This window comes from Meles meles, chromosome 12 (genome assembly GCF_922984935.1).
Source record: "Meles meles chromosome 12, mMelMel3.1 paternal haplotype, whole genome shotgun sequence".
Lineage (NCBI taxonomy): Eukaryota > Metazoa > Chordata > Mammalia > Carnivora > Mustelidae > Meles > Meles meles.
In genome coordinates, this window is record NC_060077.1 from 15,429,555 (window position 1) to 15,711,917 (window position 282,363).

Genomic DNA, 282,363 nt, shown 5'->3' on the forward strand with positions numbered 1-282,363 from the left:
GTCCAAACAATAGTAATACATCAGATGGTGATGTGTACGGTGAGTGGCAGAGGCAGAATTCAAACTCAGACTCCTTAAGTGGAAGAGGTGTTTTTTGTTTTGTTTTGTTTTTAATTAATAAACTGTTACGTAGAGCACTTCCAGGTTTGCAGAAACGTGAGCAGAGCCTGCCTGTGTACCTGCTCCCCGCTCAGACGTCGCCCTGTTACTAAAGTCTTACCCTGGAGTGCTGCACTGGAAACAGTTGATGAACCGGTACTTGACACGTTACTAACGGACATCAAGAGTCACTCTCCTGTTCGACCCACTCTTGCTCTAGGGGCTTTAACAAAGGCATAACGTCACGCATCTACCTTTACACTCTCATACAGAAGAGATGACTGCCCCCCTAGCCCCCAGCGCTCCGGCTGCCCACCCTCCCTCCGGACCCCAGCCCCCGACAACCGCTGATCTCTTTACCATCTCCACAGTTTTGCTTTTCCAGAACATCCTATACAGACGCAACCTTTTCAGATTGGCTTCTTTCGCTGAGTGATGTGGATTTAAGTTTCCTCTATCCCTTTCCGTGGCTGGATATCTTCTTTTTTTTTTTCATTCCTGAATAATATTCCAGTGTCTGGATAAGCCACAGTCCCCCCCCCACCCCCTACCCCCCCCCCCCCCCCCGTTGCTTTCAGGATTGGGTAAGCCATGAATAAAGTGGCCATAAGGGGCGCCTGGGTGGCTCAGTGGGTTAAAGCCTCTGCCTTCTGCTCAGGTCATGATCCCAATGATCCCAGCGTCCTGGGATTGAGCCCTGTGTGGGGCTCTCTGCTTGGTAGGGAGTCTGCTTCTTTCCTCTCTCTGCCTACTTGTGATCTCTGTCTGTCAAATAAATAAATAAAATCTTAAAAAAAAAAAAGAAAGAAAGTGGCCCTAAGATTTGGAGACATCCCATGGGGCGCCTGGGTGGCTCAGTGGGTTAAAGCCTCTGCCTTCGGCTCAGGTCATGATCCCAGGGTTCTGGGATCGAGCCCCACATCAGGCTGTCTGCTCAGCGGGGAGCCTGCTTCCTCCTCTCTCTCTCTGCCTGCCTCTCTGCTCACTTGTGATCTCTGTCTGTCAAATAGATAAATAAAATCTTAAAAAAAAAAAAGATTTGGAGACATCCCTCCGCCCAACACACACTCCCATGTTTTCTAACAAGGAGGGCATTGGAAGCAGAAGGAACATTCATCAAAACCTTGACACAAAAGGGCGTGGCATGTCCTGGGGACAACACAGGACGGATGTGGGAAGGGGCTGGGGGGGGGGGGGACGGGTAGGAGCAGAGGGGAAGCTGCTGGAATGAGGTTTTATGAGATCAAAATTGGGATAACACTATTGCCTGGAGCATTTAGGATGCGCTGGACTCTTTGCTGAGTGTTTTCCGGGCGTTATCTCATGTAAATTAACCTCCTTATCTCAGAGCACAACCTCCTCTGAAGGTTTAGAAAAGGGTGTCCTTGAATTTTGAAGGATTCCCCCAACCAGCAGGAGGAAGATGGGCAGGGCCGAGCAGTAGGGGAGACCAAGCAAGGGTCCATTAGGAAGTGATTTCATGGGTCCGGAGGAGGGGTGATTTGATTTTGAACTTGGGCATTGCCCCAGTGTTGGGGACAAAGGGACAGATATATGAGACACTTCAGAGAAAGTCTACAGGATCTGGGGGTCCGTGGAGGGAGGGAACGAGGGGGAGTCTGGGGCTGGGGAGGGAAGGAGGGGCGACTAGGCAGGTCGGTCAGGGAAGGCACCCTGAGGAGACGACTTGAACAAAGCCCTAAATGGTGAGGAAAATCCAGCCGGTGGTTTCAAGTCAAACTTCCTCACCCTCCTCTTCCTCTTTGATTAGAAGCCAGCGCACCAAGAAGGACAGCAGGAAATCTGCTTCCGGAGCTCAAGCACGAGGAGAGGGTCTCAGAAGCTTTCAGATGTGCCCAGCCTTCTGACCAGCTGGCTTCTACGCCGTCTTCACTGGGCCCTCAGCGCCGGCAGGTGCCAGGAGCCCCACCGTGGGCAAACTCTAGCGAGGGCACAGGAAGTAAATCTGGAACCGGGGGTTGGGGGGGGTGGATAATTTTCTTTAACTTGGATTTATTTTTGTGGCTATCGGGTTTCCTTGTACGTGAAGAAGCCCTAGGAAATAATTTGCTTAACTAGAGCATTCGATGTTTCTCAAAGGCTTTCTCTCTTTTTTTAAACCTTCTTTCCCTTTGCTCTTGTTTTTCTTCTCTTTGTTTGGCTTTTGAGCAAAAACTTCCTACCCACTGTGATATTTTCCCCCTGAATAGCTAAGCAGGCTAGAAAAACAGTAGTAGGAAACACAGCGGATGGATGGCCAGGCATCAGGGTAACAGCTGCTGGGAAGCTCCCAGAAGAAGCGGGTCAGCCGTTGCGTCCTCGGCTGCTGTGGCAGGCTGACCTTGAAGTTGCATGGACGGTCCCCCCCCCCCACCCCCGCCTCTGCAAGGCACCACTTTTTTAAAGTCCTTCAGCGGGACGTGACCTGTTTGGGATGCCCCAGGGGAGCAAAGAAAGAGGTGCCCTTTGGGACCTGTCTGCTGGGGGAGGGCGGTGACAAGGGGTCTTTGCATCCGGCAGTCACTCGAGGGACATTGAGTCGAGCCTGTAAGACCGTGAGCTGAATCTGAGAGGATCGAGAGAAGCCGGTGGAAACAGCGGTGGAGCACGGAGCTGCGGACAAGTCAGACGGGAAGGGAGGGAGGTGCCCGGAGGAAAGTTCGCTGGGAGGCCACACAGCTGGCGGAAGAGCGGTCACCCCACGTCTTCGGTCTGCTCGAGGGCGAAGGCAGAGATTCCGCACGTGGGGAGACGAAGATGACGTTCGCTCCTTTGGGATTTTTACCGCTCCAGTTTTTTTTTCAAGATGAAGTTCCCATCGAACCTCTCCTTCTTTTTTAATCCATTCATTTTTAAAATACGGAATTTGGGGGATGCTTGGGCGGCTCCGCTGTTAAGCGTCTGCCTTCCGGTCAGGTCACGATCCTGGGGTCCTGGGATTGAGTCCCGCGTCAGGCTTCCGGCTCGGTGGGGGCGTCTGCTTCTCCCTCTGCGGCTCCCCCTGCTTGTGCGCGCGCTCTCTCTCTCCCTCAAATAAAGAAATGAAATATTAAAAATGGTAATAATACAATATGGACTTTTGACCCCACATCAAGCGGCTTCGAGTCGGGTGTCGTGTGCGAATCCACCAGGCGGGTCCCAGAGACGATCACTTCACGTCCCTGTCCTGTGCCCTGCAAGGTGGCACCGAGATCCACCGAGCTGCAGTTCCTTCTTCGGGATCTGCTGTATGTATCCGTACTGGAGGGGAAGCAGCGTGAGCGGCGGGCCACACGCCACCTCCGTTCTCAAGGCCTGGATGGCTGTCCCCCAGCGGGGCTTGTCCACACCGTGGTTTGGTGGCCTGCAGCCGGGGGGCTCCATCCTCCCTGACGTCTTTGGGGTCCTCCCCCCTCAGCCAGGGACGGGGGAGGGATTGAGAGAAGCTTCTGCAGCCCAGGCTTCCGGAGAGGGCATATCAACCCCAGCCGCGTGCCAGGGGTCAGAGCTCAATCTCGTGGCCACACGTAAGTGCCCCGTCCAGCCGTGTCCCCCGCTAGCCAGCTCGCCTCGCTTCCCTCCTCTGCCTCCTTCTCTTTCCGACATCACCTCCCAGTTCCTGTTCGTCTCTGGGTTGCTGTGTCTGTGGAAGGCACAGGGCTCTCATTGATCCTTGCTTTAGAAAAGCCCAAGTGTCCAAAATGTTTTGTGAGCTAAGGGACCGTGCGTGCTCACTTCTGTGCCTCATGCAGGCGCACGCAAAATACGGATCCAGCCTGAGCTAACTAGGAACGACAAGGCTAATTGCAGAGAGACGCGTGCTAGGTGGGGAATCCGTCCATCCTTCCACCACCTGTCTGTCCACCCCTTTGTTCAAACGATAGCGGACAGAGCCCTGTGCAATGCGCCATGTGGAAAGAGGAAAAAAAAGGCACGTGCTCAGCCTTGGAGACGTTTATAATCCAGTTCCTGAAATAAGAACCACACACACACACACACACACACACACACACACGCACACACGACACAGGCAAGGAAGCCAGGTCAGGCACTCAGAGACAAAATCCCTCAGGAGCAAAGGAACCGTGGCCACCTCTGCACGTACGCCCACCTCCCTTTCCTCTTCTATGCGCACATGACGCAGGGGTCCTCCTGTCCTGTCCCTGTTCCTCCAGTCCTTCAGGCCTGGCCTCACCCACTTATAGCTCCCATCCTCCTGTCCTCCTGTCTCTGTGCCTCTCCTTACGTGCTTCCCCTTAGAAAGCCCACCTTGGGTTCGTGGCAGCCTCAGGGCCTTTGCACCTTCAGTGTCCTCTGCTACGCTTTCTCAGAGCTAGCCCCTTGTCACCGGCTTCCTTGACGTTCCCGCCCCCCTCTGCCCCCATCTCAAGCAGTCCTGGTTACTCTCCATCCCAACATCCCATTTTATGTGTGCAGTATTATAGCTCGGAAACCATCTTAACTACCTATTTTCTCCTCCCAGCCCCCACTGGAAACGCCATTAAATAGGGGCCAGGTTTGACTCGTCCGTAGTTGTATCCCCAGTGCCGGGCATCCAGTAGGCGCTCAGCTAATAACTGTGGCTTGAAGGGATGTCAGGAAGTCCCTCTCCCTTTCCCTTGGCATCTCAGCCGCTCACGGCCAGCATGGCTGCGCCCTGGCCTCCCCCGCGTTGCACTCGCCCCCCAGAGTCTGATGCGGTCTCTGCCCTCCCTCAGACCCCCAGGCATCACTCCAGGAGCAGGAGACTTTCCTTTGCTTCCCACTCCATGCCTTTTGCCTTCACTTCCCGCTGAACCCCACATAACCAGACTATCTGCCCGGACCTGTGTCTTCCTTGAGGAAGGACTAGAAATGAGTTTGTCTGCCCTGCTCTGCGATGTGCTCACCCCGGGGGGCGCCTGCGAGGGGCCCCTGGGCCCCTGATGCTGCGCTCCCTCCCTCGGTCTCTCCGGGCTCCGACTTTGGCAGGAGCCCGGGGAGTGCCTGCTCTCTCCTTGGTGTACCTCGCAACCACTCCCGTATTGCCTTGGCTCTGACCAAGCTAGACTCAGCCTTGGGTTATTTTTAATGTGCACAGAGCTGTCTGCCTCTTTCCTCTGATGGAGCTCCAGATGACGGTGGGAGTCACTGAGCGTCTACCGTGATGGCCCTTGAAAAATCGAGGCCCTTTTGGGAGGACTCCTTTGTAATAATTTTCCATCCCCCCCAACCTTCTCCATCAATCAGTGATATTTTGGCATCACAGGTTCGGGAAGACAGGTTGGCAGCAGAGTTACTGGCCAGAGGAGATGATCTGGAGCCCTTTTCAGTGGTGGCCCACATTTGGAAGACGCTGGAACGTGTGGCCTTTGTAGATTTGCCGCATCGGGGGGTGTGCAGAAAGGTGGCTTCCGCAGAATGTAGTCTGCTGGGTCAAGTCCTGAAGACGTTTGCATTCAAACGCAGCTTAAGAACAAGACGGCACCTCAACCAGGTGCCAAGATGTTAGCGGGGTCAATCCTAGGACAAGCTGACGTGATGTCCCTTCTTCTGTGGGCGCCCCAACATCAACCCTGTAAGATTCTTAGATACGTGTTCATCCCAAGTCTAATCTCAAAGGAGCCATCAGACAAATGCGGACTTTTTAAAAAAGATTTTATTTATTTTATTTGAGAGAGAGAGAGCACAAGCAGGGAGATGAGCAGAGGGACTAAGCAGACTTCCTGCTGAGCAGGGACCCCTTCCATCCCTGCAACCGCCATGTGGGACTCGATCCCAGGACCTTGAAATCATGACCTGAACAGAAGGCAGACACTTAACCAACTGAGCCACCCAGGCGCCCCAGATCAGGGGACTTCCTTCACAATTACTGAACTGAACTCAAAATTATCACTGTCTGGAGAGACAGAGGAAAACCTGGGACTCTTAGATTAAAGGAGGTAAAAGAGAAGTGATGATTTGCAGGGCAAAGTGACTAGCACCTGTGTCTGAAAAGGACAATCACAGACCATCAAGAATCTGTGGTTCCACTTTCCCGACCAGCTGAGTGGTTAGCCCCCCACTGGCACCTGGACCTGGCAGGAGACATGGGGCTCCTGGACCAGAGACTGAGGATGCATAACGACATCTTCTTGGGCCATTTCTCAGGCCCAGGTTCGAACTGGGCCACTCAAAGAAAGCCAAGTGACCCCTGCACGCACATTGCCCGTCATCACAACAGAGGAAGCCTGAGTGGAGGGAACCCAAATGTTTTATAATGGGCACAAGCCTGCCTGATCTGCTCCCCAGAGGGAGATACCATCTTTCTTATCCCAGACCGTGAGTACGCCTACCCTTTGCTCAGAAGGGAGACACTATCCCCACCTTTGAGGCTGTTTTCCATACACACATCCTTGAAATGACAGTCCAGACAGGGGGCCACTGGGGCCTCCCCCTGAAAGATGGGCAGAAACACAAGAGCCCCATGAGGAATTGTCCCCCCATGGCTCTGGATTAAAAAAGAAAGCATTTTTCAGGGGCCTTATTGGGATAACTGGGGAGAGGGGGGTTGATATAAAATACAGGTCCTATAATATCTTTCCCCAGTGTTGAATTCCCTTGGTGCGGTCACACTATTGTGTCTGTGTAGGAGATCGCTTTGTTCTCAAAGATGTCACTTAAGGGGTGCCTGGGTGGCTTGGTGGGTTGAGCCTCTGCCTTCGGCTCGGGTCATGATCTCAGGGTCCTGGGATCGAGCCCTGCATCGGGCTCTCTGCTCAGCTGAGAGCCTGTTTCCCTCTCTCTCTCCCTGCTTCTCTGCCTACTTGAGATCTCTGTCTGTCAAATAAATAAATAAAGTATTAAAAAAAAAAAAGATGTCACTTAAGTATGGGGGTGGAAAGTCACGATGTCTGCCCCTCACTTTTCAAGGGTTCAGAGAAACAGCCAACGCATAGGGATCACACAGACACACGTGCCCTCGGGGGAGAGAGAGGGAAAGAGACTGAAAGAGGCCAGATGTATCACCATGTCCCCCCATGATACAAGTATTCTCTCAACTTTACAAAACCCGAATTAGAGGGGACCTGGCTTCCCCAGGTACACGTCACGGGCCTGGGCCGGCGGCCCCCCTCCTGACATGAAGGACTGTGTTGTTACTACGCTCCGCTCCGTCGGTGAATTTTATCCCTGCCCTGCCTCCATTAAGTGCTCTGAGGACATAAATAGGTTTTTTGTTTACTCAAGCTTGGGAGAAGCTGGCAAGAAAAGACCTTTTCAGCTAAAACTCCTTAAACCCCAAGGTGTGAACCAGCGAGCTTGCAGCCGGGAGAGCGCTCAGCTGCGGGCTCCCCTGCCTGCGCCTGGGACAGGAGGCAGCCAGCCCCCAGCCAGCCCTCTTGGGGGGGAGGGAGGGGGAAGAGCAGCAGGATTCCAAGCCGGGAAGTTGGCGGCAGGGTTTTCATTATTTCGCACAAAGCGTTGTTCCAGACACGCACACACACTCTGATGTCAGCCGAAGGACATGCCCGCCCCCCCGCCTTATAGACGCACCTTGGGAATGTTCTGTTCCCGCTTCCCTCCCTTTGGCGGGCAGGTGGGCGAGAGCCAGTCTCAGGGACGGACGCTGGTCCTGGTCCCTGTCTTCTGGGGGCACCGACCAGAGGCAGACCCCGACCCCCAGACAGGCAGCTGCCCCGCCAAGGCAGAGCCACGGGCGTGGGAAGGACGCGAGCTAAAAATGAAGCTGTGAGTCATTATGGAAGCTGTGTCCTGGGCAGGGACGGCTGTGGTTCACACAGGGGACGCAGCTAGGGTGCTGGGGACAATCTGATTCTCCCCTTGGGCCGAGTGGGTAGGGGTATCCTCTGGCCAGACCCCAGACCCGGGCCCTGCCGCGGACACAGGGTCCCAAAGTTGCAGTCCTGCAGCATTGGGCCTTGAACGAAGGACACATCTCTTTGCAGCCCATACCCTTGGGGACAGTTCAAGGAAGAGCTCTCAAAGCGCTTATGATGAAAAACCAACTCCCTGCCCTCCTCTCTGGGCCTCAGCCTGTTGGAACTCCACTCAGAGTCTCCCCAGGCTCCCTTCAAATGCTAAATAACGTGGGCTTACTGCCAGCCCGGATTCCCTGAAGGAAGACAGCATCTGTGGGCTCTCCATGGAGAAAAGGAAGATTTTGCTCACATTTTACCCCCTTCTCTTCTCCTCCTAAGGCAAAAAAAAATACACATGCACATACGTGTGTGTCTGGGTGTGTGTGTGTGTGTGCTGTATACAAGTGCATTGTGTGTGCACACGTTTGTGTGCATACGTGTGTGTCCTTCCTCTGCTGATTGCCTCGGTCTCTTCAATCAGGCGAGGAGATGCCGTGATTGAGAGTGAGGCTGGCCACAAAGCCTGCAGATTTTCACCGGCGTCGTGCCTAAGGCACAGCCTGAGTTTGGCCGGCCTAGAAGCCTACACCAGTCATATTTAATCCCAGTAGGGTCAATCCTCACTCAATCTCTTTATTTAAACCCCGTTTTCTGGAGTGGACACGGAGGCACAGAGAGGGCATTGCCAATTGCCCAGGTCACACAGCCGGGAATGTTAGAGTTAGGGCGGGGCCCTGCTGTGTGAGTTCAGGTGAAACAGTTACCCTCTCTGAGCTTCCCTCTTACCGTCTCTGAAAGCGATGCAGCTCTCCAGTGTTTCCAGATCACGGCAGCAAGACAACCAGCCAGCACCTCCCCAGGGACAGCTGAGTGGGTGACCAGGGTCTGCCCGGAGGCGGGGGGGGGTTGAGTTGGTACTATCCGTTCCCTAGACTTGCTTGGTCTGGTGCACACAGCCCCTCAGGGGACAGGACTGCCCAGCCTTGCCCTCAAGTCACTTCCAGGGCCATTGGCAAGAGCGGGAATGTAAACAATCACTGTGTCACTTGAGTGGGATCTTTGCTTTCAACCCAGTCTGGGCTTTTGGGGTCTTTGGCATGATTGCCTAATCATGCCTTGTTGACTTCAGAACGGTCTCCGCTGGTCACGGACCTGCCTTATCGTCAGGCATTAGAACCTCAGTCCTCCTGCTTCACTATTTCATGATACTTTGGGACCCACGGACAGCATTCCCCCACATCCATCCTCGAAGCCTCCAGTCTGGCTTTCTACTGAGCAGCTGTGTGACCTCTGGCAAGTCGCTTGACCTCTCTGAGCCTCCCTGGCTTGATCTGCTTTACTTTAAAATAGAAGGGATCCATATCCATCTTGGGCATCAGGGTAGTTTGCAGGGTTCAAGGGCAAGACAATAACGTGTGCAGAGGCCTTTGTAAGCTGTCCGTGAATGAAGGGCCCTACTTCTATGAATGTTCTCCAAGCTGCTTGGAACAAGTGGCGAACAGCTCTCAATGAAAAAGCCTTTATTCCTGCGTGCCCTTCCCCTTAATCCTCTGGCATTTCTCAGAGCAGTGAGCTTCCTTCTCACAAAGCGGCCCAGGGACATCCCCCTGAGGCTGGGATGCCTGGATGCTGGGTGAGTCCCCAGAGCTGGCAATCACCCCACCACGTGCCTTAAATGCTGGTGACCTCACAAGGTCCTGGATGAATGGGTTCCGTGGCAAGGGGAGCAGTATGGGGGCCCGTCCTTTTCTCTAGCATAGAGGACCCGTTGTAGTGTACCCCAATACCTCTTTTCTATTAAATATCTACTTTTTTTCTATTAAATATCCAATCTCTCTCTCTCCTCTCCTATCTTTGATCTAATTTTGGAAGCAATTTGGATCAGATCATTCCTAAAACCCGCTTCAAAACCTCTGCAGATTCCAGATCTCCTGCAGATGAAGTCCAAAACCCTTAGCAACACACACCCATCTCCGAAAACCCGCCTCCTCCTGCCCCTGCCTCCATCCGCAGCCCCTGGCCCAGAGCAAATGCTTAGATCCTGAAAGACGACCCCTTCTTGTTCCTCTGGCTTCCCTGTGGTCGCAGAGGAAAGGTTCAAGCACCCTTTCCTCTCGAGATGTGCCAAGATATCCACCCATCCACCCCCTGGCCCCTGGCTCAAGCTAACTTATGGAAATTTTGACCTTTCCTCCCCTCTTTGACATTTGTAGACCATCTGGCTCTGTGAGAACTAGAAGCTTCTACAGTACAAGCTTTCAGTCGACGGGCAGCCCCCCCAGCCTGCAGTAGTGGATCCGATGAGGTCAGAGGTCATGGTCACTGGGGTCATCTGTGTGGGCCACTAACTGAGTGTTTGACATTTGGAGGGCGGGCAAGTTTTTCCTGCCCCTGGATGTACACACATCTCCAACATTATTCCACACAACAGAGTCCATTTCAGGGGAAGCTGTGTGTGCGGGTCCAGGGAAACTTCCAGAACCTAAGTGGGCATTGTCATCGAGTTTACTCCTGGTGACGTAGATGGCACCAGGGGGCCAGGATCAGGGCGAGGGGAGCAAGGCACTCGCCAATGACACAAAATTTGTGGAAATGTCCCACATGTGGAAATCACGACAAATACGATTTTCCTTTTGAAGGTCATGTTGATGGTCAAAACGGACGCAGAAAATTCAACGTGAGCAAAATCTCAAAATTTTTTAAAAAGTCAGGAGGACCCTTCCATTGTGCAACACAGCCCACGTGCCTCTACCCTAACACCCCTGGGGTGGCCCAGCCATGGGAGCAGTTGAAGCAAGCCCTGTCCTGTGGGCATGTGGGGAGAAGGTGACTCTTATGTGTTCATGTTCCAGAAAGCTCAGGCCTCCCTCTTTGGCCCTGTGGGATGACAGCAGTCACCCTCACACCTGCTTCTGCTCAAGTGGCCCCTGGGAGGCCTGTCTTGTCTACTAGGATTTGAAGGAAATGGAGTCCATTCAGTTTTTTGTGTTTTATTTTGTTTTCCCTCCAGAATGTTCTAGATGTTCAAGCCTCTGTTTAAGTCTGTTTGGGCAGCAGACTCCCGAGGCCCTTCCTGGCTGATATGGAAATGGGTTGTCAGTTCACCTGATAACAGGTCCCTCAGTGTTTCCCAGCACTTCAGGAAGCTGCCTGGGCCCTTCTGGAACGTCCCTCACAGTTCTCTAACTGCAGTGGGTGGGCCTGCGTCCCCGTGGTCCCTGACGTCTCCCCTACCTGCGAGTAAATTCTGGTCTCCAGCTCTCGGCTTGATGGTCGAGGTCTCGTCTTAAAATGTCATCTCAGAGCCGCCGTCCCTGGACACCAGAGCCATGCAGGGCCTTATGAATTCCCCCATCAAACTCACCCCCCTCTGCTCCCTGGTGTGCTCACCACCCCCAGGGTGTCCCAGGGCCAGGCTATTCCCCCCAGGGTTCAGGGCGCTGTGGGGCCCTGATCACCTTGACCCCGTCAACATGCTTTAAGGAGGACGAACAGCAGAGACATCTGTCCACACCCTCCTTCTCTCCCCTGCTTCCTCCAGCCTCCCTCCCACTCCTGCCAGTTTCAAAGCAACCTATGGGCCCCCTGGGTGCTGGGGAGCCCTATGGGGGTGTCTAGGTGAGTGGGCGGGTAGATGGGAAAACGGAAGCAAAGAGGTGCTTCTCCTCACCTGAAGATAAGCAAGCAAGTGCCCTTCTCCCTTGGGAGGACGGAAAAGACAGGGGACCGGGACCATTGTGAATGAGAAAGACCTTGCTGGGAGGAAGTGAGGAAACGGACAGATGCATACAGGATTCCTGGAAGGGTTTCTCCTCTCCCCTACTTGCCCCCAGCCCCATTTCCACCCTGGGCTTTCTACCCCGAAGGCCAGATAATCAGATGGCGGCGACCCGGGCACGCAGGGCCTAAACTAAGGGTGTGCATTCTGTTCGGAAAGAGGGCAGCTGAGGAGCAGGTCTTGAAGCCGCGGGGGGCACTCGGGCACCTCGTTTCCCCTCCCTCCTAAGTCCCCGATCTTCTAAAACAGAGGTTTCTAAAGATTGCTGCCTCGTGGCTTCAGCGAGGTGGAGAAAACCTTGGTTGGCCACAGCCAACATTACTACCGCCAGCACTCGGGGTGCTCCGGGGAACCCCCAAGGACCGGGGTGTGTCGGGGGTGCATAGAAAGCGCTAGCCCGGCCGGGCGGCGGTGCAGTCCCTGGGCGCGGCGGCGGGAGGGCGGACGGAGGCCGGACCCGGGCGTGTGCCCACCGCGCAGGCCGGGCGGGGTGGGCCGGGGAGGGAAGGAGGAGGAGGAGGAGGAGGAGGCGCCTAGAAAAGGAGGCGCGGGCCGGGAAGGTGCGGAGAGGGCCGGCGGCGGACCGCGGAGGCGAGGCCGGGCGGGCGGGCGCGCGGCGGGGCGGGCGGGGGCGCAGGCGGCGGCGGCGCGCACGGAGCGGGCCGGGCGCCGGGGAGACTGGGGGCCGGGGCGCGGGGGTTGGAGGGGGGTGCCGGGCCAGACGCGCCGCCGCTCGGCTCTGCCCGCGGGTCCCGGGCGCGCAGCCTCGGCCCGCCGCCCGGCCCGGGCCCCGGAGCGCGGTGGAGGAGCCCCCCGAGGAGACGGGGGCCCGCGCCCCGCGCCCCCCAGACATGGTGGGCCACCTGCATCTGCAGGGCATGGAGGAGAGCCTCAAGGAGAAGAGCCGCGAGGGCTTGCTGGACAGCCCTGACTCCGGGCTGCCCCCCAGCCCCAGCCCCAGCCCGCCCTTCTACTCGCTGGCGCCCGGCATCCTCGACGCCCGCGCGGGGGGCGCCGGCGCCTCCTCGGAGCCCCCGGGACCCGGCGAGGCCAGAGCGGTAAGCGCGCGCCTTCACGCACAACCCCGTCGGGGTCGGCGAGGGGCGAGGGGCAGCTCTCGCCGCTCCCCCAGACGTGGAGCCTCGGAAGCCAGGATGGGGTCCCCCCACTCCGCACCCCTGTCTCCAGCCCAGAAGGGGGCTCGGCGACAGCGGTGCTCCGCGGGTGGGTCGGGGACACGGAGGTGGAGGTGGTCCGGCCTGACCCGGGGACCTGGAGCCGTCTCCCAGCCGTGGGCCTCTCTACGGGGTGATCGTCTTACTGTCAGCTCTGGAGGGCTGGGGGTGAAGGAACACGTCCAGAATCCCCCTGGGAAGTTGGCTCCGGGCTTGGTGGGCTGGAGACATGGAGACAGCCTTAGCCAGGTCCCTTCTGCTCCTGACCCAGGTCCCTGTTTACTGTTCCCAGCGCTGCCAGCGTGAAAGCACTTTTTTTTTAAACCAAACCAGACACTAACCCTTCCTTCTCTGGTTGTTGAGGGGTGTTGACGTGGAGCTGAGGCAGGCCTGGGGGAGGCCCGAACCCCAGGGCAGGAGACTGGAGTGCTCTCTCCCCCCGGACTTCGTGTGGGGCCTCCAGGTGGATTTGGGTGGGCACCCAGCTTGGCGGCTGAACCAGGGTGGCTCCTGGCCGGGAGCGGGGTGCAAAGTGGGCGGGACCCAGCACCTTCGCCACTTGAGAAATGACAAGATGAAATCGGGAAGTCGCTTAGGATCTCAGTGGCATTTTCACCCGTCCCTGCCTGCTCTCTGCACGCCTTACATCTTGCCTGCCAAGTGTATGCACTGGCTCAGCTCCAGCCCGGCTCCGCTTTCCTGGGGCCCCCGTGATGCTCGCCCAGCACTTCGCAGGGCACAAAATGCCTCCCCCCGCCCCAGCTGAAAATCCTCCCGACAGCAGGAAGGAACGCTGGCCTTGCCTCAAGCCTCACGACATGAATTTCCCTTGTGCCTCCCTTGCTCCCTAGTCTGGTGAGTCCCAAACTTGACCGGGCGTTGGCATCTCTCAGAGATGTCTTTGAACAATACCCAGGCCTACCTCCCGGGATCCCTGCATGTTTCCTTGGTAGAGACCGTGCCGGAGTGCCAGGATTTTATAAAACCTCCCCAGATGATGCTGATGGGCAGCTCGGTTGGGGAACTATTATCCCGGACCGAAATCACGTGGCGAATTTGAGCGTTGGGCTGGGGGAGGGGCTGGGTGAGGGAGTGTTGGGGACTCGAAGGGGTGGCAGAGGCTGTTTACAGGAAAAATCGATCCTGCGGTATGAACCTGCCAGCTTTCCTGCACAAGGGGCTCGGACTCGGCTGGGCTGCTTGGAGGGTGTTTGGGCTCACGTGCACTTGGAGTTAATCTGGTGTCCAACAGGACAGGACTTAGAAAGGGACAGGGAGCAGGCTTCCCATTTATTTTTTTGGATGACCTAGAGCCCTCCTTAAGGAGGGTTTTCTAGAAGCTTTCTCTGGCAGCCAGGGCAGCCAGGGGCAGTCATAAGGACCGTGTGCCTGGCTTCCTTGTCTTGGCTGTTCTGGTTGATTGTATTTTATTTTTCCCCTTCCTTGCTAAACTAGCTGCCAGGTATGGAACAGCGCTGTTCCTGATCTTTTAATTCAGCTTGAAGGCAGAACCTGGGGCTATTTCTGCACAGGTAGTGCCTCAGCTTTCGGATAGTCCTTCCCCCAGACCAGAAACTCTCCTAACCCCTTGACGAGCCATACATTGGCTCGTTTGCTTTCCGCAAATAGCCCAATGAAGTAAGCACCCTTATTACCCCATTTTCCAGAGGGCCAAACTGAGGCAGGGGTTAGCGACTTATCCGAGGTCACCCAGTTGTTGGTAGGTAGCCTTGGTGGGATGGAACCCAGGGAATCTGGATCTGGAATCCTTTTTATTTTATTTATTTATTTGACAGAGATCACAAGTAGGCAGAGGCAGACAGAGGGAGAGGAGGAAGCAGGCTCCCTGCTGAGCAGAGAGCCCAATGCAGGGCTCTATCCCAGGACTCCGAGATCATGACATGAGCCGAAGGCAGAGGCTTAACCCACTGAGCCACCCGGGCGCCCCTGGATCTGGAATATTTACACTTAAACCTTCTGTTACCCTACTTTTCACTCTTCAGCTTATTAACGACCTTGTGTGGCTTTCTTCTTATTTTTTTTTTAAGTCAAAAAACAAAATGCCTCGGAACCTATGAAGTTTTGAGATGCTGCTTTTAATAAAAAGAGAGGAAGTGGTTGTCCTGGGCAACCTCTTCTCAGCCCTAGGCACCTGCTGCTGGGGTCCCGCCCCCCTAACCCACAGGGCACCCCACCTCCCGGTGAACTCCCGCTGTCTAACAACACCCTTCTCTAAACAGCACCCTTCTCACTGCCGACTCACAGAGAACGCTTTCCAGGCGCAGACGTAGGCAGGTTCCTTACCCATCTTGCACGGCTCTGGGGACACAGACAGAAACCCGTCCCGCATCTTGGAGCCGATGGTTTCAAAAGCCCAAGCAGAGAGAGGCCGGTGGCACGGGGGGCCCAGTTTCCTCTGGCGTCCCCTCGGTGCCGTGCGCCCGACCGTATGGGTCCGGGTGTGCACCTGGTCTGCACGGGCTGTTCTGACACCCGCTTGCCAGCGCTGCTGCCACAGCCAGGGGCATGAGCACTGAGTGCCGTGCCCAGTCCTGAGCTGGTGTGGTCCTCCCCAGCTTGTCACCCGCTCCATATGCTGCACACGAATGTTATTCATTTCATCACAGAGGTTCCCCAGTCCATGCTTTGTGTTAGAGGCTCAGTCCCCGTCTGCACAGTGCCCCGTTGGCGCTGGGTGTCTGGCTGGCTGCGAGAGGACGCCCCCCCCCCCCCCAAGCAGCAGAGGCCCCGGGGGCAGGCTGGGTGCAAGGCACAGCCCCACCCTGCCTTGACAGTGGGATTTCCTTGCCCACTCTCTGGAGCAAAGAGAGTCCTGTTCCTGGTGATTCCCGAATCAGAGGACCAGGTGGGAGCCCGTCATTTGTCCCAGTGGCAGTTACTGAGGGCTGGCTGTGCACTGCGTACTCTCAGGGCCCGGGGGCCGCAGAGCACGGAACAAGATGTCTGGGGTCCCTGCTGGTGTTCTAGTGAGAGACACAGTCACCAAATTAAATGGGACACCATACCGGGTGGCTTGATAAGTGTTCTCAAAAGGCTGGCTTGGGGCACCTGGGGGGCTCATTGGTTAAGGGTCTGCCTTCAGCTCAGGTCATGGTCCCGGGGTCTTGGGATCGAGCCCTGCATCAGGCTCCCTGGTCAGCAAAGAGCCTGCTTCCCCCTCTGCCCTCCCCCCATCCCGGCTTGTGTTCCCTCACTCAAATAAATAAAATCTTTAAAAAGTAATTAAAAGGCTGGGTAAGGGTAGAATGCCGCAGCCAGGGTGGTCAGGAAAGTGGTGATTAACTGAAACCAAAGCAGATGGTTCTAGGGCGGAAGTGTGTGACAGTCCAAGAGGATGGCAAGTGCAAAGGTCCTGAGGTGGGAGCAGGACAGGTGTGCTTAGGAGCAATGAGGAGGCTGGCCAAGGCCTGAGCAGGAACTTGGGGGCCAAGCTGAGGCCAGAAAGTGAAATTCCATTGATCTTTTAAACATGTACTTGTGACTACTTTATTTTTATCTTTCCAAAGGCATCTCAAGCCCCCACAGCCCCTCAAGTTAGAGATCTGAGTCAGACTTGACCAAAAGAGATGCCATGAGGAATGAGGTCTGTGTGGGATTGGCCCCCTGTGGGTGCCCCGTTCCCCTGCAGGACAGAGGGACAGCCAAGGCTGCCTTGGGCCAGGAGGGCTCACCTGTCAGCTGCACGCATCCCGCAAATGCTTGATCCAGGCCAGGCGCGCGGGATGCACTGTGAGTGAGACACACACCATCTGTCTGAGCCGCCTAACTGCTGGGGCCGGGACCGCCCGCTCGAGGTCGAGCTCAGCCCTCATGTCCTCCCTCCTGCCTCTGGGGCCTGCCCTGCCGAGCTGTGGGGACAGAGGGATGCTGTGGGCAGCGGGACAGGCTGCCCATGAGGGTGAGCAGTGTGTGCAGCAGAGACCACTCACACAGCCAGGTCTGGAAACTAGCCCTGCCCCGTCTTACATCCTCAGGGAGGCCACCAACAGCATCTGGGGTCTCTGGCTGTGCTCTCTGGGCACGTGTTTGAGAGAACAGCCACCACTGGTGGGGTGGGGGCAGGTGGACAGATCTGGAGGCTGGGGCAGGGGAGGGACTCAGCTCACTGTCGTGGTGGCCGGGCGTGACTCGGGGAGAAGGGTTCTCTTGCCCTGTGCTCCATCCATAGCCAGCGGCCTGGGCTCCTTCACGCATGGCTCCTGACACCCATCTGGGCTCCCGGGACTGTTTCTTTCTCTCTCTCTCTCTTTTTAAAAGATTTTATTTATTTATTTGAGAGAGAGAGAATGAGAGAGAGCATGAGAGGGGAGAAGGTCAGAGGGAGAAGCAGACTCCATGGAGCAGGGAGCCCGATGTGGGACTCGATCCTGGGACTCCGGGACCTTGACCTGAGCGGAAGACAGTCCCTTAACCAACTGAGCCACCCAGGCACCCATCGGGACTGTCTCTTTGTTGAATAGAGCAGCACGCCGGAGAATTTCCCTAAGGATGAGGTGCTGCTTCCCTGGACCCAGATTCTGGGAGGACCGTGTGGGCGGGCGTGGGGAGACCCCGTGGAGGGGAGTGAGAGCTCTGTGCGCCATCCTGGGGAATGCCCAGCCCTTTGAGAATACCCATAGTCACGGCCACCTCCTGGGCGCTGGGCTGTCACCACTCCCCCTCCCCGCCAGGAGTTCGGTTTCTGGGCTATGAGGGTGACACCAAGGATCCCAGAGGAGGTGGGATTTCGGGACTTAGTGCCGGAGCTGGCAAGGAAGGAAAGACAGTTGGACAGAGGACTGGATGCACGCACAGATAGACAGATGGGTAGATGAACGGACGGATAGATACTTATGAGTGCACAAATGGATGGCTGGATGGATGGACAGGTGGATGGATGAATGGACAGAAGGACAAAGGAGACAGCGGTCAGTCCCCACGGCCCCCTGGCAGGCTCGTGGGTGTGTCTCTGACTAGTAGAGGTGTGTAAGCAAGCTCAGGGGCAGAGAGCCAGGTGTGGCAGGCCAAGGCGGGAGGAGCCCCGTTTGCAGGAAGGGAGGCTGGGAGGAGGGAGGCGGGAAGGAGCCATTCAACCTTTGTCTGCTTAACCCTGGATGAGTCGGCCTCCAGCAGTCTCCTGCCGCTCCACATCGTCTTGGTGGTGGGCTTACCTGTCTGAGAACTCTAGCTGTGGCTTTCATGCAGAAAGGGAACAAACTGGCCAGCCCCCTTCCAGGGGCTCTGGGGAGGGGGGAGCGAGCAGGAGCCACCTTCCTGGGAAGACTGGCCTTCATGGGCTGGCACAACCTCGCAGGTGCCCGCCCGAGCTCGCTGGGGCTGTGCAGCCAAGTCACCAACGGGGGGCTTAGAGTGACACACATTTCTTCTCTCAGTTCTGGAGCCAAGAGTCTGAAATCAAGGCGTCAGCTGGGCCGCGCTCCCTCCAAAGGCTCTGGGGGGGAATCCATCCTGTGTGTCCGCTCTAGCTTCTGGTGGTGGCTCGCAGTCCTTGTCGTCCCGTCTCTGCCCTGTCCTCGTGTGGCTGTCCTCCCTGCGTGTGTCCCACAGGTCCCTTGCTTACAATGGCACCAGTCATTGGATTCAGGGACATAGGGCCCAGCCTTATCCAGTGGGACCTCATATTTGCAAAGACCTTATTTCCAAGTAGGTCACATCCTTTGTGGTGGTCACAGGCCAATCTGCCACCCGCTGTCCCGCTGGCTTGGGTCTGTCTGGCCGCCTGTCACAAGGAGCAGCTGGTCTTCGAGCCCTGCCTGCAAGCCGATGTTGGCGGTTGCTTAGATCTCCTGTTCTGGGGATCAGACCTCAGGCCTGTGGTGTGTGTGCTGGGCCCGGGATGGTTTGTGACTTTCCAGGGGGTGGCCTGCTCCGTGCAATGTCTCCTGGGCTCTCCCAGCCAGGCCCGTTCAGCCCCACGGAGGTGCCCTATTGGGGGGGGCGCAGTGAGCCTAAGGAACCCCCCTCCCCACCGCCCTAGGATTTGTCACATGGCCCCAGGCCCTATCCTAAGAAGAGTGGGAACTCTTGAATGTGTCCTCCTTGGGTCACTTTCCTCATGGGTGGAAGTCACGGTCAACAGATCCCAAATGCCCAGCGAAGATAATCCAGTATAATTCGGATAGCAGCAAAAGCCGTCGCTGGCTGCCTGAGGCCAGTGACCTGGAGAGAAGGCCATTCTAGCCATTGCAGTGGTCCCACATGGCCTTGGTGAGGACCCCCTCTGCCATGTCAGTGGAGGGGGGAGGGGGTCCCCAGTGGTCTCTCTGTCCCCAGGAGCAGCAGGGTGCTCTGGACCCCTGCTCCTGTCACACCGCCTCCGTGGAGGGGGCTGGGTGCTCCCTGATGGAAGGGAGAGCTCACGGCCACCATGCATCCCCCAGGTTGGGCACAGACAGGGCTGGGCTGTCCCTTGGCGTCCCTGGGAGTCAGGGCGGGACCCCTGGGCGAGCTGGGCTGTCACCGCATAGCACGGAGCTCTCACAACGGAGCCCTTATCTTCCTTTGTGCCTGTCTGGCCGCCAGGAGGGGGGGGCTCCAAAACCCCCCTGTGTTTGTACTTCCAGCCGGCCCGTATTGACCCTCGCCCGGTGCTCCTGGGGAGGGCCGGCGATTCATTCCCTGCCCAGGCAGGCGGGGCTCCGGATCCCGCTCCCTCTGCCGCCCGCCCTGGGCCCCCCGCCCCACCCCACGCCTGCCTGCCCGGGAGACCAGAGAGCCGGCCGGCTCCCCCAGAGGACCGCAGAGCCCTCCCAGCCACGTCCCTCCGTCCGGGGTGCAGGGGGCAGCATCTGAGGGGCAGTCTTCACTCATTGTGCGTGAGACTCGCTGGTTCCTCCCCTGCCCCTGCTTCCCAGAGCAGCAAGGGGGTCTGAATCCGCGTAGGTCACTGGCCAGCCCCATGGGTAGGCCTCAAACGGCACGGCCTTATTTCGCAGGTGGCTCGAGCGGCTCCTGGTGGGTTCTCTTTAGGATGGAACCAGAATCTGGGTCTGGGGGCAGCGGGGGTGACATCTGGGGGGTGGGTGAGGGCGGCGGGCTGTCTGGGGACTCTGTCGGCCCCAGGGGGGCCCTTGGCTGACAGAGCAGGTGCAGCGGCAGTGGGCCCCCCTGGCGTGCGAGCCCCCGCCCCCACCCCCGCCCGGCCAGCCCCCTGCCTGGTGACTCCCATCAGAATGTGACCGGGTCTTGGAGGAGTGTTTGTTTCAGGGCGGCTGGAAAGTCCTTCCAGGGCCAGTGGTGTGCTTTCTTGGCCGTGAGAGGCACGTCCCTGGCCCACTCTCCAGGCTGGCCGGGTTCTGTGGGGCTGGCACTGCCATTTTGATGTTAAAATAACCCCAGAACAGTCCAGAAAGACTCCGCTCTGAGCTTCCGGACGGGCCAGTGGCTGCCAGGGGAGGCCGAGTGTCGCGGGGCGGCCGCCGCCTTCCCCCTGCGCCTGTCCCCGGAGCCCCGCATGGCTGTCCTGGGCCCTTGGCGGTGACTTCCGGAGCTGTCTCGCCACCCAGGCCCGCTGGATGCCAGCCTGTGTCTGGGTTTTCGCTGGCTTCTCCTATCTCTTGCACAGCCCTTCCAGTTTGGGTAGATTTTAGATGTTTTTCCACAGGGGCACTTTGGAAAACGGTGCCCAGAGCTCAGGCTTCCCAGCCCAGCCTGTGAAGTGAGTCTTGTCTCCTCTCCTGGCAGCCAGTCAGGGAGCGAGATCCGGCCGGAACGGGGCTGTTCCCACGGGGCACGCGGGGAGGTACCAGAAGGTCTGGAGTCTCTTTATCCTGGGCCGACCCCAGGGGGATGGTGCTGCTCAGCTCGGCCACAGCACGGAAACCTCTGCCCCCTCAAAGCTGTCCTCCCTGTTCCCCAGCTTGGGCATTATTCTCTCGGGAGCGGTGGGGAGAGCATGGTCGTGTGATGAAAACCAGCATCCTCCTCCTCCAAGCCTCGTATCCTTTCTCCCTGGGACCCTTGGCTCTTGTTCTGGGGACCCCGTGGTCACCTGGGGAGAGGCTGCGGGCGATCCCGTCCATAGGCTGACCCCAGGCAGCCAGGGGCCGGGCCTCTCTGCACGTGAGCGCGCCTGTCGCTCAACAGCGCAGGCGCCGTGAGGTGCCCAGGCCTGGGGGACGCAGCCCTTCAGGCCTTGAAACTTAGGGAGCTCCTGGTCAGGGGGTGACAGGCACACAAAGGGGTCACAACACCGGACCAGGTGAGAAGGAACCAGAAGGACATTCCTGGCGCAGGAAGCAGGATGAGCCGGGGCACAGGGGCAATGGAGTGTGGCCGAGGGGGTGAGGGAGGCATGGACAGAGGCCAGTCCCACATGTGCAAGAGGCAGCTGAGGAGGGGGAGTGCGGGCACGGACTCTGGAGCCAGACTCCAGGGTTCGAATCCTAGTTCTGCCTCTTCCTAGCTGTGTGTCCTCAAGTAAATTACTTGGTCACTCTGGGCCTCTGTTTCAGCATCTATAAAATGGGCATTCGGATAGCAGCTCTCGTCTGGTTGAATGAGTGAATGCATGGACAGTGCCCAGGGCAGTGCCTGGTGCCGTTAGAGCTCAAAAAGCATGGGCTGCTGGGATGTATCCTCATTCCGGTGAGGACCAGGAGGACCTGGGTGGGGAGGGAACAGGTACAGGAAAATCTCCAGTGGGTGAACAGGTAGGTCTTGGTCTGAATGTATGATTCCTAATCTTGTCCGATCTGGGGCCGGGGGCGGGGGGGACTGCCTGGAGGCTGAGCCCGTGACGTGCAGCAGGGGGTGACCGAGGGGTGGAATTTGTCATTTTTGTTTAGTGGGAATCTGGTCCCAGTGCAATCGTCCCACATACCTAGTGGTTTCCGGCCGAGGCAGGACAGCAACGTCCCTAGAGCGTGGGGGTTGCAGGCCAGTCATGGAAAACTTCCTCTAGATGGTAAGATGTATGAGCGTGATTTACGGGTGACCCCAGACTCCAGGGACAGGTGTTGAAGGAGAAAGCATGAGTCCGTTCCAGAGACGAAGTGCGTTAGGAGTGCAGGTGGCCCGGGGACACGGCAGGACCCGAGGAGTGGGCACAGCTGGGCGGCCTCTGGGGAGTTTGGCTTGGTCCGTCTCCCACGGCCTGGTGGGTCCCAGCAGGTGGAGCAGGGGAGCAGGGCTGGGGGCCAGGCTGCTGTCTGGGACTAAGGTGACCCCTCAGGGGAGCCTGATCGGGTGGGGTTCCGGGACACGTGAAAGAGAAGGCCCCGTGACCTGTGAGGCCCAAATTAATGCCACTTCACCCTTCGGATCACATCCCAACGGCCACTTCCACAGGGAAGCCCTCCTGGATTTCCTGATGGCCGACCCTCCCCCACCCCTCACCCCTCCCAGCCCAGTGATCACAGCTCCCACCACAGCCGGAATTCTAGTCCCCCTGAGGGGTCATTTGAAGGCGAGTGGAGGACTCAGGCAGCAAGCCCCGAGGAGCGAGGAGACCATCTTCTCTCTTCACCAGGGCGACCACAGTAGAGCTCCCAGGAGCTCAGTAAACCAACTGGAGGAAAGACCCACCGCCTTGTCCCCCGAGCTCACCGAGCGCTCGCTGTGGGCACGTGGAGTTAGAGCAGAGACGGGCTGGTGAGTGTCCCCGCGTGGGACCCTGCTGTGCCGGCTCGGGCCAGCTACGGAGGTGACCCTGTCACAGACATCCCCAGCGGGCAGTGGGTTGTACCGAAAGCAGAGGTTTCCTTCTGGCTCTCCTCACTTCACGTCCGTCACGGGTTGACTGTGACGTTGAGACCTGGGCCGTTGGCCTTCCAGGAGAACTGAGGGTCCCAGGCTGGCGAGGAGGCCACCGTCTTGCATGTCACCCCAGAAGGAAAGGTTAGCGACGGGAGACTTCACCCTGGGCCCAGAGGTGACTCGTGTCACAGGTGCCGCCACGGGCCCCTCCCCCATGCTGCTTCCCCACAGGGCGGCTGGGAAGTGTGGCTCCCCCCACAGGGATGGAAAGCAGAGAGCAGGTGCCCGCAGCTGGTGGGCTGGTGGTAGTAACGGGTCACACGGGCCACAATGGAGGTAAAACAGGAGGCAGGGAGGGCCTCTGGTCCTCTCCTGGGTCAGATGTCCCCCCTTCCTGAGGACGTTCGTGCCGCTGTGTCCCTCCTTCCGATGGATGGGGCACAGATCCAGGTCGGGGGGTTCTGTCCACCCTCAACCTTGGGCGGCACCAGGAAAGGTCAGGAGCAAAGGTGACGCGGTTTCAGCAGCTCGCACGGGGGCAGCTTGGGGGGGGCCTCCCCGAGGGGGTCCCAGGGCTCTGAGGCCGGCCCCCGGGGTGTGGTGTGGGCCGGGGGTTGCAGGAAGAGGCCGTTACCACAGCTGCACACGGAGGTGTCTGGGAACTAGGGTGCAGCTGGCGGGCGGGGGCTCGAGGGCCCAGGTGGCTGGGCCGGGGTGGGCTTCTTGAGGGACCCCACAGAACAGGCTTCCAGACCAAGCCAGGGCTCGGAGAATGCGGGGCAGCCCTTGTGTGACCCGTGGGGAGCTGGGGTCACAGGGCCGAAGGGCTGTGTAACCCCGTGTCCGTGGCTTTCCCTACAGCCCCCTGCCCTCCCCCCGAATTCCCCAGCGCTTGAGATGAGGCCCCGGATGCTGCCCGTGTTCTTTGGGGAGAGCATCGAAGTGCACCCAGAGTCCACGCACGAGATCCGGTGAGTGGGGCTGCTGGGCGGGCGGGGGTGTGCCAGGCGCTGGTCCCGTCCCCCGGGGGGAGTGTGGTCAGGCTCTGGGCCCAGCAGGCTCCCCGTCCTGCCCCGGGCAACGCTCTGGTTGCTGCTTCTTGAGGAGGCAAGAGCGTGTCTTGGCCAGCAATGAACTGACCATAAGAGACGCCGACCCAAGGGGACCTTCTCGGTCTCCCTCCCGTGCTCCACGTCTGCTCCGGGCTATTTCCCCACTGCCCTGCTCCCCAAATCCGACCGATTTTATTTTAATCCGACCTTCCAGAAAGTTTGCACGATGTCCAGCACTCGCGCAGCTCATGGAGCTTCCTCGCTCCTCTAGTCCTGCCAGGATGTTCTGGTGTCTGTGACCCAACCCCACACACGCGACCGGGAGCCCCTTTTTGCTCAGGGCTTGCCGGGTGTCACGTGAACACAGACGTGCTCTGTGCTCCTGGGACAGTCGTGTCTCGTGTACCTACTGAGGCGTCCTTGACCTCACGTGTATTAGGGGCCCTCCCGGGGGTGGGACATCTTAGGTGCCTCTGAACTTCTGGGCTAAGGTGACCCCACCAGGAGATGTCCTGCATTGGTTTGCCCTCCTGGGGGGGCTTCTGGGGATCAGGATCCCAGAAGGTGGAGTCCAGGGGAGGATCTGTCCTCGACAACCTGGGTCAGCCAGGGAGACCCACTCCTGCCCCCCCCCCCCCCCCAGCTCTGGATGTGGTCCCAGGAGATGGCTCGGCTGCACAATTCGCTCTTCCCGAAGAGCCCCTGTTATTTAATGTGGGCTGAGCTGACCGGCCAGCCCTATGCAGGTGCACGAGAGCTGACTCTTGGGCCCTCTGATTCCCTTCCTAAACCGACCGTCTGCGGGGCTGCGATGGGGGATGAGGTGGGTACAACGCCCCCCCCCCACGCCCCCCCATGCCAAGCCTTTGCTTACACTTTGCTTTTCTGAGGTCTGGAAGCAGAGCAGCAGGGTGCTGAGCTACTTTTGGGGAAACTTCTTTTGATACAATTTCAGACTTACAGGAAAGCGTCAGGGAGAGCTCCAGGAAGCCCCCCGTACCCATTAAACAGATTCACTGGTTCTTCACGTTTTGTCCCGTCTGCTTGAACATCGGCAGGCTCTCTCCTGTGCAGATGAATCTTTTTTTCTGAACCACTGGAGAGAGGCAGTTGGTGGTATCCTGACGTTTAACCCATAGTACTCTGGCGTCCTTCCCGAAGGCAGGGACGCCCTCTCACGCAGTGACCCCACCGCCCCATCCCCACGGCCCGGATTTCGTCCGCTGTCCCCACACGGCCTTTCGCGGCGGATTTTCAGCCCAACTCAGGATCCACCCCAAGTCACGGGTCACACTGAGAACCACTGCTTTTCTGCCCTGCAAGCGGGCACAGTCCCGCTGCCCTTTGACCCTGACCCTGGGGAAGAGCCCGGGCCGTTCTGTTTGGGGTGCCCTCCCCACGTTCATGGACCCCCGCCCCCCCAAGACGGCACAGGTGAGCAGCGGGCGGCCCCCCTACCCCGTCCTGGGCTCACCCTGCTCCCACCCCGCCCTCCCCAGCTGCAACTCGGAGGTCAAGTACGCCTCGGAGAAGCACTTCAGGGACAATGTCTTCTACGTTCCGGTGCCCACGGTCACGGCCTACAGCGAGACGATCGTGGCGGCACCCAACTGCACGTGGCGCAGCTACCGCAGCCAGCTGACCCTGGAGCCGCGGCCCCGCGCCCTGCGCTTCCGCAGCACCACCATCATCTTCCCCAAGCACGCCAGGAGCACTTTCCGGACCACCCTGCACTGCAGCCTGGGCCGGCCCAGCCGCTGGTTCACGGCCAGCGTGCAGCTCCGGCTGTGCGAGCACCCCCCGCTCCTGGGGCCCGCGGCGGCGCTCTGACGGGGCGGGCCGCCCCCCCCACCAGCGACCTTGGGGGGGTGCCCAAGGACAGACTCCGCGGCTCAGCCTGGAGCCGGGGCACGAGGGAGCTGGGGGAGGCCCGTTCCAGCGCCCTGGACTCCATTAACACGTCTCTTTTATTAGCACGTAAATAGGGGAGGCCGAGCAGGCATGGCCCCCTTGAAGACGCAATGGGGGATGCCCACCCCCCCCAGGGGCCAGGCTGGAGAGAGAAGGTGGGTGCCGGTGGCTTGGCCTCGGCGCCCAGAGCAGCCTTGGCCGGTAGGGCCGCTGCCGCTCCTTGACACTGGTCACCTGGTCTGTCCGGGGCTGGCGGCCTGACTCCCAAGCCATGTGCGTGGGAAGAGGGGTGCCATCCAGACGCCCACGCTCCTGGGAAGAAATGTCTCCAAAGTGGGCCCTTTACCTGTGCCCAGCGAGGCTAGAGGCCAGGCCAGGCGACTTCTGGTGGCCGTTGAGCCGGGAGGTTAGGCAGAGGCGGTGGAAGCCGGGGCTCTGGCTGCTCCCAGGTACTATGGCCTCAGGGACGAAGGTTTGGGGCACAGCCCGCCTAAACAGAGGCCTTTGAGCTCTGCAGCCGGAGCCTACCCCCGCCCCAGGGCAACCCCAGCAGGACCAGGACTCTCAGCCCGGAGCCTTTGTGCCAGGTGCCAAGGGAGGCCGTCGAAGCTCTCTGAACGTCCGCCGTCCCCTGCGTGAGGGTCCAGACTCGGCTGTCGGCTTAAAGAGATCCCATAGGGCTTTCTGCCCGCGGTGATACCACGCAGGCTGCAGGGCTCACCTCGTGGGGGACGCCAGGACGCACCCAGGGCTGGGGGCCACAGTCTGGTGCCGCCCCAGACTGTGCCCCGAGAGCACCCAGTGTGGCCTGCACGGACCTGGTGGGTAGGGGGCTGCCCCGCCACTCCCTTGGTCACCCCCCCGATGGGGGTGCGGCAGAAGGGGTCCCTGGGGCTGGAGCCCCACATGGCGTAAGAGAAGCAAGTCCGAGCTCACATCCAAGAGAGGCCAAGTGCTTGATGTATTTTTATGTATCTACACAGACGGAGTGTGCTCGCGCCACAGTCTGATTAACAAAGAAATAACTTAAGAACTCGACCAACTATCCTAATAAAATGTGCAAACCCAAAGAGGCTCCCTCTCCTGTCTCTGAGCCCCTCAGATCCCATGGGGCAGGGGCCGGTTTTCATAGGCCCCTGTACTCTGCGGCTACCCCCTTTTCTTCCCTCCCAGGCTTAGCTTCGGGGAACGCCGCCTCCTCTCAGCCTCTCCTCTGAGTGTGCCAGGCTCACAGGGAACAGGGAGGCGCTCAGAGAGCTCAGAAACCTGTACCCGCCCCCTCAACTTCTGTGGGCATGGCTTCACCCAAGAGCTGCTGAATAAATGCAGAGGCCCAGGCCCCACTGCAGGATTTGGGTCTGAGGGTGGTTCTGAGGGGTCCTGGGAATCTGCCTTTTTTTTTTTTTTGGTGCCTGGCATCTCAGCCCTGTCCCCTGATAGCCCCCAACCCCCTCCCCGGAGAGGGGCCCCAGCTGCCTCTGCATGGGTCATCCCAACCCATGTTAACCCCTGAGGCCCCAGGTGGTGAGCGCTATTAGGCAGACCCTAGGCTGCCGTGGGACACTGTCTTCCGGGAATTGCAAAGTGAGACTGGAATTTGCCCCCCAGGCCTCTGGAGTTGGTGGGCCGAGCAAGTGGGGTGCGTTTCGACATAGAGTGTTTGCGAGGGACAGATCCCGCCTTCGAGGGGGTGGTTCACAAAAGTGCACTGGGCAGGGTCATCTGTGGCCTCCTGAAGCTGGGCCCTGAGCCTGCTGGTGTGTGAGAGGACGGCAACGGTGAAGCTGTATGAGCGGACTCACGCAGCGCCCGGTACGCCCCCGGTGCCAGATGAAGCCCCCCCGTGTCGCTTCACTCCATTCACCTGCTGAGACAGGCACTCCCGTATCTCTGTTTTACAGAGGAGCAAGGCACAGAGAGGTTAAGTAACTTGCCCAAGGTCACACAGCGAGTGGGAGGCAGGGCCAGGATCTTACCCACTTGGCTAGTGTCTTTAAAGGAGAATGCTCTCTAGCCAAGGGGTGGAGAAGTGAAAGGGGCCCCGGGGCTGAAAATCAAGAGGGTCAAGGACAGGCTTCCGTCACTGTGAGAAAGACTCCTGGGGCCTCCACGGGCTGTGTGGACAAGCGTTAGGGACCTGACAACTCAGCCCATTTAGAGATGGATTCGGTGCAGACGCGCGTGCTGGGGATTACATCATCCGTACATAATCAATCCAGCTGCACAAGCTCCATTTCAGCCACGACCTTGATCTCCTACCACTTGGACGAAGAATGGGCTTGGCTTCCGGACTGTGCACTTAGGGTGCCGATGAACCCAGCGTCCTTGGAGGTGCCCCTGGGGTTGCCCAAGAAGGAACTTCCAAGAGCCTCCAGCTGCAGCTTCCCGGCCCCTGCCTGGGACCCCCTAGCATGAGTCCTCGCCCCCAGGGGACTGAGATCATGCCTCTCCCTTCTCTTTCCGGGCATCACCTCCATCCCGGCTCTCCCAGACGGCTCCGGAGAGCACAGCAAGTTGGAGTCCCCGAGGTGCCCTGTCTCCAGGGGGCTCCGTGAGGCCCGGCCTGGGTGGAGGGGAAAGTGGAGAGCAAGGGCAGCTGCCCGGAAGGCCCCCAAGTGCACCCTGGTTTTCCTGAGAACAAGGTCTGGAGGCCCCGCAGAAGAGATGCCAGTTTCATCTAGATTCTTGGGATTTTCACCCCAAGATGAAGCGCCCCCTGCTGCCTGGGCTCCAGCTGCCTCCTCGCCCTGGCCTCCAGGCACCCCGGACCTAGCCGCACTACAAAGCTCCCAGAGGGGCAAGTGTCCAGGCCCAGTGGCTGGAGAAAGACCATGTCACTTAACGTCTCTAAGCATCTGCCAGATGGGCACACGCTCTTGTGTCCTAGGCTGTGGGAGGGGAGAATTGGTGCTGTTGGGCCTCTGCCACAGCTGAGCCTGACTGGGAGCCGTTCTGGGGCCAGGGCTGCCTCCCACCCGGGCAGAAACCCTTCACGTGGCCCCAAACCCCCTTGCTGACCCCCTGCTACGGTCATTCCTGCCGTCTCCGGGTTCACACCCACCAGCCTCAAATCAAACTCAGCGCCTCCCCCCCCACCAGCCCACCCAACTCCAACCAAGTGTCCCCATCCTCTGGACTCCACACGGTCCCATCCCCTGCTCCCCAGCGTAGGAGGGATGAGAGCAGCCAGCAAGGACTTGGAGTACTTGCTCCATCTGCGGGAAGCCTGGCCCGTGCATCCTCAGGGGACTCCAGGAGGCCGCTGGGGAGAAAGGCTGATGAGAAAGCGGGACCCGGCCGCCGGTCTGTCACACGGCTGCCAAACCCCCGGGCTCCCTGGAGGATCCATCCTCCTTCGCCTTCTCAAGGATTGGATGGCCAGGGAGCCCTCCCCACACTGGTCTCAGAGGCTTCTCTCTCTATATCCGTCCAACACGCTTGCAAACTAGCATCGTCCAATGTCAGAAAACCAGCAGATTACCTTGTTGGGCTCATTCCTTCCCAGAAAACGCTGGGCCCCCACACTGACTTACATGCGGCCACCCTGGGCTCCCACATGTCCCTGGCTGGGTCTCCCCTCCCACACAGGCTCCCTCCATTCAGCCCGTCCTCCCCTCAGCCCCCTCAAGAGCTACCACTTCCAGGAAGCCACTCTGACTGCTCCAGTCCAGTTATCACAGGGTCCGCGTCCCCCAGCCCCAGGAGAGAGCGTCTGTCCCTGCCCTCCCTGTGGGTGGCAGCTCTCCAGGACAGCTCTCCTTCTACCACGTGTGCCCCCACTGGAGGCCTCGTGGCCAGACGGAGGAACTAGGTTCTCGACGAGGGTCAAGCTCTAACCTTGGGCATCCCCCCCCACCACCACCATCCTAAAGCCTGCAGACCACCCCAACAGAAACACTAGGGCTGATTCTCAGATTCTCAAGCCGAATCCTAGGCCTACGGATTCACATTCATATTCCCTAAGCAGGGCCCGGGAATGTGGAGTTAGCCAACTTCCCGATGTCCTAAGACATGTGGACCTTTGCCAACAACCGCCCTTCACTTAACAGATCACATGTCCTTCATTTTAGAGACCACATGCTGGTTTTCTGCTAGGTCTGCTCCTCAGAGTCCGTTCCGCCCAACCCCATCACAAGGAGAGCTCGGTCAGCGACAGGCAGCAGGGGAAGACTTGAGGGGGTGTCTCCGATTCGGGACGCGGGTAGCTTGCAGTGTGTTATCAGAGACTCAGAGGAGAGAGAAGATGGTGAGGTAGGAGTTCTTAGAAGAGGCACTGTCGCAGCTGGGTTTTGACGTGTGTGTAGGAGTTTTCCAGGGAGATGAGGGTCTGGGGAACAGCGCAGATCTCGGTTTCAAAGATGGAGACATGAGAAAAGCAAACAGGACGGGGGTGGAATGAACTCTTTGGGGGTTGAGGACTGGTTGGTCGAGGCTGGAACATAGGGTGGACGTGAGCTCTCCCTACAACTGTAAACACCCCCGTGCTGGGTCAGGGCCACCGGCCCGCAGAGGAAGACAGAGGTGCTAGATGGTGTCAGCCCTGAGGCCACGGAGACGGGGGCTGGTGGGGAGGACCACGTGGGCTCAAACTTGGGCCCCACTTCCAGATCACTCTGGTCTAACTGCGGCTGAGGGAGGCGCCACGGGATCCTGGGTGGCACCAGCGTGTGTGGCCCAGCCCTGGTGGCTGGTATGGCCAACACAGCCTGACCCATCCTGGGGTCCAGATGGGGGGCTGGCCTGCGCCCTGAGTGGAGGGAGGCCACAGCCCGGACAGGGCCCTTTGCTGGCCCGACACTGCCACCTGCCTGTCGGCCTCAGTACTTCAGCCCAGGGGCCTGGCCTGACGCATCGGCCTGCTAGCGAGCTGGCAGGGCCAGGTAAGTCCCCTCTCTGGGTATTTGGAGGTGTCTGTCCCTCGGTGGGCCAAGGGGCCAGCACCCCGGGCTGAGAGGCTGAGGGACAGGGTGGATTCGAGAACCGTGACCGCCAGGCTTAGCTCACCTCCAGATCTTGTGAGCTTCCATTTAGACCTAGACCCCCACGACGGGCAGAGAGCCCACCTCCCGAACTCAGAGCTCCCAAGGGGTCCAAGGTACCAGAGAGCCAGGGCCGCCCCCAAGAGCAGACCCCAGACTGGGCATGGCAGCTGGAGGCCTTCCAACAGGCCTTCCTCCTGACCGCCGGCTGTGCACACATTGGGCAGGCTCCCTGCAGATGGAACCTGAGAGGGACACAAGCCCGTGGCCCCTCAGCCACAAGGAGGGGCGACCCTGGCTCTGCTGGGCTGGAGGTCCTCAGACTTCTACTTCAGGAGGGGGTGGGCACGAAGTCCATATTCAGGCCGGCAACATGTAGGTGTGGCCAACAGGTGGCTTTTGGCTGCAGGGGGCCCTGAGGCCAGGCCAGAGCAGGGGGCAGGAACCCTGATGGCTGAGCAGTCCCCGGGCACCCCCAAGGGCCCGCAGCACACACCCGCACACGCGCCAGTCCTGCAGACAGGATGGTGGGCGGGGAGGACTCCTGACACCCCCGAGTCAGGAACCCAGCCGGGCAGTGTGGGCTGACATTCACGCCCGTGACCCAGCACCAGGGGAGAGTTGGAGGACACGGCACAGGTTGTGATGGGAGGCGAGGTGGCCGTGTCGGTGAGGAGTCACAGGGAGGCTGCTGGTGCCCAGAGCCAAACCAAGAACAGCTTCTGTCCGTGGCCAAGGACCGCGGCCTCTCGGACACCTGGGCTCTGCTTGTAAGGAACGTGGGAGGCGAAATGCGGGCGCCTTTCGGGGAGACCTTCCGCCAAAACTGCAGGAAGCTGCACCGGGATGGCTGTTCCAAGACCCAGGCAGGTGCGGCTTGTTCTCTCCTCTGCCTGGATTCAAAGCGAGCAGGGACGGCAAAGGGTCTCTTTCTGAACATGACATTGGCAGGAGTGGAAGGGAAAGTGCTCGACGAGTTGATGTGACCGTCTTGAACGTGACTGCGATGCTCCCTCTGTGGGTGCGAGAGCGGGAAACCCTCCCCGGGGGTGTGAATACGGAACACCCGCCCCTTCCCAGATGTGCGTGTCAGATGCTCGAACCAGGTGTGCCACTCCATACCGTCCCCCTACGGGCATGAACATCGGATACTCCCGCTGTGGGTGTGACTGTTTGATCCCCTCATGGTGACATTCTTACTGTGGCTGGAAGTCCTCGCCTGCAGGGGACACGGCTGTTGGGTTTCGGGGGGATAGTCCCTCGCCCCTCCGGGTTGCACTCCCGCTGTCCCCCGAGGCCCCAGTCGCCCACCCTCCGGGCTGCCCAGGCTGAGGGAGAGAAGCAGCCTTGGTAACTTGAGTATAATTCGCTTTTTAATGAGAACAACGTGTGTAAATGACAGAATGCCACCGCCGTGCGCAGATGGCGGTCACAGAGTACCCATCAAATTCATTCTGCCCAAGGAAGGGAGGGAGGGAGGGCGCGGGGTGCTCGCGAGCCACAGCCCCGCCCCCCTCAGTCCTGCAGACGATGGGGTCACTGCCTGGCGGCCTGCACACGCCTTTTGAACGATAAGCAGAGATCGAAAGCACAGCAGCAATAACACTGGGTAAAGTCCTTCCTTGCGTAAAACATCTGAATTAATTCATTGAAGGTATCAAAAATATACCCTGTAAACCAATACATCATTTACACCTGCCTTTCCTTCCCACCGCTGCGGCAGCGCCGTGTGAGACAAACAGTCCAGTTCCTCAGAGCGCCCGCTCGCCCCAGACCGCATCCGGCCCTTTCGCCCGCCCATCTGGCCCAGCTGGGTTTCCAGCAGTCTCGTTGACTGGGGCAGTCCGTGGAGACCGGGACGAGAGCGCTGGGGGCTGGACAGGGCCCGTGTCCGTCTGTCCAGAGCGAGAAGCGGAATGGGGACGGAGGGCGGGCGTGGGGGCTGCTAGCTCAGTTTCGACTTTGGTTCCAAATGTGTTAAGGGGGAGGCAGTGGCGTGGGAGGTGCGTGGCCATCCTGCTTCGGGTCCCTGGCCGCCCCGGCTGCGTGCGTGTGGCCGCCACACACCGCCGCGCCTCCTCCCCGGCCCCTCCCCACCCGAGCACCAGGTAAACATCCCCTGAGTAAGGTCACTGCACAGGACCAGCCCGGGGCGGGAGTCGTAGTTAAGGCTTTAGACAGGCGAGGATGCCGGCTCTGGACGGACAGACGGACGGGCGCACAGGCAGACTCGGGGGCTCCTTCCTCGGTGGGGGGAGTCGGCAGCTGCCCCGCTCCTTGCCTGGCTGCTCTGGCCACTCGCTGGGCCCTGGCGCCGCCCCCCACCCCGTTCTGACAGTCACTCGCTGTCGGAGAGCGTCTCGTACTGCGAGCAGAGCAGCGGCTTGGGCTCCTCGTCCCAGGCATGGTGGGGCCCGGCAAGGGGCCCGCTGCCCGCGGGGAGGCCCGGTGGGGGCGGGGAGGCCATGACACCCGCCTGCAGCCGCATGATCAGGGGGTTGTAGGGAAATGGTGTGGAACCTGCCAGAGAGACCAGGAGAGACAGTCAGGTGGCCCCAGGGCTCACCTGTCTACCACCCTGGGGACTGAGCCTGAGCCTTGGGGCCTGCCCACCCCCCCAAGCCTGGCATTGTCCCAATTCCTCCTAACTCCTGTGAGCTTCCTCAAAACTGCCCCGGGCACCTGGGTGGCTCAGTTGGTTAAGTGATTGCTTTCAACCCAGGTCACGATCCTGGAGTCCTGCGATCCAGTCCCACATCAGGCTCCCTGCTCAGCAGGGAGTCTGCTTCTCTCTCTGACCCTCTCCCCTCTCATGCTCTCTCTTTCTCTCTCCCTCAAGTAAATAAATAAGAATTTTTTAAAAACAACAAAAAACCCCTGCTCATCTCTGCTCACTGATACCGTGCTCTGGCCACCTAGGACCTAGACCAGTAGGGGGTCTCCTTGCCTCTCGGCCCAGGGCTCTCCTGAACCTACATCAGTTCTCTCAGACAAGGCCAGACCACACGCTCGGCACACAGTAGGTGCTCAGGAAGCCCCCCGCTCCAGCCCCCGAGCCCCAGTGCACCTGGCAGACTGACAGCCAGCAAGACACCACCCCCCATGCCCACCTGCAGACGAAGGCCGGTCCTCCCACACGCGGTTGGTGAGCGGGGTCCGGCGGTTACAGTCCCCCTCCGAGTGCACTGAAGAGACCGAAGGTGGCCGGTCCCCAGACGCCAGGCCCGGGGCCGGGGACTTGGCTTTTCGGCTGCTGGGTCTGCCAGAGACTTTGGCCTTCCCGCCACCACCTGCAGGGAAAGGGCCACGTTGGACTGTGAAGACAGCACTCGAACGGTGAGAGCGGGGTGGGTGTGGCCCTGGCTGCCTGCCTCCTGGGCCCCCACGGAGCGAGACGACGGCAGCTCGGCCCTGCCAGGACGCCGACGATGTCAACCAGATGGACAGGTCCAGCCCTGGGCCTGATTCTGGATGTGGGTGGGTTTCTACTAAGGGAGTGGGCTGAACTACTTTCAAAGGCTGAGGGGCTGAGTGGGCTGCCCTGAGGCCCACCTACCCACCCATGGGCCAATACCCTGAGCATGAAGCCTTGGGGCTCTGGCTTGACCCTGACCATTGCCCCAGGACTATGCTGGGGCTGGGAAGCCTGGAGGCCCTCTGCAGAGAAGCCGGGACCCCTGAGGCCAGGCCTAGGTCCCCACTAAGTCCAGAAACTTCCAGGGACCAGACTGTCTAGGTCAGACAAATGGGCCCCAGGTCTCTGTGCTCAGACATACAGAGCACAGACTGGCCCCTCTGCTTTCCCCGACTCATCGGACTTTGGGGCTCGCACACAGACACGGTGTCCTCCCCATCAGGTCCCAGGCCAGCCAACGTCCCACACGACGGCCCCTGCAGATGTGGGACCCACAGGCCTGGCTGCTGGGAAGGGTCCCCCTGATCCACACAGAGGTGGGTCCTCACTCTAGCCTGATCTCCTCCAAGGAGACATGCAGCCGGCCCAGGCAAGGGCCTCCTGGGGGACCTGTGTCCAGCAGGGGAGGAAGGCAGTGAGTGTTTTTAGAAAAGCAGCAGCTCCTTTGTACCTAGTGGGCAAGGGGAGGGCCGGGGCCACGCCCGCCCCGATGGGGAGAGCCGACTCCAGACCCGCGCCAAACACGCACAAAAATAAAGTCACAAGCTCCAAAGCTGGAGGGGGTCGGTCAGAGGAACGCGGAGGCACAAGATTAATGACACTGGGGTGGGGACAGACGGGGCGGGTGGGGCTGGAGGACCGAGGCGGGGGAGGCCTGCAGACCTGGCGAGGTGAGTGCGTGTTCGCTCCGTCCGTCAGCAGCGGTTATGGGTATAGTGGCGGGCAGGCTGGCACTGGCAGTCAGAGGGTTAAAAGCATTGGCGCTGAGCGGGGGCTCCTCCCACTGATCATATTTACCCATGAGCGCCTTTCTAATAATGGCCTCCAGCCCCATGTTGGTGCTGGTATGCTCCTGCACCGCCTGGCTTCTGCAGGTCATGAGGCCTGGGAGAGAGACACACACACAGGGGCCAGGAGGGGCCGGAGGGACAACGGAGAGAGGGAGAGAGAAGCGGGAGGAGGGGAGGAGAAGAGAGAATACACAGTGAGCACATTTCGGCAAAGCAACATGTTTCTTCATTTCCCTGTCCCCCCCCGTACTCTCCTGCGGCTTGCTGATGGGGTGCGGGCCCCCTCGGACTCAGGCCCTGGGGTTTGGGGGGCTGGGAGGCGAGATGACCCCCCTTCAAGTCTCTCTGACTCTGCTGTCTGGGAACTCAGAAGTCTCTCCCCCTGCCACCACCCAGCCCCGAAATCCCAGCTGGGGCTGCTACTCTCTAAAAATTCCAAATGGCCTTGAAGAGGGAGTTGGGAAAGGGTGTGTGTTTGTGTGTGTGTGTGTGCGCGCGCGCGTGTATGCACACGTGTGTATGTCGGGGGCGGAAGTCAGAGGAGGGGACGCCCTGTTTGGGGAGACACAGCTGGGAAACCAGGTCAAGCCAGAGCTCCGTCCTGGGTATGGGGCATCCACCCTGGGTCCCCGGGGCTGGTGGGAGCTGAGGAAGAGACTCCGGGAGGGACAGTGACCCCCGCGAGGTCTAGGACCCTCAGCCCCCACAGCCCCCCGAACACCCCCACTCCCCACTCTGGGCCTAACTCTCCTCCCCCATCCTCTCCCCCGCCCGGGAGCCACGAGGAGAGAGAGGTGCAGAGACGGGACGGTGAGGTGGGGTCGTAGCCATGCAGTTACGGTGCGTGCGGGGGACAGGGCAGAGCTAGAGACACTCGCGTGACCGCCCCCAACCCGGCCACCTCTTCGTCAAGCGGCCAAATTAACAGACCGGTCCCTGGCAGATGCCTGCAGACCCCTGCTGCATCGCAGCCATGTGAATTCACCCCTTTTCATTCACCAAGTGTTCCGTCCCTTTCTCGTTTCCTTGGGGATCACTCTGGGAACTCTGGCAAACCTGGGGACGCGTCTCGTCTCTACATTTTTGCTAAACCAGACTTTGCCCACAACGCTCAAGCCCCCTGACTGCCATCCTCAGGCAACGTGTGCACGGATTTTCAAAACTGCGCCGCAGGAGTGCAGGAAGAGCAGGAGGCCGGCGGGCGGGGCTTTCTGCCCCTGCCCTGGCTCGTCCGTGAACTCCACGGGCGGCTTCTCCGTGGCTTTGGAAACCACACTTCTGCACACTTCTGGGCAACCGTGTGCTCCCAGCGTTGTTTCTTTTCTTCCTTGTGGCTTCAAACTTGGTCACAGCCAGGGACACACTCTCGCCACCTTTTGAGCTGTGTCTTGGCCACGCTTCACTGGCGCTTCAAAAAAAATAAATAAAAGGAGAAAAAAAAAAGCCATGTCTCTCAAGAAAAAAGCAGTATTTCCAGCAGGAGTGAGCACTGGGGGGGAAAAAAAACACTCGTGCTCCTCCACACAAAGAAAACAGTGCGGAGCGGAAATGGTGACGTGACGGGGACAGGCCACGGCGGTTTCTTGGTAGACCAGCATTAGCGATCCCAGATGTTCCCGAGTCTTCCACCCCAGGCCACGGGGGCGCGATCGGACGGGGTCAGGCGGGAAGGAAGCTTGACAGCCTCCAGTTAACAAAAGCAAAGTCGGACGGGGGCTGAGCACAGAGACCGGGACGTGGGGACACGGGAGCGTGTGCGCCGACTGCTTACAGGGAAGCCGAACGGGATTTACAAGGAGGCCTTAGCACAGATCTTCATGGCAGTGCTGCAGAACTTCTACGGACGGACGCACCTGTGCGTCACGAACTGCTACGTTCGGGAAACTTTCATTTCTAACCATGTCATCAGTTCGACCAAATTGTTTCCTCCCTGCTGTCCGAGGCTTGGTGACGGCCCCTGGCTCGGGTCTAGGTAGACAGGCAGGTGAGCCCCGGCCGAGACCCCCACTTGGAGGCCCTGATGACGCTTTGATAAAATCCAATGGTTCTCTTTCGCTCACCGCTTTCCCAGGGCTTGAGGTCCCAATGGCCCCCGGGAAGGCCAGCCCAGGTGCCCTCTGCTCCTCTGGCCTTGGACCCCCTCCGAAGGCCCAGGGCACAAAGGACACGGCCCTGCAAATGACACCGCCCCCCTCACCCCTCCCATGCAGGGCTGCCCACAGGGACACCAGCCCCGGCTCTGCTCTGCGCTCAGTCTCTTCACACAGGACTTCGGGAGGCCAGTCCCTGAAGCCTCCCAGGCAGCAGCAGAAACACACACTGTGGCCCCTACCAGCGGCTGGGGACCCAACCCCGAGGGTCCCCCACATCCCAAACGTCACAGCAGGCTGAAGCTTTAGTTTAAAAAATGCCTGTGGGTTTTCACCCATCTCTGTACTACATCTCTGTTGTTCCCCCAGCTGCTTCGAATTTTTGAAAGATCAGATGTTCTCTCTGTAAAAACGCTCACGTGGACCCTGAGAGAAACCCGTGTACAAAGCCCATACCCACGCTCCCCGTCCACACTCAGACCTCCACCGGAAGCCCCGGCAGAGAGCTGGTTTCCAGACCGTTGTGTGTGCCCCTGATTCTGTACCAAACACACTGCGAGGCCCTAGCATGTGATTCCAATGCAGACTCCTTGCAAAGCCTCCCCAGCCTTCTGTACGAGTCTATGTCTCCGCTCCTGGGTTTCTGGAGTCCAGAGGGAAGGACACACTTGAACTAAGAAAGGTCTCAGTCGCATGACTGTGGCTGGGGTGAGGCCCCGGTGACCTCCCAGGCCACACTCCGAGTGTCCTTTCAGATCCCACACAGCAGCCCAACCTCCCCAGCGTGCAGCCAGGAGGGGGGACGGGGAGAGCGGGGACGGGGCTGGTGGCCTGGAGCCTGGGCTGGACAGTTACCTGCTCCGGTGATGGCAGGCATGTTGAAGATCTCCGTCCCGGGCTGGCCGATATCTAGAGGGACGGGTGACAAGATTTAGGGTAAGGCCTAGGGGCCCACAGGTCCCAGAAAGTCACCTGCCGCTGCCCTCCCCCCGTCTGGTCTAAGCAAAGTGCATCAGCGCACAGACTCCGTAGGTCGGGGGTAGGCCTGGGGAGTGTGCTTTTCTAACCAGCTTGCTGGGGCTCCCGACCTCCGGGCCCACGGACTGCACTTGGCAGGGCTCTGGAGCTACCAGGCCAGGCTGGGGACTATCTGCAAGGTCGCTGCTCCAGCCCCGGAAAGCTGCCGAAAAGCCTCTCCGACACCCCTAGTCTCGCCGCAGCTAACGAGTCCCAGCCGGGGACTGCGGCAGGTTCCTCTGTGCTAGGATCTGTGTTTCCTATGCTATGTGCGGGCCGCTGCGCTGGGCGTGGGAAGCAGAGTTAGGACTAACGTCCAGTAGCCACATAAATGGGGGGAAAATCATAAATAGGAAGAAAAATCGCAAATCAATGTGAGCTGGGGACACACAGGGCCCCAGGGTAGGCAGGACCCCAGTCCCTGGTACCCAGTGCGGAGGCTGAGCGAGAACCACTCATGCAAGTACTCGTCGTGTGGCCCCGTGTGCCCAGCACCAAGAGCACAGGGGGAGCCCCCAAGGTGCTCAGCGAATGTGGGGTGAAGGGCCAGGGGGAGAGGTGTCGGTGGGTGCCCCTGGCTTTATAAAGTACCTTGTGGGTTCTAGCCCCATGCCAGCGCCCAGCCCCACGGGGGCCCCAGCTTCCTGGGGGAGGGGGCGCTGCTTACTGTACTCTGGCTCGTTCCGGTTGTGGGTGTTCAGCTTCTTGTTGATCTCCTGTTTCTTGGACTTGACCATGGCGGAGTTGCTCTCGGTCAGTTTGCTGAAGAAGGCCGGTGGCTGGCTGGTGTTGCCTGGAGACTTGGAGCCCATCCTGCTGGGAAGATCAGATACCCCAGGTCAGTCTGCTCGGGGCTGAGCTTGCACACCTTTGATGATGGGGCACTCAACACCTGGCGGCCTTAGGAATTCAGAACCAAGCTTCTGCCCCACGCCTTCTGCCTTCACCTCTCAGACACAGTCTCCTGTCTCCTCGTCCCCTGAACCTTCTCTGTAGCTCACCTACCCTCGGGCTCAGGCTGTCTCTGGAGAGCCCCAGCCACTCTGCAGAGTCAGGCTGCTCTACCTGCAACAGCACAGTCCCTTGAAGGGCTTCAGGAACTGGGCACACACCCAGACCACATCTTTCCCCAAGGCTCGCGGACCTGGCTTGTTCTCTGTCCCCATCCACCTGAGTGGTCCAGCACATTCAGCTCGTTATCGCTCAGGTCCTCAGCAGGTGCTGGCGCAGGGGCCTGGCCTGGGCCGAGACACCCCAGTCCAAGGCACACGAAGCTGCCATGGAGCTCCCTCAAGCTGGGGCATCTGCTCAGCAGGCCCGAGGGATCTCGGCTGCACCGTAAACCCATGCCAACCCCCAACAGCACGGTGGGGACTGAGGCCGTGAGGGGGCAAAGGGACCGTGTCTGGAGTGTCCGGGGGTGGGGTGGGAGGCCAGAGGTACCTGGGCTCTGCCTGCTCCCCGTCCCGGTACAGCAGCGGGTACATGGCGCTGCGGGGATGCCCAGGCTCAGCCATGCCTTCCGGCGGGGACACGGGTTCGATAGCATCCTCGCTGCTGCCCAGGGTCGACATCTTGCTTGGCTCTGGAGACCTGAGCGGAGAGAGGAGACCCGCTGTGGTCAGAGCTCAGTGCTCTCTCCCCTGGAACGATGCAGGGATGTGTCACTCTCTCCACTCCCCTCCCCACCCTGCCCTGCTCCACACTGGAGCTCAGACGCATTCCCTGCAGAGGGTCGGAGAGCTGCTCTCCCAGGCTTTGTCGGCCACATTTTGTGGGCCACGTGTGGCCTCCGCTCTAGTTTCTTCTTGTACGACCTTCCGCCCCTGGACTGTCGCTGGATTTGGCCTGTGGGTGGTAGCGGACCCCTGCTGCCCCCCTGTGCCAGGGGCCTCACTGTCCCCCCCTGCTGTCTTACTGCCCTCAGGCCTCACTCACACAGGCCCCCCTCGAGGCAGGGGCCTCCCCCAACCCCAGAGCTCCTGGGGGGACCTCAGAAGTCAGCGTGCGCATGTGTCTGCAGAGAGGCTGAGCACACAGCTCTGGTCGAGTCCCAGCCCTGCCCCTCGCTGGCTGTGCCCCTGGAGGTAAATGGACTCGCTTCCCCTATCTCGGTCCTTTCCCTTGGTGACACGGGGACGTGGCCTGCCCTCGCTGGGCTGGGCAGAGAACCCCGGTTAACTCATGGCAAGTACTTAGCTTGGTGTCGGGAACCCAAAGAGTGCGGTGCGCCTGTCAGCTCTCCCCCACCCGCGCTGTGGCCTTGAGCAAACCCCCCTGTGCCCCTGAGCTCAGTTTCTCATCTGTGCCACAGCAACAGACGGCCCTGCCGCTTGCTCAGCCCCACCACGGCAGCCGTCTGACCAAAGCCTCCCAGCAGCTGAACGGCAAGGTCACCCCGCCCCCGACACTCACCTCTTGCCCCCTTCACTGTGGGGCGAGCCACGAGCTGGGGCGCCGTGGTCTGGGGGTGGGAGGTAGAGGTCACTGGGTGGGCGGCGGAGGTCCAGGACGGGGCAGCTGGCTCCAGGGAAGGAGTAGAGGGGGGCAGGGAGAGGCGCGCTGAGCTGCTGTGGGTGGTGCCGCGTATAATCCTGGGTGATGACCTCCTGCAGGCCAAAGGTCGGGAGAAAGGCACAGGGTCAGGCAGCCACCATCCCTCCAGAACCTTCTGTGTGGGCAACGGCTAGGCTGAGCTTCGGGAACAGAATGGGGCTTGGTTCTTAGTGCTCTGGGATCTGCCTGCAGCAGCCTCAGTGTCCCCGTGGGCTCAGGGTGGTGGCCGTGGCCCGAGGTCTCAAAGTGGCAGCCCTGGGTGCGTCAGATCCCACCGGCCAGTGTACATGAGACGCGGATCACAGACTCACGCACCTTAGGCCCCATCAGCTGGATGTGGGGCAGCAACCGTGTCTGAGTCTGAGACTCTGGAACCCCGGGCATGGCTTGCCCTCGCCATCCCCTACCTCCTGGGTCCAGGCCACCAGGACTCGGTTTACCCCCCAGACCCCCCACCTTCCCCAGGACATCGGCCTAGCCCAAGTTCAAAGGCGATGAGGTCAGAGAAGGGGTAGTTACACTGATGTGCTGTGCCAGGGTGACGACCCTCTGGTGACCTTTGACCCCTGGGGTGGTCTGGAGCAGCGGGCTGGACGAGGACTGGCTCTCGGGCGGCGGCCGCAGATGTGGGAGGTGTGCAGCCTCACCGCCGAGCTTGCTGGGGCCTGCGGGCAGAGGGGATAGGTCAGGCTGGGGGGAGGCTGCAGGTTTTCCTACCTGCACGAAGGGGCGATGGCAATCCTGCTTTCACAGAGCTGTGGTTAAGCGGGGCATGGGGGTGCTAAGGTGGGGTAGGGCCCTACCTGGGTGCTTGTGCCTCAGGTCCCCCTCTAGGTGGCTCTTGTCAACCTCCTCGAGGTGCTTGGGGAGCCCCTTGTCGTGGGTCAGGCTGGGTGAGCTCACGGGGCTGACAGGTTCCACCCCGTCGGGGCTGTAGCTGCCGCCGTGGTAACCTACAGTGGGCAAGGCCCTGGGTCAGGCCAGTGCCAGGACCTGGGGCTGGGGCCGCCCCTCCCGGTCCACCCTTCCATGCTGGCTGGGGTCCCCGAGACCGGAGTGGGGCTGTGGGCAGATGGAGAGAGGGAGCAAGCCAGAGCAGGGCTGCTGGCTGGCCGGGGGTGGGGGTGCGAGAAAGGAGAGAGACGGAATGGTGGGGAGACTGAAAGGTGGAGGAGATACACAGCTGGACACACAGGCAGGCAGGCCAGGAGATGGAGACAGACCGAGGGATGGCGAGAAACACAGACCCACCCAGATAGTGGGGGCCAACGGGGAAGAGGAGTCTCTAGGGAAGGGAATGTAGGAGTCAGATCAGTGGGGGGTGTGGCAGGCAGGGACACTCAGGTCCCGGGACCCCGCCTGGGCCACAGTCCCGGGAGCCCCCGGTCCAGCAAACAGGAGCCCAGAGCAGGGGCCAGAGATGGGAGGCAGGGGATTCTGGGCAGCAGGTCAGCAAGGGGCACCCCAAGATGCCCTCATGACCCAGGCAGGGTGCAGGGCTCGGCTCCTCCTGGAGACTCAGCTGCTTTCTGTCCCTCCCTGTCTTCTCCCGGACCGTCTGCCTCAGCGGGCGTCATCCACAGCAGACTTATTCACGCGGCCGCAGGCATCAGCCCGAGCCCCTCTGCAGCCCCGCTCCCTGCTCCCCAAACACAGGCGCAAAGGTTGGGAGATGGGAGGCGCAGTGGAAGTCAAAATCACAGATCCATTCATTAAAGGAAAAAAAAAAAGCGAAAATCCAAAAAAAAAAAAAAAATCATGATAAAACAATGTGCAAATGAGGAGATGCCCCCGGATCAGAGGCGGGGGTGGGCGGCAGCTTGAGGAATAAAACCATCGTCAGGGCGTGCAATCGACGAAGACGCGATTCAAAACGAAATACCAAAACCAACGAAAAATGAGGGGAAAAATCAAAAGCAGAGATCTGAAAATATCTTTAGGCCACAAGACGGGGTGGGTGGGCGGTGGGGCCGGAAGTCTTACCATCGCGAGGGGAGTCGTTGGCCAGCGAACCTCCTTCTCGCGGCCCTTTATCGTGAGCAATTTGACGCATGATTATCGCGTCTATGAAGGTGGCCGCTGTCAGGGTGGTCTTACCCAGAGAACGGAGCTCCAGTTCCTGGATGGAAAAGGGTTTACTTTGAGTCTTTTCCCGGTGCAGGTCCGCAGCCGAGGCGGGCGGCGCAGGCTGGTCCGGGCTGGCGTGGTGGGGTGCGAGGCTCTTGGCTGGGGTGCGGGCGATGGCCGTGTGGCTGGAGCCGGGGGGCGCCAGGGGCCGCGGCTCGGAGCCCTTGCTGGGGGAGGAGGCAGGCTCCAGCCCCGCGCGGCCTGGGGGCTTGGCAAGGAAGGCGTGGCCGGTGTCTGCACGGGGCCGCTCTGGCCGGGCGACCCTCGGGGCCTCCTTGGGCAGCAAGACGGGCTCCATGAGGGTGGGGTAGACCCCGTCCAGGGTGCCGCCCAGCGGACAGTGGGTGGTGGGTGGGAATGTGGCAGCTGGGCGGACAGGCGAGGAGGTGGAGGTGGACCTGGGGGAGGAGAGAAGGTGGTCAAGGTGGTCAAGGGACTGCGGGAGCCACCGCAGGGGGTGGAGGGGGACCCAGGAGGCCGAGGTGGGGTCACTCCCCTCACACTTCAGCACCCCGATGGGTCTCCGCAGCCCAGGAATAAGCCTGCCTTCCCCGCCCGGGCTGGGGTTCTTCTTAAGAGAACCCCTGCCGCCACGGCCTTCCTACGGCACTACGGCACTACGGCACTCCTCCTTCCCGGCACTGTTCTAGAAACTGCTCTGACGCTGGTGAATATGGCAGTGAACAGACAGAAACACCTTACGTTCTAGCTGAGCAGACCGTATGCACGGTCAGAGTGAAGGCGTGCAGCTCTCGGGGTGTGGCTCAAAACCGAGTCGGGGTGAAGGGAGGATGCAAGCTAACGCACTGGCAGGGGAGCCACGCCCGTGGCTCAAACACGAGGGGACGAAGGAGCCACATGGAGGGTGTGAACACGGGGGCACGGGCCCCGGCTCTCCCACACCAGCCACCGGGGCCACACGGGGCTCTCTGGGATCCCTGCCAGCACTGCACCCCAGCACGGCTGCTCTCGGGGGTCACGTGCCTCTTCCTCCAAACAGCCTTCCCTGATTGCTCTCTGGTTTAGGCCCTAAGATAAGCCCCAGAAGGGCTCACAGGGCTGGCATCACGGTGTCCCCTACACCCGGCACAGGTTGGCCAGGAAGAAGGAACGCACAAACGTATACTCTGTGATTCCCTCAGGGGAATACAATAATCCCTGCTTTGCAGACAAGGACACGGGCGCTTAGACGCGAGCTGGCCCAACTCCAGCCCTCCAGGCCTTTCTGTCAAGCCCAGTGACTCCATGAAGTGCCCTGCCCTTCACTGACCCTCACTCCAGCTGCCAGTGGGAAAGGCCTGACCGCCCCCTGACGGTTTCTAATCGGCTTCCCGCTGGTGTGGGGAGACAGCTGGCCTTCACGCACGAGCAGTAACCATGCTCTAAGCGGCCAGGTGCTTCTGCTTCGTGTAACTGCTGTGTATCTGAGTCGGGGAGGCACAGCCGATGCTTTTGGGAAACAAGGTTGTCATCTTCCCTACCGGGAATTGTCGCTGGGTGATGGGCAGGACTTAGAGCAGCCAAATGGGGGGAGAGTACTTGTATGAACAGAAACTTCACCTTGGAGGAAGCAACACCTGCCTCCGAACAGGACCCCGGCAGGGGAGGCACCGGGGAAGCTCCCTCCCCCACATTAGGCAGCTCTGCCCCACATGGGGGGGGATGTCACTGGAGGGGACTTGGGCCCCTTGTGAGAGTGGACTGTGGGAGACACACATGGGACACGTAGACCCTCTCCCACCTTAAGAGAACCCCTAGGTTTTGTCCAGGCAAGACGGACACCATCTCCTCCCTGCAGGGCCCTCCTGAAGTCGGGGGAGGACCAGAAAGAGTCTCTCCCCACAGCCCTCCCTTGTCTGTCCCTCTGCTCTCCAGAGACTCTATCCTTAAACCCAACAACCTACCTCCTACTCATCCATCCTCCCCCCCACACCTGCTATCCATCCACCCCCTCTATCCGTCCATCCTCTCACCTGACCCATTCAGACACCCCCCCCCACGGTCATGTTCACCCACCCACCTACCCGTTGTCCAGCCCAGCTGCTGTCCACACACCACCCACCCACCCACCCTGTCACCCACCGACCACCTGTCGCCTACCTACCACCTGTAGCCCACCCACTCAAGAATCCACATATCTACACACCTACCCCTCCTTCTAACCCTATCTCCCAAATATCTGCCCATCACCCAGCCCCCTCCCATCCACCCATCCACCCACACTCTCCCTGCCCCACCCTCCACCTGCCGCACATCTACCCCTCCACACCCCCATCTGCGCTCCTGCCTCCCAGCCACTGACCCACCGCCCAACCACAGGCATTCCTACCATTCACCTCCCGACTCATCAATCCATCTGCGCCCCCACCGTCCGCCCACCTGTCCCCTCCCTTGTGCCAACCTGGCCCACCTCAGGACCGTGGGCGTGCTGGGCTCCACGGACGTGACGATGCCCTTCATGCCCGTGTTGTGCAGCACGCTGGGTCTCTGCTGGATGGCGTCCTGGGTCCGGGGCGAGATGGGTGAGTGCTGGTGGGAGTGGGAGTGGGAGGCCGGGCGGCTGCCGCTGCTGCTGCCGCCACCGCCCGCGCCACCACCGCCGCTGCTCTGCTCTGTACCTGGTGGGGACAGGCTGTGGCGTCAGGGGGGGCCTCACGCGGCCCGCGAGGCCCCCCCCCCAAGGCCGGGGCGGGGCCGCCGGACACCCTACCGGGTCTCCAGATGGGCGCGTGCTCCACCGTGGCGGCGGACGTGAGGACGGACTTCTCGCGCTCCCGTTCACGCTCCCGCTCTCGGTCCCGCTCCCGCTCCCGCTCGGACGAGGAGGTGGCCGAGGCTTTCGTCAAGTGAGTGGGACCCCCTGGCAACCGAAAGTCCTGTGATTCAGTCCGGCGCTCAGGGAGGGCCCGGACTCGTCCTCCGGGGTGGACAGAGGGCACCGGCCACCTTCCTCAGTTGCCGGGGCCCCAAAGCCAGGGCGGGGGCGGGGCGTTACCTGGGGAGAGCGGGGAGCTGCTGAGCCGGCTGCTGAAGTGCTGGGGTGCCGTGGGGAGGTAGGCAAGGCGGTCCATGGCGGGGGCGGGCGCGCCTGGTGCTGGAGGCACCAGCACGGGGAGGTGTGGCACTTGGGACAGGTCGATGATGCCTGGCAGAGGATGCGGGGGCGGGGGTTGCAGGAGGGGCAGGAGGGGCCTGAATGCCAGGCTCCCGCAGCGCCACCTCCCCTTGGCTCCCACAGCCCAGCAGTGCTGTGTCCCACAGCTGCCATCGCTGCATCACCTTGGCATGTCCTTCCCGCTCTTCCAGCCTCTCACCCCATACGATCAGTTCCCGCACTCAGTGCCCCCTGTCTGAAACACCTCGCACGACTGGTTCTTCCAAACGGACCCAACTGGTACTTGGTTGTTCCAGAGGAACATTCCAGAAGTTTCCAGAGGACTTAAGTATACTTACAAAGCAACCACAGGCTGTTTGCAAGTCAAGGGACCAGAAATACAAGCAGGCTCCTATTTCGATCTTTTTTTTTTTTTTTTAAGTAATGCCAAGGACCGCATAGATGGAGTTTCCTTAGACCGGTGCACACAGTTACCCAGACACACCCACACTCACAGCACACACACCACTCTCTACCACCTGCCTGGTCTGTGTGTGCTTGGGGCAGTCACACCACCCAGACCCCTAAGGGGCCCACACTACACGGCCTCGGTCCACACACCTGTGTCCTGTGTGCCACCGAGTGGCCCAGGCAGACGAGCACTAGGGCCAAGTGTGGATGGGGAGGGTCCGCCCAGCCGTACCCACCTCGAGGGCCAGCGGCGTAGTTGAGGGCCAGCGAGGACTCACGGGGCGACAGGCCCCGCAGCATGTCCGCTCGCTGGGCCATGGCGGTGGCCGCGTTGTGGTGCATCTGCTGCGAGGTGATGTAATCGTTGATGATTGTCTGGCGGTTCTCCAGCGCGGCCGTGTCGGGGTAGCCGCGGATGAGGTACGGTGGGTACAGGTGCGGGTAGGTGGGGTTGGGTGCCAGGTGTCGGGGCAGGTAATAGGCAGCGGCTGCAGCGACGAGAGGGACGAGGTCAGATGGCCTCCTGGCGTCTACCCCTGACAGCTTCTCCCAAAATACCCCCCAAACCCAGAATTGAGGGCCTGGACATGGAAAAGGCCTTGCTCCCCAAAACACATGGGGTACATTTTACTGACAATGTAGTTCAGATCGAAGTTCCCCCAAACCAAGGACATCTAAAATGTAAGTCACTAAGATACCTATAGGATGCATCCAACACTTCAGCCCTTTTTTTGATACATTTATAATTTCAAAGGCACTGATAAGTTCTGCAGGGAAAGAAAACCACTGGAAAATATTTAACCCCATGTGTCCCTCACACTCCTATGAGACCTTCTGTTCTACCTGAACCGTTCACATGATTGCCTTACTGGGTCTCTCCACCTCTATGCCTCAGTTTCCCCATCTAGCAGAGCTTAGTTGATGCCTGAGGAGTCCCTGGGCTGACAGGGACGGAGCCCCTCATGCCCGGCTGTGGGATTCTATGGGTCCAGGCCAATCACCTGCATCAAGAGGGATTCCACGGGGTATGGAGGCGGGATCAAAGGCCAGCGGGATGTGGCCGCGGTACAGGTCCACACCACTCACGCCCCGAAGCAGGTGCTCGTAGGGTGAGATGGGATGGGGGTGGTGTTCAGGCACAGCGCTGTGGGGGGACTTGGCAATCTCACGGGGCGTTGACGTCAGCTTTCGGTCCTGGGATGTCTTGCTAGATGAGAGGCTGCCTGTGGGGACGGGCCAAGGGGGGTAAGCATAGGTAAGCCCTGTGCCAGGGCTGTCACAGCTCTCCACACAGGGGCCGCCGAGGCCAGGGTTAATGGGAGGCCATCTGAGTGTGGGCTGTCTGGGATCCGGGGACCAGGACTCCTTTCACCTGTTCCTCTGTCTCACTCCTGTGTTCTCATTTACTCATTTGCTTCTGTGTTTTTGTTCTTTAAAAGAATTCACTCATTCATGCTCTCATTTGTTCCCTTCTTCATTCATTCATTCATTCATTCATTCAAGCAATCAAAAAATATTTATAGAGCCTCTACCATAGGCCAAGCACTGTTCTAAGAGCTGGAGCCACCCCTGTGAACAAAACAGCAGGAAACCCAGCCTGCATGGAGCAGGCTACTTAAGAGAGAGATGATAAACTAGTCTTTGAATGAGAATTTCTGAGTGATAAATGCTCTAGAGAAAACTTAAAATGTGACCAGAATAGTGGGGGAGGGTCCTAAAAGCCTCCCCCAAAACATGACTTTGTACAGAGTCCTGAAGGACAAAAAGAAGTCATTTAGGTAACGATCTAAAAGTTGGGGAAGGTTTCAGGCAAAGGGAACAGCAGGTGCAAAGGCCCTGAGCAAAGTCAAGGAACAGACAGGAGGAAGCTGGCTTGCTGAGCCTGGGGTGGGTGGATAAAGGAACGTGGGGACAGTGAGATGGGGCTTGGGCTGGGTCGGGTCCTATAGGCCCCCCATGGCCATGGCAAGACGTCACTAGAAAGATTTAAGCAGAAAAGCAGCATGGTTTGACATGAGCTTTTCAAAGGCGATTCTGGCTGCATTTGGGGTGCAGATGATAGCCAGACAAGAGGAGCATCGGGGAGGCCCTGAATCCAGGGTCTGGATTCAGACCACCACCCAATCGTGGTGGTCTGGAGGTGGCAGGGAGGCGAGGATAATTGAGTATAATTTGGGTTGGGCAGGTGGAAGGCATGTGGTAGCCCTGCGGGTGCCCCGGTTTCCCGCCTAAGTAGAGGGTGGGTGGGGAGGTAGTGTCCTGAGCAGGGGAGTCCAGCCAGCCCATCCCCCCACTGCACCCCACGCACCCTCCTGCAGGCGCGGGGTGGGCTCCCGCGTGGTCACCGGTGAGCCTCGCGGGAGGTGGCTGGCGAAGGGCGCCCCGTGTTCCTCGTAGGTCAGGGGGCTCTGGCGTGGCTTGCCTAGCTCGGGCACGATGACCGGGGCGCCCCGGGTGATGGAGCCCCCCGAGCTGCCGGCAGCCCCCGGCCGGCTCTTCAGGCTCTCCTCGTAGCAGGCGCGCTCCAGTGCCCGGGCATCAGCCATCACGTCCAGCGGGTGCACCGGCGGGAACGTGCGGCCGGGGCTGCCGATGATGGAGCGCACGTCGTGCTTCTTGGAGCCAGCAGACGACGAGCCAGTGTCATACTTGAGCGGGGTGCCCTGGAGAGAAGGGGGTGTGAGCGCCGACTACAAGACCGCTCTGAGCCCCTGCTTCACAGCCGTGCGATGGGAGCCACGCGTCCTATCTCCAGGGGCCGAGGGACAAAGGACTTTGCTAAACCTAGGATCAGCACACAGTCACTGCCCTGTCCTGGCCCCCAGAACCACCAGGACGGGCTGCAGAAGGGGTACAAAGTTCACAGGTCAGCACTCCCTGAAGCAGGTGGGGGCCCTCTGTTGGTCCCCGCACGTGGAGAAGCCCCCCCACCAACCCCTCCGTCAGTCTGGGACCCTCCGGGCCCACTCAATGCCATGCCAGAAAATTCAGCGGCAGAGCCCGGTTCCACCGCCTGGGGGACCCAAGGCTCAGAGGTCTGGGTTGAGGCTTGTTTGCTCTCTGGCCAGAAAGGGCCAGAAACAGGGAGCCATGGACCAGAATGCAAATCGGCTACCTGGGAGGAGCCCCGCCCTTGCTGACACCAGCTTAGGGACCCAGGGTACAGTGGGGCCCCATGTCTCTGGAGATAGAGCTCCGAGTTTGTTCACAAATGTTTTAATCACTTTCATAAGAAAGGGAAAACCCTGGTTTTAAGAATGCTGTAGAAGCAGGCTGGCCTCCCTCTTGGGTCCACGGGGGACTCCTGCCCTGAGCCTGGAAGCCAAACCAGTCCCCTGGCATTGGGTACTTTCCGGAAGATGGCTTCTCCCGACTCCCGGCACTACGCACGTTAATCCCAGCTGTGCCGGCCTCCCAGGATACCCTCCCCAGTCCTGTCCGCCCCATAGCCAAGTAGCCCCCGGGATGTTCCCACTCTCCCTCCTCATTCCATCGGGCCGCCTCTGACCACGGGAAAGGACAGTGGCCCTTCCACGTTTCCTCTGCCCAGCTCCTTCCTCGCACACTTGGAGCTGATCACACCCTATCAGGCTGGGGCCTCTCGGGGGGCACGGGCTGCGAGGGTGCAGCCTGCTGGTGGGGGAAGTGGACGCCCAGAGGCAAAGATGTTGCAGATCTAGGCACATCTGGACTCGAGGTTCATAACCGCCATTCACTTGCTGTGGGACCGCGGGCAAGTCTCTGAGCCTCCGTTTATGCAACACCACGACAGGAACAGGAAGAGAACCACCTCAGAGCGTGGTTGTGGGGGCGAAACGGGACGTGACACCAGGCGCTCACACAGCCCTGGACCCAGATCAAAAATCCAGTCAGCAGCAGCCTTTTATTTTTATGGCTAGCTCTGGGACTTTGGCAGGCTGCTTGAACGCTCCATGCCTCAGTTTCTCCACCTGAAGAATAGGGACAATTGGGAGGAACCTCACAGGGGCGTAAACAGAACCAGAGGAGGTCGAGGATCAAGAGCCCTCAGCGTGGAGCCCGGAACACACATGGCAGAGGCCCAGGAACGAGCAGCTGTGCTGTCTCGGGCAGGGCACCCACAGAGTCGGAGCCTCAGTTTCCCCATCTGCAGAGGCCAGAGCAGCGGCTCACAGCCTCCCCTCCCCCAATCCCAGCCCGCCTGGCGGCCTCCGGCGCCCATACCTGCGTGATGGAGCCCTCCTTGAGTGGCCGTGGGGCCAGGGGCAGCTCAGGCGTGCGCCGCAGCTCCTCGCGCGGGATCTCATGGATGGAGCGGCCGGCCTCCTTCACCGTGGCCACCAGCCCCTCGTGGGCCGGCTTCAGCTTCAGGGGGCCCAGGGCCTCCAGGGGTCGGGCCTTGTAGGCCTCGGCCAGGTCCCGCGGGGGCGGCGGGGGCGGCGGCGGCGTGCCCTCGCGTTTCAGGAGCTTGGCCTCCCGGCGGAGGTAGTCCTCCTGGGCCTCCACGTAGGAGCGCGGAATCCCTGCCAGGGAGGATGGGGTGCTGACGCTCGACCCCGCAGCCCGCCATGCCCATTCTGACCTGGGGGCTCCACGGCCTGGCGGCTGTGCAGCCAGCCCCCCTGGGACCACATCCCCGCCCGCTGTGGGACCTCGAGCGCACAACTGCCCCTCTCTGAGCCTCAGTCCCGTCATGTGTAAAACGGGACCAGTGACTGGGCGCACACCCAGTGAGGTGCTGCGGGCAGAAAGCATAAAGGGGGCCCTGCAGTAACTGGCTTGCCACCGAGCAGCCAAGAGCATTTGGGGGGTGCGGTAACAGCACTGTTACTGTGATACTGCGGGTCCCACACGCAGAACAAATGCTCGAAACAAAGCTTGTGCAGGACAGGCCGACGGGCAGCACCCCGCTCTCCCCTTCTGTTTCTCAGTAGGACAGACAAGCCCTTGCTCTGCATTTCAACCTGCACCCGCATGGGCCACGGACGTGTCACCCGCCACACTGGCATGACCCCCCACCCTCACTAGCTGTAGCCGCCGTGAAGACGGCGGGGGGTGGGGGGCACCTTGTGTGATGGACCCTCGGATGTGGTGCTGCTCTTTGAGATGGTGGGGGCTGTGTCGCTCAGGCGGGATGGCGCGGCCCATGAGACCTGAGGGAGGGGCAAGAGCGTCATGGTTACGAGGGTCCCTCAGCCAGCCTCAGGCAGGGACAGGAGCTGGGATCAGAGCCACCCCTTCCCAGCATGGGTCCCTTCGGCCACTGACAGCCGTCCCCAAGACAGTGGCAGTGGGGCAGTACGAGATTCAGCAAGCAGTGTCCCATCTTCCGGGTCCTGCGCTGCCTCTAGAGGGAGCCTCAGCAAAGCCTAGCCTCAGTTTACCTATCTGGAAAATCAGATGAACCATCCCACCACCTCCTTCCAAGGGGGCAGAGACAAACTCTCTCTCTTTGCCGCTCTAAGCCACTGAGCTGGGAAGCCGCCCCAGAGCAGGTCCCAGGCTCGCTGGGGTTCTGTGTGTGCTGGGGCAGGGAGCCGGGCAGGACGCCCACCTTCGATGCTGGCCGAGGAGACGGCTCTGCTGACACGGCCCTCCATCATGTCATAGGTGCGCTTGGGGGCAGCTGTCTCGTGCGGAGGTCCTGAGCTGCCCCTGCCATCCTCCTTGGGGCACTGGGACACCGACATGCCACCTGGAAACCAGATTGTGCTTGTGGTGAGGGGTGGCAGTCTGGTGCACGGGGCGCAGTCCCAGCAAAGCCGCTGGGGATCCAGGACAGGCTGGGTTCCTGAGGGAACCCACAGCCTGCAGGCCAGCCGGGGCCCCTCTCACCAGGCTAGGGGATTTAACAGACACAAAAGCTTCCTGCGCCCTGAACCCCAACCCACCATCAGCAGGTGTGTGCTTTTTACCACACGAGCCTGTGCACAGACACGGCCTCACACGGGTGCCGGCTTGTGCCATGAACATTAGTGCACACGTGTGCATGAGCAGGGGAGTGGGAAGGTACAGCGTGTGCATGACCATCTGGGTGTGAGCATGTACACGTGCATGCATACACACACGGGCCTGGCCACTGAGAAGAGACTGAGGCCAGGTGCACAAATGGGCCCTGTGCCGGTCTGTGTCCACGCGCGTACGTGTGTACCCACGTGTGTTCGCTGTAACAAGTCCATGTCGGGGCGGGGGGAGCTTCCACGACAGACGTGGCCTCACCGAGCCAGGAGGAACCCTGGGCTGAGCACCCTGGTTCCCCAGACAGGCTGACGGTCTGAAGGCCACCTTGCCCAGCAAGCTGGGGCTCCCCAGGGGCCTGTCCCCACCCAGAGCGGCAGATGCAAGCTCCCCAGTCCTGCCCTGGAAGACAACAGGTTCTCCCCATCATTACTTCGCACGATGCACTCCACAGGCTACAAAGCGGGGGCCTACATACATACCGCATTGCAGCTCTCAACTTTTCTTAAGACTAATCGCTGACGCTTAAACAAGGAGATTTCAGATCAAAACGGACGAACAACTACACATACGTGTATATATACACACATACGGAGAGATCGGAAGTCTAGCCGGGGACTCACATCCATACAGGGCGACAAGAGCCACGGTCTGGGCTGCCAGGGCCCCCCACCCCCACTGCCTGCCCCTCGCCTGCTGCCCCCTAACCAGGAAGCACGGGGGAGACGAGCAGCCTGGTGCTAACGGCCCCTCCAGACGAGAGCTCGAGAAGCACGGAGGCTGCACAGTGGGTGCGGGGACCTGAGATGAGGCTGTGCTCGCCCTCCCTGTGCGCCTCAACTGCAGGCCCTCAAGCCACGGGCCGAGCCTGGTGCCCAAGACGCAGCCCCTGACCTGTCCCTCAGCTCCATGGTACCATGACCACTCCCCAGGGCTGAGGGGAAGGGGGCGCAGGCAGAGGCAGACAAAGAGGAGAAAAGGTGCTCGCTCAGCAGAGGAGAGGTGACACAGGGCCCTGGGGGCCAGCCCCCAAGAGGGCTGCCCGGGAGCTCACATCCCAGCTCTGCCCTTCCTCAATGTCCTCTGTGCGGGGGTCCGTGGTTGTGGCCCCTGAATGCAGGAGGGAGAAGGGGCTAGAGGCAGGGGGAGAGTCACTCTGGTCATCACACCCTGGTGGCCTTCTATAGGCTACCAACGAGAGCACAGCATTTGTGAGAACGAGAGAACATTTGCCAGAAGTGCTTGGCCTCAGTTCCCCCTGTATCCAGCCGGGTGGGCCAACACTTCCTTGCCTTACACACCTGCAGGGACAGGGAGCTCATCACCTATCTGGCTGGGCTTCATATAGTCACCCAGCCCTTGTTCCCTGTGCAGCCATCTCCATGGGCCAGACATCCTCCTCCCTGATCCCAAGCCTCCCTGTCTCTCAAGGGGCCACCAGGGTGGCCACACAGAGGGACCACTGGGTATCCCCATACAGCCATAAAATAGGGATAAAGCGCTTCACCCTGGTTCTTGACCACTCCGGCCAATGGGAGGGGCACAAACATGCCCAGATGTGTTTTCCATGGACATCTGGCTGCCTTTTACCCTGACCTTGTTTTTCTGGACCTTTCTCTCTTGACCAACTCCAGAAACACCAAAGCCTGGGGTCTGGTGGACAAGCCATGCTGGAGGAGTGGGTTTCCATGACTCAGAGTTCACAGGTAACTCCTGTGTGCATCTTGCGTGGGCGTCTTGGGAGCACTTGGGGGGCTTCCTCCGCTGTGCTCCCCCATGTACCCCCTGGGTACAGGGCCAACTTTCCTCCCGTGCCATCAACCCTCCACACAAAGATTCTTTCCTGGGCATGGAAGACTCCGCAGATGAGGAGGAAGGCTGCCTGAGCCCTGCGAGGCCGTCAACGACAGCACTCACCCTCGTATGATAGGACGTGGCCCTTCTTGCCCTCGTAGATGACATGGCCCTTGGGCAGGCTGTCCTCCCGGCTGCGGTCCAGGCGGCTGGGACTGTCCTCGCCGATGATCCTGGTGATGGTGCCTTTGTAGAGGACGTCGGCCGGAGTGCCCTGCAGGTGCAGAGGGGGTGGCGCGGGCATGACCAGCAGACCTACACAGGTCCCTCCGACTCCACACATGCACACGTGTGCTTATGTGTTCACCCATGTGCTGCTTCAAAGTGGGAGACAACCAGCAGGACACAGCCACACAGAACACCAGGCCACGGCTTACAGAGCGCCCACGGTATAGCAGGAACCACAAGAGCCCTTCATATACATTCTCTCATTTAGGTGCTATCACCATGTCTGTTTCAGAGGGGGAGACTGAGGTACAGAGTATTCGATCTGATTTCATCCAGGGGCACAGCTGGGACTGGAACCCAGGCAGTCCACCTCTGGAGTCTGCGTTCCAGCTGCTCCCGTGTGGGTGTTACCTTCTCCGAGCCCCAATGTTTAACCACTGATGGTCAGCTGATGGGGGTGCTGAGATGCGGCCCCTGGGCTGTGCCAAGGGACGTGTCCCATGCACTCCCGTTTCCCAAAACCAAGGGTTCTCAACCTTGGCACCAAGTCATGGGGGGCCAATTGCTTCCTTGTTGTGGGTGCCATCCTGGGCACCCCTGGCCGGCACACACTGGATGCCAGAGCTGCACCACGCCCCCCATCTGCCCCCCTCTCCAAGGTGTAATGATCAAAGATGTCCCTAGACATTGCCCCATGTCCCTGAGGAGGCAAAAGTGCCCACAACGGAGAACCACTACCTTAGAGAGAGTGAGCTCCCCGCTAGGGGAGGTATTCAAGGAGAGAGAAGACAGCCATGTGGAGTAGCATCCTGCCTCGGGCAGCTTCCACGAATATGAGTCTGGAGTCAGACTGCTAGATGGCAAAGAACAGCTTTACCAGCGAGTTGCTGTGTGACCTCTGACAAGTCACGTTGCCTCTCTGAGCCTATACATCCATACATCTACAAAACGGAGATAATCCTGGCATCCAGAATTCTCAAAGGCACTTGGCATAGACAAGCTGTCCCCAAGTCAAAATGTCTATATTCCATGAGCCGTTACACAGACAGACATGGGGGCCCCTCTGTGTGCCGAGCCCTGGACCAGTGACTCTCCCCGTGGGAGCCCGTCTGCTGAGAAACCCCCCTCTGGAGTAAGAGCAACAGCTGACAACCGCCTTTAACTGCAGATCCTGATTCGAAAGGAGAGGGACACCGAATGCAGACGGGCTCCTCCGACTTCTCGCAGCAAACGCTCTAGCAGGGGTCTCCCGGCGTCCTGAGCTACGTCTGCACACAGTGTAGCAGTAACACGCCTCACTGGGTGGTGGTGGTCCAGGGGCAGGTGGGAGCACACGGCAGGGACATCCTCCCCGAGACCACTGACACCAGTGCCGCTGCGAGCCAGGCCTTGGTGCTGGCGGACCTCGGTCCGTCCTGGGAAAGCAGCGGCTCATCGAAGAGCACAGTGGGAGACAGGAAGGGGCTCTCAGTGGGAGACAGGAAGGGGCTCTCCTGCTGGGACTGAAGGTGGTCGATGTCCTCAAGCTACGCTGTTTACAGGGGCTTTCCTCTGTGCCACAAACAGAGGACAGAAACCTGACGGGCCGTGACCCTGCCCTTGGGGACAGTACACTGGACAGAATCGTGCAGGCGTGGAGACTGTTGGCCTGAGCCTGTTTCAAGGACGACAGCCCCGCAGCCTCAGGGCACAGGCCCCAGCGACCTTCACTTCCAGGGTGGGTGGGAGCACCCAGGAGCACAGAGTGTTGGGGCTTCCCTGAGAGCCCGCCGGGTTCACGGATGTGTGCGTGTGTGGTCTGGGCATGATTTCGTCACTGCCCGGCAGCAAGGCTGTGGGAAAGTCTGACTCTCATGCATTTTGGCAGCTGCCACCCTCTGCCAAAGACAATTGAAGGGGTGTGAGTGACTGAGACAGTGTGGGTCATGGTTGCCTGGAAACCCGGCGCGGACGGGTGCCCAGGAACTGCAGATGTCAACCTTCGATCAACAGTGACGCCACAGAAAGACTCTGTGCAGTAACTTCTATGAGAGAGACCATCCCCCACTTAAGTGTGTGTCCTAGCAGGGACCTGAACACCCTGGCCTGGCTTTTGCCCCAGGTTCCTTGTTCTTTGCACTCGGCAAAGCTGCCTCCAAAAGCCTGTTATTTCAAAATCCACAGCTTTCCCCTCTGTGGTGTGATCTGAGGCCACTGGGGTCGGAAACAGCTCACCACGGGCCAGCCTATGGCCTGACGCTCCGCCATGAACATTCATGTGGGCGGGGCACGGTGTGCCCTGCGAGCGTGACTGCCGAGGTCCGTGTCTGTCTGTCCCTACGCCCTGTGTCTGTGAGTGTGTCTGCATTATGTCTGTGTGCATGTCTCTGTGTGTGAGCGTGTCTGTGCCTGGACTCCCGGGCACACACAGCAGTGTGTTCTGGCTCCCCGTTCTCTGGCACGGTGTTCTAGAGCCCGACGCAGCCAGGCACAAAACTCTGGGTCCACTGCTCACTAGCTATGTGACCTCAAGTCTACCCTCAAGAGACCCTCTCGGTCTTCTTATCTATAAAACGAGCTGCAACAGCACCGACCCGTGCTGGGCCCATGTAAAGTGTCCTGTCTGAAGCTCGGTGGGGGGAAGGAGAGCAAGCCCAGGGCCCAGAAGGAGATGACGCAGTCACACTTCACGCTCGCTGGCCAGGGAGGAGAGAGCTCAACAGGCCCCAGATGTGCGGGGAGCCCCAGACCTCAGTCACATAGAGAACTGATCCCCACTCCCTGACACCAGGGGGCCTCTGGATCGGCTCCCCCCGCAAAGCCGGGGAGGGGACGATGTCACCCCACACTCCCGGCTGCGGAGGTGAATGCAGCTACGATGCCGGACTCCAGCCCTTTGGTGGCCGACACCACGCGGTCAAGGCTGGCACAAGAGGAAACCTCTTTGTTTTCTGGGACTGAAGTCCAAACCAGGGAGGATGAGGACGGTGCGCAAGGAGCCACAGGGGTGGGGGCCGGCTGCGCCAGAGTGCAGAGGACCGCCCCCCCCACGACCTGGCCCCTGGAGCCCCGGCCCTGCTCCAGGCACTGTGGCCGTTAGCTGCTCCTTGCACGTGTCACAGACGCTCGCACGTGCTGTTCCCCGGACTGGGAATGCTGTTCCCCGAGAATCCTGCGGGGCTCACCCCCAAGCAGTCTCCCACACTAGCCTGGGTGGCCCCAGCTGTCCTTAATCACAGTGTTTTACTCCATCGGAGGCACTGGATGCTCTGAGGCCATCGGCCCACCTCTGCCGGGTCTGTGACACTCGGGCTGCCGGCTGCGGCTACCCCGCCAGCTCCCGGGGACGGGCGAGTTTTGGACGCCACTCAGCACCAACGTGCCTGGCCCCAAGCAGACAAGATAAATGACCACGACGCAAATCACCACCCCATCCACCATGACTGGTGCCGCGCAGTGACGCCGGAGGGAACAGATGGCTGGGCTACTGCTCTGCCTGCGGTCAGGGCCGCATCCGAAGCTGTGACCCGCCAGTCTTCCCCCATCCCTCCCCCGGCAGATGGGGCCCCAGGACACCTACGTGGGTGATGGAGCCACGGTATGTGATGGGACTCTCGGAAGGCACCCGCGTGCTGGGGATCCCCTTGGTGATGCTTCCTCCTGGAACCGAGCCCAGGGACGTCCCTAAAAGACACAAGACACAGGGTACAGTGTCTGCAACCCCTTCCCAGGGGACTGTGCTCCCGCTGACCTGCGAGGCCCTTGCTGTCTCAACACAGAGGACCCCCTGGCCCTGAAGAGGTGAACCATTATGAAGAGGGGCTTTGGGACCCTCTGGGAGTGAACGAGGCTCAGCAGATTTTGGATAAAAGATCCCGTTCCTGCCTCGACCCTCCTCCAAAGAGCGGAGGGGCAGCCGCTGGGGATGCAGGACAGACCCCGGGCCCCACGCCCACCCCTCACGCTCTCACCTCTCAGTACGGATGTCTCCTGGGCTGTGGGTACCCCCAGGCTCTCCGGTGGCCCAGCCTGACCCCGCGGGGACAGCTGCTCCTGCTTCACTCCGCTGTAGGGCGCTGGGGATGGGCGAGAGCAGTGAGCCATGCGCCCCTGCGATAGGGGCTCGGAGGGAGGGCCCCCACCTAATCCTGCCTAGGGGCTGAGCTCCAGAACAGCCAGGGATTTGGGACTGCCCCCCTGCCCTCAAGTTCAGGCCATGGTTCCAGCGGCCAAGCGGCTTTCCCTCATGCCCCCAACACGGACCCCCAGAGCCAAGCCTGGGCCATCCAGAAAGGGGAGCGTGATCCTTACCCAGCTTCTTGGGGTCCATGGCGAGGGGCAGCCCCATGGTGATGGGGCCCACAGGGGCCTTGGCATGCTCGGAGTATGGGACGTGGAGCTGTACCGACATTCCCTGTGAGGGACAGAGGTCATGGGGTCAAAGGGGCCCTCACAGTCCCTCCACCCCATGCCCAAGCCCAGCCAGAGCGCCCTGACATCCCCTTCCACAAAAGCCCAAGAGGAGACCCCATGCATGTCGGGGCGCTGGGCCTCAAGTCCCAGCCCTGCTGCTCAGCCGAGTGACCACGGACAAGTCCCTGGCTCTCCTGAGCCTCGGTCTCCTCACCTGTGAAGTGGCCGTCGTGACCTTGTATGGTTTCAAGGGAACGGTGCATGCATGGGGGCCGGGACAGAGCAGACCGCTCGCCCCCGTCCCTTGCCACACAGGTGGGTGGGGTCAGGGAGGCCAAGGGGCAGGGAGTCACAGGCTCACCACGTGCTATGTGTCTAGTGCATTCAATCTTCAATTTCACAGAGGGGAAACCGAGGCACAGAAAGTGTAGGTAACTGCCCCAAGGCCACACAATCTGGTTGCAGAGCCTCTGCTCTTGACTGCCCCAGAGGCCCAAGGTCCCAAGTACCTGGGACAAGCTCCAGCCAGCTGAGGCCCCAGCAATGCCATGCAGAGCAATGACCCTAGCCTCTTGGGTACCCAGCTCCCACCCAGCCCCCGATGCCCCCACTGTACAGATGGAAAGACTGAACCCTCAAAAGAGGAAGGAACTGTTCTCCGGGCACCAGGCCACACAGAGACTTGGGAGGGGTGCGCCGAGCCTCCCGCCTCACCTGGGAGATGGCACTCATTTGCCTCTCGAGGACGCTGGGGTGCTTAGTGGAGGAGATGAGGGGCGGTGGGTTGGAGATGGTGGGTGGGCGTGGCAGCACGGGCCGGACACTGTCGTGGAGGCCCAGGGGCAGTGGGTGACCTGCAGGGCACACATCTGTCCACCACAGGGCCCCAGCAGTGGCCGTGGCCCAGACACCCCCCCTCCCCCATCCCAGGCACCTCCTTGTCCACACGTGCCCCTGCTGCTCCTCCCATCTCTGTCCTGATGAGCCCATGTCTTCAGTTCAGACGTCACAACTCAGGGAAGCCTTCCTCCATCCTGTCACAGCCCAGTCGCTGGCCCGGGCCCTCCCCCTCGGGCCCAGACCCGGGAACTGATCTCCCCGTTGCAACTTTACCCAAACCTCCCCTCTCCCCAGTGATAGCCCATCCCCCTCACAGGAACCGAAGGATCTTTCTAATGTCTATGGGCTCACATCCTCCCCCTACGCTGTAACCTTCCGTGGCTCCCCACTGCTCCCAGAATAAAGTCTTAACCTCTGACTTGGCCTTCTGGTTCACCTGACCTGGTGCTTGTGATCTCCCCAGGCTTTTCTTCCCACCTGTCCCTTCTCCAGCTCTAAGTCCCTGGTAGAAAACAGCCCCCACTCTAGAGCTGCCCCTCACCAGCACAAGCACCTCCTACGACCCTCTATTGACAATAGCCCCGAACTGAATCCTGCCAATTTCTCAACTCTCTATAGATCTCCTCCTCTCCTTTCACTGACCAGACCATCCCTCCTGCGGGGTCCCAGCAGACTCCAAGCTCCTTCTGCACACGGTTCCAAACCACTGCAAGGAGCTGGCACCCACTGACCCAGCGTGGCACCTGAGGAGCCCAAGCTTGGGCCAAGCTACTCACCAGGTGGGGCGTAGGAGAAGGCCGAGGGGTCAGGGGCATGCGGGGAGGCCTTGATCACCTCACGAGGGGGCACAGGGAAGGGCAGGCCTGAAGTCCAGCACGGGGGCTCCGTGGGCAGCTTCTGGCCCTCGGGGGCAAAGGCCGGGAAGAATACAGGCTTCTCTGCTGAGGGCATGAGGGAGGGCGGTCAGCCAAACATGGCCCCCATCGGGGACCCAGCGGCCCTGCCACGCCTGCTCAAACAAGGCCCTCCTGTGCCCACAGCACTGGCCTTGGGCAAGGATGGGGTCCCGGCCAACAGGAATAGCGGTCTGTGTTGGGAGCCGGCCCCACTCTGAGCCCTGAGCCCTCATGATCCTAGGGAGCTTCTAAGTCCCAGGGCGCCAGGCAAGCAAGGTGTCCGGACAGAGCTTCAACGCAGGGACTGGCAACCGGAGGCCCGGGGCCCGCCGCCCATGGACTTGTCTATGGCAGAGCTGAACAGCGGCCGCAGAGACTGGCTGGCCCACGAGGTCTGTAGTATTTACTGTCTGGCTCTTTCTAGAAAAAGCTGGTTGGCCTCTGCACAGCGAGGAAGGCTTGCTATGATACATATGCCCTGGCGGGAGGGAGGTGTGGCCGGAGGTCCAGATGCTCGGGAGAACCACCCCTAAGGCAACTGTTTGTCCAACACGGACGACGTGCTGGGCACTGTGCTAAGTGCCCCCTGCGGGCATGGACCCCAGGAGGCTCCTTAGTAAGCCCGTGCGAAACAGACTATTGCCAGCGCTGCTGATGGAGGGGGAAACAGAGGTACAGACACACGGTGGCACACTCTAAGGTCACCAGCAAGTACCTGGCCCAGTCAGGATCTGACCGCTCGCCGGCCTGTGCAGCTCAGATCACACAACGGCAGGGTAACACCCTCCCCTGCGCAGGCCTCCCACAGACTGGCACTTCTCAAGGGCATTGTATGTGCCAACTTGCTTATCCTCGCTGCACCCGGAACGGAACTGCTGCCATCCCCGTTTTTCAGATGGGAAAACTGAGGCCAGGAGAGGGGAAGTCACCCGGTCAAAGGCCCACGGCTGGCGAGGGAGGGAGCCTGGAGCCCAGGCAGTCAGGCTACAGGCTGCAGTCCGAGCCTTCATTATGCGCTCTGCCCACAGGAGGATGAACGACAGCTGGCCCCAGATTCTCAGGCCCGGAGGACACCCTGTGGCCAGGGGCAAAGGCCAGGGGCTCGGGTCTGTCATCATGCTGTTCTCCTGCCCACCTCCCACTCTACTGAAATCTGCCTCAAGCTCTGAACGTCTCCCTTGAGAACTGGCTGGAAGACCAGTCCCAAGAGAGAGAACTGGCTGAGAAGTTGGGCAGGAGACACAACTTGGAAACGCCAGAACTCTCTAGGCCCTGAGACAAGAATAGCAGGCAGGTGTCATCTCTTGGGCCACCTCCAGATGACAGAGGGAGGCTCTGACAGCCCCCAGAGCTATGGCAGCCAAGTGTTAGCATCGATTAGTGATGCCTGCTGTGGGCACAGCCGGCGGCCGGGGAGGCGTGCGTGCTCCAGATCCTCTCCCCCTCCCAGAAGAGACCGAGGTCCCCCTGAACCTGTGCCCTGCTGAAGTGGGCAGCCCGCAGAAGAGGGTCACAGGGGCAGGGAATCCCCCCGGGCCTCGGCTTGTCCAGCTGCCCAGTCTGTGTGCTGCTTGCTGCAGCCCCACTCGGGCTGCGGTGAGCGGGGGTGGGCTCCAGGGCTGGAAGGGAAATTGGGGTTGGGCCAGGCTGGGCAGGAGACCGAGAGCCTGTAGAGACAACCTGTTCCTCCAGCTGGCCCCAGGGGAACTGAGGGACTGGCTTGGCTGAGCTGCTCCATGCAGGAGCCGGGCAGCAGGGAAGGCTCCTGCAAGACCAGCAAGTGGTGCTGGAGGTCGAGTTCACACTTGTGCCTAAGGGCGCTGAGTGGCGGGGCAGATCCCACGAGAAAAGCACGCAGTGCCCGCTGCCCGGTGCACCGTCTGCAGCGGGGAGCCATTCCAGGAAACAGCACAACCCGAAGCCAGACTCAGAAACCACCGGTGTTGACTTCCTTCCTTCCAGGACAGGGCCTATGACCTGTTCCAGCAGGTCCTGGCGAGCCCCGTGTGGTGCCCAGTCACCCATGGGCAGCACAGCCCTGCTCAGGTCTGACACGGGCTGGAGCTGTTTGGGTCCGTGACATCACTGCACAACCAACCCCTGGGCTGATGCCCCAAAGCCAGAAGGTTTTCCAGAGCCAGACCCCGCTCTTGCCTGGCGAATCCCACCCCTGTCACGGGCTGTCCTGGACCCAGTATGGGGGACCAGCTAGGTCCAGAGAGCAGACAGACAGCCAGGCCTCACCCTGCCTCAAGTTTGTCAGCTGGTCCCCCTGGCTCTGCATCTGAAGCAAACTCCTCGCGCACCCCCTTCCTCCCCACCTCATGGTCACCACGCAGTCCAGGCGGGCACCACGGTGGTCAGGAACGGCACTGTGGCCTCCTCCATCTGCCCACAACTCCCTGGAGCCCTTACTCCTCAATGATGACCAGAGAGAGAAAGAGAGAGAGTGATCTTTCCAAAATGGAATTAGATTTTCTCCCACAAGACAAACACATTAAGGCTCCTCCTGAAAAGCCTTCTCCCATACCTGAGACAAAATCCACATGATACCATGGCCTACAAGGCCCTAGGCAATCATGTGACCCCATTTCCCTCTCTGATTCTCTATCTTATCCTCCTCCCAGCCACATGACCTTCTGGCAACTCCCCAAACACATCAAACTTGTGCCTACCCCAGGGCCTTTGCACATGCTCTTTCCGCTGCTTGGAATGCCCTTCCCCTCTCCCGTGACTGAGTCATCATCTCCACAGAGACAGCTCCTCTGAGTCTCTCTTCACCCTGCTTTGTTCTTCAACTGCATGAACTAACCTAAAGTCATCCTGCTTTCTTATGCACATGCCCTGGCTTAGGATCCTTCTCAGTCACATGAAGAGTTCCCTGAATCAAGGACTTCGTCCTGCTTGCTGCTGAACCCCCGGGCCCTAGCCCAGCACTTGACCATCACAGGTGTTCAACAAATGTCCTGGTCCCGGGGCCACAAGTCAGCCCGTGTGCGGGCCGGGATGGGTGGCATCTGAGACTTCCTGTGGCAGGTGGGAGCGGCTGCAGGGAGGCGAGGGAGCAGGCTGATTAAACAGAGAAATGTCTGGCAGGCCCATGTCACTTGTGGGGAGTGTGCAGCCATCCTCCTTCAGGGACAGCCCTGTTCTTTGTCCTCGGGCAAGCAGCACCACCCTCGAGGAGGCCTGTGGCCCAGGGCCAGCCTGGCTCTCCAGAAAAGAAGGGCTGCTCTATTCAAGAGGGCGCAGGTGGCACTGGCCCCCAGAGCCCACCCCTATGCTGTGCTGCTCAGGGAGGGTGGGCGGGGCAGGGGCAGGCCAACATCCCGCTGCCCTCTGACGCTGAGAGCGGCCGGCAGACACATAGGCCGGCCCAGCACAGGGAAGCCTCTGGAGGGCCTTGCCCATCGCTTGTGACGCACACGGCAGGTGCAGCATGCCAGGCTGCCCCGGGAGGGGGCCCCTCTGGGGACGAAGGCCTGGAACTTCTTGGATCCAGCGGGGAACGTGAGGCAGAGGCAGACAATCCAGAGAACAAGAAACCACGCCTTGCCCCCTGACCTTGAGCTTCACGTGGGGACAATAAAGCATGCCCTGGGCAGCTGCTCAGGGAATTACCCCTGCGGGCACCCCAGTGAACCCAGCTACCTCGGGCTGGAATAAGGTCAGGCTGAGCACTGCAGGGAGCCGTGCTTCCTGCCCAGGCCCCAGAGCTGCTGCCAGCTGGGCGCCGAGCCTTGTCCACGGTTCTGGGAGCTCATGGGTGGGCTGAGCCACGGGGAGTTACAGGGTGAGCCACAGACGGGCTTATGCGCATATACAATGCTCTGAAACTGTTTTCAAGTTGCCAAGTCCAGAAATGGCCCCTCAGGTGAAAACGTGGATTTCTGGCTTCCCTGGAAGCACAACAGGGGCCATCCTGCTGCAGGGTGACTTGGCTGAAAGCCAGGATGGGCCGACCTCAGAGAGAGCAGGGGTTCTCTGATTCGCCCCCATTCCCACCGTGCCCTGCTGTCCCCTCCACCTGTCCAACCCCTCTGGCTGGCCCACCCCGCCACTCTGCTCAGCCGGCAGCAGCTGCCCCGGATGCATAGACGCCCCTACCCCTCACCCCTACGGGGCCCCCCACTCACCCTCTTTGTCGGCAGGAGGTGCAGGGCTCCTGCTTTTCCCTCGAGGGCTGCTGCTGGGCTGTTGGGGGGAGTCGTTCTCTGGCTGCAGGGGCTGCGGTGGGGGCGGGGCGGGGGGAGCTGCGTCCTCCCGGGGGGGCTCATGGACTTTGCTGACCTGCTGAGAGAAGCAGGGGGAGGTACGTATCTTCACAGGCTGTCCAGGGGCCACAGAGCTGAGGAACAGCCTTCTGGGCCCCCTGCACATGACAAGCCGGCCTGAGAGCCAAGGCAGTGAGGTGCCCAAGGGCACACGGCTCGGGGACAGGAGAGCAGGTTTTCACGCATCCCAGCGACCCAGTGGGGAGCCCATGCCTGGGCCCCGAGTCTCTGTGGGTCTCAGAGAGATCAGGATTGACAAACGGGACTGCACCCAGCCCTGGGGAGCCAGCAGTGTAGCCCGGGCCACCCTGAGCACCTCACTCCGAAAGCTCCGGTCAGCTCGGAGCCCCTCAGCCCACAGCCCCCTGCTGCACTTGGGGAAGCCCAGGCACACTTGCTCAGAGAGGGGTGGTTGGCAGCGGCCGGGCCGTGGTAAAGAAAGGGCTCCTCTGAGGGGCCTGGAGATTCTTCTGGGTGGCCTCCCGCAAGGGCCTCCTGTTTAGAGTGAGGCCTTCTCCCCAGGGTGCTGGGACCTGCCGTCCCTGGTCTGGGGGAGCTCTGAAGACCCCCCGGGGGGATGGAGGAGCCTGGTGGGTACGGCCATTCCAGGTCCAAAGGCCTGCAGGGGCACCGGGCCAGGAGGGCAGAAGGCAGACCTGCAGGCTGCGAGCTCCCCGTTCCTCCACAGCCCCACCCGGCAGGCTCGCCTGCCGGCTCCCTAGAGCGGTTCCCGCCTCATCTCCGCGGGGATTTCTCCAGGAAACAGGAGGCTGCTGGGAAGGGCTGGGAGGAGTGAGGCTGCAGGTGCTGCCCCCGCCCACAGGGGCCGTGCGCCCGCCCTGATCCACTGCCTTCCTGAAGCAGAGGTGAAGTGTGGGGGGCACCGCGGCCTTCCTTGGCAGGAGTCCCGGGGTGCCAGAGGGGGCGCCTGGGCACTCACGATGGGGGGTATGGCAGCCGCCCGCTGCTTCAGCTGCTTCAGGTCCAGAGGCTTCTGGGGTGAGGCGTTGGCCCTGGTGTCGCTGGTCGGGGTGAGGAGGCTGGGCCGTGGCGACAGCAGCCTAAGGGAGAGATGAGCGTCAGCCCGGGGGCTCACAGCTGGCTCTCCTGGCTCCAGCCCTGCACAACGGGGCCTGGAGGCACCGCCAGAAGTGAGGCACATGTCCAGGGCCACCCGGCCCAGGAAACCCACCAGGACTCTGGGGGTGGGGAGCGGGGACAGACGACTCCTCTCTCCCTCCTTCTGGGCCCGGAGGCCCAGGCCGGGATCAAACACTCCCCTGAGATAGCCCGAGGTAAGCAGAGTCCCAGGGAAGCCCAATGCAGGGCCCGAGCCACGTGCAGCCCTTCGGAAGCTGCAGGAACACATTAGAATCCACTGGATGAGGGCTCGGTGAGCGTCAGAGACCATCCGTCGTGCACATGTGAGAGGCTCAGGTGCAGAGCATGGAGCGGCGTGGACCCCGCTTACTGGAGGACAGGAGCTGCGGAGACTACCCACACAACGAGAAATCTCTACCAACTGCAACCTCACGTTGACGGAAGAGCTAAGAGCAGGCAGACCGCAGCTGCTCAGCTGGTACCAGCCAGAAGTGTGGCCCCGAGCTGAACCGGGCCTATAAATGCTTCATTCCCCAAAGTGAGCTCATGTCCACCTGCTGCGGATATACAGAATTGGGCACCTGAAAGCGGATGCCAGGGGCAGGGTCCCTCCAACGTAGGGCTGCAGTGTCTGTGGCACCAGGGCAGAGCCTGCCCTGTGGGGTGGGGCTCCTGAGGGGTTTGGAGGTGACTCCTTTAGGAAGTCTTCAGGGATTTCTAGGAACTCCCGGAGTACTGGGCACAGCAACTTGCCACAAACCCCGTCTGGCCCCCCAGTTGGCATGAAGGTGGAAGCTCAGTCTGCCGCAGCCTCAAACCCTCGCCCACCCACCAGGGCTGCCAGGTTCCTGCCCAGCTGCTGATTCTCTCCTGAGACCTGCGCTTGCTGAACACACAGCAGACCCAGTGCTGTGCCTGGGGAGCACAGGGGCCCGGCATCCAGTCTCAGCCTGCAGGACGTCGTGGCAGATGACCAAACAGGGTCACCAGGGCATCGGCCACGGGCTGGGATTCATCCAGAGGGCAAAGCTAAGGCCGGGTCCCCAGAGCCGGAGGATCCTATGGGCACAGCCCCTACTGTGCTCGATGATCGTACTACGTGATGCCACGTGCAGACTAGAGAGCCGTGCTAACCAGGACAGGGCTCACGACTGTCCGCAACCCCACAGCTCCTGCCAGACCCCCAGCGATGAGGAAACCATGCCTCCTTCTGCAGATGGAGCCGGGCAGACACCTGACTTGGGGCCTAGGTGCCCTCTGCTCTCGGTGGCGCGGCCACAAAGCCGTGGCCATGACAGGCTGTCCTGCGGTTACCTGCCTCCTACCCACATCTGCCACACGCTTGGCTGAGCAGACACAGACACGGCGACGCCTGCTGGGGCTGCCTGAGGCGCAGAGGAAGGTCGTCCTGACTTCTCCATGCTCAGCCGGCCTCCACGGTCCTCCCCACCTGCTCGCCCGCCCTCCCGCCCTCACCCCTCCACCTCCCCAGACCCTGCTCACCCTCTGCGCCCCAGCTCTAGGGCCTTTTCCGTAGCTGCCGACCCTCCCTACTCTTCTGCACTCAGGCCCCAGGGCCCAGGCACCCTAACAGGCCTAAGCAGCGACAGCATCAGCTGTCCTAACGCTCGCCACCAGCCTCAATCCATACGCCATGCCCGGCCTCCCCTCCCCTCTGCCTCCCAGCACCCATTTAAAACGACCCACACTTGTAAATGTTAATTTTAAAACGAGTGTGCTTTGGAAGCAGTCCACCCGTTCCTCTAGAGGCAGAATGCAGTCATCACCCGACCCGGCCATCCGGCTCCTGGGGGTTCGCCCAAGAGAACAGAGAACACAGGCCCACGAGAAAAACCTGTTCACGAAGATCACAACAGCACCATCGCCACAGCCAACAGGTGCAAACCACCCAAGTTCCCCCAAACGGGGTCTGTCCACACAACGGACTGCGATCCGGCCATACCAAGGAAGAAGCAGGACACCCGCTACAACGTGGACGGATCCTGACAGCAAGATGCCGACTGAGGCAAGCCAGACGTGACAGTCCACGCGCTGTGAGGGGAGCCACTGATAGGAACCGTCCAGAAGGCGAGACTCCACAGACAGAAGAGAGGCGGGGGAGGCCGGGGGCTGGGGGCGGAACAAGGAGTGATGCTGCAGGGCACAGGGTTTCTTTCTGGGCTGCCGGAGAAGCTCTGGAGTTCAATGGCACTGATGGCTGCGCACCTCCGTGAACAGACTAAAATCCCCTCCCCCGTACGCTGTGTGGCTGGATTGTACCGTCGGTGAATGATGGCTCCATAAAGCCGTCATGGGACGAAAATAAAGAACGTACTATACGTTAGCCATGAAACCAAGAGTTTGATTAACTGTACTGTTTCCACGAACGACGAAATGCTGTGTTTTACGGGTGTACAGAAATACAAAACTACCATAAGACACAAGTATTAAAGTTAAAAAGTAACATTTCCTATCAGTTTAAGCACGTTTTTATAACACATATAAAGCGAAGTCTTTGCCAGGGAACTAGAGCCTTCCCCTTGGGCCTGAGCCCTGCCTCGGTTTCCCCACAGCTCCTCGCCCAGGGAGGGACCAGTTCCATCAGAGAGCTGGGCAGCAGGGACTGCCCCTCACACGCTCTCAGCAAGCCCCCATTCGGGGCACACCCAGAGACCCGGACTCCTCCTTCCCAAGTGTCCCACCGAGGGAGGCAGGGGCTCGGTTCACGAGAGGCCTCCTGACGCCCACCTGCCTGCTCACTGTAAGAGGACAGCTTCCAAGAGCAAGGGTCTGGGTTCAAGTCCTTGACAAGCCTCAGAGACTAGAACCCCGAAAGGAGCAGGACTCCCAACTTCCCCTCGTTCCAGCCCCCACAGCGGGTGAGCACTGCCTCCAGGAGCCCTCCTCAGGGCGGCCCTGCCTCTGTGCTCTTTCCTTTGTTTTCTTGGAAGACAGCAGCTTTTATTTTCCTCTCTGGAGTCCCGGGGGGAGGGGGGAGGGGCTCTCAGAGCCTGGCACCAGGCATGTGACCCGGGAGGAGAGGGGAAGCTGGCAAGGTGGCTGGGAGCGGTTCAGGGCTCAGGTTCCCAGTTCAAAGCCCACCTTCAGCTGTAGGACAGAACCACTGTGCCTCGGTTTCCGAATCTGTAAAATGGGCATGAGAACAGCCACCCCTGCCCTCCCAGGACAGTTCTGTGGGTGGAACAAGGGGCAGCACAGGAAGCACGGACAGCAGCACCTGGGACTGAGCGGGTCAGGCGATCTTCGCATCACTGTGGGTTTTCCTCCCATGCTGGAGGGCCAGGGCTGGGGGAGAGGGATGGGCAATGGGGGACTGGGGACACCCTGGGTCTGGACACCCTCTCTGCTAAGCACCCCCTTGGCTTCCTGATGATCATCAGGCTCCGATCATCCTCGCTGCCACGCAGGGGCTGGAGGGTGAGGGAAGGCTGGTTATGAACCGTGTCTGCATAGACATGGTTCTGTTGCTTCCTGTGAGGCCAGGTCCCTGCCCACCTGTCACCTCCTCTCCTGCCCTCTCCCTCGTTCTGCTCTGCCACAGGCCTCTTTGCCTTCCACTGAACCTAAGCTCATGCAGCCACAAGGCCTTTGCACCGGTTGCTCCTCCCACTTCTCCCACTATAGGCTCTGATCACCCTCCCATGCCACCTCCTCAGAGAGGCCTCCCTGACTGTCCCATGCATGGCCCCCGCCCAGTGCCCCTAATCTTCCCATCACCCAGTTATCAATGTTCCCACTCCATACTAGCCACTCTCACTCTGGGATCAGGGCTCATCTGTTCTGCTCCCAGCATCCCTCACACATAGAAGGGCCCCTGGCAAACACTGGTGCCCAGTCAATCACTTACAGAATAAAAAAATAAAAAGGAAAGTGCTGCTGGGGTTCTTTCAGAATTTCCGGGGCACACGGGAAGAAGCCACACTCCAGGCCGCTCTCGGAGTAAAGTTTCGGTGTTCCTAAAGCAGCTCCGCAGGCACCTAACCGTTCACTGAGCACCTAGCGTGTGCAGGCCTGCCCCCAGACTACAGTTTATGCTATGACGTCCGTTATGCTCACGGGAAGCCTGAAAGTGGGGACCCCACACCCATCTCAGAGAAAACAGAGGCCCAGGAAAAGGGACTTTCTGGGGTCTCAACCCCACCAGAAAGTGCCCAGGCACCCTCTCTGGAAATAGGGACAGAGGAGGCCAGGCGAGCTCAAGGCTTAGCCATCGAAGCCACCATCTCTGGTCGTCAGCCAAGAAAACTCCCAGGCAGAGCTGCCTGGCAGAAGGTGATAGAGAGTCAAAGCACAGTATGATTTCTCTCTCCAAAGGTCGTCCGGCAGGGGCTGGAACAACATGCATCCTGGGCCCGTCCAGGGACGCCCAGCTCACCACACCAGGGCTGCCCAGCGGGAAGGAGGGCGGTGGGCGGCCGGCCAGGACCCGGGGTCGTGCAGGGGCCCACCCGTCCCGCCAGCCCTTCCGGGAGGCCCTGGCTGCCAGGGCATGCTCTGACGCATCTTGCCTGCGCGGCTGTGGCTGGGGGGAGAGGGGGTGGCAGGCGGCCAGCCAGGAAGAGGTCAGCAAGTTGGCCCAAGTCCAGCCTGGCTCCGAGGGCGGGGGACCAGCCTCGGTCACACAGGGTGTGACAAACCAGGTGTCCTGACTCCCAGCCCAGGGCCGCTGCTCCCCAGGGATCGAATGCTGGACATTCAGGCAGGAAGAGCAGATAGAGCCAGATCCAGCTGGGGGAGGGAAGGACACGTCCCTGGGTGGGGCTGTTGGGGGAGAGAGGGAGGCTGAAAGTAGCCTTTGGGGCTTCAGGCCTAGCCAGAGGGATCCCGGGGGCTAGCGGGGCTCAGCTCAGCCTTCCCCGGTCCCCAGTCTTGGGCAGAGGCCATGTGAACCCAGGAGGCTGCTTATCAGCATGGTTGCCCCATGAGCTCAGCACTCTTCCCACTAGGAGCAGAAACCCGTTTCCATGACTCCGTCCCTGTGGCCAGCAGGAGCAGGGTGGGGAGCCGCCCGCCCTGACCCCATTCCCCAGGCACAAAGAGTGAGCGGAGCAGCCGGTCCCTGGCCGGGGGCCCCTCCCAGAGGATCAGGCCCCCATGCGTACTATTCCAAAGGCAAGGAGCTCAGGACCCCCGAGCCCTCAGAAGCCTGTGGCCGGGCTTTGGCGGGTCACAGAGCCACCCAGCAGACTACCTTCCTGACACGACCGGGTGAGGCTCCTGCCAGCAGGAGCTCCCAGAGAACCCCGGACACAGAAATTCGAGGACAACGTGGCTCACCTCCTTTTGTGGAGGAAGACCCAAAGAGCTCTGGGTGAGTCCAACTTACACACGAAATGTTCTAGAACTTGCCATTTTAACATGCCCCAAGGTGAATCACGGGGCAGAGGAAAGGCTCTGAGTGAACTCTGCTGTTGGAAAGTCAGATTTTCCTCCCTCTCACTCTGCCCAGAACTTTTCCGAGACAGGAGAGGAGAGACAACAGACCGCACTGTTTTTAGTCAAAATAAAAACGACCCGCCTGCCTCACTAGAAAACATTCCTCCAGCGTCCAGATGTGGGTGGGAGCAGGTCTCTGCCCTCAGCCAGCCCCAACTCAGGGGTATGAGCTTTGGTTCTGGCCAGGGGTCTCAGGGTCCTCCAGCATCAGTCAAAATCCAGTGCTCCAGGGGCTCGAGTAGGAGGTGGGGTTGGGCACCTCACCCCAGGAGCAAAGACAAAGGTAAGAAAGGGAGGAACACAGCTCAGAGATGGGGGCACCCAAACAGGAAGGCACGGGGGTCCCCCCAACCAGCCCCAAAAGCAGCCTCAACGGTTCAGTCAACTTGAGCCAGGACGGTGGCCTCCAAGTTCCCACACCCGGACCCTTGGCGGAGGGGACGTGAGCCCCCAGGGGTCTCAGCAGTGTGTTACACAAGTAGCCACGGGCAGACCTGCACCACTGTCTGCTGGGACACGGCAGCCATCTCCCTGTGCCTCTCTGACCCCCACTGACGTCCCGGCGTTGGCAGCCAGCTGCTTTCCGAGCCCGAGTCACACCCAGCTGAGCGGGGCACTCCCCTTGAAGACTGCAGCCCCAACCTACCCTGGCATGCTCACCCTCAGCGGCTACAGGACTCCGCTTGAATCACACAGGCTGTCTCCCGCCCCCGGACCTTGGCACCTGCTGTTCCTGCCTTATTAAGGATAGAACTGTACCCCCCACCACCTCCCGAGCCTTCTAACATGCTCAAGCCCAAACAGCCAGGGACCCATGAATGTGACCTAATTTGGAAACGGGCTCTTTACAGACATGATCAAGTTAAGATGGGATCATCAGGGTGGAGCCGAATCCAGTGATGGAGTTCTCATGAGAAGAAGAACTCTGGGCTCGGGGTCACACAGGAAAACACCGGGTGAAGACGGAGGAGTAAGAGCCTTCGGGGGAGCAGGGACCTGGCCACACCCGCACACCTGCAGCCACCCGGTCTGGGGGGCTTGGCGCCATGGCCCCAGGGAGCCAAGCCGGCTGCCTGGCACGTGCCCCTTCCAGACCGGCCCACAGCTGCGCCCTTCCACGTCTAGCCACGCTCCGACGGTAGGCGCCGAGTCGGCCGGGGCGCTGCTGCCCGGGTGCTGGCTGCAGAGGACGAAGCTGGTACCCGCTCTGCCCACTCACCTGTTCTTGTCACCTCCCTCAGGCTCATCCACCTCGTCTGCGCTGCAGGTGGCGCTGGAGTCGCTGTCCTGGGGGGCTGCCGCACCCTTGGCCGTCGGAGCTTTGCCCCCAGGGCCACTGCCCTCTTTCTTCTCCACCTTGAGGGCCCCCTCGGGCGCAGACTCGGCACTGGCCTCGGCGCCCCCCTTGCCCTTGTCGGACCCCTCCTCCACGGCCTCCTCTTTGCACTCGCTCTTGATGGGCTCCGTGGGGGGCACCTCGCCGGGCTCTTCCGTCTTGCCCACGTCCACAGCCAGCTCTTGGGCCACAGGGGGCTTCTGCTCCTCCTCCGCCACCGCCAGGGTGGCCGCGGCATCGTCCTCCTCCTTCTCCTCCTTGGGGACCACAGGAGGGGGTACGGTGGGCGACGCGGGTGCTGGCGGGGGCGTGGGCGGGCGGGCGGCTTCAGGGTCCGGGGTGGGCTCGGGGGCGGTCAGAGCGTCCTCTGGCGGAGGGGTGGGTGGTTCAGGGGGTGGCACGTCGGGGCCAGGGCCGGGCGGGGGCTTGGGCCCGTTCTGCCCCGTGTCCTTGGCAGCCTCGGTGCGGGGGGAGGGGATGCTCTCGGTGTCAGAGCTGTTGTTGACTGCGGCTGTGAGGGGAGAGAGGGGCAGGGTGAGTGGTGCCGGGGGGCTCAGGCGTGGACCTGGACCTGCCCATCCCAGCTCCGGGGCCCAAATTCAGGATGCCCTGAGTGGCCCCACAGCCGGACACCACAACAGCCCTGATGCTCCCACACACATGGGCAGCCGGCCCCTCCCAGTCCTAGGGCTCTGCCCTAACCCTGCCACCTGCTCCCCATGCTGACCCCGGTGCCCAGCCACCTCACTGACTTCCAGCCCCTGGGGTCACTGGCACCCCTACGTGGCCAGGGCCGGGGGCTCTCATCTGAGCTCCAGAGCTGGCTGTGCCCAAGCCAGAAGCCCAGCCGTGGCAACGCAGGTTCCCTCTGGGCCCTGCTCTCTCCATCTGCAGAGCAGGCAAGCAGATCCTTCCTCACAAGGGGAGGAAGCCAGGGTGTGGCAGCACAGGGTGACACTGGTGACTTCCCTACTGCGTCAGGGAACTCTGAACAGCCCGAGGGGAAAGCGTCCCATCCCACGGCATCCCCCGTTGGAGGCCCACATGGCCCCACACCTGGCAGGTGCACAGGGAAGTGGTAACCGAGTGACTAAACATGCGTCCAGATGAAGGGTGAGGGCAGCTAGCCTCCCACCTGGCTCTTCAGCCTTAAAAACACTCCTGTCACTTCTCTGGGTCTCAATTTCCCCCATTTTGTGTAAAAATGGGGACAAAGTGAAAAGCCCTGCACTTGCTGTTGGGAAATCAAACAAGGTGCAAGTCACGGATGAGAACACTGGTGAGTATCAACAGAACGGTGAAGCCGAGTATACAGATCTGCAAGTGTGAGTCAGGGAACAGCATGGGGAACAGACACTGCACAGGGAAGGTGGACAGAGGCGGCAGCAGCACAAATGTTGGCACTCACAGGCATGCTCACGGAAGTGAGCCCCTCGCTGAGGACAGGTGCCCTCGGGATGCCCCTGACCCCAGCACATCCCCACCCCGACCTCCACCCCCGACCCCCGCCAGGCCAGTCGGCCACACTCGTACCTGGGCCACTGCATTCCCCTCTGGGCACCTCGCTCCCAGAGGTGTGTAAGGCTGGAAGGAATCGAGAGAAGGATTAGAAGCAAGACGGCAGGAGCAGCTGGTGGCAGAGAGGAGGTGGCCAGGGAGGTGAGCAACAGGGGGACCTGTGGCCCTCATCTTGGAGTGATGTGCCCTTTCCCTTCAGACCCATGGGTGACCTGCAGCGGCCTTGGCCAGCAACAGGGTGGTGCAGGATGAAGGGCCAGTCCCACCCACTCCTGGGTGTCCTTGGACAAGTCACTGGCCTTCTTTGGATCTGTGTTCCCAGGATGGAGGTGGGGAGGCCGACCTTAGAGGTGGGCAGGGTGAAAGGAGCGGCCTTTGTGGCCCTGGACCCCATCCTACCGCTCAGCCCCAGAGCAAGGTGGGCAGGGAGCTGCCATGGCCCTGGATGAAGGCTTCCTTCAGCCCCGGCTGCCCCCCGCCCCCCCCCCACCCCGGCCTCTCCCACTGCTCACCTCCCTTCGTGGCCCACTGCTCCCAGAAATCATAATTGGAATTATGGGTGACTCATTTAATCCTCAGTGACCCGAGATCAGGACAAGCGGCATCTCATATGCAGATGAGGAAACTAAGGCATGGAGAGGCCGAGTCGCTCGCCCCAGGCCATATTGCAGGGGGACAGGAGAGGGCTGACCCCGGTCCTGCCTCTGTGTGTGGACTCCAGCAAGGCCCCTTCTTCCCGCTCATTTTTTTTTAATTTTTTTTTTTCTTCTTCCCACTCATTTAACAGACCTCGGGAGTAGGGGCCCGTGTGGGTGCCCCTTGGAGAAGCAGCTTAACTCCCAGAGCCTCAGTCTGCTCATCCACAAAATGGGCAGTTATCACTGGGTCCTCTCGCTCACCAAGAGGCTTGTCTCCATGAGGAGTTCTCAGGGATATGTGTGGGCCCGAGCCCGGGGGCTATGAAGACTCGGTCTGCAGGGCGCACCGCCCCCTACTGCATTAGTCGGTCCAGGAGGGGCCTGAGAATCTGCACTTCTGACCAGTGTGAACGCTAACCCCAAGCAAGCCAACTGCATGACCTTGGGTGACGGCTCTGTGCTTCATTTTCCTCATCTGTAAACAGGGTGACAAGAGCACCTACTCCACTGGGTCACCGTGACAGTTCAAGGGATCACCTCAAGGCTGCTGCTCTGAGTAGGACCAGGAGACTGCGATCGTTGTCAAGACACCAAACAGAGGATGACTCCTCCCTCCCCGGATGGTACATCTCTGTCTGGATGCAGCAAGGCACTTGCTGCCCGCCCCCTGGAGGGGTCTGCCATGCTGCTGGGGCTGGCCGGGCTTTCTAGAAGGTTCCACAAGGGCAACCTCAGGCCCTAACCCGGAACCTCTCTGACCTCCCCCTTCCTGGTCACAAGGGACAGGATTACACAGCAAAAGCTGGCTGGACCAGCCAACTCCAACTCCACCAGTTACGTGACACCCCGTGAGAGTGGTTCTCCTCTCCCTGGGCCTCGGTTTCCAAAACTCATCCATGTGATGGGAGTATCACCCTGTACCTTTGAGCAGGATTTTTCTACCCCACTGCACAGGACCACTCAGAGCCATCAGGTGGTCACAGAGCCTCAGCTCTGCCAGACCAGCCCTCCCCCTCCCTCTCCCCAACCCAGCACAGAATGTCCCTCCACCACCCCCACTGTGGGATGTGAGCCCTACAAGTGACGGGGAGTTCACTACCACACAGTTCTCTTACTGAGCAGTGTCTGTTCTGGTCTTAATGCTGAGTCGAAGTCTGGCTTTCTTCTACTCTCCCACGAAGGCTGCATCTTATCCACAGAAACAGCTGGGAGGATATTTAAAGAGGGGGGATTGGGTTTCTGCTTCCTTCTCTTTTTCTGGCTATAAACTCAGGACCCAGAAAACAAGGGCAGAGGGATTTGTGGTGCTCACTCAGATGCTGGCCAGGCCTCTCACCAACTTGGATTAGAGAGACCCAGAGCAGCAAGGAGGCCAGACTCTATCCCCAGCTTGAGGCAAGAGCAACCACATGGCCCAATTCTCTGTTCTCAACCAGGAAGTGAGGTTCGGGCCCGAGAATGCACTGGGGGCTGGCAGGGCTCAAATTTATTTGCAGGCCTGGTTTGAGAAGCCAGGAGGTGACTCCCTCCTTTCTTTACCATGTTGGCAGAAGCTTGGGAGTTTGAATGCAGAGGCAGGCAGGCAGACAGGAGGAAAAGGAAGGCACCCTAGGCAGGGGCAGGAGGAAAGAGGGTTCTGTTCGTCGGGAACACAAGGGGCCAAATGGGGCAGCCCAGGGTAGGAAGGGAACAGGGGAAGCACAGGTGTTCAGCTAAGCTAGGGGTTGGGGTCTTTGGGGACATCGTGCCATGGGGGGCAGGTACAGACCCATGTAATTTATCACCCAAAATGGAGCATTTGGGAGTAATACCATCATCACCATCATCACCATCACCATCATCATCATCACCATCACCATCATCACCATCGTCACCACCATCATCACCATCATCACCATCACCATCATCACCATCACCGTAACTACCAACACCATCACCATCATCATGACCACCATCACCACCATTGTCACCATTACCATCATCATGACCATCTTCATCATCATGACCATCTTCACCATCACCAACATCAACACCATCACCATCGTCATCACCACCACCACCATCATCACCACCATTGCCATTACCACCGTCACCACCATCCTCGCCAACCCAGCCACCATACCCAGCATCATCACCATCACCGCCAACACCACCAACACCATCTCCATCACCAGCACCGTGCTCCCCCTCTAAGGCAGTTCAGGCCTCTTTTCAGGGGGACCCAGACATTCTTGGGGCAGGTCAGTTCCTGTCCCTCACCTTCCGCCTCCTCCGCCATCTCCTCCTCGTTCCCGCTCGCTCCCGATGCCTCCATCTCCTCATCCTCCACCACAGGCGGGAAGGCAGCCTCCTCACTGGCGGCGGCTGGGGTTTTCTTCTTCTTCCTCCGTGCATTCCTCTCCTTCTCCTAGGGCACAGAGACAGCGGCAGTCACAGCCTGGGCCTGGGCTGTCAGCCCGGGGACTCCCTGTGCCCGGAGCCTCATCACAGGTGCAGTGGACGGTGATCCCAGCCGAGTGGCCATGAGGCGACCTTCCCCCCTCACGCCCCACCGGCCAAGCATGCCAGTGGCTATTTTTACTGAGGCCTTAATTCTTCCCTCAAGTCCCAGATACGTGTATGGCGCAGCCTGGCTGATCAGTTGCCCTGACATCCTTCTGGGACAGGCGAGGAAGGGCTGTTTCTGCCTACAGGCCCCCTGTGCCTGCTCCAGCCCCTCTGCCAACCCCAGGCAGAGCAGTGACCAGATGTCCCAGAGGACCCTGTGCCAGGCACAGTCACTACGTGGGGAGCAAATGAAGGAGGGAAACTTCCTTGCATGTCACCTCTGCCTCTCACTGAGCCCCGGGAGACAGGACTGGTTTGGGAACCTCATCATTTCACTCCCCCAGTTTTTCCAGGACATGTCCTGCATGCCAGGACAGCCTCGGGACAGAGGACACACAATGAATGAGGTAGACAAGGTCCCTGCCCACAGAGGTCTTCTAGTCAGGTGACCAACAAACAACATATCACTTAAGAGGAGACTCAGAGGTGGGGACATGAGCAATGTCAAAACAGACAGGGCAGGGGTTAAACGGAGAGGGAAGGCTTCTCGGAGGAGGTGACCTCTGAGCCTGGTAGGAGCACAGAGAGAGAGCCGGCCAGGCAAAGCCCTGAAGGCTGGTGGTCCAGGTAGAGGGAAGTGCGAGTACAGACCCCTGAGGTGGGGCCCAGCTCAGTGTACGCAAGGAGCAGAAAGAAGGCTCCCACCGCGGAGACTCGCACAGCCCTCCACAGGGCACCCCGGTCCCCAGAAGCCCGGCTCCTTCACTCACGGGGCCAGATGCCCATCCCCCAGCTTGGGTACAAGCTTCTCCCTCCTGGTTGGCCGCTGCTGTCTTTGCCCCTCCCTGGGCGGGGTGCCCCAGGGGGCCAGGCAGAGGTTTGGAACACGTCTGCCGGCTACTAACTGGCTGACCAAGGGGACAACCTCTGAGGCTCGAACATAGAGTTGGCAGAGTTGGGGTACGTGTGATGGCAGAGTGCTAGGATCTCAAGGTGACCAGGGACTCCCAGAGGCAGTGGACTGGGTTCCCAAGAGGGGACGACCTGCCCCAATGCAGCTGCAGTGACAGGAGGGTCCCAGCCCGAGTCCTTGGGGATCTCCAAGGAAGGAAGCAGAACCTGTGACAACCTCAGACACGCCAAGAGCCTCAGTGAAGCCCCTCGCACGGGCCCGAGGAAGGTCCCCCCAGAATCCATGACCACCCAAAACTCAGAATGTGACCTTATTTGGAAATGAGCTCTTTGCAAATGTAATTAGTTCAGATGAGGTCATACGAGATTAGGGCGGACCCTGAGTCCAGTACGACTGGTGTCCTTATAAGAAGAGGGGCAATCTGGATGCAGAGGCACACAGAAGCACAGAGGGAGTGATGTGTCCAGCAGCCAAGGAACGTCCGGCACGACCGGCCGCCCTCAGCAGCTAGAGGAGCAAGGCAGGCTTCTCCCCGGAGGCTCCGGAGGGAGCAAGGCCCTATAGACACCTCCATTTCAGATTTTTGCCTCCAGATTGTGAGAGAATGCTTTTGTATTGTTTTCAGTCACCTAGTTTGTGGTCCTTTGGTGCAGGAAACCGGAAACTAACGCACCTCCCCTCCACCAATCCCCCGGCCCCCTGGAGAAAGCCCCCTACCCAAAACTCTTGGGGCAAATGGCCTGCATGCTCCAGGCGCTGGCAGGGTTGGCCCGCCCCAGGCCCTCACTATGGCTGGGCTGGGAACAGGGCTCAGAGGGTCCCCAAGCCCCAGCACCAGCCTGGGAGTGGGATCAGCACCAGCCTGGGAGTGGGATCACTTCCTGTCCTGCCTTCTTCCTGAGCAAATGGGGGTCCTCTGAGCGTAGCCACTCAGAACGCAGGGAGGAAATGGAAAAGGTCCGTTTGCCCGTTAGTCACGGTTTCCGTCACCAACAGGCCAGGGCCATGGCTCCACCCTGCCGAATGTCCCCTGGCCACTGTGGGAACGCCCAGCTCTGCCATCACCCCCACCCCCCTGCTTCCAGGGACTGGCCCGGCCCTGCCCCAAACCCTAAGCTTCTCCCAGAGGCCCATCTGGAGCCCACGAGGCGCGAGAAAGTTGTGTGGCATGTGGGTTCTGTGGGTGCGGCTGAGGGATCCCCCTTCTTCCCCAATCTATTTTTAGCAGACAGGGACTCACTCCTGTGCTCGGGCTGGGTGAGGCAGGCGAGATCTGCCGCTGGGGCGGGGGTGGGGCAGCGGTTGGGTGGGACTCCACAGTGCTGGGAGCCTGGCAGGGAACCGGGGCTCCTAGGGGCCTGGCCGGGATGTGCATCTTCTGGGGACTCGAGGCCAAGCGGGGCAAGTATGTCAATACTCGAGTCGCAACACGGGGTCTGAGAGGCTGGGACTTTCTGAGTGTCTGAGGAATTATACCGAATCCTTCCACACGTGGCCCTGTACCCCCAGAATCAGGAGGGGTGTGCGGAACAGGAGATGCTGGCAAGACAGGTATGATTGCAACCGCTGTTTATTGAGTACCTACTATGTGCCCGGGTGTCTTCCTGGATTGAGGCAACAGAGACACACCGCTGCTCTGTAAGTCAGAATATGCTGCCCCTGCTTCAAACCTTCCAGGGGCTCCCTGAAACCCTTGATAGAAAACCCCAATTGTCCCCACTCCATACATTCCTGCATGGCCTAGATCTGGACCTCACCCACGTCTCCAAAATGTTTGTCCACCTCTGCCCTCCTCGGTCATTCTGCTACAAACACACTGGCCTCCTTGTGCAAACATGCTTACAGGGCCCTCGGTCACAGAGCCTTTGCACTGACCATTCCTCTGCCTTGACCTCCTTCTTGTAGACACTAGTGTGACTCACTTCTTCACCTCAATCTGGACTTCGCTCAGACCCCACCTCCTCAGAAAGATCTTCCCTATATCCCTGTCAAAAGCAGCTAATCCTTGCGGCCTCCCATCAATCACTCTCTACTATATCGCTCACATTATCACCTTCAGACCAGAATCAGAAATTACTTGTATGTTCATCTGTCCCTTGAACTGGAATTTGCCCCTGAAGGGCCAGCACCCTTGTTCTCTGCTTTGTCCCCAGCCTACCTGAAAGAGGGCCTGTCACCTAGAGTGCAGGTGCTCTGAAACAGTTTCTTTAAAGATTTTGTTTATTTATTTATTTGACAGACAGACATCACAAGCAGGCAGAGAGGCAGACAGAAAGAGAGGAAGGGAAGCAGGCTCTCTGCTGAGCAGAGATCCCAACACGGGGCCCAATCCCAGGACCCTGGGATCATGACCCGAGCTGAAGGCAGAGGCCTTAACCCACTGAGCCACCCAGGCGCCCTGTAACAATTTCTTCAGATGAATGAACTTGATAGACAAAGACACTGGCTCAGAAAGGCAAAGACACTTTCCCGAGATCACACAGCTCACGAGTCGAATGGCTCACATTTGAATGCAGGTCAGGTTTAAGCACTTTGTTGTCCAGACCGTGTCCCCCTCCAGGCCTATGCAGCCTTGGACAGAGGAGACAACAGAAGGAAACAAGGCAAGGCAAGGCCTGGGCTGAGACAGACAGAGACAGAGAAACACGGAAGCTGAGCCCCAGGGCCTGGATTCACAGATGGGAGAAAAGGGTAACCTTCGGCCATAAGGAGGGGGAGGAAAACCTCGGAGAAGTCACTAATGCCAAATGTTACATAAGTCTGGGACATGCGCGCCTGCCCCCCCAATCCTGCTTCCTGCTGACGCCGCCCCACGGCCTTGCTCAGGCCAGGCCTGGTGTAAAGCAGGAGGGGACACCCGCTGACCCTCTGCTTCCTCAGCTCCTTCCTGCACTGGACAAGGGTGACATGTCTTTCTGAGCTCCAGACGGGGCCTGGCCAATGGCCAGAGGTGGCTGCCCCCGCTTCAGGACTCATAAGGACCTAGAGCTTCCTCCTGGAGACCAGAGAGGGCCGGGGAGGGGTGGGAGGCAGAAGTCATGGAGTTCAGTAGCATCTTGTGAGGCCTGCTTGCATACTCCAGTGACGGGGAACTCACCCTTGCAGCTTGGGTGGGCTGTTGGGATGGATGGACCCAGGCTGAGCCCAACTTCCCATGAGGGGTCCCTGTTATGTGTTCACTGTGCTTCCTCCATCGCTCCTTCAAGGTCAGCTGGGAACAGAACCAGCCCCACGCTCCCAAATTGCCTTTTCTCACCAAAATAAGTGGTCAGCAAGGTTCACCTGTCTGTAGGCCCCAGAACACGGCCTGCTGGCCCTATCTCCTGGTCCAACACACTTGGTCCACGGCTCACCCAGCAAGACCATGCTCTGCTGAGTCCTGTGTGAGCCACGTCTAGCAGAGGGCAGGCCCATGAAGGGATGCTCCACAGACCCGGGTTCAAATCCCCTCCGTGGTCTCCTGGCCTCATCACCCACCAGTGCTCAGGGTCAGGCAACAAGAAGGCCGGCCTCCTCCATCAGCTACCGCTACACCTCTCTTAGACTGGCACAACCCACCCTGAGCCCAGCGCTGGCAGACGGCTTCCCGCCATCCATTCCAGGAATGCCCAGCTCCTCCACCCAGCAGGAACAGCCCACGCATACTGCCCACCAGGCGCACGGCAGGAACTCAAGAGAGGCTTACTGAGTGCACAGCAAGGACAAGGCCTGGCCCCCGGTGCGGCCCCCACCTTACAAAGGACTCCTCTGCTCCCCTACAACAAGCCTGACCATGGGTCCTAGCCTTACCTTCACTTTACAGAGGACACCAAGCCCCAGTGGGGAGGCTGTGTGCCCATGGGCACCACCAGCCCCCTCTAGCTCAGAACCCTGCTCTCCGCCACCCTGCTAGGCTGCCTTTCAGATGAAAGACACTAACCGACCCAATCGATCAACCATTCGACCAGTCAATCACTCAGCCGGTCGAGGAGCAGCAGCACTCCACATACAGCACATACCCAGGGGCACACGAGAGCCCAGCCACTGGGCATCTGGCGGCCACGAGCGCCACCAAAGTCATAGCTCTCAGCTGCAGGGTGCTCACAACGGGCCAGGCCCTGTTCCAGGCCCTTCCATCCATCCACTCAGGTGAGTGTCCTAACAGCCCTCCAAGGGGGCCCCTAGTACTGCCTCCACTGCAGAGCTGGGAAAATGGCACACAGAGAGGACAAGCCACTTGCCCATGGTCACACAGCTAGTAAGCGGCAAGACCTGGATTAGACTCTGGGTCTCTTAGGCCAGAGTCCCCACAACAGCTGCTCCTGCACACAGCATCTGAGAGAGCGTCTCCCATGCACCCGAGAAGAAAAGGGGGTGAGTGGCTTTGAGACAAAATTCCACCACTGCTGCTCCCAGCACTACCAGCAGGAGCAGAAAGGGCAGCCACCGCTCACACAGCACTCCCCTCGGGCAAGCACTCAGCTCCCCCAAAGTGGGAACTCATTCAGTCCTCACCAGGGGTCTCGGGGTAAGGGCCACTACTCCTCCACTTCACGGATGGGGAGGCTTGGGGGGGATGAAGCTGCCACCCATGGGCACACAGGGGCCCCGTGATCAAGCTGGGACTTGACTCCGCTCTCACCCCTGAGCCCATGCTGCGCCATCCGTGTTGCTGGGGTCTCTCGCCCTCCTACCCATGCTCTCAAGTCCTGGGGTCCCAGGGGGCACAGCGGGACGGTGCCATGAGGGACTCTGGGACGGCAGGCCTGTAACCCAACAACCTGGGCTATGACTGGGTTTGCGTCCATGCTGGCTGGGAGGGGCTGGGGGAGGAGGAGGGAAAGCGGGGGAGGAGGAGAGGGAGCAGGAAGACCTCCTCCCGGGCCTGTGCCTGGGCCCAGCTCAGGACCACCCTCCCCCTCAGTTAATTCCTAGCTGGTGTCCACAGAGGCTGCCTCCCTGCCAGCCAGCGGCCCCTCCCCGCTGCTGCTCTACGGGATTTCAACAGGCCTTAAAGACAGGTGCTCTGCACTCTCAGGCCTCCCTGAGTCTTCCTCCCTGTGGAAACCAGAGTCCTAGAAAATCTAGGAAAAAAGGAGAGCTCCTGGGGCACCAGGGAGCACTGCCAGAAGCTCAAGGAGCACCAGGGACCATCCGAACAGCACACAGGGAAGGCGAAGGCGGTCTGGCCTCACCAGATGCGACCGGGAACAGGGGGCAGACAAGAGCTCAACCCAAGACTGAGGGTCGGCCTCAGCCCTGCCCACAGGAGCATGACACGGTGTCTCCTGGCCTCGAACAGCCTGCAGCTGCTTAGACACTCGATTCAGTAAGATCCCACCCAGGGCGGCCGGGGACAGTGCACTTAAAATCTGCACGGACCTCGAGCACAGTTCAAGTGTGGCCTGCTGGCCACGCTGTGTGCCTCAGTGGTCTGGGCACCCCCATGGGCTACGTGGGGAGAGCAACTCAGCCCTGCCTCCCAGGACAGGCTGCACATGCTCTATACCCAGCAACAGGCAGCCTGATCTGGGGGAGGGGGCAGCGATGTAGCCTGGTGACCCAAAGCATGGGTCCCTGGGTCATACAGGTGTGGGTTCAAACCCCAAGTCCACTGTTGGTGAGCCTGACTGAGCCTCGGTTTCCCCAGATCTATAACGGTGACAGTACATGGCAGGGGCATGGAGTTAGGGACGGAGGAACAGAAGAGGGCAGGAAAAGAAAGAAGAGGGGAGAGGAGGAAGGGAAGAGGCTGTCCCCAAACAGCGTTCCCTTCATAGTATCAGCCAAGAAGGAAGCAGTTCTCGCCGCAGAGACCATTTACAATCTCAGCGAGCCCTCTTGGGCTCCTGGCTCCTCTTGAGGCCAGAGGGCAGCAGGAGGCGCCAGGAGGCCAGGGCCAGGCCTGCTGCTCCCTGACCAGTCCTTCCTTCCCCGAGACAGCCCTAAGACCGTGAGGTCAAACGGCAGGAGGGGGGTTGGAGGGGTCGGGGGGAAGACACTCACTTGGGGTTCATCTGCCCCTGGACCTTTGTTCCAGTGCACTGACAGCCACAGGCCTCGCTAAGGCAGTGCCCGACCCACCTTCCTGCACACACCCAAAGGCGTCAGACCCAGGAGAGCAAGGGAGCCGAGGTGGGGCACCGGGAGGGCGAGCCTGGTACACGGGGCCGTCCCAGTGCCCAGGAGGGGATGATGGCACAGACGGACTGCAGCCAGGCCACGGGGACCGCTAAGCGTGAGGCGCTGGTGGAGCACCTGCTCCTGGCCCAGAGCGCCCAGGGCACAGTCCCCACATGAGGCCTGGGCAGGTGGGACGGTGTGTGTGTGTGTCCGGGGGTGGGGGTGAGATGCTCACCATCTTCAGCTTGTGCTGCTGCAGGATCTCATCCAGGTTCTGCCTCTTCTTGTAGTTGAAGTAGAAGTTCTTACACTGAGACACGGTCTTGGAGCCCACCATCCGAGCGATGGCCGACCAGTTCCGGCCGTGTTCCAGAAGACCTGTGGAGGGAGGGGAGCAGGTGACAGGAGGCAGGGGCCCGTGCCCACGGCCTGGAGCCCCAGGCTGAAAATGCTCTGAATCCAGGCACAAGGCTCCCTGCTCCAGAAGCAGGCGGGGGGCAGGGGGGAATGCGGGGGGGTGGGGGGGGACAGGGGCCTAGCCACCACCCCTTCCCACACAGGCTACAGGGGCAAAAGGCCCTGAGTCCAGGAACCGGGAGGGGCAGGGGGTGCTCGCCCTGGGTACACCCCCACCAAAGCCACGGTCAAGGATTCCGGGGGCGAGGGGCTGAGGCCTGGGGCTTGGACCCCGCCCAGGTCCCCACCTCTCTCGCCTCCCCTGGCTGTCGTGACCTAGCACTGACACTCCCTCACAGCTGCAGATGAGGACTCAGGCCTCGGGAGACAGGGCTGTTTTCCGGCCGCACCGGGCCAGGGCCAGAGAAAAGGAAGGAACGTGTGAGCAGGGGAGGGAGGGTGGGGTCGGGGTGGGTGTGAGCTGGAGCGGGGAGCCTCTTCACCCAGGTTAACTGGGTACCTCTGGGGCCTGAGGCCGTCATGGGCTTGGGGCCCATAGGGCTGATTCAAGAGATGGGAGTAGACTTGCCCCCGCAAACACAGCCCCCCCCCCCAAACCATCGCTATGAGCTTCTCACAGCTTCGCTGACCCCTGCTATGGGGAGAAATCCCCAGGAACGGGCAGACTCCACGTCAAACCCACCTAGGTTGGAGAAAGTTCTCTCCAGCCCCACAAACTCAGGCCAGAGCTGTACCCTACCCTCACTCCACACCCCATTCCAGCTCCAACGCCGTGAACACCGGGCTCAGCAAAAACGCAGTCCCCCGCACGCAGAAGCCGCACCTGGGAAGCCCGGCCCCAGGTCTCAGTCCATCTGCCCACGGAGCTCCCAGCACACACAGGCATGCCGCACACGTCTCTCTGTACCCCATGTGGCCAGCTCAGCCGGAACGGGCAGGGCCGGCCACTTCCCAGGGGCTGCTGGAGGGACAGGAGGCAGGCTCCCGACCCCTGAGGGCCACGGGGCAGGACGGGGGCCCCCCCAAGGGCAGCAGGCACGAAATCTGAGTCATGCTGCTGGGAACACAGCAGCCTCTGAGCCCCAGAGCTAGACTATCACGGCAAACGAGAGATTTCCCATAACGAAGTTTGAGGCCATTTTCCTTGAATCCAATCAAGCTGCAAGCAGGAGGGCTCTGATTGGGATTTTGCAGGGGTGCGGGAGCCTGAGGGCATGACAGTCTGCGTGCCGGCATCCTCCGTCATTCATTTGCTCGTCCACCCACCCTCACACGTGCCACCAGCGCGCTGCATACGAGGCTCTCGTGAAAACAGAACTACAACAGGCACAACACGGGCGAGCCGTCACAGCCCGCAGCCGAGGGACCTGGAGTGAGCAGAACCCCTGAGACAAGGTTCCGTCTCATCCCTGCTTCCCAGGACTGCTCTCCCATCCCCAGTGAGGGTGGGGGAAACGGGCTCAAGGGGCCACAGCCATTCGCAAGCTCGTGGGGACAGACCAAGGGCAGAGTGGGAGAGGAGACCCGGGTTTTCCGCTCTCCTGTCTCCGGGCCCCGTGGGGGGGAAGCGGTGCCAGCCCGACAGGCCACCTGCTCCCCCGCGGAGGCATCGGGCCACGTGGCGCCACAGCGGGCTCTTCAGGGTTCCTCAAGGACAGGCGCGCAGGGGCGGGCTGGGGCTTGGGATCAAGTGTCACCCAGCCCCCTGACCTTTCCCTCCGCCTGCGCCAGCAGCAGCTGCCACTTCCACAGAACCTGGCGGAGGACGACGGGACGCGAGTTTATTTATATTTCCCCAGCCGGGGCCAAGGGAGCCCAGGCAAACACGTCGGGCCGGAACCCTGGGCGGGAGAGGGCGGGTCTCCCATCTGGGCCTGATTGGGGGGGGCGGGTAGGAGCAGCGAGGACCCAGAGGGTGGCCGGACCCCAGAGAGGCTGCCATTTCCAAACTCAACACATAAATAAGGAGGTGGTTTGGAGGCTGGCCGGGGCCTCGGGGTCCTAATTAACTCCACGTGTGGCGGCAGCAACAGTGGGAGTTGACTAGGGTGACAGGGTCACCCAGCCCTTCCCAAAACTGAGTGGTGGCTCCAGGAGGAGCCCTGGACAGGGTAGTCCAGAAGCCCTGCCTGGGAAGTGCTGTGTGGTATCAGCCGCCCACTCTGTTCTCTGAGCCTTGGTTTCCTGACAGCTACATGAGAGGTTGGGGTGAGTGTCCTCATGTCACTGGCCAGGGCCCCCTTCTGGTTCCTGTTCTCTAGGCTGAGGGCACTGGGCACAGGGACAAGCACTTCAGACCTCACCGAGCCTTGCAGACCACCTAAACTAGACCCAGCTGAAAGCCCCCCAACCCCCATCCGGCTAGAGGGAGCACCTCTGAGCATGCACCAGCCAAGACCACCCCCCCACCCCGAGCCTGCCCCAAGCAGACTGAGGTCCTCCGGCCCTCCTTCCCCCGACAGCCCCAGCCTGACAGCCAGAAAGGGGGGGGGCGGGGAGAGAAGGAGTCCCAAGGGAAGGGGTGGGGATGGGGTCCGACAGGCACAGAACTCCTGCGTCCCCTGCCTGCTGGCCACAGCCAGGTCCTTGTCCCCAGTACCCAAAGCCACCCCAAGCCCCTCCTGGGGCCTCACTCACATCCTCTCATCTGCGTCTCCCCCTCGGCCAAGTTTTCCGGAAACATACGGCTTGGAGGATGCTCCAGGGAGTGGAGCTGGGAGCCGAGGGCTGGGAGGCGGGAGGCTGGGCGGCCGCGGTGCCGGCTCCGCGAGGCTTGTGGCTGGAGCAGGCTTGTGGCTGGCGTCTGCTCCCGCTCAGCTCTGCCTCACATCCTTCTGTCCAACGGCGGCGGCAGCGGCAGGAGGGAGGGAGGGAGGGAGGGAGGGGAGAGGAGGGAAGGGGAGGGGAGGGGAGGGCGGGTGGAGGCTGGCTCCGAGAAGGGCGGGGAAGCAGCTCCGCACCGCCAGCCCCTGGTGGCCCAGGGCTCCTACAGCCTGCTCCCCCAGCGCTGCCAGTCCTGACACCGTCCCCCCCCCCCCCCCCCCCGCAGCCCAGGGCGTGAGAGGTGCCCTTCGCCGATGGGGGCGGGCGGCGGGAACTTGTCAGTTGTGTGCTCCTGCCCCGTGCCAGGCGTCACCAGGGTGCACGGTGTCCGAGGCTCCTCCAGGCACGAGTGCACCCTGAACAGAGCTCAGCAAAGAGTGCTGGCCGGGAGCCCCCAGTCCCCGACACCCCCGCTGGGAAGAATCCAAAGAGCCCAGCCTGACGGGGCAGCGGCGCCCTGAGCAGCCTCACCGCGCGCCTGGGCTGGCTCTTCCTGCTGCCTGACCCAGCGAGACGCGTCGTCAGGGCTGAATGTGACCTCCAGACGGAGGCTCTCGGGAGCGGGCGGGCGGGGGAGCGTGGCAGAAGCCCAGGTTCAGAAGGGGCGGGCCAACTTGGCACTGTCTTCCCCCTCCCTCTCTCCCCATCCGTGGCGGTGGCGGCGTCAGCAGCAGCGGTAAGAACAGATGAGGGTTCAGAAAAACAGAGCTTCTCCACCCCAGCAGACGGGGAGCAAACAGCTTCTTCCGCTGTCATTCCCCGCTGCCAGTTCCACCTGCGGTCCGCCCCCACCCGGCCCGATGCTGCCAGGCCCTCCACGGGACACTCTGGAGGTCTGGGGCTGCAGGAAGGGGCCTGAGCACTCTTTCCAGCACCCGCGGGTCTAGGGATGGGCCAGGCTGGCTTCCCATTCCCAAGAAGCAGCTCAGGACTTGAGCGCAAATGAGACCTCCAGCCACTGAGGGCTGGGGGAAGGGTCTGGAGTCCCCGCAGGGTTCGTTCTCTGCTTCCGAAGGGTCTCGGGGGGACAGCAGCCTCTTTCCTCCCTCTCCGAGACACCTCTGACAATCAGAGCAGCCTGCCCCGATCAACAGCTGCTAGACCTGTCACGGGCAGCTCCCGCGAGTTTGAAAGTTAACGGGCTTGAACTTTGGAGCTAGATCCGGGTCATGACCGATTTCTCCAACTCCGGGGTCACCGACCTGCTTGTCCCTTTAGCCCGCAGCCTTTATGTCCTGCCCACGGAAACCCAAGGAACGACAGGCCTCCCTGACCCACCTGTGTGCCCAACCCTCGTCCTGGGATCCCAACCGTGTCAGGGACCCAGGACTTTCTGCCCAAGTCCCTTCATCCATACCCTGCAGGGAGGAGGCCCAAGTGAGCTTTTAGAACGCCAGGCTTCCAGTGACAACCCATGCCTCTCGGGATAAAATCCAGAGGCTTCAGTGTGTCGTGTGAGGCCCTGCAGAAGCAGCCCCACCCGCCCACCCAGCCTGCCTGCTCCCCATTTCTCCCCTTGCTCAACCACCCGCTGGGACCTTTTAGATCCAGCCCTTGAGTGTGACCCTTGACACTTACAAGAGCTGCTTCCTCCACCTGCATGGCTTTTTCTCAGCCTCTGTCCTCCTTCAGCTCAAGGGACACCTCCTCAGAGAAGCCTTCCCTGACCAGCTTCTCTAAAGCCATCCCCCAGCCACCCTGCCATCGCGAGGCTTTGTTGCCCGCAGAGCATTCAGAAATTAGCTCTTTGCTCCACTGCTCACGGACCGTCACGTCTCTGCACCCGTAACTGCTAGGCATGCAGAAGGCACTTGGCGAGTAAACAAAGTTCTGGATTCCCCAAGTGTCTGGGTCTGGGGGGCCCCCCAGGTGTCCCATGGCACCCATGCCACCTCTCTGAGGCCCCCAGGAAGGAGCTCCTGAGAGGAGGGCACGGAATATATACCCCAGCAGGGCGCCCTGGACCCTCACCCGACAAGGATGGAAGCAGTGCCCACCTCTCACACCCAGGGGCAGGCCCACCAACGTCCCGCGCCCAGTTGTGCCCAGATGGCAGATTCTCCCGAGGTCCCCTGCGGTCTGGATTCCCCGACCCCACTTCTAATTTCTAAGGAAAGAGTTTCGTTCTGAAGAGTCAGGAGGCAGGAACTAGGAAGTGAAATTGACCAAGACAGGAAGTCAAGCCAGGAGGTCTGAGTCACATACTCGGAGCGCTGAAGGAGACAAAGGAGCAGTGGGTGGCTGCAGGGGTGGCAGCAGGAGGGGCATCTCAGCACCGTGGCCTGGCGGGGGGCTCAGTCTGGCTGCTGACTGCTCTGGCCACCCTCAGAGGAAGCTTCCCAGGCACCGTACAGGGGCTTGTGACGAACTGTTCTTATGGGAGCAGTGACTCAGCCCCCAGAGAGGCCTCTGTCCCTGGCCTGTCCCTGGCCCAGCTCCCTCTCGAGGTCCCCCCTAAAGGCAGCTCTCTGCCCCCAAGGGTCTGCGAACCCGACCAACAGCCCACCCCCAGCCCACCATCCGTGAGTTCAGATAACAAGGCAGGGAGGGCCCTGGTAGCACCTGGTTCGGGGTGGGGGGGCAGGCCACCATCCATCCGCGTCCTGGGGATGCCACAGCTGCTCTCTCTGGAAAACCAGCATCCCCTTCCAGGAAACACAGTGACTCCCCCACCCCAGCCAACCCCTTCCAACCCTGGTGCTTTCTGTTCTCTCCACGAAGAGCATAGGCTGCCTCCAAGAGGGACACATCCCCACCCCTCCTGCCAGCTGCCATTTTCCAAAAGAAACTCCAGTTTGCGAAACAAAACTTTCTGCCCAAAACACTGTCGAAGGAGAGGGGAAAAAAATCCAGCGGGCTTAGTCCTGAGTCATGGCACTTCCTTCTTCCAGAAACCCCAAGCCCTGGGTGGGTTGGACACGGACTCAGCCATTCAGCTGGCAACCTGGTTGGGCACCGACTCTGTGTCAGAGCTTCCAAAACTCTGGCCAGTCCCAAAATCCCGTCAGGATCCTGGCTAGACAACTTTGTGCCTGAACTTTGACTTACGTGCCTTTTCCTTTCCATTCATGCTTCTAAAAACAAGCCCCAGTTTCAGCAATTAGAGCCACAAATCATCGATGGGACATCAAATGGCCACCTCTCCCCCAACACACGATCCAGTAGACATTTTCGATGAAAAGAAGTCACCTGTGTGTGACCTCACGTTGCCTTGCCCACCCCTCCAGGAAAATGCCACGTGACCCGCTCAGCATCAGGTTTCGACAGAGCAGACAGTGGGCTCCCGGGCTGAGTGGGCTCCTGGACCAGCAGCTCTGCGCTATCCGCCGTGCACGTGCCGGCTCATCGCTCCGGACCTCGGCGCTCTCCTCTGCAAAGCGCAGTGAGCTTGTGTGCGTGTGCCCGTGCGTGCATACACACGTGTGCATCCACACTTGTGGAACACTTGCCTGGTGCACTAGTTCATGCAAAGTGCTCCAACCAGTGAACCCTGCACCGCGACAACACTCAGCACCCACTGCCAGGTGCCGCTCTCTGAGGGTCGGCAGCCGACGTGCCGGCTTTTCTCCTGGGAGCAAAGTGGGCTGGTGGGTGCTCACTGGAGCTTCAAGGGGGCTGACAAGGGACCACAGCGGGGTCGGGAGCCCACCCCTGAGGCTGGTCGCCTCCTTCGTCCCGAGGTCATGGAGAAACCCGACTTTCTCCTTCAGCACATGCCGGAAGCATCCAGGACAGGGAGGCAAAGTGCCCCAGATGTGACCCCTGCCCTGCAGCCCACGGGTGGCAGCGGCTCCCCATCCGCATCAGCCCCGTCCCTTCCAACGACCCTGAATGCCGCCAACTGTCCCTCCGGACGACCCTTGATGCCGCCCCCATCCCCACGTCAGCCTCCCTCGGGCACCCACTCTGAGGGCGGGCCCTGTCCCCTTCTGGGCCCTCGCTGACCCCGGCACCAGAGGTGGCCCCGCACACGTGAGCCCCGCCGGCACAGGAAGCACCGCGCCGATGGCCCATCCCCAGCCTCTGTCGGTGTGTGTGCTGTGAGCCGGGCAGCACGCTCTGGCCCGTCCTCGTCCACGCCGCCCGCTGTAGGGGCAGCAGGAGGCTTGGGCGACAGATGCGTGTGTTGGGAGGGCCCGCTCTTCCAAGCTCCGGGGCTGGGGCTCACACCTCCCCTCCCTGAACCTTAGACTTTTCATCCGTAAAAACTAATTAAAGCTGCCAGTGTGCACAACAAGCACTTCGGAGGTGCAAAGCAATTAGTGGTTTCTCCTTCACTCCCCGTGAAAGTGGTGGGGGGTGTGAGTGGGGGGCGAGGGCTGCAGGCGCAGGATTACTGCGAGAGAGAGAGAGAACGTGCATGCGCCCGCGCGCGCACGCGTGTGTGTCTGCGCTGGGGTCAGCCTCAGAGCCACCAGCCTGGGAGGCTTGCCCGGGCCGCCTCTGTGCAGGGCCACTCACCTAGCCTCTCTCCCCACACCAGGCGGGCCACTTGGGGCCAGGGAGGGGCTGGCAGCATGGAGCCAGACCAGCATCTCTTTCTGGTCTGGAACAGTGTGACCAGGGGCTACTCCGCCCCCTCCACAGCGGGCACCCTGCCACCGGAGAAGAGATGCTGGGGACCGAGACAAGATGCCAGCAGCACCCCAGGCCTCCCGCACAGCTGGGTCAAGACTCCGAGCCAGGCCAGGCTGACCTTTCCCAGGGGAACTAGAGCCTCACATCCCAGCCCAGCGCCTGGCCTGCCCCTCCTGCCCAGCATGGCGCAGAGCCTGAGGGCGGGCAGCCAGCTCCCTGGAGCTGCCCGGTTCCTGGGGAGGCTGCTTCCTGCACATGCTCAGTCCCTACTTGGTGCAAGCCCCAGGGCAGGCAGCCCTGGCTCCGTGCACACAAGAAGAGAAGGTGCCCACCTGCCCACCCAGAACCCCGCAGCTGTTGTACCCCCCTCCCTACCCACTCCCCACGCTCTGGGCCTAACAGCCAAACTCCATCCCACAGCTGGTAAGGCCAGGATCCCAAGAGCCTCTCCATCCCTTTCCTCTCTCGCCCTCACTGCGTGTTTCGACATCTTCTGACTTTGTCACACTGCCCCTGCCATGAGGCCTTCACACATGCTGTTTCTGCTGCTGGGATGTCCTTCCCTCCCTCATTATTTGATCTTTTAAATTTGATCTTTTAAATCTCTATTTATTTAGAGAGAGCAAGCGAGCGCACAGGAGTGCACACAGGAGCAGGGGGAGGGGCCCAGGGAGAGGGAGAGAGAGAATCTCAAGCAAACTCTGTGCTGAGTGCGGAGCCCCACGTGGGACTCGAGCCGACGACCCTGAGATCAGGACCTGAGTCAAAATCAAGAGCCGGACGCTTAACTGACTGAGCCACCCATGCGCCCCTCATTATCTGATTAATAGTAGCCCAACCCATGGACTAACTCATTCAAACCTCACAGCAGCCCCATTCCCACTCTGTAACCAGAGTATGTGGGTTCAAATCCCAGCACCACCAATTAAAAGCTGTGTGACCTGGGACCACTCACTTAACCTCTCTGAGCCTTGGTTTCCAAATCTGAATAGAAGGAACTAAGACCAGCACCTGCCTTGCATCAAGGAACACTGAGTAGTACCGAGCAGTGTCCCTCACTATCGTTTGCGCTCTGGGTGCCAGCCCAGGGGCTCCAATCTCAGGAACCCTCTCTAGCCTTGTGGAACCTCTGCCAAGGAGGTCACTCACATTCAGCCTGCTTCTCCAGCTGTGCACAAGGAGCCAAAGCCCGAGAGGAGTACACCCTTGCCCAGGGTCGCACACCCCCAAGGGCCAGAGCAGGGCCTGAACTAAGCACAAAAGGCTCCGGACACTCTGTATTGAACTGTGGGCCTACCGCTTCTGAGCACCGACTGTATACTAAGAACTGTACATTTATGGTCTATGCCCCCCTTATGATGCCCCCGGGAGATGGCGTCCCAGCCACATGCTAGAGTCGGGGTGGAATGAGGCCAGGAGAGGGACGGGCCAGGCCAGGGTCACATGGCTGAGGGATGGGTGACAGTCACAAATGGTGACGGGGACCTCAATATGCCTGACACGCCACTGGGTTTGCTTTGTTTTTCAAAGAACCCAGTGTCGGCTGTACTGGGCTGAACTGTGCTGCCTCCAAATTTCAGGTCCCTGCCACCTCTAAACATGACCTGATTGGGGAAAAGACTCTTTGGAGATAAAGTCACATTAAAGTGAGATACTCTTGAATTAGTAAGGGTGTTTCTAAGAAGAGGGAAACAGCCTCACGAGGACGGAGGCAGAGATGGGAGCCATGGGCCTACAAGCCAAGAAACGCCAGGGACCGGGCAGGCGTTGGAGGCTGGACAGGCAAGACAGGTTCCCTCCCTACAGTCAGAGGGAGCACAGCCCTGCCCACACCCTGACTTTGGACCTCTGGCTTCCAGAGCCGGGAGAGAGGACCCTGCTGGTCTAAGGCCCCTGTCTGCGTGTTGTTAGGACAGCTCCGGGAAACTCACACAGCGGGAGATAGTCTAATTCCCACCAGACCCAAGAGAAAACAGAGGCACAGAGAGGTTGACAGATGTGCCTGAGATCACAGAGCTACAAGGCCTCGTTTTCCAGGGATGGGAGGAGGGCGTCCTCTGCGGCTCAGCCTCTGAGGCCAGGCTGCTGGAGGTCTTCTGAGATGCTCGGGGCAGGCTCAACAACCCCAAGACCCCGGGGACAGCGGCTGCTTGCTTCCCCTGGCTCCCCACAGGAGGGACCAGGCCGGCTCATCTCTGGGTACCCCTGCCCCGCTCAGGTGAAGCTCCAGGTCAATGGGAAGGCTGGGCAGCAAGCTAAGGGCATGCCACCTGCCTGCAGCTGAGCTGCTTCCTGAGTCCCTTCCTGGGCTCCTGAGGGCTGGACGGGGGGCTCCACAGCATTCCTAGCATCTCCCCCCAACCCCCAGGCTCATGCTGGAGCTCAGCGGCCCGGGCTGCCAGCACCTGCCTCCTGCCCCGCCCCCGCGCGCCGCCTGGAACACACAGCCATTAGCAGCCACCCTGAGCAGTAATTGTCCAGATTGCTGTAATTCACGGCAGACGAGCACGCCAGTGCTCATCGCATTATTACAAATGTCACTGAGCAGGGCCTTGGCGTGCACAGTCCCCAGGGGGGTTCTCGCGCTGCAGTCTCTGTGGGCAGGACCCGGGATGAGCTCACTGCCGCTGTGAGGACCCAACCTTGAGACAGCGGGGCACACTCCCGTCTCGGCCGGTGAGTCATCCCCGCTGACCTCCCATTCCCCAGATCTGCCCTTCCCAGAGGGAGAGAGAGGACAGCCGCCAACTTGGCCAACTCCCGGTTCCCAGGCAGCAGGGTGGGGGCCAGGGATGGAGCCGCCGTGACAACAGAAGACACTCTGGGGGTGGGGGAGGGGGCGGCGCGGCAGAGAGGGGCTGTGGGAGCACCGGCCGGCGGACCTGGGCCTTGCACACAGAGCCCCTCACTGCCCCGGTGGGAGGGGAGGGGGGTGCCAGGTGACATCGCTGCCAACGACGGATACACAGGGGACTCGCGGGTGCTTAACAAAATGTGTGATCGTCCACAATGTTCCCAGCGGCTCTGTTCACAAGAGCCCGAAGACAGAAACAACCCCCGTGACCGCCAACCGACAGACCCATGGACGCATCGGCAGGACCCCTCGAGGGGGACTAGAGCTTGGCCATGAAAAGGAACGAAGCCCACACGCAACACCACAGACGAACTTCGCGAGCGCGAGGCTGGGGGAGAAGCCAGAAGCAGGGGGGCGCGTCCCATGGGATCCCATTCGGATGAACAGCAAATCCACAGACACGGAAAGGAGGTTAGTGGACGCCAGAGGCTGGCGGGCCTCGGGGGCTGGGCGTGACCACTTGTGGGCACCGGGTTTCTGTCTGGGGTGGTAAAAGGTTCTGGAACTAGACAGAGGTGATGGGTGCACAACACTGTGAAGGAGCTTAATGCCACTAACTTGTACACTTTGAAAGAGCAAACGGTAAATTTTGCGTTAGGCGTGTTTCGCCGCAATTCCATAAAAGAGAAAAAAAGACTCACGCGATCTCAGGGAAGTCTCCGTTGCACCCAGTGGTGCAATCCAGACTGGAACCACACCGTGGACAGAGAAGAGAGAGAAACCAACAGAGAAAAAACACCATGCGCCCGGGGGGCTAACAGCACCCCTTTGCCCTACAGTGAGAGATGACGCCCAGGCCCCAACGCGTGCCAGTTGGCCTGCACCTTCCAGGGCCTCGCCCAGGAGGGGAAGCAGGGGGCTCCTCTTCCGAGTGCTGAGAAGGTCGCTGCTCGCCAAGGGTGGGGAGCTCGGAAGAGGGGCCTGGGCCTCGGAGGGGCGGGGGGGCCCAGACAGGAGCTGGGAGGGGAGGCCCTGCTCGGGTCTGGGGCTGCTCCTGGTCAGTTTCTGAAACCCCAGGGCAGAGCACTCGGGCCACTCAGCACCCCCTTCCCAGTCTGGGGGACTGGAGGCTGTCCTGTCCTCACACTCGCCCGCCCCTGGATGCCTAGGGCCTTCACAAGAAAGGCCATCTGTCCCCTCTGTGAGTCATGACCCAGAGCCCTGGGCACAGGAAGCTGCACGTCTGCGGTGGGGCCCTGTTGGGGCCAGGGGGATGAGAGCTGGAGGCCTGGACTTGCTCCGCGCCCCAGGCCGTCCTTGGCCTCACTCCTCACTTCATCCTCTGTGAAATGGGATGGAAACAAGAGCCACTCTGGGAGCTGGGCCCAGAGTAAATGAGAGCAGGCAGGTAAATGGGGGTCAGGCACCCCTGGCCTCAGCCTTCCTGTCAGTGCTGGGCACGGCGAGGAAGGAGTCAGCCCAAAGACAAGGGGAACCCATGCGGATGCAGTCCCCGATGGTACAGGACCCGTGCTCAGGCCCCTCGATGCCTGTTACCTCTGGTTCCTCACGGATGCCTCTCCCACTTCACAGAACGGGAGACTGAGGCACAGAGATAGGTCACTGAGCCATGAAGGGAAGGACCCCGCTGTTTTGGCTCCAATGAACACGCAGCTGGCTTCTAAGGGAGGATATGAGGTCAGCACTACCGCGCACGGCCTCTAGCCACAGAGATGACACAGCTGAAGGGGACACGCAGCTTGACCCTGTGACCCCGCTGTGGTGGCTGCCAGCCAGCTCTGGGCCTCCCCTCCAAGACGCCCAGGTGCGCTGCCGCCAGCATCTATGGGGCCACGACATGCTGACCCCGGAGATGAAAGAAGTGGTCCACTGACCGGGGTGCACAGCCCGAGTTGCACCTTTTCTGAGCTGTGCCTCAATGTCACCCTGGGGACACACTGTGTGCCTGACGACGCAGTCACTGCAGGGTGAAACCAAGACTCCGAGGAAAAGCAACCAATCTGAGATCAGCCCGAAAGCAGAGCCTGACCCTCCAAATGGCTCCAGAGCACGTGGGTCAGGCCCAGCGTGCCTCACCCTCCCAGCACGCTAGCTGCAGGGTCTGTATGCCAATCGGGACGGATCAGAGCCCCCAGAGAGCCCCTCACCTTTCTTGGCTGTCTCCATCTCCTCTTCCGTCCAGCGAGAACTCTCGTTCATCTCCATCGAAGCTGAAAAGGAAGATGGAGTACATTGGCAGCAGCCTGAAGGGCGGTCCAGCCTCCACATGGCCTGCTGAGATGGTGGTGGTGTCATCAGCCCATTTTACAGGCAGGGACACTAAGGTGGTCTAGGGCCTGGACTGTGAGAACTGTCTCTGCATGCACTTGGTTGGGAAGAGGGGGACCTACCTGAAAGCTCGGTGACTAGATGAAGGTCGGGGGCACTCGGGACGTGAGCTTTGGGTGGGCGGGGCCCTCATCTGAGCATGGACTTGTCTGTACTGGGGATTCTTTACTGTTAAACCCTTGGTTTTAACCCACCGGCTGGCAGCAGTCCCCACCCCAACTGTGACAAACAAGCATTCCAGACGTGGCCATGGTTGGCCAAAATTGTCCCCTGGGGCTCATCAGGTCCCTCACTGAGAATGCTGCTCTACGGGGTGACTGCTGTACTCTCCCCAAACTCCATCTGATCAGAAGGAAGCTTTAGAAGGGACGTGGCTCCCGCTGACCTCACACAGAGTTGTCCAGGCCTCCGCTGTGGCACTGTTTTTGGGTCTCTCCTCCAAGGTCCCCTAGATAGGAGCCCAGGTCTTGCCCTATAAATTGCTTAAGACCTCACCAAGAGGGCAGACACGAGGGGCCAGCGGCACGGACTCAGCGCCTAAAACAGGACCAGGCCCAGAGGATGTGCTAGGGAGAGGCTGGCTGGCCAGTGGGGGAAGCTCCAGCAGGAGGGAAAGGAGAAGGAACAGCTCCAGCCAAGAGAGGGGAGATGCTCCCACTCCCTGCTGCTGTGGCCTGCCCACCTGTGAGACTTCACCAACTTTCCCTTCTTTCCCAAGGCATCCTCGGAGGGAAGCTAGAAGTCTGGGCTCAGGGTGGGGTGCTGGAACAGCCTGCTGGAGAGCCCGGGTGGTGTTTGCCCCGACATCAGCATGGGGCCCGAGAGGAGCTTCCCAGAAGTTAGCCGTCCCCTTCTCCCTTCACCGAATCAGCCTCTGGGCACCAAGGGGCAGCCAGCAAACGCCTACAGGAGTCACATGAAATTTGTGGCCAGTGGGGCTGGGTCTGAATCCCGGTGAGCTCACGACTATGAAGGCAACATCCTCTCTCTCAGCCTCAAAGAGCCCATCTATGGAATGGGTACAAATTATCTCCCACAGGAAGAAGGGACAAGAGTCTGATATGGAGTCTGGGTGTGGGGTAGGGGGCATCTGTGAGAACGAAACCTCACCTCCATCAGCTCCCACCATGGGGAGGTATCCTGGTGGCCGGGGCCTCAGCCTGAGCACAGAACTGGGAAGGTCGGTGCCCCCCACCCCCACCCCCCAAGAGCTGAAACAGTACAGATGACAAACACACACTGGCTGCCCCCCTGTGGCTGAACTTGAGAACTGCTACTAGAGCCATCTCTCCCTCACCCATCCCCCCCACAACTGGAGGTGGTGGGGAGGGGGAGGCTCAGAGCCCCTGGGGGTGGACATCTGCTGAGCAGGAGAAACTGAAGCCCACAGAAGTGAAGTATGAACTCAGGAGCCTACTGGGGCTGGGGACAGGGCGGGGTGGGGGGGGTACAGTCTGTGCCCAGGTCCTTCTAGACAGGGGTAGGGCTACTCGGAGCCAACTGCTACGGGGAAGAAATGGGGGCCAGGTGCGGCCAGATTTTCTCATTAAAAAACAGAACCCAAACTGGAGATCTGTATTTTTTATGTGAACCCTCCCAGTTCCGGGATCACCGGGGCTGACAGACACTAGCCCTTCCCACCCCCACGAATCGTCATGGGCTCTTCCCATACCCGGCAAGCGCTGTGTAGATGAGGACGCACAGAGAGGTTTAGGAGCTCTCCCCAGGTCACCCAGCGCATTCAGAAGCTCAAGCTGGGATTCAGAAGCCACGGTCCTCCCTGGCCCAGAACTCACCCAGCTCAGCGCTCTGCTGCGGGGTGACGGCCTCCTCACTGTTGGCCTCATTGGCCATCGAGCGGGTGATGCGGCCTTTGCGTCTTCCCTGGCTGTTGGCCGTTTTGCGGCCTTTGGAGGCCACTGCCTCCTTCTCATCGTTGTCCTCCCCTGAGGTGTCGTCCGTCTTCTCCCTGAAGGCCAGAGACAGAGACAGGGATGGCTTCATCTGCGCCTGGAGACCAGATGACCATTGCAAGAGACCTGCTTTCCTTTAGCTCAAGGAGCGCTGGCTGCCAGGGGTGGGGGGTCTGTACCAGTCAGAGGCTGGGAGGCAGGGGGACGCTCGGGGGAAGGGCTGGCGGGCAGCGGCTACCATCTCACGTGCTCGTCACAGACCCGCTCTCTGCTCCCCGTCGGCAAGTCTTCTGTGCCGAGTGCATGGGGTGCCGGTGGGTACCACCGACGGGCCACCTCACTCCCCGAAACAGAGAGGCTCTGCGGGCCTCTAGGAACGGCCCTTGCTTTGCTGGTCGTATCATCAAGGGCCACCGTGCCTCGCAGCACGCACAAAAGGGAAGTCTCCTGCCGGCGTGGGCCACCGAGCCAGGTGTGTGGGGATGCATGTGACCTCCGTACCCAGAGCTGGGGCCTTCTCAGAAGCCGACTCAGGAGGGCAGACCGTGGGGCCACTCTGCTTTACCACCCCCACCTCCCATTCATCTTCCCGAAGCCCCTCCCTGGGCATCCGGGAGACGGCGGGTAACGAAGCCAGATGTTCTCCGAAGCCACATTCCTGAGCCTCTTCCAGGTACCTGGCACGGAGCCGTGCCCGCTCCCCTCCCCGGCACGGATCTCCAGCTGGCCGCGCTCGGCGCCCGCCCCTGGCAGGCACGGGAGGCTGTGCCTTGATCTGCAAGAGCTCACGCTGACAGCGAGAATTCTAGAGGTGAGGGTAGGGCCCGCCTGCAGCCCTGGTCCTTCCGCCAGCTCCTCTGATCCCCCGTCCCCCGCCTGGCATCTCGAGAGACTCGGCGGAGGAGGGGGAGAGACGAGGAGGCAAAGAGCTCCAAAGTCACTGCCTAGATGTATTAGCTCAGGAGTCGAGCTCAAATGAGCTATCAGTCTCTGAGGTCTCCAGAGGGTTCGAGGAGGAAAGGGCGGGCGGGAGGAGAGGGGAGGGGGCCGGGCGCGCTTCCGGAACAGGGGCTGTTGGGTTCAGACGGAGCCAAAGATGCTTCCCTTCCCGGCAGAGAATCGGCAGGTGCCGAACTACTGTCCTCACAGCCTCTGCGGAGCACTGCCTGCGGGAGCCCAGCCTCCAGCGCGGTCAGGAGTATCTCCTCGCCTCTCCCCGGGGGTGCAAAGCCGGTCGGCCCAGGGCCATCTTACTTGCTCAGCTCCTCCTTGTCGTTCTCCACATCGGGTTTCTCCTCCTCCTTCTCGGCCTCCTTGTCCTTCTCCTTCTCCTCCTTCTCCTCCTGGTTGCTCCGGGGCATCTGCTGCTGCTGTTGCTGCTGCTGCTGCTGCTGTTGCTGCCGGCCGGGGGGAGGGGAGAGGGAAACAGTGAGACCGGGGAGTCCCTGCACCTGGGCTGAGTGAGCTGGCAGAGGAGGGGAGACGGCCCCGGCCACAGCCTGGGGTCCCGCAGCCCACGGGGTCTGGGGAGCCAGGAGTCCCACGCGAGGTGTAGAAATTAGAAGCCTGAGCTAACTCCTGCCTCCTCCATTCGGGGGCTGTGTGACCTCAGATGAGGATCTTGACCTCTCTGTGCTGATTCTGCACAGCAGGGCTAGTCAGCATGCCGACACCTCAGCCAGGGCCCGGGAGGCGGAATCGAGAGAAGGCTCAGAGCTGGTGTCTGGCGTGGGTGTTAAAGTGGGACTGACGCCATCAACAGCACGGGGAGGGCTGCTGGTCGGCCTGAAGCCAGAGCAGGGTGAACACCGGGGAACCTGGGGACACATCGCTGACGAAGCTCAGGCCACCTCTCAGCCTGTCACCACATGTGTAAAATGGGCCGGCGGGAGGGGTGTCCTGGGCCTAGGCCCATGTGAAGGTGCTTCCTGCCACATCGAGGACCCACTCTTGCAACAGCGGGCTTGCCCTCCTCACATCAAGGGGACGCGAACCTCCACTTCAGGGGGAGACAAAAGGGGCTCAAGGCAAACCAGCCTCCTCTTGAAGGCCTTATTTCATCTGCCCGGAGGCAAGGCGGGCACAGGCCCGTTGCCCCATTAGCCCGGGCTGCTGAGCCTGCCCTCGTCAGGACAAAGGAGGAAGTGAGGGCAGCCCGCTCCTTCCCAAGAGGTTGCCCGACTTCCCTTCTGCCCCATCTGATTTCTTTTAAAAATGTATGCCAGGGGCGCCTGGGTGGCTCAGTGAGTTAAAGCCTCTGCCTTCGGCTCAGGTCATGATCCCAGGGTACTAGGATTGAGCCCCGCATTGGGCTCTCTGCTCATCGGGGAGCCTGCTTCCCTCTCTTTTTCTGCCTGCCTCTCTGCCTACTTGTGATTTCTGTCTATCAAATAAATAAATAAAATCTTTAAAAATGTTCAGCTACCCCAAAGTCTTCCCTGCAGACACCTACCAACCAGACCATCTTTCCGTGCTGACGAGCCAAGTGAAAGGAAAACAAACCCAAGCAAAGCCTTGCGTGTGTGTGGTAGGGGTTCAGTCAAACGGATGATCCAACAAGGAGAAAGAAACAAAGTTGGGGGAGAAGGTGAGGGCAAGCAGGGTCTCGCTCCCTCCCTGCGTCTTTCCTGTGCCTCAGGAACACACGCCCGTCCTGCCAAGGCAGCCTCGGCCTGCGACACCTCCCTGGACCCTCTTGTGCAGCTAGAATTTAGGAAGCGAGAGCACAGGCCAGCTGGGGGCATTCTGTGGACCCTGAGGGGTGGAGGAACCCGCACTCTCTGAAGCTGTGGCAGAGGTCGCCCCAGGACCTCCTGGCTCGGCTCTGCCTCCCCCTCCCCAAGAACCCCCTCTATTCTGTCGGAGGAGGCAAGGGGCATGACGGCTGGACTTGGAACAGCCTCTACACCGCTACCATGTTGCTGCCGATCCCCGGTGGCTGGCCCTTAACTAGCCTGTCCCTCACCCCCAGAAGCCCTCAAACTTGAACTAAAGCGTAAACTTCCCACGGCCTAGGAGCTGTGGCCCCTCTCACACCCAAAAGGCAAAGTCGCTTTTGGAGCTGCCCATCCCCGCAGGTGGAAGTGCGGACAGAGAGGTTTCCCGGTTTGTTCCAACGCAGTGCGCCCTCTGCACCCTCGCCTGATGAGGGCAGTGGTGGCGAGCAGGGATCAAAGACCTGGCTCCGGGGCAGGGGAGAGTGTGTGGCTGGTTGGGGGGGGACTGACCCCTGCCCCACAAGCCACCCAGCCTGGCTCCCATTTCCACCTGTCAGATTTGCCAACTTCTACAACACCGGGGAGCCTGACGCCAGGTGCTAGGCACGGCAGGGGCTCTCTGACCACGGGGAGCTCAGCACCACCCAACACGCCTTGGGCCGCCCCTGCACCCAGACCCCGCCTAGGCGGCAGCCTCACCCCAAATCCTTCCTTGCTGTCCCTCCCAACGGCCACAGGGGCCCAACTCTGGGCCAACCTGCGGGAGGCACCTATCACCATCCTTTGGATCTAACCTGGGGGGCCTCGAAGGCTCCTGGGACCTCATCCTCCACCAAGCAGCTACCACCCCTGCCAGCACAGCCAGGAAGTACAGGCTCCCACCCACGGGGCTCAGCCCTGCACCCATGCCTCCTGACTAACAGGGGTGGAGGCCCAGGGGAGTCTGCCTCCGTGCCACCCTGAGCTCCACGCCTTCCTGCGGCCCTCCCCCTCGGAATCCCGGAGTAGCCCCCCTAGGAAGATGCCAGCACTTCCCAAGGGCTGACTACACACCCGGCATGTTCTGTTGACGAGCTCTCGGCCCTCTGAGGTCCCGAGGATAGGAATGAAGATGAAAAACCGAGAGAAGTGGTGAGCCGGGGCTCCATCCACAGAGGTGGCCTGTCCTTGGCACCACACTAAGCCCCTTGCAAGCGCTACCCCACTTCGTGGCCTTAGCCAACCTCAGACAGAAGGGGCAGTGACCTGTGTTCCCATCCTACAGGGAAGCAACGCTTCATGGTCTCGGAGGAGAGCCAATGGCCGGGTCGCATGGTCTCCAAAGCCCTACTCATATCCTCTGACCAGAATCTGGGGCCTCGGGTCAGAGGGGGTGTCTTTGGGTGTCCCTGTCCCTTCCCTAGCCCACCCTGTCCCCCGTTCAAGATTCCTTGAACCCCTCCCCCCCCCGAGCCTGGGCCAGCCTGTGACCACCCCCACCCCCGAATCATCACCCATGTGCCAGCACGAATAACAAAAACCAGTCTAAGCGCCCTGCGCCGGGCACTGTTCTATGAACTGCATTCACTTCCTTTACCCCTTCATTCTCCCATTTTACAGAAAAATAAACTGAGGCACAGAGAAGTCAAGGGACAAACTAGGTAAACAGCAGGGCCAGGATTCCAGCTATGCCTGAGTTAACCCCAGCCATGCCAAGCCCCCACTCCGGCCACTCCACCTACCCTGGCGGGCCCCTCCCCACTCAGCGGTGCTCCGATCTGTAGTCTCCCAACCTGTGCCCACCTCGTCCGGAGGCTCAGGAGCTCCAGTGAGCACCACTGCTCATGATTCCCATCCCTTCCCACCAGGTGTGCAAGCCCAGTGCCGGTCACCGTTGCCCCTGCCTGGACACTTTCCCAAGCCCCAAGAAGCACAGGGGTGGGGAGGGGTGGGGAGAAGCGGGGAGGGGTGGGGAGTGCAGCAACACCGCTGTGGAGCCGCAGCACAGGGCCCCCGACAGGTTCAGGCTTTCCTGCGACCTGGCTGCCGTCTTCCTTGGGAGAGGTGTCCCAGCACCCCGAGCTGAGTGGCACCGTCACAGGGGATGAAAGGGAGGAGTCCCAGGTCCGTCCTGGCCTCAAATGCACTTTACAGGGGGACAGACTGGTCAAGCACAGTAAGGACCATCTGCCTGGCCTCCTGCTGCATGCAAGAGATCAACGGGATGACACAGGAGTGCTCCATTCACTCCAGGTTTATGGGGCGAGATGGGGCCCCAACTCACAGCAACCTTCCCCCTCCCCCCAAGCCAGGTCAGTCTCCGAAAGCCTTCGATGGTCTAGGGCAGCACACGGGAGGACAGCTACATCAGCAAGGAGGAATGGCCACTACAGGCTCCAGCCCTGAACCTCAGCCATCCACAGTCATGGAGCCGCACTTGCCCGCTTTCATGGGGAAACCAGAGCGAAGCTTCCCATGGCCTGATGACCACACACACAGGACACCTGGGGAGCCCGGGCTGCAGCCACACCAATCACAAATCCCAGGTTACTCCAGTGGCCGACCAGGCTTGAGATCTAGTGCTGTAGATAAGCAGCCAGCCAGCTTTTCCTGTAAGAGCCACATGGTTAATTCTGTGCAGCCACACAGGTCTACTGGTTTCTGTCACAACTGCTCAGCTCGGCTGGGTTTGTAACCCGAAAGCAACCAAAATGTAAACAAATAGGCATGGCTCTGTGCCGATAAAACTTTATTTACAAAATAGGCAGTGGGCCAGATTTGGCCTGAGGAGCCATCGCGTGCCCACCCGTGCCCCAGACCAGTGCTGCTCCATCTAGACCGTGCACGAATCAGCCGGGGACAGTGGGGAAGTGCAGACTTCATGTGTCTGAGGTGGGCCTGAGCCACTGCATTTCTAGGCAGCTTCCTGGAGGGGGGGGGGGGGGTGTGTGGCTGATGCTGCTAATTCCTGGACCGCACTGAGGGGCAAGGCTGTCAGGGATCCTTGTTTCCCAAAACACACCCAGGACCCTTGCCGCTGGCAGCAGGTGACACCCGTGGACCTAGGGGGTGGGGAGAGCCAGAGGCCAAACTCCCTCTCCAACGACTCTGGAGCTCACGGTGCGGGGTCTACCTCTGCTTTCCAGACACGTTTCCGACTCACGATGGGCTTCATGCCCAGGACTCGGTTGGGAACGTCCCTCCCAAACCACAGCATGGCTTTGCGGAAAACCTGACCGGATCTATGGTCAGCCAGAGCCATCAGTTCCAATCCCCGAGGGACCCCTGCTTCCGGAGCTGAGTACAGGACAGGCAGGAGGCCACAGAGCCTGCACTGTGCTGAGCCCCAAATCAGGGCTGCACAGAAAACTGCACGAATAAAAACAACATATCTAGACGACACCTTCTCCTCGTTCTACCTGTGAGTTAACCGAATCCTCCCAGCAGCCCTGGGACGACCTCTGCTTCATAGCACACAACACAGGGACACCGAGAAGCCGATGGGCTGGCCCCAGACTGCACAGCATTTCCCAGCAAGATCCTACGGGCAGGTGTTGCGCCTGCGACCCTGGGCTGGGAGGTCATGGGCTCCCCCGTTCAGCCCAGCTGCGCCACCACCTGCACGTTCCCTCCACACGCGTGCTCTGAGCCCACAAGGCGGACACCGCGCCACCAAAAATGCGATTCCCAACCTTCCCCAAATGACAGAGACAAGGAACTCCGCCAGGGCAGAAGGAGGCTCGTGCTGGGGACACTCTGAAAGGCAGAGCACACGACAGATGTGGTGGCAGTTCTGCCTGACCCACGGGGATGGGAAAGGAGGCCTCTGAGCAGAGTCCCCAAAGGCTTTTGGTTGACAAGGATGAGAGGGGACACTGCAGGGAGGGGACCTGCCTGGGTAAAGGCACGGTCACATGAACACGAGCACTGTCCTTACCGTGTGACATACTGGACATGGCTGCAGAGCTTGGCCGTCTGTAACCCTCACGTGCCGACATACAGGGGTGTCCTGGTGGCAGTGGACAGCCACCGAAGGCTCCTGTCCGTAGTTGGGGGGGTGGGGCAGGGATGATGTCTTCTGCCCCATGTTTAAGGGCAATGCGGCAGCCGATCAAGAGAGGCATGGCTGTCGCTTCCCAAAGGAGAGAGTGAGAGCTGATGGGATTTAATCCCGTCTGATGACAGGTCCTCAGAAACGTGCTGTGAGAGCGTCCTCGCACCCCACAGAGCCGATGGCATCGCCATCTCAGCCACTCATTCACCAAACCCGTCACTGAGTACAGACCAGGCACCCCCCAGGAAGCAAACCCCAACAGGGGCTCTGTCCTCACGACACCTGCAGTCTCTTGGCAGTGGGGACAAGGGGGCCCAGGAGCCCAAGGCAGGTGGGAAAACTGAGGTCTGGCCAGGGGTCAGAGGCAAGACACAACAGAGCCTTCTGGTCCTGGCGGGCCCCACCTGACCCTTGGCACCCTATGCTCCTCCTCCAGTCCATCTGTCCCTCCTGGGGAAACAGACAGCAGACACCCCCTGAGTCCAGACAGAGGTGTGTAGGAGCTGGCTCAGATCAGCTCACGAGAGCAGACCTCGGCTTTCACGGATTTTGCAGTTAAGTTGCTAAACCCAGCCATTATCAAAAACTAAACTACTCACAGTCCTGTATCCCTGAAACAAATAATATATTAAATGTTAGTTAAAACAAAAAGTTAAAGCAAAAAACAAAAAACAAAACCTAAACTACATAACTTTACAGTTAAAGAACTTAGGATAAAAACAAGGGTAAAGGGGCGCCTGGGTGGCTCAGTGGATTAAGCCACTGCCTTCGGCTCGGGTCATGATCTCAGGGTCTTGGGATCGAGCCCCGCATCGGGCTCTCTGCTCCGCAGGGAGCCTGCTTCCTCCTCTCTCTCTGCCTGCCTCTCTGCCTACTTGTGATCTCTCTGTCAAATAAATAAATAAAATCTTTAAAAAAAAAAAAAAAAAACAAGGGTAAGAAGTACTCAAAATGCGGCACTTCCCAATTATTAGACTACACAGATCTGTTATCTATGCTCTCGAGGTTACTGACGTCAACATCATCTGCACAGCGGAAGTCTACTGTGCTGGGCACGCCCCCTCCCAGCTCCACCGAAGGGCACGCCCCCTCCCAGTTCCACCTTCGGTGACGTCATGTCAGTGGCTTAGATCGGGGGCAATGGGAGTATTTATACCACGGCAACTGTTACGTGCTACAAATTGGGGCTTCACCCCCACAAGGCTGGGTGCTGAACACTCCCCAGCACGCCCCTGCAAACAGATGTGCCAACAAAACCCGAGTAGCATTTAACACACACACACACACACACACACACACACACACACACACATACACACACACCCCCATGACGTCTGTTCTGCCTGCAGGGAGATAGGTGGTTGTGGCAGCCAAAGCTCTGTTTTAAATTGTCGATCACATCCTGTCCTGCCGCTGGGAAGAAGACCGGTGGTCTGACAGACCACGAGGCCATGTGATCTAGTCCCTGTACACCCTTGCTCACTTCACCCACTTCCCTTGGGGCTGCTCCCCTCCGCCTCTGGGAAGGGCCTTTGCCCTTACTCCTACCTCAGGGCCTTTGCACTTGCTCCATGGGATTCTCCCTCTGACTCTGCCTGGCTGGTTCCTTCTTATCACTCAAGTTTGAGCCCAGATGACCCCCTCCTCAGAGGAGCCTTCGAGGTCAGCTCCCTAAAAGCTGCCATCCCTCACATCAGCTGCCTCCCAACACTCTGCAGCCCTCATGACCACCTCCAATAATCATGCTCATTCACTTGGGCACTGTCCACCTCCCACATGGACATGTCCGCTCTGGGACCTCACTTGTCTTGTTCACTGTGCAATCATCTAGAATGGGGATGATCAGCGTGAAGTCATGACACAAAGGTCTCCAACATGGCCACTACCCACCCGGGATGTTCCTTGAGCGGTCAAGCCCAAGAGGACCCCTCTGCCGTGGCCCACAGCAGCACAGACCCACACAAATGCTGCTCTTCTGGTAACTATTTCCTGACTCCTGGCGGCCCAGCTTGAGATGCCCGGATGTGGGGTCTGTCAGCCCCCCACCTCTCACCCCACCCCCTAGGGGCCAAATGCTCCATGCTCACATTTTCTGGGCTGGGCTCACATTTTCCACGTCCTTCTATGCCTTTGATGTGGTTTGCCTTGGACAGGGCTGGCAGAGAGCCAGGTCTCCCCTGCCCCCACGTCATGGCCCATGAGAAGGCCATGTTTGTCTTCTCCCAAGACGGCAGCCCAGCTTGCTCGCTCCCTGGGGTATGGCCTCTCCTGGGAAGGAGACCACCCACCCTCCTGAGAACAGTGGTCTCTGAAATGTGTCTGGGGGAGGGGGGTGAGCAGGCCCGGAGGGGCCTCCCACAGTCTCTCGCCTCCTGGGCTGGAATCAGGGACATCTGCTCACTGGAGTGCTAGATCTGGACAGTCTGGCCTGGCCCGGCTTGTCCCCAACAGCGCAAAAACGCCACCTCCTACAGGCCTGGGCCGCCCAGGGAAGCCGCACAGAGCCCCAGGCTGGAGGCCCATCTGGGCTCCGGGCAGCCATTCGGGACACGCACACTCATGCTTACCCAGTGGGCCAGGAGAGACGAAGCCCCACCCAGAGTCAATGTGGCCATATCTGGCCTGTCCCACGTCCCTGCCAGACTGCACCGGGGGAGCCCTAAAGCGATTTCATCCACCCAGTCCTGGAAACCAGCACTGACTGCACAGCCGCTGCCCCTCCCTGCATGGACCGCGGTGGGCTGAACCCACCCCGGCACAGCCTTCCGGGTCACGCTGTCCCCTGTGAGCACTGCCCCAGGCACGGGAGCCTCTGGTGGTGCCTCGGCAACCGGAACAAGGTCACCTGTCCCTTGGCAAGAAGCAGGGAGAGGAGGCGTAGAGGGATGGGAAGAAGGATCAGGAGAGGAGGCAAGGGGGGAGGAAGGCAGAGAGGGAGGCTGCGGGGCATGGGTGTGGGGAGGGGGAGGGACGGGGATGGAGACACAGAGGGCAACAGAGATACAGAGCCCCACATGTGGGGAAAGAGTCAGGGAGACGGGACAGGAAGAGGGAGGGAAGAGGACAAGACAGGGAGATCAACCTAGAAAACACTGGAGCCTGGGGTGAACGTCTGGTCAGCGGTGGAAGCCGGACTGGGCCACAGGAAAGAGCCACAGAGCACAAGGACGTGCAGGACAGAGGGCAGGAGGGGAAGTCGGGTCCCCCTCAGATGCCCCAGGGGCAGGCCAGTAGGCTGGGGCCCAGCTGCCCCGGGTGGGGGGCACTCACCCCCAGGGACACGCCCCTGCCGAGGCATACCCCCTCCATCGCCTAGAGGAATGCAGTGGCCCCTTGGTCACAGTCACAACAGGGATGGGCCCTGCTGCCTGGCCCAAATCCGTCTCCCACTCTCTGCTCCCCGATGGCCGGCAGAGTTAGGCCGACTAGCGACCACAGCATTCCTGGGCTCTGGTTCTGCAACTAGCTGGGATAATGGGGCCCCGGTCCATGAATCATGAACTATAAACCGCTGGACCGTCCCCCGCCTCAGCCGGTGATTCACCTCTCGGAGAGGATGCTCAGGCTTGGGCCCAGCCCACAAGCGCGCCTGCTGCTCAGGGAAGGGTCTCACGGGCCAGGGTCCAAGATCTGCGGGCTCAGATCCCACCTGCCAGAGCTCAGGTGTGCAGGGTCCAGGAGGGGTGGGCGTGAAGGGGTTGGCATTCCAGAAGTCTCTGACTTGGCCCACATCTCCCTCCGTCCAAATATGACGTTTCCAGAGGTGGATGGGGCACCCTCTGTAACACCAAGGTGACCCTGGTGCGCTGATGGCCAGGGCTGAGTGCCCACGGATGTCGGGCGGGCCTCCCTGCCCTCAGGGCAGCACAGCACGTCTCAGGGTCTGAGCCCAGAGACACCCAGTGGCAGATGCTTTTCATCAAGGAGGCTTACATTCCACTTTTGTAACCAGCCAAGCTTTCCAACGTGACGGAACACGAGGAACAAATGGTTGGTACAGAGCCCCTGATGAGGGTGTGACGGGACAGGGTGTCACCTAAACAGACGCACTGACGTATTGCTTCACACGCTGTGGTTAAGCATTCAAGGAGGTCATGACCACTGTGACGTGTAGTTAGCAAATGCGAAAATGCACAGGATTTGTCCCCCATAGGAACTGGCCAGGCCCCTTCTAGAAGGTGCTTGCTGCCCCCATGGCCGCAAGTGTCCCCAGCCATCTCCAGCCTGTGGGCTGAGACCTGGCCCTCTCTGCCAACCTCAGAACACCTCAGAAGGGCCATTTCAGCTCATCTCCCCTTCAGGGTCATCTCCTCCTCCCACGCACCACCCCCAACCGTGGTAGGTCTAGGCTGCCATGAGCCTGCTCAACTTCCCCTTCTGCCAACCTGCTCCCTCCCCCTCCCTTCCTGGGAGGCTCGCCAGTAAACATCCCCCAGGCTGAGGTTCTGAGTGGCCCAGACAAGCAGCCAGTATTGCTGGTGGCTTTCAGGCCCCACGGAGGGGCACATCCTGGCAGTCTGATTTTTGACAAGCCCTCCAGGTGAAGCTGGGAGACCCTCAGCCTGGCGACAGCTGTGTCTCAGGTCCATGACTCAGCCTGGGACCCCAGCAGGGGACAGCCTGAGGACACGGACTGCAGCCCCTCTGGAGCAGGAGGCGGGGACCCCTCCGTTCTGGGGAGCGTAACTCCCCGCCATCAGCATCATGGGTTCCTCTCCTCCCCAGACGTGGGGATGTGAGCCTGGGACCCCCTTCGATCCCACTGAGACAGGAGGGCTGAGGAGACAGGCACCGGTGAAGACATCAGGGCCATCCCTCATCTCCGGGCCTGGGCGAGGAGTCGGCCAACTCAGAAAAGGCACCTTCTACAAGGTGGCAGGTGGGACCGCCCAGCCAAGAGAAGGGCCATCGAGCCCACTCACCAACACCTTGAAGCAACCCCTGCACCCCCTCACGGTTCTTAATCGGTACAGTCTGTGAGGTGTCAAGACAGCGTTGCTCGGCTGATGCCTTCCCTCTCGCATCCCGAAAGACCCGGTCTGATCTGGCTCCGAGGCCAGAACTTTAGTCCTGACGTGCAGGAGTCAGTCTGTAAAAGCCCTCAGGTGAACACACGATCCCAGGCCTCTGACACCTGGTGGGGGGGGGGCCCGTCAAGGGGCCCCTGCTGGGCTGAGGAGCTGGGAGGCCCCTCATGGCCATCCTTAGCCACAGTGTGGCCCCAAGCCACTGGAACCACAGATAAGCACTACAGACTCCATGGCCATGGGCTTCCTGGCAGGGGGAGGGGACACGCATGGGGCAGGGAGAGCTAAGAGAGACTGCAAGACAGCCAGAGACGGGGAGACAGCTGTCTGTGTCTCCAGAGATGCTCATGGTCCCGAGAGCAGAAAAGAACTGAGAGAAAGGAAGAGTTTCCAGCTGCTGGCCTCGCAGAAGCCAGGCGCACGTGGGGCCAGGAACAGATTCCCAGTGAGTGGAGACGGAGACCCAGATGGGGTCAGGGGCTGCGATGCAGATGGGGGCTCAGTAGGGCACGTCCCACCCACAGCAAGGTCCACCTGCTCCCTGACGTGGCAGAGCCTACACGGACAGAAGAGCCCAGGGCCCACAAGGTCAAAGACGGACAACTTCTGGAAAGACGAGCTGCACGGCCGAAAGGTGGCAAATGGGACCACCAGGGATCGCCCGGGCTCCAACAGCAGACCGACCGTGCTAGGCTTGAACCCTGCATGCCACTGAGAACAGGTTGTCACCTCCCAGCCCCTGTGCAGCAGGATGATGGCAGGACACCCCCCCACCAATACAGCTTTGAGGGAAAACGCACCCCACCCCTCACACAAATCCTGAGCGAACGGCCAGCAGCATCCCTGTCCCATCACGCCACAAGGCCAATGTGGACAGGGCTCCCCTATCTCGCTGGCCTCCCAGGAGAGATGAAAACTCTCAGGGCCCCCCAGTAATTGCAGCTCAGATTCACAAGTGAGGCTGAGGGACCTGTGCCTGACATTTATTTCACTGTCACAGGGCAGAGAAAGGACTTACAGCCCCAGAGTCAACACTTGGGTTGACCCGTTTATTCCGTATTTATGAACAGGCCAGTGGGCAGGGGTGAGGGTGGTGGGTCCGCCTGGCATGGAAGTCCTTCCGGGCCGTGTGTGCATCTCTGTCCCCGGCAGCAGCCCCAGCTGATGAGAGGGAGGGGAGGGCCACCGAGCCGTGTCCCAGCTCCCAAGAGACCGGGGCCTCCTGCCATGCGTCCTTCTGTCTTTCTGCAAGAGGCAGAACACAGAGGCATCCCTTCTCCATCCTGGGAGGCCCAGCCTGAGGCACCGGCCTGAGCAGAGGGCACACCTTCATGGGAGAAGCAGGGCAGACACTATGGCTAATCCAAGACAACGCAGACAAAAAGAGGAAACAGACGTTTCTCCTCTGCTATACAATATCCCAGGGCTCCCCAGTGCCGGCCCTGCCTGGTCCGGCCTCTGCCCCAAGTCACACACAATCCCTTCTTTACCACCACCACCCAAGCCTTACCACTCTCGAATCCTCAGGTCTTACACTGGGGACCAAGGACAGATGGAAAGCAAGTATGAGTATGAGCACACATCATGGTTGAGCATGCTGAGTCATTGTATTGCACACCTGAAACCAATGTGCTCACTTGGCTGGCATTACTTTTTTTTTTTTTTTTTTAAGATTTTATTTATTTATTTGACACAGAGAGAGAGACAGCGAGAGAGGGAACACAAGCAGGAGCAGAGGGAGAGGGAGAAGCAGGCTCCCCACTGAGCACGGACCTGATGTGGGGCTCAATCCCAGGACTCTGGGATGACAACCTGAGCGGAAGGCAGATGCTTAACGACTGAGCCACCCAGGCGCCCCAACTACACGGGCATTATAATTAAAAACTTAATTTAAAAAAAAGGGCGGGCAAACCTGAGTTCTTTGACCTATACAATCAGTGTTTTGTTTTTGTTTTTCATGTAATCTAAATTTAAAAACTCAGGCAATTCCGCATAAATCCCGATTTCCAGCTTGTCCTCAAAAATCAGCTCTGGCAGGATGAGGCCACTTGGCCCAGTGTCAGTAGGGGCAGACCCGGGGCACGAGCTAAGTTGGCTACAGGCCTCACCACTCCCTGCTGCCTCTCACGGAAGCTGAGGTCAAGTGTGAGCCACCATGTACCCTCGCATGTATACTTCTGTCTTCCATGAATCAGAGAAACACTGCTAACCACTCATCAAACATGAGCAGAAGAAATGGCATCCTGTGGTTTTTCTCCAATCCTTCATTCATTTAAGACGCTGGAAGGTTTTTAAGACCCCTGTTCCAAAGACTCTGAGGGCACTGTGCTTTCTCATGCCCCAGTGTCTTTGTACCTGCCGTTCCCTGGGCCTGCGACACCCTTGCTTCTGTTCTCGTCCAACGAGGACCTGCTCCTTAACCTCATTTTTGAGGGACCCTATGCTACAGAGACTCTCAGACCGCCGGCATGTGGTCTTGGAACCATCTACGTACGCTGGTCTATAAAATCGGCAAGGAGCTCCCTGAGCCCAGCACTCAAGTGCCCGATTAAGAGAATTAACACCACAGAATGAAAGGCATGGCAGCCAAGACCAAAGATGCAGGACACTGACGCCCCCAACCACCCCTAGTTCTCGTCCGGGGATACCTCTCTCCCTAAATGACCTCAACATACAGAAGTCCTCATCTCCCTCCATGCAAACATGGCTCTCCCCGTCTGAGTCAGAACCTTTCTCCTCCAGAGCCCCCAGCCCAGCCACCTGGAGGGGCCTCCAAAACCCACCCACAGTGACCCCATAAATGGAGGGGGATGAGTGAGGACACACACACTGAGAAGACTAGCAGGAGAAGTGGCACATAGTAGGTGCTCAAGAGATCTCAAACGATGGCTTTTCAATAAACCTAAAGGCCTCAAGCTCCCCTCAATTTTACCACAGTCCCCACCACTCCCTACTGCCTCTCATGCCTCAGTGTATTTATGCTCCCTACCTGGAATTTGAGTTTGTGCCACTCAGTCTAGACAATTCCTGACCGCACTTCAATTTCTAAAACACCACAGCTAGGTCTTTGGGATTAAATAGCTCCAAGCCAGTGAGACTCGCTCTTACATGTCTGTTAGATGGGCTGGTCAAACAGGGCCACACAGTGCTCAAGGAAAACCCTACCCACAAACCAGACACAGCCACCTTTCAACAACCCAGCCAGTGAGAACCAACACTCAGTCCCGGTCACTTATGCCTAATGGCAGTGAGGGCTTTCTTATTCCCCTCTCAACAGATTTGCTCCCCTAATTACATGCGGCTTAGCCAAGGGGAAAGGGGGTCCACAGTGGGGAAGCACAATTCCCAGAAGGCAAAAGAAGAGAAAAAGGATGCCAGTTAAGAATCCACCTATGGGACTCCGTTGCCAAGTGGAAACAGCCACTGTTTCACAGTGGGCACCAGGACCCCACTGGGGATGACTGAGCACAAGGTCTCAGGACCCTGCCCTGGCCAGGCCAGGGAAGGGAAGACGCCAATGTCAGGGAGAAAACCTCAGGACCCTCTGATCCGAGGTCCCACCACTCCTGGCCTTTATCACCTTCCCCTGAGTGCCCCAGGCCAAAGGCCCCAGAAAGGACACATCTCCACCAGCTCCAGGCAGCACCCACCGGGGAGGCCCCAAAGCCGTCTGTCCATCCAGCCCAAATCCCTCCTGTGACAGCGCAAGCGCACCTCCTCCAGGAGTCACATACTCCCAGCACCTGCCCTGAGCTGATTTTCAACAGCCTGGAAGCAAAGTGAATCCATGCCCTATCCTGGGCTGTCTCCTAAGCACCGATCGACAGCCCAGGAGCCCCCTTTCACCTGTGTGCTATACACCCCAGCATCTCTACCATTATTTGCCTAACAATGTTTAAAACCAGCTCCTTGTTTCTTTTAACTCCGAGGTGAGCATTTTCTGGAAAAGACCAGAGAGTACATACTTCAGGCTTTGCAATTTTGGTCCTGACTACCCACTCTGCTGCTGCTGTAACAGAAAAGCTGCCCCAGTAATATGAAAATGAATGGACATGGCTGTGTGTCAATAAAACTTTATTCACAAAAGAAAGGGTGGGCCGGACCTGGCCTACCAGCCAAAGCTTGCCAAGCTCTCATCCCTCAGTCTCCTCCTAAAAAGCGATGGCTGACAGACTGCAGGCTACTGTACTGGCTATTTTTTGTTTTCAAATATGCATAAAACAACACAAACAGACTACAAATATTTTTTAAATGTTAAACTTGTTAACCAGCCCAAGTCATGCAAAGAACGCAGTCCTTGCACTGGGGATGTGACCCTTTTACCTCAGGGATCGTGATTCACCGAGCCCGGAGTTCTAGAACTTTCCAGGCTGAGAATGGAAGTGGTCTTTCTGCTAGTATTCCCCTCTGCTGCCGGGGTAGCCTGATCACCCCCAGAGAGGGTCTCCCAGCCCCCACTGAGGAGTCCAAGCCACGGGAGCCTGCCAGGAAACCACACGCAGATGGTCACTGCCCATCTTGCAAAGGACTGCAGAGCACGCCGGGGACGGGCCCCGAGAGCCAGCCACCCTGCCCCATCTCTCACCTGACTCTTGCCACGGCGCCGGTAGCTCCTCCTCACCAGGCTCTTGTAGTTCTCATTCTTCTTGGTCAGGTAGTAATAGAGGACACACTCGGCCACAGTCTGCAGGACAGAGAGAGAAGAACGCCGTGTCTGGTGTGGGTGGTCAGAGCAGAGGCCCTGGAGCTGGAGATCTGGGTTCAAACCCTGCCTCCTCCACGGAGAGCGTGATGACCTTGGCCAAGTCACCACACCTTCCCACCTGGGTAATGGGCTCAGAGCACATACTTCACAGAGCAGTCATGAAGACGGAGCACTCGGGACACCCTAGAGGGTCCCCTGCCCCCACCTGGTGCTCCAGCTCCCAGCTGGGCAAACTCGAAGTCGGCCCCGATCTAGGCCTTGGGTCTCCTTTCTCTCGGCCCAGATCCTTCTTCCCAAACACCTGGGGCCCCGAGTAACCTCTTCCAAGCTCTGTGACCCAGCCGGACAATAACATCCCCAAGCGACTCTGCATCTCTTGGGATGTTGATGATTTTCTCGGCCTTGATCTTTCCCACACCCATCTGGGTGTGACCCCTGGTGCCACTTGCTGAGTTAGCGACTGGCCCTTCCGGAACCCCATCACCTCCTTGCCCAAACAGGACCAGTAAGAGGCCATCCTCAAAGCAAACAGACGCAACACGGTGGTGCCTGCCACCCACGGCCACGGGCTAGCTCCAGGTGACAGCTAGCCTCCAAAGGGCTGCTCCGTCAAGGCTGCTGGGTGCAGAGGCAGGCTGGGCCTCAAACCTCGTGGCCTCTGCCACTTCCAGAATGCATGTGAACAGAGGCCACTTCCCACGTAAACCTGGCCCATACAAGAGGCCCACACAGCAGCTGAGAAAATCATGGTCTTACCAGACGCCATTATTAGCAAATTGAGCAATGTGCATGTCCGACTTCTCCTTGAACAATTCAGGGGAGCGCCTCCCATGCTGGACGTAGGGCTGACCCTAAGCAGTGGCTGTCCCTGCAGATGGGCACAGCAGGCCGGCCCACCGAGCTCCCAGCCTGCTCCCAGCCTCACTCAGAACACGCCTATCCCCAAAGGCACGGGGCACCACCGGCAATCCCTGTTTCAGACCGTTCTGGGAGCCCCATTTACGTCCTATCCTGAGCTGCATTTTAGCCAGAGCACACTGTAAAGTTCACTCTCCAGGGCAGAGACTCTGATTCCTGGTTCCCAAGCAATGCTGCTCAACAGCAGCTTTGGAAACCCTTGCCTCCATCCCCGGGGAGCCCTGACCCAAAGCCTCCTGGGCTGTCCACGCCCCCCTGCACAAAGCCATCACGAAGTCAGAGGAAAGGCTCTCTACAGGGCCGGCTTCCCCACGCTGGATTTTCAGGCCCAGAGAGATCTGCTTCCCCACACTGGCCCATCTTCCTCCTTCCATGGTTCTCGGCTCATTAAGGGCAGACTCGAGGGACAACTGTTCAACGTTAAAATAACCGTCTGGCTCCCCTCGGACGTCCCTCCCTCAGCTGAAAAGCGTGAGGCCTCGAGCACTCCAGCAGCTGGGCCTGAGCAAAGCTGGGGGGTAGTCAAATGCCCCCCACCCCACAGCAAACCTGATTCAGGGATTGTGGTGATTCAGGGCAGCAGCCCCAGAAGGAGACCTTTGCTGGAGCCCTTCCTGCTCCGCCCTACACCACCAGGGTTCCCAGGGCCGATGCCAGCACACAGGGTCTCATCCGGACCCAGCCCGGCTTCCCCGACTCCAGGCACCGTTCGGCCCGACAAAGGACGCGAAGGAGGTCTTTGCCATTCTCTCGTGACACTCTGTGCCTCTCTGCCAGGTAGGGGGTGGTGCAAAAAGGGGCACTGCCTTGGGCTGTCTTTGGGGGCAAGGTAGGGTTCAAGTGGCCGTTCTACAGGAAGGTTTGTCTGAGTGGGATGAGGACTTATGGAGCACACGCCCGGCTGGCATCGCCGGTGTCAGAAGCCAGCCTGACGCCCTGCTTTTCCAGACAGAGTTCCCTTGCTCTCTCTCTCCCTGGCCTAGTGACAGACGGCTGCCCGTCTGAGCAGCAGGCTCCGGGGAAGCCAGAGCACACAGCTCTCCTGGGGTTTCCCAGCCCAGGGCTCCACCCCCTCGGCCAGCAGAGGCGGGGCCTGTGGCTGCTTCTCAAAGGAAGGAGCAGGAGGACAGACCGACCGAGAGGGACAAGGACTGACAGCCGGAACAAGGGCCAAGCTCTGTGGGCAGGGAGGGAGGGTCCTTCGCCCCAGGGCAAGCGGGTACCCGCCGGAGTGGACCCCGGAGAGGCGCAGGGCGGGCGGGGCGGCTGGGCTGGTGGCCGGGCTTGGGGGAAGCGACTCACCTTCCTCTCCAGGAATGATGCGATCAGGCCGAAGTTCTTGGGGTGCTGCATGAACCTGTGGGAGCAGAAGGGCGGGTGTGAGGCCCAGCCACGGGGGGCTTCCCAGCTGGGCGGGCGCCGAGCACCCAGGCGCCTGCCATCTCCGCGGCCCGGCCAGGCGGGCGCCGCCCCACTCGGAGCAATTAAGCCCAGGGGGGTGTGGGAAGGGCGGGCGGGCCGAGGGTAAGAGAGGGCGTTCCTTGGAGTGAGTCACTGGTTTTAGCGCCTTTGAAAATATATTTGTTTGTCCTGCTGGAGGCGGCTTCCAGGAAAAATGAGGACATTGCACGCGGCTCTTTGGTGGGGTTCCCCCCCTTTTAAAAATCTGCCTTTGTTTCTATCTCCGGACGGGTCTGGGAAGCTGAGCCTTGCCTGGCCCACGCGGGCCCCCACAGCCAGGCCACAGGTCGGCCGGCGAGCTGCAAGCCTCCCTGGGAGAGGTGGGAGCACAGGCTCTGAATGCCCGAGAGGAGGCGGCAAGAAAGGACTTAGGCCGGAGGGGGTGCGGGGAGCTGGCGCCCCACCAGCTGGCTTCCTCCGAAGCCGGCAGAATTACTGGGAAAGGCTCGGCAAGGCTGAAATGTCAGGGCCACGGGAGCAGGCAGGCAGTGGGGGCGGAGATGTGGGTCACGGCCGCGGAGGCCCCAGGGATGCTGGGTGGAGTCCTTGGCCCAGGCCCAGCCGCGGCCTGACGGTCCCCACGAAGCGCCACCGCCCCACAGCCTCCTCCGGGAAGAGAAGGAGCTGCTGGTGAGGTGGGGGCCCCGTGTCCCCCGAGGGAGCCTGGGCCAGCGCCCGGTGCTCTCCGCCCGGCCCTCCAGATGGCTGGGCAGGAGGCCAATGGGCCCCTCCCCTGCTCCCCAACCAGACACCGGAGAATCCGGAAGGGCCTCTTCTCTTTTCCAGGAGGAAGCCGAGACTCAGAGTGGCAGGGTTCCCCGCCTGGGATCCTGCCTCGGGCAGCTTGCAAAGCAGGAGCCAGCCTAACGCCCTGCTTTTCCAGACAGAGTTCCCTTCCTCTCCCTCTCCCTGCCCTAGTGACATTTCCTTCCCCTTCTAGATCCCTTCCTTGGGGTTTCCCCAAGGAGAGATGGGATCCCAGGAGACCACGTTTCAAACTGGAAACCCTCTAGCTCACCTCTTCCACCGCGCTCCAACCCAGTCCTGTATCCTCTGGCAACACTTACTGAGAATTTCCTACCCACTGGGCACCTCTCAGCAGCTAAACAAGGGAGGCACTGCTGCCATACCCATTTTACAGATGAAAAAACTGAGCCTCGGAAAGGAGAAGTGGCTACTGGAGGTGACAAAGCCAGTGAGTGGTGGGGCTCTATGCCCCTGGCACGTGATTTCCAGAGGCCCGAGTGCCACCAGTTCTGTGGAAAATGAGGCCTTGACCAGAACAGCTCTCCTGGAAAGATTCGGGGCACGAAACTGAGCCTCAGAAGACATCAGCCCGGCCTGCCCCGCCCCTACCCTTCTGAATGAACAATGAAATCATTAGGTGAGAAGAGCAAACATGAACTCTCCAGAAAGCCTAAAACACAGAAAACACACCAATAACGCCTCTTTTTTTTTTTTTAAAAGAAAACATAAATAAATAAAAATATCAAACATACCACGGGAAAGGCAGATACCTAATGCGATGGTACTTCTTAGCATCTGTGACGGCAGTCCTTCACTCAAACTACAGACTGGCTTACACGAGGGACTTGACTCGTGGCAGGACAATCACACCTGGGATTGTGGGGACCCTGAAATGAGCCCGCAAGGAACCAGGATCCCTGTCTCTGAGGAGTCAGCCCCTAACACCCCTGGGACCCGCTCCCCAAAGTGCTATTCCCGGAAACTGCTCACTCTGTGGTAGGTACTCCAGGCCTCGTCACGCCACCCCTCTACTTCTACAGATGGTTTAGAATTTCCACACTCGAAAGCTTTTGTAAAAACAGAACTCTCGAGGCACCTGGGTGGCTCAGTTGGTTAAGCAACTGCCTTCGGCTCAGGTCATGATCCCGGTGTCCTGGGATCAGGCCCCACGTTGGGCTCCCTGCTCAGCAGGGAGTCTGCTTCTCCCTCTGCCTCTGCCCCTCTCCCTGCTCATGCTCTCTCTCACTACCTCTCTCTCTCTCAAGTAAATAAACAAAATCTTAAAAACACAGACACACACACACACACCCCTCTCCTGCCCAGACCCTCGTGGACTGTTCCCTCTGCACGGCCTCATCCTGGTGTCTGTGCAGCAAGGTCAGCCGGTGCTGCCCATGACCCAGAATCACCCCCATCCCTGAGGTCCATCAGGCACTCTGAACCCACAGCAGGTTGCTGGAGAATAGGGGTCTCATTTCCCGGGTCACGAGGCCTTCTCCGGAGGCCGAGGCGGAGGTCCAGCGGCTAAGCAGGCAGAGTCTGTTTCCAGCACATCCTTCTGGCCAAGCACTGAGGCCCGGCTCATGCCTCAGCTTCCCCAGCCCTCCCGCTTCACGGGGGCCTGCACCTGGCACGTGCGTGGGTCCCTGGGATACGACTTCCCAGTTCGGTTGAGGGGATGGGGTTTTATCCATCCAACAGTTCCTCAATCGTCTCCCCAAAACACTCCGGTCTTTCGGAAGCCCCAAACCTCACGTCTTAGCACTCAATTCCTGCCTCTGCTCTCCAGAGCCCCCACGCTCCCTGTCTCCATCTCCCTTCCCGACAAGCCTCTCCCCTGCAGCTGAGCCCTGGCCCTGATGACGGGGGAGTCTGAATCCTGCCTCCACGTCTGTAAGCTGTGTGGCCTTCATTAAGTGTCTTCACCTCTCTGAGCTTCTGCTTCCTCGCCTGTGCAATGGGGATGGCCCGGCAATGCTGTTACCAGGGATAAGAGGGACAAACACACAAAACCCAAAAAAACATGCAGTGTCTGGGATGGAGAATGTGCTCAAAAAACTGCCACTTTCAGAGTAAAATGAGAACCAAGAGCTGTCCGCCAGCCACATGTCCCTGCCCTCTGGCCCGGCTCCGAGATCCCCTGGCCCTGTTTTCCCGCTATACACAGCCCCGTTTCACATAAGGCTGCCCTCACACTTTGTACCAGGTTGAACAGTGTCCCCTGAAGTTCACGTCCACCCAAACCTCTGAATGAGCCCTTATTTGGAAATGAGCTCTTTGAGGACGTGATTAGTTAAGAGGCGCTCACAGGGGAGTAGGGTGGGCCCTCGGTCCAGTACGGCTGGGTCCGGGCCTTGATGGAAAAAGAAGCCCCAAAGAGACACCCAGAGGAGACCACGTGAAGACAGAGAAAGGGAAGGAACAATGCAGCTATAAGTCAAGCAACGACGAAGGCTGCCGGGAGCCCCCAGGGGCTGGGGGAGAGGCGTGGGGCAGACGCTCCCTCAGAGCCTCCAGAAGGAACCAAGCCTGCCCACACCTTGACCTTGGACTTCTGGCCTCCAGAGCAGGAAGGGCTTCCCGGGACAGGAGAGGGCAGAGAGGGCCGGGGTGGCCTGCGCCCCCGCACCAGGGGACTCACTTCTCCCGGAAGGTCTCCTTCTCCTGCTCGCTCCACATGTTCATGACCTGGCGGTCTTTGTACACCTTCATGGGGTCGTCCATGAGCCCATTCATGTTGATGAACTTGATGCGCTGCTGGTCCGCGTCATACAGCATTGGCGGGATCACAGCCAGCTGGCGCATCTGCTTTTCCAGGTTCTGTGGGGAGGGCGGAAGGCGGACGGCCCAAGTCAGAGGGTTCTCCAGGGCAGCCTGGGTTCGGGGCCGGGGTGGGGAGGGCTCCCACCAGTGCTGGGAACCCGGGCAAGGGTGTGGGTGCACCGAGCAAGAGTGGGAAGATACCGAGTTAGAGGGAAAGCGGAGGATGGGTTGGAAATACTAAGAGCCCAATGCCAGGGGGAGGGAGAATTTAAAGGCAGCCCCAGACAGGTTTATGGAGAACGGGGCTATAAATTAAATGCGGAGAGAGGCAGTGGCCTTATCTGCAGGGAGAAGGGGGCAATGCATCTTCCCTTTGGAAATGGAAGTGCCGTAAAACATGACAGGAAAGATGTTCAGCCAGCTGGGCCAAACCAGCTCGGGAGACGGGCCTGGCCATCCAGGCTCTGAGGGCACGCAGGGCAGGGAGAGGGGCCGGTGAGACCGTGGACCCATTTCCTCCCTGCCGCCCTCCCTGGCCCTGGCATCCGCTCCTTCAAGCGTGCCCACTTGGGACCCAGCCTGCCTGGCCCCGTGCACTGCAGGAGTCGGCCGCACTCACTCATAATGCATCGGGATGGCTATTAAGAGGCTCTGAGCCACCGCTCATCTGGGCTCATTTCCCCAAATCTCTGCAGCCAGCCCATTACTGGCGATTAATTACCCATCTGAGGAGGCAGGCAAGGGCCCAGCACGGCCAAGGTCAGCTAGTTCAAAGGAGCCGCCACCCAGCCTCCCATAGCCAACCCCTCCTTCAGCGTCCGGGCTTCCCAGCAGGAGCATGCAGCCCTGAGCCCCAGCTCACAGAGGGATCACCTCCCCACCCCTCTCCCCCACCCCACCCCCCGCCGGCCTCTGGAGGCCTGACCCTCCCAGCACTTGGCACAGCCTCCAGCACCAACACCTTTCCCATTGTCCTCAGCTGCAACCTCCATGTGCACGGACGGCAGACCGCGGGCCTGGTAACAGGCAGAGCTCTCCCCTGGCAGGAACGCCCACTTTGCCCTCTTGAGGTCTGTCTTCCTGGGCACACACCGTGCCTGCTAAAAGCACCCTGCAGGGTCAGGGCTGCACCTCTCCTCCCACCCAGCCCCCTCCTTCTACCATTCCAGGGAACCTCCAGTCAGGGAGGTCTTTGTCCCACATAAGTACCCTTTTCCCACCACCTCACCCAACTGCCACCCCCTCAACAGTCCCGGGAGGCCAGTGGCCACGTGCTCATGTGGCCGGGACCTGGGGAAGTGGGCCTCTGGCATGATGGCGGGGGTCTGGGGAACCCAAGTCAGCGGAGATGCCACTCGCCCTTGGCCATCAGGCAGGAAACACTCGGGAAAGGGCCACCCGCCCCTCTCCGGCTTCCAAGGCAAACTGAACCGGTGCCCACACCCCTGCGGGACAGGCATGCAGCCACAGCACCCGAGGGATGGGAGCCGGAGCAAACCGGCAGGTATGACCGCGGGCAAGAGCTGAGTTCTGCTTTCTGCGGACTGGATGGTGCTCAGAATAGGGACGTACCATGTGAAGTTTTAAAAGGAAGATCTGTTTTCATGGCCAGACAGTCTGAACCATGTGCATCAAAATCATGGGGGTAACTTGGTAAAAATGCAGAGTGCTGGGCTCCGTCCTGGACCAGCTAACTCGGAATGTCTAGGGGCAGGGCCTGGACCGATGAGCAGGGCGCCCCGCCCTGGACTCGGAGGTCTGTCCAGTGGGAGAATCAGCAGCTGGAGCCTGGCTCCAGTAATGCAGGGGTCCCCTGCCCGCCCCACCCCATGTGGCAGCCACGAACCAGCCAACCACACGTGGCACACTGTGCCTAGTGTGACCTAGAAGCTGGAGTCTTGGTTTTCTCTCCTTTTAGTTAATTTCAGTTTAAAGAGCCACGTGCTGCCAGCAGCCGCTGCACCCCTGGATCCAAGTCCCGAGGGAAGAAGACTGCACTCCCCTTCCTTGATGAGACTCCCTCATGTCTACCATGGTGTCGGGAACAAGCAGGTCAAGCAGGTCCAACGCTTAACCTTCGAGACCCAGGACGGACTCTGGGCAAATGCCCCCTCTGCTTCCCGATTGTCCCTGGGCCCCCAGACCACCACCAGGGTCACCCTGGCTGCGTTCTGGCCGTCTAGGCATCCCAGAGGGGCCCAAGGGAACAAAGAGAGTGCACTCGCGCTACGGGCCACGGGTCCTGCGAGAAGGCCGCCAGCCTGGTGGACAATCGGTGTGCGGGGAACTGTCCATCTGCCCCCAGTCTGGGCACCAAGGAGCTGACCTAGAAAGCAGGTCTCAGGCACCCCTGCCTCTGGCCTCAGGCTGGGCTCAGCCAATGGGAGGCACTGGGAGATGACAGGAGGGGCCGAGAGCAGCCAGTTTCCTCCCCACTGGGGCACCAGGCTGCAGCCAAGCCTGTGATCGGCCCCGGGGCCGAGTCCTGCCAGATGGCCACTGCCAGGCAACACCCCTTTCTCTGCTGGTCCTTTAGGCTTGGAGACAGGTGACAGCCACTGCCCCCGGGCCTCAATAGCCTGTGCTGGTTCTGCCCACACTTCAGGGACAAGCCCCTTGATTTCAACCATCAGGGTAAATTCTGCTTCCTGCCAGGACGCTCCTGTGGGTTGTGGACAGAGGGGAGTGAAGCCGAGGCCAGAGTCAAGGCCGTGTTCTTACCTCCTGCTCCGAGAGGCCATCAATGATCTCAGACACCTCGTGCTCGCTGCGAGCGGCCGACATGGAGAGCCCGCTGCCCCGCTGGCCCACCCTGCTGGAGACCAAAGGGACACACTCAGGACCGGCCCCTCGGCAGCTGGGACTCCAGCACCACAGCAGAGACCAAACCCACAACTTCCCCATAAGTAGAGTGTAGGCGGCAGGGAGGAAGGTGTAAAGGGGCCAGGCCTCTCATACCCACAGGGACCGCCCCAGGCTGTGGGGTCCAGGCAACAGCACGGAGGCCCCGCCCTGACCCAGGAATGCCGCAGGGGCTCCATCCCATCGTCTCTCCTAAGATGCCCCCCAAAGCCCAGCCCTACATATCCCTGTTGAAATCCCAGCCCCACCTCTTCAGGACCTGTGCCTCAGTTTCCTCCCTGTAACAGGGGGACAGTATGGCCCCCCGGCTGCCAGAGCTGGGAGGGGACACTCAGTGAGATGCGGACTGTGAGCGTCCAGGAAAGAACGGAAGCGCTATCATCGCTGCTCGTCGCCCGTCGCCCTATCCACATAGGAACAAAACCGCAGCTACGCATCCCCAGGCGCCTACTGTGTACCGGGCGCGCCTACACCGCATCTCACACAGTCCTCCAGACTACCGCGGGAGACCAGCGTCCCGATCTGGCTTCTAAGCCAGCAGGAGGCCCTCTCGCCTCCGACCCACCCCCAGGATCTCCGGCTGCCTTCAGGGACCACACAGGCCGTGGAAACGAACGAAGCTCCCATGGCACATGGGAAAGAGAGCTCGCTCCACCGAAACAGATCTGAGTTTCAAAGAAGCATGAAGGCCACGCAGGCTCTGAGCGAGTCATGCACGGACCTCACGCGGCCCCGGGTCGCGGGCGGGAGACCCTGCTGCGCTCTCGCTCTCCGTGTCACAGCAGCTGTGGCTCTTCTGCTGTCTCGGGTCCCCGGGGCGACGTGGAGGAACGGCAGTGGTGGGCGGGGTGGGCGGGGTGGGGGGGAGGCGGTCAGGCCCCGGCCCCGGCTCACCTCTGCATGCGCTCCTGCAGCTCGCGCTGCTTGCGGATCTCAGGGAACTGCTTCTCGTAGTACTCGCGCACCTTGCTCTCCTTGGCCCGCCGCCGGGGATTGCTCTCGATGCGCTCCACCTTCCTCTCCCAGGCCTCCATGAGCTGGTCATAGCGCTGGCAGAACTTCTGTTCCTGGGGGAGAATGGCACAGGGAGCACCAATCAGCGGGTCATCCTCCATCCGGACGCCCGGCCCTGTGCCCCCACCCCGCGCTCCCCGCCCACTCTGGACAGACGCGCACGTGGTCACACGGGCAGGCGCCGATGCAGACGCACGCAGTGACAGAGACCTGGGCAGAGCCGGGTCCCAAGAAAACCCGCAGGCTTCCTCAGGGGCCTGGCTGCCTCCTTCCCTGGGAGATGCCACCTGCCAGGCCTCGTTCTAGAAATGTCTCATCCCGTGCAGGAGCCACCGGCCACGTGACCAAGTCCAAATTCCACTAACATCCAGCAACACTTAAAATCCAGACCCTGGTACCCCCAGACACATTTTCTTGGGCACCACAGCTACGTGCGGGAAGGGCGACCATCCGGAGTGGACAGCGCACACACACAGAGCACTTCCGTCATGGAAGGAAGTTATGTTAGACGGCGAGGCTCTGGGGTGTCTGTCAGCTTGGCGACAGCCGCCTAGAAAGCATCCCCTTCCTGAAAACCTCCTCACTCCCTGGCCTCGGGCCCCGCCATGCTCCCAGACGCAGGGAGTCTAGGTGAAGTCCCGAGGAGCCTCTGCCACCTCTCCTGGACAAGGAAGTCCCCCTCCACGTCTAACCACAGTGCCACCTGCTGTTTACCCCCCACCCAGCCAGGAGCATAGCTGCCTGGCTTCCACATCTCCAAGGTGACCTGGACCTCGAGCAGGTGGGGAGCAAAAAGCCGCCCATAAGACCCCGATCTCCCGTCTCTAACAGCTGTGCTGGACAGATGGCATGGTCTGGGAGTCTCGCTTGAACGCCCTCCCGATGCTTCAGCACAATCAGAAAACCCCTCTCTCGTCCTCGTGATCAGACACCCCTCCCCATCCTGCATTTCAGCCTGACTAAGGCAACCTATGACCTTGGTCTTCAGCAAACCCAGCAGGGCAGCGATCCCTAAGGGAGGTCAGGCCAGCTTTGACAGGGAGCAGAACTTGACCCCAGCTCCCTGGGGCTCCACATGTATGTGGGCTGCTCTAAGAACCTGCTAGAGATCGGGATGCAGTTTCAGCAGCAGACAAGAGCCACGCCGTTCACGGCTCTGTGGTGTAGACAGTCCCCCACTGGGCACCCGGGACTGGGGCAAGGGATATCCAACCTGTCACCATCACACCATGAGACCCGTCCTTCCCCCACAGCCCCTGCCGGCGAGGTTGCAGTCTGATGTACAAGAGTGAGAAAATGTGTCAGATGCGAGGATGGGGAGAAAAGTTCACAAAACCAGCAGAGAAAATAAGTTACTGGAGAAGATACGCAGGACCCGTGTCTACTATGCTGGGCGCCTGGGAACATCTCGTTGGAGGACAAAGCCTTCCCCAGGGAGCAGGACCACTCAGCAGGGCTTCCCTGAGGCGGACCCACTGACCAGGGGAGGACGCAAACCCCACATCACGCTCACCCTGGAGATACGAGGGCAGAGCTAAGCCCGTGTGTGGGTGCTGGGAGCAAGTGTCTGCAAAGGGTGAGGAGCAGAGCCTCCATGTTCCTGCCACCACGGTCCATCTTTGGAGCAGATGGCGTCCCCACCTCTTGCATGCCCGCAGCCAGGGATCACCCTCACCAGCTCCGCCCCCACCCCGACACGGGCTGAACGTTCCTGAGCCCCACGTCCAGCACAGAGCGGAGTCCTTCCTGCGGGCAGACCCACCCAGACCCCTCCCGGGCCATGACTACCACCCGTCATCCAGGTGGGACTCAGAGCCCGGCAGGTCAGCCCCCTGCCTGGCATCACTTGGTGCAGAAGCAGGGGCCAGGATCCCAGCAGATGTGGCCGACAGGGACTGACGACGTCTAATGCACCTGCTCGCCCCTTGCTGCGGGCACTTTTGGTGTCATACCCGAGAGTCCACGGCCGAACCCAAGGTCACGAAGCGTCACCGCTGTGTTTCTCCCGAGGAACGTTATGGTTTCAGTTCTTGCATTCAGGCCTTCGACTGACTCTGAGCTGGTGTCTGCGTCAGCTCCGGGAGGTGGCGGTCCCGGCGCACTCTGGGCATGTGGGGACCTGCCGTCCCAGCACCATTTGCTCAGGAGACCAGGCTTTCTCTCCGAGTGGATTCGGATCCGGCCTCTTGTGAAAGACCCTGGCTACAGGTGTGAGGGCTTATTCCAGGCTCCTCCCATCTGTCCCATGGGGCTCTGGGTTGGTCCTTACCACCACCACGCTGCTCTCGTTGCTATGACTTTGTGAGCCGTTCTGAGTCCAACACACATGGCTGTTCTCTTTCCATCCCACAGTGACCGCAGGCCCACTGCATGCCCGGTGTCACCCCGAGCACGCCGTGTCCTGCCCCTCACTCGGTGATGCCATGAGGTGGGTGGAAATCCCTCACGGAACAGAGGAGGGACCCGAGGGCTGAAGTCGAATGACCTGCCCCAGGTGCCCAGCAGCGCCGAGATTTGAAACCCTCCTGTCCTGCCGGGCACAGCATGGGAGGCGAGGGGAGACAGGGCTCCCTTAACATTGGGGAAGGCGGTCTCAGACCAAGAGATGGGAGGGAAGGAGGCTGGTGTCAGAGAAGGGCAGCGGGAGCCAGCTGGCAAGGGGAGCCAGCCTCTGCGGTCACCTCCCGATCCGCAGGGAGGGCTCCTGCAGCCACCCTGCAGGGCTCAGCTGGACGGGGCTCGCAGAACCTGCAGAGAGCTCTCAGCATGGGCCATCCTGAGCCCCGGGGCTCCAGGCCTCCCCTGCTGCGTGTTCATGAGGGAGGAGGGAGACAGGCGGCAACTCTGCCCGACCCCGGCCTACCCGGTGCTCAGGCTGCAGAAGCAAGTCAGGGATGCTGGGGCAGGTCTGGGAAAAGCCCCGGCGCGGAAAGAGGGGAAACTCAGGAGGTGCGGGGGATGGCAGAGGGTGAGCAAATCTTCCGCTGGCGCTAAGAGTGTGTAAATGACAGGGTGGGTGAGGACAAGCCCGGGAACGTGGAAAGGCAGACTATGCTAAAAACAAGCCAGTGCCCACTGTGGTGGGCTGGAAGGTGACGCCCAATCTGTAGATTATTTAACCAAGCACCTGAGATGAGGTCGTCCTGGATTAGGGGGAGCTCTGAGCCATGCAGTCACGTGCTACGTGAGAACAGAGATGGGGAGATGGCCCTGTGCATACAGAGGCTGAGACCAGAGTGATGCGGCCACCGCACAGGGATGCCGGGGCCCTGGGGAGCTGGGAGAGGCAGCCGAGATCCACCCTATGGACTCTGGTGGGAGCACCCTTGCCCACACCTTGACTTTGGACTTCTGGTCTCAGGAGCCATCAGAGAATTCATTTCTCTTGTCTTCAGCGGCTTGGCTTGTGGTCATGTACAGCAGCCTCAGGAAACACGGACCCCATCCTCCGTGCTGGGCACACCTCCTGGCTGACCCTCCCTGCAAGTCCCCCACGGCCGTCACACACACCCCCTTCACCAAGCATTGCTCTCAACCCTCCCGCAGCAAGCATGTGTCTCAAACTCCCTGTCCCCGGCCCCATTTCGAAGAGGAGAAGTAAGGCCAGGGGCGAGACAGCGCTCCCCAGATCATACTCTGTAGGCCGTGAACCTGAGCTCCTGTATCCACAGCACAGCCTTACCCACACCCCCACCCCCAAGTCTGGCTTCCCAGGGGGCTGGGCTCAGCTTCCCAGGGAAGGGCAGGGTAGCCCAGGAGGTTCATGTTCATGTCCCTTTGGGGGCAAAGCCTTGGCCCTCTGGGCAAGGCAGGAGGGCAGGCAGCGTGGACAGCTGACCCGTGATCCCCGGAACCTCTAAGGAGTGGGACTCCCCAGTTTGAGGGGGTGCTGGCACATGGCAGGGGGAGGCCATACAGATCTGAGGTCGGGGGGGGCATTTGGACCAAGACCCTCCCCCCCATCCTTCCTGCATCAGGGGCTCTGGGCTCATTACATTAGAACAAGAATTTCAAATGCCCTCCCGCTACAGCTTCGCGAAGGACCTCTCTTAAGATGGGCTCAGCCTGGCCTCAGAGACAACCTGAAGTTCTTATTAGTCTGCAGTTCCTCTATCTTTAAATAAGCCCACATTCCCTCCACCCTCTCAAGGGACCCCCAAGTGACTACACGGATCCTTCTAAAATGTATATTAGAGTTTCTTCCTCCTGCCCAAAATGAACCTCATCCCCAGACATGGCCACGGAGGACATGAACGTGGCCGAGGCTGGGAGATCGCAGGGAATGGCTGCTCGTTCCTCGCTGTGGCGATGACGGCACTTCCTGTCCTCTCAGGAGACGGGTGCAGGGCCATTAGGGAGAAGGGTTCAAAGTGCCTGCACCTACTTCCTACCAGTTCGACGACAGCAATGTTCATACTTGCATGGGAACACACACAGGTGCGCGCACACACACACACACACACACCCTCAGCAAAGAAGTGTGAGCCGTGACCGATTCTACACAGTGGGAATATAGGTGTTAACTATATTCTCTCCTGTTTGACTGAATATTCTCGTAACAAAGACCTCACATTGTTTACTGAGAACACACTTAAAAGAATAAATTAAGAGTCCCACAGCATTTGAAACAAAAGTCGAATGCTCCATCCCGGTTGGAGGCAAATGTACGTAAATGATCATGATCTGGCTCCCATCCCATTCACGTCAACTGCGACCCCCAACCCAGGCACGGCACTCCAGACTTGCCTACTACATTCTATGCCGTCCTACCCAAGCTAGTTCCAATCACAGGCCCTTTGCACTTGCTATGCCCTCTGCCTGATACTCCAAATTTCCATGCAGCTGGTCCTTCCTACTTCTGTACTGAGTTCACTGCTCAGGACATGCAGGGTGTCCCTCCACACAGCACTTCTCACTGTGTCTCCTCTGCTCAGCCACTGTACCAGGCTCATAGCAGGTCCTGGCTGTGTATTGAGCTCAATGAATAAGATGCGATGCCCGCTTTCAAGAGCCCCATCCACTCCACCTCTGGTCACCATCCAGTCAGTCCAGGAGTCTGAGGACGTTGAGAAAGGAAAGGCAAGAAGCCCACCACTTCTCACCCCATGGACCTCTGGGGTCTGAGTGCCACCCGCCAGCTTCCCAGCCACCCAGTGTCTGTGCCAGAAGTGTCTCCTCTCTTCCGGGACCCAAGTGAGGTCTGGGGCTGGAGCAGGGTGGGTTCAGCGGGACCAGGCCTTCAAATGGTCCAATCAGAGCTTTGGGGAGGTGTTCCAGGACGGATACCCTCCCTCTGGCTCTATGAGACTCAGATCTGCCGCAGGAATTCAGGTCCCACAGAGAAACCTATCAATGTGCTGACATACAGAGCTGAAAAAAAAACTGCCTAAAAAGGAAGGTAAAAAGGATCAAACCACTCCTGAACGCCACCCGAAGGACCTTTCCAGCCACAAATTCCTGTACTGCTTCAGCTCATTGGAGCCGGCCCTTCCCTAACAGTGGAAAGAGTCTAATGACTGACTTCCCCTCCCTCACGGGGCCCTCCCCCTCCCCGCCCCCACAGTGAATCAGCCACCCTGACCCCCAGCTGCACGGGTTCCCTCACACACTCTCTCTCTCCGCCTTGGGCCCGTTTCCCAGATGAGAGCCCAGAGCGCACTGCCTGACGCACGAGTCGCACCCCTGGCGCAGCCGCTGCCACTGGAGCCAGCGAGGGGCCTCCCTGCATGCGGGGAAACCTCATCTCTTGAGGGAGCTCCCCGCAGCCACTGCCAGCGCACAGCCCGCTCCAGCCTCGCCTCTTCCCACAAACCTCTCTCTTCTGGCCTGGAAAGCCCACGGGTCCCGCTTGCTCTCCCTTCCCAGGCTGGAAAAGGAGCGGCAGAATTCCAGGCCCCAGGCGTCCCGGGGCAGCTGAGCCCCGAGCCCCGGCTTCACCAAAGCAGCTGCCACCCCTTCCCGTTTGCCCTGCTGACCCTGGCCTTTCTCCGCGGCCTGGACGTGCAGCAGAGACAGCCGCAGGCCAGGAGGTCCCGTGGGCACGGCCTGAAGTGGCCCGGACGGCCTGGACTCCCCAGGAAGCCTGGCCCAGGGGAGCAGCCTGGGTGGGGGGGGGCCCTCCAGTGACGGCTTACCCATTGTTTCCGAGCGTGGTTCCTCCTCTTGAAGTATAAGATTAGCTTCTTCCGCATCGCCTGGTTTCTAAGCAGGAGGAAAAGAGCACATGGGGCAGGTCAGTAACACAGGGTTTCAGACAGCCTGTCCTTCACTGAGCTGCTTCCTGACAGCAAGACCTAAGCTGACCGCACTGGCTCTCAGGGAGCTAAGAGATGCCCGTAGCTCCCCAGAGGGAGCCATGAACGGCCAATGTGTGTCCCTCCTCTCCCCCAATGAGGGGCCCTCACCCACATTCAGACTGAGTGAGCACGGTGTACAGAAGAGGGGCTCCCGGGGAGGGAAGGTGTCGGGGCTTCCCACCCTCCCCAAGCTGCCGTCCACACATGTCCAGGAGCCCTTCTGGAAAACCAGCCACAGAGAAACATCCACAGGCTGAGACCAGGAACGTGGGCCAGACAAACCAAGACCCTGAGCGCGGTGGCCACCCAGAGACAGGTGTCCGCCGGCCGGCTCCAACCAGACTGTACACAATGGCCTCCGGGCACCTCAGACCTGTGCCAGGCAGAGGTCCCCTAAGTAGGGCAGCATGGGTGGGTAGCGGCTAGCAAGGCGGGACCCCTCAGGTCTCCTTTCCCTCAGCCCCTCCCCACGGCCTCCACACACAAGTGAGTGCTACAGCTGATACCTGGGTGGGCCTGGGGGCGTCAGGCTGGCCTCAGAAGCCTGGGGAGACCCAGAAGTTACTCACCCCAACCCAGGTGTGCAGTGGCACCCAGCATCTCTGGGGAGGGGTGCTCCGACTTCCTCATGGTCTCAGTAGTGTCCAAACCCCACAAGAAGCTAAAAACCCATACCCCAACCAGCCTCTCAGAGTTTTCAGGGGCCACCTAGGACCCTAACCTCGGGAGGTGGTGGGAGTCCAGGCCCTAATGGACAGGCAAAGCTCCCCTGCGCACGCCTCACGGGGGCTAAAGGAGTTGGAAAAACCCGAAACAGGCATCCCATCGATGGTCACTCTCTTCGGCCTCCTGGCCCCCGCAGACAGATGCCACCACCTCGGAAGGCCCCACTGCCAGGCCCAGCCGTCCTTAGGTCTGCCACCACACCACTGTCCCCGGTGAACAAGCGTCTCCGGACCCCCAGTGACCTCCAGCAGGAGGTCGGCATCCTCACTACATGATCTCAAGCCCAAGGACACTAAGAGGCCAGCACGGTCCCTCTTAATTAGGAGGGAAAGGCCACAGTGAAAGTGTGGGCAGCATCCCCTCTCTGGAGCCCCCCACAGACCCCAGCCCTGTCCACTCTCTGCCTCCCGACAAGGATACACCCTGCAATTTCCAGGACTGGGGGGGAGGGAATCCCTGCCTCCCAGGGTCATTCTGGCCTCGAGTTAGCCGGGGCCTCCCCACCGACATCAGCCTCCCCTGTCCTGTCCCCGACAGGGTGTGCACTGGGGTCCTCAGTCACACAGGCTGAGACAACAACACTTCGTTCCATGACGACGCGTTTCAGCAACTTCAGAGGGCCTCCCGGCCTCAACACCCCCTTCTGAAAAGGGGACACAGTGACATCATGTGTTCGTGTCCTCGGTTATTCGGCAGCTGTTTACTAAGCACCTAAGTGCAGGCACTCTTCTAGGCTTTGGGGACAGAGCCTTGAGCAGAGCTCCCGGCCCTCGTGGAGGTGATGCTTAGAGGGGTCCCACAGACAATCAGCAAGGTCATCCAGATAATCCCGGATTCAGAGACTCGAACAAGGTGGTGGGCTAGTGCCTGGGCAGGGGGTGGGGGTGGGGTGTAGCTATTTTGGATGCAGTGGTGCAGAAAGTCTCAGAGAGGGCCCTGAACAAGATCCGGATCAGCAGAAGGACCCAGCAGTGGAGAGAAGCGCAGGGAAGGGCACTCCAGGCAGAGGACTGCGAGTTCAAAGGCCTGGGGGTCAGAACACTCCGAGTCCTTGAAGGACACACAGAAGGCCCGCGTGGTTGGAGAGCAGTGGGCAAGAGCAGGGAGGCAGGAGGGAGGAGAGGCGCAAGGCTGGCAGGGCCGGCTGCACGGGGCCTTGGTCTGGGGAGAGCGAGGGGTCTGGGCTTTTAAAAGGACGGACGGAGCTGAGAAGGCGGAGAAGCAAGGACAGCCCAGGGCAGCGAGCCCGGAAGCTCTGAGGTCTCATTCCTCACATGCTTCTCCAACAAGAAAGCCATTTCTCTCTGGAGGGGTGGCAGATCCCAGAGCTGGGGCAGGAATACACAAGGAGAACCCAGAGCACCTTTAAGGAAAGAGGGGCTAGAAAGAAGAAAGAAAAAAATTAAAAGATCAAAGGGATGCAAGACCTAGCCTGAGCTGAGCTGGGGACTGCCGAAGCCAGAAGGACCTGAGCACCAAAAGGCATCCCAGCGCTGGACTGTGAGCCAAAGACCAGAATAAACATCCACGAGTCTGCGCAGATAGAAATAAATGACTGAATAAAGGAATAAGGAAGAAAGAGCAAATGTGCTATACAGAATTCCAATTAATAAGCGTACCATGAAGGTGGGGGATGGAAACCCCCCACAGGAACACCCCAGCCCGAGCTGCTTCAGGCAGACCCACGTGGGAACCGCACAAGACTCGGTCACACGTGGAGGAAAAACAGGACATGTACGTCGCGTCGAAGTCTCTTCCCCCAAATGGTCACTAGGCATTTGTGACTCGTGGCCACAAATTCCGTGATGTTTCCCCTGCAGGGGATGCAGGCCGGATCCGTGACGTGCTCCTAAAGCCTGGAGCGCAGCAGGGCAAGACAGCCAGCCTTGCAGCTGACGGGAACCGGAGGGGAGGGCGGCTCCTCTCCTCTGTGGGGCTCTTCCCCCAAATCCATGCCCGGCCCCTTCGTGAGAAAGCACCAGGCAAACCCACACCGAGGGCATTCTAATCCCTGACTGCAACTCTTCAAAAGGGTCAGGAACATCGAGGGAAGACGGGGACAAAGTGCAAAACGGGAACCGGCCATCAGACCCCGGACCAGAAAACAGACCTAAGTGGAAAAACTAGAAAAATCCACAGAAAGTCTCTGGGTTGGTGCAGAGCACTGCCACTGGTCACTCAGTTCTGAGGAGAGCAGCCTCACTTCCGTAAAATGTTCCTATTAGGGGACCCCGGGTAGAGGATATACAGGAAATTCTCTGTATTATCTTGGCCACTCTTCTGTAAATCCGGCTTAAAAAAAAAGATTTTATTTATTTATTTGGACAGAAGGGGAGAGCGCATGAGCGGGGGGTGGGGGGGGAGCAGAGGGAGAGACAGAATCTCAAGCAGACTCCGCACTGGGCAGGGAGCCCGACACGGAATCCGATCTCATGACCCTGAGACCATGACCTGAGCAGAAATCGAGAGTCGGACGCTTAACCGACTGAGCCCCCCCCCCCCCCGGTGGCCCTAAATCTAGCAATTTTTAAATAAATTTAAAAACCGAAACAGGGTCATGATCTGTGTTGAAATGCCATAGTGAGACCAAATCCAGCAACTTTAGAACGTGCGGGGGGTTCCATGATGCTGGGAGTCCCAAACCTCCCCCATTCCTCAGAAAACAAACCGATTTGGAAACCGGGTCTTCACAGAGGTCATCGAGCTAGCATGCAGTTAAGAGGAGGGCTTCCTTATACAAAGGTGAAACGTGGACGTGGAGGGGGACACACAGTCAGGATGACACGAGGAGACCGCAGAGTGTCTACAAGTCAAGGGACGCCCGGGAAGCCAGCCAAAAGCAGAAGCTGGGAAAGGCACGGGAGCCTCCTTCCCCGGAGGGCCCCGGCTCCCTTTCAGGCCCGACTGCTGGCCTCCAGGGCTGGGACAGGCTAAGCCGCTGCGGTCTCCAGCCACTCGCTTTGGGGTAAACTGAGCTGGTGGACCCTGGGACAGCCGCGGCGAGGACACAGTCTCATGGGGTCCCCGTGACTCCCGCAGTCCCCGCTGGGCAGCAGTTCTCCCCGGCGGATCGGACTTTCCTTCCAAAGCAAGCACTGTGCCTGGTGCCCAGAGGCAGCCACGGACTGCCAAAGAGGACAAATGTCAAGTCGGCAGGTTGCAAACGGGCACAGTCCACCCGGCGGAGGCCGCCCGTGAGAGCACTGTGTTTGGACGGCCGTGCTTTCTAAAAAGTCTGAAGTCGCTGCCAGTATAGAAAACCAGAAGCTGTTGCATAAAAAGCTGAACGTAAAGCTTCTCTGAAAAGATCAGGCAGTCTGGCACAGCACCTCACAGCCACAGGCTGGGGACTGAGGCCGGACCACCCCTTTACAAGGACGATGAGCTCACCATTCACCACAGTCCCCCCAACTCCCTACTACCTCCGGCCAGCCCTTCCCCACCCTACCTTTCCCTCTCGGCCCCGTGGGCATGCGTCTAGTCGCAATCCCCTAGACATCTGGCTTAGGTGTCCACTTGTTCAACATTCTTCTGGCCAACATTTTTGGAGTGTTTATTTTGTCCCAAGAAATGTTTTGGTACCGGAGATGCAAATAGCTTACAGGAGACAAATCTTTTCTGCTGTGATCTTTTTTCTGGCAAAAACGGAACACAGTCTCTAATAAGAGGGCTCTAGAAGGGCTGGCAAACCAGCAGCATGATCAGCTTGCCAACAGAGGCATTTATAGGGGATCCAGAGGAAAGCTCTCATCTCCGGGAGAAGTCAAAGTTTATAAAACCACAACCTGTGAGGAAACCCAAGCCTCGTCATCTGGTGCTGGACCTGGAAGGAGGCACAAAAAGGAGGAGGGAGCGATAAGGGGCTAGAGACTGTGGACGTCCAAGGAGAGTCTGGCCAGGCCCTGGGACCTACAAGGTTCGAAAACAGGGCAATCAGGGGAGGCTTCCTGGAAGAAAAGGGCTTCGAGCTGAGGCTCAGGAGAAGCAGAGCAATAGGGTGGGCAGAGGGAAATGAGAGCACTGAGTTCCAGGGGAGTGAGGAGGATGGTGGATTTAGAGGACGTGAGGAGAGGCTTTCAGGGAGAGCCAAATCCCCAACGGCTGGGGAAGAGTAGAAGGAGGAAGCCTGCCTGAGCGCGACCCTGAGCACCTCGAGAAGGGCCCATCTGAGCTGATGGTCTGCAACCCACATATGGACTAACCAAGTGACTTGCCTGGGGTCACCAGGCTAGCAAGAGCCAGGCCCAGACTGGAGACCCAGGAGAGATAATAGGGTGGGTGTGCAGACGTGTTGGCCTAGGAGTTTGGCTGGATGACCCTAGCGAGGTTCCTTAACATCCCTGAACCTCGAGAGCAAGACCACAAAAACCTGCCACAGCAACCTGGGTCCCTGCGGCCCTTTCTACCCGCACAGCTCCAGGGCTGACAGCTCCAGTCAGACAACCCCCAAGGGAGGCAGGAGGAAGGAAGACATCGGACATCAAGACAAGAAAAGCAGGGACAGAGAGAATCCCGGGAACCAGCAGGCTTCCAGGCCCCGGGAGCAAAAGGAACAAGGCCAGTGCCTGGCTTGGGACACCAGAGGGGGTGTAGCAGGGAAAGGGTCAGCCACGGCAGAGCACACAGGAGCGGGATCTGTCCCCGGGCACCAACCCCAGACCCATTCAGGGAACGGCAGGTCCCGCACCAGTCCCTCCTCGGAGTGCCCGTTTAGTCCACCTGGGGTTGCCCTGGCCCCTTCCCCTGCTCCCCAGAGCCTGAGATGTGGGGCTGACATCCCAAGCAGCCGCCCCCACACCTCCCCACGATGCAGGTGGCGGAGGGAGAGCAGCAGAGGTGGGTACAGGTAACTTGGACACGTCTGAAATTGCCAGTGCAGCAGGAAGTCAAGCGTGAAATTAACTTTGTGCAGCCCCAGCGCACGCACATGGGGACATTAAAGTGACAGGGCAAGGTCCCTGGGGAGGGGATAACCTCCCACCTGGCCCAGTGACAGGAGCAGGAGGGAGGGGGACAGAATGGGCTGCAGGGGGACAGGGCCCCGCCATGCAGCCCGATCTCTCACCGTCCTTACCAAGCTGTCACCAGATCACAGTGTCAGGCCCCATCCGCTCCTGTGTCTCCAGCGCCCGCAACAGGGCCTAGCACACAGCGAGCGCTCAGTAGATGTTTGTTGGATGAACAAAGGACAAGAACACACGGACAAGAGAGCGAGAAGAAGAGAAACCAGAGACTGCTTCCCACGTGCCTGACACTGAACTCGGCACGTCAGAGACGGTTAACTCGTGGACTCCTCAGCCGCCGTCAGAGCCAGGAACTACTCTTATTCCTGCCTGACAGATAAGGAAACCGAGGCACAGAGAATAAGCGGCTAGCCACAGGGACAAATGCTCATGCCCTCACTAGCCCCTCAACACCAGCATCCACCTCGGGTTTCACTGTCCCCACAGCTGCCCCGGCCCCTGACCTTTTCAGCCACGGGACTTCCCTTCCACACCACACCCCTGACCGCTCGCACAGCACCCGGGCCCACCGCTGCTTGCCTGGATGGCTATGGCCACCTCCGCCAAGGTCTCTCAACCACTAGTCCTTTCTCTCCGCAGCCACCAGAGCGAGCTTTGAAAGCAAAAACTCAACACCTCACTTCCCGGCGTAAACCTCATCAGGCCTCCCTTCACACATAAATAATATGACCCGAACTCCTCCTCAGCTCTGGGTGATCCACCTGGCACCTTCCCTCCCACACCTACTCAAGGGGCCATGCTGGCCTCCTCTGTGATCTCACCAGCTCAGTCCAGCCCCAGGGCCTTTGCACTGCCTGTTCCACTTGCCAGGGAGGCCCAAACAGCCAGCTGCCGCTCAGCCCCCAAAAGCCCCCCATGCGGTCAGGTCCAGCCCTGATCCCTTGGCTGAAGCCACCCTCCTTTTCTCTCCCACCACATCTGCCACTGCATAGCATTCTCTCTCTCTCTCTCTCTTTTTTTTAAAGATTTTATTTATTTATTTGACAGATACAGATCCTAAGTAGGCAGAGAGGCAGGCAGAGAGAGAGGAGGAAGCGGGCTTTCGCTGTGCAGAAACATGGGGCTCGATCCCAGGACCCTGAGATCATGACCCGAGCTGAAAGCAGAGGCCTTAACCTGCTGAGCCACCCAGAGGCCCCAGGATTCTCTGTTTTTTAATGAGAGAGAGAGTGCAAGCTGTGGGACGGAGGGCTGGAGAGGAAGAAAGAGAATCTTAAGCAGGTTCCGACCCCGGCACAGAGCCTGACACAGGGCTCAATCTCATGACCCTGAGACCAGGACCAGGTGCCCCTGCAACACATTCTTTAAAGTGAACGACTGCACTAATTTATGGATGACCGCACTGAGATAAAAAATACAGAGCTCACTGGGCTTTTCGTGGGAAACTAGGAACAAGATAAAAATTTTAAGGACAGATCAGTTCAAATAATTTGCTTGCAGGTAGATATATTTTTCTAACATAGAATTCACCACTTATGTAAGATATCTTAAAATTATTCATCTATGTTTTAAACTTCAACGTGTCCCTCTGTGATTTGGATTTCAAACACAATTCACCCAGGAGTTACCTATTTAGTGAGAATGTGCTCTAGGAGACCTTTCTGATGAAGACTGGGCAGGGGGAGGAGGGTATGTACAAAAACAGGGCACTGGTTTCGGCAAGTTTAGAGCTTTATTTGACTTAAACAGAAGTGGCAGTGTCTTATCTGTGAAGACTATTCGTGTGGACACCTTTTTCCTCTCTTGTTTGGATTTTACAGCTGTTTTTACAAAAGGAAATCACCCACATTATTCAGCTTCAAATATTACTCACTTTTTAGTGAACAAGGCGTGTGTGATTTCAGTACAATGACATTCCTACAGAAATTGTTACGCCGAAAGGGAAAACGCGACTGGGTGTATCAGAGACCAGACAGCTCAGACAGCTGGGTGAGCACAGCGCTTTTCATCATCTTCTTGTTTATTTAACTCACTTCCTGTCTCCACTGCTAGATAAAGCTTGATGAAACATGGCCCTTTGGTTTGCTCACAGCTGAATCCCCAAGTCCTGTGGCACACAGTAGGTGTTCAATAAATGCGTGTAGAGCGAATAAATGAATGAATGAGGGCGTGCTTCCGGCCGCCAGGCTCGGATGAAAACACCCGAGCCGTGGCCCCAGGGAAGGCGGGTCCCAGGAAGCTGAGAAGAGACGGTTGAGTCAAGGCGGACTTGGTGCCTGGGCAGCAGACACACCCACAAGGCCACACAAGACACAGGCCACAGCAGACACGGAACCCTAGTGCTATCCCAGTGCCCCCCCACCAACAGAGGCCACTCTGCAGACCCAGCCATCCACAGGTAGACAGTGGCTCGCCAGCAGCCTCAGGTAAGTCCGCCCTAGCAGGTGCTCCCGAGCCCACACAGGCCAACGACCTCACCGGCAACGAGAGATTTTCTAGGTTGCTCTGTCAGTCCCTGGGAGCTGCAAGGGGGTGGCCACTTTGGTCACCAGAGCTTGGACCACTCATGCAAGTCCAGAAACTACAAAAGAAGGAACTTCCCTGTCAACCAGTCCAACACCAGCAGATATTCAAAAACTACTGTGAAGTTTGCATGCCTCCAGGGGTGGGGAGCTCACTACTACAATGTACACCCTGTAAATCCACCCCAGGGAAGCTCGGACAATCAGTCCGGGCTGGACTGCCCACTGGACAAGCTAAGTACTGCCCTCTGAGGTCACACAAAGACGCCTGCACCCTCTCCCCATGACGAACCTTGAACAGTTCAAACCCATCCCAAATAGTCTGCCTCTAATCTAGCACCACCAAGCGCCCACAGATGCATGTTCCTGGGGCAAGGTCTGCAGCTTCTTTTACCTTTTGGGCTCCTGGATAACAGCATGAGGTATTATCCCCTCCTCAGCCAAGGAGGCTATGCTCCCATTAATGCATTCTTTCCCCTCCCCCAAAGCCAGCCCTCTTCTGGTAGCCACATCTCCAGCACCACCCTCCCAGCTTGAAGACAGGAAGCCACCAGCCTAGAGCACAATCCTCTTGCCCCGTTATGCCAGCTCAGCCCACGCCAACTACATGTGGCACTTAACTGATATTTCTTCACTCCAAGCATCTGTCTGGGAAAAGATCCATATGTATATATGGGATATATATATCCCATATATATATGGGATATACCATACTGGCCACCCCCAAAGCCTCCAGGTCTGGATTACTGCTCACAGCTGCTGCACACTGGGCTGTGCCACAGGGGGACCCCTGAGCAGACCGGGGGACACTTCCAAATACGCTTACATCAGAGCCCAAATCACAGGGCCCCACTTGACCCAGGGCTGTCCCCTTACATCATCATCTTGACCTTGCTTTCCACCAAGAACAGCTTCTGCCTCCCCCATGGGACGAGGCTTCACAGGCCTCCACCTTGCTGTCCCCAGAGTCGTGTGTGCAGTGTATCACGGCCCTCCCCAACTGAAGGCCTGCATCCCAGTGCTTCATGGGACCAAACACCTCCCTCTGCCCCTCCCTGCCCCAGGCCTACTCTGACCCCGACATCAGCCCTACCTGGCCCAGAATTCTTGCCCAAACTGCTCCCTCCTGCCCCTTCCTCTGACACCTGTCCCTGCGTGGGAGCCCTGTTGGGAGCTGAGAACCCACATCCCAGCCCAGATCCCTGAGGCCAGATGGCCTGTCCCCCCACCTGCCACGCGTCTGCACGGCTGCCCACAAGTACTCACATTTTGATGTTCTCATGATACTGCCGGGTGTCGGAGGGCTGGTTGTACAAGGGCTGCAGAGGAAGAGAGAGGAAAGCGCTTCAGAGCCAGGCCCAGGGGCCGCACTGCTGTCCCGGGGAACTTCAGCCCCAGTGCCCCAGGCCCTGGCTCCAAGGAGCAGTGCGCTGGGGTGGGAAGCGGCCGCCAGCAGGCATAAAACGGAACACGGGGACCCAGCCCACAGCCCCAGCTGGGAACGGGCTGTAACCCTCTGGGCACAGCTGTGGGTGACCTGACACCCCGCCCCTGCCCCAACCAAGGCCACCAGGCAGGGCTGGCCTGGGTGTCCACTGTGTCTCGGCTGGAGAGCGGCTCAATTTCTCCGCGTCCGAAACACCGTGAGATGCCACGCGGCCCCCACTGCCTTGCAGAGGAAAGGGCCCAAGGCTGCCGCGCATTCGCAAGGGTGGGGGAGGACAGGAAGGCTCGCGACAGTCGAGGCCTTGTAGCTGGGTGGACACGCTCTGGAGAGCGGCGATGACGCGCCTGTCGGGGAACGAAGTCACATGTGCCCTATGGCCGCCTCCCCTCCTGCAGATGCTCGAGAAGTTTCGGGCACTGTGTCCCGCCAGGAGAGGATGCCGCCATGCCCAGACGGCACGGCTCATCACAATGATACGTCAGGAGCAAGCTGCATGTCCCCTACCAGGAGGAAGAGAGGCACAGAAGGGCTTGTGCATGGCAGGAATTGCGCACAGCAGCCAGGAGGGCCCCGGGCCCACAATCGGCAGCCAATGTGTGCAAGGGGAAGGACAGCAGCCACAGCCGGCCACCATGCCTCTCCTGCCCAGGGGCCTGGCCTGGGCGCCCTGCGCGGCTCTGCCACTCTCCAGCCGCATGGGTCTGGGTGAATCACGTCAGCCTCCCTGGCCATGGGGGCCCATCTGTAGATAAGGCTCAACGCAGAGTTGTCAGATCAGAGGAAGCAGCGCACGCGGAGGTCTCAGCCCAGCGCCTGGCGGACAGAAATGCCCCAGAGTGTCCGTGTCTTTACTGTCACCATCAGGGCACGAGAACATATGAACGACCCCAATCTGTCCTGCCTCCCGCACCCAGCCACGCCCTGCCTGGCCAATGAAACGCCTGCCTGCAGACGTGAAAGCAGCGTCTGGACGGCGCACGTCTGCTTTTCTGCTTCCTCTCCTGTCCGCCTGCTCCCCGTGAGGGAACACGCGTGGCCCGGCGTGCTGGAGGCCGAGAGGACACAGAGCACAGGAGCTCCAGCCCAGCCGCCAGCCCACCGCCCAGCGGAGCGCGGAATCAACAGAAATGACCGGCTGCCTCCAGCACTCATGGGAAATAGGGAACGGTGCTTGTTTTAAGCCACGGAATTCAGGGCTGGTTTGTGACCCAGCAGGGGCTGATAGAATTATCATCCCCACTTTATGGAGGAGAAAATCTAGTCCCTGAAAGGTTAAAATACGTGCCCACAACTGGGAGGAAATGAGCTACAACTAGAACTGCCGTCTCCCTTTGGCCCTGGAGGCAGAGGTCCACTCCCGGTCTCTGCCTGTGCCCTCTCTAGGTGTCTTCCTCTGTGCCCGTGCCTGTGCCCGTGTATGTGCGCAAGTGTGATCCTCTCCCTTGCCATCCCCACACACCCCCCGCACACGCAGCAGGAGCCCTCCAAGGCAGCCATGCACGAATGTGGTGAAGACGCAGGTACAGAGCGTGAGAGCTCACATGGGACAGGGGCAGCCTCGGGAAAAGGCCCCAGGGCAAAATGAAAAGAGCACATCAGTCTCTGCCCGTACTTCTCCCTGGGTGCGGGGCTGGATACAGCTCCCAACACCCACCGACATCCTGATGATCCCAGCCCATGGGGACCACCCTTGAGCAGCAAGGCTACAGGGCCCACCCTGCTCCGTCGGCAGGACCGGGTCTCTTGCCCTCTGCAGGCAGGGCGGGGTCCTCAAGGAGGGGCCACAGGCAGTCATAGGGGCAGTCACAGGCTGACAGATGGGGCACTGCAGGCAGCCTTGGCTGATGATGACGTCACCTCTCTCCCGAGGTCCCTCAGATTCCCTCCATGACAACCGACCACGGGGCTTGGCCAATTCCAGGCTCTGAGCTCAGCTATCCCCGCCACAGACAGATACGTGACCCACGGCTGGTACAGGCCATCTCTCCCCACACTGGGTCAGGCTGCCCTTCCAAGGGGCTCAGCGGGAAGCAGGGAGGTCTAAACCCCACTCCGGGCTGGAGCGGGCAGGCAACTACAGAGCCCACAGGGAGTGTCTCAACGGGGGGCAGGGGCAAGGCATTAGAGCAGACGGCTGGCAGCACTCACCTGAGAGCAGCAAGGGGCCCTACAAAGACTCCCCCGGGCCAAATTTCAAAGCACTAAACATGCGTGTTTAACCCCAGGTGACTCTACGTTAGGTCCTTCGTGATTCCGCGTGCCCATACAACACAGGCCGGGTAGGAGGGGGCTGGGCCCAGAGGTTTGGTTTCCAGGAATGAACAGACACCCCGATTTCAGAGATGGCACCTCCCTTGCTGGCTGTGTGACCTCGGACACATGTGGGCCACACTCTGGGCCTCAGTCTTCTCATCTGGAAATGGGCACAGAGCAAGTAGGAACTACCTTACAGGGCTTTCTCGGAGCCCAGGAAACGTCAGACTTGGTGACTGATTTGTGTGGTTTTGGTTTTAAAGATGGCAGACAGCAATGTCTCCACAGCCTGAGGAGGTCAGGAGGGCCTGAAGGACCACCGATGGAGACCCTAGGGAGTGAGTCATGGCCAGGGAGCAGGGACTATCTCTACATAATAGGATGGGTCAGAAAAGGGGAGGCCGGCTTCTGAGGGCAGGGGTCACAGGCAGCCTGTGACTTGCCAAACCCACCTTCACCTGTGGCCACCTGCCCTGCCAAGGAAGGTGGGGACAGAGCAGCCTGGCTCTTGCGGCACAGTGGACCCCCAGTAAGAGGCACAGAAGAACCCGGAGAACACTGTGGGGCTCGCCGCCTCTAAGCACAGGGGCTCTCCCCCAAGGAGGCACTCACTGAGCACTCTTCAAGGTAAACTGAGTCCTGGGAGGGAAGGAAGTGTCTGGGTCCAGAGCATAGGGGAGGAGATCCATTACCATGGTGACAGGCCTATCTCTCGCCCCCTCCCCCAACGCCTCCATCTCCTCCTCTGAGGATGGGGACGCCACACTAACAATCTGGAGGGCAGACGGAGAGCGCCAAACAGGGGACACGCGAGGCTGCAAACGCAAGGCTGGAAAAGCAAAAATGACAAGGAAGCAGGGGTCCCTTTCGGGCCTGACTCCAGCCAGCTGGCAGGGTGGCCGGGAACAGCCGGCAGCCCCAGGTGGACCGAGCTGCTGAAATGAAGTGTCAGCCCTGGTCCTCAACCCTCTGGTGACACCACGTTCTTAAAATAGTACCTCTGAACAGGAAGGAAACCGATGACTCAAAGCCGCGGGGAGGGGGGGCGGGGGGCTGCAGCGGCCCACACCCTCCCTCCAGCGCTCCTCCCCCAGGCCAGGCCTCAGATCCCCGGATCCCCGATTGTCCCGGATCCCCGGGGGCCTGGGATGAAGGGGAGGTGCACACTGGCCCAGCCCGTGCTGTGCGCCTGCTTTCTGGCGCAAACTTCCCCTAGGCCTTGGCTGCCCTCCCAGCAGGGGCGGAGAGCACCCATCCTTGTCCCTGAAGCCCAGCAGGCTCTCCTGGGCTAAGTGCTCCCTGGACGCAGGTGCCAGAGGGAAACCTCGGGTCAGTAGCACCAGGCCCTCCGTGAAGGAGGCTGTGCACAGGGTACACCTCTGAGCTGCCTCTCCTTGGAGGACACCTCTGGCCACTGGGACGTTTTTATGACCAAGACCGAGGGTAGACCCCGGCTGGCCACAATCCCACAAGCTCGACACACCTCCCCGCCCCACCCCCGGCTGTGTGACCCTAGACAGGGCACGCCCTCCCCAAGCCTCATCTAGAAAATGGACAGTGACCCCTCCACGAGGCCAAACACGAAGCAAGTGCCCTGTCACAGTGGGTCCCCTCCACAGCCCCCCCAAAGGCCACTAAGCCAAGAACCTGCCGACTTCGAGAGGCTCCAGCTGACAGCCACGCAGCCACCAAACACACCAGACACTCCAGACCTCAGCCTCCTGTGCCACCAGCCTTCAGAGGGTATCCGCTCTGAGACCCCCAAGCAGGGGACAATCCCCTCACCCTGTTTAGACCCACAAAGGAATCACTTGGACTGTGAGCCCCACGGACGCCCCGCCCCACTCATAGGGAGGCTGACCCTGCTTCCCTGAGCACTTAGCTCAGGGGGAGGCTGCTGGGCCTCAAGGACAGGGATGGGGGCGCTCCGCCCTCACTGGGATGGGGGCTCTCCACCCTCGCTGGGAGGGCAGCCTGACCCTGGGCATCCCTCAGGCATCCGGACACAGCACCGTCCCCCCACTCCTCCCACTCAGAAGGCCCCTGGGACTCATCAGGTCTGGAAATGGCTGGCTGCCACCTCTGGTCCTGTCAGAAAACCGAGGCAAGCAGGAGCTTACTGATGGGGATGGAAACGGTACCCAGCTTGTGAAAACAGTCTGGCAATTCCTCAAGAGGCTACACGCAGAGTGACCGTGACCCACACTTCCAGTCCCACACGTACACCCAACAGCCATGAACACCTGCCCACATGGAGACCTATCTGGCCACGTTCACGGCCATGCACGACAGCACCTCATGTCCGTCAATGCCCCAGGGGGTGAATAGATGTGCTCTACCCACACAATGGAATACTATCCAGCCCTAAAGACGGGTGATGTCCTGACACCTGCCACAGCACAGACGAACCCTGAGAACGTACGCGGAGTGAAAGAAGCCAGTCACGAGAGGCCACACTGTGTGTGAGTCCATTGATACGAACGCCCCAGCAGGCGAGTCCGCAGACACAGAGGGTCAATGAGCAGTGGCAGGTGGGGGAGGGCAGGGATAGAAAGATAAGGATGTGACAGTCAGGGATGTGGAGTTCTGCTGGAGATGGTGCAACGTTCCAAAGTTGACTTGGAGATGTCGCGCACATCGATGAATATACTAAAAAGCGCTTAACTGTTCGCGTTGATTTAAATGGATGAATCGTATGGCATATGAATTTTACCTCGATAAAGCTACATTTAAAAAAACAAAAAGAGGGTCTTGGAGACCTCCCAGAAATCATGCCCAACAGGGAAAGCAAGCCCTAGGAGGGGAGCCTGCCGCCTATCCCAAAGGGGTGCGAGGCCCGGCCCCTGAGCCCGAGGAGACACTGCCGCCCTGGCTCGGTCCTGACAGGACCTGGGGCCGCACCTGCTTCACCGTAGCCTGAGCATGTGGACTCCAGGCTGGGGCGCAGCTGTCCCCGAGGAAATGACTCCAGGGGCGGACAGTCAACCCTCCTAAGGGTCCATAGCCACCGAGGGCTGACAGCAGGCCAAGGCAGTGCTAAGACAGCCTTAACAGTTCATTGTTTCCCGCCACCCCCCTCCCCCCGCAAAGATCCTGGTGTTCCCGTTTCACAGAAAAGAAAACCGAGTCCTCTTCTCACGGCCACTCAGCAAACACACGGCGGAGCGGGGTTTCAAATTAGGCTCCAAAGGCACGAGACCTGATAACACAGGAGGAGCACACGTCCCTCCCCGACATGCCACGCTCACAGGGCCCCTCACAGCCATCCTGTGCGTGTCCCTCCATACTGCCCTACAGCTCTGCGCCAACCTGCCCGGGGCGACACTCACTGGTCCGGGGCAGGTGGGGCTCTGGCCATTTCTCCTGGGGCTGAGGCTGCCTGTCAGCCGGGAGTTTCCACGTTCCCTTGATCTGGATCTCCGGTGACACTAAAGGTGAGGGGGTGCGTGAGACAGAAGAGGCCTGGGGTCTGCTTCCCATCAGTAAAATGCCACCAACAGCAATGACACCAACGGGAAGAAGCAATAGGGCTCAGCACTCACCGTCCATCAGGCGTGGAGCTCAGGGCTTTGCAAAAATTAATATGATTAATCCTCACCGCAACCCAACGGGATGTATGTCATTATTCCCATCTTACAGATGAGGAAACTGAGGCACAGGAGGCGGGGAGAACCGCTTGGGCCCACACAGCTATTAAGGAGCAGAGATCACGTGGCCCAGAGTACGGGCTGCCCACGCTAAGTCAGCCCCACTGCGCTGGCCTTCACTGTGTCCCAACCGCGAGAGCCGGCTCCCCTGCCCCCACCCCTGCCTCCAGCACTGCAGGCCCAGCCAGCCGCCGCTACTGGCCGGTCCCTCTTATCAGAAGGGTGTATTTCCTGCCTCCTCCAGAGGACAGGACAGCCTTGGCAACAGCCGACTTCCTCCTTCCCCTCCACGCCCACCTGCCGCCTTGCCCACCTCTCCAGCCGCCATCACCACCACCCCCACCCCCACCCCCCGCCCACAGCCGTCCACCCTGTCCCCCAGCTCACCAGCTCCACCTGAGGACCCAGGCCTTCCAGAATCCGATGTGCAGCTTCGGCCTTCTTCTGCAGGGTGCCGGGGAGGAGGAGAAATTTAAAAAAAAAAAAAAACAAAACAAAACACACACACAGAACAGATTATAAATAGAGGCCTCCAGAACAGCAGGCAGCTGCCCAAGCCAGCAGCCAATCCACGGCCCCAGAGCAGGGGGGTCCCCCTGCAAGCCCTCCCCGGTCTGGAAGGAAACAGAGGGGCCTCAATGCCCCTGCAGTGGCCCTGGCAAGCCCGCCAAGTTTCGATTCGAACAAACACACGGTGTTCTCTTTGCCCCCCCCTCCAACTCTCAGGCCTGCGTCTCCCGGGGCCCAGTGCTGCGGGCACAGCTCCTTGCCAGCGGGCCACTCTGCCAGGCCCAAGATGCCTTCCTGCGCCTGGAAGCTGGCTGGGTGTCGGCAATTACCTCAGAGCTGTGCCGCCAGCCAGGGAAGGGGGGGTGGAGATAGAGGCGCTCAGAGATACCCTTTCTAGGATTCTTGTATTTCACAATCATGTGACTATTTCTGAGCTGCCCGGGGGCCTCCCCGCCTCCCTCCCCACTCACAACCCAGGACTTATTAGGAAAACAGGAACATGTGGCAGAAAGCGCTCAGTGGCTGTGAAGGCGGCAGGCTGGACCTCCGGGCCAGGCCATAAAGGCGGACATTGTGCGTCCACTGGTCCCCATGGGCCCCCAGCCCGGGACCACCAGGGCCAGCTGGGGGAAGGGGTGGACGGAGAGCTGTGGATGGTGGCTTCTGCAGGGTTGTTGTTGGATCTGGGCTGCCGTGCGGAAAGCGGGGTGCCCACAGCATGCATGAGGGAGACCTGAATCCTCCGGCGACCCAGAAAAGGCTGGGTGCTCCAGACTCAGCCAAACTCAGGGAGACCATCAAGGATCTGCATGAAGCTGGGACGACAAGCCAAGCAAGTCACCATCAACAATCCCCAAGTCCAGACCCGCTAAAAGGGGGTGTTCCCAGAGTCCTGGGGAGCATGGCTGCCAAGAGAATTCGAGGCCCAGGCTCCTGGTGTCACAGCAAGGAGGAGGAGTGCCAAAAGCCAACCCATTCCCCCTCTCCTAGCCCCTGGGGATGGACAGTGGGTACATATGTAGGTGGGCTCAAGCTGGCACCTAGAACGAGCTCCGCCTAGAGCCCTGGGCCCAGCCCACCCAGGAATAAGCCATGCTCTCAGCCCCCTCCGTGCAGAGCCAACACCCCGAGACCAGCAGCCTCAGCGTGTGGCTGGGGGCCAAAACATCATGGGGCAAAGCAGTACTGTAATGACTTCCATTTTATCCGGGAGCTACTATGGGCCAAGCATCCAGCACAGAGCACGCATTTTTAGTATTTAAATCACACAAACACAACGTGAGGCAGATCCGAGACATGTCCCCATTTAACAGACATGAAACAGGCACAGAAAAATGACATACAGAAAAAGTCCTGCTGATCTCCAGGCTCCAAGAAGGGAGAAAGACAAGGGCTGGATCCCAGGTGGGGCCTCCCCTGGGCTGGGGACCTGCACCGTCCTGCCCCAGGCTCACCGCAAAGCAAGAGAATGTCCCCGTGGGGCTGAAGATGGGAGAATTCCTGAGCCAGGTCAAGGGAGGGAATGGGGATGGGGTGGAGAGGGGACAGGGCAGCTACCCAAACATTTCCTGAGCACCCACTCTGTACTGAGCACCAGCGCAAACCAGGACATGAATGAGGCCCAGCCCCTGCCTGCAAAATCCCCAGATCTAACAAGCAGCTGGTCAAGGCAATGATGGCAGACAGCAGAGGAGGTGGGTGTGGTGGACATATAAGGCATAAAGCAGGGCTCGAGTCTTTCCAGAAAGGTAACTGGCAGAATACATAAGATGGGTTTTGAGAGATGAATAGGAGTTTCTTTGCGTTCACAAGGTTCTGTGCAGGTCAGCAGGAAATGCCCATTTAGATAAAAGATGCTAAACCCAGGAAGGGTATGGCTGGGCCCCCGGAAACTGCCCATCACACAGGTAAGCATAAGCATGGGTCTTGGATCTGGGCACAAGGCCTGTGGTGGGGTCTCCAGAAGCCTGTGTCCTACGAGCCACAGCAGACTCCATCTTCAACCACATCGGGATAAGGGGCTCCCAGAGAGGAGGAATCCTGTAGCCCCTGGAGACGAGAACACAGAGGAGGCCCCTCCCTCAGCTGCTGAAGTCACCCGGAGCGCAGGAGACGGGGCTGCCCCGGGCCGCCAGTTCGCCAGCACGTGCCTGGTTTGAACCGCGCCTCGGCTCCTAACACTCCTCCCGGTTCCAATCCTCGGCCCTTAGCAACTCTGGGGCCTTTTAAGATGCACCTCAACTTCCCAGAGATGCCCCCCGCCCCCATTTACCCACTGATACCGAAACGACCCTGATATGCCGCAGCGCTGGCCGGGCTGGACAGCACGATGCCCGGAGAACGGGCCACGGAGCCACCTGGGCCGCTCCAGACGGGCCGGCGACCACTCTCACTGCAGCTGACGAGCACCAGGCCATGCACGGCTCGCACGAGGGGGCCTCTGCGTGGGCCAGGCCCTCTATGGCAGCCTGCGTGTGCCCCAAGTGTTTGCACGCCTGCAAGAACCCTGTTCAGAAGATTCCAGCATCAGCCCATTTACACACAAGGCAGCTGAGCACTGGGCCACGCTGCCCGCCTGGAAGCACGCAGTTCCAGGGGCAAGGAGAGGATGGCTCCCAGCAAGCCCACCTCCTCACGCTGCCCTGGGGGCACCTCCCCTCCGCATGCCCCCACCACTGCTCCTGCTCCGTGCCCACCCCCACCCCACTCCTCTGGCTCAGCCTGAAGGGGAGGAGTGGGCGGAGTGTGCTTGTCAGCTCACAGGGAACTGGAGTGGGGGGGGGTAATCCCGCCTACTAGGCCTCTCCCCGACACAGGCAGGGCTTTCTCGCCACGTCTCACCATCAAGGACAACCAGTCCACCAGGCACAATGTCTGGGAGCCAGCTCCGCTCTAAGCCTCAGCCAGCCACCCCAGCTGTCTGCGCCTCGGTTTCCCCATCAGCACAATGACCACACTCACCCAGGCTACCAAACCCCCAGCACTCTTACAAGGACGTTCTGCAAAGAACAAAGTGACATGCGTGTTGTCACTTCCCTCTTCACATCCCCCTTCAAATGGAGGCAACCCCTCCTGCCAGCAAGGAGCACGGCTGGGAGCACAGGTGTGGGCCACGGATTCAGCCCCGCTCCTAAGACTCCCTCCTGCGCCCTCAGCTGACGGCTTCTTGTCACCTGAGGAACCAAAGCCAAACTCCTCGGAGGGTTCCTGGGGGCCCCCACAGTGCCTGGCCTTTGGGAGGCCACTGCCAGAGGGTGCCCAGCTCAGCTCCCAGGGGATGACCCCAGGAGCTCATGCCGCCGAGAAGGACGGAGCTCTCACCAAACTTGGCGGGGGGCAGGCTGGTCTCACTCAAGAGACCGCACTCCAGCAGGGGACCCTGTGGTCTCCGCAGCCAGACCTCCCGGTGGCCAGAGAGCCTGGGGGCTGTGCCCGGGCCATGAAACCCCACGGTCACCCGCATACACAGGTGCACACAAGCCTGGTGGGCCCATGGGACCACGTCCCATGCCTACGTCTGTAAGGGCACGACCGTCTACACCTGCGTGCCACACAAGGTGACTCACACACACATACACACACACATGCATTCACATACACATGTGCCCAAGCACACCGATCCACATCCACACCAGCACATGTCACACAGCTAACAAGTGTGCCGACAACTGCAGGGGTGCCCCACAGGTGCTCACACACACGTGCATTCACACACGTGCAGTCATCCACAGGCCCACTCAGACACACGCACACACACCTGTGTGTGGACATGTAAACGCAGGACGACCATGCATGCACACAAGTCAGACACACAGATACACGCGGCCGTCGACAGGCCCACGCACACACACGTGTGAGTGCAGGTGCAATGCACACGTGCACGTGCACTCCAAACGAGCAAGCACACGCACACTTGCACTTGCATCCACGTGAGCACAGTTACCTAGTAACACACGCGCATCCCTCTCCCCAAACACACACACACACACCCCGCTCCTCCTGGGCAGGGGCTCCAGACCCTCATCCTGGCTGTCCCCCTGGCTGGTCCCCACCAGTGACCCCCCCGCCCCCATTCTAGCTCCTCAGCTGCCTATCCTGGCCTGAGCTCCGGGCCTCAAGCTCTCCATCTGCACAATGGGGGCAGCACCCATGCACCCACCTACCCAGAAAGCCCGACACCCCAACGTCCCATCCACGGCACACCCCCCCACACTGCGTCCACCCGCCAAGCACCACAGTGACTCAGGGAAGCAGGACCTCAGACCAGCATGCACATCCGCACACGGGGCCTGAGAATGCAGCCCAGAGCTTCTGTGGGGCGTGTGATGAGGGAGATACGGTGGGGAGGGCAGAATTTGCGTTAACGAACTCACCAGGCCAACAGCGCTATGTGCAGAAGATGAAATCGGGAGGAAGCCTGGACCCCAGGCATAGTTAGGATGCCCAGTCACGGAGGCCAAGGGCAGGGGTGCGCCCGGACCAGAGCATTGCTCTGAAAGCCCGAGGCACAGCTCAGGGTGGCCACGCAGTCTGAAGCTGGCCTTGGGATGCCTGGACCCACGAAATGCTCCAAAATATCCTTCATGGTCTCAGCTCCCAACCCTATGATTAGTACTATTAGTAACACTATTAGTCATCTTAACCTGCTAACGTGCCCTAACCACACTCTATATTTATTTTCTTCTTATTTATTTACTTCAGCAGACTCCATGCCCCACCGTGGGGCTTGAACTCGTGACTCTGAGATCTAGGTCAAATGCTCTGCCGACTGAGCCAGCAGGAGCCCTAATCGTGTTACAGAAAACCCGTACCGGGGCGCCTGGGCGGCACAGTCGGTGAAGCACCTGACTTTGGGTTTTGGCTCAGGTCGTGATCTCAGGGTCATGAGCTCGAATCCCGAATGAGGCTCCGTGCTGAGCATGGAGACTACTGGTGACTCTCTCTCCCTCTGACCCTCGCCCTACCATGCGCGTGCACACACACTCGCTTGCTCTCAAATAAGTCCTCTTTAAAAAAATGGAAACAAAACAGCATCCTTACTCGTAATCAGTCAGGGCAGCCTCCTCGCTGCCTGGTCGTCCTCGGCCCTGGAAACACCCTTCTGGCTTGTCCCAGCAGCACCCATGTTTGCGGACCTAGTCCAGGTCCTGCCCACCCCCCAGGAAGTCTACCTCAAACAGCCACCAGCCAGGGTCCCCACAGAATCAGACTAGGTGAGCCTTCGGTAGCGCTGCGTGTGTTTGTTTTCCCCGAACTCTGAAGTGTGAGCACGCTCCTAGACGCACGAGGCCTCCACCTCCTCCTGCCCCACACACTCCTTTTGAAGATCAAATGAGACCCTGCCCCTCTCTGGGCCCTTGCCTGTGCTGGGCTCCCCCCACTTCCCCCACCAGAATGTCCTCTTCCTGGGGGTGGGGGGATGGGCCCACTCACTGCTTCCAATCCCAATCCCAGCCCACTCCCCCCCAGTTCCTGCCCCCAGGGGACCTGCAGAGAGACTCTGCCTCCTGTTCTGCCATCTGTAAGCACCTGCCGCCCCTCACACACAGGCGGCTCCTGGGAGGCAGGAAAAGCCTTGCTCAGCCGGCTCCCGCTGCGCGTGCTGGGCATCTCACCCGTGTGCCCCAAATGGATAATGAGCCAGAGTCCAATATGCAGAAAATCAAGACAGGCCCTGCCCGGCAGGGAAGCTGCGTTTTCCAACCGGCAAGGCATTTAGAGACAGACCCTTGTCATCCACCTCTCAGAGGAACCAGCAAGGAAGGAAGGAGGATTAAAATTTAATCCTATTGATCCCCCAAGGGGCAGTAAGTTCTGGCTGCTCCTGCCAAAGGCAGCTGGGGGGCTTCCTGCCCACCCAGCCTCCAGACCCCAAGGCTCAGCCGGCATGGAGAGACCCCCCTCCAAGCTAATCTCCACTGGGGCCAGGGACCCATACCAGCGGCCCCAAAACCAGAGGACTCTTTCAAGGGAAAGAGTCTCCCCTCCTCTCTGCCACCCTGCATTTATTCAAAAAAATGTTTACTGAGCACCTACTATGTGCCAGGCACTGTTCCAGGAGCTGGGGATACAGCTGGGAAACAGACATAAAGATGCCTGCTCTCATAGAACTTCTGTTTACAATAAACAGAATAAACAATAAAATGTGAATCACGTCCAGTGGAGTTGGAACAAGGGCAAAAAAGAAAATTAAAGCCAGGAAGAGGAGAAACGTTCCTTGAAGGGTTTTTAAGATTAGATGGAGGCTTGTATCAGGCCTTGCTAAAAAGGGGACATTAGAGCAAAGAGCCAAAGGAGCAAAGAAATGAATCCGGTGGGAAAAAGGAGCTCCGGGCAGAGGGCACAGCCAGTGCAAAGGTCCTGAGGTAGGCAGAGCAAACACCAGTGAGGCTAGGGCAGAGTGAGGGTATAAATAGAGAAAAAGGGAAATTCAGGGATAATAAGGGGCAAAATCCTTGGATCAACAGTGTGCCCATGTGTGGTGACTTGTGGGTTTATGTCTCTCCCGCCACAGAATCCATGAGAGTGAGCCAAGGTCACTGCTGTGCCCCACTGCCTGGAACAGAGTTAGACACAGAGAGAGGGTTCAATTACATGGCTGCTGAATGGATGAACGAATGAATAAAGAGGATGAGTGTCATGCCTCCAAGCAACCTGAACTTACCCAGCAGGGGTCGGCTCTCAACATCCCAGGAACCAGGGTTTGAGTCCTAATCCGCCACGCATAGCTACTGAGTGGCCTCACGGAAATGACCAGACCTTCAGTCTAATCTAACCCAGTCACTCCTATAGCATCGGGACACCACCACAATGTAATCCCAGGAAATGGGTTCGAAGCCTCCAGCCTACAGTGCTGGGGCCACAGGGCAGTGCCAGCGCTCTGGGACCCCAACGTGGTAATCACCAGCCTGAGGTTGGGGGGCACAGGCTGCATGTGCCTGGCCAGCCTCCTCTCCCCTTGGGAGAATCCTCCTCCCACTATCTAGTCCCCGGGACCGGGACTCTCCAAGGGTGGGCCTGAGACCCAGTTGTGACCCATCAGTGGTCCCACCACCCGGGCCTGGGATTGGCTGAGAAATGAGCACGTGGTTCCAGCCAGCCAGTGAGCACCAAGCTGGGACTGTTTCCCATCTGCCCTGGGAGGCGCGTGGGCTGAGGAGGCAGCCGCTTTTCCCTGCACTGGGGAACCCTGGCTGAGAATGACACTGGCACGGAGAGAGCGGGGATGCGGACAGACAGCTTCCAAATCTCTTCAGTTGAGTGCCTGGATCCACCCACGCCTGAAGCGACCCACACCAACTCTCATTAGAAGATTCAGGAACCCCTCTTGGGCCTCAACCAGCATGAGCTGTGTTTCTGTCTCTTGTATCCGAGAGTCTCGACTCACAGGACGCTTTCTGGTACAGGGCTCCACAGTTTACAAAGTCCTTCTTCCAGCCATCTCAGCCGCATCAACCCTGTGACTTCAAGAATATGGGAGGACCCAGAGCAACCAAAGACCTGAGACGAAAATAAACCACCCAGTTCATCCTGGCGTAGGCTGGCCTGGAGTCCAAGCCCCCTCCCCCCCCCCCCCACCTGCCCACTCACACAGAAGCTGCAGAAAATCTGGACGGAAGGAGGCGGGAATTCTGGCAGGGAGACCATCCTATAAGAACTGGGAGGGGGTGTCTTAACCACTCTTGGGGGAGGGGGGAGTGCTGAGGCCAGGGAGCCAGAGACCAATTCACTCTGCAGACACGGCTCTTGGGGAAGACCTGGTGCGAGCCGAGGGACAAACCTCAGGGCAAGGCGGGCCAGTCGCGGGGCGGGGAAGAGGAGCAAGCTTCCCACAGAGGGCACCAAAGGCACTCCTAACAGGTCGAGCCCATGATTAGGACCAAGGACCAAGGGCAAAAGCGATCAACCTGCCTCCACGGCTGCCAGAGGGTTGCATGCCTGCTCTCTCACCCGAAGATCCGAGAGGGTCAGCAGAGGGCTGCCTGGGCGACACCCGGGAGCCCTGCCCTCGCCCCCTCCACCACAGGCTCCTGGAGGCCGCTCAACCCTGGCTCCGATTCCCAGCTCAAGGTGCACTTGCTGTGCCGTCTCGGGCAGCTCACCTTCCCTCTCTGAGCCTCAGTTTCTTTATGAGTAAAACAGAGAGGAGAACAGTGCCTGTTTCATGCATGTCGGGAGAGAATTATGTGAAGTCACATACCGCGTAAGCAGTAGCCAGAAGAGAACGCTGGCACCAGTCTCCGTGCCAGCGAGAGCTTGCCCAGTGCCAGGCATTGTTCTGAGGGCACTCCATGATGAACTCACCTCGTTCCCACACCACCCGGCCAGGGAGGTGCTAGAATTATCATCACTCTGCCGGTGAGTCACAGGGAGGTGTCAGTCAGTGGCCCAAGGTCACAAAGCCAGGGGATGGTGAAGACGGGACGGGAAGCCAGGGCATCTGGCTAAAGCCTATGTGGCCCAGCGGCTCTCCTAGCGTCAGGATCGTTATGAGCAGGACTTGGGGTGGGGGCCCGGGTATGGGAGGGGACCCAGCACGTGCTCTAGGTCCCCCGCAGTCTCAGTGTCACCCGGCATCTGGTGCTGCCTCAAGAGGTGGAAGCAACGCCAATCCAACCGATCCAGGAGATCCCTCTCTGGAGCGACAGCCACAGGCACCAAAAGCATACGCTCCTAGGCTCCAGAAGCTACTAGCCCTCAGGACCCCCAGCCCCGACCTGGGCTCTGAGCACTGGTCTAGCAGCCAGGGGCAGATCCTACAGCAGAGACTGCTGGGAAGGATGGCCAGGACCTCTGGGCAGGCAGGGGACCAGAGGAGACAAGGCAGGAGAAGCGGTCCCCCATCCATCACGCTTCACCGTGTGACCTCAGACAAGAAGAATCTCTCTGTGGGGACTCATGTTTCCTCATCTGTCAAACAAGGGAGAGGACTCACATCCATAGGCCCTGAGCACGTCTGCAAAGAGTCCACTATAAATCACGGAAGCTGAGCTCTCAGGGGCAAGCCCGTAGAGACACGCTAAGTCGCTCCCCCAGGACCAAGGCCCCTCCAATCAGCCCGCAGCTGCCCTCCAGATTTCCAGGAGCCCCCACAGCCTGCTACAGACCCTGTGTCCCACCATGCCAAAGCCCCTTCCAGGGCTATATGTCAGCAGAGGCCAGTGCTCATGATCTGGGACCCTAAGACCCACAAGTTCGAGTCCCAGCTCCACCACTTTCTAGCTGCATAGCTTTGGACAAGTCACCTAACCTCCCTGGGCCTCGGTTTTTTCCTGTGTTAAGCGGAAACAATTCCTGTACCTACCCTCCTGGGACTGCTATGTAAAGAACCTGGCCCACTGCCTGAAAAGGAGCTGTTCATCTAAGGTCTGCTGTCACTGTTAATGATAACGATGACGTTACTATCCTCTGTATTACAGGAATTTCTTTTGATCAAGCTGATCGCCCAGTCCTTCCCACCCCCACCTTCCAATCAACTGGTCCCTCAGGCTCTCCTACAACTTGACGCCTACACTATTCCCCTGCGTCCCACAGGTCAGCCACAGTCCACACCCGTCAGCATGCCTGAGCAGAACAGCCAGAGCCGCCCTGAACGAGCTGACCTTCCTCCTCTGGCTCCCAAACCCAGGTCTGCACACACATGGGAAACCGCAGAGGTCCCCACTTTTCAGACGGGAATGCCGAGGCCCAGAAAGAAAACTGGTCCTTCCCAGCAACCCACATCCCGCCTGGGAGCCAGCGCAAGGCCAGTAGGGGAACAGGGAGGGAGGCCCCACAGGCCGGGGCGGGGCATACCCGGTTCTCGTCGTAGATGATCTGCACCAGGCTGCGATGCTTTGACTCGATGGGTGGTGGCGACACGGGCTTCTCGGGCTCTGGGGGCTTGGCGGCCTCCTCCTCCAGCTGTTGCTGTGGGAAGGGGGAGAAAGCAGCGGTGAGCACCCTGGCAGGCGGAAGGCGGGAGGGAGCACCCCCATGGTGGAGGGGCGGCCCCACACAGCCCGGCAGGCCCAGTGGACTCGCACAGGAAGTCAGGCTGCTAACCATTTCCTCTGAGTCACCAGGGGACCCCAAGCCCTGGAGAGGGCCCCACTGGGAAGGGCCCGCTGCAGGCTGTCAGTGGTGCGGCCAGCCCTTCTCGGTTCGAATCCCACTTTGACCACCTGGGAGCTCACTCGGTGAGTGAGAGCAGAGCTGCTGAGCCGTGCTGGGCAGCCGTTTCCTGTGTGTGACACAGGCATATCACCATGCCTCCCAGACACGCTGGTGCACATGCAGCCCGGCTGGGGGCTCATGACAAGCCCACGGCTATCATCCTCCTCATCACTACAAGGACCGTCTCCTTTGGGGGAGGCTGCGGACCCCGCAGCCCAGCTGTGCGAACTGGAACCCTAGTTCGAGGACTTCCTCGCTCTCTAAGTGGGAAATGGCTAAAGATCTCTGAGCTTCACGTTCCTTGTGTGGAAACAAGGGATACTTAGTGTCCACCTCACAGAGCAGATACGAGGAGTAAACGCGAAGGCCGGCAGCGGGCGTGGGACTGAGTAAACACCCCTCACCCTCCTTTGCCTGCTGCTCTACATGCTGGACCCTTGTCCTCCAAACACCGCAGGACATCCCTTCACACCACTGTCCACTTGCTTCTGCAAAGGGAAAGTGAAGACCAGACAGCTGAAGACACTGGTCCAAGGGCACCCAGAAGGCCAATGCCCGGGAGGCACAATCTGAGAGGGTCTCCAGAGTGAGAACACAACACCGTTCTGTGCTCATAATGCACAGCCTACCCACGACCATGGACCGCGCAGCAAAACAATATAAATTCAAAAAGGCAGCCAAGACAAGAGCCATGCAGAAGGAGCCAGAAAACCCAATCCTGGCTTCTGTTGGCACCCAGGCCTGGCTGGTAGAGCCAAGCTGCCTCAGTCCCACAGTGACCCCTGGCGGCAGCTTCCAGAAAGGCAGCCAGGTCAACCCTGGAAATCCACCCACCCTAAAAAAAATTGATCAAGGGCTGCTCTGGGCCACCTGGCTTCCAGCCACAGTCACAAACGTGTGCACATGACCTGTGGCTGCAGCCCCATCCCAGAGCCAGGCCTGAAGGAACCAAAGTACTCCCACCTTGCCCTTGGAAATGCTGCCTGACCTCAACCAGGGCCCAGCCTCCATTCACGAGGCGTGAGCCACCATCTTGGAAACCCACCTCTTGTCCCCCAGGTCAGGGACAGCCGGCTAAACCTCAGTGACCAGCCCAGCTGCTGGGCCATGCTCAAGTCCCGGCTCTTCCCTACAGGCAACAGCCCTGATGCCTTCTTAGAATCAATCAGCAACCTGGATCTCCTTCCACAGCTGCCTACAGGACTCTGAGCTGGCTTGACGCGCTGTCCACAGTGGCCAGGGGCCACCCTTGACCCTACCCGAAGCCCAGGCTTCCTTACCTAGAGAGGACCCAGTGTGACCCTGCTTCCCCCAGGAGCAACCCAGATGCTTCTCAGAGTCAAGACGACACCGCACAGATTCCATCAACAGTTTCTACCGAGCTCCTACTATGTGCCAGCATCGCGAGGAGCGTGGTCGTGAGCAGCGAGACAAGGACCCCGCTTTCACACTCGAGTGGGAGAGGACCCCAGGGTAACAAAGCAGGATGTGTAGTCCTTCGAATGGTGACACCATCAAGAAGGGTGCGGGGACAGAACAGGGACGGCCCCAAGAGTAGACGCCTTAGGCTCTGCAAGCCGCCCGGTGTCTTGTGCCCATGCGGCTCTGCCACTGTGTCTAGAAAGCAGCCACAGATGACACGTACGAAGGTGACTGTGTGCCAATAAAACTTTATTTGCCAACACAGGCATCAAGCCCACTTTGGCTAGATTTGCTGGCCCCAGGATAGAGGGTGGCTGGGGATGAGGGCTCCTGTGAAGGCCAAGAGGGCCCTGCTGCGGAGGGGGTCTCTGAGCGGAGACCTGAAGATGCCAAAGGGAAGCCTGATAGGATCTGGGAAAACGCAGATCACCGATTAATTTTATATCAATTAATGTTAAAAACTAAACCATAAAATTATCATAAATCTCTATGTTAACTTCCCTTTGGTCTCCGCAGTTACCATAACCATGTTTTTACCACACGACCCCATTCCCTCCTCAGAACCCTAGCACAAGCTGTCAGGTCCGTTCCCATTTCACAGAAAGGAAACTGAGGCTAGGGGAGATGACTGTTCTGAGGCAGAGCTGTGAGGCCCTGCCCATGCAGTCTCCAGGGCCACGGCCAGGGTCAGGTGGTACGTTCAGGAGTGTGAAGCACAGAGAGGTAACTGCCCTCCCCACATCACTGGGAGCAGGAAGATGGGAACCAGGAGCCTGGCTGCGAGTCCCAGCCTCGCCCTGCATCCCGGGGCCGGCTGGTACGGCAGCCACCTGAGGCTCCTTCAAGAGCAAGTGTCATTTAATTCAAGCCACACTAAGCTTGAAGTTCAGCACCTCAATGCACATGCGCGTGTCACACGTGGCTGGTGGCTACCCTTGTGGACAGCACAGACCCAGACATTTCCAGCTCCACAGAAAGTTCTGCGGACAACACTGCACCGCACAGGACGCTGCTCTGACCCATGGGACATCAGGGCAGGAAAGCAAGCCGGCACACCGGCAGGCCCGGCGCAGGCTCCCTGCTGTCCCTGGTGCGCTCTTCTCCGGCGCCCCACCCCGCCCACCCGCACCTGCTTCTTCTTCAGCTTGGAGATCTGCTGCTCCACCATGGTGATCTCCCGGTCCACCCGGTCCATGTTCTGGATCAGCTCCTCCTTGGAGAGCCGCGGAGGCACCAGCTCTAGCTCAGGGTCGGTGTGCGGCGGGCTGGGAGGGGACACGGGCTCCAGCTTGCCCGCCAGGCTGCGGTCCTGCAGCGGAGGAAAGAGGAGCACGGCATCAGCGCAGAGGGCTCCCCAGCCGGCAGGCCCGGACACGCTCCCCGACCTTCCAGCAACTGCAGCTTCAGGCCCTGGCACCCAGGACATCTACCGTGACAGACCCCACATCCCAGAAGCGGGGCTGCCTACCAATCCTACCCGCCCCCGCTTTTGCACACCCTGGGCCTCCTGCCTGGGGGACCCGGCCCAGCCCGCCGCCCACTCCGCAGAGGTCAGATCCCTTATGCCCTCCTATATGGACGTTTTCACAAGCTCCCCTCAAGTCGCGAAGCCTTCCCTACTCCCTCTTCTCACAGGCCTCTCTCTTCTGTCCTCCCACAGAACCAAACTCCCCAGGAACAAGCACTGAGACCCCCATGTCCCAGCCCCCAAGGCCTGGCCCCGGCAGACCCTCCACGAACATCTGTTCACGGCACTCTGTCTGCATAGGCAAGTTACAGACTATCATAGAGACCAACACAAGAATCACGGGAACAAGCCACAGAGAGGCACAAGTAGCCATGGGCAGCGGGCGCGGGGCTTCCATGCCCTCCTTGCCATGGACTGGTCTTTTTCTGTTTTTCCTTCTTAGAGGATAACTCTTTGTGTCATGAAGCTGTTTTCAAAATTGGGTTAAACAAAGGAACCCTTCATTGGGCTGTGCGCCGACACTCGTTCCAGCGGAGGTTTATGGAGCACCCGAGACAAGCCGGGAGCACCCAAGCCATGCTGAGAGCACCCTGGGGAGGAGGAGGTTAAAAACAAAACCAAACCCAGTCCCAGTCTCTGGAGCCCTCACGGGGGAGAGCCCAGGTTCAGATCCCAGCCCACTCAGCCACATCCCAGCGCTGTGACCACAAGCATGTCAGGGACCTGCTCCCTGCCTCAGCTTCCTCATCTGTACAATGGGACAATCCCGGCTTCTCAGGCTGCTATGAGGCTGGAACTGTCCTGTCCCCAAACCCGCGCTCCAGGCCTGGTGGCCAACACGGGCAGAACCCAGCCCGTGCTCGAGCTGTCCTCAAGGCCACGCCGGCAGCTGCTGGCAGCAGAGGCCCTGGGAGGAGTTCCAGGCCACCGCCTCCCTGCCCCCACGGCAGCTGCGCCCAGAGGACAGAGGACACATTATTTCCTGGGACAACTGCAACCCCAGGGGCTGCCAAGTGCTCCCCACCTCAGGACCGTCAGAGGCTGTGCCATCGTGCATCCACCCCTCCCCCACACGCAGACCCTCACGAGGCCCACATGGCCCGATGGTTCTCAGGATGTCACTGGATTTGCCTTCTGTCCCCATTGCTTTCCTCTAAGACGGAGAGAGAGCTGGCGTTGGGACTTAGACTTTCCACGCTCAGAACACTCAGGGGAGGGGCGCCGGGGGGAGGGGAGGCTCAGTCAGTAAAGCGACCCTGCCTTTGGCTCAGGTCATGGTCCTGGAGTCCTGGGATCGAGTCCCGCATCGGGCTCCCCGCTCAGCGAGGAGTTGGTTTCTCTCTCCACCTCTGCCCCTCCCCGCTGATGTGCGCACACGTGTTCTCTCTACCTCCCTCTTGAATAAATAAGCTGATTAATTAATCAATTAACTAAAAGAACACTCGAGAAATGCAGAAAAGCCCCAAGTCCTTCAACCACGTGGCCTCCACACTGCTCAGGCCATGTCCAAGGAGAGGCCGCAGAAACCGTTAAACCTCCCCGCTCGGCCCGTCCCCGTCCTCAGCACACCCTGCCCACCAGACTCCCACAGCAGACCTACAGGGGACTGCCATTCTGTCCCCACTGCGCAGATGAGCAAACTGGGAAGTGGAGGCGCAGGCCCACTAGGGCTCTAACCCAGTGGCCAGTCAGGAGGCAAAACAGCTCAGGTTTGCATTTTGGACTCTGTCCAACTAGTCACCCACCACTGTATTGGGAAAGCAGCCACAGACTGCTTTCCAAACAAAACCAAACCAGTCCAGGACCCCCTGAAATTAGTGGCAAAACTGCATAAAAGAAAAATTCCCTTAAAAAAAAAATACTCAGTGGGCTTGGGACCCTAACTACACCCCAACAGGAGGACCTGACCCCACACACACCAAACCAGAATCAGCTCATGTGCTCCAGCACCTGAGGGCCTTTGCACAAGCCATCCCCTCTACCCACAACACCCAACTCCACCTCTGAGCCAGCTGAAACCTGACTCCCCTTCCCATGCACGCCCCCCACTCCCCAGCCCCTGAGATCTGCCCCCTCCTCCGTGCACCCAGGGCACATGGCTGGTCTCTCCCCGCAGACTCAGTCATGGCTCAGGGTTATGGAGACAGAAGGTGGTGGGTGACGTGGGTCCTGGAGCCCAGCAGCATTATCTGCGGTAAAAGACACCTCCCCTCCCCTCTCTGATCGTCCACCGGGACCAAGAAGGAAGATAAACAGAACTCTGACCAGGAAGAGTCCTCACAAGCAACACCCGCAGAAAGAAATTCTATCCCAGAGCTGGCAGGGTCAGCGCAAGGCTTAGATGAAGCAATTGGCTACTGCTGGGAACCGCTGGGAAAGTTGCTGGAAACTGCTTTAAATTTTTCATGGGTAAGACCTGTCTTCTTCCATGTGTCCTTGTCACTTGAGGTTCAGGCATAGCTTTTATTCTCACCAAAAATGCCCAAGTGGGTCCATCCATGGCTGAACCAAAAAAAAATGGATCATCATAGAATGGAACACGATTCGGCCACAAAAAGGAACAGAAAGCCCCAATCGGTGCCACAACGTAGATGAAGCCTGAGAGCATGATGCTGAGCCAAAAAAGCCAGACCGAAAAGGCTACGTATTATGGGATTCCATTTATAGGAAACATCCAGAACAGGCAAATCCAATAAGACAGAAAGCAGACAGGTGGCTGCCAGGCACCGGGGAGGAAGCAGGAGCGACTGCTAATGGCTGTGGGGTCTCCTCTCAGGGTGTGAGAATGTTCTGGAATTAGCAGAAGCAGAGGCTGGCCAGCATCGTGAAGGTACTAAATGCCACTGAACTGTTCGCTTTCGCATGGTTAATTTCAGGTTATGGGAAATTTACCTTGACTTAAAAAGGTGATGCACACCCAGGGGCAAAGAGTGCTTTCTCCCTAACTGAGTTTTCCAGGAATGGGACCAAGGGAGCCTGGCTACTGGGCCTCCAGATGGTTCTCCCGATGGCTGTTGGCCTTCTCTTCAGCCCAAAGCCACAAGAGCAAAACAACAAACCCATACCCAGTCAGTCGCCAGGTAGCAATTGGCACCATTTCCCCCATCAGATGCCCTTGGTGTAAAATTCAGGCCAACACAGAACAGAAAACTCATTATTCAAAATTAAAGGGCAGCAAAAGCCCTGTGACCAGGGAGGTCCCCCTCGTCCCAGCTTCAGGCAGGGTCAGAGCTGGCCTCAGGCACTCAGTCTACTCTGGAGTCACAATAAGGGGTTCCAAGATGGACAAGACCCCACGAACAGGCAAGAAAGAAACAACTATTGCTGAAAAAGTAGAGACGGAGGGAAAGCTCTCCCTTTATGCTGTCCTTGTACACAGGAAGGGGAAGAGCTGGAGTCACAAACTGCCTTCTTGTTAACACATCAAGGCCACACAGAAGATGGCAGACCAAAGAGAGGGACAGAGACGGGGACCTGGTGACATCATGTCACCTGGATCAAGCTGTGCCTGAAGTCAACAAAGCCTGGATTCCAGTTATATGAGCCAAGAATCATTAAGTTAGTCTGACGTGGGTTTTTTGTCCCTTTCAGCCAACAGAGGCCCAACAGACAAAGAGACTTTCAGAAATGGTTCCGTGTATGATGACTCTAAACTCACCTAAAACAAAGTCTGATGAATTCCAAAGGAAGCCTGATACCACAAAACTCCAGAGGCTCAAGAGCAGGGAAGCGTTATGAAACAGAACATTTTTATATGAAAAAGGAACACAGCTGGCGTTGGGGGGCAGGGCAGGACTGTAAAAAAAAAAAAAAAAATCCCACTGAATTCCTGTCTCATGCAGGCAGCTGAATTCCACAAAGCAGATGCAAAAAACATCTGAACACTTTCAGAGTTGTGTTCTCCCCTGGCTTCCTCCCTTGCCCAGAATCTGTTCAGACTTTCCAAATGTTCTTATTAGCAAGCAGCCTGGAGCAATTTGGGCCAGGCAGGCCCCAACGCTGGGTCCACTACTCCCCCAACCCCCAGGGTCCAGGAAGAGAAGACAGAGACACATGGACAGAAACAGACACAAAGACCAAGGCTCCCCAGGGAACTGCAAGAAGAGGCAGAAGCAGGGGATCACAGGGCCATGGAGGGCACAGAGACCCCCAGAAGAACCAAAGGCCTGAAGGCTCTGAGCCACTATTCCAGGGCCCAGACTGGGTGGGCACCTGAGGCCTGACGGGGGCTGGCCAGAGACAACTGCCGGCCTGTTCTCTGGGCAGAACTGGACAGGAGCAGGGGGCACAACCCACTGGGGGCTCCAGTCCCAGGAAGGAAATCAAAGCTCGCTGAAATGGCCCTTGGTCTGGCCACTTGACATGGCCCTATGCCCCTTCACACATACGCCACTCATCTATCGTCTAAGACCCACTTAAGGAAACAGCTTTCTTAATGGCAACCTCCCTCCCAGCAAACTGAGCAGTCAGGAAGCGGGGGAGGGCACAGACTCAGATGCCAGTGCGGGGACGGCAGGCACTGGGAGGCCGGAGGCAGACGGCCCGCTAGGGGCACCATAGGGGAAGCCCTCGGCAGGACAGCCTGGTGGGCAGGGGTGGGCTGTTGACCCAGGCTGTCTGGCCTTCAGGGCCCACTTCCCAGCGACCATAGGGGAGTGTCTTTCCCCCTCAAGCTGGGGCCCCTTTATAAGAAGTATGGTCTGTGATCACGCTTCACGGGGCTGGGAACGTGCCCTGGAACCATGCTCACACTCCGCACGACCCTGCAAGCTCACCTAATGCAAACTACCATCACCACCGCCACCAAAGGAACAAGCCGTCTGGGCCAGCCCCAGAGTAAAGGACCTGCCTCGGCCAGGATCCCACCATTCAATCCTAACCAGCATCAGGCAGAGAAGATGACCCAGCAGGCCCAAGTGGGCCACTTCCATCTCCTGGCCTGGCTCCCACTGCCACCCATGCTGCAGTAAGAGGAGCGCTGAGCACACCCAGCAGCCGGGAGGCTGTTAACCAGCCAACACGCGTCCCCACAGTCATAAAGAAGCTGAAAGGAAACACTCAGCCCGGGCAGAGGTGACATCCGTCACTCAGCTGGCCAACGATGAGCGTGTCACATGGCCCCAGTCCCTGTGCCATCCCAGGCAGTGGCAGTACAACAGCTTCCAGGGTGGCCAGGGGACTGGCTGGGATCCCTCCCCTGGCACCTCCGTTGGCTTCCTCTGTGTAAAATGGACACCAAAGAAGCTTCCGGCCTCAGTGGTCCTGAGAGTGACTGAGACAGCAGGACCTCCCACACCAGCATACCGTGGGCGCTTAAGCTATGCACATGCTCCCGGCACCATCTCAGCTCGACTTTCCATTCTAAAGAGGAGTCGAGTGAAGGAGCTCCGCAGGGCACGGGCGGCACAGTGGCCCTGTGGGCCGGACACGCCCGGGGAGGTATGGTCCACCTCCAGCCAAGAAGCGACCCGCGGAGCCAGCCTCGGTGCGGACCCAGCCTCTGCCCAGCCTCAGCGCACTCAGCCCTCAGTCCCACCTCCCAGCCTCTAGGCCAGCTGTGTCCCAGCCCGGCATGCCCACCCCTCACCTGGTGCCCAGTTCAACTGCAGAAGAAGATGCAGATCGTCTGGCGTCCCCACCCGGGGCGTCTTACCTTGGACAGGTCGTCAGAGCTCCCGGGCTGGCCCGCAGCCAGCAGGGGAGAGGGCCGCAGCAGGGGGTCGGGCAGCAGCTCCAGGCGAGGGCGCTTGCTCTCGATGAACTCCATCTCTGACTTGCCCAGCTCGGGCAGGTAGGAGTGGGACTCAGGCCGCAGGTGAAGCTCCTGGGACCTATGGGAGGCAGGGACGTGGGGCATCACATCTACTGCCCTCCCACTGGGCACCTGCTGGGCGCCACCCCCTCCGGAACCCTGAGAGAGAAGTGCCCCCATGGGGAAAGGAGTGCAGCGAGGCAGCACTCAGTCACAGACCTGCCTCCCTGCGCGCCACCGTTCCCTGACTGTTTACAGGAAGAGGATGTAGTGGCGGTTCCCTGTTCCCTCATCACTGAGCGGGGCCCCCACCAGCAGCATCAGCCCCGCTTAGAGCTGGTGACAAATGCAGGGTATGGAGTCCCTGAGTCCCACTGAGTGGGACTCTGCACTGAAACGAGAACCCCGGCTGATTCGTGGGCACAGCCAAATCCGAAAAGCCTTGGGGGTCCAGCACAAATGATAACACACGTAAGGCTATCTATGCGTCACCCAGGCCAGGCAGCAGTCACTAGCCAACCACAGCACTCTGGGCTCGGACTGCCTGGGGCAGAGATGGGAGCTGTCCAGCCTCATCCCTCCCGACCGACGCTCCTTAACGTGCTCCCCAGTCTGCAGAGGACGAAACTGACCCAGAGAGGACGCGCCTTGCCTGAGCGCACACAGCCGAGCCAGGACTCCCAGACTCCAACTCCAGCTCCTGCTCCTCACCAGACAAGCCTCAACACTGGCCCTGCTGAAAAGCTTTTCAAGGTCATGCCCTCCCCAAACGCTCCAAGCACATTCTCACCTCTGGACCTTTGCACGTGCTGTTCCCTCTGTCTGGAGTGCCTTTACCCAACTCTCTGGATGGCCAGCTACATAATGGAGAAGCCCCCCTCTGAGGGGCCTTTCTTGGCCACCCCGGCCAGAGAGGTACTACCTACCCCACCCCGGAGGTCCTTCTGGAGTTATCCTGTATAGTGTTTGTGTGCCTCTCCCCTGTGATACTGCAGGCTCTCTGGATCCCCACTGTGTGTCCACAGCCAGCATGTGGCAAATGTCAGGATTCTTAGCATTAGTGCTGTTATGGTCTGGCATCTCGGAGCCCTGCTCTGACCTTGGTCCTCCCCTCCCTGGGGTCCCCATCCCGCTGCACTGGCTCCTTCCCTCCCACCTGGGTTGAAGGAAAGGCAGGCCAGCCCAGCAACGGGCACATGCCTCATTCGGCAGCTAAGGGACAGAAAAGGCCTCAGAGAAAAGGGGAGAACAAAGGGAGGGAAGAAAGGGGGCTCCCCAGGTGCACCGTGGTGCCAACATGTCCCTCACAACCAGGACCCCAGCCCTGCCCCTCCACATCTTGGTGGCCAACCTCTCCTGCCTAGACACGCAGCCAGAGACCACTGACGGCCGCGTGGCTCTTCCGCACTCACCCCCATCTTCGCCCCGAGTCACAGGTGCACCGGGACAAGGGCAAGCACACAGCCCGACCGCTCCCCATTTCACACCCTGCCGGGCCCCACTCCAGCGCAGACCTCTGTTCCCCGACAAGAGAAACGAGGCCGCAGCTCCGAGCTAGGCTGCGGGCCAGTCTCTCCTCACCTTTCATTCCCAGGCTGGAATTCGGACAGCAGGGAGGGCCTCCTCCGCTGGGGCTGGATGATGGAGCCAGGCGACAGGTGGGAGGTGTAGTCACGGGGGTGTGGCTGGTACTCGAGCAGCCCGACGTCCTGTAGGGAGAGGCCCAGGAAGAGCATGAGCGAAGGGAGCCCACCTCACGGTCATGGGCACAGGGGGCCAAGTCACGCACTCCCTGCCCAGTGCTCGCTTCTGAGCCGGGCCACAGGCCACGTCCACGTGCAGCTCCAGAGGTCCAGGGTGACCAGAAGGCATGACCGGGACCGATCACCAGCCAACCGGTACCGCTTGGTGGGTGTGTGGCCTCGGTCCCTCACCCCCGCCACCCAGCTCTATTGTCACACCCTCTATCTGGAGGAGACAGCTGAGCCCACAGGTCAGCAGACAGCTGGAAAAGCCACAACTCGCCTGTCCACCAACCGGGCACTAAGGGAGTGGGGTGTGCATGAGACAGAGCCAGCACGGATGGCCCGGGAGGCTCAAGTACAAGGTGCCGCCTTGGGATTCACGGGTCTGCTCTGCAGCAGGAAAAGCCACACACGTGTGTCACATATAGAAGCTCAGACCAAATTCAGAACAAGAAACCGCAGGCAAAACCCCCCCTTCTTCAGGAAAATGCCACCTAGCGTCCGTGACCCTCTGGGGAAGAACCGAACAATAACAAATTAGATGTACCCTGACTGTCAACTACACTCTGGTTTGAAACCCATTAAAAGATTTTTTTAGAAAAAGGACAGAGGAGCGCCTGGGTGGCCCCATCAGTTAAGTGCTGAGCTCTTGATTTTTTGGCTCAGGTCATGATCTCCGGGTCCTGAAATCAAGCCCCGTGAGGGTCTGCACCCTCAGCAGGGGTCTATTTGAGATTCTCCCCTTCTCCCTCTCCAAATCGTGCTCTCTTCCTCTCTCTCAACTAAGTAAATAAATCTTTCCTAAAAATTTTAAAAGGATAGAAACAAGTCTTTCAAAAGAGAAAACAGGACTGGCTTCACACTGTACCAACCCAAATCGATGAGCTCTGTCTGCCTACAACACCCAGTTCTGTGTGCGGCAGTCAATTACTGATGTCTGACACAGGCGAGGCTTGGGAAGAAGGGCACTGTGAGTGACTTATTTTCTTCTTGGCATTTCTCTTGAGTCTCCCAATTTTCCATAAAAACCTACTCATTATTCTGTTGTCTGTTTTTGTTTTTTGTTTTTTTAAGCAGTTATTTCTGCAAATATCATCAGATGGTACCAGGCATCTGGTACTGGGAACGTATGTGTTTCAGCCCTCCAGACCAAGCATGGAAGAGGCTGGGCAGCCGAAGGCTAAAGCAGTAAGTGCAATGAACAGGGACCCCATCAACTTCAGAGGCTGGAAACGGTGAGGAAGAGAAACGTAGGATAAAGCTGCATGGCGCGCCAGGCTGGAGGGGGCTGTCTGACACTCAAACCTTCTGAGACTTGGTTTCCTCATCCTTGAAGCGGGTGCCTGACTGGGAAGGAGGCCTCTGTTCCTACCACTCACCTCCCACCCTTAACTCTCCAAAGGACTGGCCCCCAGACGAAGGGCAGCTTCCAGAAGGCAGACAAGGGCTCGGCCTCCCTGTACCCCGTGAGGACGTCTAGCACCAGGCACCAGGTGCTTGCGCAGGGCGGCGGGCAGGAAGAGGAGGGGGAAGAAAGGCCTTGAGCGAGGGAGTGCAGGCCTCTGGGATCACGCTGGCAAGGCTGCCAGGCAAAGATCTCGCGCACACGTACAGAGGTGTGAGAAGGAATCAGCAGGCTTTGCAGTCTGCCAGGAGGAAAATTTTCTCCACCCGGCTCTTTTGCACAAAAGCAAAATGAGCAAAGCGGCAGAGAGACAGACAATCCAATCCCTCGGGAGAGGGCCGCAGCAAGACAGTGCCGACAACTGCCAACGGAGGCGGGAAGAGGCACACGGGGCCCTCAGTGGTGGGTTGGGGGGGGTGGGGGACAGTGCGGCAGAGAGGCCAGTTTCACGCACTTTCTGGCCTCAGTTTCGCAGTTTAGGAGATAAGCATGACAGGCTTGTCTGCAAAGACCCTCCAAGGAGCATCCTGGGGCCCCTTCTGAAGGGTTCTCACTAAACACCACCCCAGGGCCTGAAACTGGTCTCCAGGGCTGACTCCCAAGGGAGTCCGGAAGTCCCACAGGAAGACAAGAATTAAGGAGACCACAGCCTCCCGGCCGCATCTCCGAGCGCGAGAACTCTGCGAGAGTTAACCAAGTAATGACAATACCCAACGTTCATAATTGCCTGTGTCCGCCTGTCCCTGAAAGCGTCTAACGTACTGATTAACTTAATCCCTGCTGCAGTGCCACGAGGTGCGCATCGTCCCACACCGACTTGAGCAATCAGGTGCAGAGAAGTTAGGTGACTTGCGCAGGTCACACAGCAGGGAGGGGAGGTTCGAGACACAAGACTGGGCCAAGCTGGCTTCCTGCTGAGGGCCAGGGAGGAGCAGGGGCCAGTCCTGAGCCCACCCCACATGGGGACAGCAGCAAACCAGACTTGGGGAGAAGAGGCTGGGCCTGCCCTCACCATGAGCTTCCGGAGCTGCTGCTCAGAAAATCAGGGGAGGAAAGTGTCTCCAGGTGAGACCCCCTCCCACCTCTGCTGGCTTCTCCCCAGCCATAGAGCCTCTGACACTGGGAATTGGGGCTCGCCAATAAAGGGTGCCCCTAAAACTCCCCAGGAAGGTGACATGAGGCTGGAAAAGCAATCTAGCGAGAAGGGAACCCCATCTGGCACGTCCCTGCCTGGATCCTGGGGGGCCACAAAGACAGAAGGGCTGGGGCATCTGAGCCTCAGGTTAAATCCAAACCAGATTCTGGGAGATGTTTGAAGGAGGGGTGAGGAGGAGGATTTTCTTTGTGGCTGTGCTAGGAGAAGGGGTGTTCCTCACTAACCCCTGGGATAGGGCCTCTCACCCCAGAAGGGACTGAAGAAACATCTGGAGCTATACATGGAGGGAAAGGACTCATGGGCCCCTCCTGAGGAGTAGGGGCTACGATCAAAACAGCTCCCACCTTAGGGCCTTTGCACACGCTGTTTCCTCTGTCTAGAACATTCTTTAGCCATGTTTCCACATGCCTGGCCCTCTAGTTCCCTCCAGGTTCTGACTCCAACGTCAGCTTCTCAGTGAGGCCTCCCTCCCTAGTCTAGACTTCCATTAGGACCCCCACAACCTCGGCCCTTTAGGACCGACTTCTATTAGGACCCCCACAACCTCGGCCCATTAGGACCCCCACAACCTCCTCTTTCTCTGCTCATTATTTCTCCACATGTATACCAGCTGCCCCAGGCAGGGATGCTTCTGGTTTGCCTACAGCCCCATGCCCAGGGCCTACACACGTACCAGCACATGGGGTGCCTAAGAAGTACTAAATGAATGAATAAACTTCCCAGCACGGGGGCTCCCAAGAGGCCTCCTCAGGAGGCCGAACACCACCCCACCCCACCCCTCGAGCCATCCCCAAGCACCCAGAATCAAAATGCAGGAAGGGCCACACAGTTGAGGGACAGAAACTGCAGGCAGCCCTCGGGACACGGGCAAAGTTCTGGTACACCACCACCCGCCCCCAGCGGCCTACGTGTGTCCGCATCCCCCTGTGGCCCCAGCAGGCACCTGGGTCCCCGACCCTCCAGCCAGGGCAGTGCTGCCCCACGTGAGGCCCACGACACTGCTGGCCTGTGACGAGGTGGATAAGGAGACACGTGTGTTGGTGCCACAGCCCGCATGCACGCTGCCAGCCTCGGCCACAACCAGTCCCCGCTCCCGAGAGCCAGGACACATGCCGTAAGCCCGCAGACCGGCGTGGGGTGAACGGCACGTGAGACAGAGGTATCCTGCCCACGAAGAGTCCGACAAGTGCCAATCCAGGGCAGGAGTCAGAAACGGGGCCCAAGGCCAAAGCCAGGCTCGGCGCTCAGCCATCCCTCTGCCGCTTGGCGGGCTGCTGTCGAGCCACGAGGGCAGCAGAGCTGAGCAGCTGTGACACAGACTGAATGGCTTGAAAAGCCTGCAGACTCAGGGGGAAGGTCTGCTGACCCCTCCTCCGGAGGGAGAGCCCACAATGTGGAAAAAGATAGTCACACTATGTTGTTGTCATAGTAACAGCACCAGCATCGAAATCATCATCATCATTACTTGGTATCAACGCGTGCTAATTCCATCCAGGCACGGTGTGAAGCCGCTGCCCATGTCAGCTAATCTGAACCTCGGAATCCTATAGTTACCTCGCTCAAATAATGGGGAAACTGAGGCACGAGGTGGTTAAAGCCACTTGTCTGAAATCCCATGGCTAGAATATCATTAAGGACACAGATGCAAGCCTGTGCTCTTAACTACCCTTCTACACTGAGGCACAGAGAGGTTAAGTAACTTGCCCAAGGCCACACAGCAGAAAGCGTAGCGCTGGATGTCAGACCCTGCACCTTCTGACTTTAAATAGTCCTTCAGCACAAGGACTACTCAAGTCCACCTGGACTTGGAGGAGAAGTCCCTAGAGAGCCTGATAAGAGGCGAGGCAGGGAAGCCAAGACCAGAGCTGGAGGGAGCAGGGCACAGAGACATCCCGAGCGTACAGCAGGTGGTCTTCAACAAGCAATGGGCGCTGTGCCAAAGTCAGTGTCTGACTCAGGGGCTGAGTGTGTGGCCGAAGTGGTCAGGGGAACGGTGGGCTTCCCACAGCCTTGGGGTCCAGGCCTCTGCCTGCAAGCACGCCTGGAATTATGCCTTCCACTGGCGCCGTGCATAACACGGCGGTCAGCCTGGATGTGGTGGGCCAGCGGACGGGACAATTCCCACCGCCCCTCGGAGTCCAGGGTCCTGCAGCCCCAAAGACAGAGAGGCCTTCCTTGGGGCTCCTGTCACCCTGCCAGGAAGAGAGGACTACCGAATGCTTCCTGCACGCCGACACCGCCCAGAGCACCTTGCAGACATCCTCCCCTGAGGTCCAGACCCACAACCCCACACTGCAGATCGGAAAACTGAGCTTGCCCCACGGGGCTAAGGGAGCAGCCGGTGTCATCCAGCGAGCTGAAAGGAACATCTGGAGGTTCTAGACTCCAGGGGGGACCGGCCATCCAAGCAGCCCGGGGCCCAGGGCATACTGGAAGAGGCTTCTGGAGCCAGCAGGCACTGCCCTGAAGGTAACCTTCCAAAAGTGTGTGTGGGAGAGGACTGAGCCCCAGGAAGGTCACAGGTCACCGGGCTCAGGCCCCTCCCCTTCCTCCCAACTTCCTGCCTTAGCTACTACGATAGGAGCCAGGACACTGGGCTCCTGCCTGGCTCTTAGTGGCATTTATCTTCCTGTGCCTTGACTTCTCCTCTTCCACACTCTGTCTTCTAGACTCAAAAAAAAGCAGACATCTCATAAACCCCGCCTATAAAATGGGCTGCTGAGAAAGGGTTAGAAGGCGTGGGGCTGCAATGGGGGGAGGGGGAGAGTCTCCAGATTACAGACCCAATGCTGACCTCCCCCCAGCTAAGGGCAAGTGGCTCCAGCCGGGAAACATACCCAGGACAGCAAGACCCCCTCAACCCTCAGGGTGCCCAGAATTCTTGTTCCTCCCTTTCAGGTGACAAGCAGGGCTGGGCCACCCCAGCACAAAGCAGGGTGTCAGGGACTGGGGGGAACCCCACAGCCTCCACAACACTCAGGACAGGCACGCCCCACCCCACAGCTGCCCCAGGGCCTCGCTCACCCCTGGCCTCAGCCTCTTGCCCAGAGTGGGTGGTGACCATTGGGTCTCGTCCAGCCACATCCTGCGTCACTGACAGCCCAGCGGGGGAAGAACAGGCGATGTTATGGGTCAGCCAGTGACCCCAAACAACTGGGAGAGGGCCCAGCTGAGCCAAAGGGCAGGAGGGACGGCAGGAGAGCAGGGGCTGCAGGGACCGCAGGGAACGGGGTGGGAGTGCAGTGGGAACCCAGCAGGAGGGGGCAAGACAGGAGAGAAGCCAGAGGTCTCTGCCAGGGGTCCTCACGCAGCTGCAGGAACACTGACAATAACGAGGAATAAAAACGTGGACACACCGGGAAGAGTGTGCACCAGGCCCCGCCATAAACACTTACCACCGTTACATTTAACACCCATGGGACTGTAGGAGACGGGTGCTCTCATTACCCCATTTTACAAATTAAAAACTGAGGCTCAGAGGCGCCTGGGTGGCTCAGTGGGTTAAAGCCTCTGCCTTCAGTTCCGGTCATGATCTCAGGGTCCTGGGATCGAGCCCCGCATCGGGCTCTCTGCTCAGTGAGGAGCCTGCTTCTCCCTCTCTCTCTACCTGCCTCTCTGCCTAATTGTGATCTCTCTATCAAATAAAATAAATAAATAAATAAAAACTGAAGCTCAGAAGGGGTGAACGATTGGGCCTGGTTCCTCCCCTACAGATTGGGAGCATACAAGACCCACCCCAGGGTGACTCGGAGCAGCCAGGGCAGCTGTTCACACAGTAGGCTCCGCCGTACAGATGCCCTACATGCCCAGTGAGCGAGACGCCACGGTTTTGTTGTTGCTGCTGGTGGTCACAATAAAGATTACGACACTACATGACACTAACTCGCCCCCAGGAGCACGCTCCTTGGCCCTAGGCACACAGTAGGTGCTCAATAATAGAGGCACCCGTGATGGGGGCGCCTGAAGCCGAAGCCGACCATCTCCCAACCGTGCCTCGCCTGAGGCCTGCGGTTTAATCTTCTGGCCTCAGTCCCCTCATCTGCAAAATGGGATAATAAATAAGGCAAGATGCTCTTTCCCTGGGCTGTTTGGGAGACTCTGAAGACTCTCTCGGGGTCAAGTTCTTGTTACAGGACTCTATAATGTGCCTGGATGGCTCTGAAAAGCATTCTTAGGGCCCAAACCCCCAAGAGGCCGCTGCGTCTGGGCCACAGGGTTCACATACTGCTGGAAAGGCCCTCCCATGCCACTTCCTCTCTTCTGATGAAGAGGAACCACGCCAAGCTGTACACATGCATACACACACACACACACACACACACACACACAGACCAGCAGAGCCAACCTCTCCCCCAGCTGTGACCACAAGGCCCCACACCCCCTCGCCAAGCTGCCAGTTGCTTGTACAGGGAGGCCCAAGACCTTGAGAGCCCTCTGGCAAGCACCAAAAATGTAGTACCCAGTAGGTGCCTAATAAATGCCAACAGACCAGAAGCAAAGGCCCATCCTTACAGCCACACACAGCTAGAGAAGCAGGCAGGAAACGGGGCCACCATGAGGGGACAGCTTAGCACAGCTAACCGAGGGCACAAACGCGTGCAGGCCGGCATGTGAGACCACTTCTGCCTCCCCACGGGGAGGTCAGCCCCGAGAGAAGGGGTGGCTCCCCGATGAGCAGAACCAACACCCCGGGTCCCCAAGTCAGGGCTTCAGAGACAGGACGTGTTCTGAGCTCCATCCTCGCAGGGCTTCGAGCATCACCACAGTGAATGAGCTCCAGAGCCAAGGATCAGGGAGGGGAGGATCTCTCAGCAATGCCCACCACCCCCAATAAAGCAAAAAGGAGCCCGGGGAGGCTGGGTTGCCAGGAAACTGTATTCAGCAGGTGCCCCATGTTTGTACGCAAATTCCCCTACTGGCTCTGAAAGATAGAGATCCTATCTCAACCTGGCCCCAGTCTCCATCTTCCCAGGTTTCAAATGGGAGCTGAGAGATTTAGCAAAGTTCCAGGTGCCAGTGGTCTCTGCCATAGCACCCCACGTCCCCTCGGGGGACACAGGGAACCCTGGCTGGCCACCGCTGGAGACACACCAGCCCCCTTACAGACTCGGTGAGAGAAGAAGGCCCCAAAGGTGGCACTGGGGAACACACGCACCCCTTACTTACCGTGTGGGGCCGGGCGATCTGCACGGGGTAGGAAATGCCATGGGGCGGGTAGCGGGGCTCAGTGGCCCTCCACGTCTGCGCCACAGGCTGCGTGGATCCCGACATGGCGGTGAGTGTCCTGGGGCTCTTGGGCCCCAATAATCTCTCAGTGGTCACTAAGGTTAAAAGCCAGTCCTTGTCATCTGGTTGTGGGTCGCCCTGTCACAGGCACCTGAGAGAAAACCAGAGAAGAAACAAGATCAGCCACAGGGAAATGGCCCCTCCGGGGACCCTGGTGGGGCCCCCTAGTCGTTCTTTTGGTCCCTGAGGAAGGGCCAGCACACAGGCCCTCCTCCATGCCCCTGGGGCACTCCCTGCCCACTGACAGCAGGAGACGCGACCGGCACGTGAGGGCCCGCTGAGCCACAGACCAGGCCAACAGCTGCCACAAGAGCCACATCATGGAAGGCCATGCCCCCACCCAACCAAGGCCCTCACCCAGCAGGCACAGGAACCCCCACTCTGGGTACACTGCCCCCCACCATATGGCTCCTAGGCACCCTCAGCCACCTGTCATCACCCCATGGAGCCCCAACTCTGTGGGTGCTGCTTCGCCCATCCCCAAAGGGTCCCAAGGGCCCCCTGACCCAACCTCACCTCATGGAACCCCAAGTCTATGGGGCCCACCCCCAAAAGGGTCCCAAGCCCTGTCGACCACCTGAACCCACCCCAGGACCTCTGCATGTTTCTGAGTCACCAGCCCAAAGTTTCCCGAAAGCACCCACTTCTGGCAGGCAGCTGGAAGCCTGTCTTGGGAGGCACGGCTGGGGTAAGGCACACATGAGTGTCCTGGGCCGTGGTGGGCTGGGTCAGCTCCAGCAGGACCCAGGTCACAGTGTGACCCCACAGGCCTGCCTGGGCCTCTCTGCGACCCTGTGCAGGAGCAGAGCTGGGAGTGAGGGGTTGGGCAGGGGTGGTGGAGGGATGGGGTGCAGGTGGGGGAAACAGCTAAGGACACGGGCAGGAGGCAGCAGGGCCCCAGATGGCTGCGGGGGGGGGGGGGGTGTTAAACACTGCCTTCCTCGGGGGAGAAATCCCCCGAGTCCAGGCTAGAACGAATCTCAAGCAACAGTCCGGTGTCTTTATAGGTGGGGAAACTGAGGCTCGAGAAGAAGAAAGGACTCAAGTCAATGGAGCAAGGAGGCCCTCGGTCAGAAGCTGCGTTTGCCTGGAAATCTCTGGGGGCCTCCATCCCGCCCAAGATCCATCTCTCTCTCTCTCCAGCCACAGCTCCACGGGCCCGCTGAAGTTACCCTCAACTCCGCTGCCCAAGCCCAGAACGAGAATCCACCCCACCCTCAGCGGCCCCTCAGAAAAGTGTGTCCGTCAGGCTCCGACACGTGCAGCCCCATCCCGCAGCCGAGGAAACCCCAAAATGGCACAGAGCCCCCGCCCTGGACGCCCTGGCGTGCTTGGGGAGGGCTGGGGGTCGCAACTCCCACGATCAGCCAAACAGAACACACCCCCAGCTCCCCGTCACCTCATGGCGTCCCTCATCGCCCTGCCCTGCCACTGACGACTGTCCTCCCCCTCCGAGGTGGACGCCGGGACCTTCCACCAGTGACCTGCCTGGTGGGGGTCTAATGTGGAAAGAATGCTGGGAGGGAGGGCGGGGATGGCAGGGGTCAGAGGAGGAAGGCGACCGCTATCTAGGGGCCTAACTGCGTCCCACTCCCCACCCCCATCTTCCATGGCTGTAGACTAGACAAATCCTTTCTGGAAACCACCCTCCCGCCTGCGGCTCCAGGACTGGTCACGTGATCCAGGTCGGGCCAATCAGATTCCTGAATCCCCTGGGCCAGGGATTGGTTCAGAGATGGGCACGTGACTGAAACTAGGCCAATGAGAAGCAGTCTTGAGAGTTTTGCTGGAGGAAACCAGGAAGGGGCGGGACGCTCTGCGGCCACCTCAGGGCAGGTGCCTGCCCAACAACGACACCAACCAGCCAGAGGACGGAGCTGAGGGTGGAGAGAGCATAGTCCGGTCCTGGAGACAGCCATGCCTGAAGGCAGCAGAAGCCTGCTCCTTCGTTCAGGAGAGCTGAGACGCTCCTGTGTGTTTTGCTTCGCCAGCCCAACCTGGGTTTCTGTCACTTGCCACAAGTTCTGACTCACCCAGCGAAGAAAGGAGTCAGAGACCAATACACCTACAGGCACCTTAGGAAGTTCCCTCGTGGGAACAGGATGCACCGTGTAATTTTTACGAGCATAGGAACACCTGCTCGGGTAACAGGAGCTACGAGTATCGCTCTCACTAGAACCTTCTCTGTACTGGTTCTAGCCGGGGGTTAATGATGCTTTGATGTCGGGGAGGGGAAGGGACCTGCGCTGCCAGTTACCACCAAGGGCAACGGGACATCTGTCCTGCAGCCCAGAGACAAGCAACTGGCTTTGAGAGAGGGGCCGGTGTGGCCACTGCTGCTGGACCCCGTCCCAGAATTCCCACTGTTCCAGTTCATTCCAAGCCCAGGAGACCCCCGCCATCCAATGCAGCGATGCAAATTCTAGTCTGCTCTCTCTAGGCTTTCAGCGGTTACTCCCTCTCTCCGAGGGGGTGAAGCCAGCACGTTGGTGGGGGAGATGCTCACACTCCTTGCCCACCTCCCAAGAGCACCTCGGGCAACTTCCAATCGCTATTTGATTCTACACCGCAGAAGGCGGCCGAGAAGGCTGATTTTCCCACAGCTTTCCTGATTGCCGCCTCTGCCAGATGCTCATGCGTGCGGTACACGTGGGCTCCAGGAGCCAGGGAGGTGACACCTTTCCAAACCAGCCCTGGAGAATCCTCGGCCGTATCCCCACACCCCCTCATGCCAAGGCCAGGGTCTGGCTGGCTTCCCACTCCCTCAAGACACACGGTGTGTCCACCGCCAAGCTTGGGAGGGCTTCAGCCATCAACAGGTCATCCCAGCAGCTCCCTGACAAGTGTCCTCCCACGCATGTCATCCCCAAAGCCAGGGGACTCTGGCTTTGACCACGAGCTTACTTAAGAAACCCAATTTCCATCCCTTCCAACCTCAGTCCCATTTATTGCCAACTCAAAAAAAAAAAAAAAAAAAAAATTTTTTTTTTGGAAAACATTTTGGCGGTTCCTCCAAAAGTTAAACATAGAATTACCAAATGACCCAGCAATTCCAATCCTGGGCACATACCCAAAAGAACAGAAAACTGGGACTCAAACAAATGCATGTATACAAATGTTCATAGCATTATTCGCAATAGCCAAAAGGTGGAAACAGCCCAAAAGTCCACCAACGGATGAATGGACAAACAAATTGTGGTCCATCCATACAGTGGAACATGATTTAGTCACAAAAAGAAATGAACCACTGACACAGGCCACACCACAGACGAACCTTGAAAACATCACGCTAAGAAAAAGAAGCCGGTCACAAAGGGCCAGATCGTGCCTCAGTCCACTTACAGGAAGTACCCGGAAGAGGCAAACCCTAGAGACAGAAAACAGACTGGAGGCTTCAAGGGCTGAGGGGGTGAGCAGGGACTGCTGATGACGCCCAGGTTCCCAGGTTCGCCACACAGTGAGGGAAACGTGTTAAAATTAGGTAAAGGGAGGATTTGCATAACACTGTGAATGGAAAAACAAATTTAAGCATTGACTTCATGGAGGTTTGAATGTGAACCACAAGAAGAAATAGAACACTCCTTCATCAAAGACAGGGGGCGGGTAGGATGAGGGAGCCCCAAGGGATGGCAGGGGGGTACCCCGGATCTGGACTGGGCTGGGCTGGAAGGTGTTCTGAAGACGAACCCAGACAGCAGCAGGGATAGGACTTGGCAGGCCTGATCCCACCGTGGGTCTGGTGGCTTTGGGGTCAGGAGAGGGTAGTGGGCGCCCGTTTATTTACAGAAACTTCGGGGGCTGAGCCCCAAGCAAGTGAATAAGGCAGGGCCCAGCCACAGAGGGTCTCAGTGCCCCCACAGGGTGCCACAAGCAACAAACTGTGAGCTGAGAGAAGGAAGCCCAGTCTAACCCAGCCTCGGAGAGGGCAAGGGCATCAGGGAGCACTTCCCAGAAAGAGCACAAGATGGTCAGAGGGAGTCAGATGGAGGCCGACGCCCAAGCGGGAGCCCAGAGGTGAGATCAGGCACCACGCACTTGAGAAATTCATTGAGTGAGCACAAGGCAGGGAGGGCGCACCATCGCTCAGAGCTCCCCGGGCATGGCAAGGAGGGATTCTGTCTCGGGGCCCTGAGGAGCCACGGGCAGTGGCTGGGGAAGTAAAGGGTCAGTGTGTTTCCAAGCAGCCAGCCAGGAGACCTGGAGGCTGCTGCAGACATCCAAGCAGGAGACAACACTGGTGGGACCGGAACTGCGGGTCACAGAGCAGGAGAAGCAGGCAGGAAAGTTGGGACAGAGCTCACCAAGGGACAGGGACCCTCCGGCCTGCTGGGAGGACAGCATGCTTGGGAAGTGCTGCCATCAAGGCTGGTAAACAGCAGGTGCTCAATGAGGCCAACTCAAAAAGGTCAGGGCTCAAAGGAGAAAAGATGGCACTCGGGAGAGGTTAAGAACTTGCTGAGTCAGGTGGCATGAGATGCTTCTGAGCCCCAGGACCCCAGACGGGGCCACAAGAGGCCCACGCAAGCCTTACACACCCGAGCCACAAACCGCGACACCAGGGCCACTGAGCCAGCCAACAGAGGGCCAAGAACTGCTGGGCTGCCCCCCGCAGGGAATCCCATGCACAGACCAGGATGAGGCTCCCCGTGAATGGCCCACGGTGGGGGCCCCACACACACCACAGGGGCTCCAGTGTGGCCGCCCACCACACCTGCCCCGGAGGCGGCACCAAGCAAGCAAGGGCCCCTGGGCAGTCCCCGGGAGAGCCCACGGGCTGCGGGTCCCCTGCACCGGCACCCCACAGTCCTAACCTCCCATCCCTTGTTCCGTCCGCTGTGTGGCTTTGGTAAGGCTTCCAGACCCGCAGGAGGAAGCTCGCTGCTCCGCGTTCTGTCTGCCTTGCTCCCTGCTGCACCCCCGGAGCCTCTCAGTGGGCCCGGCACACGGCAGGTGCTCAACCAGGGAACCTGTCCAGGCAAGTGCCGGCAACACCAGGTGAGGCTGGAGCCTGCTGCCCCCACATTCCCCTCCGGCCCCAGGCAGGACGCTGCGGCCCCGTGGAGCCACATTCCATAGATTTCCGTGTCGTGTGCGGCTGGCTCCAGCTCTGGGGAGGGTGGAATTACAGCAAGCCGGGGCTGGGGTGTCTGAGAGTGGGGGGAAGGTGGGCAGGGGGGCAGGGTGTGCTCGTTAAGGTGCTGAGACCGCTGAAATGTGCCTGGGAGCCTTCAGACCTGAGCCCAGCCTTCGGAGAAGATGAAAGGGCAGCTGTCTGCGCCACACAGCCTGGAACTTTCCCGTAACTAATGGGCACAGACATCGGAACTTGTGGCAGGTGGGGGAGCCTCAGCTGTCGGCAAAGAGAAGCCCCCAGCACACGCACACACAAGCACGCTCGCCAGAATCCTCTCAGGGGCCGGGCCAAGCCGCAGGTCCCACACACGGGACATGGTCTCTTGTATCCCCTGTCCCCACAGTCCATCCGGGCCGGAGAAACATTCATGTGCCAGGAACCCCGCGCCCCCCCCTCGCTGCTGTCCTTGAGCATCTAGAAGGGCGTGGGACCGTTCAGTAGCTACTTGACCAAAGTTTGGTTTGGTTCACTGCTGAGTGCCCCGCGAGTGCGGGCACATAGTAGGTGTACTGGTTTCCTGGGACAGCGGTGAACAAATGACCACACGCTGGATGGCTAAAAGCCACCGAAACGCATCCTCTCACTGTTCCGCAAGCCAGGAGTCCCAAATCGAGGTGTAGGCAGGTGCAAGCTCCCTGCCCCAGAGGCTCTGGGATCCTTCCTGCCTCCTCCAGCTGCTGGTGGCCCAGGCATCCCTTGGCCCGGGGCCGCCTCACTGTCGTCCCTGCTGGTCATCACCTGGCCCTGTCCCTCATGTCTGTGTGTCCTCTCCTCTGGGAAGGACCAGTCACTGGGTTCCGGGCCCACCCTCATCCACTAATGACATCTGCAAAGACCCTCTTTCCGAATATGATCACATTCCCAGATTCTGGGTGGACGTGAATTAGAGGACTAGAGTTAGATTTAGCCCAATAAGGTAGGTGCTCGATAAATGTTTTGTTCACGGCTAGAATCCAGAGCCTGGCACAGTGCCTAGCACACAGTAGGCATCCAGCGAATATCTACCAAACAGCCCAGGCCCGGAAGAACAGAGAGCTGAAGCCAGCACGGGGCACGTGTGCGTGGAACCTGTTCTGGGATGTGAGGTTAGGATGTGGCAGAAACACCAGCTAGAACGAAGTTGACTGTTTACACCTTGAGTTTCTAGTTTACTTTTTTTTTTTTTTAAAGACTTTATTCACTTATTTGACAGAGATCACAAGCAGGTAGAGAGGCAGGCAGACAGAGAGAGGAGGAAGCAGGCTCCCTGCTGAGCAGAGAGCCTGATGCAGGACTCGATCCCACGACCCTGAGATCATGACCTGAGCTGAAGGCAGAGGCTTAACCCACTGAACCACCAGGCGCCCCAAGTCTCTAGTTTCTGGCGTACTGCAAGAATGGGGAGCCCACCAACTATCTGCCTCCTGGCGCAGGGTGGATGCCCAGGATCCGGCTCTCAGCAGAGCCCCAAGACAAAGAGCCCCATGGAAGGTGGCCCCAGTGAGCCCAGAGGAGCCTGCACGACCCCCGAGGGTGGGAGGCAAAGGCAGAGTCCCTGCCCCTTGCCTCCACAGCTCACCACCTTCAACCACGGTTCCAACAACCTTAATGGGCAAGTTCTGAGATGCAGTGGCAGAAAAAGACCCCAAATCCTTGCTGAGTAGCAGGCAAGACAGGAGTCACAATAGGAATGCTGGGACGTGTTTGTGGTGTGGAGAAGAACAGAAGCATGAGAGGGACAGACAGGGGACACGGCAGGGGGAGGCGGGATGGTCGAGACAGCTTCACCAGAGGGGGTCTTTAAGTAAAGAAGCAGAAGGGGAGAGAAAGGGGAGAAGAGAGGTATGAAGATGTCTGGGGAAGCTGCTTCAGGCAGAGGGAACAGGCAGTGCAAAGGCCCTGAGGAGGGGAAGGAACAGCAGGGAGGCCCGGATGGTAAGAGTGGAGTGAGCCGGGCCCTATGAGGTCACACAGCCTCTCTCTCTGAGCAAGAAGGGAAGGTGTCACCCCTCTGGGCAGCAGTGATGCTTGAGGTCTCCTACGTCAAGCCCGCCCCTGGTGCCCCCGTGTTAAAGGAAATTTCAGCTGCTCCCTCCATCAGGGGGTCTCGGGCCCGGGGTCTCTGAGCATCGTATGCGGGTAAAAGGACCAGCCCATCTGGAATCTTAACACTACTACAGCCACCATTCAGAGTCCCACAGAAAGCAGGCCCCTGCCCCCCCTCCCATGCATGCAGGATCAACTGCCACTGACCCAGCACGGAGCTCCTTGGGCTCCCCAGGAGGAGCCAGGAGCCCAACCAAGGCTTGCTTGTGGCTCTGTCCAAAGAGTCACAGCCCTGAGGGGCTCAGGGTCTACACATTCAGCACTCAGGAGTGCTGCCTGCCCGCCCCCAAGCTGAGGCCGTCAAGACAAGCCCACCCCGAACGGGTCTCTGCCCCACTCCAGTCAGTCGGGAGTATCTGAGCATCTCGGATGTGCGGACACCATACCAGGCACTGGGGTCACGGCAGCGGACCAGGTGGGCAGAAATGGCCGCCAACCAGAGCTGCCATCCAATGACAGGCCTGTCCCGACAGAGGAAGCAGCTCCTCACCCCAGGTACTCAACAGAGGATGGATTGGGAGGGAAGGACGGGCAGGTGGACAGATGGATGAAGGAGGGAGGGAGGGAGGAAGGGGAGAGGGAGGAGGCAATGGATGGATGGATGGATGGGACAAACAGGACAGACAAATCAGCAGAGGGACCTCGATTTAACTGTCCCACCATCCACAGTTTTCTGGGTCTCACTTTTTAAAGCAAGCCCCAGAGCCAAGCGTGCTTTTATCCCACTGGAACTCCCACATCAGGCTCCCTGTCAGCCACAGCTGGGAACACACATGAGCATCATCATGCCTATGAACCCCCAGACCTGCACAACTGCCTCCCAAGTCCCCTCCAGTCCCAAACTCCAGAATCAGAACAGGGAGAGACAAGTAGAAAGATGCACTGAGAAAAGATCCATGGAAAGCTCAACACCCACAGATGAGCCCCCAAAATGAGAGCCATGACTCAAGTTCCCTCCACTACTCGAAATATGGAGCGGGGGAGGGAGGAACCAGGGGGAGGGCAAGTTGACAATAATGAAGGTGGCAATGTCCGCCGCTGGGCAGGTGCTATCATTCTCCCCACTTTGCAGATGAGCAAACTGAGGTGGGCCCGACCAAATAAAGGCCAGTGCAAGTCCCCAGGACAAGGAGGGTATGCAGGATGGGGGGGGAGACCTGCACCCCAACACAGAGAAGGCAGAGGGCTTCCTGAGGGAGGGGTAAGCTGGGCCTCGCAGGGTCTGGATGAGGGAGGAAGGAGCTGCTCACTCAACATCGTCTTTCTGCAGGTGGGGAAACTGAGGCTCCAGTAGAGGCAGACACGCATGTGGCAGGCTGGTGCTTCATGGCCGGACTCTGTCTTCCTTGGCGGGATCCCACAGCCCACGCGGTCCAGGCATCCAGCGAAGCGGGCAGGGTGGCCCAAGCGGATCCCCCCTCAGACACCCCAGGGGAACAACACCCAGGGCCGTGGGGATGAAAGCTAAGTGTCCACAGGGATGGCCGGGTGCCCGTAGAGAGCCCTGGACTGGCCACAGCCTGCACCCACCTTCTAGAGCAAACCAGAGGCCTGATAGCAAAAAACACCCCGGGCACCTGGCCCACCTCTCGCGTCCCCTCAAAAGGATCCCCAGCCACAGCTAGAACCCCCGCCGCCCCAGGTTCTGCTTCACTGCCCACCCCTGCAGTTGTGACATTCATCAGGCATCCACACTAGGGGAAGGCTCCGATCTCCCTCACCAAACTGGACCGCCCCATTCAACAGATCAGGAAACTGAGGCTCAGAGAGGTGGACTCACTTGCCTGAGGTCACACAGCCGGAAGGCAACCAGGTCCAGCCACGCACAACCTCCCTAAAGGGAGCAGAAGAGTGGCCCGGCCCGCTTGGGTCTCCAATCTCACTGGTACATTTGTGTCCACTGGGCCAGGCCAGCTCGGCTGCCCAGCCCTGCCCACCGCCCCCACCCTCCTCACCACAGCCAGATCTGCTCACAATCACTCCCTCCCAGACTCCTTTCCCCGCCTTTCAATTTTAAAGGGGGGGAGAGAGAGAAGCCACAGTTGTGACAAAGCATCCCCGCACACTGGGTCACCAGGTCCCACACAAGGGCCCTGTCGCACAACTCGCCCTCCCTCCTGGGTGTTTCACAGACATGACGCCAGATTTTTCCTGGCTCTTCCTCATCAGGTTCTGGGTGCCCTGGGAGGGATGTGTTTTCCATTAGGCCCAGCTCTTCCATCTGGGCTTCCAAATAGCAATTTTTTCTGCAGAGGGAAGGGGGAGAGACCGGAGAGGACGCTGGTGTCGGGGTTGTGGGGTAGGGGCGCTGGCCCCAGCTGTGCACCCGGGCACACTGCTCGACCCTCCGCACACCCACCCCAGGGCTTGGATCGGAGCGGACATCAGGCACAGTGCCGGGGCTCACTGTGACTACTCATCCGTGCACAGGGGGCCTGTGACTGCATCCTAACCCAGGACCCTGGGATGGTCAAGGATGCGGGGCTCCGGGTCCCAGGTCCGTCCGCCTCGGTGGCTGGACAGGAATGAACCGAGGCAGGAGTAAATGGGCCGCAGAGCACAGCTCTTGGCATTCTGCTGAGTGAAAGAAGGCAGACACAGAAGGACAAACACTGTGATTTCACTCACAGGAGGTGCCCAGAACAGTCAGATGCAGAAAGAAAGTAGAAGGGTGGTGGCCAAGACCTGGAGGACAGGGTACGGGGAGTTCGTGTTTAACGGGGACAATTTCTGTTCTGCAAGACAAGACAGCTCTGGAGATGAAGGTGGTGACGTCTGCACAATCGGGTGAACGTCCGGAATGCTACTGAGCAGTACGCTTACAAATGACTGAGATGGTAACATTTTTGCTAGGTCTATCACATTACAGTCGGAAAAATAAATAAATAAATAAAGAGAGGGCCAGGGGACCAAAAAACCCACACACCTCCTCCAGGGAGGCCTCCCTGATTGCTAACCCAGGCACCCAGCTAGGCCGGTATTGCTCTGTTGGTGGCTCCCACTGCCCAGGCTGCCCCATAAAAGAGATGGTGTCGCCAAAGGCTCTCCCGGGGGTCTTGGCATGCAACAGCCCCTGCTGGCCAGGCACTGAGAGGGACCGCAGTCAAGACCTCGCCCGCAGCCCAGGCAGCCTCAGGAGAGGCTTGAGAGGCCAGGACACAGGGACGGGCTGGCCTGAAACCCCCGCTGCCACTCTGCCGGCTCCGCCCATCACTCGCCAAGACCCTGAGGGGGCAGGGGGCCACCCCGAGGGAGCAGGGACAGCAGACTCTGGGTTCCCACCAGCTTCCCTGCATCAACATCTGGCAAATGTGTCCACAGCTGTACAGCTGCCGGAAACGCCTCCCCCTGCCCCTCCTCCACGCACGCGGGGCCCTCAAGGACGGCTTTCTGAGGAATTTATGGGGTCGTCCCGAGTATTTCAGGGCAGCTCTCTGGGGGACGTCCTCCACCACATGTGAAGGAGGACAAATGTTCCCGCGGCTAAGAATAGCTTGGCCGGCAGCGGCCTGCAGGCCCAGGAGCCCACCCACTTAACAACAGCCCTGCCACGCACCCCCCACTTCCCAGAGGCCTGGCCGGGAGGCCCCTCCAGCCCCCCGGATGCCTGCCTGAGGGGGAACAGTCCACTCTGATCCGCCCGAAAGTGGATCACAGGAGCCCCTCGATTTCCCTGAGGGCTTTCGTTCATCAGTTAGGCTCTGATGACGGATCAGTGATCAAGAATCCAAGAGGCCCTCCGGCCCCTGCAGCCAGGAGTTCCAGAAGCGACCAGTGACCAGGAGTGGCGAGCGGTCCCCTGAGAACTGATTATCACTTGGCGGAGGGAACAAGCCTAACCAGGCTCCAGCGGAGAGGGTCCCAAGCCGGAAATAGGGAGGGGGAAAAAAGAGAAAGGAGGATACCATGCTAGGATGGTGTTGTGCCAGGAGGAGGGCGAAGGAGGCGACCACATGTGTGAAAGGACATGGGAAGGGGGTGGCCGCCGCTCAGCCCCAGCTGGGGGCATCACAGCCACTCGAGAATGTGACCCAGGGGATCACAGCTCTCAAGTCTTTCAGGCAAAGAAAAGTCTGACTTTGAGACATCTCTCAAATTACAATTTTATTTCAAAAACATGGACTATAAACCCAACCCAATAAATCAGTCTGACATCCAAATACAGGCCCGTGGGCGGCCAGGATGTGACCTGTGGCTTCTGACATGTGGTCAGTTGAAAGCCACAAGACAGAGCCCAGCAAAGCCCGGGGGAGCTGGGGGCAGGGGGAGGGGGGGCGCGAGAGAGTGACAGGCAGGAACGTTCCCCCACATGGCTTGGAGGGGGACCTGAGAAGTCCCTAATTAAAACAAGGAGTGGGCGGGGCTGGGCCCACTTACCCAGTGAATCTTAAATAACATCCCCCACCCCAAAGGACACACACTGGCTGTGAAAGGGGGGCTGGGCAGGACCCCAAGCTGGCTCATCTCCAATGCATGCAGTGAGCTGTGAGCTGCCCGTGGTCGGCAGCTGCTGTCCACCTGCCCAGCACCCACTCCTTGCAAACTGCTCCCTTCTGTCTCTTGACCTATGACTTCTGCACCCTTGATCCTGGACTCTGAAGGGGGGTGACCCTGCCTCCCAGGGCTGGGCAGTCAGCTCTCAGCAGCAGCCCCAGCAACCCAGCAGCACCACAACCATGGCCACGGTCATTGGTTTAGGGAAGCACTTAACTCTCAAGCTGAGCCCATAGACCTCACTCGCATGACTCCTATTATGATATCGGCCACAACAGGCTTAACCTCCGCTGGGCTGCAAGGTTGTGATGATTCGTCTTAGGCTCCCAGGGACTGGACATGAGGAGCACCATCACCAGAACCCCTGGATCCAACCGTGCCTGAAGCTCACCCCGAGTCTTTCGTGCTTCCCTGCAGGGGCAGGGAATCTGCCGACTGCTACCAATACACCTAAGATAGCAACCCCTTAAAACCCAAATTCTATGCCATGAGTCTCCCTGGAATCTGGTCTCTCCTCTCTGGTTCCCTCACCTGTGCAGGTAGGGAAATCTTCCAAGCCAGCCGGAAGGAGGCAAGAGAAATGAGATGGGAGCCCAGGACGGACTCAGATTAGAAGGAGGGGGCCAGGCAGGAGCCTGGGACAGACCTGCCCTCACCCTGAAGGAGAAGCAGTCTCCTGGCCCGTGCTGAGCCATTAGGGACCTTAATTGGGGACCCAGCAGGCAGCAACTTTGCAGACAAAGGCTGCCCCTCCTCGCTGCCTCAGATCTGGGTCACCCCCCAGCAGCAGGCACACCCCCACCCACAAAGCCCCAGGCACTAAGTGGAGCCTCTGGCCTTGGGTTCTGGAGGAACATCCTGAGCTGGCAAGGGCGGCTCTCTCTCTCCCCCGCAATCCTGCCCTTCAGACAGGGGCACTGTCCGCAGCCAGAAGGCACTTCAGGCTGCAACACACACACACACACACACACACACACACACACACACAGACACACACACACACACACACACACACACACCTGCTGGGGCCTACTTTCCGGGCTGTAAAGCACGCAGCTGCTATGGGCCTGGAGGGTAGCCATGGCTCAGACCAGGAGCAGGGAGAGACCCTGACCCCCTCCCACTGCCCTGACCCCATAGGTGCTGACTCCTCCCACTGTCCTCTCTTCCTCCCCACCTCCGTGTGGCCACAAGTCTGTTTCACCTCCCCGTTCACAAATGGGGAGATGGAGGTTCTGGGGCCAAAGAAGGCTATTCCATGTGTCAGGGGCAGGAGCAGGACCGTGGAAAGATAAACAAATTCCACTTCCAGATTCTAGGTCCTTAGCACTCCAGGTAACAGACCCAAGGTGAGCGCCTCACACTCACCATCATAGCAAATTGCTAACACAGTGCTCATTGTCACCAGTTCACTTAACCATTACAGTACCAACGGGAAGCAAGACTGAGGCACAGAGAGGTTAAGTAACTTGTCTGAAGTCACACAGTAAGCAAGTGGCAGAGCCTGGGTACAAACCCAGGCTAGCCCTCTCTAGCATCTACCTCTGAGCCAATGTGTCCTGGGCACCCATCACCACTGTAATCCCAGCCTCCCTGCTCAGGCTGGAGAAGACCCCGGCCTCTCCCACCAGGCTGGTGTCAGGGCCTTAGAGGCCTTGTAGCCAATATCACTGCTCATGGATCCAGCCACGTCCTGCCAGCTGGAGGCAGCCACAGGTCTCTGCAGATGGGCCATGGCCACCTCCATGTCTGCCTGGCCACCCCCAAGAGCTCACTACAAATCCCCACCCTGGGTCCTAGGAGGAGAAGGAAGGCAGCATCCTTAGCCCAACCCTGGCCCCCTGCTCTGTTACATCCCTCACTGGGATCTGGAGTCCTCCTTCCCCAAGTCTCTGCTGACTTGTTCCCCATCTCCCCACGACCCCAAAGGCACAGTCCATGAAAGCAGGAATTGCCTCTCTTGTGTCCACCACTGAGTCCCGGCTCAGTGCACACAGCAGACCGTCCATAAATGGCTTGTTGTGTCCCTGAACACTGAGAGCATTACGGCAGACTCCAAGCCAAAGGTCCAAGGCCACTCTGGAACAGAGAAACTGAGGCCAAGAAGGGGTCTACTTAAAGTCGGATTTCAGGGTGCCATCTACACTAGGCCAGCGTGTCACAAGAACTAATCCGTCTACACCACCTGCTCCCCCGCAGCTCTGATCCCTTCCTCCTGGGAGCTGCAATGCCAGCCCTTGCATTAGCCACAGCTGAGAGTCTGAAGGTCATCCCTAGCACGGAGGGGCTGTAGCCTGCCTTCTCCGCACCTCAGTGTCTCCCTTTGTCAAGGGCACCTGGCAAACAAGGTGGCTTGTGGGTGGGGGGTGGGGGGTAGGGCAGAGGATGGCTGCAACCCAGGTGTTAGGTGAGTGGCCAGGCAGGTGGGGGATGCATGTTGGAGGCTTCGGGAGGGCCCAGCATGGAATGTGGGGAGCCTCTTGCCTCCTGGGTTCTGTCCCCCTTAGCAGGGTCACCTGAGGCAGGAGAGCTAGCCGCAGGCAGCAGGCAGGTTCAGGAATCTCCGGATTTGGGTTCTTGACCCCTCCGACAGGGCCCCCCCCCCACCCCTGGGCACAAAAGGGTGTCCTCAGCTACCCCAACTACCTCACTAGGCCCCGGACCCTCAGCGTGCGGTGGGAAGAGTACCCCCACGTGCCTTCCCCAGGGAGAGCTCCCTCTAGGCTCCATAGAGCGGGGCCCCTGGCTCCATTAGTCTGTTAGGGCTGCTGCAACAAATGACCGTCAGCCGGGTGGCTTAATACAACAGAAATTTATTCTCTCCAGGTCTGGAGGCCTAGGGTGCCGCATCAGGGTGTGGGCAGGCCTCGCTCCCCTGAAGGCTCTAGGGCCCTGCCGGTCTTCGCGCAGCGTCCTCTGTGTGCCTTCTCTTCTGTCCCTCAGGAGGACACTGGTCAATGAACAGACGGCTCACTCGGGGAATCCAAATGACCTCATGTCCAGAAACGTCTGCAAAGACCTTATTTCCCAAAGCAGGTCACGTTTAGAGGAGACGGGTAGTAATGCATGTGCTTATCTTTTGGGGGGCCACCCTTCACCCCATTACAAGGCAGTCCTTCCTGACGCTGCCCACTGATGACGACGGTGGGGTGCTGGCTCCCCACTGAGCCCCCTCACCAAGCCCCAGCAGAACCGCCCTCAAGCAGATGAGGAAACTGAGCCACAGAGAGGTAAGCCCCAGGCCCCAGGTTCAAGCCCACTTTCCGCCCCCCCCCCCCCCCCCCCCCGACAGCGGTCCTGCTGGTGCTGGTGCAGGGGCCTCCCTCACGTTTCCAGGAAGCAAGGGACTCTCACACCCACGCCTCCGGGAGAGGGCCTGCCAGGGATGACTCACTCCCACTTCACAGGCCAAGAAGAGGCGCAAAGTGGTTCAGCCAGAGGGCTGAGCAAACTCTGAATCTGTTTGCTCCTGTGTCAAAGGGAAGCAAATCCCACTCCTGGAGGATGAAACGGCGTCCTGCAAGAAAAGCGCGTCCGGCCCCCCGATAATCAGCACCTCTCCATTTATTACCCGCCGATCCCAGCCTCCACAGCTACCCACCCGGCCTCCAACCCCAGCAGAAAGGGCCCATTATGACATCACAGGCCGGGAATTATGTTATTAGCCTGGGAAGGAGGCTGGACCCAGGGACAAAGAGCTCATTGTCATGCAAATGGACAACCAGCTTGGGTGGGGGGGGCACTCCTCCAGCCTTCTGGCTCTTGAGCCACACAGAAACCAACTCTAGCCCTTCCAGAGAGTTTGGGCATCTCTGGGCCTCAGACCCAGAGGAGTGGGGCTCCCTCCGAGTGGGAAAGGGGCCCCTTCCCAGGGCTGCGTACAAAATGCCGTTTACCTACTAATACTGTGTGCCTGGGGCTGTGTGTCTTTGGGCAAGATGCTCACCCTCTCTGTGGCTCAGAGGGTTGTCAGAAGAACTCAATAAATTAAGGTCTGCACAACGGTGGTCCTGCCTCGTCCGCCCTCAACACACAAAGCTGATGCTGTCTACACCCCTCCCCTGCCCGCCACAGGTCTCGCTCATGATCTCCACCTCTCTGACTTTACCTAGGAGTCCGGACCAAGGTCCTATGGGGCGTTCTTGAGCACAAACACAAGAACTGCCTTTCAAAGGACCCAGTTTTCCAGGAGACCCCAGAAGGCATTCTCGCCTCCAGACGCAGAATTTCTAGGGTGTCAGAGGTAAGGACCCATCTCCCTAGCCAGAGCCCTCGGGCGTGTGACTTGCCTGGAGGCACAGTTGAAATATCCATCCCCAGAAAGGCCTCATTCACCACACGGGGACAGGCCCAGATCCACAGCCCGTGGGGGACACTGAACCAGGCACAATCGTTTGCTGAGCACCTAAGATGTGCCCAGTCTAGGGACACAGTAGTGACCAAGATGAACAAAATCCTGGGGGAAGGGGTTTGGGGGACATGGCAATGGACACAAAATAAATCTCAAATGATGACAGTATAAGGTGACAAGAGCAACTTTGGAGACGTCAGGGGGCTGCTCAGAAGGCCACATTTGAGCAGAGGCCTATATGAGGGACAGGTGTCGCAGGAAGAGGGCACAGCAAGTACAAAGGTCCAGAGGCAGGGTCTGCCGAGGCAGGAGAGGCAGCAGGGAGGTTCGGGGATTTCGGATTTGGGTTCTGGACCCCAGATGGGAGCTTCCAAAAACAGGCAAAAGGCTCATGAGGCATTAGAATGCCCCCAACTCAGCCCACTCCCTGCCCTCCAGGCTCTGCCCAGCAAAACCCAGCACCTGAGACCCTAAACCGTGGCTGGTGCTCCCCGAGCCTCAGACACAGTCTCCATCATCTGACACGACTGTGGACACCCCTCCCTGCTCAGCCCCACCAAGGCCTGCCAGTAGCTCCCCTGTCCCCAGCCTGGGGTGGTCTGGAACCCTCCAAAATCCTTAGGCATAAATCAAGCCCTCTCTGGACGTCTGGGGACACGTGCTGTTACCTGTCCACTCACTGTAAGGAGACAAAAATCCACCAGCCCTCTCTTGGGAGCCTCTGGAGACATGTCTAGCCTTGGATTAGCTTTGGCTGAACAGAAACACACTCCTCCTGCTTAAGCGCTCACTGGGAATGACCAACTCGCTCTAGGGTGGGCTAGTTTACATCCCCAAGGCCTTCTCACTGCCGTGGAGGTGGGAAGAGTTCCAAGAGAAACCAGTCCCTTACTGCAGGAAAAAGCAGGAAAGGAAAAATGCAGCCCGGAGTACAGAGCAAGGAGGATAGAGTACGAAGACAGGAAGCAAGTCTGGCTGCTGCAGGAGTGACCCCCCAGGGCGCGCACGTGGCTGAGAGGGGGCCGGCTCTGGGAGGGCCCAGGAAGTGAAAGAAAGGGCCCAGCGGTCAGGGCTCTCTGGCTTTCACAGTTCAGGAGCCCAGCCACCACCCCTATCTCAAGCTCCAAGCCCAGCCTACAGGTGAGGAGAGAAGGAAGGGGGGGACTAAGACTCAGAGAGGGCAAGCAACTTCCCTGGGATCACCCAGCCGAAGACCCTCCATACACAGGCTCTGGCTGGGGGTTGAGTTGAGCCCCACCCTCACCAACACTGGGCCCTTGGGTGGGTCGCCTGACCCAAGCCTCAGCATCCTCTCACGTTCCTGCGTGCCCTTCAGCCGGCCTCCCCCAGTGGTGACGTCTCTACAGAAGCCCAGCTCGGTACCTGTGGCGTAACCGGGAGACTGACCATGCACAGTCGGCCTCACACAGACCTCGTGGGTCTCACATACACACGTGTGTGGACGCGAGTGTGTTGAATGCTATGCACCTGCACCTCTGTGCGTATGGGGGGCGGGGGAGGTCAAGTCACTGAGACCCTCAGGGCAGGGCTGGGACAGCTACAACACAGCTCTGCGGCTGGCCCAAGTGGGCACCTGAGGCTTAGGTGACACTCGTGGGGGTCCCCTGCTACAGAGGCCTTTCCCGAGGTCCCCAGGAGAGGCCTGAGGACAACCGGACAGCAGGCAGGTGGCGGGGACAGCTTGGACACCCGGGGAACTCCCCGCAGGCTCCTGCTGGCCCAGGAGGAGAGGCCCTGAGCCAGCCACCGGCACAGCATCCGGTGTCATTTACAAACAGGATGACTGCCACCCTCAGGGGGAGAGCCAGCCGTGCCTGCCCAGCCTCCAGGCCACACCGTGCAGTTGTGGCTGCTGGCCAGTGCTTGGTGGGGGACAGGGCAGAACAGGCACAGTGGGACAGCCCCGGGGACCCCAGCCCAGGCCCAGATGCAGACAGAGCCTGGGGCTTGAGGAGGGACCCCCCCTCTCTCCACCTCCCGAAATCCAGACTGCGGTTTCCAAATCCTACAGAACAGGAAGGTTCTGGGCATAGAAGAAAAGAAGAATCAGTGGAGACTGGGATGTACCTAACTTAAATCCAAACTTATCTACAGGAAAGGAGTCTCCCCACACCAGCCCACAGGGCCCCGGCGTAGGCGCATCTTGGTTCTCCCCCAGGCCCAAGTGCAAGCCACGCACACTGTATGAACAAGAGAGCTGAGTTCCACGACCTGCCCACTGTCACATCTTCCACGAGGGGAGGTGCAGGGGCCATTCCTTAGCCCCCTTGAGCCATACAACCGCTTCCAGGGTGGAGACCAATGGGAGTGTCCATTTGCCATATAAGAATACTGAGGCTCAGAGACAGGAGAGAAGCTGCCTAAGGCCACACGGCCAGGAAGTGTCCAACCAGGATGTGAACCCTGGAGGTCTGGGCCCAGAATGAACCAGAAGGCTGTAGTAACCCCTCACCTCATCCCAAAGTCTGTGTGACCCCCACCATTGCCCCATTTTACAGACAAGGAAACTGAGACTCCCACAGGCGAGGCATGGCCACCCAGCATAAAGAGGGATGGAAGCAGAATTCAAACTCGAGTCCATGGCAAATGAGAGGTGCCATCTGGGAAGCCAGCCCTCCCTGGCCTGGGCTCCGGGCCCCCACGAGACATCCCACTGCCTCCCAACGGTCCTGGCACACCCAGATCTCGGGACAAATTGCTCCCTCATCCCTGTCCCTGCAACTGAAGGCTCCTTGTGAGCTCAGGAAGCCCTTCCAACTTTCCAGTGTTTATGCCGGCTCCTCGCGGCCAGGTCCCTGGGCAAGCCTGGGCCGGTGGCGCTGATTTCAAACCAGACACGGGCACTGGGCCAAGCGCCACCGCGGTGAGAGCCGGGCGCCGGGGCAGCCGCAGCCCTGACTGCACCTGGCTCCCCTCCCCGGCCCCCTGCCCTCGGAGGAGCCCACCCCCCAGAGCCCGAGACCCCCAGCCGCCACCCCCTGCAGCCACAGTGCCAGCAGCACCCCGATTCCTCTGCTCCGCCCGCCCTCCTGCAAGGACGTGCGCGCCCCAGTTCCGGGCAGCTCGGTCCCCACCCCACATGTCCAACCAACCCCGCGGCCAGACAGCGGCCAGAAGCCCTTCCCGCCGGGCCGCCTGCTTCCTGGCACCCTGCTCCCAACCACAGGGACTCCGACCACTATGACCACCGGCCCGTCGTCCCCCCAGTGCCAGGACTGCTGCCTGACGGGGCCGGGCCACCCAAGGCCACCGTGGCCGGGGCGCGACCAGGCTGCCTCCATCTGGCGGCCCACCGGCCCCCAGGCGGACGCCCCCACGCTCCACGGTGGCTCCCGGTCCTTGCCCACCCCTCCCGGGCCGTGACCTGGCTGTACCGCGTCTCCCTGCCCACCACCAAGCCCAGAAACTTCTCTTACCCAAGCACATGACCAGCCTTCCACTCACGTCAGCTCCAAACAGAACTTGAAGTAACTCTCCCACCAAAAAAAAAAAAAAAAAAAGAAAAGAAGAAAAGAAAAAGAAAGAAGTAAAATGTGCCAGCAAGTGGGTCAGCGGAGTCCACACACGCAGACGGTTCTGCCGGCTTCCAGGAGACACACGGCGTCCAACATCAAAGCCATCCTTCCTGCAGGACCCACACAGGGAGCGGCGGCCCCACCGAGCGGCCGCTTGCCTTCCCGCGAGACTACGGGCGTCCCCCCCCTTCCCCGGGCTGGGGAGGCCCCGCAGCCAGGCCTGACACCCCCCGCCCCCAGCCCCCGGCCCACTGCCCCCCGAGGCCAGTGCAGGCCGAGGCCCACCAGGCACAAGCCCCAGCCGCCGACCCCACGCCAGGGCCAAAACTCAGTGTCAGGCCTCCACGGTCCGTCCTCGCCTCCTGCCACTCCGGGCCTATAAACACAGAGAATTACATAAGTCCACTCCTCTTCTTCGGAAGCCAAAAGTACTCGCTTTTTCTCCCAGCCTTGGCAGTAAGTAATAATTCCTCATCGCCATGGTAACCCTGGCGGGCTTCCAGCCGACACTCGGGAGCTGAAACGCTGGGAGGCCTTTTTATAGCTCGGTAGAAAAACCTCTTCACTATTCCCTCCTCGCAGGCGAAAGCGAGCTCCAGGCCCGAATTCTACTTTAACCCGCTTCCTCCCCGCCGGACCCGTCCACCTGGGGGTCGGACCTGCCCGCCTCCTGCCCAGAAGGCAGTGTGGGCTCCCCTGCCTGGGCCTGGCGAGGAACCAGAGCTGCTGCCTAGGTCCCCTCCCTGGGCCTCCAGTCCTCCGGCGTGACATGGCCAAGGGGCCGGCTCTTTGCCTTTAAAATATTTCTGCCCTACTTGTAATCTCAGGAAAAGCAAACATGACCCCCCTGCATTGGTATTCTGAACGAGGGTCATCTCAGTGACAGGCCCAGGGGGTGAACAAAGACAGCCAACCACACACACACACACACACACACACACACACACACACGGGCCAAAATGGATGCTTTGGTGGTCAGCCAGGGGTCTGAACCTTGGCTGCAACTGTCTGGATGACTCAGAAACAAGTCTGAGCTCCTCTGGGTGTCAACTTCCCATCTGCAGCCGGGACAGGCTCGGCTCTGCTCCCCACAGTGCTCTGAGTGGCAGCCTCGAGGGGAAGCAGCGGGATCCTGCCCCAAGGGGGGCTCCGGAGTCTCACCCCTGCCCCCAACAACCAGGACTTGGGCCCAAAGATATGAGCCCGCCTGAGATGGCATCCCCCAGTGATGACAAGCGGGGGGCAGGGGGCGTCCCCTGGGGATGCGGGGCAGGGCACCCCAGGCAGGAAGCACAGCAAAGGCCAAGGTCTGGAGGCGGGACAGCGTCTGGCGCGTTGCAGAAGCAGAGAGGAGGCTGATGTGGAGAGAGGCAGAGGGAGAAGATGAGGTCAGGGAGGACGGGGAGTGGAGGGGGAAGTAGGTCATCAGCACTCTGGGCTAGTCACTTCTCTCCGAAGACTGGAAAGGCTCCCGAGGGTGATGGTGACAGTGGCAGCGTACTATGCGCCCAGCACTGCAGAAGTGCCTCACCTGTGGGCCCATCTGTCCTCACAGCAGCCCCACAAAAGGCAGGTGCGCTTCTGAATCCCAAAATACAGAGAAGGAAACGGGCCCAGAGAGGTTAAGCGGCTTGCTCGGGGTCACACAGCTCCAAAGTGGCTGAGCTGGGGTTTGAAACAGGCAGGAGTGGCCCGCATTCATCCCGCCACATGATTTGGTCGGTGAGGGGCTACAGAGGGTCTCGGGCAGACTGGACAGACGTGTAAGGAAGGTCCGTGGCCGCGGGACTAGCAAAGGGACAAACGTGGCTCATAGGAAAGCAGTCAGGAAGCCCCACAGAGGCCATACGTTGTTGACTTTTGTCAACTCACCCTCCAGCCTTTCCCAAGGAAACTCCTCATGGAGTATTTCGGAAGGCTGCCGGGACCTGTCCTGAATGCCACCGTGGGGACGTCTCACAGATGGGGACACCAAGCCACAGAAAGCAGCCGGCAACACAAAGCCGCATTTTGAGTCCCCAGATCCAGGCGCCGTCTCCTGCCTGCTGGCTCTCACCATAACAGATCACAAAACTCAGGAACGGGTGAAACCGGCCTCACCAAAACACAGCCAGGAAGCGGAGCCCAAAGCGGCAGGGGCAGGACTCATAGGTTTCTTTTGTTCTTTTCTGTTTGTTTTGGACACAGATCTGCGCGCCCAGACCTTCGCAGAAACTGGCCCTGGAACCAGGAGGAACTCATCCACACCCCGACCAGAGCTATTAATGCCTTGGGCAGGTTCAATGCCGGGCAGTGTCATGCCATGGTCATTTCTTGGGTCTTCCCTGGCCGCCACAAGGAACCGGGCCGGGATGGTTTGTGACGATGGTTTGTTGAGCGACTTCATGAACACGGCAAACCACCAAAACCCAGAAACTGTGACATGCAACTCCTTCTCGATGGGAGTCAGCTGCCAAGCCTGAGCTTAAGATCAGAGTAAGTCAGCACATGGTCAACTGCGTAGCACAAGAACCCCTCATTCTCCAAGCCCGAGGGGGACCATCCCCAGGAACCTGTCTGCCCAGCAAAGCTTTGCACAGCAGAAAACGATCAATGAAGACTTGTTAACAAGACACGCTTTGGTGGAGGCCATCAAGGCATGGATGGAGAGGCAGAAGGGTCCCCCAGGGTAGGCAGGAAGGACCTGACGCAAGACCCTTGCCTCTGTAGGCATCAGTCTTCCCAGCTGTGAAATGGGGGCACGCTGGCCACTGCCTCTCTCAGGGTCAACAGAAACCACACCCGTTGTGGGGCTTAGAGAACCACAAGGTCCAGCCCCAGTGGAAGGGATCCCCACTCTCTCCGTCCCCACAGGAGCAGGGCTGGGACCAAGGGAAGAGAAAGAAAGAGCGTGAGCTAGAAACACAAGACTGTTCCCACCTCCCCTCTCCTATCCCGCCCCCCAGTGCTCCAGAGACCACACAATGCCATTCAATGCGGCCATAAAGAGAAAGGAAGCATGGACACCTGCCACCACGCGACCCTTGAACACGTCATGCTCTGTGCATGAAGTCAGACACAAAAGGTCACCCACTGTGTGAGTCCACTGATAGAAAATTTCCAGAATAGACAGGTCCACGGAGATAAGAGAGCAGGTGGTCGCCAGGGGCTTTGGGGAGGGGAGATGAGGGAGGGACTGCTAATGGCTGCTCCGTCTCTTTGAGGAGAAGGTGATGAAAATATTTTAGCCCTAGACAGAGGTGTTGGCTGGGTACAACATGGCTTGGGAACGAAAAACAAATAAATCGGTTCACTTAGACATGGTTAATTTCACGTGATGTGAATTTCGCCTCCATTCAATAAGGTAAGAGTCCCTGACCCCAGGCCTGGGTCTGTCCTCCATTCAACGCACATATATTGAGCCCCTACTGTCCGCACTGGTCACTGGGGAGACAGCAGGGATGAAGACGGAGATGGCTGCCCTTGTGGAACTGACATGGGACGAGGTCAGGAGTTGAAGACAGGATGTCACTCGCGTCACACCACCTGCTGGGGACAGTTTCTGAGGCAGTGGCAGTTCGGCAGTGGCCCGGGTGAAGACAGACAGATGTGGAAACTTCTCAGTAAACAGGGTGCCAGGCAGAGGAAACAGCCAGGGCAAAGGCCCTGGGGCCAGGAGGCCAGCATGGCTGGGACTGCCAGCTGTGGTCACAGGGTCCAGACGTGCTGGGGTCTGAAGGCCACAGACAGGTCTTTAAAGTTTAGCTGTGATTAAAATAAAATTCACAAGACCGCATCGGTTTCCTAGGGCTGCCGAGACAAATTACTACAAACCGGGGGTGCTTAAAGCAAGAGCACTTTACTCTCTCACGGCTCTGAACACCAGTAGCCGGAAATCAAGGCTCTGGGGAGGACCCTCCCTTGCTCTCGTCCAGCCCATGGTGGCCCTGAGCACTCCTCAGCCTGTTGTCTCCGCACCCATCTTCAAAGGGCCTTCTCCTCCGCGAGTCTTCTAAGGACTTTTGTCATCGGACTTCGGGCCCATCCTAATCTAGGAGGATCTCATCTTGAGATGCTTGCCTTGATCGCATCTGCAAAGACCCTCTGTCCAAACAAGGTCACCTTCACAGGTTCCAAGCGGACACAACTCCCTCCACTACGTGATCGAGGCTCAATTCGGCAGCATCAGACGTTCTGCAACATGCTGGCCTCCCCCCTGTCCTTTCTGCCCTGACTCTGGGGAACGGGGCTGGAAGCTGTGGGGACAGGCACGTGGGCATCTCAAATCCCCCCAGGGACCCCGCAGCTGACTCCCTCCCCAGCCTAAGCCAGCTAAAATCAGACCCAGGAAACCCAGACCCCCTTCCCTGAGAGAGATATCCGTGAGCCACTCACAAGGGCCTTGCAAGAAAGGGACCTCCAGAACGAGGAGGCCAAATGGGCCACCACCTCGGTCCCTGAACGGAGATTTCATCAGACAAAAATGCACCCTTCTTTTACCCAGGGACAGAAGCCACGCTGGCAAAAGGCAGCCAACTGTCCCGTAGGGCTCTGCTCCTGGGTCCTGTTTTTATTTTAAAAAGAGGCCCATTCCCCCACCCCACCCCACCCCACCCCACCCCCGCCCCAGGAGCAGCTGCGAGCTGGCAGTGGGCCGGGCTCACTGTCCAACTGTCCAGACTCATGTCCAAGTACAGGGCCATCCTGCAGCAAACAGCACAGCGCAACTGGCAGGGATGGCTGGGGCAGAGGCAGGAGGCAGGGGGCGGATGGCCGCCTGCTCCAGGGCCCCAGGAACCCACGCCCCAGCGACAAAGGAAGGAAGAGGTGTCCAGGAATGCTCCCAGCCACCGCCAGCTGGATTTCAGGACCCAAACCAGGAAGGACATTTAATACCAGTCCAGGGGGACACACGCTCCCAAGATGCCAGGCATCAGAGGCACAGGCTCCTATGTGCTCCTTTATGCCTTACAGCAATGCCATGGAATATAACCGACCCATTTTATAGATGGGGAAACCCAGGAACAAGGAGGAAGCAACTTGCCCAAGGGCAGAAGGCGAAAGCGGCAAAGCTTAGAACCCAGGGAGAGTAGGACCCAAGTCTATGTCACCAACCACAAAGCTTTACTGCTCTGAGACTCTCAAGCTCCACTGGAGGGCTCTAGCAGGGACTACTGTGGCCTTGGGCCCCAACTTTTGGAAATGCGATCTCCAGAGGCGTTAAATGTGACTCCCCAAGCCCCAGGACCTCCTGTTACGTTCCATGGGATAGTCTGCCCAGATCACAGAGGGCAAAATACTTTGAGATGAAAGTCATAGCTAAGAACAGAGGCCACGGAATGATGACAGCCAGCTGTGGTCAACAGGGAAGCTCTTTCTGGCACAGACAATGTTTTTTAAAAATTAGGACATTGCTTATAAAATCCAGATTTCTAGCTTCTCTGAAGGAGAAAATCAAAATATCCAGCTTGCCAGTTAGCCACAATCCCCACCACTCCCTTTGGCCTCAGTCCCTTCTTCAACTGCATCTGAGTTTGGGGCACCCCTTTCCACCACCTTGGCCACCTCTCCACAACTGTTGCAAACAGCCAGACAAGTACAGAAGGTCTCAGTCGACAAGAGAAAGGAATGCCACTCGGGGCTTCAAGTGACTCCTTCTCCTTGGCTGGCTGTACTAGTGGCAGAAACCTGCCTGCAAACAAGGCCCACAGAGAAGAAAGCTCCCCGAGGCATGGTTTGAGCCCTAGATCCAGCCATGCCTGAACTTGTCTTACCCTGAACTTTGCCATCATGAGCACCCATCAATTCCTCCTTGTGGCCCAAACCAGCCTGAGTGTGTCTCCACCATGACTCATGAGTCCTAAATGATCACCTTCGGGTCTCCCCTCAATTGATATTTGTCCAAGAAGGCCTGGTCTGACCACAGAAAAATTCAGACCTTGTTATACACCCCAGGGACAACCTCAACTCCACATGATCCCTCAATGTCACCTGTTTAACTGACACTCTCCCTCTGGACACTAAACTCCTCAAAAGCATGGACAATCCTATCATTCTGATCCTAGGGGCCTACCAATGTCCAGAACATTCCATGTGCCCAGTAAATGTAAGTTAATCAATGAGCAAAACAACAAAAGGGAGAATCAAAAGCCCTTAAACTTGGTTTGTGCCTTAAGTATGAAAAGAGCCCAACCCCCGAGGTCTACAGAATCAGATCCAGAGAACCACTTCTGGTGCCCTTGGCTCCATTCCCGCCATGTGGGCCCCCTCAGCATTCTTAAAACATTATGGCCTCAGGGCCTTTGCACAGGCTATTCTCGAACCCACAACACTCATCCCTCTTCTTTTCATATGCCTGCTTTCTTCTCATTGTCTAGGTCCTAGCTCCAATGTCACCTCCCCAGAGACCACTCTTGATTCCTTTATCTAAAGTGAGCCGCCCCCCAAAAAATAAATAAATAAAGCGAGCCCCCCCCCAACCAGAGTTGTCTCCCACCCTGCATTACCACAGCCAGCATATGCCCTTCTTGCCATACCACGTTTGTTTTGTGCATTGCCCGTGGGATCCACAAGGCAGGACCCTGGCATCTTGTTCGCTATGTCTGCACCCCCAGACACCAGGCTGGCTGCAGGCAGGCAAAAAGCAGACCCCTCATGTCCTGACCAGTCCCGCCCAGCCCAGAACAGCTGATGCGTGCCTGAGAGCCCTGGGTGGCCCACAGAGCCTGACCCGAGGCTGGGGCAGCCCCGCCAAGAGATCCAGTCTGGTTCCAGGCTCATGGGTGGCTGCAGGTGGCGCCTGCAGATCCCCCACAATTCATAGCAGCTGCGTGGAATAGGTCTGCCTGGGTTCAAATCCCACCTCCGCCCGCTGCCAGCTGTATGACCTTGGGTGAGTCACTTAACCTCTCTGCAGCCACCAGCTCCCCCTGCACCATAAAACAGAGCTGATGAAATACAAAACCCACCCCATAGGACTGCCCCAAGGAGGACACAGGTGGATGTCTGGGACACACTCAGAGCACAGCGTGGCACAGAAGCAGTGCCCAGGCATCATTAGGAATGAAGCTAATGTTAATGACGGTGATTGCAGGAGACCCTCGCACGGCCCTAAGGCAGGCAGACGGTCCAGAAAGGTCAGCACTGGTAACAGATACAGCATTTGCTCTGTGTTAGGTCCCATCTGGAGTGTTGTACTCCTACTGATTTCTACACACGACGTTTATCATTGCTCAGACGTGCTCATTCCAGCCCCTCCGGGCAGCCTCCCTAGATTGCCCCTTCCCCCAGAGCACCCTGAAGACACGCAATTCTTCATGGGAGTCTGTCCTCAATTCCTGTACATCCCAAGCTTATTAGCAAGGGGCAGGGAGAGCACCCGAACCCCACAAACCTGAAGTCAGCACAGGGGAATGCAGGCCCCAGGCCAGCCCGAACGACAGCCCCTGCCAGCAACACAGGTCCCATCGGGCTGCATGAGCACACCCCAGAAAGTGAAGGGCGTTCCCTCCCTGCAGTCCACAGGACAATTCCTCCAGGGAGGCCCAGGCCTGTCGAGGGCTCAGAAGGGCAGATGTCCCAAGACACAGGGCAGAGTGTGAAAAAGCAGGTGTCAGCACTGGCTGGGGGTCTGGGGCCCGCGTGGGATAACATCACTCCAGCCACCCGACATCCTCTCTGTCCCCAAAACAATGTGAGCACAGCTGGTCTCCTCTTCCCACCAGACAGCTGGGCTTGCCAGTGAGGCTGGCCATGGCCACCCAGCACAAGAGGGACCCGGCGAAGCCAGCCGTGGGCATGCAAGACCCCTACACTTCTCAGGCAAGAGCAGCGGGAACTGAGGTGGTCTCTGTCCCCCAGGTCAGGTGGGAGGAGCTGGTTAGAATGGGAGCCCCGCCCCCACCCGCTTGTGACCTCACTCAAGTCCTGGTTTGCTCATTTGGAAAATGGGTCTAACAATGATCAACCCAGTGCCACAGGCAGCGTGAGGCGTACACACCACGCCAGCAAATCAAAGCCACCCAAGGGAAAAGGGAAGATCTAGAAAGAAGAGGGCATTTTAATTTCAGCAGTGGGTTCTGTTTTTAAATGAAAAATAAACATTTTTATTTTATTCAGAGGGTTCCTGTTTGATTTATGGCCATCGTGGAAGGCATGACATCATCTTTTCAGCATTTATGCCTCTGGAGGCCTTGAGCCATGCTAAATTAGCCTCTCCCTCCAAGCAACGTGCTGAGGAGACCTCAGGAAATGCATGAAGCCTTAACACAGCCTAGCACAGGGACAGCAGGAGAAGTCCCACTCGGGATGACCTTGGCCCCAGGGTAGACAGCCTGAGTGTGAATCTCACTGGCTGTGTGACCTCAGGCAAGTCACTTAACCTCTCTGTTCCTCAGTTTCCTCACCTGTAAAATGGAGATAACAATCTCTGCTTTACAGTGGGGGGGCAGGGGGAGGGGGTGGGGAAGAGTAAATTATAACATGTGAAGAGCAACACGATTACTATTACAACCTCTGTTATTATCACTGGCATTTACGGCAATTTCAAAACGTTGTAGGTTTTTAAACCCGACCACAGAGATGAAGACAAGTCCGCCTGGATGCCTGGCGCCAGGGGGGTCCCATCACCAGGCTCACTGGGAGCCCCGCAAGGCAGTGCCTCCCTCCTCCCTCCAGCTGGGGCAGGGATTACTGTCAGATGGAAAGAGACGCATGTCGGAGCCAAAGATTAAAAACAAGTACAATTATGGGGCAGGCATCCATCCATAATTATGAATTTGATGTAATTAGGCACCCCACTAACTTCATTACTTATTTATTTACGGGATTGCTTATTTAATTTACGGCCCTCCTTCCCCGAAAAGTCATCTTAGCTAACACCCCTCCGGCGAGGGAGAAGGACGAGAAGGCTCCCCTCTTTGTCCCCACCCCCATTCCTGGGCTTCTGTATGTCATGCTCTTGCCTTGCCCCAAAAATAGCTCCCCGGAAGGCCTGCGTGACTTTGCCCGAGATGACGGGATCACGCAAGGCCTGACGTTCCCTCAGCAGAGCCAGCCTACGGTGCCCAACCCGGAAGGCGTGGTACCTCCACCACACCCTCACGCTCCAGCAGAGGAAACCCTCCAGGAAGAGGGGCGGTTCTGCCCGCCCCCCCAGCCATCAGTTCCTGGCCGGATTGACCCTCTGCACCAGCAAAGACATCAGTGCAACACAAGGCCCTGGCCCTTCCCAGCTCTGAGGAGGAGAAAGAGCACTCAGCCCTCGCAGAATGACTTTAGATAAGTCACCTAACCGCTCACAGCCTCAGTTTGCTTATCTATAAAATGGGAGTGTTAAGAAAAAAAACGCCCACAGCTAGCTACCCATAAAAACCCAAATGCTGACAGCATGCCCCTTGGGTGTGGGCCAATGCAATAAGGCAAGAAAAAGCGGTCAGAGGCACAAAGACTTGCCGGCTTTATTCCTAAGAGCCCCAAACCGGAAACAACCTCTAGGCCCATAACTCGTGAATGAATAAATGAGCTGTGGTACATTCATACGTGGGCTATTACTCACCAATAAAAAAAGGAGCAGTTATTGATACATCCGAAGACACGGAGGAAACTCAGAAACATGCAGAAAGAAGCAAAACACGCCAAAAAGAAAATGCATTCTTTATCATTTTATTATGAAAATCTGGAAGATTCTAGAACTTCCTTGGTGGCAGATCAGCGGGGGCTTCTGATGGGGGAAGGGGGATTCTTTTGGAGCAGGTGGAAACATTCAGTATCTTGATTGCTGTGGTTCTCAGATAAATGTTTTCCACTGTCCAAACCTACAGAGGTGAATCCTTAAAATGGGTATGTCTTACTCCAGGTTAATTACACCTCAGTAGGGCTGATTTTCGTGAACCACCACAGAGAAATACATACATTAAAATCAGCAGCCTTAACCCCACTCAGGTGCCCAGACACTACCTCCCCACTTCCCAATCGGGTCTGCGGCTTCCTTCACTGTCCACCCAAGTTACCCCCAAAGCCCTGATTTATGAGCCCTGCACAAGGAAGGTCAGGGTTACATCCTGGATTTATTCCTTCCTTGCTGGGTCATTTAGGGCAAGTCACTTTGCCTCTCTGCCTGTCAGGCTCCCCATCTACAAAAGCAGGTTTATAAATAGCACTCTCCTCAGAGAGTTATTGTAGAAGAAAATGAACCGAGGTGAAAAGCACCAGCTGCAGGCTGTGGCATACAGCAAGGGCCTCATTATTGCTGCTGCAAAATGATGAATGCGCAAGCACCAGACCCCGGCGTGGACAGGACTGGCTGGAATGCTTGCCCACCCCCCACAACACACAGAAGACCCCCACCAGACAAGACTCCAGGTCTGGGTAGCTACCCTCATCACTGTAGGCTCCTGGCTGCTGGGGCTCCAGCATTTAACTGATGCCTCAGGTCCAGAACAGGACAAGGCTCCTCGACATCCCACCAAGGGGGCAGACACAGAAGGATGGGGGCACAGCACAGTACCCCAGAGGTCATTCTGGGATAGGGGCTGGCCAGCGGAGAGGACGTTCCGGTGGAGAAGGGCACCCTGGTGGTCACTAACTAGGGTAGGACTAGGGTCACCCCAGAGCCCCCCATTTAGGAAAGAAAAAAATGGTAATAATAGAAGGACGGCAGGGACTGGGGGGTAGCTTCTGTGCCGGCTGACACGCGCCTGCCCACCAAGGACGGCCCCTGCTCCCTGCTACCCTGTGAGTGATGGAGCGAGCAGGCAGCATCTGGGAGCCATGGCAGGAGGGGGCGTCCCCCGGGCCCGATTAGAGGGCCAGCCGCAGGCAGACACGCTCAACTGTCAGCCCCGTCCTCCCAGCCCGCCATCAGAGGTACCATTAATTGCTGTCATTTGAGGGTGGCCTGTGGGGAGAAGGAGGGGGGTTGTGGGTAGGGGAGGGAAGGAGGAGAGAGTGGTAGAGGGAGGAGGGGAAGGAAGGAAGAGGGGAAGGAGGCGAAGGGAGAGATGGAGGGGAATGGAGCGAGGGGCAGGGGGAGGAGGGGGAAGGAAGGAAAGCAGGGGGAGGGGCAGCTTGCCCAGAGCAGAGACACCCCCCACCCCCTGGCGGAGGGACCAGGGCCTCGCCCAACCAGGGAGAAAGCCAGTAGACCTACTGCCCCAAGGTGGAGCAAAGGGACTTCAGAGAGGCGTGATTCAGCAGGGCCCAGTCCCACAAACCTCCCCCCCAACCTCCCAACATACACACCTGCACACTCGTCTGCCCGCAGGATGCTTGGTCCCAATCTTCCTCCCCACAGTACCCAGGCCCCCCTCCGCGATCAGCCCCCACCCACAGCAAGCCCTCGCCCTCATCGGCCTGGACAGACCCCCCCGAACTAAACACCACCTCCTCTAGCGACGGACACCAGCACAGACACTCCAGAGCGGGGCTCCCTGAGTTCAAACCCTCCCTCGCCACCTGCAAGCTTGGGGACATCGCCTCACCTCCCTGTGCCTTGATTTCTTCATCTGTAGAACAGGACAACAACGGTCCCCATCTCATGGGGTCGCTCTGAGGATTCAATGCCATAACCCCACAAGGTGCTTACTACAAGTTGGGTCTCAGCGACAAGAGAGCCGCGAGTGTTTGCTGCGACTGTAACAGTACCGCCCTGGATCTGGACCCAGGTCCTCCCTGGCCTTTGCTCGTCTCGCCTGCTGCCTCTTCTTTCAGAAGTGTCTGCTCCCCCAGCCCCGGCTCTGGCCCCACCAGGCCGCCCCGGGGTGAGGGTCTCAGAAAGGCCTCAAGCCGCCAACCAGGAGCTGTGGGGCAAAGGGTCCATACGTCTGGGTCTTCAGACATCTGCCCCTGCGACTCCCCCCAAGGTCCCGCTCCCAGCTGCCCCTGCCTGTCCCCAGACAGGCCTTGTCTCTGGGCTGAGGAGCCACTTGGGTCCTGCCACGGGGGCTCCTGGGACCCCCCGCCCCCTCCCCCATCTGTCTGCCTCCCTCCTTCCTCAGACGTGATGGATCGCCCCAGAGGAGGAAGCTAAGTGCTTGCAGACAAAAAGCCCTTTTATCGTCCTCGGGTGGGCCACGGCATGACAAGCAGATAACTCAGCCATGGGAGGAAGGCTCCCCATTAGGCCAGTAAGGCAGATTGATGGAGGACCAAGAGGCAGAGGAGGAGGAGGAAGGAAACCCCCGCCATCCCCCACCCCCCGGCCCCCGGCCCAGGCAAAGCTGCCTTCCTTCAACTTCAGAGGCACCCAAACCTAGCTGGGCTCATCACTGTAGGGGGATGACCACCGGGGTCGCCTACATCTCCCCACCTCCAAGATGAGACCCACCACGTGGGGCATAGGGCCTGAGGAAGCAAGCAGCCTCCAAGCCTGTCTATTCCTCCTGTCTCCTGGGGGAAAGGGGGCGGAGGGCAAAGGAGCAAAGGAGAGAGGCCTGCCCCAAGGATACCCCACCCATATCTCACATGGTCTCCTGCAAACCAAGAGGCCCATTCCATGCAGCCTCAGAGCCTTCGCATGGGCTGTTCCCTCTGCCTGGGACACCCTTCCTCCAGAGAACCGCATGTTCCCTGCCTCGCCTCCTGCAGATCTTTGCTCAAACGCCACTTCTCAAGTAGGACCACCCTGACTCCCCTCACTCTCTGCCATTTGCAACTGCAACCCCAGCCCACCCACACACTTCCCAAACCCCCTCCCTCCTCTGCTGGTTCTTCACGCCCAGGCTCCCCACCACAGGACACACTGTGGGTATATGACTTGCTTATGATCTGCCTCCCGTACTCAAGGCCCTTCTCCAGCACCTGGGACAGCGCCTGGCACACAGTAGGTGTTTGGGGAATAATGTATGTATTCTGCAGAGAAATAAAGCCTCTTGATAGCAACCAGGTTTGAGCCAGAATGTGCTGAGCCCTGCTATGGGCCCAGCAATGCCCTCGATGACCCTGTAGGACATCCATTTGACAGATGAAGAAACCGAGGCACAGAGGTGGATTCACACCCAGGTCTGTGGGAGGCCCGCCTGCTGCAGAACCGCCGGGGAACCCAAGACTTCAGCCTCGGGCTGGTGTCAGGGACAAGGACTAAAACTCCCCCCACTTGCCTCTCAACCTCAGTTTACCCCATGCAGAATGGGGCTGCACAGGGGACCCCAGCTGTCCCTCCGAGTCCCCACCTGCACTTGGTATAGATCTGACTGGGAGAGGAGCAAAGGTTGAAGGTGTTTGGGAACCCAGAGGAGCCCAGAGTGCCTGATCTCAGCCCTGCCACAGACATCGCAGGTCAGGCTGGGGCCCCCGCCAGGTGCTCAACTCCTCCAAACCCTCCTCAGGGACAGGCCCAGCTAACACCTCTTCTTCACTCCACAAAAGAAAACAGCTCTGTCAGTAAGAAGTAGAGAAAGATGTGGGGAATCGTGAACGAGCACTTACCACCTGCTAGTACCGCATGTTCACCAAAGCCCATGCCCTATTCCAGGAGCCTCAGCCAGCCGACCCTCTGTGACCCTCAGGGCCACGGAGCCAGGAAGGGGCCTAGCTGCCACTTCTAGGAGGCCCCCCAACTGACCTCTCCTTCCTCTAGGGCAGGGGCTGGGGCTGGGTGCTCATTTCATGACCCAGGACCCCCTCTCCACAACCCCTCTGGGAGGCACCCTCCCCTAGGTCTCCAAATCTTCCCAGCTCTTGGGGAGGGGAACGGAGTGTCCCTGCCATGCCCACCAGGGTCTTCCAGGACCCAGCCTTAGTCTTTGCCAGGTCTGGAGCACAGTCTGTCCTCCCTGAGCCAAGCCCCATGACTCCAGCGATGGGACTGGGCAGCGGGAGAGGGGGCCATGAACTCAGCTCCCTCCACTACAAGTCCTCTAGCTGCTTAAAAAAATTGTAAAATACAGAAATCTTAGCAACAATCCACTCATTACCAATCCTATGGGGGCCGGGGGGCGGGGAGCAGGGAGCTAAAGTTGTATCCCTATTTTATAGATGGGAACATTGAGGCACAGGGGGCCAAAGGGCCTTGCCCGGGGTCCCACAGATAAGTGGCCAAGAAAGACCTGCACTTAGGCAGCCGGACCCCAGAGTCCTGGCTCAGGAGCACCGCACCTCTCCTCATTAAAAATCAACGTAATACAAAAGACACTTGCACCAACGAGGCCAATGTCCGAATTCCCAGCTCCAAGCTTTTACCACGCATGATCCATTCCTGGACTGCCTTCCCTCTCCCCTGACATCCCGAACCCCGCCTGTGCCCATATGACCCTGCCCCAGTCCCCCTGGTGTGGGAGAGGCCCCGCTGTCCAATGTACCAGGTGGAGGGGGGGGGCAGCGGGCACAGACCTGTCCAATATGGGCCTTGGTCTGCTTGCTGCCAAATGAGCATGTTGGGAAAGAGTCTGCCAGGTTCCCTGGGAGGGTCAACAAAAGGTTCAAGTCCCAGGTCTGGGCTTCCACCTGAGACTCAGGACAGGTGACCCACCTGTGCCTCAGCTTCCTTGTTTATAAAACGAGGACTGCAGCCCATCTCGGGGCATGGCTGTGAGATCCACACAGGAAAAGGACAGCTGTGACGTCAGCCTGCTCCGTGCCTGGCTCTGTTCTATCTAAGCTCATTTCATCGTCACCACCATGCTAGGAGGGGACACGGCTGATGCCCACAGTTTACAGCTCAGGAAGTGGAGGCAGAGGGAGATGTAGGGACTTGCCTTGCGTGCCGAGCAAGCCTGGGCTGGGGACATGGGCCCCTTTGTCTCCCATGGGCATGGCGGCCACGTGGCACCCAGGTATCCAGCCTGAGGACATCCTCCAATGCCCACCACCCTAACACGTGGCCTTTCCACAGGCCCCTCCCTCCCCACGCCTGCAGCAACCTTCAGAGCACAGAAGCAAGGTGCCCACGAACCCCATTATCCCACATCCACACTGCCAGGGACTGCTCCTTCTCTCGGGCATCATATCCCACCCCCAGGGTCCCCCAAGCCATTCCCCTGGGCACCTGGGCACCTCTGGGGCACCAGATCCCACCACACCAGGTCACACTGGGTCCCCGATCCCATCCAGCGGGAGGAATCTGGCTTCCCCAGAAATTCTGCCCCCCCCACCCCCAAGGTCCCAGCAATACCAATCTGCTACAGACAGCGAGTGGGGACAGCCGTGAACCTACCCGGAACGGCCTCCAGCAACACCGAGTCCCCAAAGAGCCCAGGAGTCCTGCGGGAGGAAAATACGAGTCTCGTCAGTAAACAGTCAGCAGCCCCCATGCATGAGGTAAGTACAGCAGGGCCGGCGGTTGCATGTGGTGGCGGGCGGGGGGGGGGGGCGATGCTCAGCCCGGGTTGTGCCTGGGACCTGGATGCCTGGGGCCAAGCACTTCCCCACCGCTGCCGGGCAAGATGAACACTCGACCACCTGTGACAGAGAGGGGCACTGGAGCTCAGAGAATCCAAGTTTCCTGCCCCCAGTCCCACCGCTAGGAAGTCACAGAGCTGGAATTCCAACCCGGGCTGTGTGGTTACAAGCAACAGGGCCACCGAGGAGCTGGGGGCCCGGATCACAGTATCACTGAACCTCCCCCCATGAACTCCCCAGTGGACCCTATGAACACACAGGGGACCCCTGGAGGAGAGCACCCGCTAGTCTCACTCAAGAACATCACCATCCAAAGTCAGAAACAGTCAAGTAGAAACTTGTGTCCAGAATATATAAAGGATGCCCACAAAGAAACAGGAGAGCCAGTCAACGCAGCAGAAAAACAGACCGAAGACTTGACAGCACCTCACAAAAGTCAGCATACACATGGCCCACGGGCCCACGAAAAAGCTTGATTTCACTAATGATTGGGAAAGCGCAATTTACAGCCCCCAGGGGCCATCACACCCCAACCGGGAAGGCTAAGATTAAAGACAGAAACCAAGTGTCTCGTGACCGTGGGACCCAGCAATCCCACCCCTGGGCCGTTCCACGAGAGAAATGAACCCACAGCTCCACGCGAACAAAGACTCTACACGAACGTCGGTTACCACTTTACTCATAATCACAAAAAACCCCAGAACGATCCAGCCGTCCACCAACAGGTGCACCCCAGAACACTGCTCGTCCCCAGTACCTACCATGTGACAACTTATGGGGCACACACAATCAGCAGGAGGGACCTCAGGCTCTCATGCCGAGCCCAGACGTCGGGCTCAGGGGGCTGCACGTGGGGGCATGCGCCCTCATCCCACACGCACGAGTCTGGGAAAGGCCAAACCCAACCTTCACGGGTAGAGAGGCCCACAGAGGTGGTCACCCCAGAATGGAAAGGAGACTCCCACGAAAAGCCAGGACGCTGATCACCATGGGGGCCGAGACAAGGGGTGGGGGGGGGTGCCTACATGGTGTCCACTTCATAATCATTCATTCATCTGTGCCCATGTGTTTTGGGGTGACTGTTTTAGCTTTTACACAGAAAAAAAAGGAAAGAAACAGTACAGTGGGCAGAGCACTGGGCAGAGTCCAGAAAGCTGGCTCTGATCCCACTAACAGCTGTGACCTTGGGCAAGGCCCCCAGCAAGCTCTGAGTTCAGTCTTCCCATCCGGAAAATGGGCCCACTCCCCCCACGATGTCTCCATGGCGGGCTCAGTCGCAAACATCTCAGTACCCCATGGGCCGTCAGGACCCGCTCCTCCACCCACGCCGAGGTGAGTGGAGCGGGGAATGCCTGCTCTTATGGCGCTGGGGACGGCTCCATGCAGGGTTCGGGCTCTGCGGCCAGGCTCCCTGGGTTCAAACAGGGGCTCTGCCCTTCCTAGCTGTGCACCTCAGGATGAGTCACTTCACCTCTGGAGCCTCCGTATTCCCATCTCAGAAGGGGGAACGCTGGAAACTGCACAGGCCTCAGAGCGGATGCCGAGTGCTTGCGGAGCACACCACAAGCGATCGGTTCCCGCTCTGCACTAGCATTACCCCTGCCCCATAAAGGGCCCCGGGCAAGGTCAGACCCAGTGGGCTCCCCAGGCCACACAGCTGGGGGCTTAGACCCCATCTTCTGTGTACCTTCTCCCAACTCCAGCCAGCTCCCCCTGCAACCCCCTGACACAGAGCACCCGGCAAGAAGGGGCCATCTCCCAGCAGTGACTGAGCAACAGGCAGATCCAGAGAGCAGTCAGGGGACAGAGGGCCGGGGTGGGAAGGAACCCAGAGCCGCAGGTGGAAGAGACGGCACATGCGAACCCAGGGAGATGGCCACGGACAGCAGAAGCAGCTTCACTAGCAGAGCGGAGACCCTCAGGAGGGATCCGCATGCCCAGAAGGTACCGGCTCCCCCTGGGACATGGAGAGTGCATTCCAGCTGAGCAGTGGATGGTGGAAGCCGGGACAGCGGAAGCCGGGGGCCAAGGGGAGGCTCCAGCACCAGCCAGGAGGGTCCAGGCAGAGGCGGGAGAAGTGGACGGGACGCTCCACCAGGAGAATCCACGGGGCGGGCAGGGAGGGAGGGATCCTGGGAAGGAGGGAGTCTGGCTAGCCAGCTTGGACAGAGGTCAGGGATTGCAGGTCAGCTCTGGGTAGGGGAGGGAGAAGAGAAACACAGCCCCCTGCGCCCTGTGTGCACCCGTGTAATCCTCACGACCACCACTCCGGGACCTCTGTTTTCTAGTCCAGGCAGCTGAGGCTCAGAGAGTGGAGTCATTCACCCAAGGTCACGCAGCCAGAAAGTGAAGGTGTTGCGATTTTAACCCGGGTTCACGCCCTCTGGGTGATGGGAGCCAGACCACGAGGCAGGGCAGCTGGGGAGGCGGTTGCTGGAGCTCCCGCTACCTCCCCGGACAGAGCTGCACATCCCCGGGACTTCCCTCAGCCCTGGGTGCTGTGCGACAGGGGGCAGCACCGACCCCCAGGCCCTACAGGCCAAGAAGAAGCCGCGGGGGCCCAGCCATGCTCCAGCCCCCACCCTCAGTCGCTCGCCCACTGGCTCACTGCCTCATCCGCTCACAGGCTCTCACTCCGTCCACACTCATGGGCGTCTCACACTCGTTCACATCCGTGCACGACTCACTCACTGAGCACGTGGGGGGCTTGGGTGCCCTTCCTCCTCCGCTCCTCCTGGGCAGCCCTGTTCGGCCTGGGACCACCAAAGCTCCCCTTCCTGTCCTTCTCTTCTCTCCAGGGCCGACCAGATTTGTCTCCCGGAAAAGCAGACCCTAGGAGGGCTCCTTCTCCCAAACCCGCCGCCACTCTAGCTCGAGTACATCGCTGAACCCCAGCGCCGTGGGCAGAGACTCGTCCACCGCACGCCTCCCCCCCCCCTCCGTGCCCCAGCCCACAACAAGCCCCTCCAGGCCTCTGCCAAACGCACCCTCGCCCTCCCCTTCTGCTCTCCCAGAACGAGCCCAAGCACCACCTTTTCCTCCTCCGGGAAGCCTGCCCAGATCACCCCAACCATAGAGGTCAGCCCCACGTGTCCATCCACCCCACTCAGAGACAGGAAGCCACCGACCCGAGGCCCAGAGCCCAGCGAGGACAGAGCTGGGCGGAATTAAAACCCCGAGGAGCTGATGTGCTTCAACCAGGACCCACCACTCTCCAGCCAGTCCACAAGCTTGACAAATCCCCGGCACAGGGACGCGCAGGTGAACACAGGCCAGGAGGGCTCTAGGGATGCGGGCACGCCCACCCACACCCAAGCCCCCCACGGGCACCAGTGAATGCACGGAGCCACTTCTAAGAGCAGGGACGACAGAAACCAGAGAAAACCTGCAATGAAGGGCATGGGGGTGGGGCTGGGACGGCTTCCCCAGGAGGTGACACCCACCGGAGACCAGGGCGGAAGGTCTAGGCCCTACAAGATAAGCTGGGGAAGGGCACTCCAGGAGGAGGGCACAGCAAATGCAAAGCCCCAGAGGTGGGAACCAGCTAAACAGGAAAGCAGCCAGAAGGCCAGGAGGTGGAGAGCCGGAGGGAGAGGACTCCTGGGTTTTATCTCCAGGGCAAGGCCGCAGGACAGGAGAGGCACACTGTGATTTAACACAGAACTGATTAGGAATGGTGTGAGGCAGGGCTGGTGAGGACAGGTCTAGTCAATCCCTGAGGCCTACCTGGAGGGAGCAACCTTCCACCCAGGCCCAGGCCTGAGACTGGTCTCTCCTAAAGTCAGAACCTACAGGCTTGGCCTCAAGGCCAGGCAAGCATCCATGGCTGGGCTCCAGCACCCCCAACCCCCTGGACCGTCAAGGCCATGGCAGGACGCCAGGCCTTCACCCCCACCTCCTTCCGGAGTAGGGGGGCTACAAGTACCCACCCACGAACACACAAAACAAATCCTCTCTCCTAAGCCAGCCTCCTCCCGGCCTCCCCCACAGGGGCAACACCATAGTCAGGGCCCCAGGGGGCCCAGTTTTGAGGTACAGGAAAGAGAGCAGATGTGGACAGAGTGCCCATGGTGCCCGCAGACAGTGGGCAATGTGGGGTCAGAGACAGCTCGGGTTCCAGCCCGACTCAAGCCACTTGTCTCCCTGTGCATCTGGCTCCCCATCTATAATCCGAGGGCTGGGGAGTGCCCCCCACCCCCATATGGTCTGGTACCCCCGAAGAGAGCCCAGCACAGCAGAGGGGCTCGACAAACTTACCGTCATAACGAGCAGTTTCAACGTGTCCTTCTGCTCAGGACCTCAGAGCAGTACTCCAGGAGAAACAGGGAGGGGGAGACATGACACATGGAATGGCCCCCTGTCCCAAGGGTCTCAGCTGGAAACTTATGGAACAAGGGCTAGAACTGGATGTTTCCTAGGACCCCAGCAAATTCCTCCCTCATGTGCTCATTTCAAGGTGAGGCGGACTGAGGTCCATATTGGACAGGTCTGTGCCTGCAACTTGCCCTGGTAGGGCTGATGACAAGTGGTCTCTCCAGAGAACTCCTACACATTCCTCAAAGCCCAGCCCCATCATGCCTTCTCCCCTCCTCTCCAACAAGTAAGCGTTTCTGGACAGTCCAGGCATGTTCTGGTCCTCACTGCTACCCCATCCAAAGGCTCTGTCTGGCCACCCCCGGGAGACGCTAAGTCCCCCAGGAAAAGACCTGATTCATCCCTCACCTAGGCCACAAGTCTCTACTTAAAGCTAGATGCAGAGTGACCAGCAAGGCAAGTCTCAGCGTAGAAGAGTCTGGGTACCAGGAGTCGCCCATGCACGGCAGGGCCAACACCATGGGGCACAGCTGCCGGTAGGGCTGAGAAAGGGCCAGGCACACAGAGGGGCGGGGCCCTGGACCTGCCTGCTTCTTCCACCAATCCCCTCCCCCAACAGAAAAACCCCCCACTACCATGCACCTCCCACACCCACCAGAATCCCACCCATGCATACAAGCCCAACAGCCCTCTTCCAGGCAGCCCTCACTCCTGCAACATCCAATCTGGCAGCGGCCACAAAGCCGACAAGGAATAGTAATAGCGGTCACGGCCAACACTAGCTCCTCAAAGGCAGGCCCAGGCCGAGCCTTTACTTACTAAACTCCAACCACCCCTTGAACGGGTTCTTGATTATCCCCACTGTACTGATGAGAAAACGGAGACCCAGGGAGGTTGAGTCGGAAAGAGGAGAAGTCAGGACGGGAGCCCTGGTTTACCTGGTCCCAGCCCTGCACTGGGGCTGAGCGTCAGGGATGTCACGGTCAAGGGCAACCTCCCCTGTGTTCGCTCAGACTCTGGGCCAGGCAGTGCGGCGCCAACTTCATCCTTCCCGCAGCCTCTCTCTGCAGCTGCTGTCCCCCAGCTCCCCGAAGACAGACAGGCTCCAAGAGGGGTTCTCACAGCCACCTGCCATGTCCCTCTGTGGTCCCTGCAGAAGGCGGGGCACCCTCACGGCGCTCCACAGTCAGGCCAGAGGTACAGACTGGGACCCTACATGAAGCAGGTGCCACGACCCACTGGCAGCATCCCAGCCCCCAGGCATCATGGCCTCCTGCCCGGGACAACGCCGTAGGCAGGGCTGGGACCAGGTAGGACCCTCAGTGCTGGCCCTCAGAGGGGAGAACGCTCCACCTGCAGCCCCGTCCTTCCCATTCCAAACCCCCTCAGCATGCCCCGGGCGAGTTCTACAAAATCACCCACAGCCCGGGGATCACCATGGAGCCTGCCCCTTCGAGGAAAGGGACATGAACGATGCCCATACGAGCTTCTGCGTGGCCCCACAACAGCCAGCAGCATAAACCATGCCGACAGCTCTACAGAGCCCATCAGCGAGGAGGGCACTGGCCCCCAAGGGGCAAGCATGACCTCAGGCAGCGGTCCCTGCTGGTTGGTTTCGCGGACTTCAGGCACAGTCTGACCCAGGCACCAGGCTGGAAGCAGGCCAGGGCCCTGAGGCCTTTGGGGGTGGGAGGAGGCACAGAGGAGGACCTAGGGGAGCCATCCGGAACCACCTGGCACACCTCTTCACATCAGGTAAAGGGGAGCTGGGGGAGGCCATCCCCACCGCTGTGGTGGCCAGGAGCCCACACAGCCGGAGCAGGAGGCAGACTCCACCGCCCTTCCATTTAGAAGCCACTGGGACATTTTATTTTCCTTCTCAAGTGACAGCTGAGGCGTGCCGGCCCAGGCCAGCTCTCCTAGAAGCTGCGGAGAGACAATCACCGCAAGTTTGCCAGGTCTCTGATTCCCCACTGGACTGCGGCAGCCAGCGAGTGCTGGGAGGGGGATGGAGGAGGCGGGCTAGCCTCTCACCCCACCTCTTCCCCCTCCCACCAGGAGGGTGGCGGCCACAGCCAGGCAAGAATGGGTGGGTGGAAGTGGACAGGGCCTTGGGTAGGGCAAGGGGGGGGGGTGCGCACGGGGGGGGGGGGGGGTGCGCACGGGGGGGGGGTGCGCACGGGGGGGGGGGGGTGCGCACAGCTCCATCCAAAGGGGATGGAGCCCATCCAATGGTGGGGGACACAGCCCCACTCAAGGGGGGCACATAGTCAGGGAGAGAAGGGAGGAGCAGCCCTGATGCGGCCGGTGCACACCCCCAACCTCCAAGTCCATCGGTCTGGGCTCTCAAGAGAGACCTGCACCAGCATCCGGCAAACCACCACACTGGTCACCCTCACAGGAACACCCCCTCGGCAGGCACCCGCTGCCGGGCTCTGGGCCAACTTCACAGCCCGGCCTGGGGGACACAATCCTGACCTCATTTTGAAGATGGAGAAACTGAGGCCCAGAGAGGTTCGGCAGCCCCGCGAGATTGCACAGCCTTCGAGGGTGAGGGGAGATTGGAACCTGGGCATAGGCCCAGCCGTCCCATCCTCTACCCTCCAACACCCCCAACTGGGCCCCAAACACACTTCTCTGAACCCTCCTGCCCATCTTCTCGCTTGGGGTGTGGGGCCATCTTCAGTGACAGCAACCGACTGGAGAAATCAGACACCAGGAAGGAGCCGGACTATCGACTGTTTCTGGAGGGAAAGGGGGCGTGCGGGGGCCCAGGCGCTCGGCTTTGGCAGCCTGGCTCCCAGCCAAGCCCAGGCCAAGGAAGAGCAGGCAGCACAGACCAGCCTGGGAGGGCCAGGGGCTTTCCTCCAGACCAGTGGAGGCGCCAGCGTGGACAAGCCATCTGTCCATCCACCTGTCTGTCCACCACTGGCACGGACAGCCCACAGAGACCTGGAGCTCCCCTCCTGAGGGCTTCTCGGGTCCAGGCACACGACTTGGAACTCTGTGCCTAGTAACTAGCTACTTCTCTCAACCTCCCTATGGCCCTCTCCATTTTACAGATGGGGACAAGGAGGCAGTGAGGCAAGAAAGCTCACCCAGGCTTCCTCCAGCAGATTTCTGCATCCAGGCATCCGCTATAACCACACAGCATTAGCTCTGCTGGCTACCCCTGCCCAGAAACCCCCCGTGTGGCAGGAGACAACAGAGCAGGCTCTCTGCATGGGGTGGAAACTTCCAGAAGCCTCTGGATACCCTTCAGTGGCCGCCTCATTGTGAAGATAACTGAGTCTCTGCCCACTTGAGAGCACAAAGCAAGCACCCCAAGATGGTAGCAGCAGGGGTCCCCCCAGATAGGCTTTCGGCCACCACATCCTGAAGGTCAGCTAGGAGGAAAAGCATGACAGAGCCTTCCCTGCCCCCGGCCCCAGGCTCCTCCCCCACCCCCCACCCCCCACCCCGAGCAGGGTCTGGGCCATCAGTAGCTGCAGGGAGGAGCTGGGGGCTGCCTGGGAGAGAGCCGAGCTGCCATGGAGCTGTCGATCGCCAGAAGCAATTAATTGCCCAGGTCAAGAGACGGTGAAAGAGATTTGTCACCCGAGGCCCAAGGGATATTCCAGGGAATCCAGCAACGCAGGGCAGGCAGAATGGCCCCGAGAGCGATCAGGGTCCTGCACGCTTGCCCCCTCTGTCATCCGTCCCTCCCTCCCACGCCCTGTTCCGGCCTCCCTGTGCAAGCACGCTCCCACTGGCCTGCAAGCAGGACACCAGCCCCGGCCCCAGCCTCCGTGACCTGCGCACCGGGCAGGACCAGACAATCCTTGAGGCAGTGTTCACTGCACAGACGGGACAGTAGGCCAGCAAGGGAGCCCTGGACCCAGAGTCTCTGAAGCCCAGGGCCTGGCCTGACACCAGACTCACTCCAGGTTCTAGCTGGACGACTCCACACTGGAGGCCGACCTTCTCTAAGGCTGTTTCCTCAGCTACAAAACAAATACAAAATAACCAGAATGGCCAAAGTCAGGCTGGCTGGGGCTCGGACTCCGGCCCTGCCATTCTGAAAAGCCTGAGGAACTCACTCCACTTCCGCAAACCTCAGGTTCCCCGTGTATAAGCAGGGATGAGGCCAGGACAGCACCGTTAGAGCTCAGGTCAGGGGCTCAGTCCAGCTTGTCACTGGGCCTCCCCAGGGACTGGAGCTCCGCCCCCAATCCTACTCGGATGTCAGGCAGCTCCCCCGCCCCCAGTCATTCAGACACCAAGCCTCAGCCCCAGAGCCCAGCCAGGATGAGAGGCACAGAGCACAGGCTTGTGTCCCAGCCCCTAGGGCAGGACCCAGCGGGAGATTGAGGCTTCAGCCTACAACATTCATTCACCCTCTGGGCTGGGCAGTCCATTGTCCTGCGGAACAGAAAGGCTCCGACACACACACACCCTCCATGTGGGACACCGAGAGGATGGGGGAGGGGCACACAGGGTGCAGGCCTCTCCCGAGAGCCTCCACTGGTTTTGAACCTGTTTCTGTACCAAATCCCTCCACACACACACCCAGACCTGTGCTGCCCCTCACACCCACTGATGGATGTGAGACACACCAACAAACACCTCCTTCTATGGTCCCACTACCCAGATAGGAAAATCAAGGCCCAGGGAAACCAGCAAGGAGGGACGGCCTCAAACCTGGTTCTTTCTGACGGTTCCCATGAGCAAGAGCTCCGTTCAGCAGGTGTTCGGAAGCCCAGGTCACTGGGGCCAGGGGCAGCACTGAGTCAGAGTGAGAAACTCAGCGGAAACTGAAAACAGCCCGGGGGGCCCCCCCGTGCTCCCCAGAGTGAGCCATGCTGAATCACAGCACCCAACCCTGTGTTGGAAAGTTCCTGCTTCTGTAGTCGGGGTGGGGGTGGGGACAAAGAACACCACTGTGCCTTGGGTCCCTCTCGGGGCCCAAGAAGGGGGACAACACTTCAGGCACACTGACCTCGGAGCTGCGGGTTTCCACCCACCTGGCCCCAATCCAGGGCTCCCGAGGGCCCCTCAGGGGTGTTCATGGCTGGAGGGCAGGCAAGCCGGAGAGCCCCACCCCCTCAGAGTTCTACCACCTTCCTGGCCACAGACGTGGGGGACGTCAGGATCCAACCCCAGGCACCACCGCATCCCCCAGTTCCACTGCTTTCTGGCTGTGTGAGCCGGGCCATGGGGCTTAACATATCCGCGCCTGCCCCTTGCCTGTGAAATGGAAACTCTCACCCCTGGGGCTGACCTGGAGACTCGGTAAGCAAATGCATTCACTGCCTAGCATACAGTAAGAGCTCAATAAATATGTATCTGTTTCAGTTCCCAGATTGATTTTCTAGTGCAGTGAAATTCACCCAACACAAAACTAACCATATAAAGTGAACAACTCAGGCCGCCTGGGGGGCTCAGTCGGTGAAGCATCCGCCTTCGGCTCAGATCTTGATCTGGAGGTCCTGGGGTCGAGTCCCACTGGGCTCCCTGCTCTGTGGGGAGTCTGCTTCTCCCTCTGCCCTCCCCCGCTGCTCATGATCATGAGAGAGACTCTCCCTCTCTCTCTCAAATAAATAAAATCTTTTAAAATAAAGTAAAGGGAACAACTCAGCGACACCAGTGACATTCAGTGCTGTGTAAGCACAATCCCCATCTCGTTCCAGAACATCTCCCCGACCTGAAAGGGAAAGAACCCCCCACCCACAGTCACCTCCCAGCGCCCTCCCACTTCAGCAACAACTCATCTGCACTCCGCCTCTACAAGTTTGCTTCTTAGGCACATTTCTTACCAACACAGTCAGACCCTCTGTGGCCTCTGGGTCTGTCCCCTCTCACTCCGCACCGTCTTTGCAAGGTTCGTCTGCATTATGAATGTACCAGCATTTTCATTCCCGTTTCTCACTTACTAGTATTCGTTGTATGAATGAGTCAATAATATGGTCTTAAAATAAGAAAAATAAATGTTATAAATAATACAGAAATGCCACATGACAAGGGACATATATATACACATAGACATTAAAGATTTAAAAATTCGTCAAATTATAAAATAAGTAAGTGTAAGGACAGTAAGGGATATGGAATCTGGTCAGTGGGAGGAGCCGGTTAGCCAGAGGGAGAGGACCGTGGGAGCCCCAGAGCTGGCATCCCCTCCCTTGGGCCTCCCCGGTCCAGGCACTGTGCTGTGCAACCCAGGACCAATTCCTCACCCATGCTGGGCCTCAGCCTCACGTCTGCAAAGAAGGGCACTGGGAGGGATGCTTTCAGGGGGAGCTCTCGGGCAGCAACCACATTCACAGTACCTCCCACTGGCTCGCAGCCCTGGGGAGAAGAGAAGCTATGGCAGCCAGGCTGTGGGAACCCTGCAGGTGTGTGGGGATACATCACCAAGGCAGGCTGACAGCCGCCCCGTGCTGGGAACAGAAATGACAAGGAACTCCGAGATGCCTCATCGCCCTGCCCAGGGGCACACTCTGGGCCATGGAGATGTGGACCCAGCACGGAAAGGGGACTTAGGTTCGCCCTGCCTTCCCCTGCCCTCCCCGCCTGGAGCACAGCCCAGATGCTAAGTTCCTAAGGCCCAATGCCAGGTTCCTGCACTTTGGGCCAGATCAACCTTCCCTGTGGGGGCTGCTCTGTGCCCTGTAGGATGTGTCTGGCATCTCCAGCCCTTGGAGCACCCCCGCCCCCTTCTCCCCACCTTGGGACAACCGGAAGGATCTTCAGACATTGCCAAATGACCCTGGGGCCAAGATCACCCTACTGACCCCATTAGCCACTGATGCCCTACCATGTGTAGCACCATCCCAGCATCAGGGACCCAGTCTTAGGCAAGACGGACATAACACCTATTGCCTGGGAAGGGACCTCTGATGTGGGAAGGCCACCAAAACCCAGGGAATAAATCCATGGAGGAGCTTCACATCTGAGCCAGGACCACTGGCAGCAAGGACAGAGCGTGCCAGGCTGGGGGCAGCAGGCGCAAAAGCAGGGTTGGGGAAAGGGGTGAAGGCAGCAGGCACTGCCCAGGGTCCCCGGGCCTCTGGATTTATTCTCCGAGGAGGAGGCAGGGCCTGGAGAGCCGCACTGCGGTCTCCTCCTTCAGACAGGGTCCCTCTGGCTGTAGCACGGAGGACAGATCCCCAGGATGAGAGTGGATTCAGAGGCCCAAGGGAGGCTGCTGCAGACATTCAGGCCAGGCGGGGGCCTGGTCTGCCGTCAGCGGTCTCATTACTACTGATAGGAGAGTGGGTCTCGGAGGCAGTTGTCTCGCTCCCCCAGCACAGTACGGTGAGCTAGCATTACCCTGACTGCAGAAAGGGCCTGTGACCAAGTGGTCATCTGACCGCTGCACTGCCACCATATTCCTGTGGTTCAGGCAGAAGAGGTCTTGGAGGCCGTGTCCCCACCTGGAACATGACAGAAACATACAGGGACAATCACAGCTATCCTTTGACGGCCACTCAGCCAGGAAAGCAGGCCCAGGCCATGAAAGTCACCCTCCCCACGCAATTTTCAAATGACCCAGCCATTTAAAAAAAGAACCTTCCAGAACCAATCCAAACACTTGCCTTTATTTTTTTTTAAAGTCACTTTCATGTATTTCCGGTCCCAAAACCCTTCTGAGCTCATTTACTCATTCTGAGTGGGAACCAGCGACTCCTTCCCTCCATTTCCCCTTATATGACAACCGGGGCACGACACTGATTTTTCCTGTTGTTGTTAATTCTGTGTGAAGTCAAGACCGTATGAAGGAGGAATTTCAGTGCCCAAGAATAAAAGGGGGTTTTCCACATATACGCTGCAAATATTGTTGGTGGGAGGGGTGGTTATCAGGAGGCTGTGTGGCCCTGGGAAAGTTAGCTGACCTCTCTGAGCCTTAACAGCTTGCCCGTCACACAGGGAAGTGATGATCATTACTACCTCACAAGACTGAAAGTGTCCAGTGAATTACGGAGGTGTGTGCCCGCCACTATTAGACCAGCAACAGAAGCATGCCATCTGAACATGCAGCTGAGGGGGCTGGAGGCAGGTGGGGCGAAAGCCCCCAGCACGGGCCCCAGCTGGGCAAAGAATGGAGGATAAAATCCCGAACTCCCTGCCTGGGCCAGGTGGCTCATCGCCTGCCTGGCTTTCATCTCCAGGAGATAAGCCGCCTGCTCTCAAGTTCACGTTCAGGATCAAATGAACCCACTTAATCGCCTTAGGGATCTCCACTGAGCCAGCTCCTTCCAGGCCTGGGGAGGAGGGCAGCTGAGCTCCCTCCCACCAAGACCCCCACCCGCATGGCCAGGCACAGAGAGGATGTCGTGGGCTCTCCCATCCCCTGCCCAGCTGGCTGCAATGACCCAAGGGCAGATGCTTGCACACTTGGCCTTCAGAATCTACGCACACATCATCTGCCCACTGTCACAAAGCACCTACTGTGTGCCTTGTGCCCGACCAAAGAACTCGCTAATCCCCAGGGCAGCCCGGAAGGCCAGTGCTACCACAAACACCGCTCTCCAGACGAGGGCACTGAGGCCCGGAAAGGAAATAGCCAGCTGGAGGTGACAGGGCTCCTCATAGCATCACCTCAGAACAGCCTTGGCCCCCATCTCATAGAGGGGGAGACTGGGGCAGGAATGGGGCTTAAGTCACCACCATGTCCCAAGGCCAAGTCGGGGAGAGTGAACAGGGTGTCCAGCTATGCCTGGACAAACAAGAAGGGGGCCGCCTGCCTGCCTTGTTCCCAGCAGAATCCTAGCACCTAGGACAGCTCCCAGCACACAGTAGGGTACTTAACGGCAGCATCTGAATGAAGAAAATCTACACACTGGGCATAGACTCCAAGGACAACTGTCCTGGGGCTTCTCTGCCTTCTAGACAGTCCTCTCTGAGGTCCTATCCTATACCACAGGGGTCCTGGAGGGGTGACTGTGGGCAGTGTCCTGGAGTCATGTCCGGTTGTCACAGTGGGTGTGGAAGGGGGCATCTACTGGGTAGGCAGAGACAGCAATGCTGCTCAACACCCTTGAATGCACAGGATAGGCCCCAGGTCAGAATTATCTGGCCCTGATGTCAGTAGCACCCAGGTTGAGAGATCCTACTGTACTGCATCCCCTCGTGCACCAATTGAGCACCTACTGTGTACAGGACTGCACAAAAACCGTGCAAGGAGACGGAGTCGTGGTGTTCTGGGGGGGGTGCATTCCATGAGCCAGTCCCCACGGCTATGGCAGGACAGAGGGGTGTCCCAGATCCAAAGCCCCACCCCAAGCTGCCAAATCCCTGTGTGTTCCCTGAGGATGCTGACCTCCGGGTCTGGGGGCGGTGTGGGAAGGGCGGCAAAATCACTGTATTTCACTGCTCCCTTGCCCCATGGTCACTCAGGGCAGCAGAGATCAGAGCTGGTCCTTTTCATCAAAATCCACATCTGTCCAAGATGCCAACGCTCGTTCTCTGGGGGGTGGGAATGTGGTTGGATTTTTTTTTTATGTGCAGGCTTTCTATTTCTTAATTTCCCAACTTACAGAGAACATGTTTGTTCCGCTTCTAAAAACCAAAATTTGGTAAAGCGGCTATCACAGGGTTATATGCCCCACCCAAGGGCTTGGCCGTAGGGAGATCCTACCCACCCCCCCAGAGCAGAGAGGGTCGGCCAGTGCAGCCCCCCGGGAAGCGCTTGCTAGTGGAGTATCTGGAAAGGCCACAAGCCAAAAATTCCAGTCCCAGGGACAGAGGAGACAGGACGCACATGAGCGCCCCGAGGCTCTGGGAGAAGGTCCGTCTGAAGACTGCCATCAACTCAAGCGGCATCTCCGTAGAACACACCGATCATACATCGTGACAAAATACCACCTCTACAGAAGTTAAAATCCACCAAGATCCAGATCAAGTTGTACCAACAGGCTACAAAATCCTAATTTAAAAAAAGAATACATAATAATAACAGTAATGACAACAACAGCCCACAGTTTTAAACGCCTTGTACATTACTACTTCTCATCCACAAAACACATCCAGAACGTAGGCAGCATTTCGAACCCCGCTCTACATATAGGGAAACCGAGACACAGGGGAGATGATAATATGCCTGAGGCTTCACAGCTGGTAGGAGGCCATGGGGCGGGGGTGGGGGGTGGTGGTGGGGGGGGGTGGCAGGGATGGGACACCTCGAGCCATCAAAATCCCTGCGTGTTATCACTCCGCTCCGCGGCGTGCCCAGCAGGGACAGGAAATTACTAGCTTGAATTACATAAAAGTTGTCAATTTTCGACCACTTTTGACCTACAAAACTGGCAGAGTCCCACGGTTCACCTTAGTAGCGCCCACAGAAAACCACGTCCACGTGCATTCTTCCAGCCCAGAGGAGACAGGGCCCCGGGCCGTGCAGGGATCCACACGTTAGCCCATAAAGCATTAAAAACATGGATTAGAAGAGCACATGTCTAGTTGAGAAGTATAAGTCTCCAGCGAGGGGACTCGGGTGACTGGAAAGTCACCTGCAATTTTTTTTAACATTTTATTTATTAATTTTAACAGAAAGAGAGATCACAAGTAGACAGAGAGGCAGGCAGAGACAGAGAGAAGGGAAGCAGGCTCCCTGCTCAGCAGACAGACGACCGATGCGGGGCTTGATTCCAGGACCCTGAGATCATGACCTGAGCCGAAGGCAAAGGCTTAACTCACTGAGCCACCCAGGTGCCCCTCAATTTTTTGTTTTCCTAAAAAGCGGCCACCTCAGCTGGAGGCTCTGAGCCCGGCTTCTCGGACCCAGGCTGGTTGGCACATTCTTACCCTTTCCCTTTCCCCTGAGGAGTTTCTCTGCCTGCCTCCCCGACCCCCCCGCCCGACCCCACATAGCCCATCCACCAGCAGCAGGTCCCCAGGGCCTGGTCTCTGGAGCCTCTCCTGGCAGGAGAAGCCCTCCCCACCTAAGGATCTAGTTTCATTTAATTGTAGGGTTCAGGTTTCTGGACGCAGGCCCAGAGGCCTTCAGGGCCAGAGGTGTGGGCCATTTTCTTCCTCTTTTCAATAAAGCCGGGAAGGAAGAAGCGTGGGGCATCACCTGTCTGCTCTGAGAATCTGGAACACCTGCCCCCTGGGACACCCCACCCAGAAGAATCATCCGGGGCTCGTCACGGGTTGGGAGACAGGCTGGGGACGTATCACTTTCCTGGCCATCACGGGGACCAGATGCCCCCACTGGATTTGAAGGAATCAAGAAAAAAGAAAAACACACACACACACACACAAACCGACAACCCTACCTCACACCACCGTTTCCCCTCTCCAAAGCTTCCAGACACTTTTCTTATTTCATTTTATTCCCTAGCATGGCCCTTAACAGTTTGCAATTCACTCTCTTGGCCCCAAATCCCTCACCCACAGCCCCAGGTCAAGGCCAAGACTCTGGGCCGTCACCTGAATCCAAGGTCACTGGCAGTTGGGACACATCAGCATCTAAATGACCATGTTAAGGGGCACCTGGATGGTGCCGTCATTTGAGCATCTGACTCTTGATTTCCGCTCAGGCCATGATCTCAGGGTTGTGGGATCGAGCCCCGTGTCGGGCTCCACACTCAGCACGGAGCCTGCTTGAGATTCCCTCTTCTTCTCCTGCCCGTTCCCTGCTCGCATGCTCCCACTCTCTCTTTCTCAAATAAATAAATGAAATCTTTTTTTTTTTTAATAAAAAAATAAATGACCACGTTGCTCCAGGCTGCTGGTTCTCAGGGTAGATGCAGGCCATGTATGAGTTTCCTCCTGCTGCTGTAATAAACGACCACAGACTCGGCGGCTTAAACCAGCATAAAATGTATTCTCGCGTTCCGGAGGTCAGAAGTCCAAAAACTGGGCGACAAGTCAAGGTGTCGGCAGGGCTGTGCTCCTTCTGGAGGCTCCAAGGGACAATTCGTTCCTGGCCTCTCCCCGCATCCAGAGGCTGTCTGCCGTCCTCAGCCCCATGCCCCTTCTTCATTCTCAAAGATGGCATTAGAGAGTGTTTCGGTCTGGCTCTGACCTCTCGCTTCCTCCTTTGAAGGACCCTCGTGAGGACTCTGAGGCCCCCAGGATTATCCTGGCGAACTTCCCCATCTCAAGGTCGGCTGGCGGACAGCCTCAATCCCAGCCAGCCACAGACGGAACTAATCCCCCTTTGCCGTGTGACAATATATTCACCATTGCTGGGGACCAGGACTTGGGCCACTGTGGGAGACACCCCTATGCTCCTGACCATAGGCTCCAAACATCTAGGCTTCGAGGAAACTGCTCCTATGGCCGACTCCCCGCAAAGCCTGAACTCCAAAAGCAACCGCGGGGTCTACGTGTCTCAGTCTCTGCATTCCTGTGGCCTGAGCGGGCACGTCCAGTTCTGTCACCTGCGCGGTGGAAACATCCCCCAGCAGTCCCGAGTCTTGCTTTTGATGAAAATGGGAATCAGGAAGAGCCGTGTGGCTTATCACTAGAGACCTCCCCCTCTAGGACGACCACCAGTAACTCCTCAATCGATATTCTTCAGCAAGGTTTCTTTCTTTTTTTGGACCTCACAGATGGCCCTCCAGGACATCCCACAGTCCAGCAAGATTTCAAACAGGAAAGCCACTCTGCAGAGACCTCTACTGACCCACGCGGGCCCTGGGCACCAACAAGCACATGACCTCTACGAAGGCGGAAGTCTTTGCAAGGCACAGCTGACCTGCTTGGAGAAGTGTCCGAAGGATCAAGCCTTATTAGCCTTCACCAGGCAGCTGGAATCTGCCAGAAAAGGGGGCAGCATGGTCAGCAGGGACTAGGAAGGCAGAGGTCACCAGTGTGCCCAGCATCAGAGCCACTTAGGAAATTTCAGGAGCCAGGGCACCCAAGGACCGGACAGTCCAGAGAGGGACAAGACCAGCACTACCCCCCATCAGCACAATGACATGAACAATGTGACCCATGAAAACACAGAAGACGACAGGGCGCACAGTGAAATGGCTCTCTCTTGCTTGAAAGCCTTGTGTGTCTCTTGCCTGCCGGTACATCTGAAGACCATGCCGAGGCCCAGAGAGGTTGTGCCAACATCACCCAGAACGCAGCAGTCGAGGTGGGTCCCTAACGCCCAGGGCCCAAGCCACGGTCCATCTCCTAATCCGGGACCCTCCAGGCAGCTCCACCTCATCAGGCTCCCCCACAGCCATCTAGATAGGTCCCATGTCCCCTCCCCGGATTCCCCGGGTAACCCCCTCCCGCTAATGTGCCCCACCTCCAGGGTAAAAACCACCCCCCCACCCCCGCTCAAAGACAAACCACCAACCCTGCCCCCCACACCCCCCCAGTCACCACCCAGACACCCTGGGGGCACTCTTCACAGCACAGGACGCACAGAGGGCTCAGGGGCACAGAGAGAGCAAGGAGAGCACAAAGGTCACACAGCAAACCTACAGCACAATGCCCAGGGTGCACACATGCTTCTGCTTTGGCGCTCCTGCCAGGAGAAGGACGGTGCTGGGAGGCGCTGCGGCAAGGGGCCAGCGGCCGGAGCCCAGGTACCATGAGACGCAGCTTCCTGCCCGCCACGGCGCAGAGGCTGCTATTTATAGCCCAGACAGCGGGGTCAGCTTCCTGCACGGCACAGCCAGCAGCAGCCCAGGAGCCGGCAAGGGTGACCCCCAAGGGGGACAGGTTGGGCTGGGCAGAGAGTGGGCAGAGGCATGAAGGGCTGGACACACGGTGCCCCCAGGCCACCCCCTGCCCCAGACCCACAATCCAAGGGCAAGGGAGAGCCAAGGAAAGGCCAGACCCTGCCTGTGACAACATCCCACTGCAGAAGGCACTTATGAGCTGCGTGCCCTGAGCGTGCATGGAGGACACCTGCGTGCCTTGGTTTCCCTATCAGGAAGCAGGGAAAGAAACAGTCTGGCCACAGAGGAGTTACTGTGGGGAGTAACTGAGCGACCACAAAACAGGCGCTCGGGGAGCTTGCCCGGATTCCCAGCCGGCTCAGGACACTTTCCAAAGCACCCCGTCCCCACCTAACCCTGCCCAGAGACCAGACACAGAGGGTAAGGCGGGAGCTGGCGTGTACACCTATCTAGAGCAGGTCGTCAGAGGTCACCCCAAATACCCTAATCCACTCCGCTCCCCCATGAGGCAGGGCATGCAGCTATCCCCATTTTAGAGATGCAGAAACTGAGGCACCAAGTGACAGAACTCTGTCCAACAAAGGAGGGTGTCCTCAGGCCCCGGGTTTCTTGGAGTTAATGAGTCTCTCTCCTCGCCCAGCAGACAGAAGACCTGAATCCCTCCAGAGGCTGCCTGAGCCTAGTCTGGGCCCCCCAGAGAACTGCCCTGTGGGGGTCAGGAGCAGCCAGAAAGGAGTCACCTCAGGCCACGGTAGCACCCAGAGGTCACCTGTCTGTGCAACACAGGCTTTAAGTCCCCCAGGCACCTGGGGTCATCTGGCTGTGATGTCCCAACCTTCCTCCAAAACCACAGCACAGGGAACATCCTGCAGCCACTACCAAAAGCACACACGCCAACCCGCGTCGAGGCCTGCCCTGTGCCCTCTTGCGCAGGACCTCGCTCAACCCCTCAGCACCTTTCCCAGACAAATAATCTGACTGTGCCCATTTTATGGATGGGGAAACCGAGGCTTATTGCCTTGTTATCCCAAAGCCAGGGTGCTCAGCTCTGCAGGTGTCAGCAGGGTGGTTCCTTCCAGAGACTCCGTGGGGGGGAGGGGAACGTCTCCTCCGTGGATCTCTGTGGATTTGGGGCCCACCCTCCTCCAGCAGGGCCCCATCCCAGACAACTCTATCTCCACGTAAGGTCCCACTCTGAACTTCTGGGGGAACATGAATTTGGGGGACACTATTCGACACAGTACAATGGCACAGATGGGGTGCAGGGAGCAGAGGTGGGGGAAAGTGAAAATGCCTAAAACTATTCAGGAGGGTGGAGGGGAGCGGGGGGGTGTTGAAAGTGGGGCACCCACCCCCTGCTTACGTTCCCCACCCCCCCGGCCAGTTCAATCAGTCACAGGAGCTAGCCACGAGTCACCACCACACCCAGTGCCCACCAGACGTCCATCCCGTGGGCCTGGCCCAAGCCCCTAGGACCCCAGAGGGGGGCCCTGATGCCTGCTGGGCCCCGCTCCTGGCTCGGTGGCCTGCCAGTCAAGCTGAGCCAAGCCCTGGGGCGGCGCGTCCCCGGCTCCCCACCAGCTCCCCACCCCGGCCCAGCAGCCTTGCCTCGTTAGCCTAACGAGCAGGGCCCTGGTGCCAGGCGGTTGCCATGGCCACGGAGACACCACCGCGGCCCCGGGCGATGCTCCCGGAGGGTCTGCGGCGGGCACTGGAGTTCAGCGTGAGGACAAGCAGGGGCCTCTGGGGCAACCCCTCCCCGTGGGGTCGGGCTGCGCCACCCCCGGGCCCTCCGGGCCGGCCTCCAGGCCTCCTGACTGACAGCATCTCCCAGAGAGGCTCCCTAGGCCACAAAGAAAATTCCAGCCCTGCCACCCCCCCACCGCCCTGCCTGGCCAGAGCCCCTCCGCCAGCCACCAGCATAGCGCAGAGGGATTGCAGGGGGCCTGCCTGGGGGAGGTCAGAGGTCAGCAGGCGCTGGGGGCAGACAGGCCTCCAAGGCAGTGAGAAGTGGTGGGAAGCCCTTCAGGGCTCTGAGTAAGGTCACGGCACAGCACCCCTGGGGCCCCGCCACACAGGATGTCGATAGGGAGATGGGGGAGGGGGTTGCTGCAAGCAGCGGGGGCAACCACACCAGAGGGCAGCGTGGGCGACCCGGGGTCTCTGGCCCGTGCGACACACGCCAGGAGAAAGCCCAGGACAAGCAACTGACGTGAGGAAGGACCTGGGTCCAGTTGGGGACAGCATGGGCCTGAGGGCCGAGGGACATCCGTGAGCCACCAGCAGGAGACCCCGGCACCCAGTTGCCCCGGCTCCCTGGGTACTTGAGCCATGGAGAGAAGGGGGAAGGCAGGTCCCAGGCTGCAGGAGCACCTCGGCCTCGGATGGCCCCTCAGCCCCCTCGGCTTTACCACAACCTGTGAGGATGTGTGTCATTCATCACCCCATTTCACTGGTGGGTAAACTGGAGTTGCCACGCACAGAGGCTCCGCTACTCATCCAGGTCACATCACACAGCCAGCAAGAGGCAGACCTGAGGCTCAGAGCTGCGGGCCAACCCTGGGAGACAAGAGGTAGGCAGCCTCAGCCACCAGGCCGGAGGACGGATTGACCCTCTAGAGCCTCCCAGCCTCTCAGTCCCCCGGCCAACTGCACAAGCTCACACTGGCAGCATGTGCATGCGTACACACACACACACACACACACACACACACAGAGGCAAGCATCTAATCCCACTTCCTACAACCCACTCGATAGAGCACTCTTTCCCCCACTTCCTTCCCCAGCTCCAAGAAATTCCCCAGGGTTGGCTGGAGGGAGCAGAGGCATTTGAAATCATCAGCAGAGCAAGAAGGCCAGAAGAGGTGGCCCAGGGTTCCTCATTGAGGACACGCCCACAGGACTGCCACCCCGAAATTCCGAGATCCCTGGGCCCCAGGGCCCCAGAAAGGGAAGAGACAGAAGTGACACTTGACACCGGGGGTGGTGAGTGTGACACCTGCTCCACTCCAGGGCCTTCCCCCGGGGCCAGTGGGGACATCTTCCACATTTCAAGTCACTCGCTGTCATCTTCCCAAATCCAGCCCAACACGCACATGTAAAGATCCTAACGCCCAGGGTCTGACCTTAGTTAAAACCCTCCACAGGGCCAGGCCTTGGTTTCCTCCTGGGATCATCCGTCAGGAGACTCTGGGTGTAACCTCCCCGGGTGGGGTGACCCAGCGCCCTACAGGCACCCACGGGACACAAGCATGGAAACACCTTACAAAGCGTTTTCCTTTTCTTTACTCCTGTCTGCTCCAGGGTGCCCCTCCAGAGAGGAGACAACTTTCAGGAATGCATGTGGTAAGATACTATCAGAGAGCGAAGTCAGGGCAAAGAGAAAAACCGGGGACAAAGTAATGTAAAATCAGGATGAAGCGGGTAAAACAGAAACACAGACCAGAAAGACGAGACCAGACTGCTGAACGCAGGCTGCACATCCGGCTCCGAGTTTCCTGACGGCCCAAGCAAAGAGGAACAAGACGGGTAGGAAGCGGCTTGCCCAAAATTGTGAATACCCAGTAGCCCTGCCCAGAAGCAGTTTCAGTGACCATGTAGCGCCACACAGCAGAGAAATCAGTCCAGACTGCCGGCTGCCTCAACGTCCCCCCTTTTCCCACTGAATCCTGCAACACTCAACTGTAACAGAGCGTCACCCGGCAAGAACAGTTAGCCAGGCCAACAGGAGGCATTTTAAGGGCCTGCTCGGTAGGGCTCTCCAACTCACAATCCTCTCTGAGCCCCCAGTTTCTTCAACAGCAAGAACCCCAGGAGGTCCTGCTGAAGTCAGAAAGAACGAGGTGGGCGGGCAAGAAAGACGTTAGGCCTTGCAGGCCTTTGGGCCTCCATCCCAGCCCCACAGTTTTTCATCTAGGCCTTGAAAACAGACCCAGGCAACACGTTCACGCAGGGGCGTAGCTGTGTGCCAATAAAGCTTTATTACGGACACTGAAATCTAAATTTCATACAATTTCGCAGATCACAAAATATTATCTGGGGTTTTTTTTCAGCCATTAAAAAATGCAAAAACCACTCTTAGCTTGCACACCATAGAAAAGCAGGAGGTGCGGGCCGCAGGAGTGGCTCAGTCTGTTGAGCTTCTGACTCTTGATTTCGGCTCAGGTCGTGATCTCAGGGTCATGAGATCGAGCCCCGCATCAGGCTCTGCACTGGGCATGGAGCCTGCTTTAAGATTCTCCCTCACTCTCTGCCCCTCCCACATGCCAAAAAATAACGGGAGGTGGGCTGGTTTCGGCCTGCGGGCAGAAGTTTGCTGACAGCTGCTCTATGTGTTCCGGAATGAGCTCCAAGATACGTTTTATTTTAGGGGACAAACGGGAGACGTGAATAAGGTATGATATTATTTGTGTCCGTCTAAGGCAGGCGGAGGCCCAGAGTCTCTCGGAGGGGAAACTTTACCTGTGCATGTCTGCCTCGGGGGACAGAGCGTGGGAGGGCAGAAAACAGACGGCTTCCCTGGACACCTTTGTGAGCTGCTTGAACTTCCTAACAGATCCATGCATTTGCTCTCACAAAAGTAAGTTTTTATAAAGCCCTAAGCAAGCGGCAGAGAGTTTTGAGTGCATTACTTTTTAGTTTCTTCTGTTTTTCAAATGACAATAGACAGCAACATTATGTCCCCCCCACCACAACAACAAAATTAATCTAATTATTACATAATGCATTAATTACGTAGCAGAAAAAAACTATGGAACATGTATGGGCAGCAGGCCTTCCTACGTATGTGCACTCGTGAAAACAAACAAGGGGGCTTTGCAGACGATCCCCTCTGTGAGCCCAGCCAGGTTGGAGGTCCAGGCCCCAGAGCTCAGCCCTCAGGAGCAAGGGCTGCCCTCTCTTTGCAGGGACACAAGTGGGGAAGTCTGGGCACAGAGCTCCCAGCCTCAGGGACGCTCGGGCCTACTGCCTATAGGGCCAAGAAGAGAATGCTCAGCCAGTGGTCTGAAAACACATTTGAGTCCGAATCCACAGAGAAAGCAAGGCACTAAAACCATGCTGCCCAAAGAGGACAGTGGCCACAGGTCACAGGGGGCTGTTTAAACGTATTAAAATAAACTAAAAAATGGAATTCTTTTTTTTTTAAGATTTTATTTATTTGACAGACAGAGATCACAAGTAGGCAGAGAGGCAGGCAGAGAGAGGGGGAAGCAGGCTCCCCACTGAGCAGAAAGTTGGATGCGGGGCTCGATCCCAGGACCCCGAGATCATGACCTGAGCCGAAGGCAGAGGCTCAACCCACTGAGCCACCCAGGCGCCCTAAAAAATGGAATTCTGTTCATTGGTTGCAGTCACTTCAAGTGCCCAGGACCACGTGCAGCCATGGTGCTGGACAGGATAGATCTAGAATGTTCCCCCTGCAGCCCCCCACATCGTAGAAAGGTCGACTGCACGGAGCAGCCCAGAGGTTGGTTGAGACGGAAAGGGGCCAGTAAGATCAGGAGCATGGGCAGGAGAAGGACAGAGGGCAGAGGAGCCTGGCCGGCACTAGGGTCAGGCCGGGGCTGTTGGGTGGGTGGGGTGGGGGGAGGCTCTGAGACAGGAGAGTGCCACGCTGGCACTGGGCAGAGACAAGACGTACGAAAAAGGAAAAAAATCCAAGCTAAGAGCCAAGCGCGGCTCCCATGCACAGACTCTGACTCCCACCATCCAGACCCGAGCTGTCTGATCAGGCAGCCATTAGCCACAGCCACATGTGGCTATTTAAATTTAAGTTAATTAAAATGAAATAAAATTACCAGTTCAGTCGCGCTAGCCACATTTCAGGAGCTCAACAGCCCCCCCCGTGCTGGGTGGCCACAGGCGGTGCGGGTGCGCACCACTTATCCCCCACGGCCGGAAGCTGACCGTACACTGCTGGTCCACACTGTCCTCAGAGGTGGGCACGACTGCCTACTTAAGGAAGGAAACCGAGGCCCGAAGGTCAGAGACTTTGCTTGAGTCATTAGCTGATGGAGGCAGGATTTGAACCCAGGTCTGCCTTCAAAGAAGCCCCTTCTGGAACCTGCACCCAGGCCAAGGGGAAGCCTGGCCCTCCGCTAGGAAATCCTCTCTGTCCCCAGTGTCACCCCTTCCCCGACTCTCCATGCTGCCCAAACCCTCCACGTCCCCCAGACCCATGTCATCAAAACCGCAGCCTCCAGGGACAGAGGGAGGGGGCGGAACATATCTGTCAATCACACCAACCAGCCAATAGGAAAGGAGACTTCTCTCTGGAAGGCAAAAAGGCCAGGCCACCAGGGCTCCAGTATAGGGACCCCAAAACCCCGCTCTGTTACAGCATCTGCCTTCTAAGCAGCCCTGTAGAGAGAGGAAACATGGAACCAGCCCGTCGGCGACAGCCCAGTACCCCACAGATCCCCTGTAGAATGCTTCTTTAGCGAAGCATTGACAATCCAACAGGGTAAGCCAAAATAGTAAACAGCACCTCTGGCGACACACATTGGGTCCTCACAGCAATAAAGACTCCATCCCCATCTTACAGATGAGCAGACTGAGGCTCAGAGACGTTAAGCCGCTTACCCAGAGTCAATAACAATTGCAAGCTGCAGAGACAAACTCCAAACCCAGTGCTCACACTTTCTGCCCCGTAATCCTCTCCACAACCCCACCAGCCGTTAGCCATGCGCCCATCTTACAGACCGGGCACCCAAACTCTGAGAAGTGGGGGCCAGCCCCTGGGCGCACCACGTGTACATGGCTAAGTCAGGACTCGAATGCATCAGAACCTGATCCAATGAGGATCAGGGACAAAACACTCCTGTCTGTCCTCTACCGTGTGTTGAGGATGCTTCTTTACAGTTCTAGGAAATCAAAGAGCCTCTCTGCAGGGCGCCTCGCCTGAGCCCGGCGGGATGAGTAACCATGATGACTTTGATCACTGTCAGCAAAAGTCACACTACTGCAGGACCTTGGGCTGGCCTGGCCCAGGACCCTCATCTGTAAAATGGAAAAAAGCTGCCTTCCACCTTGGGACCTCTCAAGGACTCCTGCTACAGAAACGTCCCAGGGCCGTCCAGCCCAGCCCAGCCCCCTGTGCAGGAAAACTCCAGGCCGCAGCACTCCTTAGATGCCACTTTCTGGAGCCCCGTTATCTGCCCTGCTAAATAATTCAAAACCATGTTTTCATTTCAAAATAAACACAGCGCCAGAGCAAATGCTAAATTTGCATGAATGTTTAAGATAAAATGAGACTTCAAAGAAACGCCTGGGCCTGCGGCAGGCACTTTCCCCCTCCCCACCCCCTCCCCAAATCCGGGGGAGAACAAGTTCTCAGTCTCCTGCCCCCTGGGGCAAAGATCTGTAGGTGCTGCTCCAATAAGAAACATAATTTCTTTCTTCCTAACCTGTGCAGGGGCAGCTGGAGAGGCACCAACAAGACCAGGAACCATCAATTCCAGGTCTTCATCCTCCTTCCAACATCCAAAGTGGGTGACCTTGGGCAAGTCACTAAACTTCTCTGTGCCTCCATTTCACCATCTATAAAATGGGATCATGAGAGCAAGGACCTCACAACATGGTACCAAGAGTGAATGAGTGGATTCCTGGTGAGGGCACAGCCTGACACATAGTGAGAGTGCTTGACATGTGTTTGGGGGGGGGGGGGTGTCCCTGTACAGTACTTGTCTTTATAGTATCACTGCTTGACAGGGGATAAAATCCCTTCCCAACCCCCAAGGATCCTCAAAGGATGCCGGCTGACCCTTCCCAAGCATCATATCCCTGGGGACCCCACATACCCACCCATACGACAAGGCCTTCTAAGATGACAGCCTGGCCCTCCCCAGACCCCCTCCTGGCACCCTCCCCTGGGGGGGCGTGGAGCAGGAATTACCAGCTCCCACAAGCTGTTCCCTCAGAGCTATCACCTGGGGAGGCTGCTGTTGGCATCTGAGACATGAAAAGGAAACAGAGAAGGGAAAAACAGACACAAATAAAAGCTCTCAACCCTCTCTTGTCAGAGGCAGAGCTGGGAGAGCTGTGGGAGGGAAGGACTGAGCTCTCCTGCCTGGGCCGCTTCTGCTTCTCCTGGACAGGAGCTCCTCCGGCTGGCTTCTCCTAGGTGGACCCCCCCCCCAATCTCACAGCCTCACCCAACAGGCCGCAGGTGGGGGGTGGGAACAGAGAACACCTCACAGAGGGGCAGGGGGGTAGAGGGGGCCGGGGAGGCCCCACCCCCCCGTGGGGGGAGTTCAGGCCAGGCAGCCTCCACAGGCAGCCTGAATAGCAAGGCGCTGGGGGCGCGGACTCCTGGGGTGGTATTCCGATGTGGGGGCGGGGGGTGAGTGCCCCTACCCGCAGAGCCCCCGCCCCCTTGCCCTGAGAACAATCCCTGCACTCCTAGGGTCGCAGCTAGATGCGTATTTGCAGAGCTCTCAGAAATCTTTAGGAGGTGGTATAAGTATTATTAATTGGGGGAAAAGAACGGATTATGCCAAATAAATCCTTCCCACGTAGCCGAACCCTCGCCCAGGGAGGGGGAGATGCGCGCAGCCCCACGAGGGGTCTCCATCCCTCACTGGGACCTGACAGCCACATTACCATTTACATGGATTTATCAATAGTATTGATCCCAGAGCAAGCATAAATAGCTCAGTGGGAAGAGGCTAGGGCTGGGGCCCGCTCGGCTCCCGCCCCCACGTCTGGGCACCGCAGACTCCCCGGGCACCCTGCGGCGGCGGCGGCGGCGGCGGCGGCGGCGGCGGCGGCGGCGGCGGCGGCGGCGGCGGCGGCGGCGGTAAATTTCCAAGCAGGGACAAGGCGGCGGCGGGGAAGCCAGACAGCGCCCAGGATGCCCTCACCGCTCCGCGCCTGCTCCAGGACCTGCGCGCGCCCCTCTGCCAGGCTCGGCCTGTGCATCCGCTCAATGGGCTGAAGGCACCACCTGCCCGGCTCCATCCGCAACCGGGAAAAGCAGAGTGGGGGGCGGAGTAGGGGGAGGGGTGGGGGGGAAGAAAGCGTCCTTCCTCCACTAAATCCCCCACTCCCCAGCAAAAGGCAAGTCGGCCACGTCTCTCAAGATTTCCAGGCCGTTGGATTAAAGTCCAAGTTTTAGAACCTAGTAATAGTAATAATAATAACAAAGTGGTCATAGTAACATTCACACAAATATGTTCCAGGGATTACCACTCTCGGTTCTCACTACAACCCTAGGAACTCGGGAATATGGTTACCCCACTTTGCAGCTGAGAAGCCTGAGGCACAGAGAGGTTAAGTAATTTGTCCAGGGTCACGCTGCCAAGAAAGTGACAAAAGATTCGAACCCAAGGAGTTGAGTTGCAGAGTAGGCAGTGAAAGGCTGGGCTATCCAGCCTCACATCTCTTCCTTTCTCTGACTGCTTCCCCCACCACACCCCCCCCCCAAAAAAAAGGCCACCCACGACGAGGTACACAACAATGCCCTGGGACGCCCTCCCAGCTCACGCCTGGCCCTGCGAGCCCCTTGTATCAAAGCAGCCGCGAGGACCCAGATCTCGTTTTTTAAAAAAGGGCAAAGTCAAGGCCACCGATAACACATCCCAACGTGTGGAGAACTCCCCCATCCAGCCCACAGGGATCCTCTCCCCTTCCCAGCCTCCCCCCCGCCCTCCCTCACACATCCTTCCTCCAAATCTGCAAAAGGGAAAAAAATAATAATAATAATCATAATAAAACCAGTTCTCACCAACAGGGGGGGAGGAGGAGGAGGAGGAAGGGAGGAGGCTGAGCCGACAGAACAGATCCGCCTCCGCTCCCTGCACCAGACCCTCGCAGAGCCGAGCCGGAGCGCGCGCGACAGGCGGCGGGAGGACACTAGCTTCCAAAAAAATAAACCTACAATGTAAAAATAACGCCGGGCGCCCCACGCTAATTGGGCCCGGGCGACGGCAGCTCACAGGTACAGCACGTCTCTCCCTCCTCCCGCCCGCCTTGCCCTCTCTCCCTCCCTCAGGCTTTTTTCTGCAAGCGCCTGGGGTGAGGAAGGCGCCCCACGAGTGCCCCCCACTCCAGGTCTCCGGGGAGACTCCCCCAGCACTAGGGCCTGGGGCCTCCGGGTCCAGCCCAAGTGGGATCAGCTCTGAATTCCAACTTCCCAAACTAGTGGCATCCCAAGTATCCGCACAGCCCGGGGGAGGGACCAGGAGGCGGCCCAATGAGGCGTCACCAGCCGCGGGAGGCAGGCCCAGACAGCAGGAACACCAGCCCGCGGGGGAGGGGGAAACGAGGGGCGCCTCTCCCGGGGGGACCCCCCACCCAGTGCCCTCTGCTCCCTCGCTCAGGAGCGGTCCCCGCCAGCCCCCGCCCCCAGCTGCCCGAAACTCGCCATGAGCCCTTCCAGAGTGGCCAGGCCGGGGAGCACGGGGTGCCATCTCCAGGGACTCCCCAAGCCCGCGCTGCCTGCTGGAAAATAAGACGCAGTGTCACCCCCAAGCCTGGATCTACTTGGGGAGGAGGGAGGCGCACGGCGGCCATGCCCACAGGGCCGGGACACACGGTGGGGGGCTGCCCGGCGCATTTCCAGGGCGTCCCCCCGCCGGTCCACCCCCACGCCACTTCCCTCCTTCCCGCCCCCTCGCAGGGCAGCTGGAGTTCCCCTAAGTTCCCCAGCGCCCCCACGCACGCGGGCCGCAGTGTCTATGGGGCGCCTCGCTCCCTAGCAGGCCACCCCCCGAGAGCGCAAACTCAGGAGTGCAGGGGCCCCGCCAACTCCGCCGCGTGCGCCGCCCGATCTTCCCCTGATCCCCCGGAAGCGCGCCCAGCGCCTCCCCCCGGCCCTCTGCGGGGACCCCCGGCCCCAACTCACCTCGCTGAGGTGGCGGCGGCGGCGCCCGGGCTCGGGGCGCGCTCGGGCCGCTGGGGCGCTCAGGCAAGTGGCGGTGCCGAACGGGCTGGGGGCGCGCAGCAGGCCCGGCCTCCAGACGGGGCGCGATCCTCCCGCCGCCGCCTCCTAGGGCGCCTGCCCAGGGTCCCCGGCCCGCAACTTAGAGCGCATCGCGCGGCGCAGGGCGCGGGCGCACGGCTCGGGCGGGGCGCGGACGGACGCGGGGCTCTGGTGCGGCCCGGCCTGCCCGCGGCTCCGCTCCCGGGCGGCGGTGGCGGCGGCGGCGGCGGCGGCGGTGGCGGGGCGGCGGCGGCGGCGGCGGCGGCGGCGGTGGTGCGGCGGCGGCGGCGGCGGCGGCGGCGGCGGCGGTGCGGCGGCGGCGGCGGCGGTGCGGCGGCGGCGGCGGCGGCGGCGGTGGCGGCGGGAGGGGGAGGAGGGGGCGGGGCGGGAGCCCGGGAGGCGGTGGCTCGGCCTCCCCGCTCCCGGCTCCCCGCCCGCACCGACGCGCCCCGGCCCGGCCCCCTCGGGCTCCTTAAAGGGCCCGCGTCGCCTCCCGGGCCCTGAGCGCACCCGCTCGCGCGCGCTCACGTTGCCACACCGCGCGCACGCGCGCAACCCCCCTCCCCCCCCCGACACACACACCCTTACACTAGGGCGCGACGCCGTTTCTTTTTAGCAGCTCCCCGAAGGAGGAAGGAGGGGGAAAGCGCCTCCCCGTCCCGCCCCCTCCTCCTTCTCCAGTGGGGCTCCGAGCCCTCCTTCTCCTCCTCTTCAGCCCCCAGATACGTAACTGGAATCGCGTTTCAGCTATTAAATGATAACTCCAAAGTGGCGGGTGGGTAGGGAGGGGGCGTACGGGGAGAGGCACACGCCGATGCGCAGGGACGCGCGTGGGGGAGCCCACTCGGGGACCTGCAGCACACAGTAGAGAGTCCACGCCTCCGCGACGGGCTTACACGCCTTGGGCCTCGCGGGACAGCAGATGTGGCCCAGTGATCGCAGGAGGAAACTCACAGCGCACCGCAGACGTGTGTGTAGCCTGGGGCATCGACTCAAGTGTAAGATCACCCACAGGTAAACACGGGACACGTACACACAAGTTGCACACGCAGTCAGGCACACACACCACAATGTCTCCTTCCCGAGGGCAGGGATTTCTGCCTGTTTCTACACGGCCTTTTCACACAGTAGGACTCCATAATGTGTGGTTGAGTGAACACCCATTTGGGGACCCTGGGGGACACAAATGCATGGAGTTGATGCCGCAAGCCTGTGATACGATCCACAGGGACACACACACCCTCACAAGCCCAGGCGGCACAAGCATATGGGGTCATAGACACACGTGAACAGTCCTGGGCCGGCTCCCAGGCACTCACAGTCTCCAACAAGAACCCTTCTGGCCCCGTGCCGATTGTGCGTCCCTGGTGATCCCTTCCCAGGTGGCCCTCCCAAGCTAGGGGAGATTTTTTTAAAAACAGCAGAGGGCACTGGGAGCCCCAGGCCTGGAGCCTCCCTCCTCCTCTCCTTTCCCCTAAGATGTTGGAGAGTTTGAATTTTTGTTTTCAGTTCAGCTTTCCTTTTTTGGAGCTAAGTCTCAGCAGATTCAGTTCTGCCATCTGCCAACATCTGAGAACCCCTAGGGGGAGTGGGGAATGGCTGCGGTGGGGAGGCGTCCATGTGGTTTCCAGGGGCCCCAGGCGAGCCTCCTGCCAGCAGGCGGAGTGTTGCCCGCCTCCCCTGTAGCAATTTGTCCTTCTCTGCCCCCTCAGGCTGCTCGTTTTCCTTTTATTGAGGGGAAAGAGGGAGCACCTGGCGCTGACAAAAATCTGGAAAAAGGGGAAGTGCGTGTGGGGGGAAGAGGAGAGGTTTGGAACGAGAGGGGGACATGGGTCAGCGGTCCCTTCCCTCCCCATCCTGGCCCCACCAGCTACACAGCTGCCAGCCAGACCGTGGGAAGCCACAGGCAAAAAGCCAGCCCGGCAGAAGGAAGGCCTAGCCCTCTGAAGAGCCTGGGGAAGGGAGGGCAGGGAAGGCAGAAGGGGACCTGGGAAGCCCTCTTCAGCCCTCCTCCCCGCCCCCAGGGTCACCTGAGACCCCTCCCGACATCTGCATTTCAATGAGATCTGCTCTGGGATTTGGCACCAGAGGAGGAGGGTGTGGGGTACCCTCTTCCAAGGTTCCCTTGCCCAGCTTCTGCCTCCCGGTGGTGGTCCGGGGGCTTTGGCTGAGGCTGTGAACATCAGAGTGGGGCAGGCAGGCAGGGTGACTGTCCCATGGGTCACGTGGAAACCCCTCAAAGGAAGCCAAGGACGGACTCAAACGTCAGTGTCCTCCGGACCAGCCATGTTACAGACGGAAAAATATAAATACATGTCCTCAGGATCTTACAGGTTCCCCCCAGAAACCCTCAAAGGGTGGGTTCCTAGGATTGATCCCACATTACAGATAGGGAAACTGAGACCCAGAGAGGTTAAGAACCTTCTGCTAGTGATTCCACACGGGCACTGGAAACCATGGCTCTGAAGGGAAGTCTCAGCTCAGCCCCTGCCCTCCCGAACCCCTCCACCATCCTGCCTACCCGCCCCCCCTCCACCACCCTGCTTACCGGCCGCAACCCCCCAACCCCACCCCCCACCCCTCCTGCCACAGATCAGTACCCAGCACCCCAGTTGCTAGTCCTCAGCACTGCACCATTTGCTACTGGGCTCTGAGCAGCAGCCCCAGGGGTTCTCGTGTAACTAATGGGAACAACAGCTTTGAAAAATTGCCAAAGAACACTCCGCCCCAAAGAGCCTCCCTGGAGGGCCCTTAGATACTGGGCTGGGATGGGGGTTAATAATAATGCTAGCTAAGAGCCTCCCAAACATCTCACCGTGAGGGAAAGACTGTCAATATACCCATTTTATAGGTGAAGAGACTAAGATCAAGGGAACTCGCCCAAGGACATTGGGCCACCTACAGTACATGGGTCCCGAGCAGCTGGGAACAGGTGAGAAATTCAAGGGACAAATTCTGCCCTTAGGCTATGTTCCTACTATAATTTCGAATCATTCAACTATTCCCTTCTAAATAATTAGCAGACTAGTCAAACTCATTCCTGCCTCAGGACCTTTGCATTGGCTGTTTCTCTGCCTGAGAGAGCCATCTTCTATCTTCTGGTCCCAGCTCAATGTCACCTCCTTAGAGAGGTTCTCACTGATCCTCTATCAAAACTCCCAAGGCACTAACTAACTCATTACCCTATATATTTTCTTCACCATTTATCACCACCTAAAATTATCCTGGGTATTTGTCATTTATATATTGTCTTCTGTCACCAGAATGTCGGGTCCATGACAGCAGAGACCTCATCTATCTAGCCCACTGCTGTATCACCAGCACACAATAGACAGCAGTTAAAAAGCGTTGACAATGAATGAGCAATGAATAATGAATTCATGCAACACGGAAGGCACTGGCTGGGTATCAGGCGTGGCCTTGCAGAACCCGGACTCAGGTGGGAATGATTGATCCCCGCATCCCAATTGTCTAGTGCTTGACCCTCTGGCGTATATCACAGTAAAGTCTTCACTGCTCTCCACCATCTCAGCCTCTGGGTATGTGGGGGGATCCAGCACCCAACCCAGGGCCTCACACCCAGGAGAAACCCATTCAAGCTAAGAGTCCATATGGGCAACCATGATGTCACATCAAACTCTGCCCCGAAAGAATGCCGCCTAGATAGGCCTGGAGAAGAGCCCAGGCCAGAGGGCATGATGACCTGAGCCTCCCTGCCCCCAGCCTCCCCACAAGCCCTGGGCTGGCCTTCAGAACACATGCAAAGGGAAGCCCTCACTTTCTGGGCCTCTACCAGAACAACCCAAAAGGCACCCTGATGAACATTCACAGGACAAACATTGCATGCCCACCAGAACCACGTGCACAGGGGAAATCTTACATATAGTGTTCACACTTTAGACATGCTTTAAACCACGGTTGCAAACTCGAAAGCCCGCAGAGCCCGGCAGGAACACAAGCCAGGGACTGACGGAGAGGTGAGTAACAGAGACAGGTGGGGCCTGCGGTACAACCCTACGCCCGTGCCCAGGCTGTCATAGTCACCCTTGGTTTAAAACACTAGTCAGCCAAACCAAATCCCAAATGCCTGGGTGGGCTGCACTCAGCAGGTGCCGGTGACCACCGGCATTCAGCCATAGGTGACCACCTACAAAGTGTTAGCTGCTCAGGCCAGTCTTCCACTCAGCCATAGGTGGTCCCTACCCAAAATAGAGGGGTCGAGTGGGGACAGGAAGCTAGAAACTTCCTTAGTGAACAAAGGACCCTCTTGCAAAATCATAGGCAGGAGGAGGGAAAGCCTGCTTTCAATGAATGCCTCAGAGTTGTATTCATTTATACGTAGTTAGTCATTGCCTACAGAGTGCTGGGCACTGTTGGATAGAACAGCGAAGGAGCTCAAGCCCAGCCCTCAGGACCGGGCCTCCGGTGGGGAGGTGGGGACTGCCTCCACGCCTGTGCACTAAAATCCCTTTAAAGGGGTAAGAAAAATACTCTGGTGTTCAAAAAAAATGTTACATGTTAGAACACAGAAGATTTGGAGGGGTCAGGATCTCCCCAGATCCCCATGTTTCCAGAATAATGGAGTCCGAAGTGCCCTTCCAATCTTGCAGTCCTGCAAACAGATCACAGAGGATGTTGCCCAGCCCCCCTGCACCCTTTTTGCTGGAAGAAACTGCAGCGTCACCCTCCCCCCTTTCTCAGATGTATGCACCTTTATTGATAATACCGTGCATTTCAGAAAGAAGGAAGCAGAGAATGAGATCAAGCCCCTGGCTGGTAGGCCTGATCATCTCTGAAGATAACTCTCTTTCTCCCCAGGCTGCATTTCTGGAGTGTGCTCCTGGCCCACCCACCCCCCCTCCCCACACACACACCCCCCAGGGCATCTGTTTGAGTCTCTGCTCTCAGGCGCCAGAGGGATGGGACCAGAGAGGGCAACATCAGAGGAGACATCCAGTGGGGACCATGGTCCCTGCAGCCTCACTTTTGGTGGCCAGAGGCTGGGGTCGCCGGAGCAGGCGTCAGTGGAGCTGGCAGCATGGTCCTGGGCGTCTGTCCAGTGGAACAAGTCTGGCACCTGTGGACAAGCATGAGAACACGGTGTACGTTCTGCTGGGGGCAGAGGTCCAAGATACATTGTTTAGCACAGAAGCAGGTGCGGGCCCGTTGGTAGTGTGGTACCTTTTGTGCAAAAGAAAAGCTTACTGTGTACAAAGCACCATGGCCTGTGGAGAGAATTCAGCAGTGACCAAGATAAGCAAAGTCCCTACCTTCATGGAGCTGACATTCTATGGGTGTGGGGGAGGGCGGTGCATAAGGAAAACCAAATAAATATACAATGTATTAGAAGACTGCCAGTGCTGGCAGAGGAAACAAATCTGGAAAGGAAAACTGTGTACAGGGGTAGGGAGGTCAGGGGCGGCCTTGCTGAGGGGGATCCATGCAGTATCTGGACAGAGGGCATAGCCTGTGCAAAGGCCCTGGGATGGGAATGCACTTGGCCTCTTCAAGGACCAAGGAGGAGGCCAGTATGAGAGCAGGATGGAGTGGAGGTGAGGAGGGAGGGATGAGCCTGGAGGGGGAACAGAGGAAAGGGACACTTGAGAGATGCTACTGGGGGTTGCCTCTGGGTAGAGGGGGTGCTTGGGAGCTGGAGTTGTGGTAGGGGGTGGTGACTGGCTTTGACCATGCCCCATGTGGACTATTAAAAGATGCATAATGGAAGTTCATTCGTCTTCCCTCCTTCTCTCTTTTTCTTATTGCTTCCTTCCTTCCTTTCTCTTTCTTTCTTTCTCTCTTCCTTTCTCTCTTCTTTCCTTCCTCCCTCCCTCCCACCCTCTGTGTCTTTATTTTTTTCTTTCTTTCATTCTTTCCTTCTTTCTTTCAAGTGTGCCATCTGGTTTTGGACATTCCCTGTGAGCACTTCTGGGTTTTTTCTCGAGATTTCAAGGAGGTCTCCTTTCCAGCATCTTCACATCACATTTGCCATTTCTCAGACTCCCGGAGAATGTCAGGAATTAGCCCCTGGGTGGCCTGACCTCCCAGTGAGGCCTGGGAAGCCGACAAAAGCCCCAGGAAGGAGGAAGAGCTGGGGAGCAGCTGCGTGACCTGCTTCTCCAAGGGGCCCTGGCCTGGCCCGTCCTGCCGTGGGCCCAGAGCTCAGGTCCCCGATCAAGGAGCAATCAGAGCCCGGAGGCCCGGGCACAGCTGGAAAGACCAGCAGCCTCAGAGCCGAGCACGTATGTCCCTCCTTGGTCCCCACTGGCTCCTGTCCGGCAGAGTCAATCCTAATTCTCATTTTAAAATATCAGCCTTTCCAGCAGGGAGCCTGCTTCCCCGACCCCCGCCTCTCTCTGCCTGCCTCTCTGCCTACTTGTGATCTCACTCTCTCTCTCTGTCTCTCTCTCTCTGTGTCAAATAAATAAATAAAATCTTTAAAATAAAATAAAATATAAAAATATCAGCCTTTCTGGGGCACCTGGGTGGCTCGGCGATCCACAAGCGTGTGACTTTTGATCTCAGCGTCGTGAGTTCAAGCCCTACTTGTGCAGGGTGCAGAGCCTACTTAAAAACTAAATGCGGAAAATACCACCATGGCGGGTTCCCCTGACTCAGAGGGCCTCTCCAGGCTTCTCAGCACCCTCAGGAATGACTAAAAGGCCAGCATGGCATGCACAAAGTTTCTGGGGCTCTACACTGTCAAGTGGGGGCCCAACATGCCCAACTATCAAGGGAGAGTGAGTTAAAATGGAAGGATCCAGTTTTGAGTCAGACAGATCTGGGCTCAGCCCCCAAATCTGACATCTCATTCAGTCACTGGACGGAACCCGGGGCCAGAGCCGTGGACAGGGCTCCCACAAGCAGAACTAGCTTGCCTTAGAGCAGCGGGAGACTGTCACGCCTCGCTCTTCCTGGCTTGCCTTCCCTAATAGCAGAAGCCAGCAAGTATGTTCTCCAGACTTCTTGCATCCCAAAGTTGGGAAGGAGGCACCTCACCAGGAGGTGAGGGCACAGCACGCTGGGTGGAAGGAATGGCAGATGCAAAGGCCATCCCATGGAAAGTGACTCAGTGTCTTCCATGCGGCTGGAGTGGTAGGATGGACAGCTCATTTTCCCTTCCCAAGCCTCAGTGTTCCTCATCTGCAAAATGGGCTGGACTCTTATTTTATTTTAAGATTTTATCTTTATTTATTTGACAGGGATCACAAGTAGGCAGAGAGGCAGGCAGAGGGAGAGGGAGAAGCAGGCTCCCCGCTGAGCAGAAAGCCTGATGTGGGGCTCGATCCCAGGACCCTGGGATCATGATCTGAGCTGAAGGCAGAGGCTTTAACCCACTGAGCCACCCAGGCGCCCCTGGGCTGGACTCTTTAAGGGGTGGTTTCAGGAATTCAGTGAGCAAACATAGCGGGATACGCTTTGAGACCCCGAATTCCTGGGACCTTTCAGAATCTTAAAGAACATTCTTCAAGAGCTCTTTCTACAATGCGCCCTGGGCTAGCTGAACATTTCCAGGGATTATGGGTCTAGAGATGCTGTGTAGCCTAAGGACTATGGAGCCGCACTGCCTGGCTGCGTGGCTTTGGGCAAGTTACTCAATCTTCTTGAGCCTATTTCCTAATCTGTAAAATGGGGAAAAACAACAGATCCTCCTTCAGAGGATTACCATGAAAATGAATGACTGTGAATAGAGCAGGCCGTGTCTGGCGTGTAGTAGGTCCTCTATAAATGGAAGCTCTTCATTGTATCTTAGGGAGCCGCGGACAAACCTGAGAAGACCAGCGCTCCTACCATTCCCAGTGTGCAGGGGAGGGAATGCAGGCTCAGGGAGCTCCATCACCAGCCCGATGCCATCACCGGCAAGCCGTTTGCATGTAAGCCCAGCTCCGCCTGGCACCGGAAGCTTCCCGGAACCATCCCACAAGACCCAGCTGGGTCACCGTGTTGACTGTAATTTCCACTGCTCGGAGGAGGCATTCGGACCAGTGATGGAATAAACAGCCACAAAGGGTGTAGGCTTGATGTCCCCAGAGGCAAAAATATGGCTCATTGGCCCCACCATGGCCAGTGTGTTAGCCCATAGCTCAGAATGCATTGGTTTTGCTAAACTATGTAGGAGGGGGAAGAAAAGCAAGAAGGACAGCAGCAAGAAGGGAAAGGGCCCAGGTGGGGACACCACCCTGATCCACCCCCTGCCCCCCACCAACCTCATCATCCCCACTTCCCCCCTCCTGACTCTTCCACGGCCCTGGCCTCTTCAAGCACATCTATAATGCTGCCTCAGGGCCTTTGTACTGATCATTCCTTCCCCCTCACCTTGGACTTGCTTTCTCACCTTCTGCTTGTCTTGGATGAAATATCCTGTGAGAGATAACAAAGAAACACGTCAGCATACAATGGCATATTGTAATTTCAGCTAGTGTTGAAGGAAGAAGAATAAAGCAGAAGGTGGTTGGGAAAAGCCTTCTTTAGGGAGGTCACAATGGGGCATAGACCTGAATGAAGAGAGAGAGCCAGCTGCAAGGATATCCATGGGAATGACATTTCAGACAGGGAGGAGAAGTGCAAAGGTCCTGAGGCAGGCTGGATGAGCCCAGCAAACATGAAGGTCCTTGTATTCCACAAGGAGTACGGACTTCACCTGCAAGCACTGGAGAGACCCTGAGAGGTTTTCCGCAGGACCGTCCTCTGGCCTGGGTCACATTTCAGAACAGTGATCCCTCTGAGCACGCGAGGTAGGAGCCTTGCGGAAAGAAACGCTGTGTCAGGACAAGGACAGTGCAGTAGGGAGGAGGGGAATGATGCCGGGGAGGTTCAGAAGGCAATGGGCGGGGGACCCAACCCCCAGCATCCCAGCACAGAGAGAGACCTGCAGGGCTGGGCATGGAGACAAGTCTGGGCCAGGAGAAAGGAGTGGAGCCCGTTGGTACCTGCAAAACAGTTTGCTTTGGCAGCTGCGTGCAGGGACATTTTCCATTCGTGCTCCCTGTAATTCCTTTGAAGCTATTTATGGAAAGGCACACCTGGGGCTGCCTGGCCTGTCTTGCTCTCCGGGCCATCCGAATCCAAGTCAAGTCCATGAAGGCTGTCCACGGCAGGTGGATCAGGCCTCCTCATCCCATCCCGTTATTTTTCTTAACCTCTCCCTGCCTCAGTTTCTCTTCCGTGAAATGGGTATCCTATAAGCCCCTTCCTCATGGCGCAGTCCTGAAATCAAATGAGATACCGATGTAAAGCCTTTAACATGGCGTAGGGGCCAAAGACATGTCCGCTCTACTCTTTTCATTTATGGTAACCAGGAAGGGGTGGTGGGCCTGAGATGGAGGAATCAGGAGTGGCTTCCTGGCAGAGGCATGGCTAGAGATGGAACTGGTGAGAAACAGCAATGGCTAGCAGGGCTCTCACAATATGCCACGTCCATGCTTGAGCTTCCTAAATCCCTGCCAGGACTCTTGGAAGAAAACACAACTATCAGCTTCGTGGTATAAATTTCCTATCACCGCCATAACAAATTAGCCAAATTCAGTGACTTTGAAAGACAAAAGCATACTACTTTATAGTTGTGGACGTCCGAAGCCTGAAATGAGTCTTACGGACCTAGAATCAAGATGTCTGCAAGGCTGTGTTGTTTTCAGAGGCCCTAAGCAGAGTCCATTTCCTTGTTTTTTCCAGAGTTTAGATGTTGGTGGCCCTCCATACCCCCTGAGCCTCTCCCTCTGTACTCGCATCTCCTCTCTGACTCTGACCCTCCGGCCTCCCTCTTATGGGGACCCTAGTGTTTACACTGGGCCACCTGGATAATCCAGGATAATCTCTCCATCTCAAGATCCTTAACTTAATCACAACTACAAAGCCCCCCTGCCATGTCAGGTCACAGGTTCCCGGGATTAGGATGGGGACAGCTTTGGGGAAGGCATTATTTTGCCTTCCAGATCTATCTTATGCACAAGAAAACCGAGGTGCAAGATTCGCCCAGGGTCACCTGGCTCAAAACAGAGTGCTGAGCCCTGAACTCTGACTGTCAGACTGCGAGTCCCACAGTGGCCACCGTCTGGGATCCGGGCTTGTGTTATGTTATGTTCATCATTTGAACCTGCATTTTTGTGCTTCAGCTACTCTGCTGCACCATTTCATTGAACAAACACTAATTGAGTACCTACCGTGTGCCAGGCAGAGCTCCAGACACAGGAGATACAGCAACAACCAAAACAGGAAAACATCCTTGTCTGTACACAGCTGATCATCATTCTATCAGACCCATTTCAATGCAAGTAACAGAAGTCCCAGCTCAAATCAGCTTAAACAGTGAGATCATTTGCTAATTCACATAGCAAGAAATCAGGAGAGGTAGTCCTTAGTTTGATTAGAAGTGCCATTGCCATGGACTCCAGGATCCTTCCCTCCTTAGCTTTGTTCTCATCCCGAATTGCCTCATGGCCACAAAATGACTGCCATTGCTCCAGCTGATACATGCAGATACAACAGCTGGTGCATGGAGAACAAGAAATTTCCCAAAGCCTCCTGCAGGCTTTCGATCATGTCCCATTGGCTAGACCTAGGTCCCATGCCCATGGCTTAACCAATCTCTGGGAAAGGATCAGAGCAATCAATCCAGATCCTCCCTCCACCACCACATGCCCCCAGAGCTGGAGTTGTGTCACGCTTTCTTGAACCACACAGAGAAGCATGGGTCCCTTGGTGAAATCATGGCTTCCCCAGCAAGAAAGAAAGGGATCATTGCTTCAGCAGCAGATGGCTTGGGTTCAAATCTAGGCTCTGCCACATTCCTTCTGAACCATTCTCTGGGCCTCAGTTTCCCCATCTGTAAAATGGGTGTAGTAATGGGACCTGGCTCCCAGGCTTGTGTTGACAATGTCATGAGTTGACCACACAAAGCCCAGCTCTCACCAAGCCCAGCCACCACTATCTTTTTTTCAGCTTCCTCCCCGGGGCACGGCCCAGAAAATCTATTCTTATTCCATTGCCTTGACTGTGGAAGACTTTTTTCTAGTCCCCCCCCAGTTCAAAACAAAAAGCGGCTGAAAATGACTGCATTGCAAGACCCATCCTAGAAGCCGGTAGTGGAAGGACTTGAGGGAGCATTCCACCCAGAACAAACAAGAATCTGAGTGGTCCTTGCTAAAAGAGAGAGGCTGGGCTAAGTGTTTGGCATAAGGGAACTCTCTCACCTTTGCCTTTATCAGCTGCCACGGGCAGATGAAGAGACAGAGGGTCAGAGAAGAAGAGCGGTATGACTCAGTTTACCCAGGGCAAAGCAGCAGAGAAGCAGGGTCTGAGCTGGGATCTCTGGGCCCTGAGGGTCGGCCTGCAGGTGCATGACTGCACCCCACACAATGTCGTGAACGTCCTGTCGGCCAGAATTGGGTCACGTGCACATTTCTGAACTCATCCCAGAGAAGGGAGACCCATCGACAGACCCATCGAGGCCGTCCCTGGAGCTGGTGGTGGGCTCAGCTATCCGTGAGGGGCCCGGTCGGCGGAGGCTGTTAGGACTCTGATAAAGCCAGGGTTCTTCCTTCTGGGTAAGAACCAGTAGAAATACCCCAACCCGTCTTTCCTGAAGGGTGACATCCGAACTGCTGATGGCTCACGAGGTAATTCTCGGTGGTGAACTTTTTAATAGGTTTTAGATGAACCTTTTTAATAGTTATTAGTTTTTATAATAGCTATTATTACCTCTTATTTGTGGCCATTGATACTGATTTTTCTTTTATGATAGCTATACAATTTCCTTTTAAAAATAAGCTTAGGGGCACCTGGGTGACTCAGTCAGTTAAGTGTCTGCCTTCGGCTCAGGTCATGATCCCAGAGTCCTGGGATCGAGTCCCGCATCAGGCTCTCTGCTCAGCAGGGAGCCTGCTTCCACCTTTCTCTCTGCCTGCCTCTCTGCCTACTTGTGATCTCTGTCTGTCAAATGAATAAATAAAATCTTAAAAAAAGAAAAGAAAAGAAAAATACTACCAAACAATAGAATCAGTATATTGGCTTATGGAATGTGCGGGTTTTCAGGAATGACTGAAGTCTTGGAATCTGTCTTATATCATCGTTATTATCATGCCTATTTTTTTAGTGGCTGGAGTCAAATGAACAACCAACACCTGTTGTGATAATGTAGACTAAGGGAAGAGGCTTAGGAGAACAGACAGGGCATAAAAAGTACTATTTGCTTAGAGATTATTTCATTTAGCACTTGATGGAAATAGATCTGTCTTCAGTTTTTGGGCTGGCCTCTTAAAACCCCCTCTCCCGGGGATAACCTTGGGAAGTCCTGGCTTATTGCAGCAAATATGAGGCGTGCCTCCTATCCCTTCACAATCCATTCCCAGGACAGGCATTTCTAATCAATCCCAGCACTCGCGTCCATTGATTCCAGATTAAGTCGTTAATCCTTTACAATGCAACATCACAGAGAATTGTTGCCAACAGTGGCAGCTGCTGTTGCACGACATCTACTTGACATTCCAGCTCCAAGCATCTGCCCTGCCTTGATCAGGAGGACTCTAAGCCATGGGTCTTACCTCTGCCAAGGACACACCCAGGAGATCACCATGCCCAGCACAGAGTGCAGAAGGGGAGACATCCACAGCTTCTGTCTTGGACTAGGTCATACTGCGTGATGCCTGGACCATCTGAGCTCTCAGCCCTTCCTGCTACCTTCCTCTCCTGTACAGCTTTCACTTCTAGACAGAAAAGCCTTGCATATGTTCACCTATGTGCCCCATGCCCAAGCGGATCTCCCAAAGCACCATACAGTTTTCCCGAGCCAGACCGCTACCAATTAGTTTTCTGTGTTAATGGAGGGGTGGAGCATGGAGAAACAGCAGCAGATTCATTTTGATTTTGGGATGCCGTTCAGATCTGTCCTCCTTGTGTGATATTTGTATAACTAATCATAATTTGATTAAGTTGGGGCTTTTTTGCCTGACCAGTACCCATTCCTTCTTTTCCCTGTAGTAGCATCTCAATTTTCCTTTAAGGAACTTTTCCTCTCCTACCGCCAAAGGAAATAATCTCTAATGTGATTCGTATGGAGTACATGGCCTAACCCAAGCAATCATGGTGATTGGTTCAGGTATGGGCATAAGACCCAGGTGGGCCAATCAGAGCTGGTCCAGACACTGGGGCTGTTCAGGTTGCCAAGGTGATAAGAGGTAATCCAACAGCTGTTGGCACTGTCCTAACTCCACCTGAGGAAATCTAATCTTAGAATGAAACCAAATACTAGGGAAAGCAGATCCAACACAGGATCTGTGCAGGATTCAAATCCCCTATCATATCACTTCAACACCTGGATCCAGCCATACCTGAAACTAGTTTAACCACTTGCAGACATTTCTGCTTATGACTATTTGAGCTGGATTTCTTTCCCTTGCTACCAAAAGATTCTTGATTAATATACTATTTGGGGAAATGACCTAAAAACATGTGGGCTAGGAATTTCCAGATAAAACAGATGCAGAAAACAGAAAACACAAGGCAGATAATCAAGAAGTTGGTAATAATTCCTACCATAAGGATAATAAAACCACTATTCTACAGATCCTTTAGGAGCGCAGGGTCCTAAGTGGCCATCTGCTCTACCAGGGTGGTCTCCCCATGGAAACAGGAAATTGGCATGAGTTGACACAAGGTAGCTTCGTGAACCTGTGTTAACTTCTCATGATTATCATATTTTCTTCTAAACAGTCACAAGCCATCTGTGTAAAGCTCTGTTCCAGAATATTCTCCAAAGAGCTCTTGCTGTCAGACATTTCCCATCTGGGGTTTCCAGAATCCATATTATCTTCCCTTTTAGAAAATGGGAGTCCTCGCCCATCTTCAGGCTCCAATTTCCATCCAGTGGTTTCTTCTGGGTCCCTTCTTGTTATCTCCTGGAGAGCCGTGAATTCAATTCTCTCTTCAGAACATCTCTTCCTCCCGTGGGATTTGAAAGAACACTTGGCCTCAGTGGTGAAGGCAGAGCTGCATCAAATGAGTGATTCTGTGTTCTTCCTGTTGTATGACCACATGACCCCATCTCCTCCCACGGGGAGTCTGTCTCTGACATCTCATTTTTCCCTCTGAATTTCGTACGTTCTTTTTCTTGTAAAAGTCACCTGGAGACCCTGTTACTTTTTTTTAAAGTAACACATGCATATGATAAAATAAGTTCCAGCAGACCCAAAGGATATGCATTTAAAGAGATGCCCCCTCCCTGACCCCAGCCCCCTGAATCCCATCCTCAGCAACAACCATGCCCATCAGCGTTTCTTCCCAGTCATATTATGGGCAGACACCAGGACATCTGTGTGTACATGTATGTGTTGGTAAGTATCCTCCCCCCGCCTTTTTTTTTTTTTTTTTTTTTACCTTTAAGTCATCTCTACACCCAACATGGAGCTCGAACTCACAGCCCTGAGATCAAGAGTTCCATGTTCCACTGACTGAGCCAGCCAGGGGTCCCACCCCATCCCCCTGCCATTATGTGTGTGTGTGTGAGATAAAGGATGCCTGACATAAAACTTCACCATTAGTGACACTGGGGACATCAGCAACCATCCCTATCTAATTCTAGAACATTCTTCTCTCCGGAAGGAAACTCACACCCATTTACCAATTGCTCCTCATTCCTCCCCTCAGCTCCTAGGATTTACCTGTTCTGGACATTTCCTATAAATGGAATCACCCAGCATGTGGCCTTCTGTGCCTGGCGTCTTCCACTCGGCAAACGTCTGTTCAAGCTCATCCAGGTGGAAGCAGATATGTCCACTGCATTCCTTCTTATGCCCAAAACATACTCCACTGATCCGAGAGACCACACTTTGTTGATCCACTCATCTGTTGATGGACCCTTGGGCTGTTTCTACTTTTTGGCCAGAGCGAACAGCACTGCTGTGAACCTGCCCGTGCAGGATTTATTCTAGTCCCCGTTTTCAATGACTTGGGACCACACTTATGAGTAGAACTGCGGAGCCGAAGGAGTGTAACGGTTTGAACCGCCCGCCGTGCTCTTTTCCAGAGAGGCTTCACGATTTCCTATTCCCACCAACGGTCCCACCAATGGGGGCCCCAGTTTCTCCCCGTCCTCGCCAACACTTTATGTTTTTCTTAGAGCCGTCCTGCTGGATGTGAAGTGGCGTCTCGTTGTGGTTTTGACTTACGTGTCCCCAAAGACTAACGACACCTTTCCTTGTCCCATGAACGTAGCCCGCTAGCCACTCTTTTTGGCCTCCTGAATTGTTCCTCAACAATCTGTACCTAGGGCTCTCTCATCATTTTTACATCGAATCGGTGACCTCCACAGAGCTACAGGCTGATCCACAGTCCTGGTGTTCCCTGAACCACCAGTCAGCCCCTTACTGGCTTCTCACTTCCCATAGTGCTGGAACACACGTCCCTGGGTGGAAGATCCTCTGATTCTTAGTTGTCTTCCTTGAGGTCAAAGGCAGCCCTGTCCCTGCTAATTTCAGTCTGTAAAAGGCCTTCCTCTGGACCTCCCCTCCCCACAATCATCTCCCCGCCACCAACGAAAACCAATGATATGTTCGAGACCTCACTCTATTCCGGGCACCCAAGTTTCTCGGTTTCCTTCTATTGCCTTCCCCCAGTGTCCTCTGAGATAACTTATTCCATTTTCCAGGAAGCAGATGGGGGCAGAGGAGGGTCAGTGGAAGCCGGATTCAGGCTCTGCGTTGTCAGACACCCAGGGCCGCCCCCCTTACCTCCAGGCAACTCTCTTGCTTTGGCTCTAGAACAGAGCAAACAATGGTCCCAGTTTCCCTGGCATGGAGGGGTTTCCCAGGACCCGGGACCTTTAGTCCTAAAACCCAGAAAGTCCCAGACAAACCAGGATGAGTTGGTCACTGTGGTCTGGATGGCCTCCCAGGCTTTGTGTCAGGGGCACTGTGCCATGAGTCCCTTATGCCTTCTGTCCTCCTCCTGCTGGCACGGAAGCAAGAGTCCTAGCTCCCAGGCCTTGACAGGCCTCAAACCCACAACCTTGGCCCTTCATTTCCCTCCCCCACACCCTGGCCTGGTCAGCCGCTGTCCTAAATTTCCCCTTCCCTCCCACGCAGCCCCAGACAGGCATTCAGATGAAAACCCACAGCGAGGCCAGCCGAGGGCCTGGCCAGAGGCAGCGAGAAAGTAAGCTCCCGGCCTTGCTGACAAGGGGACTGCGCCAAGGGAAGTCGGGAAACACTCGGTGTTGGTACCTTCCCGCGTCTGTATTTTGCATAGTCCCTGTGTTTCCGCCGCACACCTTGGGATGGAAGAAGGCAGACAGGACCCAGCAGTTCAAAGGTATCCGCCTGGGTATTTGTGCCCGGGCAAATCGGTCAAGTGAGTAACACAGCAAGCTGGGGAAAGCTTTGTCGCTGTCCCTAATCATTCAGAACCGCTTGCCCAAACGAGACCCGGGGCACCGCCTCGGCCTCCTCACTCTCCTGATCTGCCAGCACCATAATTATCTTATTACCAGCCACCTTGTGCTAATAACCTTTCCCTTTATTACTGAAAAAGGAATTAGAGAGAACTAATAGAGCGCGGCCAGTAATCCATTTGTAACCTTGCATGTTTTTTACCCTGGGCGCCCAGTGAAGACAGAAGTCAGGGGAGGGCGCCCCCCCCGCCCCCCCCCGCCCCCCCCCCCCCGGGGCTCTGGCTCTTCTCCGACCGGTTCGTGATGTGCTGTCCGCAGAGCTTCCCCTTCTGGGGGCACGTCTCAGGTTCTGCTGGCCCCGAGCTGCCCGCTGCGTGGGCAAGAGCAGGGGTTCTGGGGAGTCGTCCCCTGCAGGATGGGAAGGGCGGGGACAGGGGACAAGGCCATTCCCTGGCCTGGTGTGGCCTCCTGCTTCCTCTTGGCCCGAGCGTAGCGGTCAGCTGTGGTCCGTGGTGGTCATGTGTCAGCTGAGTCCTCTGGCACGTGCTGTCGTGTGTCCTTGTTCTTGATGGGACAGTGGCTTCCCTGTTGCGGGGAAGGAAGCTTCCAGCAGTCTGCTTTCCCAGTGCAGGGAACCCCGGCTGGTGGCCGGCCCAGATCCCTTGGAGCCCTTGGTGAATCTGTGCCTCCGGCCCCAGGTTCTGCATGCTGCCTGCTGCTGACGGCCCGCAGGACTCCCGGAGGCTGGCTCTGGGCTGCTGGAGGCCTCCCACCGCCCTGCCTGGCGATGACGTCCCCTGGCACAGCTGTCTGGCAGCACCAGCTGGCACAGGGACGAGTGCCGGGTCCTAAGGCGGGCCCCCCCATGACCACAGCTCCCTGTGGGACCAGGCCAAGGCCAAGACTTAACCTAAAACTGCCCCCTTTCTTGACTCACTTCCCCTCTCCCTCCCGAGCTGTGCCAGGAGCACGACCTTAGCCGTAAGTCACCCTCATAGAACTGTCACCTCAGAGTCTGCCTCTGAGGAGACCGACCCAAGACACCCGTTCTGAGCTAGGAAAGGCCCCAGGAGCTAATTCTGACCAGCGGACGTGAAGGAAGAGTCTGGGAAGGTTTTCCTTCCCTGATGAACACAATCGTGTGAAGAAACATGTCCATGGCGGCCATTTTGAGCTCAGGAGGGGTGCCACGTGGAGTGGGTACTGGTCTCGGGTCCTTGTTGTTGCCACCGGGCTGGCCACCAATCCTGCGGCCGCCTGCCTGTATCTCCACCTCTGTTCTTATGAGAGTACACTGGCCCTTTCTCATGGAATCTTCTAGTCAGATGTAGTTACTTGCAGCAGGAAGCACTCACTGGTCACTGATAGAGCCCCCCTAAGGCCCCAACCATGCCCGGGGTTGACCCCCAATGACCCCTGTCTGGTGAGTGCTTTAGACTTGTGGTGAGACGTTCACCCTCGTTCTGACCAACAACACATGAAAGGAGGACTTCTGGATCCTCCTGAGGAAAAGGTCTATGTGCGCTATCCACACTGTCATGGCCGTTGGGCCCCAGGAGAAAGCCACCCTCGGCCTCCTCAGTGGATGGATTCAGATTCCGGCCACTATGCCTGGGACCCGCGGGGTGGGGGTGGGGGGGCCTGGACCTCTTGTCACATGTGACGGTGAATTTTCTTATTGTCGAAGCAGGGAGGGTGACTGGGGCCAGAGTCAGATGGGCCCTCCGCCGGCTCTCTGTGTGCCCTTCAGCAAGGAGAGCAAGGGCTGTGCACAGGGGTCAGTTCCCACTATGGGAACCCTCACAGTGGCCGTTGGGGACTGAGTGTTGTGTGGAGGTAAGAAATAAGGAAAGAGTAAAGTAAGAGAGGAGGGAGGAGGGAGGAAGGAGGAGGGAGGACACAGCCTCTGCTCACCCATGCCTCTGACCTACTCCTTCTTATTATTCTTGCCGATTTTCACAAGGGCTCAGCAGCCCTGCTGCTTGATTCATTTCGCTTATTATTATCAATATAGGATATATGAGTATCAGTATTTTAAACACCCATGGTCGAAGAACAGAGAATTCTATCGTGAACACCCCTACGCACCCCCAGATTGACCAAAGGCCTCCCTTGGTCAAAACTGCTTCAGACGCATCGGAAGCCAATCAAACGTTACAGATCAGATGAAGCTCGCTGGCCGCCCGCGTCTCAGGTGTCCCTCTCCCCGGAGCTGAGCACCACCCAGAAGTTACTGTGCGAACCGCTGCCGCTTCGGCCGAGGGTACTTCTACCCCACTCGAATGCAGTCATGTGTGTTCTAAAACGTTACCTAAGTAACATCCTACAGCAGGAATTATTTTGTAATTAGCATCTCCTGTTCCCTATTATGTCTTTGCAGTAAGCCACGTTGATAAACTTGGTTCGAGTTCTTCGATTCAACCACTACGCTGTATCCCATTAGCTGGTGCAGCTACAGTATTTTGTTAAGTCACTGTTTGACGGCCGGGCGGGTGGTGGTCGATTTTCCCCAGTCACAAACAAGGGAGGCTACCATGAAAAATCCTATGCATGCTTCTTGAGGCTCAAGAGTTCTCTAGAGCTCAAGGCCCCCTTTGAAGCCAAATGTTTGGACTGACGCCTCCACGATCCTGAAATGTGACTCATGACGGATAGGAGCTACCTACATATGGTACGTACCAAAAATAACACACAGGCGCGCAGGATGCCCTGTCTGAAATATCAAGGAAAGGGATTCCTATTAAAATAATCCGTATTTCTGGGGCGCCTGGGTGGCTCAGTGGGTTAAAGCCTCTGCCTTTGGCTCAGGTCATGATCCCAGGGTCCTGGGATTGAGCCCTGCATTGGGCTCTCTGCTCAGCGGGGAGCTGGCTTTCTCCTCTCTCTCTGTCTGCCTCTCTGCCTACTTGTGATCTCTGTCAAATAAATAAATAAAATATTTTTTAAAAATCCCTATTTCTATAGGTTAGTGCTCAAATACAGGCAGCCTGGTTGGTCCCAGCGGTGGGTTTGCACCTGTTTGAGGAATCACTCCAAAGGCCCCAGGTAGTGCACAGACTCACGCAGGTGTGTGGGTGGCGGTGACCCACATGTCACTGATGGCGATGTCATTGGATATATGGCTTGCCAGAGGGGCACCTGATGCTTGGCACGGCTCTGAACAAAATGGATCCTGCTTGCCCCTTGATCCCCACATTCACTGGATTCCTGGAAAACCCCGTGCCCACCTAAAACCTTGCCAAAACTATTTTCGGGTCTTTTTGCACAGTAGAGTTAGGCTCTAGAATCAGTTTGGGATAGACAGGGTCTTCAACCAAAAATACAGGCGGTGGGACCACTCCTCCTTTTAATGGATGATCCCCACGTCACGGGAAGATTAGCATCTCTCTTCTCCATTCATGAAAAGCCCTCCGCATTCTCCCTGGTTACTGCAAATCCCAAAAGACATTATCCGGGGGCCATTAAATCTCAAGATTCCACGCCCACAGGACAGAGCTGAAGGGCTGCTCTCTGGGACATTTCTCCAGGGCCCAGAGGAGGCAACAAGGTTCATGATAATGGCCAGAAAGCGTCCTGGGCTTGGACTCCTCAAGACACACCACCAACCTGTGCCAAGACCAATCAGGTCCTCAGAGGGCGAGGACCGGGACACCACCTTGTAGAATGGGGCCATTTTTCAAGGCACGTATGTATTGAGGGCTGTTCTGTGAACTACAAACGAGCTAGTGGATGGGCACTTTTAGGAGTCTTTGTTTCCTTTTAACTGGGCTATAGCCTGTGTGCAGAAAAACGCATGATGAATTTTTACATATGTACACCCGTCCCTCCAGTAAAGACATACAAGACTTCTAGCACCCTGGGAGATGCCCTTGGGGACCTATCCCACCTGCACCCCCGTCCCCGGCAACCACTGATCTGATTTCTGTCCTGATCACTTAAATGTGGCCTGTTCTAGAGCTTCCTATAATTGGGATCGTACAGTACATATGGTTTTCTCTCTGCCTTCTTTCATTCGGTATAATGTATTGGAGATTCATCTGCGTTGCGGCACGCGTCAAAGGTTCATGACTCTGCTTGTTGAATATCTTTCTGTGGCGTGGAAGTCCCACGGCATGGTTATTGGTCATGAGTTATTGGATTTGTGGCTCGTTCCCCAAGTTGGGTGATGGTGAATCTTGTTGCTACGAACCTTGTTGTCTAAGCCTTGGTGTGGACATGTATTAAGTTTAACCCTCTTGGGTTAAATACCCAGGACGTGGGCTGCAGGTCCTACGGTGACCGTACGCTTCCCTCTGTAAGAAATTTCAGAACGGTGTCTACGGAACAGCAGCTCGGCTAGGCATTCCCACCAGCCACGCATGGGAGGTCGGGTTTCTCCGCAGCCTTGCCAGCACTGGGTATTACCCGTCTTTTCAATGTTAGCTGTCCCAGTTGGTGTCTGGTGCTTCCGCACTGGGGTTTTATTTCCCTTCAGGAGTAATGAGATTGACATGCATGGATTTTGCAGAATGGAAAAGAGAGGGCTTTCAGCTAAATCTCTTAATGTCATGCTCAGAGGGAACCCCCAGTCCCTTTTGGGCTCCCCAATCTGGACTTAGGTTGGCAAAGCCCTCCTGTTCCACAAGGCCCCTGGGACCAGAGAAGGGTCCCATGGGGCTACTGAGGCCAGGGCCTGGGATAACGTCCTGCACACTGGACAAGATAGAGGAGGCCACTCCCTGCGACCCAGGGTAACTGACCCCAAGACCTCAGCCCCTGCAGTAGACAGGTGTCGTAGTAAATAGCAGGGGCTTGGGGACTAACCCCACGATGGAGCACCCATGCCACTTCTCAAATATGCGACTTTGAGCGAAGAATTTCCTCTTTAACCTCAGTTCCCTTGTCTATAAATTGGGTCTAATACTGGAACCCCAGTGTGACCGGGCCACCATGCAAAGCATCTATCCCAGTGGCTGACACCCGGGAATGCTCAGAACATCAAAGGGACACTAAATCCTTCTGTCTCTCAACAAATAGAATAGCCATCCTTCAGAGACACAGCAGCAACCTGATACTTGCAAAGCCTGGTGCTTTTTTATTTCTGTCTCATTAACTTTTTTTTTTTTTTTTCTAACATCAAAGTCTGTTCTGGAACGGCAATTCCCCAATCTGAGCACCGGGATCCCCTGGAGGGCTTACGAAAACGCAGAGCTTGCTGGCCCCACCCCTGAGTGTCTGATTCAGCAGGTATGGGCTGGGGCTGGAAGTCGCATTTCCAGCAAGTTCCCAGGTGGTCCTGATGTGGACGGCCCAGGGAGCACGATTTTGGAACAACTGGTCTGTCTTATCAAAATTAGCCTCATGAGTCTCCGTCTGGCTAGAGACCCCCCGGGGCGTACTTAGGACTCTAGATGCCTATCCCCCAACCCAGGAACCCAGAACCATACACATATGTGAAAAGCTCCCTCCCCAGCCCCCCCAGCCCCCCCCGCCCCCCGCCACCGCCTGGTGATTCTAAACAAACTGCCCAGGGAGAACCAGAGCCTCCGCCTGAAACCACCCCAAATGACGTGTGCCGCATGGGATTCTCGGATCATTTATCCTGAGAGGACCCCGAGAAATTTAATCAGATCTAGCCATGATTCCGGGGGCATGACTTGGCATTCACAGGTGTTGGCTGTCGCAATAAACAAACCTTTCAAAGATCCCTTTAAAAAAGCAATATAGGAAGCAGTTTCTTGCTCGAGCTCATCAATAATAGATATCCACAAAGCAAATGAAACAACCGAGGTCCTAATTTATGCAAAAGGGTATTCGTGGCCTGGGATAACATTTCCAGTGGCTGCGTCATATGCAGATTCAAAAAACACCATGTCTGAGAAGTTCTAGACATAAGGAGAGCAGATGGGCTCAGCCAAGCTCTGTTTGATGACTCAAACCACCGTGTCAAAGACACGGGCTGGGGGGAGGGGGGCTCAAACCACGTTACAGCGTCTCATGAAGGCAAGCACGGGACAGAAAGAACTGATTCTTAATGTATTATGTTATGTATACACGCTTATGTAACATGTGACTTGACACAGACGTAAATGGGCATATGTGACTCTTTTACTAATACGAACGGGCAAGTAAACATTTGTTTAATTTATACCTCCGAACTCTTACACTGAAGCTCATCCAAAAACACGGGACAAATGCCCCTCTCACTGGTATAAAAACAAGGCACTGCCTTACATTTGTGCATCTCTTCTTTTTTTTTTTTTTTTTTCAGCACAATGGTAAATGAGACCAAGGAGTCTCTGCTTCTAGGAAGCTGCCATTAGGAGAGAGACAACAAACAAATGGAATGTTATGCACAGGGCCCTGGTGGAAAGGAGAGTAGTACAGAGGGAACAGAGGGCCGGGGAGGAGTGCTGCCGCATTTGAACGGAGAGAGAACAGAGAGGAATTGAGCCTTGCAAATATCTGAGAGAGGAGCACACCTGGGAGCCGGAACTGCAAGTGCAAAGGCCCTGAGGCGTCAACGCACTTGCAATATTCAGCGGATAGTAAGGAAGCCAGAACATAGTAGGAGCAGGGAGAGTGGGCAGGCCAGGTCTTACAGGGCTCAGTGGACCGTGAGGGAGGTGGGTTTTATTTAGCTTGATGGGTCTGGAGTGCCCGGTTCCTTTTGGGCTGAACAGGGGGGTGACTTCTCAGTTTGTAACTCTAGGGCCTCTGTCCACAGCTGGATCCAGTCGGTGTGCCTGATCAGGATTCTCGGGGCCTCCAGGATGGAGGAATTAATGCCTCCAACTTCCCCATCTGCCTCCCACCCTCTTCTCCTCCCTGATGGGCAGCCAAGGGCAAGGAGGGGCCCCAGTAAGTACCAGAGGGTAAGTCAGGGCTTCCCAGCTCCACTGGAATGATGCAATTCAAGTCTGGGAACTAGCACTTATTTAGTACCTCTTAGATGCAAGGCACTGACCTCAGTTTGGCACCATGTACACTCCGCACTCAACAACACCTGCTTTTGGGGCCAAAGCTAAGAGCGGACACAATCACCCTTTGTATTTTATGGGCCTTGAGAGTGTACTTTGTTCTCGCCAGCCTGCACCCCCTGCGAGAAGAGGGAGGGCAGGAAGACAGGACTGGCGTACCCACTCAGTAGATTAGAAAAGTGAGGGGAGCCCAAGAGATCGAGGCCCCAGAAGCCAGCTCTCCTGATTCCCAGTCCCTCTGCTCTCAGGGTGCACTCCTGCCACATGGGGGCCGACGGGGACAGGAAGCAGTCATGGGGGGACCCACCCTCCGAAGGGCCCATGGCTGGTTTAACCCTCTACCGTCACCACATTGAGTTTCTTCATCATTTTTGAACAAAGGATCCTCTGTTTTTATTTTACACCAGGCCCCACGAATTACGCGATCGGCCTGGACAGGGGCCTATTCTAGATGCCCAGACAGGGATCTAGAAGGCTGGTTCCCTGACAGCCCGTAGAGATCAGACATGCAGCCTAGACTCAAGGCCCCCAGTGCTGTGGCCTGCAGATCCTCACCCCTTGGCCAGAAGGCGCTGGAAGTCCTCTGGGCCTGTGTCACTGTGAAAGAACGCTGTTGAGGTCAGAGCTGCTCGCAGGAGACGTCTGTGGGGTGGTGTCTGGTTTTGATTAAATATCCAGAGTCACTCATTAACTTGCCCTACACACAGACTTGGAAGCCCTTCCGACATAAAACCCTTTCCAACAGGGCTGCCCGGCCCCGTCCCTGCCACCTACGCTTCCTGCCAGGAGCCAGCAGCCCCTGGTTGGGGGGCTGAGGACATGGAGGCAGGGGGCTCCCTCGTTTCCCAACTGGAGTCAGAGGTCATCGCCAACCTGGTATCATTTAAAGGGGTCTAAGAGGGCATTCTGCTCTCAGAGCCTTTCCCTACCTTGGCCCCCGGGTCTGTAATTCCATTAAAGCCTGCCCTTTGGGGGGCCTGGGTGGCTCAGTCGCCTAAGCATCCAACTCTTGATTTCAGTCAGGTCATGATTTTCAGGGTCGTGAGATCAAGCCCCAGGTCAGGCTCCACGCTCAGTGGGGAGTCTGCTTGAATTTCCTCTCGCTCCCTCTCCCTCTGCCCCCACCCCGCATGTTCTCTTTCTCTCTAACATAACAAATAAATAAATAATTTTTTTAAAAAAGATTTTTTTTATTTATTTAACAGACAGCAAGAGAGCACAAACGAGGGGTGTGGGAGGGGCAGTAGAGGGAGAGAGAGAAGCAGGGACCCTGACATGGGGCTCAATCCCAGGACCCGGGATCATGACCTGGGCTGAAGGCAGACGCTTAACCAACTGAGCCACTCAGGCGCCCCATAAATAAATAAATCTTAAGAAAAAAAGAAGGTCAGTCCTTTTTCCTTTGGGTGAAACCTGTATCTTAAACTCTCTTACATATCTTGTTGCATTATTTGTAATGATTTATCTACCAGTCTGTCTTTTCTCCAGGTTGGAGCTTTGGAGGGCAGAATCTGGGCCCCATTCATTCATTCCTCAAGAAAGCTGTTCCCCGGCACCCCTCTGACTGGGACATCATCAGTACAGGAACTTAAGCCTGGGCTTTTATTTGCAACATGAGGCAAAGAACCTCCACTAGTAGGGACCCTCTAAGTATTTGCTGAATGAATGAATGAATGAATGAATGAATGAATGAAAACTACAGCTTACATATCCTGAACACCTGCTAGGCGCTAAGCATAGTGTTACTACATTTGAATGTATTTCCTCATTCAGGTCTCCCAACGAGCCTGAGTTTAGTGCTTCTCTTGTCCTCATTTTACAGACAAGCAGAGCGAGACACTCAGGAAGGACACTTAGAGGCTTACAACGTGCACGTGCACAGACATCCACCTGCACACACGCGCACGCACACTTACACACACACCCCTCTGTAAGCCAGAAACTGGCCGATTCACAGGCAGGCAGAATTCAGGGCTAAATTAGTGAAATATCTTGAGATGGTGTTTATTTCCCTTCTAGTTCTCGAGTTTTAATGACTGTTTATTCTCATAAACATCTAATTTGTGTGCTCAGCCTCCCAGTCAGACTGCAGTGCCAAGTGGCTGGGATGTTTGCCTCTGGTGGGATATCAAACCCCCTCCCTGTTTTGTTTTGTTTATAAAACAAGACTCCTTGGAGCCCTCGCATGTTGCTGGCCTCTCCCAGGAGGGACGCGCTGACCTCCCCAGCCTGTGAGGACCTGCCAGGCCTGCTGGAAGCAGGCTGCAGGGGAATGAGGGTTCCCTGCAAAGATGGCCATCCGCATGCCTCTCCTGCCTGCAGGTACTCGAAGCTCCTCCCACCAAGGGACGGAGTCTCCCCCCAAAGTGGGTGGGCTCCTTGAATGCTTTGACCAATAGGAAGTCGTTGAAATGATTTAATGCCAGTTTGGGACTAAGCTTTAAGGGACCTGGCAGCTTCTACTTTCCCTCTCTTGGGATCTTGCTTCCACTGTGAAGAGAAGCTCAGGCCAGTTCCCAGAATGACGAGCGAGCATGTGGACAGAGGGACGACTGAGGAAAGGAGGGACAACAGATGAAGGGACGGGCCTGCAGGTCCCTGCCCCTACAGCCTGGCCAGTTGCAGTGCCAGCAGCTGGGGGAAAGCCGTACAGATCATCCAGTCCGCCCAGCACCCTCATGAGTCTTGACCGTCAGCCTTGCAAACAGCCTCTCCCCAAGTACACCCGCACCCCCTCCACCTCCCCCCCAGGAGAGTGCCTGCCGGTTTTCCCAGCAGGTGTTAAAATAACGACCTTCAGGCCAAAAAGGAAGTAGTGTGCATGGGTGATAAGAGGGTCTGGCTGCCTGAAACGGAAGGAGGGAGGAAGGGAGCAGAGGTGGAGGCAGTCTGGGGAGAGTTGGCAAATTTCGAGGGGGTGGCTATCTACTGGAGGGGAGGGCACAGCGCTTCTTGCCAGGCCCCCCAACTCAAAATTCAGCCTCGGACTTTTCCTCCTGAACAAGTTTTGCAGGAAACGAAGGTCTGACACCAATACCCCTCTCCTGCCTCAGGGCCTTTGCGAGTGCCATTCCCTCTGCTTGGAATGCTACATCCCCCCTGTTCTGGATTGAGGAGTGTCCCACTTAAAGACAGGTTGGAGTCCTAACACCCAGGACTTCAGAATGTGACCTCATTTGGAAAGAGAGTCACTGTAGTTGTAATTAGTTGAGTTAGGCTGAGGTCATGCTGGAGTGGGGTTGGCCCTAAATGCGGTATGACTGGTGTCCTTATAAGAGAGGAGCGCTCCGTAATGAAGACACAGAGTCCCTCAGGGATGACACCCTGAGACAACAGAGGCTGAGACTAGAGTTTCTGCAAGCCGAGGAAGACGGAGGGGGCAAAGAACGGCCCTCCACTAGAATCTACAGTAGGAACATTAGCCCTGCTGTACCTCAGTTTCACACTTCTGACCACGGAAACTTGAAAGAATACATATCTATTGTTTTAAGCTACCCAGTCTGTGGTACCTTGTTATGGAAGTCCTAAAAAACGAATACACGCCATAGTGCCCTCATCTAGTAACCTTGCACTTCAGTAAGCACTGTTGACTCTGTCTTCAAAATATACCCTGAATCTGCCCCCCCCCACCCACCCACCCTGAGATGAACACCCTGGTCCAGCTACCATCTTCTCTTGCCCAGACTGGTGCAGTAGCCTCTTCCCCAGTCTCCTGTATCCACCCTGCCCCCTCTCCTTCCAAGCAGTCAGAGGGATCCTTACCAAAACTACCTCAGGCCTGTCACCGTCCCTTCAAATTTCCCCATCCCGCTCACAAAACAATCACAATTCCTGCCAATGGTGGAATCAGGCCCTCATGAGCCCACCCTTTCCAGTCTCTGTAGTCTTCTCTCCCCTCACCCACTCGGCTCCAACACATTGTCCTCCCGACTGTTCCTCAAACACATCAGAAATTGTCCCACCCCAGGGCCTTTGCATATGCTATCTCCTCTGCCTGGAACCCTCTTCTCTGCGCACATACGTGCCTCCAACTCTTTCTTTATCCATACCATTGCTTTCCTGACCACCCTGCGTCAGAGGGCTAAGCGCCCTCCTCTTCCCCTGACCCTGCATCATCTTTTTCCATCTTTTTTGGGGAAGATCTCTTGCATGGCATCCAAACCCAAACTTCTCACCAGACGCTCTTTGAAGCAGCTGTTCCATTTGTGGGAAGCAACCCTGCAGAGACGCTGGGATGCTGGGATGGGTGTGGAAGCACAGACAGACCGATTCGCACAACAAAAGCCTGAAAGCAAGCCAGGTGCCCACAGATAGGGGACCCAGTATGTCAGCTATGGGACTTCCAGACGGAGGGACGCTCCGCAGCGATCACAGCAGGTGAGGCTGTCCCATGGTCCGGGCACAGGGCCACCTCGGAGATCTCTGGTTCCATTGTCGTTTCTGGTCTGTATTTTTTAACTGAGAGTTAAAAATACATAATAGAAAAGGACACGCCATGGAGTCGCCTTGGGTGTAATTGTTGGATTTTTTAAAGAAATAAACTATTCTATGAGCCATTTCTGATTTACAACAAACGAATTGTGAAGATAGGACATCCGGCCCCCAGTCTCCCATTATTAACATCTTGAATTCACATGCGACATCCATCACAACGAACAAACCAGTATGGGTAGGATATTATTCAATAAGTCCACACGTCCATCAGATGATCTCTGTTTCTCCCTAACGTCCTCCCCTTCTCTGGGATCCCATCTGGGATGCCACACCACAGTTAGGCGCCACGTCCCCTGGGGCGCCTGCACCGTGACGGCGTGTAGACTGTCGATTTCGATGGCCTGGACAGTGTTTAGGAGCCCCAGTCGGGGAGTGTGTGGGAGGCTTCCCGGTTGAGACTGGGCTGCTGTTTCTCTTGTGCTGGGACTGGGGTGATGGACTTTAGGAATTGTGTAAGCCATATTTTTCAATAGGTGCAGGAGACAGAGGGCCCCATCCCCGGTCCTTCAAGGAATATGTTCATATTCGTGTTTGTGCATTGCTGCAGGTCTCCCCTGGAAGGACACACAGATGCTGGGAACAGCAGATGCCTCTGGGGCAGAGAAATGGAGGGCACCCGTGGATGAGGGGAGACAGAGACATGCTTTTTGCCGCGCCCTTCAAAAAAACCCTTCACTTGTACGTACGCAACGGCAAAATCTAGAAAGATACAATTGAGAGAAACAAAACATGCCCTCTGCCCTGTGGCCTCTGCCCCTTTCCTCAGCAGCCCTGAGAGGCTAGGCAGGAGTCCAGGAGGAAACAGGTCGGCCCAGTCTGCTGGCTGGGATTTCAAAGGACCTGAACTGCAGAGAAGCCCCGAAGCCCCAGCCCCGTGTGAGGCCAGGTCATTCACCTCCCGGGAGGGGAGGAAGTGTCAGCCTGGAGGGACAGACCACCTCGGCAAGCAGCTTCCTCTCTGTGCCTCAGTTTGCTTGTCTGTGAATTGGGGATGCTGAGATGGCTGGCTCTGGAGCTGGCTCTGGGGCTACTGTAACAGTGACCATCAAGGGCTTAGCCTCAGCAAGGCTAATGACATGTGCTCTCCCCGCCAACAATAAGATGGCTGCTGCCCATAAGCAAACAGGGTCCTGGGGGAGCACCCCTGACCACCTACCTGTCGCACCCCTACCCCTTCCTCCGCCTCATCACTCCCCCAGCTCCAGCCATACTGGCCTCTGAGCTATCCCCCAAATACACTGAGCTCTTCCGACCTCAGGGCCTTTGCACTTGCTATGCCCGCCATCCAGAATGCTTTCCCCCCAGATATCCACATGGATCCCTAGCAGCTGCTCTTGGCTGGGTTGGGGTCAGCTGTGCGCCACTGGATGGGACATTTCACCACCTGCCTTCTGGATCCTGAAGGAATTTCAAAGCAGATGTGTCTACAGGGGTGTAGGAGTCCAGCTTCCAAGACTCCAGGGAGACCAAGTTTCCCTCCTTGAGGAGGTCTCTGGGAGTGCAAGGGCGGATCCCTGATCCTTCAGTCCTTAAACTCCACTATAGGGAAGATGAGAGGCTGGTGTCCAAGACACCCCCGAGAAGCACCCCCGACCCCCGACAAGAGAACGGAGGCGTGAGGCCCATAGCTCCACGGCCAGGAAGCTTCAGAAAATGGCCAGATGGTCATTTGCAGGGAGCCCCCGTTATTTCTAAGTGACAGATGCTGCCACTGACAGAGGCTTGTGTGGGGCCTCTCTACACCCGAGATGCTACACTCTAGAATAGTCCTCAGCCAGGGTGGCCTGGAAGGTTGTGCAAACTGAACACTGCACAATTCCAAGGGCCCAGAGTCCACAGTGGCTTCCTGGGAAGGGTGTCTAGGACAGGTAGTTCGGTTCCCTGCTGTCCCCTCCCCTTTCTCCTCTAAAGCCCAGCCACCAGCCCCTCCCCGAGGGCTGCTTAACTTCTGGAGGTGGTACTGAGTTGATGTTACTCCAGGTGCCTGATGGGCCCATGCTCTGCTCCCACCTGCCTGCTTGCCACGGCCTGGGAGGACACATGACCCACAGGCTTTATTGGGGGCCAGAATTGGGACTGCTGCCAGCCTCCTGGGTCCAAATGCCAGCTCTGCCTCTTCCTGTTTGGCGGCCCCAGGTGGACTGTGGAAACTCTTTGGTCTCAGTTTCCCTCTGCATGAAATGAGAGTTAGAACAGCTTGCCTTGAAAGGATAACACTGCGTTCAGTTTCCAGGCCTGAGGGTAAGTCTGGGGGTGTCCCTGTGAATGTGGGGCACTCTGCACTTGTCTGTGAGGGTATGTGTGAGGGTGAGCCTGCCTAGACCGCCCTATCCCTTGTCCTCTCCATTAGGCAGACTGGAGGGCTGCCTGGAGGAGGCGGCATGGCCCAGTTTTCCTGTGGTTCTCAGAACCTGTTTGATTGGAGCCGGCCTCCAGGGAGCCATCACCAGTTGGCTCCAGGGGTCAGTAAGGGGAGCAATTTCTATGCTGGTGCTGATGACTTATTTAACGGGACCTGGCAGGTCTAATGATTTCTTTGTTGTGTCCCAGGTAGGAGCTTCCAGCCCATGTTGCTTGGCAAGGTCCCCGCTGTGGGTGTTTTTAAAAACCCAAAACGATCCCAACAACACAACATCTAATGGGTCACACACTACTAACAGGTCACTAGTAACGGGTCACTACATCTAACGGGTCACTACGTACCATGCATTTCACACACCTTGTCTCAGTCTATGGCATAGTAAGATCGTCACCATCCCCATTGGACAGACAGGAAACCGAGGCACAGGCTGTCTGAGAAGGGGCCCCAGGTCCCACAGCAAGTGAGTGACCAGTGGGATTTGAGCCAGAATCAGGTCACAGCCCTCCTGGCCTGAGTCCTGCTTCCCAAGGCTCGCCTATGACCCCCTGTGGAGGGGCCCCGGGGGCGGGGGGGGGGGGCTTGTGTCCCCTTCTCTCTCTCTCACCTTGCTGGCTCACCTGAGTCCTCGCCCGCTGTGGTGGATCCTAGGCCAGCCAGGGCCTTCCTCACAGACCCCAAAACCCTGAGCTCTCACGACTTGCATAATAAACACCACTCCAAAAGTCAGGATTGAGAGGGTGGGGGTTCTGTTCTGGAGCAAACCTTTGGCAGTTGCTTTGTCTGCCTGTCTCTCTCTCCCCCCTCCCCTCCCCTCAGAGTCAGCCAGAATTGCTCTCTTTCCTCCGGCCGTGCAGTTCCACGAGTAGCAGTTCTTGTTTCTGGAACATTCTTTGGGCTCGAGCCTCCAACCAGTGGCTTCTCACCATGATTCTCTCAAGCCACAGCCTCACCTGCCGTTTCGCTGAAGTCAGCCAAGGGCAGGCCTGGTGTGGAGGGAGAGCCTGCAGAGGAAAAGCACTAGGGCCCAGGGAGGTGCCGTCCCTAGACACCTGAGCTTCGTGGGTGCTCGGTGGTGGGGGCCAGAGGGGTAACAGCACAACCTGGGGGACCCTTCCTGCCTCTGGGGGCGGGGCGGGAGTCTAGGGGCGCAAAGCCGGAGTCTCTGCAGTGAAGGGAGTGACAGGCCCCAGGGAGACACTGCTATGCTTCTGGCCCTCTAGCTGCCTCTGACCCTGCCTCTGTTCCACCCCACCTGTTCTAAGAAAACCCCTGTGACAGGCAAAGGCCGGGCACCTGCCCCCTCCGGGCATTTCACCGTGAGGCTGGGCATTCTCATGGTAGGACCTCTGAGCTTCTAGGCTATTCCTTCAGTACAACATGTCACTGTGGCTTCACTTACCCAGCACCAGGTACAGATGGCACATTTGAACTTGTTTCATCTTTTCGACGTCTCTAGGATGCAGACCCATTTGTAGATATGGAAACTGAGGCATGGGCAGGTCACTTGCCCAAGGTCCCCATCCCTGGGAAGGGGCTGCAGCTGAGACTCGGACCCAGGCCAGCTGCCTCCGGGAGCCATGTGAAGACCACCGGGGATCACACAGTCCCCACGAGGACCACCGGGGACCACAACCTCACGCGGTCCAGGAGAGACACAGCCAGGACCCAGCTCTGTGATACCTCCTTGAAATCTCGTGCCCTCTCTAGCCACACCTGTTCTGCTTTGGGCCGTGTGTTGATTACCCACCACCGCATAACACATTGGGACAGTCTCAGCTGTTCAAAATGACACACGTTTATTAGCTCCCTGTTTTGGCCAGGCAGGAATCTGGGCATGCCTTTTGGCTCTCAGCAAGGAGACCCACCAGGCTCTGGCCAGGTAAAGGATGGGTCATGTTCTCTTCTGGAAGCCTGACTCCGGAAGGATCCCCTGCAAGCTGCCATATGCCGCCAGCCGAATTCCCTTCCCTGTGGCTGTTAGAAGTCACGGCAGCTTGCTTCTTCACTGCCAGCGACACAGAAGGGCTCTGCAAGCTTCCCAGTTCTCCCTGCCAGACTCTCTCCTAAAGGCCTTGCTTGATTAGATCAGACCCACCAAGGATAACCACCCTTTTGATTAACACCAGGTAACCGATGAGGGATTTTATTCACATCTGCAAAACGCTTTTACCTTCCTCACATTCTGTGGGTTAGAAACAAGTTATGGGTCCGCACATGCAATCGAAGGGGAGGAAACATGCCAAGCCCATTCCTGCCCCAGGGCCTTTGCATGTGCTGTTCCTCTGTCTGGAATGCTTGTCCCCCAGATTTTCTCGTGGCTACCTCCTCAGAAAGATCTTCCTGAGCCCCTCCCCAGGCGAAAGTCACATCCCCTCTCCCTGTTATCCCGTGTCCCATCACCTCGGTTTCCTGGCTGCGCAGCATCTTGAGCTCATTCTTTGGTTAATAAGGAGGGCAGGGACCTTGCCTCCGGCCCCTTGCTCTCATCCCAGCGCCTGGCATTTAGTCAGGGTTCAGCGAACATTGGTTGAATGAATAAGTGATCCCCTAAAACAAGGCTGCCGGGCGGTGTTGATATCGACCCTTTTCAAGGAAACCAAGTAAAGCTGAAGGTCACAGAACTTGTCAACAGAGGCACCAGGACAGGACCACGACCTGTGTCAGCCTGCCCGCTCCCCACCCGAAGCACCTCAGAAAACAGGGTAAAACCCTGGAGGAGACCCCGCATGCCCTCATTTTGCCCCCTCCGGAGGGGCAGCTAGCAAGGAGAGAAGGCGCCGGGCAGCTGGCCTTCCCGGGAGGCCCAGAGCCTGCAGAGCCTGACTTGCTATGGCAGAATTAATCTGCCCTTGGGCTGTGCTGGCTCTAGTCCCAGCAAGGTGGTGGCTGTCACTCGAGATAGAAGAGGGTGCCTCTCGCCATGGCAACCGGGATGTGTTTGCACAAAAGGGGGTGTCGGGAAACACCCACACACTGGCAGCGGGAACACGATGCCGCGGCCTCTCTCCCTGCCTGGGGACAGCTGCTGGGAGGTGGCCGAGCCTCTCGGAGCAGCCATGGCCTCCCGCTCTCTGAAGATCTGCGGCTCTTTTCTGCCCTTTCCTGAAGTAGAGAAGGGAGGAGCCCCATGCGTCCACATGCATCTGCTCTGTGCCTGGCACCGCGCTCGCTGCCTTCATGCCCATTTGCAGAGATTCAGAAACTGAGGCACAGAGAGGCAGAGACGTTTGCCCCAGACCTGGGGAGCCCCTGATGATGTGGGGTTACCTGTGGGGCTTTGGAGGCACAGCCAGCCTGGGCTCAAATCCCTGCTTTCCCACACACCTACTCTATCTCTTTGGGTAAGGTGTTGGGCTGCCGAGCCTCAGTGTTTCATCCGCAAAATGAGAGTGATAACGGTTTCCAGAACAGCCCCTCATCTCTTTCTTTAAGTGTACAGTTCTGTGGGGTCAGTATATTCACACAGTTGCACACCCATCCCCAGGACGTAATTCCAGAACATGTTTCCTCAACCCCAGAGGAAAGCCTGGGCCCATTAGCAGGTGCTTTCCTTTTCCGCAGCGCCCCAGCCACACCAGTCTGCTCTTGGTCTCTACAGCATTTGCCGGTTACGGACATTTCATGTCAGTGGAACCCCACGCTGGGTGACCTTTCGGGTCTGGCTTTTTCCACTCGGCTTGTTTGCAGTGATCGTTCATGCCCAGCCGTAGGTCAGGGTTCCATCCCTCTTTACCGTTGAATGATATTCCACCCGGCGGAGGGACCGCGGAGTGTGCGTCCGCGCCTCGGTGGACGGACACTCGGCGTGTGTCTACCTCCCCACTGCGGTGAGCGTTGAGGTGCAGGACCCCGGTGGGAGCGCCTTGCGGTCCTCTTAGGGCGCCCTGGGACCCGGACCGGAGCGCCCCGATACGGGGTGGGCGTATCTTCACCTTTGTAAGAAGGCGCTCCGCTGTTTTCCAAAGCAGTCGTGCCATTCTGCGCCCCCCACCCCCAGCCCCCAGCATGTGGGAGGCCGGGGGTTCCCGGTCCCCCAGCAAGTGGCACACTGCCGTCAGATTACCCGCGAAGGTGCTCTAGAAGATCCAGAAGGCCCCCAAAGAGCCCGTACATGACTCACAATTACCCACGCACGGCGGGAGCCGCCCACAAGGCCATGGACAGAGGGACAGGTGAACAGGATGATGGATGAACAGACAGGGAAGCATTACTCAGCCTTAGAAGGTCCCCTCTCCTGCTGCGGGTATCGCGCGCCCCACGGTCTGAGAGATGCCCCTGCAGGCCGTCAGTGCCGTCCTTGTAAATGTGAGCTAAAAATGGACTAGCTGGCGGAGATGTTAGGCGTCCAAAAGAATCAAATCAGTATTTTTCATAACATACCCAGCTGGCATGACCAGTGACGTAATGTCTGATGATCTGGAATCCAAACAAATAAAATACCCAAATATTGGGTCTTCCCACCACGGTGCCCCGACCTGTACCAAGAGAAGGAGGAGGAGGAGGTGGAGGAGGGGTCGGGGGAGGGGAGGTAGGGACACATGGATGTCAACATGGAGGACCGTCAAGGACAGGACACTGAGTGAAAGAAGCCAGATGCAGAAGGACAGCTCTTGCATGATTCGGCATCCAGGAGGTCCCTGGGAGAGTCACAGCCATGGAGACGGAAAGCAGAAGGGTGGTTGCCAGGGCCCAGGGAAGGAAAGGGGGGTCAGTCAGTGTTGAATGGGGACATTCACACTGTTGTGCAACCATTGCCACTGTCCATCTCCAGAACTTTCTGGTCTTCCCCAACTGTAGGACTCTGGAGGCAGAGGCGGGCTGTCCCGGGCGGCGGTCTGGCAACCGTGGCGTCCTTTCCGGCTGACGGAGCTCTGGAGGCTGCAGAGGCCTTGGGCGGCTGTCTGGGGAAGGGACACAGATCAGGGGGAATCGGCTTGTATGCTGAGTGTTTACTTAGAGCAGCTCATAAATCCCCAGCCATGGCACAGCCTTTCAGCTGGAAATGAGTCAAGCGTTCCTCTTTGCTGAGTTCAAGGCTGGCCCCCCTGTTCTGCTTGCTCTCAGGATCCCCTGGAATGAGCGGAGGGGCAGCATTGCAGGAAGGCCCCTCCCCCAGGAACCAGTGGAGACCGGGAGTGGGGGGTGGGGGGGTGAGGAAGGAAGGAAAGATCACCTAAGGGGGATCCCAGGACCCTGAGGAATTTGAGAGCAAACAGCTAAGACAAACTCGCAGGTGGCTACTAGCCAAGTGGGGAGTTTCCATGCCCCCAGGGTAGGGGTGGGCTGGCAACTTGGATCTCCTTAGCTAGGCTAAGTTCATCTTCCAAGGGTCCAGAAGCCACTTCCCGATCTTGTACCCATTATCCAGATGCCTCCACTGGGGCTGATATAGACTGAATATTTGTGGCCTCCGAAGTTCATATATTGAATGGAACCTGATCCCTGGTTTCGTGGTATCAGGAGGTGGGGCCTCCAGGAGGTAGGAGGGGATTGAGGCATCAAGAGGGGACTAGCACCCTTACAAAAGTAGCCCCGGAGAGCTCCCCGGCCCCTTCTAGCCCATGAGGACACAGCGAGAAGAAGACCAGCCACAAACCAGGAAGCGGACCTCACCACACACTGGATCTGCCGGCGCCTTGACCTTGGACTTCCAGCCTCCAGGACTGTGGGAGCTCTGTTTGCAGTGGAAGCCCTCCCCCCATTTTGTGGTACTTTTGTTATAAAAGGCCCCACAGACGAAGGCAGAATCCCAGAGAGACTTCGGGTGATCTCGGAGGCGGTGGCACACCCCCTACAAGGTGGACGGTCCACATAGCCCGCTACGGTGGGTCCATTGCAGGTGGGCCCCTACAAGACTGCCAAGCACCCAGGTGTTGAGCTGCCCTCGCTTGGTCCCACCTGGTCTCCCTCAGTCTCTCCCCCTCCAGCCCCACGCCACGTACTCTGTGCTGTCCTTTCCTCCAGAGGAGTTTCTCGGGTCAGCTGCCACTCCCACCTCCAAGCTCCAAGAGAGTGACTCTGAGAAATATGTCCATCCTAAGGAACGCAGACTCCCTGCTTCTTGTTCAAAAAATATACTCAAATCCCAGTGCAACATGAGTAACAGCAAGGATGCAGGAAAACCTGGGAGGTCACAGAGAATGGGGAAGTGTGGCAGGAAGATGGGTGGGGCCCACGCGGTAGAGGGCATTGACCTGCCCAGCAGTGGATTTGGGTTGAAATGGAGACGGAGCTGAGAGTTGGGAGAGGCTCTGTGTTGGGCCTGGTGCTTCTGCTCCAGCCACACAACCTCCCAATGGGCCCTTGGACACACCTGGCTGGTCCTGTCACAGGGCCTTTGCACCTGCCATTCTCCCTGCCTGGAATGTTCTTCCCCAGACCTTGGCACAGCTTGGGTCAAAGATCACCTCAACTGGGGGGGGGGGGGGCAGGGGCCGTTCTAGAGCGGCCCTACCCCTTCTGTCACTCTTCCATGTCACTTTGTTTTGTGGAGGTACCCCTCCCCCTGCCCAGAATCCATGAGCCACCTTGTTTGTTGGTCTATCGTCTTCCTCCTTTACAGCTGCGGCCCCACTTCCCAGGGCAGCGGGATCAATCAGTGGACGAACAGTGGCTGAATTGCATGATGGAGCTGGATTTGGGGGTTCATCACAGCACCGCGCACAGCAGCCCCAGTCTGGCCACGTCCGGGACACGCCGCCTGCAGCCCCCAGTGGCAGCCTCTGCGCAGAGTTGACACTGGCCTTCGCTGCCGGGATGCAGGTGGGGGTTGCCTGATGCTTCTCAAGGGGCAGGGGGCTGCCAGGCCGCAGAGCTCTGGTTTCCCATCCATGAACACCCCCAGGGAAGCAGCTTTTTTTGTTTTCCAGAATGCCAAGGGCAGACTCTTGTCTGAGACTCCAACACCTGCGTGACAGTGAGGCAAGGCCTCGGGGCTGCTCCTGGAGCAGCCAGGCCCCTCGCAGGCAGGACAGAAGAGAAGGCCACGGGCTGGGCGGACACCTGCACGGGATAGAAGCTTCGGGACCCAAGGGATGGGGCAGAAGCTCCCAGGCAGCCGGAGGCGGCCACAATAGGACCCAGGCCTGGAGGAGGGGTCTAGCCCTCAGTAAGAGATGCCTTGGGCACAGACGGCCACCCCGGGATCTGTCGGTTCAGCCGAATTAGCTGTTGAAAGGCCCTTTCTCCCGCGTGCTGGGGGCTCCAGCTTCCACGTTATGAGTTTCAGGAGGAAAATAAAACTCATTACAGATGCAAAAGGGACTTTGAGATGAAGAGATACTCCCAGGTTATCCTGGCCGCCCAATGTCACTAACACGGCCCTCACAAGAGGCAGGCAGGGGAGTCAGAGTCAGGGGACACCGAAAACGCAGGTGTGTCTGAAAGGGGGACGAGGTCTGCACATGGGTCCGGTTTGGCGTCAGGCCCTCCAGAACCCCAGAACGTGTGCGCCGCCGCTTTGAGCCACTAAGTTTGTGACCCCCTGTTACAGCAGCAAGAATGACACCTTCCAAACACCCGTGTTTGTAGAAAGCCTCCCCAAACCCACCCCTGCTTCAGGTGGCCGAGTTCTGCCCTTCTTTAAGATGGATCAGGAGAACTCTTTCCCTGGCACTGGCTCGCCCCAGAGTCTGTCTCTGGATCTAGAAATTTCCACCTCCAGCCTGAGGTCATGGAAGCCCTCGCCTCCCCCTGCACCCCCACCACCTAGGGCAGAGGGACCCAAGGGCCTGGGGCCACCACCTTGGATGAGGGGGTCTGACCTGTACGGGTGAGGAGTAGATACAAAGGACATAGGACCACAAACCACCCCGTTTTCTCTGCCCTGGGGATAGAACTCCTCGGCCCTCAGCCTGACCTCCCAATCTCAGCTCAGACCACATCCAGCGGCCTCTTCAGAATCACCAGGCCCTTCCCGCCTCCCCCTTTGCCCGGTTGCTTCCCCTTTTATGGCTGAGAGCCGGTGGGCCTGACTGATCCTCAAACCCGAGTTTGACCGTCTCCCACTGGCTACAGCCCATCCCGCCTGCCCCCTCCCGGCCCCGGACTGCGGGATGGACCTTCGTTCATGCATGCACTCAGATGGGCGCTGAGCAGGTCCTCAGTCACGCCGGGCAGGGAGCAGAATATACAGCCCTGACCCCCGTGAGCCGACAGGCTGGGGGTCCCGAGACCTGTTTTGGTAAAAGGCAGCCGCTTGGAGTGCGTGGTTCAGACACGTGAAGAATGTGCCACTGCCCCAACAGACACAGAGGTCATTTCCGTCACTCACTCACCCCCAACGCCTTCCAGGTAGCCCCCACCCCGTCTTCTTGTTGTCACTATGGAGCCCACTTGTCTTCTCCGGACTCGAAGGGCAACGGATCACTGTAGGCCCAGCTTCCCCCGCTAAGCAGGGGCCCCCACGGCAAGCTCGGGTCCTCTGCCTGCTTGTTTAAGGCCTGTAAGCTACGAAGGGTTTTTACTTTTATTTCTCTTCTTCAAAAAATAATAAACTTCCTTTTTTCTAGTATAGTTTTGGATTGACAGAGAATTGGGCAGAGCGCACAGACGGTTTTGTGTAAGCAGTCTGTTCCAAACCCCGTCCCCCTGTTCCCAGTCTCCCCTATGAACGTCTTGCCTGAGTGTGGCTCATTTGTTCCAAATGCTGAGCCAGTATTGAGCCAGTATTGGTAAATCATTATTCGCTCAAGTGCACTGTCTACATGAGGGCTCACCGTGGGTGCTGTACCACGCAGTAGCTTGGGACCAGTGTGTGACAGGTGCCTTCCACTGCCCTCAAAGTCCTCTGATCTCTGGCAACCACTGATGTCTGTACTGTCTTCTTCATAGTTCTGCCCTTTCCAGAATGTTCTACCATTGGAATCATACAGTCTGTAGCCCTTCCAGATTGGCTCCTTTCACTTAGCAATATGCACTAAAGGTTCCTCCGTGTCTTTTCGCGGCTGGGCAGCTCATTTCTTTCCAGCGATGAGTAACACCCCATCAGCCAGACGGACCACGGTTTACCCCCTCGCCTACTGAAGGGTATCTTGGTTGCTTCCAGTTCGGGAGATTAGGAATAAAGCTGCTGCAGACATCCCTGTACACCTTTCAGATGGACGTGTGTTTTCAGTTCCTTTGGATAAATCCCTAGGAGTCTGATTGCTGGGTTGTCTGGTAAGAGTATGTTTAGCTTTGTAAGAAACTGCCAGAAAGGGGCGCCTGGGTGGCTCCGTCGGTTAAGCATCTGCCTTCAGCTCGGGTCATGATCCCGGGGTCCTGGGATCGAGTCCCACATCAGGCTCCCTGCTCTGCAGGGAGTCTGCTTCTCCCTCTCCCACTCCCCCTGTTTGTGTTCCCTCTCTCACTGTGTCTCTCTCTGTCAAATAGATAAATTAAAATATCCAAAAAAGTAATAAAAAAAAAGAAACTGCTGAAAGTACCATCTTCAAAGTAACTGTACCGTTTTTGCATTCCTACCCCCGGCGAATGAGAATATCTGGGTTTCAACCTGTTTGAAAGGTTGAGAAAAATCCAAAGAAGACTATTTCATGAAACGCATATGAAACTGAAATTTCAGTGCCCACAGATTAAGTTTGATTAAAACACAGAAACACTCATTTACGGATGAGTCTAGGTCGCTGGTTTCTCCCGCACTATAAGAGTAGAGTTGAATGGTCGGCCCGGAGATGCTACATCGCACAAACCAAAAATATCCTAAGTGGCCCCTTATAGGAAACGGGTGCCAAGACTTACCTACGTCACTGTGTGGATCCATAGGTCCCCCTTTTCACCACTGAATGGGGGTCCAGCATGGGCATCCATCATTTATCTGTCCAGCAGCTGACAGACACGGGGCTTTTCCCTGCCTTTACCTGTTAGGAACAAAGCTGTGGTGCACGCTGGTGTAGGAGACTATATGGGACATACGTTTGCATTTCTCTCAGGTGGATGCCTACGAGGGGAATCACTGGATCCTGCCGGAGCTTGTTGTCCTTCATATATGACCTTGGGCAGGACACGATTTCTAACCGATGCCCTTTTTATACCAAGGATTCCTTCCTTGCCCTTTGCCCTCTGCCAGATGAGACCCCAGAGGACTTTATTGCCCCCGGGAAGGAAAAACAGACTAGAAAAGCATGTGAAAGTTTACTCTGTTTCCAAAACCAGAGCTTTTGTGTTGCACAAATCTGGGCTTTGAGGGGCAGACCAAGCAATGAAGAGTTTCAGACATGAAATTGATCCCCCAGACAAAAGATTGGGGGGGGTATGTATAAGGATAAGCCCACCTGTGTGGGTCCCTCTGAACCTCCCCTAAGTGTTCCCTGATTTCTTGTTGCCCTACTTGATGCCACTGTCACAAGAAACTCATGGACGTGGTGGGACCATAAGATGGCAGGAGCCTGAGACCCGAATGACTGGGAGAAAGCAGGGCCCCCTCCACCTAAAATATCACCCAAAGCCCAAACAGGCATGTGAGCGAGAGACTCACTTGTGTTAAGCCACGAGAGAGAGCCTTTCTAACTCAGGAGTACCAAACATGAACGCTCAGCCGGCCAGATGGGTAATGCGAGAACAGTGCGGTTGGCTGGGAGGCAACAGGGAGTGGTGAGGACTACGGCAAACCGGAGCCCACGCCCCATCTAGAGAGGAGAGAAACACCTTGCCTCCTCTGCTTGCTGCTACAGGGCAATAGGGACCCAAGGTAGCCAGAAATCCTGACCTTTTTAGAGAAGCTGGAAGTTTAGATGCTTATAAATTGCCCTCCTTGTCAAAGGGCAGTGAGTCATTTAAATTCTGCAAAAATATATTGTGCTGGCTGGATTTGATGCATCAAGGGTTGGATATGACCATGGGGCCACTGCTCTGCAACCTTGGCCCATTCATTCAATTAATATGAATTTATTGAGCAACCCTGTGCCAGGCACACCCTAGGGAAAGGGAAAAGGGGAGAAGAGCTCCCTGGCAGAAATCCAGACACATGACCCCACCCCCCAACCTGAGAGAGAGGGGGTTTGGGGTCTGTGTGGGCTGTGCAGCAGCCTCCAGGCCTTTCCGAAGATTTACTGGGGAAAACTTTGCCTCACTGTCTCCCAGAATAAACTCCTAGCCATGTGCTAATTACTATGCCCTTGAGCAAAAATGTTAATCTAAAAAACATAAAATTATAATGGCTTACTTGACATAATAGGAACAAACAAGATGAGCCAGGAAGCAGCAAGCAGCACTGTCGCCCACGCGAGCCCCCTGCAGACCCCAGTGGAGGGTGGGGAGCAGGGCGGCTTGCGTGGGGGGGGGGGGGGGGACCAGGGGGCGGGGCCCTGGTGGGCAGAGATTTATGGCCCTGGGATGTGGCTGAGCACGTCTCTCCCTTGCGGTTTTCTGGCTCAGATCGAATAGTCATCGTATCTGGGTGTGGAACCGCCAGGCTGAGTGAATCCTCGTTCCTCCTGTGTGTCCTGGGGACAGTGACTTCCTCTCTGTCTGCCCATTTCCTCATTCATGAAGTGGAGCTAAGAAGAAGGTTCACCTCTGGGAGTTCTTCCAAACATTGTGCGTTTGTGAACTCCGAGCCCCACTCTCCGCACACAGGAAGCTCTCCCTACGTGATCGTGATCATGGCTCCAGGACTGTGGAGGCCGGAGGGGAGGGGCTGCGGGAGGGAGGACTTCCCACTGCACACCTCTGTCCTTCCTCCTTTTTCCTGGGCCTGTCCCACCCCTGGCTGTAGCTCGAAGGTCCCCGTTTGGGAAAGGTTCTCATGCTCCTGCCTGCCGGCCTGCCTGGACCAGCATCCGGTAGGAAGGTTTCGGGAGATTCTGGAGTCAGCAAGGAGGAAAGGAGGGAGCTGGTCATCTCTTGATAAGACATGATCTCTGAGAACGCAGCCCTTCTTGTCTGAGCCCATAAGACGGTGAGGGGGTAGGGCCCCACCCAGGGCCCATGCGCACACCCAGAGCCCGTGCACACACACCCAGAGCCTGTGCACACACCCAGAGCCCATGCACACACACCCAGAGTCTGTGTACACACACACACACACACACACACACACACCCTCTCTTGGCTGTCCTTAGCTCCAAGCTGTCTAGAGAGTTTCTAACCGGTGGCATGCTTTGGGTTGCAAGTAACACGAAATCTAACTCAAAAATGGCTTAAACCAAGGGTCCCCAGACTACTGCTCATGGGCTGGCTCTGTGTTTTGTTAATAAAGCTTTACTGGAGCCGAGTTATGCCCATCTCTCTGAATATTCCCTCCGGCAGCTTTCATG

The 282,363-nt window shown here is 58.3% G+C and overlaps 2 protein-coding genes across 32 annotated transcripts; one reads left to right on the forward strand and one right to left on the reverse strand.

The window, feature by feature from the left end:
• The first annotated feature begins 12,173 nt into the window (after positions 1-12,173).
• RFLNA (refilin A) lies at positions 12,174-26,619 on the forward strand. Of its 2 annotated transcripts, XM_046024129.1 has the most exons (4): positions 12,174-12,254; positions 12,570-12,752; positions 23,448-23,557; positions 25,138-26,619. In XM_046024129.1, the coding sequence occupies exons 2-4, from the start codon at positions 12,573-12,575 to the stop codon at positions 25,466-25,468; spliced, it is 621 nt and encodes a 206-aa protein (XP_045880085.1). In that variant the 5' UTR covers positions 12,174-12,254; positions 12,570-12,572; the 3' UTR covers positions 25,469-26,619. The 2 variants fall into 2 exon arrangements, with proteins under 2 accessions (XP_045880085.1, XP_045880084.1); XM_046024128.1 differs by lacking the exon at positions 12,174-12,254 and having other exon boundaries at positions 12,292-12,752.
• A 5,269-nt stretch (positions 26,620-31,888) lies between these two features.
• NCOR2 (nuclear receptor corepressor 2) lies at positions 31,889-240,114 on the reverse strand. Of its 30 annotated transcripts, none has more exons than XM_046025448.1 (51): positions 239,839-240,114; positions 210,887-210,933; positions 176,037-176,247; positions 168,146-168,273; positions 166,466-166,643; positions 160,474-160,653; positions 157,563-157,676; positions 147,645-147,701; positions 146,940-147,038; positions 141,177-141,229; positions 131,537-131,603; positions 125,283-125,455; positions 124,248-124,338; positions 121,405-121,583; positions 117,858-117,912; positions 115,518-115,616; positions 100,410-100,552; positions 99,039-99,211; positions 97,062-97,124; positions 84,517-84,659; positions 76,979-77,126; positions 75,835-75,924; positions 74,097-74,147; positions 72,447-73,074; positions 65,610-65,730; positions 64,532-64,688; positions 60,276-60,440; positions 59,374-59,513; positions 58,558-58,660; positions 58,218-58,322; positions 57,827-57,930; positions 54,163-54,313; positions 51,842-51,982; positions 51,354-51,440; positions 50,512-50,810; positions 48,617-48,971; positions 47,310-47,531; positions 46,545-46,796; positions 45,739-45,888; positions 45,454-45,603; positions 45,145-45,361; positions 42,600-43,141; positions 41,420-41,569; positions 41,136-41,281; positions 40,476-40,669; positions 39,504-39,653; positions 38,728-38,876; positions 37,899-37,952; positions 34,826-35,047; positions 33,639-33,818; positions 31,889-33,048 (listed from the first exon to the last, which is right to left on the reverse strand). In XM_046025448.1, exons 3-51 carry the CDS (start codon positions 176,139-176,141, stop codon positions 32,867-32,869), a joined length of 7,905 nt encoding a protein of 2,634 aa, XP_045881404.1. In that variant the 5' UTR covers positions 176,142-176,247; positions 210,887-210,933; positions 239,839-240,114; the 3' UTR covers positions 31,889-32,866. The 30 variants fall into 30 exon arrangements, with proteins under 30 accessions (XP_045881404.1, XP_045881401.1, XP_045881403.1 ...); XM_046025445.1 differs by having other exon boundaries at positions 64,532-64,685; positions 124,248-124,341; XM_046025447.1 differs by having other exon boundaries at positions 60,276-60,437; positions 124,248-124,341.
• Between the last annotated feature and the right edge of the window lie 42,249 nt (positions 240,115-282,363).

What these genes read in the sequence shown, in the direction of transcription:
- NCOR2 (XM_046025443.1), bottom strand. Translation starts at nt 176,141, where the DNA reads ATGTCGGGATCCACGCAGCCTGTGGCGCAGACGTGGAGGGCCACTGAG. An exon ending in AAGGAGACCTTCCGGGAGAA is followed by an intron (nt 117,913 to 121,404) that starts GTGAGTCCCCTG and finishes CTGCTCCCACAG; the next exon opens with GTTCATGCAGCACCCCAAGA. An exon ending in TGGAATCCCTCTTGATGCAG is followed by an intron (nt 46,797 to 47,309) that starts GTGATTGGCCTG and finishes TCGTCGCTGCAG; the next exon opens with CCGCTGCCTATTACCTGCCC.
- RFLNA (XM_046024128.1), top strand. Translation starts at nt 12,546, where the DNA reads ATGGTGGGCCACCTGCATCTGCAGGGCATGGAGGAGAGCCTCAAGGAG. An exon ending in GACCCGGCGAGGCCAGAGCG is followed by an intron (nt 12,753 to 23,447) that starts GTAAGCGCGCGC and finishes CTTTCCCTACAG; the next exon opens with CCCCCTGCCCTCCCCCCGAA. An exon ending in GAGTCCACGCACGAGATCCG is followed by an intron (nt 23,558 to 25,137) that starts GTGAGTGGGGCT and finishes CGCCCTCCCCAG; the next exon opens with CTGCAACTCGGAGGTCAAGT.